Source organism: Gopherus evgoodei, chromosome 10 (assembly GCF_007399415.2).
Source record: "Gopherus evgoodei ecotype Sinaloan lineage chromosome 10, rGopEvg1_v1.p, whole genome shotgun sequence".
NCBI lineage: Eukaryota > Metazoa > Chordata > Testudines > Testudinidae > Gopherus > Gopherus evgoodei.
The window spans coordinates 77518273-77802366 of record NC_044331.1 but is presented as its reverse complement, the minus strand read 5'-3'; the positions used below and the strand labels follow the sequence as shown (position 1 = coordinate 77802366).

The 284094-nt window shown below is 47.6% G+C and overlaps 9 protein-coding genes and 1 long non-coding RNA gene across 13 annotated transcripts; 5 read left to right on the top strand and 5 right to left on the bottom strand.

Moving 5' to 3' along the window:
- Positions 1–72779: 72779 nt before the first annotated feature.
- On the top strand, positions 72780–82871 carry LOC115659020 (ATP-sensitive inward rectifier potassium channel 12). The gene has a single exon (XM_030578719.1). It carries the CDS (start codon positions 72810–72812, stop codon positions 74121–74123), a length of 1314 nt encoding a protein of 437 aa, XP_030434579.1. The 5' UTR covers positions 72780–72809; the 3' UTR covers positions 74124–82871.
- A 61763-nt stretch (positions 82872–144634) lies between these two features.
- On the top strand, positions 144635–147895 carry ATP5MF (ATP synthase membrane subunit f). The gene is made up of 4 exons (XM_030578322.1): positions 144635–144722; positions 145078–145185; positions 147080–147196; positions 147706–147895. Exons 1-4 carry the CDS (start codon positions 144707–144709, stop codon positions 147732–147734), a joined length of 270 nt encoding a protein of 89 aa, XP_030434182.1. The 5' UTR covers positions 144635–144706; the 3' UTR covers positions 147735–147895.
- Positions 147896–149595: 1700 nt separating this feature from the next.
- CPSF4 (cleavage and polyadenylation specific factor 4) lies at positions 149596–158407 on the bottom strand. Of its 3 annotated transcripts, none has more exons than XM_030578318.1 (8): positions 158216–158407; positions 156685–156735; positions 155952–156104; positions 155121–155216; positions 154894–154987; positions 153970–154042; positions 152935–153030; positions 149596–150788 (listed from the first exon to the last, which is right to left on the bottom strand). In XM_030578318.1, exons 1-8 carry the CDS (start codon positions 158316–158318, stop codon positions 150720–150722), a joined length of 735 nt encoding a protein of 244 aa, XP_030434178.1. In that variant the 5' UTR covers positions 158319–158407; the 3' UTR covers positions 149596–150719. The 3 variants fall into 3 exon arrangements, with proteins under 3 accessions (XP_030434178.1, XP_030434179.1, XP_030434177.1); XM_030578319.1 differs by having other exon boundaries at positions 152935–153027; XM_030578317.1 differs by having other exon boundaries at positions 152935–153105; positions 158216–158406.
- A 103-nt stretch (positions 158408–158510) lies between these two features.
- Positions 158511–168350, top strand: PTCD1 (pentatricopeptide repeat domain 1). Of its 2 annotated transcripts, XM_030578315.1 has the most exons (9): positions 158511–158558; positions 158838–159386; positions 162463–162603; positions 162965–163183; positions 163883–163984; positions 164416–165189; positions 165494–165610; positions 166163–166345; positions 166727–168350. In XM_030578315.1, exons 2-9 carry the CDS (start codon positions 158889–158891, stop codon positions 166904–166906), a joined length of 2214 nt encoding a protein of 737 aa, XP_030434175.1. In that variant the 5' UTR covers positions 158511–158558; positions 158838–158888; the 3' UTR covers positions 166907–168350. The 2 variants fall into 2 exon arrangements, with proteins under 2 accessions (XP_030434175.1, XP_030434174.1); XM_030578314.1 differs by lacking the exon at positions 158511–158558 and having other exon boundaries at positions 158565–159386.
- BUD31 (BUD31 homolog) lies at positions 168292–171942 on the bottom strand. The gene is made up of 5 exons (XM_030578321.1): positions 171845–171942; positions 170879–170988; positions 170062–170184; positions 169604–169770; positions 168292–168565 (listed from the first exon to the last, which is right to left on the bottom strand). The coding sequence occupies exons 2-5, from the start codon at positions 170970–170972 to the stop codon at positions 168515–168517; spliced, it is 435 nt and encodes a 144-aa protein (XP_030434181.1). The 5' UTR covers positions 170973–170988; positions 171845–171942; the 3' UTR covers positions 168292–168514.
- A 306-nt stretch (positions 171943–172248) lies between these two features.
- Positions 172249–182078, top strand: PDAP1 (PDGFA associated protein 1). Its single transcript, XM_030578320.1, has 6 exons — positions 172249–172364; positions 177269–177360; positions 178013–178120; positions 178594–178715; positions 180331–180482; positions 181296–182078. Exons 1-6 carry the CDS (start codon positions 172352–172354, stop codon positions 181352–181354), a joined length of 546 nt encoding a protein of 181 aa, XP_030434180.1. The 5' UTR covers positions 172249–172351; the 3' UTR covers positions 181355–182078.
- A 1231-nt stretch (positions 182079–183309) lies between these two features.
- Positions 183310–202773, bottom strand: ARPC1B (actin related protein 2/3 complex subunit 1B). The gene is made up of 10 exons (XM_030578316.1): positions 202644–202773; positions 193676–193749; positions 191174–191278; positions 189446–189668; positions 189231–189338; positions 188038–188244; positions 187157–187232; positions 186873–187069; positions 186251–186341; positions 183310–183616 (listed from the first exon to the last, which is right to left on the bottom strand). Exons 2-10 carry the CDS (start codon positions 193737–193739, stop codon positions 183578–183580), a joined length of 1110 nt encoding a protein of 369 aa, XP_030434176.1. The 5' UTR covers positions 193740–193749; positions 202644–202773; the 3' UTR covers positions 183310–183577.
- A 6668-nt stretch (positions 202774–209441) lies between these two features.
- On the bottom strand, positions 209442–229348 carry ARPC1A (actin related protein 2/3 complex subunit 1A). Its single transcript, XM_030577094.1, has 10 exons — positions 229184–229348; positions 225604–225709; positions 224694–224798; positions 221748–221970; positions 218966–219073; positions 215540–215752; positions 214176–214251; positions 213782–213975; positions 212630–212720; positions 209442–209816 (listed from the first exon to the last, which is right to left on the bottom strand). The coding sequence occupies exons 2-10, from the start codon at positions 225665–225667 to the stop codon at positions 209778–209780; spliced, it is 1113 nt and encodes a 370-aa protein (XP_030432954.1). The 5' UTR covers positions 225668–225709; positions 229184–229348; the 3' UTR covers positions 209442–209777.
- Positions 229349–229741: 393 nt separating this feature from the next.
- LOC115658353 lies at positions 229742–239681 on the top strand. Its single transcript, XR_004002245.1, has 3 exons — positions 229742–230513; positions 236527–236588; positions 239611–239681. It is a non-coding gene; the product is annotated as an uncharacterized LOC115658353 (long non-coding RNA).
- On the bottom strand, positions 234102–282929 carry LOC115658351 (myosin-16). The gene is made up of 44 exons (XM_030577092.1): positions 282870–282929; positions 281465–281743; positions 280388–280531; positions 279693–279849; positions 279217–279244; positions 277645–277741; positions 277359–277451; positions 276304–276367; positions 274882–274980; positions 274129–274232; positions 272548–272686; positions 271654–271922; positions 270954–271124; positions 269453–269629; positions 267879–268005; positions 266898–266956; positions 266312–266399; positions 265444–265561; positions 264151–264271; positions 262210–262346; positions 261097–261178; positions 259007–259180; positions 257899–258126; positions 256463–256567; positions 255411–255497; positions 255067–255212; positions 253537–253627; positions 251981–252037; positions 251062–251148; positions 250156–250401; positions 249775–249892; positions 249423–249550; positions 247667–247863; positions 246445–246577; positions 244056–244272; positions 242630–242766; positions 242375–242478; positions 241143–241335; positions 239708–239911; positions 237881–238006; positions 236407–236577; positions 235624–235824; positions 234918–235147; positions 234102–234427 (listed from the first exon to the last, which is right to left on the bottom strand). Exons 2-43 carry the CDS (start codon positions 281672–281674, stop codon positions 234944–234946), a joined length of 5838 nt encoding a protein of 1945 aa, XP_030432952.1. The 5' UTR covers positions 281675–281743; positions 282870–282929; the 3' UTR covers positions 234102–234427; positions 234918–234943.
- Positions 282930–284094: the final 1165 nt, after the last annotated feature.

Here is a 284094-nt window from a genome sequence, read left to right as displayed (position 1 = left end):
TCTGACCCAGTAGGGCCGTTCTTATGTTAAATTCCTCTTGACCTTTCAATGGAATTTGCTACTCTTCTTCCTGCCTCAGCTGTTTAAAGACCTGCAAGTGGCTGGCTGCATTTCAGTGGTTGGTGGTGGAAGTCCCACGAATAGTCTGAATTTGAAAAATGCTTTAGGGAGCCTCAGAGCTGAACAGTGAGGTATCTGTACAAGACCTGATCGCTAAATATTGTACCCAAAATAGCAAATTATATTGATTCTTCATCTGGGGCTGTCAAGGTTCCTCCCTCACTCTGAACTTTAGAGTACAGATGTGGGGACCTATATAAACACTTCTAAGCTTAACTACCAGCTTAGATCTGGGTTCGCTGCCACCATCCAGATTCCTCCATGTCTGGAACACCTCTTTGCTCCCAAAATCTTCCCCTCTCTGGGTAGCCTTGAAAGACTTTTTCACCAAGTTCCTGGTGAACACTGATCCAACCCCTGATCCAACACAAGGAGAATTTAACCATCCCCACTCCTTTCCCCCACCAATTCCTGATGAGTCTAGATCCAATCCCCTTGGATCTTAAAACAAGGAAATACCAATCAGGTTCTTAAAAAGAAAGCTTTTAATTAAAGAAAGAAAGGTAAAAATCATCTCTGTAAAATCAGGATGGAAAATACTTTACAGGGTACTCAGATTCATATAGCCCAGAGGAACCCACTCTAGCCTTAGGTTCAAAGTTACAGCAAACAGAGGTAAAATCCTCTCAGCAAAAAGGAACATTTACAAGTTGAGAAAACAAAAATAAGACTAATACGCCTTTCCTGGCTGTTACTTACAAGTTTGAAACATGAGAGACTGATTCAGAAAGATTTGGAGAGCATGGATTGATGTCCTGTCCCTCTTAGTCCCAAGAGCGAACAACCCCCAAAACAAAGAGCACAAACAAAGTCTTCCCCTCACCAAGATTTGAAAGTATCTTGTCCCTTTATTGGTCCTTTGGGTCAGGTGTCAGCCAGGTTTCCTGCGCTTTTTAACCCTTTACAGGTAAAAGGATTTTGGTGTCTCTGGCCATGGGGGATTTTATAGTATTGTACACAGGAGGGCTGTTCCCTTCCCTTTATAGTTATGACAGGGGCCAGCTCAGGCGCCTGTCACGAGTATTATAAAGAGAGCAGAGGAAAGGAAGTGGAGTGTTTGTGATTGTGCGTGTGTACTCCTCTAAGCCAGAGTCTCAGCTGCTGGAAACCACATAGCTCCATTAACTTCAGCGAAGCCCCATCGATTGTCACCAGCTGAGGACCTGGCCCGTTGCAGATCACATGTGGCAATGTGCAACAAACGGAGCAGTGGCTAGATGCATTCCCTCGTCCAGCAGCCACAGCTCATCTTCCTGAGCAATTGTATCCTGTGCAGGACTTTGGCAGACATACAAGCCCATCAGTTCAGGAAACTCTTTCTTTCCCCCCTAAGGTTCAGTAGGGAATAAATACTGAGTAATACAAATACTGTAATGCTGCGTATGGGGGGATTAGCCGGCTGACTATGGAACTATTTGACCTACATATAGTCTAGTTGTACCAGCAAGTTCAGAATTAGTGGCATTTCTTCCCAAACTTCTGCTAAGGGGAGGGGTTTTTTAAAATTAATGTTTATATGTTCATTATAAAGCAGATCATTAACAATACCTAGGAAGGGGAGCCAATTACCAGATCGGAGAAGCTTAGATATTCCTGGTGGTTTTATTACTAAAGGAACAGATTACTGATGATGTTTGTGTTGGGCATGTGAGCTGCGCGGACACAGTTGGTTTATGTTGGGTCACGGGCTTAAAAAGCTGTGCTGTAACACTCCGGTGTACAATGTCCTTCAGAACATGGGGAGGGTCTTTCTCAGCGCCGGGCAGGATTTCCTAATCTGGGGCTGTCAGTCAAAACGAGCTAATATATTCATCTATAAACCCCATGCTGTACGACTCCTTCTCCACCCTCCCCCATCTCCAACTAACGGTCCCCAGGCCAAAAGGGCTGGATTTAAGGATTAGGGCCCAGTAGGTGAGGAGACACTTCTCCCCAAGGTGTGTGGAGAATGAAAGTTCCACGCTGCAAAGGATTTCGAGATTTTGAAATGTGATTTATTTCTGGATCCCACTGAAAACTGGGAAATAATCCGCGAAAGAAGATTCTGAAAAAAAGAAACTGTGCTGAGCCAAGGTGAAAATTTCCGTTTCTGTTTTGTCATTTTACACTTTTTTGGAATTCTAACAGATATTATATAATGGAAATATACAACATTCAAAATGCAAAATCAAACCATTTTGTTCTGAAAATGTTGAAATGTGACATGAACAGGAGATTTTGATGTTGTTGGAATTGTTTCATCCAGTTCTCAAATGAAATCCCAGTGCGAGTGATCTGATTTTGCAGATGCGTTTCAATTTGGAGGGAACCACATATTCTAACATACAGCTCAAAGTTTTTGCAACTAGCTTGAACCCCAAAATGCCTCGCTATGACTAAGCCTCGTTTCTATGTCAAATATATTTGCTTGAGTCTAAGGGCCAGCTAGCCTCCCCTGAGCCATCTTATTAAGCACTGGGGTTTGTAGCTTTCCCTTGTTAGAGCAGAGGTGGAGGACACTCTGGGAGAGAACTACAGCTTACCACCAGGAAGCCACTTTATGTCAGGGGACATGAGCACGTGGTCCATGTTGCTGGGATGAAACCACCATGTCCATCCGCAGAGAATACTTTGCGTGTTTCTTTCTCTTTCTCAGGAGAATCACTGATGACAGGGCCAGGATGCCAGGAGCCCATTGCTGGACTGGTTTTGACCAGCCAGCATACAGAATCATAGAAATGCTGGAATTTATGAATGAGCAGCTCCCAGGGAAAATCTGTCGCATTTTGTCTGGCAGAATTCTATTTGCAGGCTAAAAACGCATCCTTACTGTACGATATGCTTTACATACTGCATTCTTTTTGTACTGTACCATACACTGTGTGTGTGTGTGTGTGTGTGTGTGTGTGTGTGTGTGTGTGTGTGTGTGCAGACTACATATGTGAGGCTACCATCTTGTCAACACATTGGGGCTTTTTTTTCAGCGAAAGCATCTACTATCCCACCGTAACCACCACGCCCACTACTGTGGCCAAGAGTGTGCTAGCACCACTTAGCACACTTAGGTATCTCACAGCACCACAATGAGGCTGAAACTTTGGAATGGGCAGTTTGTTTATTCAGCAGATTTTGCCTTTTGTTTTCTTGTCTGCGAGTTGCTCCCAGATTATTCAGAACTTCCTTAAATGTTTTCAGCATGCTGAATGTTCCCTTGGTTTCTGGGACTAATTCTTAGTCTGTACTAGAACCTGTTGTAAAAGGGTAGGGCGGGGGAGATGGCAGAAAAGTTATCACACATACCTTTTTTTTTTTTCAATTAAAAAAATTCCATCCAGTTCTATAGTTTGGTTAAAAAAACGGAGGGGGAAAATGTGTGAAAATGTTGCCAGGGAGTTCTCAGGCTTCAATTTCTGAATTTCAGAATTTGAATTTTTTTCCTACCATGACCCTTGGGTTTGTTTGCAAACACTTCATTGTGAAGGGTTTGAGATTTTAAATTCAAGCTGTACTGGGGATTTTTTTGTGGAATCACACAATCTAGTTCTAATCTCATTGGATGAATGTAACTCTTGGACCCCACGTGCTAGGGGCTGTGCAGACACAGAACGAAAAGACGGCTCCTGCCTCAAAGAGATTGCAACGATCATGTTTCTGGGGTGAATATTTAAAATATTGCTCCAAATTCACGTCCCAAAAATGTTCTCCAATGTTCACTTAGTGCCGGCATGTTGCTGACAATTCCTGCCTGGAAACTCACTCCCTTGAATATTTGCAGACAGTGAACACAACAAAACACCAGCATGGCCGCTGCAAATTCCTTTAGGAATGTGAACTGAAGGCGGTGATGGGAGGGAGGTCACTACAGCATGTACAAAGCCTGCTGAGACCGACCTGACTGTAACCGGCTGTATCAGCACAACATTAAACCACTACCGGCTCCACGTGACCTCCCTTTCCATTAGCAAAATCTTACTTGACCGCCCCCTCCCCTTTTCCCAGCCATCCCAGGGCTTGGCTGCCCTCCCATCCCTGATTCTGACCATTCCTGTCATCTGCAGTTGATGCAGGCCAGCAACTGCCCCGCTGCTCTCAACCCTGTAAGTAATATCTCCAGTCTGATCCATCTGTAGCCAGAAGTGTCATTTAAAGGGGAAAGTAACAATGTTTGTTACTTGCTCCATTACAGACAGTTTCATGGAGGAATGAACAGCACTGAAGACAGAGTGCTTTCCCCTTTAAGTGAATATCTTGCATATCGTGCCTTTCCTTCTAAAATACTCACTAATCCTTCTCTCCAGCTACCTATCTAATGTGCCCAATGCTGTATTACCTAGGAGCAAGCTGTATATCCAGCACCAGTTCTGGGGCAGAGGACAGCTGCCAACATGTGTCCAGCAAGCAGCAGGGTGAAGGAAATTCTCAGAACAGTGGCTCTGGAGCTTGTCCAGACTTGACTCACTACATCTTTTGCATGGCTGGGCTTGAGGCTCTGTGCTGCTGGAAGGACAGAGATCTAGATAACTGGAGCCAAAATATCCTGCACAAAGTAGCCTAGATCCCATGACCTGCCACCGGAAACAACAGCCTTGGCACATCTACCTACAGTATATAGATAGCATCGGAGAAGGGGGCAGAGGAGGACACGGGGCCTTTCCAATAACATGAAAGCGCAAATATTTGCTGATTCTCCTCTCAAATCCGCAGTGATTATTTGACTACAAAGACCAAAATTCTCCATCCCTGCAGGGATGGCTAACTTTATTGTGTGCCTAAGCCTGGGGCTAGGATGCAGCCTGTTCACCTAAGGCAGGGGGACAATAGCTCTGATGCAAATGCTTGCTGATGCCATTATCGCTGGGGTAGACTGGTTCTCCCTGCCAGGTTAACCTTGATCCTAGGCTCCAGGTCTGGGGCTGGCACTGACAGTCACGTGTTGCAAGTAACTCCTGTGGCTTTTTTTAGCTCAGAGCGATGGTGTGAAATGACACTTGTAAAATGCAGGGGCTGATTGCCAGCAGCTACAACTCGGGAAGGGGCCCCATGCCAGCCTGAAATGAGAGGTCGAATCTCATTTGAGCTCCTGCTTTCCAGTCAGAGGACCAGGGGGAGCAAAGCCTGCTTTTGTCTTCAGGGTCATGGCCTCTCAATGGCACTGCCATCCACTGAGTCAGCCACGCCGCCTGGCAAGTCACCAGGCAGCAGTGTCCCACATAGGGCCAGTTCTCTGCTGGCTTGGGGAGCTGAGGACCAGCCGCGCAGAAGAACTGGCAGGCTGCTGTGCTATGCAGAGAAACAGTGAAGAAGCAAACTGCTGTGGGGCAGGGAGGGGAATGCGGAGCTGAAGGGAGAGAGCCTGAAAGCTCTGCACGTATCAGCCGGGGGGCACGGAGGGCAGAGGCTCCCAGCACTGTTCTGTACGTTAGCACACTCAGCAGAGCAAAAGCAGATCCTGGAACAGACTCAGGAGGCATGTCTGGGATCTGTGCCACTGATTTCTCTATCAACGAATCGTGCATGTTGAGTGCACAGCCCATACAGGCATATCCCCCACGTGCACACAGGCCTACACACATGCTGTTGCCTTTTGTATTCAGGAGCCATTTCTGGCTTCCCTAGATTTCGCTCACCCCTCCCAGTCCCGTGACACACACAGACGGGTGGGATGAAGTTATCCAAGCTGATGCTCTGTATTTACCTTGAACTGTTTGGGAGCCTGCCAGCAATCAGAGGCTTCACCCCCAGGGCTGGTGGCAGGGCTCCTCGGTCATTACCCAGCATCCTTCCAGGGGCCACGTCTCTGCGTCTTGCCGAATATCATGGCTCAAGAACCTTCCCATAATCAATCCAAAGTCTCACAAAGACCCTTCTCTCTCCTCCTTCATGGAATAAACAGAGGCAGGACTTCCTGGGTGGTGGGGGATATGGCTTCAGCCATTCCACGATCCATCTGCTTCGTGCGGGAGTCTATTCATAGGACCTCTCCCCGTCCCCATTGTTCTTCTGCAGCAGGTACGAGCCACGGTGAGGTTCATGGTGCTTAGGGAGCCATCCTGAGAGCCAGAAGGATTCATAACAGTGCTGGAGCCAGAAATCCTGTCTCTGGAGAACAGGCTCAGCAGGGCTGGATTCCCGGGGCCCCCTTGCCAGTGTACCTCAATCCGGACATCCCTTGGTCTGAGGTATGTTCAGGCTCCGTGTGCATTCCAGAGCCCAGCTTCCCTGCTAAGGCTGCCAGCAAGGGGTGCTGATTGCAGGGGTAATTTTTGCTCTGGGATCACCTGTGTATGGGGACAGAGGGGAAGCCCAGCAAACTCATTTCACACGCAGGCAACCTGCCAGGAACTTTGAGTCTTTGGGCTGTACTTGAACTAATGACCTGGGGGTGAAAGAGCTGGCATTGCCCGGAGACCCTTGTCTGACTCTCCAGTGTTTGCCCATGTCAGGCCTTGATAAATGACCTCTCTAATCAAGCAGAGCAGAGCCATTTACCACATTGGCTTTTTTACCAGCTTTTTCCAACCCTTTCCCCTGCAAAATGAAATGAGGGTCCAAACGGAATGTATCTGAGGACAAATAAATATCTGCAAGCTCAGCGTCAGCTTCGCTTTCTGTCCCCAACCTTGGGGGAAATCTATCACTGACAATTAGATGTTACAGATATACCCAGACTACTGCAATAGGCCCGCAGCTGAGCTGAATTTGCAGCATCCAAAGGTATCTCCTCCTCTGTTGGTAAACTGGGCTGCACCTCCAAGCACCTTTTTGGGTTACTAAACCCAAATGACGAGCTGTGACTCCAGTGAGGAGTTATGGGGGCAACCCTGAAGTTAATGGGAGCTTTGCCAGAATAAGGACCCTCAGGTCTGTCCCCACTGGTGCTGTGAAGTCTGATGGATCTGTTGGTGCAGGTGGTAAAGACCTGGCATTGCACAAGTGCATTGCCAGTTTGTTGGGTGCTATGTGCGGGCAGTGACTGCCCATCCCTGTGTTACTAGAGCAACAGCTGGTGTTTTCCAGTGGAGGGGCAGCTTGCACCATGACTGTCAGGGAGTCTCGTAGCGCTCTGCTGCGAAACAAATATCAAAAGCTAAGGCAGGTTCCCCGTGACAACAAAAATGTATCCGTTTTGGACACACACCACCAACGGCTGAGAACTTGCAGCCCTCCCCAGGTGCTGTCTCACCTAAAATCTGCTTATTTCCTTTAGGAAGGAGCTGGGCCTCATTGCTGTTCTCCAAATCCAAGTTAGAACCAGTTACATACGATCTATACTGTATTGCCCAAGGCCTCCGTGACAAGGAGCTAGTGGGATGATTACGGGATGTTTGCTCGGCATGGAGTGGGTTTCAACTTCAGAGCATCTGCTGGCCAGTCTGGTGACCTTGGGATTGGCACCCCGAGGGCTTCTACATAAGACACTGGCAGGAGTTTTACGCTGCTGGAAAGGGGGGGAATACAGTCACCTGAAGCAGTCAGGTTTGTGGAGTTACTGGACAACTGGATTGCGATAGGAAGCAGTGTGTTCTCATGGGTAGGTAGTGAACTGGCACTCCAGAGACCTGTTCTATTCCTGATTCTGCCATTGTGTGACTGTGGGCAAGCCACTGCCCCTATCTGTGCCTTTGCTTCCCTTCCCACCCTTTGTCATGCAGGTCTGTTTAGAGTGTAAGCTCTTTGGAGTAGGTGCAGTCAATTGGATTGAGACTCCTATGTGCCTAAATCCCGTTTGAAAAGGAGACTCAGGCTCCTAAAGCAGGTAGGCAGAGCAGCACCTAAATGCCTTTACAAATATGGGCCAGGGGCACAGTGGCCCCAACCAGGTGGAGCCCCCCATTGTGCTGGGTCCTGTACAGACCTATAGGAGATGATGGCCATTGCTCCGAAGAGCTTATGCTCCAGAAGACAAGACCTAATGGGTGGATGAAACAAGCAAGGGAGAGAGAGGAGGGTATTCCCTGCTGTGCTCATTCTGGGCTTTACCATGTAGTCTTGACCCACAGCCCCGCCCCTCCCCCGCTAGCCCACTCCAAGCTTTCAAGTGACAAAAGGCTACCAAAGTGATTAACTTTGGCCAAATCTGGGATTGGTTGGTGCTGTGGACAAACACCTGCTCTCTGAACTAGACTGAGAACCTACCTAACCCATGGCGCTTGTGACTCCATCAGGATTTGAATGGAGGTCCTCAGAAGGGGAAAGTTCAGTATCCTACCACACAAAGCAAAGTTCCTGTAAGGTGACACGGGACGGTGAGGATGTTGTAGTGGCTGGCAGTGAGCTGCGAATCTCTCACACCAGGGATCTTTTCTACCAGAGAGGCCACTTCTGCGATGGGAAAGCCTCTCTGGGCCCAGCTGGCATGACATGAGGCTGGCATAAAGCTTGGGAAGTAGGTCCGGAAAATCTCTACTTCTGTTGCCAGCCTTTTCAGCTGAACGAAATCCGCCTCCCAACGAGGCGAGGTCACAATGGTAGCAGATAAGCTCCTTGCTTTCTGCTATTCCTACGTCCTGTCCTACATTTGCTTTGCAGTTATACTGAGGTGATATTGTTATCCAAACTATTTCACAGGTTGTGGCAGCCCAGATGGATTTACAGTGCTAGCCTTTCACCTCCCGAGACCCGGGTTACAGGTTGGGTTAGGTCATAAGTGCACATGAACTTGGTGGCTGCATCCCACTCTCTGAACATGTGCCCTAGAAGGAGACGTGGTGACTGGAATATGAGAACAGGCAGGTGGCCCAGCGAAGTGTGGCAGAGCTGTGGGTGTGGATGTCCAGGACTGGCACAGCAGGGGGAGTGGGAGGTCAAGACTGAGGTGAAATAAGCGATGATGTCGGGGGGAGGTGGGGGCTGAATGTAGCAGAGAAGGGATGCTGAGGTCTGGAATGAGGTGCAAAGGCATCTCAAGATCTCCACTTGCTAAGCTCTTTTGGACAAGGCCTGATGCTTTGTTATGTGTTTTTGTGCAGCTCCTAGCGCAACGGAGCCCTACTGCGGAACAAACAATGATTATAATAGCCCCTCCTTATTGGCATATTGGGGATGATCAACATCAATAAACCCAAGATACAACAAACACAGAATGATTTAGCTTAGGCCTAGGGTTGCCAGTTTTGGTTGGATGTGTTTCTGGAGGTTTCATCACATGACATAATCTTTAATTAAAGATGAATCTTTCATTCCTGGAGCCCCCAGGACAATCCTGGAGAGTTGGCAACCAGACTTAGGCCTCCAGTTTAAGGTTTTATTAAAACTATTTACAGGCCTGGGCCCCTCCCTCCATCCTAAAATCTCCATTCGGTTGCCTCTGAAACAAGCCACCACTCTCCCCTCCCATATTCCAGCCCCTTCCCTGCCTTTCCCCCCCACCTGCTATTGGTAAAAGGGAACTGCACAGTAACTAGGGTGACCAGACAGCAAATGTGAAAAATCGGGATGGGGGGGAGGGTAATAGGAGCCTATATAAGAAAAAGACCCAAAAATCGGGACCGTCCCCATAAAATCAGGACATCTGGTCACCCTAACAATATCCAGGAGAGAAGCTGCATACTGCTGTGACTGATCAGAGGTTTGAGAGATGAGCTCCAGACGCTCTTTACCCCTTGCTGTGGGGCTGGGGAAGGGGCAGATGACAAGGCCACAAGGTTGTTTTAAGGCATTGGGAGCAATGTGCAAATAGCCACATGGATTTGTATAAGGGGGACTCACTAGGTTTAAAACTGTATATAAATAATGATTCCTCGAGTTGATAAAGCTGCTGCTAAGGGATTCAGGGCCCAATGGAAAGATTCCCTTGAAGTCAGTAGGGTGGGACTGGACCCTTAGTCCCGCTTTGGGTCAGCGGAGAACCATTCCGAAACAGATCGTGATTTTCTGGGAATGGATTCACTCTTCATTATGCGTCTGCCAAAGAGTCTGGAGGAATGAACTTTCAGGTCCTGGGTTGTTCGCAAGCTACTTGCTTTGATTCTGCATTTTGAGGCCCCTGATCCACTCTCTGGGTCAGGGTCTCACAGAACAATATCAATGTGTTTTGACCATTCTGTTTGTAAGTGGCTCAATCAAGGGGCTCTTCACCGGCTAAATGCTGTGAAAGGCTATGTACGTTCCCAGAGACGCATGGGAAAAGCATGTTGAATAGGTCTTCTTTGTTATGGCAAATGATGTCGGGGAATGATATACCCAAGGGGATATGTTGTAATGAGACGTAATAGGTTGAAATTAAGACCAGATAAATTTAGGTTGAATATCATGGGAAATGCCCAACTGCGAGATCTGTTAGACTGTAGCACTGTTTCCCAAGAGAAATGGAAGAAGCCCTGGCACTTCAGTCATTTAAAACTGGGCTCAACAAAGCACTGATGAGATTATACCCTCGGGAGTGGAACAATCATGCCCTGACCAAAGAGACCGTTAATAGTAAGTTTTTTTCCAGCTCTCGTATAAACCAGGCAACCCCTGACTCCCACTGGAAGTCACAAGAGGCATCAGTTAGAGCTGCTCAACTGAGTAACTGCTCCCCAGGCTTGGTGGCACCAAGTTGGCAAAATGGTGCTTTCTTTTAAGGTGCCATCTTGTACTCCGGAGTCTCCGCTTTTTTTTTCTTTTTTGAAGTTAGTCTGTAGCTGTTCTGGTTGGGAAGAAAATCACAACGTGAAGCAAGTGTAAGGAGTGCAGCGATGTTTGCCTGAGTTTGCAGAAAGCCTGAAATAATAATTCTGAGTGGACTGAACTACCTCATTTATTCCAGTGGGCATTAACTTCCATGAACAGAGATGATCATTTAAATGTCATCATTGTTAACTGTTCCACTGGTGATCAAAACGGGCTAGAAGTGAGAGGCTATGAGTGACATCTCCTTTTGGTGTTTGGGAAAGTACCAGTACTTCCCCACCCCCCACCTGACCGCTGCTGCTCACTAAAAGGTTCACAATCTGCCATATGGTTCTGTGATTATCTCTAGCCTCAGGCGCAATAGGGATGACATATGTTGGGGAGGAGGGTTTAATTACCCTTTGAATAATGTGGTTTCTTGGGACCTGGCTCTGTCCATCCCCACTGAGTGCTTTGTACTTCCCACTAAAATGAGTGGTTCTCCTGGTGGCTGCAGGTACTGCGCAAGGTGAGTAAGGGTGATGGGACCTGGCCCTTAGTCTGACCACTTTAGCACAGTGCAGGTGTGTTCCCTGATCTAGTCTGGGCTCAGCTTTCCCTCACTCACTGTAAATGCAATGGGTGGTCCAGTCTTGCTGCATTCGCACTTTAATGTCCAGGGTTCCGTTTCCTTAGCATGACCAGAAAAGAACCACAAGAAATGACTCTCTCTGGCCGCTGCCTTGGAGTCCTTCACCGAGGAAGAACCTCTCCATGTCCTCCATGACAACCAAGCAGAGACAGTATCTGAAAGCTCTGTGTGATGCCAGCCCCAGTGCATGCTGGGACAGAGACCTGGGACACAAGGTGCCTTCCAGCACTTAATTTGTAAAGAAAGAGGTGCCAAGGCTCAAACAGTTTTTTTTAACTTTCATAACTGACACAGCAAGACCAGAAGTGCCGGGCTCTGAACTGCCAGGCCCAGAGGTGCCGGGACTCTGATCTGTCAGGTCCAGAGGTGCCAGGACTCTAACCTGCTGTCAGGGACTCTAACCCCGACGGCAAAGTTCGTTGTCTGACCGCAAGAGAGACAGGCAACACCAGCAAGGTCCGATCAAAAGCTCTTTATTGACAAGTGCACGCATCAATAGAGAGCAGCTCGTCTCCAGAGAGAACCAGCCCCCTCTTTACATCTTAGTATAAGCCTATATAGACAGTTTCATTGCGTCATAAATTATTCACTGGAGCAACCCACCCCCTTCTTCTAACAACTAGAAACTAGACACCTTAGTATACATGCATGCCTAAAGTTAGAAATGTAGGGGAGTTAAAAACAAACAAGAACAAACCAGGGAGTGAAAACAAGGAGGCTGGGAAACTAGGGCTCTTATCAGTTCTTCGAAGGAGCTGCCCGAACACAGCACATCTGGTACTATGCCAGGAATGCAGCTTCTCTTTTATCTCACTTTTTCCCAGCGCTTGTGAGACATGCTGCTGCTTTTCAGTGTTTTCCACTCAGGGATTACCCACAAACCTCTGTTAGCCTGATTTTGGTCAGGTTGGCATACCTGGTTTTGTCTGCTATATCTTTATTCAGGCCTAACACTGCCAAGCTCAGAGATGCTGGGGCTATGAACTGCCAAGCCTAGAGGTGCCGGGGGTCATGAACTGCCAAGCCCAGAGGTGCTGGGGCCCTGAGCTGCCAAGCCTAGAGATGCTGGGGCTATGAACTTCCAGGCCCAGAGGTGCTGGGGCTATGAACTGCCAAGCCTAGAGATGCCGAGGCTATGAACTGCCAAGCCCAGAGGTGCTGGGGCCCTGAGCTGCCAAGCCTAGAGATGCTGGGGCTATGAACTTCCAGGCCCAGAGGTGCTGGGGCTATGAACTGCCAAGCCTAGAGGTGTCCGGGCTCTGCCCTGGCACAAATGAAGCACTGATGCTCTCCCCTTACTGGGTAAAGCTGTGCAGCCCCAGCTCTCCTGGCTGCCTTCCAGAAATCCTGCAAGATCTCAGCACTCCAAAGCCGAGCGCCAACCAACATGCCAGGCCACCTTGTGGCGCACACAGCTCACTGCACTATGGCAGCATTGGGAGGAGGAGGCAGCACCAGATGGAGGGATGAGCTTTTCGATTCCACGGTGCTTGTCTTTGGATAGAGGTCAGGAGCAAAAATGAGCGTCCCAACCCCTCCACCAGTAACCGGCATCCCCTTCACCTCTGTGCATGGAACGCCTGGGTAACGGAGGCAGCTTGCTGTAGAGTCAGGGCCATGGGCATTAATAGCACAGATAGAATCTATTTTTAACTTTGATAGATGAGAGCTTATTTCCCCTCTCTTGTAATGTTCATTATTCTGATTGTGCAGCGAAGCTGTGTCAGCCCCAAGGCTCCCGCTCCCTGCACCAAAGTGAAACCTGGCCCCATCAGAGGTGACCAGCTTCAGATCCCCTGGGGTGCGGCAGAGGGGACAGAACCTGGGAGCAGGTGGAGGAATTGTCAGGCTTCTCAAGAGGGGACCGTCCTGGCTCAGGGGTGAGAAGTGGCTCCTCTAAGCCACCCATCCAAATGAGCAGGGGCTGACACTTGTTACCATCGGAGGGCTCTTTGGTGACCTACGTGCAATGAGTATGTGGGGGTCTCAGCCCAGTTCTCTGTGGACAGGTGTCTCAAGTGTCATTACCCGGCTCCACTGTTGGCCCTCTCCGCAAAGAGGCTGAGAATTGAACAGACCATGGAAACTGCATGGCACATCTAGCAGGGGTCCCTCTGGTCAGGGCTGGGCACGTAATACCAGGGATTCTGGAGGAAACTCAGTATTCAAAGGCCATGAAGCAGACCTGTGGGGTTTGGTCTGTCTTTTGATCTTCCCCACGTGTACATATGACAATCAGTGTCATCAACTCTGCCACTGCAGGAGCTCTCACCCCCACATCAGTCATGTCCCATACCCCAACAGGCCCGGGTTTCGCAGGACAGTCTCGCTTTGACTCCTTCCCCAACGCAAGTGAAGAAGCTCCTGTCTCATGGCAATGGCTGGGCTTGGCTCCCTGCTCTGGGTGTTGCACCCGAGCACCTGGAGAAGGGTGGGTCTCACTGACACTCATTCAAACTTGGCCCAGCTGCCCTGCCGTCGGGGGCGGAAGGGGGAGAGGGAACCAGGGCAAACAGGGAGGGAGCTGCAGCATGGGAGGCAGAGTGAGCTGCTGGGCTGTGAGAAAACTGCCGGCTTCAGAGGGGAGCCCTGCCTGCCTCCTGCAGGAGACCTAAATGGCTGCCCTGTCCCATGCGGCAGGCAAAGGGAAGGCAGCCAGCCAGAGGGAGTTTCTTCCCCGGCGGGGCTGGAGATTCTTGGTCATCGCCAGCCCGGCTCCCACCTGGCCTGAAATCGTTTCCCTCCCTGAGACATAGCGAGAGCTGGCAACCATGGGCTCAGCAGAGGGCCCAATCTCCAGCTCCCTCACCCTGGATGCACCTTCTAAACACGGATTTGTAGCCACCTGCTGAAAATACCAGGCCCCCCCCCCCCCCCCCCAATCCGTGTGGCTAATGCTCTGTGTCTGTGCTCCCAGGCCAGGGAAAATCCAGGCTGCCAGCCCTCTGGACTCAGCACACTCAGCCCTGGCCGGGGGGAGGGGGCAAGTGGCAAACACAGCAGCAGCTCTTCAGCCAGGGGAGGGGGAAGGAAATGACCAGCACAGCAGGGAACTCCTCAAAAGATAGTGAACCCACAGCACGTGGGTAGCCTGAGCAACTTGTCGCATTTTTCTTTCCTCTCCTCCCCCAGTCTCTGTGACACCAGTGCAATGCCAGCCCTGGGTTTATAGGCAGCAGCCATCCGTCTTTATTAAATCAGCAGGACTGGCTGCGTGCTGGCTTGCTCTGCTCCTAGCACAGACTGCCTGTGATAGTGGGGCATCGCTCACCTCTTGATGGGGCCGGATGTGGCCATCATGAGCGTCTCACGGCAGAGACCGAGCTGCTGCAAACACAGCACTGGGCAATAAGGAATGTTATGGCCTGACAAAGCCTGTAGTGCTCTTGTTCTCCCTTACCAGCTTTGATATGGGCGATTTTCCCCACTGAAGGCAAGGAGGGGTTGTCACGGAGTGTGGGGAGTCCGGCCCTGCACCCCTCTTCCTGGGACCCACAGTGACTCTCAGCCAGCCAGTAAAACAGAAGGTTTATTGGACAACAGGAACACCGGTTACAGCAGAGCTTGCAGGCACAGTCAGGACCCCTCCACCGAGTCCTTCTGGGCTTTCAGGGTGCTTGGATCCTAGCTAGGATACCCTGAATTCCGCCCACACAGCCCCAAGCCCAAACTCAAACTGCTTCCCTCCTGCCACTCCCTTCCTTTGTTCCCTTCCCGGGCAAAGGTGTTGACCTTTCCCCTCCCTTACCTAGCTCAGGTTACAGGCTCTGGCATCGTCCATCCCCTAAAGTCCTCCCCTGCTCTCCCACTCCCCACACAGACAGTCCCTACTCCATCACAGGGAGACAGCGCTGGCCAAAGCCAGCCTAGCTGCAGAAAGAGGCCTGATCCAGATCCAGGCTATGGCCAGGTTCAGGAGGCTCAGGGATTTACACTGGGCTTGTGTCCAGCAAGACAGCTGTTGCTTGCCTGGCACATGCATCAGCTCCACCTCTGCAGTGGCCTGTCCCAGACTGGGGCCCGCCCCCTCAATCCATCGGTTCTGTGCTGTCTTTTGCTGTACTGTGGCTGAGACCCACCAAACTCGTTACATGTGTGACCCACCCCTCCCTGGAACTGGATCTCAGGCCAGTGCATTAACCCGTCTGCCCCATCCCCCAGGTGTTACCTCAGAGAGAGATCCAGCCCCCTAGGCCGCATCTGAGTGCTAGTGTGAGGTTAATGGTGGAATGGGTCTGAGCATGTGGTGCGATGCCCTGGGGCTTGGTGGTGAGGAAGGGGACACAGAGCCTTGCATGGTTTCTGGGGGAAAGTGTTACCTGCTGAACCCTCCTGCACACTCATGAAGAGGGAGGGTCATGGATTAGCAGGTCATGGATTAGTTGGCTGCAGAACCATTAGGCAGTTGCCATGATCAGCCAGGGTCCCTTTAACCGGAGTCGGGCTGGCTGCTTTTACCAGCTAGGAATTGTACAGTAGATTTCTGGGGCTAAGGTGTGCTAAGGGCTGGATTCGCTCCTGGGCTGAGGGAAGGGTTCATTAGGGCTCAGGAACAGGAGCAAATCTCAGTGCGCATCCGATCAGCTGGTATTTGTGTCCATTCACAATGCTGTAGTTCTGAGTGGGAGCATCTGGGGCTAGTGGGTACTGCGGCCTGGCATAGCCCCTATGAGGAATGGGAAGACATAGGAAACTAGTCCTGGCAGGGTGCTCAGAGCAGGCGTCCCACAGCACCCATGGGGAGTGGGAACTTCTGAGACCTGCATTCCAAACCCCATACAGAGCAGGAGTTCCCAGGAGCTGCATCCCAGCACCAGTGGGAGCTGTGTCTTGGCACCCAGGGGGAGTGGGCACTTTGGGAGCCGGATCCCAGTGGGAGGGGCACCCTAGCACTGTGCACAGAGTGGGCCTGAACCAAAGCCCACTGAAGTCAATGGAAAGACTCTTGCTGGTTTCAGAAGGCTTTGGATCAGGTCCAGGAAGCTGAATCCCAGACCTTTCCTTCCATCTCCACTGCCAGAGCAGAATGCAGCCACACTCCTGTGCGGGGCTGGAGGCCTTCCCGATTTATCCTCGGGAGAGGAAGGAAGAAAGAGAGAACATCAGGCCCTCTCGGATCCCTCCTGCCAGGCTCACGCTGGCTTTGCCATGTGCCTTTAACCCTTTGTGCTGAGCCCCGTAGGGTGGGACCCTGCTGTCCCCCTCCCCCTGGAAGTTGTCTATAGCACCCCACAGACAGTGGGTGACTTGAGGCCACCGGGAGCTTTATGTGGCAGCTGAGCGCTCCTCACGCTTTCCAGAGTCCAGCTGAAAGGGCGTCTCATTACATAAGAGAAAAGTCCAAGGATTCTATTGATTGTCGCTCAGCCGGAGAAATGTCCTGTTCTAACAGCCTTAAAAGTGCTGTCAAGAGACCCAGCCGAGAGCCTGGCTGGGCTTGCTGCAGGAAGGGGGAAGAAATAATGTGATGAGAGCGGAGAAGGAAATCTAAAAAGGGTTAGGTAATACAGAGCCATGGGTTGGGTTTTGTTTTTTTTTCCCCTCTCGAGATTTCTCTCCACCAGGCTTTGGGCTGCAGCCAGCTCTCCGGCCTAATCGTTAGAGTCCTGTAGCCAATTTCCATGTTGTTCAGCCACATAATTATATTTATTGTTAAAGTGAGAGAGTGAAACAGACGGCTGGCGAATGGGGGGGACCTTTGCATTGTATCTCGGGGATGAGGGGGGAAGAGAAGGGGAGGTAGAAATAGACGTGACGAGAGAAATGAGGGAAAAGTAACTGGGCTGGGGGAGTTGGTTTATTTGATAAATGTTTTACTGTAGGGAACAGGTCCTCCTCCCCCTCCAGATTAAAGGGCCTGAACCACATTGTGCTCTTGATTCCACCCCATTGACTTCAGTGGCACTACTCTGCATTGCTGTCTGTATCACTAAGGCCTTGTCTATACACACAAGCTGTACTGCAGGATGGATAAAGCGGCCCAACCCTCCCTAGCCTGGGGGCAGTTACAGTGCTATAAAGATGCTTATAACCATATTGTTTATTCCCACAGGATAGGGGACTAAGCTGTATGGGTAGCAGGAACCTTTCCAGCAGTATAACTGCATGCACCCTTGGAACTGTATCGATTTAACTAAGTGGGTAGAAAATCATCCCCCTAAGTAGAACTAGTTTGGAAGCAGAACTTAGCACAGAGACTAGAGACATGCTCCAATCACAGCTGGATCTCAATTTTGAAAATCCTCCTAGGATTGTTTGTATCCCAGACCTATAATATTAATCATAATTAATAAATGTAAACCCTAATAAACCCCAATAATAATTCATACATTGCAATAATTAATAATCACGATCGATGCTGATATTTAGATTACTTAGCAATTTTCAGTCCTTTTAGGACTGAATTTGCACGCACACATAAAGTACATAAAATGTGCATAAGTTCATCATCTGAGGAAGAGCTGTGTGCAGCTTGACAGCTTGTCTCTCTCGCCACAGAAGCTGGTCCAATAAAAGCTATTACTAGACTCGCCTTGTCTCTCATCAGCATATAGTTCATGTCATACAGTTGTCTTATGTTATTTCAGATCTATTTCTGCAAATTATTATGCAGCAAAACCTACACCCCTCACTTAAACTAAACTCCCGTTGAATTCTATCAGTAATAATATTTAGATCTCCTGGACTGAGCCAGAGCCCATTGAAAGCAATAAAAAGATGCCCATTGACTTCAATTAACTTTGGATCAAGCTCATGCAGTGCTTTTCATCCAGAGATCTCAAAGTGCTTTACACAGGAAACACTTTGCATTATCTGACTTCAGGGTTGGTCCTTGGGAGTGTATTAGCAGAGCAAAGAGAGAGAAATAGATGCAAGCTGGGGTGGAGGGAGATCAGAGCTGAGCCAGCAATGCCAAGTTTGGTCCTGCCTCTGAACCTTTCCAGAATCTCCCAGTGTTTTGAGCTGGGGTGGGTTATAAGGCCCCACCTCTTATTAAATGGTGAAGGTCAATAAGCTGCTGTAGAGGAGTGGGAAAAGTCCACCAGAGAGAGGGGAGAAATGAAAGGGAAGAAGAGAAATAAAGAGGACACTATATGAAACCCACCACCTTCTACTCCGAGTGCTAGGCGCCTTTCTGGGACCCTGCCTTCTCTTACAGAAACTCAATATCTATATTAAAAATAAACTCCATTAAAAAACCCTACCAAAACAAGGCTCTCCAGGGCACTGGGTCCTTTCTGGGGCGAGGATGAGAGAACAAACATCTGGTGACAGATCTGTAGTCACTTTGCTTCATGCATGGCTGGGGGGCGAGCTGGTGGTGAGTGAGATAGGAGACCCCAGAATGTCATTTGTATCCTGCACACAGTGGTGTACCCTGGAAAGGGGGGGGAGTTGATGTGGGAGGGGGGCACCAAGCCAAGGAAAGTGAAATCAGAAAAAGGGTGGAAATGAGAAGAGAGGGAAGGAAAGTCACTCCCTCAGTGCAGGACTTTCTGGGTGAAATTCCATGGCCTGGCTCTCTTCCAGTTCCTAGGTGTACAACAGGTGGAGTGGGCTACATAGTGAGGTGGCTTCAAAATCCAGGAGACAGGCAAAGATGGGGGGGGGCAGGCAAGGCAAGGACATGGAAGGGGGAGGTTTCCCCATTTCACGCTGTATTTTGAGTCTAGGCAAGTCAGCGCTAAAGACAGGCCGGTGGGGGGACCGGAGCCCAAAGCAGCTCAAACAAAGCCAAACAGCCCCCTTGGCGTTTCCAGGTCCCCCGGCCCACGTGTGAAACCCCAGCCGGGGGGGGGGTGTCTTGGCCCCGCGCCTGCCTCCCCCGGGGAAAGGCTCCGTCCTGCGGAAATTTCACCTGCTGCCTGCTGCGCCTTTCGTCCAGTGACCGGCCCAACATAGCCCCTCTCTGGCTGCCCAAATCCCCACTCACCCCCCCCCCCCCCCGCTCCATAAACCCTGTCGGAAATCAACCTACCACCCCCCAGCCGGGAGAAACAAAGCAATAAAATGACCCCCCCATCCGAGCCAGAGCCTCCCGGAAAACCCACGCGGGACTTTGCTCCTGCACGGTGCCCAGCCGCCCCGCGAGCTAGCTCCCCCCGCCCCTCCCCATGGCCCGCGGCCAAGTCATGACAGGCCCGGCTGCCGCTTCCCCGGGACGGGCGCGGGAGGCGAGCGGGCGCCAGGCGGGCGCAGGGCCGGGCGCACGCTGCGGCGCGGGGCTCCGGGCAGAGTTGGAGGAGTTGCTGCTCGCGGGAGGCTCCCTCGCTGCGGGTTGGGCAGAGGCTGGGGAAGCAGCGGCAGGCAGCGGCGCTGGCTGAGGAGCCGCTAGCCAGGAACCCGCAGGAGAGCAGGGGGCACAACCCCCCCCCCCCAGCGCCTCGCCCAGCCTGCGCTCGCCAAGTGCCCAGCAAAGCGGCGGCGAAGTCCCTCGGCCCCGGGCAGGAGCGGCGTGGTGCCCGCGGGAGACGCGATGAGACTTGCCCTGTGATGGGTCCCCCCGCATCCCCCCGAGCCCCTGTGAGGGCGAAATCTCCAGGGAGCAAGGAAGAGCTGGAGACTCAGCTCACCTGAGGCTGGATCTCTTGGGGGGGAGGAGGTTGGGATTTTTTGGGGGGGGGGGAAACATTTGGAAAGAAAAAACAACAACCCTCTCTTTGATTTTTGGAGGGGAGGAAGAAGGTTTTTGTGGTTGGAATGGAGGGATTGGTCCTCTGCCTGCGCCAGTCCTGGCCCAGAACAGCGCAGAGCTGGGGTTCCTTACCAGCCAACTGGCCAGGACTTCCAGCATAAGATCTGGGATTTGGGGCTCTCCATGCACTGAGAGGTAAGCGACCGCTCTAGCAACAGACTGCCTGAAAGAGCCAGGGAGACACAGCTGCGGTGCTCCTGTAGTGCTGCCTAATCCTAAAGCAAGGGGGGGAACAGCACTCTCATGGTCACTCCAGCACCCAGTTAAAGCTGGCCTTTGCAGCCCTGAATGTGTGTGTGAAAACAGCCAGGGGAAGGGGAGATAGAAGTTTTGCAGCAGCCGCTGGAGTCCCAGCCTCTGTAGGTGTTTGGGCTCTCTCAGATTGCTGGAGATGATAGAGATTGTTGGCTGTGGGTTGCAGTACAGTGTCTGGTGCTGATTCCTGGGTCTATTTGCTCTCTGTCCCTCCCAACTCTTGTTCCTTTGCGGTTGAGTTTGTGATGCTGACCTTCGGCTTTGAAACTTTGCCCTTTGCTTCAGCTTTGAAACTTTCCCCCTCGTCTTTGCCAAATTCATTGTGCGCCCATGTGCCTCGGGCCATTGGTCTGCTGGGTCTGAACCCCCGGCATTGTCTGTCCGAGGCAGTGGCCAGCTTGTGATTAAATTGTGTCCACGCAAGTGACTTTAAAAGACAAATATTAAGCCACCGCCACGTTTTTTAAAAAAGAAAAGAAAAAGCCTTTGCACTACCCAAATAGTATCATCTCTCAGTGAGAAACAATGTAGTAAAATAATTCTGAAAATGGGATATTATGAAGTGTCTTCAATTAGCATCCTCACATCTTTCCCTCTCCGTGGATTAGAATACTTATATTTTTAGAAGACAATCTTAATTATAGACCAAACAACACTAGAAAGAAAATGGAGTGTATTTATCAGCATTAATTCCAGGACAGTTATGCAGTGTGAGTGTGATCACAAAACAGGTTTTTTCCCCCCCTCCATTCTGATTTCAAACCACCTGTTTTTTGTAGATGTATCTGCAGATTAAGTGCCTATTTTTGATGGCAGTTCTTAGAACGGGTGGTGATAGCATTGCTGTTTGCTAGTATTACTTCATTCTGGCTTTTATAAAGAGTTAGTAGCACAGGTGCCCCGAGCTGGGAAGTTTGGATCAGGATTCTTAACCGCCTTTCCCCAAAGTTTGGGGGATTGTTAGACAGTGCCCATCTCTAACAGTTTAGTGTTCAGATGGGACAGTCATACCTGGATCAAAAATCATCACATAATACACATGCCGCCCCCAAAACCCAATGTCAGATTATATCAAAATGTAAACACCACCTCCCTACTTTAGTGATGGAATAGTCCAGATGAGGTGTTAATAGTTAGATGCTACTGTAATGGGTGTTCTAGAGATACCTAAGATATGCGGCTGTAGAGATCACACCTTCAGAATGTGTAAGTACTAATTTTGTTCCTATTAAACTCCTTCCCTCCACTTTGAAAACTTTCCACTTGCGCAGTTCCTTCTAAAGTCTTCAGCACAGGTGAGACTATCCTCCTTTTGATCTCTCTCTCTCTCTCATACACACACACCCTCCCATCCCATGCTCCCCAGGCCTGGGTTAGACTGATCAACAAAATATACATTAAATATACATACGTGATTAATAAAATATTGCATCCTCTTAGGCAGGCGCATTAATGGCATGCCTTTTTTTTTTTTGCCTCCAGTGCTATGACACATTCTGAAACACAATGTGATCTCTGTTACTCTTTTTCTGAGGGAGTCGCTTACCTAAGAACTCAACAACTGTGTTTTTGGAAATAATCTGGGAGGGATATGACAAATTCCACCTGGCCCTGTGTTGTGTTTCCTTCCCCTAACAGAAGATGAGGCGCACTTTATCACTTTAGCATTTCCTGGGAACAAACGAGTCCACTTTACTGGGCGCACTGCAGCACATTCATTTCCATCGGATTTGAAATCGCTGTGCTATCAGATACCTGCAAAGGAATTAAAGATTCAACTTTGGGTTTGCTTTTGTCACTTTAGCTGGCCGGCCAATGCTTAAATATCTGGCAGCTCCTTTAGAGAGCATACGTTAAAAGGTGGCCCTCTGCAGATAAACTTGTAAGTAAATGTAAAGAAACTATATGCAGAGTTTAAGAATTATGTGTTGTCAGGCTGACTAATGTGTGGGTATAGTGTGTGTGTGTATATATATAGTTATCCACTGTAGATACCAAGCATGTGTCTATGGCATGTATCTGGAGATACTAAGGAAAAGTTTTGTCATTAGGAAAGGCAGTTTTTGCAGTGACTATTCTTCTCTCACCTCAGTGAAATCTTTACTAGTAGAATGAGTGCACAGCAGTCATTACATAATCAAGGAAGGCAGCGTAGTCCAATGGTTAGGGCTCGGCGTCTGTTCTAGAGCCCATTCTGCTAGTGATTTGCTGTGCGTGACCTTGGGAAAATCACTTTATCTCTTTATCCCTCAGTTTCCCCATCCCCAATAGCACAGGGTTGGTGATGCTGATCCAGTTTTGTGGAGCGCTTTGAGGTCTCCCATCTGGATGACAGGTGTTGCGTAAGTGCTGCGCAGAATTAGCATAATGCCAGATGCTGGAGCAAAACGAGGAGATGGAGGTGACATCTTTCTCAAAGGGAATGGATCCCAGTCTGGAATCCTTCACCTCTCCAGGCCTGGAGGCTGGCTGTGTGTGTGGATGCTCCTGGGAGTTTGTTCAGCGGGCGAGGAGAAGGAATCTCAGAAGAGAAAGGATTCTGGACAGGGCTGGGGCATTTGGACCCAGTGGGCCTGGGCTCAGCCCCATCTCTAGAGTCTCTTGCATTGGCTTTTTGGCTAAGGTCCAGGGTAGTATCAGTTTAATAGTGTATGTGATCCGCCTCGCATCCTGCCCCAGAAGGGGACAGACTTCATGAGGAAACCTGTCTTGCCCATTTCTAGTGTCCTTGCTCTCCAGCTGGGTAGGAAGGGAAGGAAGAAAACAGCTTGGTTTGTTTGTATTACTGTGCCTACAGTTCACCTGGGTCCAGTATGAGGTGGGGATATGGCCCGAGTCCCAACATGCCCTCTGTGAAGCAGGGGAACAGCAGTGAGAGCTTGGGGTGGCTGGCTGTGTTAGCTGTGTTTTGCTGTGCAGTGTCTATTGTGGCCTGCAACGCACCACCAGCCCTATAACAGGTGTAAGGGTGGCCCCATCCCAACATCCCCATCAACGAGTGGGCCCTCAGCAGGATGTCGCCGGGAATCTCCCCGGGGGGGGGGGGGCAGAGAGCTCCTATGGCTCTCAGTGACTTCAATGGCAGTTGGCTGGGACAGGGCAGGGTTTGTTTTAGCAAGAGGGGAGTCTCCTGTCTTTGCAAACGTCCCTCTCCCTAGCCTTGAGCCCTGGCTGCCTTGCTCCAACCTCTTCCCACGTGTTCTTTCTCTGACCTGTCCGGTGCTGAAAGCAGCCACACCAGTGGAGTTTCCCTGCGAAGAAGAGGAAATGGTTCACAGCCTGTTTGTGGATGCAGGGCCCAGCTGTTCTCACTGCAGAGTGAAGGAAGTGGGTCCCAGCAGAAAGACGAGGAGCGAAGAGCTGGTTGGGCTAAAGGGAACTGCCAAGCCACTAGCAAGCGAATACCGAGCCTGAGAGGCTGATGACACCATTTTCAGGCCTCAAACCCACCTGCCACTTCCCAAACTGAAATCCACTAGAAGCATGGAGCAGACAGCAAAAGCGGCAGTGTGGTGTGGTGGTTAGAGCAGGGGACAGTCAGTCAGGACACCTGCATTTTATACTCACCTCTGCCATAAACTCTCTTGATGACTATTGGCATCTCACATTGCCTCCCTGTGCCTCAGTTTCCCCACTGGTAAAAATGGGGGTGATTATATAACCCACACAGCAGGGCTGGGGTGCCCAGTGAGTTACCGTTTGTAAAGTGCTCTGAGATCCCCAGGTAGGAGTCACTATGGAAGTGCCAAGAATTAATGTTTTGGCTTTATTTTGAATTATTTATTATTACTCCTTTAATTATTGATTTATAAACGAATATCCCTGGGATTAATATTTGGATCTTCTTGAACCCCCGACCAGAAATGAGCGGATACAGACCAAAGGTGTCCAGAAAGGAAGCATGGGGGGATGGGAAGAGGAAACTTACATACCTTTTCCATTGCTTTGGAGGGATTCTTTTTGTCAAGCTTTTAGCTCTTACAATCCCAGGTGGATACGTGGAGCCCAGTTCAGGCTTGAGGCGGGCTGGCACAGCAGCACTGTGGAGTGACAGCAGGCCTGAAATGTGGCCCTTGCCTTTTCACTTTGCACTCTGTTAAGATCGGAGACTCTTATTTGCAAATGAAGACCCCCCCCTCACTGCACTTTGTGCTCCGTCTCCATCTTCCAAGTGTGGGGCTGCACCGGGAAGGAGCTTGCTGCAGAAAGCTGTCTGCAAGCTGTCCTGTCCTGCGGTGGCATTCCTCTGCCTGTGCGGCATAACCTCAGGCAGGCACGTACGCCACTGACCGATCTTCCTCTTGTCGAGAAAGGCACCCCCACCTCTCTGCAGGCTAGAAGGTGCAGAGGGATGGCAGCCCATCGTACTGCAGCACAGGGGGTGGGGGCATGTGTCCTTAGGGGAAAAGCAGCAGCAAGGCACGCTTGCTAATTCCAAACCATATCACCTACCATGCGTCCGGCTGGGCAACTGTCAAAGACAGCTTGGAAGCATCCCTCACCTTTTGGTCCATTAGCGCTGAATGTCAAACCAGCTACTTCCTCCGGCTCGGCTGCAATCCTGCTTAGCACAGACGAGTGAGGTAACGGGGCCAGTGCTGGAGCAGGCATCAGGATTAGTACTGAGCAGTTCCCGGTACCCAGTCCTGTGTTTGGGCCACTAGACCATGCTCCTCTTGCTGCCTTGCAGCATCCTGGCCGTATTCTAGCCATCTGAATGGGTAACATAGCAGGGGTGGGAGTGATGACTGTGGGAGAGGCAGTATTCTGACCCCATGGGCTGGTTGCTTCATGAGTTACCTCAAGTATTGAGTCCTGGAAACCCAGGTGGGAGAGCACTGGCTGTTTGGTTGTGTCAAGACATTGGTGTAATGGTAAAGTGAGGGTTTAGATGACTCAAATGAAGAGAAAGGACCCGGGTGAGGGGCCGGTTTGCCCACAATGTACCCCAATAAAAACCTCCTCTAAGCATTGCAAATGGCACTTGTCACCTTTAAGACTTTGCCCTCTGGGGAAAAAGCTGCTCCCTGGTGTTACAGAATTGCAACCTGGAGATCCGAATGTCTCCGGCATGCAGCATCCTGGACTCACCCGGGTATGTCTGCAGTATGACACGGAGAGGTTGCATACCCCAAATCAGTCCAGGACTCAACGGTGGCCTGCAGGCTTGGCAAGAACCGGGCTCAACCTCTGTTGAGCCCGCTAATCTGCCAGCTAATCTTACATAACGTACATGCTGCAGCGTCTGCTGCAGGCATACTGGGCATGTTAAAGGTAGAGCTGCAGCCTGGGCTGAGTTTCCCTGGATTTGGGAGTGGGTTTGGGGGAGCCCAGGATGTTTGCAGGGACTGTTGTCAAACGATTGGAGTAGCTAGCCGGGTTCTACTCCCAGCCCTGCCACTCACATGCGTTGTGACTGCAGGAGAAGAAATCACTTAAACTCCGTGAGCCCCTTTGAAGAGGGGGGTAAAGGTTCTTTGAGATCCTCCCCGACGGGTGCTAGCTAGATGCAGCATTCATTAGTACAGGGGAGAGCTTTGTACAAGGACCTTGCTCTAGTTAATAACCATGAGTTAACCCTGTGAGGCAGGTGGGACTGATCCCCATTCTACAGAGAGAGGAACAGAGGCAGAAGGTAGCTTGGGGAATGCACCCCAGCATGGGGCAGAGTTAAGACTCTCTGTCTCCCACGGGAGCACTCGTTCCCAGGTGTGTGGTGTGTGTACCTCTGGAGTAGCAGAGCCCTCCTTGGCAGCTTGGCCTGGAAGGAAATACAGGTCTTGAACTTTGCTGCATGGTTTATGAACCTGGGTTACACAGGGCCTGAAATCGCCGCAGCAGCAGCCTGCCCCAGATGCAGAGAGAAGGCAGCGACACAGCCAGCCTCTTCCACTGGTTGCTTTATGTCGTGCTTGGGCGGGAGCCAGCACGGATCAGGAAAGAGAGAACGGTGTGGTAGGGACTCCCTTGCCAGATCCAGCTGATGCCTGTGGCCTGGCCTGGTGCCAGGGGAGTAATTATGAATGATCTGAATTAAGTGGCTGGTACTCACCTGTGACCCTTCCCAGACAGCAGCCTAGCCAGGCTCTGCAGGGCTTGGAAAGGGCCATGCAGGATGGAAGGCGGGGCACAGGGGAGTGAAAAAAGGCAGCCTGGGGTGAGTGGGAGAGGAGCACGGTTCAATGCAGTGTTTCTCAATGACTGGTTTGTGGACCAGTGCCGGTCCCTGAGGTCGCCCTGACGCTGTTAAGAAGGCAGCAAGCCAGGCCCTGTTATCAAAAAGACAGAGAAACACTGGTCTAATGTGTATGCTTGGGCGAGGGGCCACAGTCCAGGCAGTGCCTCCAGCAGAGCCTGGAGCCGGGATGCAGGGACTGGTTTGATCATCAGCTTGCATCATCCTCAGAAGTCAGGGCATGTTGCTGAAATGGCCCAGCCTGGTTTATGAAACCCATCCCACAAACAGCCCCCGCTCCCCATTCCCCATTCCCCAACCCCTTTCTCTTCCTATTACCACAGATCCCCGCAGTTTGCTCTCTGCTGCCCCATTTCCTGATTTGCATGCCCTAGGGAAGCAGGTCAGGGGCAAAAGGCACCAATGCCAAGATCCTCTTGGGGTGGGGCAAGTGCCAGGATTCAGGCTCCCCGAGCTGTAGCTCCGTCTGAGAGCTGGGCTGCATCTGGAGTTCTCTGCCGCTGTGGCTCTGCGTGCGCCGTTTCTGCTCCCTCTCTGCCCGGTGCTGTGACTTAACACCCGTGACTGCCATCACACCGTGACTCTGTGCCCACTCTCTGATGGCACTGTGCCAGGACTCAGTCCTACGGAGCACCGTCCTGCTTGGCCCCTGCTTCCCAGCTCAGGAGGCTGCATGGGCAGTGGAGTGATGTCTTGCATGGAGTGTGTTGACCAGGCTTGTGGCTAGATGCACTATGCCATGTGGAGAGCCTGAAGCCAGGAACGCAGATGCAGAGGCAGGGCAGTGACAGGAAGGGACAGCCGAATTACCTCAGAACTTAGAGCTCAAATTCCACGCTGTTCCAGGAAGTGTTTGCTCCTCCAAATCCCAATGTGAACGGGGAGCTTGGGCTCCTGCCCATCTCCCAGGGAAAAATGAGGTGCCTCTTTGCAGTGCTCCTGAGAGTTGAGAGAGGCTGTGTGGGCCAGGATGCCAGGGTTCGCCTGGCGCCCAGATTGCGGAGAGGGGCCATGTTTTCTAGAGAAGAGCTCAGAGCTCTCAGAGGGGCTGCTCGGGGGTGGGTGAGCCTGTGGACCTGAAAGCAAGCGGTCTTTAATTTATGTCAGTCAAAACTTTATCAAGGCCTATCATGGAGATGCAGCAACACAGACATGAATGGACATGGCAAAATGGGACAGACCTAGGGCGTGATTCTCCCCTGCCTGGTACCTTGTTTCGTCAGTAACACTTGAGCGAAGCAGGCAGGAAAAGCTCCCAGAGCAGGAAGTTGTCATTGCAGGTGGGGCTTTGCACAAGTGGAAGTGACGACATGTTGCCAAGCGGTGAAGATTCAGGCCCAAACTATCACAGCAGCTGTGAGGAGCCAGAAGATTTTTCTTTCTAAGATTCAATGTGAGTCCCCTTTCTCGTGTGCTCAGGGGGGGAGGAGAGCCCAAAATGAACACATTAAACAGGTCTGGTTCTGCTCTCACCAACACCTGTATAAATCAGGAGTTACTCCACTAACATCAGTGGGTCTAATTCTGCATTGCTCTGCCCCTGTGTAGTCAATTACACCAGTGCACTGAGGAGAGGGAGGGAGAGATGGTACCGCATCAGACTGGTAGCACTCCACACTCACTTTGCACTGGTGTATAAGCTTACACAAGGTGCAGGGCCACAGAGGCCCAGTGTAAATGGGCTGCAAGACAGAAGAGAATCTAGCCCGTAATGTCTGGATTGCACTTCAGTCTATTTAGTGAACCCCCACTTGGTCTCTGGTACAGAGTTAGAATTAAACGATCTATTTATTTGTGGCTATGAAGTTCCAGCTTGTGCGATAGGTGTTCCAGGGAGTTGATACACTAGGCCAGAAGTCAAGGAGGGAGGAAAAAAAGACAGCTCACAAACCAAACTCCATCCTATGCCAAAATGAGATGCTAGTCACGATTGCCCTCCATTGTATACGTGCAACTCTCCTTTCTGCTACGCTTTAATCAGCAGTGAACTAGTCAATGATGTTTTTTAGCATGGGGTTTCGGAATCAACCACCCTTAAAATGGAGAGGGGCTCTCAGAGCTATCGTTTCAGGCAGGCTGCAGACTCAGGCAATGCCCACCCCGTCTATGGCACTCAGTGACCATGTTCAAAGTTTTCTTTGCCCCCATAAAGGCCAGGGCCTTAGACGTCATTTTAAATGAAAGCTGAGATGCGATAGCGCAAGATGGCGGGCTTCTAGGAGAAGGTACAGGTATGATGAGCCATCAAGAATTGGCTCATTTTGACCCCTTTCCTGTCTGCCAACCTCAGTTCCACCTGGTCTCAGATCAACAGTGAAAGCTGTTGGGTAGCCACAGGGGTATCCTTGGGGGATGTTTGTCGGGGTGCAAAACCACTATGCTGGCTCAGCTGCTCACAACGCCTTTAGTATCATGCCCATCGGGATTGAGGGGGCCCTGTGTATCAGAAGGTCACAGGAGCTCTGGATGGGCCCAAGATGGGCATAGCCCCATGTTCTCTAGGGCAGGGTGGAAGTGCATGGGTGGAGCTGAGAGTAGGAACCTTGCGTAACACTGCCTGCCCGTGCTACTCCTTGCTCTAGCCAGTCCTGTCACGTCTCGCACTCTGATATATGCTGAAATTAATTGAAATGTGAGAAGCCAAGCAGCTGATTTACCCCCTGGAGCGATGTGAGACATACACACCTAGCCTCCCATAGCTGTGTGACACGCCACCCTTCCCATTCCTCCCCATGCCATAGGTCAGGCAGTCCCTCCCCCTCTTGTCCCACCTTTCCCTTTTGTTCTGTTTCCTGCTGTGTGGATCAGGGCTGTGTCCTGCAGTGTGTTTCTCTCATTGGTGCATGGGCTGAGCTGTGTGGGACTCAGCATTATAAATCCTTGCGTTACCTACATACGTACACATTGATCACATGCATGGGACATCAGAACAGAATCCAGGCCCGCTGGCTCCAGAGACACAGGCCTCGACCCCTTGAGCTATTGGAAAGCTCCCTCAGCTGGAACTAGCAGTTGATCCCTTACTCTCTCTTTAGCGGGTCAGCCATTAGGGAGTGACATGACACAAACCCTGAGCCAGCACATTACAGCAGACCTCGAATAGCAAGGGGCCTTGCACGTCAGGATTGAGGTGAATAGGCACAGGTGTGGGAGGGGACGTAAAGGTCAGGAGTGGCATACATGGGCGTGTTGCAGGTGGTTGTTGACTCACGCTGGCAGGGCTCTGGGGGTGTTGCTGAGTAGCTCTCTCGATCCCTGCCTGCTTTATACCTCACTCAGTCTCTGCTTTCCCTGGGTAAGAAAATGCTCTGCGAATACAAAGAGGACAGCATCCCAGAGCAGGGGAAATCAATGCCTGGGAGTGAAACCCTGTTACCCACACACCTACTCTCCAAATACGAGAGTCATTTCTCCTCTGTGTCGCTGATCCTTCCCCTTGTCTTCTTCCAAGAAGCTTTACTCCTCCAGCATAATGGCTGCTCCCATCCCAGGAGCTGGCCAGCAGGAAATGCGGTCACATTAGCGTGAAGCCTCCCTGGAGAGGAACATTACCAAAGCTCCAGAGAGGAACAAGCTAGCTCCTTGTCTCGCACCTCCAGCTTCACGTGGAGTGTGCTGCTGTCTTCTTATCGAGCAAGTGTTCTCTACACTGAGCAAGCAAGGAACAAAGGCTCCCATGATCTAATAATCTCTACTCGGCTGGTGTGGGTATCATGGCATTGCCTGCTCCGTGAAAGGCTCTGGGGGACTTTGGGTTCTTTGGGACACTGCTAGAAATAAACCATCCAAACCAATGCCAGAAAAATAAGGTTTCAACAGCAATGTCCTTTTCCAGGCCAGCACAGGGCTTTGCAAGGCTTTCAGATCGTGGACCTCCCAGCCCGAAGTGGGTTCATTTCTAACAGCATCTTCTGTGCCACTATGACATTCCCTACACACCCACCGACCCAGAGCCATGGCGGCCAAGTCTGCTGGAGCAGCTGCAGTTTCTTCCTGCTAAGAACAGTCCAAAAGACATAACAGCTGTGATGAACTAGGAATGTTCTTAATGTTTTCTCTGAATACTGTGTTGGTGCCTCAGTGTCCCCATGGCAGTTCTTAAGTATCTGGCAGAGCAAAGGGCCAGTGCACCTAAATGACTGACCCTCTGTCTCCTAGCAACTGATGGCCTGGGCCCCTCCTCTGCAAAGGTGCCAGCTGAAGGTGTTGGAGACAAAGGGATCAGGTGACCTCCTGGCCCGGGAAAGGAGCTGAGCAGAGAGGAGGGGCTGGGAGGGATTGTTAGTCTGGAGCTGGCTGAGGGCAGACGTGGGAGTCTGGCTCACTGCCCCCCAGAATGGACCCGGCTGAGGGGTCCGGTTCGCTGTATCTACAAGCTCTGTTTTAGACACTGTTCCTGTCATCTAATAAACCTCTGTTTTACTGGCTGGCTGAGAGTCACGTCTGACTGCAAAGTGGGGGTGCAGGACCCTGTGGCTTCCCCAGGACCCCACCTGGTTGGGCTTGCTGTGGGAAGCGCACGGAGGGGCAGAGGATGCTGAATGCTCCAAGGAGAGACCCAGGAGGTGAAGACGTGTGAGCTTCTTGCCCTGAACAAGTCTGCTCCAAGGGAGAGGAGGCTCCCCAAAGTCCTGACTGGCTTGGTGGGGAGCAGTTCCAGAGCATCGCCTGGTGACTCCGTGACAGCAGCCCAAACCAAATCCAGCACCTCCCTCCCTAACCACCAAATCCACCCACTAAATGCTGCTCAGATTCAGAAGTGCTCATCAGATTCAAAAGTGCTGATGAAAGGGGCTGGCTCAGCTCTGGGGGATGATGTCCACAGAGCAGCAGGTACCTCCATGTTGCCCTGCAGTTAAGGTTCAGCCTATGGACCCACCTTTAAAAATGACAGTGGAGTTCAGTCTATGTGGCCCATTCAGCTGTTGGCCTTCTTCTGAGCCTGTCAGCACTGGGGCCATCAGGAATGCCAGAGGTGCTGCTGGTGGCTTTGCCAGGATGCCTGTCCACTGCTGGCCTGAGACCCCCCTGCAGCTCATCTCACACTGAGGTCATCACACATCTGTCAGACAGGAATCCATGCATTAAAAGTTACATCTGCCAATGTGTCAGAGAGTTACACTATAGTTACACTATAGTTGCACTGTGGTTAAAGTGAAAATATAGAGTGTAACCCAGGGAGTTAACCTCCCAGCTGTAGGATTCTGCAACAGGTCTGTGTATCCAAAAATAAAACCCCAGGGCAATGTATTCAATATGAAATTGAAAGAGAAATTATATGTACTAAGGGAAGTGGTGGGATTCCCTGTCTCTTGGAACCTTCTGCTCAAGACTGGATGCCTTTCTTGAAGAGATGCTTTAATCAAACACAAGTTATTGGTCTAAATACAGCGGTAATGATAAAGTTTAGTGCGGTATCCAGGAGGTCAAACTATATGATCTAATGTTCCGTGCTAGCCTTAAACTCTATGAATCTATAACCCTACCCCCTAGGAGCTTCTATAACCCAATAATGGAGAAGACCCAGAGACTCTATGAATCCCACTGGGGACTTCATCCATTGCTGATCTAGTTTATGTGGAAGGTGCCCAGGAACTACAGTAAAGGGGGGTAGGGAAAAAAAACAACCTAAGACAGAGAAAGAGAGAAAAACTGTATTGATTTTTCTGACGATGAAATGTGTTGGAGAGAGAAAATGTGAGCAAAATAAACTCTCTTTCTTTTGGAGAAACTTGTTCTATATGGTAACAATATGGGAGAAACATCCCTGTTTCTTTGGGGGCCTTTGTGTGTGTGTGGAGGGGTTGATAACCCTTAACCGAGTGACACCAACACAGATGATGCTCAGCACCTCCTCTGACTGGATCCTAAGTTGCCAAGGGAAAAGGGGGAAAATTATGACCATCGAAAGCTCTCCAGTCATGTGGATCTTATGAAAGGGGGCGAGCAGGCTCCGTCCCTCCACCCGCAGCGCCCCCGGTTATTCTGGCATGCTCGTCGCTGTGGAGAGAAGTCACAGCAAAGGCTGTTGTGTAATGAGCTGTTGCCTTTTTTGTAATTAATGATATGGATCGGTGCCATAATCAGACAAATAAGTAGTGTTGTCCCAGATGGTGGAGTCTGATAAGGGCAGGGAGAAAATTGGGGAGTTTGACTCTATGCTATCGTATACATCAGTATGAAGATATTGTAAAGAGTGTGTCTGTGAGAGAGACAGAAATGTCAATGTGCGCACAACTGAATGTACTTTGTTACCCCGTGCTCCAGAGATGACCTGGCATCATTTGCTAAAGACAGCTAGAACCTCGTGAGTGGTGCTCATCTACGCACTTTATAATTCCTACAAAAAGTTGGTGGTGTCTTCCTGCCTCTCACACAGGATTTACCAGGGCCGCCCGGGGGGAGGCAAGTGGGGCAATTTGCCCCGGACCCCACAGGGGCCTGCACGAGAGTTTTTCGGGGCCCCTGGAGTGGGGTCCTTCACTCGCTCTGGAGGCCCCAGAAAACTCTTGTGGGGCCCGGGCCCCGGAGCTTCTTCCGCTCTGGGTCGTTGTCGGCAATTCAGTGGCGGGCTGTCCTTCTGCTCGGAACTCACCGCCGAAGTGCCCTGAAGACCTGCGGCAGGGGTCCTTCTGGCACTTCAGCAGCTGGTCCTGGGGTGGGTCTTTTGCCGAAGACTCCAGGCACCCTGAATCCTCTGGACAGCCCTGGGGTTTACTAGCAGATGTGGTGGTGTGATCTCCTGGGATGAAGCTGCCCTTCTTTCAGCAAGCATACGGCAGTCCATTTACTGACACCGCACATGGAGTATTCCCATCAGTAAGTGAAGCCAAACTCCGATGGTTAAAATCCGTGGACAAAGTACGTTTTGTGATGTGTTGCTTTTGCTTTTTCAGTTGCGTTTGTTCACTAATTAGCAAAATCTGGCACTGCGCACTGTTCCCCCGCTCATTAACGATTATTAATTATTTGTGAAGCAATGTGGATGCACACTGCACTGTAGATGACACAAATGAAAACAGCCACAGATCTCAGGGAGCTTATGTAACATAGCATCCGCTTGGTCATCATGAGGGATTGAACCTGGGACCTCTAGAGCTGAGGGCTTGAACTGCTACAGCTGGAGCTGAAGGACTAATTTCCTTAGCTGAGCGCTGTAGCACACTGGTTTCTTCGGTGGATCAGGCACAGTGGGGAATGTCATACACATGGAACAGTGATTTACACTGGCAGGCACAGATAAGGTGAGATATACTAGGGGGAAAAGGTTAACTAGCAGGTAAACTAATGTTGGGGAGGAAAGGGGGTTTGATTGATTGGGGTAGGCAACCTATGGCATGTGTGCCAAAGGCTGCACACAAGCTGATTTTCAGTGGCACTCACAATACCTGGGTCCTGGCCACCGGTCTGAGGGGCTCTGCATTTATATTTAATTTTAAATGAAGCTTCTTAAACATTTAAAAAACCTTACTTCCTTTATATACAACAATAGTTTAGTTATATATTATAGACTTGTAGAAAGAGACCTTCTAAAAACTTTAATGTATTACTGGCATGCGAAACCTTAAATTAGAGTGAATAAATGAAGACTCGGCACAGCACTTCTGAAAGATTGCTGACCCCTGATTAGTGGGTGAGTGTTTGTGGAGGAATTTGAATGAAGAAGGGTGGGAGGCCCTTTTAAGGGGGTGGCATAGAAGAAGCTGGGGAGATGGGATTGAGAGAAGGAAATGACAGGGGGTATGAGGCTGGCATCACTGATGGAGCAGAGCAGGTGATAGGAAATAAAATCTGAGATGTCCTGTAGTCAGGGTGGGGGGAGTTCTCCATGCTGCCCAGGACGAGGATGAATCTGGCTATCAACTTTGTACTCCTCCTTTACTGAATGCAGCCATTCCACCATGGCCCATGATCCCGTCCTTCAGAACTCACAAGCGAAGCAGAGTGAGACTACAGCAGTGTTTGGCAGATTTTTGAGGGACCCCTAGATGCTTTAGGAAGTGGTGTTGATTGACCAGATGACACTTTCTCCTCTCCGAGTCATTACTGAGCCAATCTCCCAGCAACAAGTAGGGGGATAGTGTGGCCTAATGACTAAGGCAGCAGCTGGAGAGTCAGGAGACTTGGGTTTTATTCCCAGCTCTGACCTCCTGTATGACTTTGGGCAAGTCACTTCATCTTGCTGTGCCTCTGATCTCCATCTCGCCTTTGGTTGGCCTCGTCTCTCGCTGAGTGATGGCCATGCCTAGCACAGTGGGCCACCATTCTTAGCAGCAGTCTCTGGATGCTACTGCAGTATAGTGGACACTGTACGACTGGAAGCACCATATTTTGGGTGAAATGTACAACCAAGGCCCTGGTCGCTTGTGGCTTTTGTTATTACGAGAGTTGGGGTGGTAGGCAAACGATAAAAGGAATCAGAGAGAATCAACCATGAAAATAGGTAAATTGGAGATTAAAAAAAGCTTAAAAGGTTATCTGAATCAGCTGCAGCGGCTTTCTTCCAGGGAGAATGATACTGCACTTGCTTTAGTTTTGTTCTAGAGACAAGGCCTTTGTAAAGAGCTGGGTTTTGCACCACGCTCTGAAGCACTCCCTGCATTTTAGAGTTGCATTTGGCCAATGTCTGAAATAGATCTACACATGAAATAGATGGTGGTTTATAGCCATTGTCTACTGTGCATTCTGGTCCTAAAGCGCCATCCCTCTAAATTATCTTAGCGGACCGAAATTTGGGGTAAAAAAGTTATTTTGAGGGACAACGATGCCATCCCAACTCTAATTTGAAATAATTCCTTGCTCGGCCCTGTAGCAGTAAAATGATGGTGACATCTGTTCCTACTAAGCACAACTGGTAGGTCATGGGCAGGTAGGGAAGCATCACCATAGGATACCCACAGTGCACTACCAAAAATATGTGTGGCACTGTGAAATTCTGCACAGGAAAGCACCATTCAGATTTCTCAAATTGCCATCACTCATTCTATTCTCCCATGGATTATTTGACAAGTTACACATGGTAGGTCCAACGATAGTTCTCATGTCCACTGCACTCAGTTACTTTCAGTTTCAGGAGGCAGGAATAACCATGTTTCTTCTCCTACCACCTGACATTTTGCGGTACTTCCCATGAAACTAAATAGTGAGCTGGTCCTTGGGCAGGTTAGGAGCAAGCTGGAAGATCCACGCCTGGTTCGTGCATTGGTGGTTCCTGGTTAGCAAGAAGCGTGAGATATTCAGGGCTGTACCTGTTAGTAGGAAGCAGATGTCATGCCAAGAGGTCTCGATGGCTAGTGGGTTTAATTATTCATTGGGAACTCAGCCCTTTTGTCCATCCTTGGGCTGATCCTGCTTCCTGCAAAGGTTTCTGTTTGTCCTAAGTATTCACCACATTTTCAGCCTTGTTTGCTTCAGTTGTTCGCTATTTGTTTTTCCTGGCATGTGATTGGTGAGTTGCCCTAATTCACATGGTTTTGGGTCCGCTTCCTGATTGGATGACGGAAACGTTTAAAACCAGAGAACAAACCACTAACAAATGCTAAATAATGAAGAGCAAATAACTCATTTTCTGGGAGGCATTTCTGGTCAGTTCTCTTTTGGGGCTAAAGTTTGTGAATCTTTGGGAATTCACAAACACCTTCACGAATATGCAGGTGGCCCTCCAAATACTTGGGAACAGCGACTGTATGGCTCTGGTGTCTGGCTGTACGTGCAGCTGCAGCCTGTATCGAGTCGAGGCTGGATTTAGCAGGTAGGCAGAACCAGCTGCCTATCTCTAATAAAGTACTGAACCCTGCAGCTAACAATGTTTGCATTAGCTTACTCCAGATGATAACAGCATGGACAGATCTGCAGCATGTATCATAAAATGGACTTTATAGTCCCGCTGTGAATGCACAAAGATTCATGGAGCAGCTGTAGGGGAAAGCAACATGCTAAGGGGAGAGCAGTGACCAGTGAGCTGTATCAGACCTGACCATGCGCAGCAGAGTCAGCCCAATATTCATCTCGTGCATGGAGCTGTATTAGCAGATTAAGTGCACTGGATGTGACCGATTTGGACCACATCAGCTGGTCTCCATTTGGACCTGTGAGCAGACACAAGTGTTTTGTTTTGCTTTCCTTCCCACAGGAAAACAGCTATGTGGTAGAGATGGGCCTCATGAAGTGGAACAATCCCAAACTGTGTGTGTGGATCTATGGGCATGTAGGTGTGTGTGTGTATTGTGACAGACCCAGGCCAGTGGGGTGCAGGAGTCTGGTAGAGAGCAAATATAGTGGTCACTGGGTGAGTAGCTTTCTGTTCCCTGAGTGACCAGAGCAGGGGCTGCACTAGAGTAATCAGGAACCTGCTAGAACCAATTAAGGCAGACAGGCTGATTAGATCACCTGCAGCCAGTCAAGGCAGGCTAATCAGGGCACCTGGGTTTTAAAAGGAGCTCACTCCAGTCAGGTGAGGAGGAGCCAGAGGAGAGGAAGTGCGTGTGAGGAGCTGGGAGTAAGAGGCGCAAGGAGCTGAGAGTGAGAGGCTGTGCTGCTGGAGGACTAAGGAGTACAAGCATTATCAGACACCAGGAGGAAGGTCCTGTGGTGAGGATAAAGAAGGTGTTTGGAGGAGGCCATGGGGAAGTAGCCCAGGGAGTTGTAGCTGTCATGCAGCTGTTACAAGAGGCACTATAGACAGCTGCAATCCACAGGGCCCTGGGCTGGAAACCGGAGTAGAGGGCTGGCCCGGGTTCCCCCCAAACCTCCCAACTCCTGATCAGACACAGGAGGAGTTGATCCAGACTGTGGGGGAGATCACTGAGGTGAGCAAATCTGCCAATAAGCGCAGGACCCACCAAGGTAGAGGAGGAACTTTGTCAAGTATGTATGTGTCTGTGGGTATATCTGTGTGTGCATATACGCTTCTGTGCATTTCTCTGGAATTCAAACTCATCTCCTGATCTGAAATTCACCAGTGTCTCCCTATGTCTACAATGGTCCAACCCGGCCCCAGTGCTGTGGGGCTGTCAATCTGGATCTACATCCAAATATGTCCCTGCCCCATCGCTGCTCAGACTGAAGCTGGATGTTGCTAGCACTGTTCTGATACCTCCATGGGTCAGGCTTACAAACAAAGGCAGGGGGAAAACAACGTAACATGTAATGGAACGTGTCCCTTTCCACGCGACAGGAAGGAAGCTCTTTCCCCGAGGACACAGACGGCACTGCCCATGCTCACTCACATGGGTGCTATTTCAGCTCGCTGAGCACTGGGCCAAGTTTTCTCCAACAGATTGAGTTTGGAGTCTAAGTGATTCCCCCCCTCTCCCAGCACCCGCTGTCTGCAGGCATTTGGGAGTTCAGTGACTGCTGAGCATCTCGCTCCAAATATATGATTTGCTCTTTACATTATTTTTAAAAGGGACACACACACACACACACACACTCTCTCTCTCTCTCTCTCTCTCTCTCTCTCTGTTGCCCTCCTATAGCCCACACACTGGGTGCATTCTGACCACCCACCATAATCTCCCTTAACACTGATGCTCTCACGAACAGATCGCTACATCTCTTGTGGCCCCACACAATTTAATGCATCACCCTGCTCTTCTCTAGCCACACACATGTCAATACACTCACATGCATGTCCTCAATTGCCTACACATACACCACGGATGCACGCTCACACCCAATTCTTTTCAACCCGATAACATTACTTCTTCCTTCTTCTGCTTCCTCCTTCCATTTGCCCCCCCACCCACGCCATTGCAACCCCTGAAAGCAGCTGTTTTAGCGAGTGTATCCTTCCCCTGTTTGAAATGCAGGGAGGAATATGCATGCCGCTTATCGTCTCAAACCCCTATAATCATTTTGTCAACCAAAAGGCAGCTCTCTGTCAAACACCCACAAGCAAATTGGGAGCTTTAATGAATTTTGGAGAGGCACCTAAGATCAGGCTGTGGGTTTCTTTTGGGAGTGGGGTGAGTTCAGAGTTTGGATTTTTATTTCCCCCCTCCTCTCTCCTCTCGTGAGCGATCCAGCAACTCTCATCAGATGATTAAAAGAAAAAGGTCTTTGCTGGAGATGTATAATGCTGGAGAAAATCTGTTGCCACCGGCTCAGCTCTCTAGAGAAAGTGGAATTATGCAATGAAAAGAGAAAGCAGTTCAGCTCGAGAAGAGATGTTGGTGGGTTTCCAACAAAGACTAATGGAGCTCTGCGCTCAGTCACCTGGAACGGCTCTAAGAATGGCCCTTCCTGTCCCCTTTCTGCTTCCATAGAGCATCCAATGTTTCCTTTTGTTCTTTGTGTGCGTTTGTCTCCAGAGTCTTTGCCACACAGGGTTAACGTGACCATTTCGCTCCATTCTGAAAGCAAATAAACCAGACAAAAACCTTTCGCCCGCAAAACCAGGGACTCATTCATTTTTAATGAGTTGGCTGCAGCAGCTACAAACAGGGTGTTCTTACTGACAACACCTGCTCCGTAAGGAGGCGGGGAGTTCGGCCCTAGTGGCCCAAGGCGGTCCACGGCCCTCTCTGCTCAGTTTGCTATCAAAGGCACCAGCGGAGGATCGCCTGTGGGGATGGTGGCTTGCTTTTTGTGACATGAGCGCCTGGGCCCTTGGAAATGGATGGAGACCATGCAAGAGCAGGAGCCTAGGAAGTTCCTAGGTAGCCAGCGAGTGATTGTACGATTTGCTAATGCAAAATTCTCACTGGCCAAGCAGACTCGTAACTGACTGGAGACTGAACCTGGGGGCTGATTATCTGAGTTCTCACGGAAGTGTTCGCAGTGGCCTCGAGACGCCAGTGGCATATCACCACCATCTGCAGTGCCCCCCACCAAATCCAGGGGCTGCCCAGCTTTCCTTCCTCTCTCTGGTGCCTGTCGGGGTCTGATCAGTGGCCAGCGCCCACGTTGTTGAATTGGCCCCACGGGAAGCTGCCTTATCAGATACAGGCAATGCCCACATACATCAGAGAGCAGCAAGAAAAGGTCTCAGAGATGGCCACCCTGTTGGGGTATAGGAACTCCTGAGTCTTATTCCTAGGCACTGCCAGAGTGTTACCATGCGGCTGCAGGCATGTGCCTCAGTTTCCCTATCCGTAAATTGTAGTAAAGCCCCACCCTGTGGATGAATTAGGGTTTAAATATGGAAAGGTGTGAAGTGCTGTTTGTTAGGAGCACTGAAAGGTGAGAGAGGAAGAGCAGGAAAGGGGGAAGCCCTGTGGTTTGCTCAGTACTCTCCTAGGAACCGTACTAAATCGCAGCAGACTCCTGCTCCAGCTCTGCCCCCAAGCCTCCTGAGCTCTGCCTGCGGCCACTGTTAACTCTCATCGCTTGTCTCTTCCCTCCCCTCCACCCACCCCCATTTCTTCTCTGCCAGGCTGCACATGGAATCTCCTGTTCTCGCTCCATGTCACAATGGCATGTTCTTCTCCCCTGGAGAAAAGCAACCCAAGGGACGGGGAGAGAACTTCACCTTAGGGGTTCTCTGCCAAGGACAAATATCTCCAAGCTCACCCAAGAGCCTTCTGGTCCTCTCCCAATGGTGTGGAGGGGAAGGCTGAGCAGCTACCTGTATTTGGTGGGGTCAAGTGGACAGTGGTCTCCAAAGCACTGATGCCACCTGCTCTGCTAGAGACCTGTTCTAGGCTCTCTCACCTGAGCACTCCAAGGAACTTGCACAGAGCAGTTCCTCTCTCTTTGACCTTTCAGCTAATGCCTGGGATTTTTGTGGCAGGCCTGCAAAGCGGAGTTGAAAGGTCAAAGCAACCCCAGCAAAGGCGATATGGTGCAGATGTAGGGCCATGAATCTGTGGGGAAAATAGCCTGTAACCTGCCAGCACCAGATCCCTAGACAGATCCCTGCAAGCTGCTCTTTGTTCTCCAAAAGCCTCTCGGCCCTGAGGGGGCCAGGGAACAAGAGCAGTGAGGAGGAGCAAGGTACAAAGAGCTGGATCCTGCAGCAGCTGATGTTGCAACCTGTGTATGATGGTAAAACTGACCAAGGGCTGTCCTACACAGAGGATAAGGGCTCTATTACTGCTGCCAGCTGCGGAAGATCTCCTTTAGCTAAAGCAGCAGGCGCAGCAGCCTATATGTTTGGAGTTAATCAACACAGTCCCAAGCCCAGCTCCCCAGATTTATCTGGTCTGTTGCCTGCAGCATGTAGATTCATGATAAAATCAACAGCGGGGTGCGGGAGGAGACCCCAGAGTCCTTTCTGGTGAAATGCTCTGAATACAGCCCATGCCGCTGTTACTAACTTAACCAGCTTGTTCCTGGCACTACAGGGTCACTCAAGTTACTTATTTTCCTCCTGTACACAAGGACAATACAGCCTAGAAAGCTGAATGGAGGCGGGGGGAGGGGGGCGGAGTGGAAACTTGCATTCAAAGAAACCCAAGGGGTTTGGAGAATTCAGTAGCAGGAAGAAGATTTTTGAGTTCTTTGCCTGTGTGAAAGAGGCATAGGGCACGTGCCATAGACAGCTGGAACAAACTGATGACTATGAACCATACCCCACTTCTTCTTTGCGTATGTGCAACGTTTCTCAGATGGCAGGCGACCAGGATTCAGCACCGAATTTGGTCTGCTGGTTGGATCATTAGCTTACCTGGCTTGGGTACTGTCAGGAAATGCACCGTGAACGCTGATCCATGCCCCCCAGACCGCACTGGCAGGGGCGAGCCAAAAGTCTGACCCTAATTTCAAACCCACTTGAATGCTGCCTATTGCAAAATTTGATTTAAATCTCACTGGATTTGCCATTCCCTTCAGGTCCAGGGCTGGTTTCTCTTGTGTCCTTGGAAAAAGTGTTTCTGGGTGAAATTTACCCCGGTGTAGAGAACCAGCAGATGGTCTTCCAAAGAGAGCTTAAGTGATTCACCATTGGTGCATGGGCCTTGTTCTCTGCACAGGAGTGAATTTTGCCCTGTGTGTTGTTTTAAGTTGGGGAAAAATAAAGCTAAGGTGCCCCGTCGAGTTTCCACCCTATTCAGCACGTTAGAGCCGGGCAAATCACAAAGTACTAGCCACAAATATTGCTTTGGACTTCAAAGCCAGTTTGCTGTCACTTTGCCCGCTCCCCTTCTGTGCTTGTGCTCTATGAATATTCGACCGAGTGAGTTCCCTGGCAGGAGAGTTTAGAGGAACGATGTATGTTAAGTGACTAGTGGAGAATATTCATGCAAAGTGGAGCCTGAATTCATAAACATGGACTGCGAGCTCCTTGGGGCAGGGTGTGTCTTTTTGTTCTGTGCTTGTCAGCCCCTCACGCAGTGAGGTCCTGGTCCAGGACAGGAGCTCCGAGGCACTACCACCATACACATCATCATAATAAAACACAAATAGTCACACCAGGAACCAAATTCTAAGACTTGTGCTTATCCAGTCAGGTATCAGAAACATATGTGCTACCCTAAAATGTCCCAACCCCACTCATCCGTGCAGATCAAACACTCACCACAAACGTCTCCCCGAAGTCCAGAGATATCCAGTAAATAATTTTCAATTCAGAGAATTGTGATTAGTGATCATTGGCAATTCAAGAGCAGACAAAAAAAGGAAGAACAAATTTGTCACACGAATGATTTGTTCTACACTAGTTGCTCAACTTTAATAATAAATTCCATACAAGTAAAAAGGGAAACTGACTGATTGATTATACAAGAGAACAAGGAAACTGATTCTCCACGGAGTGATGTTAGAGATCCCATCTGAAAGAATAGAAAAAAAGCATTTTTTCACTTGAATCCCTCGCAGTTACCATTTTCTTGGATGTTACTTAGAGTAACACGAGTGAAAATGATCAGAGAAGAAGTGTGTTCGAAATTGATGGTGTCTCCTTAATTCATTAGTCTAGAGCCAGAGCTGTAAGAACTGCCTGGAAGGATGCTGCTTTCTGATCTGGGTACACTGCTGCTTTTTTTTTTGCTCACTTACTCCTTGGAATCTCTTTCCATGCGGTTAATATCTATCAGTTGATCAACGGAGAAAATTCTGGCCTGCTTGCCTTATGTTATTCTATGCTATAATAGTCTAGTTTGAATACATCTTACTTGATTAGTGAAGCACTCCAGCATTATGGGTTATGACCTGCTGGCCATTATATTTGCTAAGACTTTGCAATCTATATTTATTAGTGAAACTGGGCAAAGTCTTTTTTGTCCTCATACTGTTTCTCTGAGCGTACAGACTGTGAGTAACACTGGCTTAAATGTGTGTGGATATATAATTTTCTATTGTGTTGTGGTAGGTTTCCTGCAGGCTAGATATTGATTACGCTATAAGCCACTACAAGGCAAGCCTGCTTGTGCTGTTGGTTCTCAGTCTGGTTGCATTCGTCTCATTCTTCAACCACCCAATGTCTTGGGAAAGCAGGTCCTATTGAGGTGGGATATGTTTTGAATAGTGGAGCCTGGAACTGGGAACTCCATAGTTCCTCCCGATTGGCTTCCTATTACATCTCGGTTAGTTGTGGGGCTGCATTGTATATGGTTACCGTGCCTATGTTCCATCTAAGGGCTAGATTATTACTTGGACTATATGCGCCCATATGCCTACGCCAGCTACCCAGACTTTGGGTTCCAGCGTGTAAGAGTAGTTAGGTCTATGCCTACATTTGTGTGAGCTATGCAACGCTCTCCTAGAAGCAGATGGGCAGAGACTGGATGGAGCCCTGACTCTCCTCCCTACTCGCTGGGCAGAGAAGTTGAACTAATACAGGCCAGCAGCAAGTTACTCCCTCCCCCTGCCCACAGAGGAAGCAGGGCAGGAATTGTGCCTCAGAAGAGCATGCCTGAGTTGCCGGGCTTCCTGGGGACAGTGCATTTCATACATCACCTCTTGCTCTGCCTACACTCACAGTGAAGCTCCAAGCATGTGCATGAGCTCTGAGCATTTCTCTTGGGCATTTCTTTGCTGCAAAGTGTATTACCCTGCCCAGGACACATGCTTTTAGGGTCAAAGACTCGCTCGGAGCAGCTGATCGCTCAGACCTGGGGCTCTAGGAAGGACTATGGAATCTGGCCTCTAATCTTTGCCCGGGGCCAGATATTACCTCTCTATGCACATGCACAGTTTTCCCTGGGGCCAATGGGAGCTGTGTCCATGCATCCAAGAGCAGCATTTGGCCTTTAATTTGTTTATTTCCGCTCCAGAGGTAGATGCACACTTTGTAATTAACTCCAATTTGCATAATATGGGACCTATGAATTGACTGTGATTCTGTCTGCAACTCTCCTATTCCCTGGGAGGCGAAATGAAGGCTTTATCTGCGTTGGGAGAACAGAATGGAAATGACCTAGAATTCTCTCTACTTGGACAATAATAGCCTGTCTCTCTCCTTGAAATTTCCTGTTAATTTGACTCCCTGGGAGCTTTTTAATGACTTAGGATGGATGATACTGCTTGCACTCTTGCTGCATACACATTAGCTATTGTTAACACTGCCCGGCCTCTGCCTCTTGATCAGTTCAGCGTGCTCTTTGAAGAAATGCAATCTCTGGGCCAGATTCTGCTATGCTCAGCCCCTGCTGGGTGCCAGCCCACTCCACATGTAGCCGCTTTGAAATCAGCGGGGCTGCTCAGCCTGAGCATGGCTGGCAGAATCAGGTTTTCTGCCGCTAATGATTTTTGTTTGCTAAATATCATTTGTTTCCTTTGTATCTGGTTAGTTATATTAGGGTAAAATCCAAAGCGCCAGTTCTGATCCCCTTACTCAGGCTGAGCAGTAACGCCTTACTCCGCCCGGGCTCCCGTTTGACCTCAGTGTGGCTAGTGATGGAGTAAGGTGCTATCCACAGTAAGTGAGGCCATCAGAATCTGGCCCATGGCTATTCATGCCTTACTACAGCTGGTTAAAAAACTTTCCGAGGGAACAGTTACCATTGGAAAATGCTGATTTGGCAAAAAATGAACCGTTTCATGGGACTGTATCGATTGCATCAAAAGCTGCATGGGGAATTATCAAAACAGTTAATTTCAATGTAATCGTTTTGACATATATAATATAATTATTGATAACATCAAAACAAAATGTTTCACCCTTAGCAATATGTTCAAAACAAAATATGTTCTGAATATTTCATGTGGAACAAATTCCCACATTTTGGACTTTTCATCCGTGATTTGGGACAAGCCCAAAATTCGGAATTTCCCAAATGATGGAAACTCCATTTTGTTACCAGCTCTACTCATTTAATTAAAGTCTCATCAAAGTGCAAATTTTGAAGCACGCCTATGATGTTCCTCCCTGTCCCCTTTCATCCACCACCTGATTCTCACCATCTGGATATACTTTTCTGCTTTCGGGAGTGTTGTCTTTCAGCCTCTTCTTTGCGGTACCTGGGGTAGGGCTGGGCAAGCGGAGGAACTTGTTGCCAAGTATTTCATTTTCTGAAGATGAGGTTTTAGAAATTTTATGATTCTTCTTTCTAAGTCTCAGGGGGCCACCTTCTTTTCTGGCTTTCCTCCATAGACTTCAGAGCAGTTGTTTCAGTCACAGATCAGCTTGGCTCTAGAATGACTGTATTTATTTGTTTTGTGTCAGTCTAAAAGCTGCTTAGATTATGGTATGGAGGGATGGGGACAAAGCAGCACCCTGGACCGTCTAGTCTCTTTCGGTCACCATGTGACCTCAACTTTCAGTGTATTGGGATTTGCACCGATGGAATTGTTCGAACATTAGCTTGGCCTGTGTGCTCTATTTTGGAACTTGGAGATTGTCCTGCCAGGAATAAGTTCATTGCTAAGAATTTGTTAAGAATTTGTTACCTGCAGGGGATCGGTATAAGTATGGGCCCAATCTTGCAAGGTATTTTCTGACTTCGGTGGGTGTCACGGAGTGTGGGGGAGTCCGGTCCTGCACCCCTCTTCCTGGGACCCACAGTGACTTTTAGCCAGGCAGTAAAACAGAAGGTTTATTGGACAACAGGAACACAGGTTACAGCAGAGCTTGCAGGCACAGTCAGGACCCCTCCATTGAGTCCTTCTGGGCTTTCAGGGTGCTTGGATCCTAGCTAGGATACCCTGAATTCCGCCCACACAGCCCCAAACCCAAACTCAAAACTGCTTCCCTCCTGCCACTCCCTTCCTTTATCCTCCTCCCCAGGCAAAGGTGTTGACCTTTCCCCTCCCTTACCTAGCTCAGGTTACAGGCTCCGGGTATCGTCCATCCCCTAAAGTCCTTCCCTGCTCTCCCATTCCCCACACAGATAGCCCCTACTCCATCACAGTGGGAATTGTGGGTACTCAGCACCACAGTGCAGATCAGGCCCCATGTTTGTTAGCTGAGTAACCCTCTTCTACATTGTCCTACCATGTTTTTCATTCTTTTAGCTTTAGGCCCAGATTCTGGCCAGCCGTGCGGATGGGCACATGCGAGCTGTACTGGAACCAGCAGGAGCTGCGGGGGTGGGGAGGGGGGGCTGGCTCCTTAGGGACAACTCAGACAAGTTGGCCTATAGGCCTTCTAGAAGAGGAGCTACAGAGGGTCATGGTCAGCATGGGAATACGTTTCCTGGCCCAGGGACGGCTGCTGCACCCAGCTCCCTGAGTGCCCTGACAGGGAACAGATTGTGTATGCGGAGAGGTGTGCTGCATTGCTTAGAGGGGCTCCCCTCAAAACTGCCAATCTGGAGGTGGTGATGCCACACAGGTGCCAGGTGGGAGCTCAGTTGCTCTCTTTGGATATCAAGTATCAGAGGGGTATCCGATGAAGTGAGTATTCACCCACGAAAGCTCATGCTCCAAAATGTCTCTTAGTCTATAAGGTGCCGCAGGACTCTTTGCTGCTCTTTGGATATGTGTCTCCCCGCAGCGGGTGTTCATGGAGTCTGTTTTTCACCTCTCCCATGCACTGTAACCTGGTGTGTATGTATCACCCCTGCCCTTTGCTAGATGGAACATCAGACTTGCTCAGGTGCCTGTGCGTGTGAGATCATGTTGCCGTCCGGTTGCTACAGCCTATACAGTTACAAGCCCTAATACTAGAACTGCTACAGGAGAATCCCCTTTAGCTCAAGTAATCGCAGTTCTGAGTTCTCCCCCAGCTTGTGACCTGCGTGTACAGAATAGCTGAGGGGTATGAAGTCCCCTGTGGCCAGGAGAACATCATAGCCCCCGGGCAGTTACTTTGTTATGCGGTGCCATCTAGTGAGAGTTTTAAAGCCCGGGCAATTGCAGTTCTAATTCTGCTGGCCAGCAAGACAGGATGCAATCGCTGTTTCCATATGCGCCACACAAGCCCTTCTCTCTGGAGAGTCACGGTGTAGGCCTAGCACTGTGGTTCGTAGGCACGGGGAAATTGCACAGACTCGCACAGCTACAATTTTTATGAGTGAAGATGTTTAATTTTGACTCACGTAGATTATGAGGTGGGAAAACTGGCATTTCTTTGCTCAGCTACCTCTGAAAAGGACCCAGAGGAGCCTGATAAGCAAAGAACAGGCATTCTCCCCGAAGCTCAGGGATTGACGGTACAGAAGTGGAAGCCTGCAGCAGTCACAGCAGCCTGTGCGTATGCAGTGCATAGATTAAATACAGAGAGAGGGAAGAAACTAACCCTGCAGCCTATGGAATTGCATGGTACAGATACAATGCAAACAATAGCCAATGAATAGCACTTGCAGGCGAAAGAGGGAAAAATGCATGCAACATCTCCACTGCAGTTCAGTCACAGGGCATGAAATTGGCCCTATGTGCACACCGAGACCCACCCGTCTTTGGCTTCTGTTATGGAGTGCTGACAACTCTACTCATTCCTTCCGTTCCCTAACTGTCCCCCATCGGACTACCTCCACGCAGCCCAGGAGGAGCTGCCGAGACTAACACTGCTCTTTATTTGGCCAGAGGAGTTGCTGTTGAGAGTCCCGGCTAAGCCCTCCCTCCTTGCCTGGATTTGAAGCATACAGGCTTCCTAGCGCTCCTAGCCCATGGAGTGGGAAACTAGATTGAGACTTAAGCAGGGATCTTCCACCCGGTGGTATGCGGAACTACAGCTAGGGCGAGGGGGCCGCCTCATATGGCTCCCTCCTAGCAAACCCAACACCCAGGCGGTGGCTGGGAGAGCACCTGTGTGCTCCACACATCCCTCAGCAGAAGCCACAGCTAAAACCGACAATGCCAAACATTTTCCTGAATGTGCCAGGTACGGACAGCAGGAGCAAGCTGCCCATGTGTTGCTTAGCATGGCTGCAGCATTTGAAGGCTGTCTGGAGGAGAAATCTGTTCATCTGCATGAGCTGAGTGGATTATCCTTCCCACAGTTCCACGACCAGCCTCTGTAGTGCACGGCTGGGGGAGCAGCATCCCAGCGAGGAGAAGCAGGGAGAGCTGTAGGAGCTTGATGGCTGATGTAAACGTTTTACCTCGGCCCACAAGTGTGTGCACAAGCTCACATGGCATCAGCCGGGGCTGGGACTGGAATTCCCAGGCTGCTGCTTCTCAGGCCCCGTCATTTCTTCATGTTAAAAGTTCACATGGCGAACGCGTGGGGGCTCTTCAGAAAGAGCTGCTGTGCTAATCCCAGCTGCCTTTCCCAAGGACAGCCTGCCCTTAGTTAATGCCCTCTGCCTATAGCACTGTGCAAATGCAAGTGGGTTAACCCGCAGCACTCCATGAGGCAGGTCAGTACTTTTATTTCTGCTGGGGAAACCGAGGCACAGAGCAGGGAAGCAGCTTGCCAAAAGTCAGCAGTAGAGCCAGGTATAGAACCCAGCTGTGCACCCCCAGCAGTGCTCTAACCACTAGGTTATCCTTCTCACACGGTCCTGGGCTTTGCCCATACGCTGTGTCATAGAACAACTCTCATCCATACATCCTAAAACAGGGAAAACAGGGTAAGCAGAGGAGATTCCTGCCCCTTCTGGAACTCAGGCTGTGCCCTTACAGTATATTTCTGTAGCATAAATTGCTAGATTAGTGGAGTGGAAATCAATTTCTCTGTCGATGAATCAATATCACTCTGGGATGAGTGAAATCAGCTTCAGAGAGCCCACAGCAAGGGGAAGAGATGTTCCTTCAAATGGGCCAGAGAAGTTAGACCAGGAGAAGTTCCACCCAGGGTATATAGTCAGGGCTGTCCTTGGGAGGGTGCAGGGCCCAGGGCGGAAGTGACGAATCCGTCACTTCTGGGACCAATCCATCACTTCCGGGACTGACCATGCCAGGCCATTGCGCCAGCCCACGGGGCCCCCCAAAGCGTGGGACATAGAGCGGTAGCCCCAATTTGCTGTACCCTAGGGATGGCTCTGTATGTAGTCCATGCCCCAGCCAGTGCAGCGTCGTTCCTGTGTTTTACAGGGCCCAGTCCCCTCCCTGAACACATGTCCCTGGGCTGTGATCCGTTCAGCCCCGCAGTCCCTGTGAAATGTATCCCTCCACCTCCCCAGTGCAGCCTGCCCCCATAGTGAGGACAGCATCTCACCCACGTGCAAACTGTCTTTGTAATTGAGCAGAGGGTGTTTTAAATTGGAACTGGCAGGTCGGAGCTGCCTGCTGACAGCAGCCGTCTCACTGAAAAGCAAAGCGGTGCCAGATCCCCAGGTCTCGGTCACCCTGTTGTACTGGCTCCGCTAGCCAGGCATATGCAGGCAAGGACTAGTGAAAGTGGTGGTGGAAGAAAGGACAGCTTTGATGGTCCTGGAGACGCAGGCCTGGTCCTCTGCACAGCAGGACACTGGCCAAACAAGCTCCACCAACCCCCTCCATGGCTGCAGTGGGGTGGGAAATGGTTTTTTCATCTTGGGAAAACTTTTAATAAGAATTTCCTGTCCCGAATCAGGTCAAAGAATCAAAATCTCAAAATAAAAAAAAATCCCAAAAATTGCCAACCCGAGAATCCTAAGTAAAGAAATAAAAATTCACTTTGGATCAAATGAAATATTTTGGTTTTGAATTTTGAGATGTTTTGTTTTGATTTCAAGCTTTTTAATAAAAAATACTTAAACTATTACTGGCTTAAATTTCTAGCTGAAAAGTTGTTTCATCCGAACAAAAAGGGAATTTTTTGTTGTGAACATGTGAAAACGGGACCTGTCCACCATTTCAAAACTCCCCCCTCCAAAAAAAAACAAAAAAAACTTTTTTCAGGATGAGAAAGTCATCAGAACAGAACCTCACCCTCTGAGGCCACCAGCCCAGTTGGATCGCCTGGTTTAGTTGATGGGTGTTTACAAAGGACATTTAGCATTTGGTGACATGATTGTGTCGGGGCTCAGTTTACCATCAGTCCAAAGCCGTCCGTCCTCCCGTGGTAGTTTAGGTTCGCAGGCCTTATCCAATCACTGCTGGGAGCAAGTGACTGTGCTTAGGGGTTTCGATCTCTCTGTGTGGTTTGCTTGGCTCCCAGTTGGGTGAGACCATTGTAGGAAGAGGAGACGGTTTGACGGCAGCTTCAGAGCACGACCAGAAGTTTCTCTCTCCTTTCGTTTTTTGTTTCTCTTCTTGCGTCTTTAGAGTGCTGCGTCACCAAACGGAGTGAAAGGCAAAAAGCTGGTCTCCTAGAGACGGCTGCCTCAGGTTGCTGTGGTGATCGAACCTTCGGCCGTGCATCACTGCTACTTTGTCAATTTGGCCAAAGTTGGGGAAGTGAGTAATGCCGACTGCCCTCAGGTGAAGGGTGGGCCGGAGCTCTCCCAGGGCATTATGGGGCAGGGCAGGAGGTGTCTGGGGGGGTATGAGGGAATGGAGGCAGAAGAGGTTGTTGGAGGAGGACACCATCCCTGGCTTTATGGCTGTGGGTGGTGATGGAGGTGGACACTGGCAGCACTAGTGGAGGAAGAAGAGGCCAGTGGTAATGGTGGGGATCAGCAGTAGTGGTGGGGCAGTTGGTGGCTGGGGGAGAGGCCCTGACCAGGCTGGCAGTGGTCAGAAGGGAGGCTGGTCTTGGGTAGAAGCCAGGACATCAAGGCAAGTCTGTCCACTGTTGGGCTTCTTAAGCGTTGTCACTGTTTTGTGGAGTCAGGAGCTAAATGAAACATTTCTAGGATGAGTCCTCAGAGCATTAGTGTTTGATCATCGCTATGGCAACTTGAGTCAGCTCTCTGCATGCTGGCATATTGTACTGTAGATACAGTGTGTGTGTGTGTGTGTATATATATATATAGGGTGAGATGGGATGACTGTACAACAGCGGCAGGAATTTTCCAAACATTAGAATTGCGTGGCTTCTATAAGCACCTTGACACTCAGCCAGACCCCACTTGGGAGGTTGTCTGATGTAGTGGCCTGCACACAGGCTGGAAATCAGGGCAAAAGACCAGAAATAATCCCAACAACGGTATTGATCCATTACTAGATGGAAAAGATAATAATAATAGTGCCCAAAAAGGCAGACGTGTTCAGTAAATATTTCTGTTCTGTATTTGGGGAAAAAGCAGATGATGTAGTCATATCGCATGATAAAGCTTTTTCCATTCCACTGGCGTCTGGGAAGGATGTTAAACATTAGCTGCTAAGTTTAGACACGTTTAAATCAGCAGCTCTGGATAACTTGCATCCAAGAGTTTTAAAAGAGTTGGCTGAGGAGCTCACTGGACCACTGATGTTGGTTTTTCAGTAAGTCTTGGAACATGGGGAAAGACTTGAAGACAGCTAATGTTGTGTCAATATTTAAAAAGGGCAAACAGGATGACCTGGTTAATTATAGTCCTGTCAGTCTGACAGAGATTCTAGGCAAGATAATGGAGTGGCTGATGCACGACTCGATTAATAAAGAAATAAAAGAAGGTAAAATAATTAATGCCAATCAACATGGGTTTATAGAAAATAGATCCTGTCAAACTAACTTCATTTCTTTTCTTTTTTTTTTATGAGATTACATCTTTGGTTGATAACGGTAATAGAGTTAATGTAATACACTTAGGCTCTGTAAAATGCTCTGAAAGGTGTTTGACTTGGTACTGCATGACATTCTGATTAAAAAACTAGAACGGTATAAAATTACCATGGCACACATGAAATGAATTAAAAGCTGACTAACTGATAGGTCTCAAAATGTAATTGCAAATGGGAAATCATCATCAAGCAGGTGTTTCTAGTGGGTTTCTGCAGGGATTAATTCCTGACCCTACGCTATTTAACTTTTTTATCAGTGACCTGGAAGAAAACACAAAATCATCAGTGATATAGTTTGCACATGACATGGACATTGGGGGAGTGGTAAATAATGCAGAGGACGGGTCACTGATACAGGGTGATCTGGATCGCTTGGTAAACTGGGTGCAAGCCAACAGTACACGTTGCAATTTGGTTAACTGTAAATGTATACATCTAGGAACAAAGAATGTAGGCATACTTACAGGCTGGAGGACTCTATCCTTGGAAGCAGTGATTCTGAAAAAGATGTGTAGGGGGTGGATAATCAGCTGAACATGTCCTCCCACTGTGATGCTGTGATCAAAAGGGCTAATATAATCCTTGGATGCATAAACAGGGGAACCTAAAGCAGGAATAGAGAGTGTTTGGCACTGGGGCGACTGCTGCTGGAATACTATGTGCAGTTCTGGTGCCCACAATTCAAGAAGGATGTTGATAAAGACCAGGGCTGGCTCCAAGTTTTTTTGCCACTCCAAGCAAAAAAAATTTCCTGTGCCCCCTCTGGCTCTGCCCCAACTCCGCCCCTTCCCCGCCCCATTCCAACCCCTTCCTCAATTTCCCAGCCCCATCTCCTTCCCCGGGAGTGCCGCATTTCCCCTCCTACCCCTCCCTCCCAGGCTTGCCTGGGAGGGAAGGGGAGGGAGAAATGGAGCGGTGGCATGCTCGGGGGAGGAGGTGGAGGTGAACTGGGGAGCGTTCCTCTGCCCCCCCGGGTTACTTCCTGCAGCCCTCCTTGCGCCCCCCATCGCCACAGCTCACCTCCGCTCCACCTGCTTCCCTGAGCACACCACCGCCTCTCCGCTTCTCTCCCCTCTCTCCCAGGCTTGCCGCAAAACAGCTGATTCACGTGGCAAGCCTGGGAGGGTGAGGGGAGAAGCGGAGTGGCAGGGAGCAGGTGGCAGAGGAGTGGAGGTGAGCTGGCGGGGGATCAGTTCCTCTGCCACCCCCCCCCCCCGCAGAGTTACTTCCTGCGGCCCTCCCTTGCCGCAGCTCACCTCCGCTCAGGGCCGGCTCCCGGCTTTTTGCGCCCCAAGCCAAAAAAAAAAAAAAGGAACTGGAGTGCCGCCCCTTGGAAAGTGCCGCCCAAAGCACATGCTTGGAGCGCTGGTGCCTAGAGCCGGCCCTGACAAAGAGAAGAGCCATGAGAATGATGAATGGATTAGAAAACATGCTTTATAGTGATAGACTCAAGGAGCTCAATCTGTTTAGCTTAACAAAGAGAAGGCTAAGGGGTGGCTTGATCACAGTCTATAAGTATCTACACGGGGGACAAATATTTAATGGGCTCTTCAGTCTAGCCGGGAAAGGTATAACATGGTGCAATGGTTGGAGGTTGAAGGTAGACAAATTCAGACAGGAGGGAAGGTATAAATGTGTAACAGTGTAGGTGGTTAACCATTGGAACAATTACCAAGAGTTGTGGTGGATTCTCCCTCACTGACAAATTTTAAATCAAGGCTGGATATTTTCCTAAGAGATCTGCTCTAGGAATTTTTTTCAGGGAAATTCCATGCTCTGTGCTATGGAGGAGGTCAGACTAACTGATCACAATGGTCCATTCTGGCCTTGCCATCTATGAATGACTCTGGATTCTGTGCTTAAGTCTGGCACTGATTAGCTGTGCAACACTGAGTAGGCCCCATGCCTCAATTTCCCCCATTTATTAAGTGAGGAGAATAATGCTTACCTCCCTCCGGGGGGCTGCGAGGGTTACTTCATTGCTGTGCTATGGAGGATGACCTTGGCTAACCAGTGGTACCTCTGTGTGTGCACTGACCTGTCAGGTGATCACCATCTCTTTGGGCTCTAATGTCCTCCAGGGGGAGTGCGCTAGGAAATGATGCCTAAAGGCCTGGGGTTCACCTATGGGGTAGCATAAAGGCCCCTGAGAACGAAAGGTGGTGGTCAATGGGGAGCTGTAGCCCTATGGGGGACGCTGAGGCAGTTCTGCTTTTGTATGGCTGGAACCTGGAGCTTGTGAGAGCGAGGGTCTGGGAGCACCAGCTGCAGCCAGGCACCGGGAGCGCTCCCCATTGAAGGCTAGGGCAAAGCCTCCTTAGTACGGGCAGCTTCTAACATTTCCCAGAGAGCTCTGCTGGTGCCCCTCAAGCCCACCTGCAGCCCATGGGTGGTGCGTGATTTGTCCAGTTGGGGAGGCTGGGCGCGGCCAGACTGTGGCCCTGCCCCAAAGCCTGCCCCGCTCGGCCTCCTTCCCCTGAAGCCCCGCCCATGCTCCATGCCCACACTCCATGCCCACCACTTCCTCCAAAGCCCCCCTGCCACCTCTCGCATCTCTTCCCCTGAGGCTCCCACTGCTCACTTCTCTTTGCCCCCTCTCCCAGGGCTCCACCGCCTGCCGCTCACGCCTCTGCCCCCGCCCCTGAAGCCCCCATGCAGACAGAGTGAGGGCAGGGCCTCGGGGGGAAGAGGGTGAGTGAGAATGGGGCCTCAGGGCAGAGCACGGGTGGGGCCGTGGTCCGGGCGCTCTTTCGGCAGCAGCGCGCTTCAAAGGCGGCGGGCTGCCTGTTTCGGGAGGCTTAGCCTCCCCTGGCCTCTTATACCCACCACCCATGCTGCAGCCCCCCTGCTATTTCAGTGCTGGGCTCCGCACGCACAGGTTTGCTGATGCCCCTTGATCCCAACCCGCAGCCCCTTGCTTCTCCAGTCCTGAACCGGGATCCCTACACACAACTCTGCCGTGCACTTCACTCCAAGCCTGCAACTCCCTCTGCTCGTCCGGTCCTGAGGTCCACAGGCCCAGTGCCCCTCAGCCTGACCTGCAGCTGTGACCTCATCCCCTCAACACTTCACTAGCCAGCCAGTGTTCCTGCAACATTCCCAGAGGGTAGTAACAACTGTGATTGCACGCGCTAAGCCGGTGTGTCACTCAGGCAGCAGTCACCTAGCCCTCCGAAACATCCCGTCGTCTCCCACCACAGTTCACCTTGTGAACACAACGCGCGTCTGAGCTTCCTAGGGCTGCCCAGAGGACAGGCCGTCAGCCTCTTCCCAGATCAGTAGCCCAGCTCAGCTGACACAGTGCCTCCACTGGCGTAAATCAGCAAAGCTACTTTGAAACCAGCAAAGAGACACCGGCTGAGGATCCGGCCCATGTGATGTGTCTGCTTCCTGGGAACCCAGCTGCCTCCTGCTCTTGGCATATACGTTTGTCTTGCGAGGCGGGGAGGAATCTCCGTTCACATTGCTGGGAGCAGTTGGTTTGCATCAGAATGGAGGCAACAGTCTGTCACTAGCAGCCCAGGCTCTGCATCCACTTGTCTCCCTCGCCGTGCTGCGGGGGTCTCACTCTTCCTCACGTGGGGAGCATTGCTACAATGGCTCAGAGCAAGGGAATGTTGCTCATCTCGCAGTGTTTAAGTGTGATGGGCGCAGAGGTGGCAGCTGCTCGTCGCAGGGAGAAAGGGGGTTGATGCCCGAGCCTGTCAGCCTTAGTCCCAGTCCCAATCACGGCTTGTCTACACTTGAAACGCCGCCACTGTAGTGCCTCCATGTAGACGCTACTTAGACCACGGGCAGCATGTAATGGAGGCTGGTGGAGGCTGTGCCTCCCCAAACCTCTGCTAATGTTCCCCACCCCGGGGTTGGGCTGCGGGGGGCGGGGAGGGGGCTCAGAGCTCTTCCGGGTGGCCGGGAGTCAGGGCTCTTTCAGGCAGCCAGAACACGGGGTGGTTCAGCTGGTCTGGCCGGGGCTCCCCCGGCTGCGGTGGGGAGCTCAGGGCTCCTCTGGTCCCAGTGTGTGAGACTGGGGAGTGGTGTCTTGGGCGAAAGAGGTGGGTAGGGGTGGGGACTCAGGCAGAAGGGGCAGGGCGGGGGGTAGCCTCCCTGAACAGGGGGTTCACACGCTAGTGCTGCCCGTGACCTATGCCGACAAGAGTGCTTCTCCCATCACTGTAGGTACGGTAGGTAGGTTGAGGAAGAATTCTTCCATCCACCTAGCACTGTCTGCGCCTGGGGCTAATTACGTTGCTCAGGGGTGTGGGTCGTTCACGGCTGCAATCCCTGAGGCTGCTGAGATATAGCTTAGCACTATGGCACCTTGATGCTGCTATGAAACTGCATGAGGGTGTCTGATACTGGTTCAGACCCTGGAAGTGGGATCGCTGCTGTAACTGGCTGTTTTGGTACATTTCATGCCTAAAGCCTAGTGAAAAGCGTTCTCAAGAGCGTGCCAAGAGCAGCAGCTGTTGGCTCAGAGCTGGAGATGCTGGAATAAAAGAGCTGAAGTGCCCCGCAAAGTACTTGGTTTTCTTAGACCACTTGGGAGTCCTGTTCTACAGAATCACTGGGTGCTGGCAATTACGTTTGTTCGATAATTAATGTTTGCTCTCTCTTAATAAACTCTTGGAATGGTCTCTGCTGTCTCATGTGCACACACACAGGCTTGTTGTAGATTGGCTCATGAGTGCAGGGCTGTGCACATGTTTTGTTATTTGGTTTGTTACTGGAGGGCTGCTCTCATGGGTGGTGCAGGCAGGTTTGTTATTGTAGGGTTACATTAATGGGCAGCACACAAAGATTTGTTATTGTAGGATTGCTCTCATGGGCATTGTTATTGTAGGGTTACTACATGCTACCAGCAACACGAATCGCAGCCCTTAGCATATGTTAGAACGAACGTGGAATGAGACACCGTCTAGCTGGGCGGGCTCTGTAGGTGTGAAAAAGATCTTGCTTCTTCCTGCTGGGGGGTGATTCCAGGTCTCCATGCCAGGGCCTGGCGTAGCTGGCCGCGAGTTGCATTGCTTGGTGCTCTCCAGCTGAAGGTCCCCAAGGGCAGTGAATTAGGAAGGATTCATTGAACTGGTAGCCTGATCCCTGAGGGGGGAACGCAAACCCTGGTGTTACATAACTCCCCGTGCTAAGCAATAAAATCATCAGATAAAGCAGCTCCTCTTGGTCTGAACTCGTTAATACCCTGCCCTGCCCGCTTCTTCCGGAAATGTTCCTCTGTGTAAATAAAACAAAGCGGATAGAATCCAGTGGCAGGATGGAGACCAGAGCTCCGAGGCTCCTGCCACAAGCAAATCCTGCAAAGCTCTTTTCATATCAACAGTGGAGCAATGAAAGGGTGACTGCCTGACCCTGTTTCCTGGCGGATAGCCCCTGGGAGGGAGGATTCATCCGGTTCAAGGACAACTCAGTTTATGCTGGGGGTAAGTCAGAGGGAGGGAGCTCTGGCGAGTTACAGGTACACTTAGGTTTTCAAACCATGGCTGGCAGGTCCCCAGGGTGGGATGGGGTGGGGTCTGCCAAGTGCCTGGGCTTTCCCTGACAGCAGTTGCAGCGTCACCCAGCACTGCGACTGGCAATTTGCGGGACGGTGGGCGTTCTTTGTTTTGGCTGCCACCTTTTTAAACAGAAAAGGAGCTGATTCCCCGCCCCTCCCCAAAGGGCTGGGGAAAATTCCCGATACTTTGTCTCTGTTCACAGCCCAAATGGCCATTAAATCCCAGATTCAAAGGGTCCTATCCTCATCTAAGACCAAGGTGTGCACATCCCAGTTCTGGGCCATTGGGTGGTTAGTTCTCTTAGAGGTCACCAAATGGATGATGTTCTGTCCTGAGCCAAACCTGGCCTGTTACAGGATAGGATGCTGATGAGGGACCAATGTCTGTTGATGCCGTCCAGCTACCATGTTTTAGATCTTCTGCGGAGACTTTTCCATCCTGGTCTCTCTGGGTCAAAGTCATAGATGATTCTTGCAAAGAAGCTGCTAAGCCTGGTTGGGGTGAGGTGTAAATTTCCCCTAATCTTCAGCTTGCTGCCTGTGGGACCCATCCCTTGTGCCTGGTCGCTTTGGGCTTTAAGGTCTATGAATCGCTACATTCCCTGTACATCCTTCATCAGCCTGGGCCAGAAGTTCCAGGAGACGAGCCCCTCAGCTGGACTGGGCAATTCAGCTCTTGGTCTTGGCTGCCGAGTCTCAGATGGGGACTGGCGATCCTGGGTTGGTTCGGCCTGTGTTTGAAAGTACCGTACTCTTCCTTCAGTCTTCTAAGATGCACCTGGAGTGGCAGCATTTGCTCTCTGGCCTTTCCTCAGAAAAGCTAGAGAACAGGGGCAGGGTCAAAGGGCTTGTGTAGTCCCCTGTCCTGACAACTCAGCGATTCTGCTGCCTCCCTGACGCCTTCACATGCTGCCAATTAAAAAAAAACAACAAACCCCTCCCTCTTATTTATATTGTGGTAATGTAAGACCACCAGAGCCCGTTCAGCATCAGCTGGGCTCAAACCTGGGCTCTCTGAAATGTAATGTATGAACCGCTCCTAACAGCGTTAGAAGACACATTTCTCTTAGGTGTGGCTGACGCCGGCACATCAAGCTCTAACTGGTTTAGCCACCAATGGTGGGGGCAAAGTGCTGACCAAGCAGGCCTGGGTTACTGTAGCCGTTAGGAAACCGAGTCATGGGCCAAGCCCCCCACTGTGCCAGGTGCTGTACAGACACAGACCTAAAAGATTATCTCTACCCCTAAACAGCTTCCAACCTCAATTGGAAACAGTTTGTCAGGGCTCTTGGTGAAAGTAACGCTGAGGTCCTGATACATATGGCTGTCTGTGATCACTGGAAGTCCCTGTATGCCAGGGCCAGCTGCAGAGGGTGGGTGAAAGTTCTGCTTGAGACCTTGAGATCTGTGTTGTGAGTGTATTGTGAGTTCAAACTCTAGCATGCCAGTGGCACGTGGGGGCTAACATGGCTATTTGCCGTAAGAGCAGAGGACTGCTGGCCCACGCCAAAACAACCTCTTTCTTTTTGCACCCTTTGTACTAATGTTATAATTAGAGTCTCACAATGTCTTACAACTGTTTTACATACGCACCCTGGGAATGCAGCCACCTCAAAGATGGAGTGGTGGCAGCCAACAATGCTCCTCCGCACCAGCATCCCACACACCACTGCATGGGGGAGTGGTAATTTTGTCAAGGAAGGGGAACAGACCCCTATTCTTAAGCAAAGTGCTCAGGGGGTTTTAAAGAGCAGGCAGAGTAGATCTGGCAATGTTTTTTAAAACATCCCCCCATAGCTCCTACACGTTAAGCTGCATCTTGGGACACCAGAGAAGGCTGAAGGGGCGAGCTAACTGGGATTTGAACCTCCTTGTGGCTACAGAGGTCTAAAAGAGGGTGCAGATGCATTTGCTGCTCCTGGGCCAATAAAGGTTAACCTCAATTCAGCTTCTCCCTCCCTTGCGGAGGGAAAGGACATTTTGGCTGGAGTAGGGAGAATGCTTTTGGGAGGGTTGGGCTCCAGGAGCAGGGTCGTGGGACAGGCTTGACCCCCCTGGCCTGGGTGTATTGCTGTTACTCATCCCTGTGCTGCTAACTCACTCTGAATCCTGGGGAGAAGCATCCTCTGTCTAGGAAGGCATCTTGATGCTGAACCTGCGTATTTTGTGTCCCCAGCACGTTGCACCGTCTCCCCTGGCAATGTTCTGCTCGCCGTTCCACCTGCGACGGCTGGCAGCCACTTTCAGTTACAGATGTGCGTGTCCCCTTTACGCGCATGGTAACTCTGTGAACACTCAGCGTTCAAGAGACATTTTCCAGGCTTGGGCTCTGCCACAGGTGCATTTTTATAAAGCACAAGCCCGTTTCTTCACATGTTTTTAAATGTGGCAAGAAGGGTGTTGAAACAAACAACAATAAAATTCCCTCGCTGTCAAAACCGTGCTTTCCTCAGCAGAGCTCAAACGGCTTTTCAATCTTTACAGCCCACTACACTCCTGTAAGCCTGGGCAGGACTATTATCCCCATTGTACGGATGGGCAGACTGAGGCACAGAGAGGCAAAATGATTTACCTGAGGTAACACAGGAAGTCTGCGGCAGAGCATGGAATTGAACCCAGATCCCCTAAGTTAGTGCCCAAACCATTGGGCTGGTACAAGCCTAACCATGCTCTTTCAGACCGGGCTGCCTTACATAGCGCTTGCTGCCTTTGAAAAAGGAAAGTGGAGAACTGAAGTTCACTAGTGGCAGCAGGTCAGACTGGAATATCGGGGGGTGCTGCCATTCAGGAGTGTGATGCCTTGGCAGGACTGGAACAGCAGGGGGTGCTGCGGCTCAGGAGTGCGGTGCCCTGGCAGTATTGGAACAGCAGGGGGTGCTGTGGTTCAGGAGTGCGGTGCCTTGTCAGGACTGGAACAGCAGGGGGTGCTGTGGTTCAGGAGTGCGGTGCCTTGTCAGGACTGGAACAGCAGGGGGTGCTGCGGTTCACGAGTGTGGTGCCTTGTCAGGACTGGAACAGCGGGGGGTGCTGTGGTTCAGGAGTGCGGTGCCTTGTCAGGACTGGAACAGCAGGGGGTGCTGCGGTTCAGGAGTGCGGTGCCTTGACAGGACTGGGACAGCAGGGGGTGCTGTGGTTCAGGAGTGCGGTACCTTGTCAGGACTGGAACAGCAGGGGGTGCTGCGGTTCACGAGTGCGGTGACTTGTCAGGACTGGGACAGCAGGGGGTGCTGCCAGTCAGGAGTGTGGTGACTTGTCAGGACTGGAACAGCAGGGGGTGCTGCGGTTCAGGAGTGTTGTGCCTTGGCAGGACTGGAACAGCAGGGGGTGCTGTGGTTCAGGAGTGCGGTGCCTTGGCAGGACTGGAACAGCAGGGGGTGCTGCGGTTCAGGAGTGCGGTGCAATGGCAGGACTGGAACAGCAGAGGGTGCTGCGGTTCAGGAGTGCGGTGCCTTGGCAGGACTGGAACAGCAGGGGGTGCTGCGGTTCACGAGTGTGGTGCCTTGGCAGGACTGGAACAGCAGGGAGTGCTGCGGTTCAGGAGTGCGGTGCCTTGTCAGGACTGGAACAGCAGGGGGTGCTGCGGTTCAGGAGTGCGGTGCCTTGGCAGGACTGGAACAGCAGGGGGTGCTGCGGTCAGGAGTGCGGTGCCTTGGCAGGACTGGAACAGCAGGGGGTGCTGCGGTTCAGAAGTGCGGTGCCTTGGCAGGACCTGGAACAGCAGGGGTGCTGCGGTTCACGAGTGCGGTGCCTTGTCAGGACTGGAACAGCAGGGGGTGCTGCGGGTCAGGAATGCGGTGCCTTGGCAGGACTGGAACAGCAGGGGGTGCTGCGGTTCAGGAGTGCGGTGCCTTGGCAGGACTGGAACAGCAGGGGGTGCTGCGGCTCAGGAGTGCGGTGCATTGGCAGGACTGGAACAGCAGGGGGTGCTGCGGCTCAGGAGTGCGGTGCCTTGGCAGGACTGGAACAGCAGGGGGTGCTGCGGCTCAGGAGTGGGGTTCCTTGGAAGAGCTTTGCGAACTGAGGAATCTCTGCACTGAATAGCTGACTCCCAACTTCTGCTTAGAGCTTTTGCCTTCACCCATTGAATCCACTGGCAATATTAACGCACCGAGAGTTTAGCCCTATTGCTTTGCAGCTTTATTTGGATGCAGGGTGCAGGGTGCTGCTGCTCAGGCATTTTGTGATGTTGCATGGCTAGGTCCTCGGTCTTGCAGGACTCTGAACAGGCCTGGCTAGGGGCCGGGCCCTGCACTGGGCATCCCATTCTCTGTTGTGATAAAACTGGCATGGAGATATTGGCCTTTGCTCCTGCCTTTGCGTTGCTCCCCGGGGTGCTTTGTAGCTGCAAGCAGATCCCCAGGGGACTGAAAGGTGGAGGTGCTAAAGGGCAGGGCCATGAGTCTCTGCTGGGCTTCTGGGAAGTCCCTCCATATGCTGAATTGGAACAAACTGTCCCCTGATGAGAACCCACGTCAATTCAGGGAGTGTTTCCAAGGCCTCGGGCAATGACACAAACCAATCCAGTGACCGATGGTGGAGAGCAGAGTGGGAGCTCAGGCAGCTATTTCAGTCCCAGGGGAGGAGGAATACATGGATGAGAAGCCACCTGAGGCCAGAAAAAGGCAGGGTGTAGTGGAAATGAGCAGATGGGATGCCCCAGCATTGCAGTTGTATTAACTGTGCAGGGGCAGAAAGCAGGGGAGGCCGGATGCTGCAGCTCCTCTGTCAGTGATGCTCCAGAAGGCAGAGCCAATCCCAAACTTCCCATGAGCCCATAACTTAGCCATGCTTGGAGAGACAAGGAACTGGGATCCCGGGGTGTGGGGGGAGCTAGGAAGGGTTGGGGAGTGGACAGACCAGAGGTCACCAGGCAGAGAGAAGCCACGAGTGATAAGGCTGCTGGGTGGAATGGCCACCAGTGAGAATTGGTCCTGAATGCTGCCATAGACACAGAACAAATCCATCTATCAAGGCAGGGAAACAAAGGCATGGGGCAGAAGCCTCTGGGGGCTGTTATATGTGCACCAGGTTGAAAAGGGAAAGACGGCCCCACTTACACAGAGGGACACAAGCTCACCTGTACTCTTGGTTAGTGGGTGAGGTGGTGGGTTGCAGCGCCAGGGGGGCGGTGAATGGCAATCAGCAGGATCATATGTCATTAGAAATGTTATAATAGCAAAGAAACTCTGGCTCCTCGGGCACCCTTCCCCTGCATGGCCAAGGGTTCTCTATCCCCGAAGTGAAACACTCCCACAAACCAATTGTGCAGGCTTACCACTGGAAGCCTTGAGATACTTTTTCACTCTTATCTTGGCCTTAAGTTCTGCAGTGACAGTAAAGATTCCCCCCACCCCTCCCATTAGCCCAAGCAAAAGGGATTTGTACTTTTGGAACTAAAAGCCCTGGGTTCTCTCTCCGTCGAAGCCATGTTGATTACATAGCTGGGGTGTAACTGGGAAGGCATTGTCTGCTAAATGAGTGATTTTGCTGGCCTGTGTCAGATGAGCGCCCTAATATTGATCAACCTCACAAAGATTCTCCTTTAGCTGTAGTGGGAGGAGCTGAGCTCTAGTTGTTCTCGGAGTCAGCACAGGGACCAACGCAGATTTGGTGCTTTACTACAGTTCTGTGTATTGGGCGTTGCAGGGATTCCTGTGTGCTCAGATTTTCTTTCTCATTCACGAAAGGGGCCAATCTACCTGGAACTGGCCTCTTCAGGTCTTTTTAATCTGCTGTCACTTAGCTGTTGAACAGAACAAATGCATCCAAGTCAGGTGCTTGCACTTAGGGCAGATCCTTCTCCTTCTAGAACATCTAGCTCAACCTAGACCCCGTAGCTGTCCAGATGCCTGATGACACCCCAACAGGCTCTAGAGACAGCACAGAGCAGGTCACTGATTGCCTCCTGAAACCAGTACAACTCATCTCCCAGGGTCTGCACTTCTCCCAGGGTCTGCATTGAGCAACCTTAGTTACCAGTGAAATTAACAGGTACTGCAGGGGCTTAGCCTCCCTGAGCAATCAGCTGTTAAATCCCCTGGGGAGAGCACAGCTGCAAAGAATTAGCTCCCCACATGTTCAGATCTGGGACCTCCAGGAGCTGATCTGGTCTTCTGGGCAAAGATGCTGCATTTCCTGATCCTAGCCCAAGGCCCGAATCCCAGAGGACTGGTCACTGACGACATTGCCAGGCTGGGAAATCTCCCCTCCCCCACGCTAAATCCCTTCCCCTGCACAAGGACAGTAGGCTCAGGGAATTTACAAGAGGTTGGGTTTAAGGCGATTACTTCTCTCGGGGATAATCTAGAAATTCAATTAAAACTCCTTGCGTCTCTCCTGGTCCGCCAGCAGAGCCGAGGGGTGCCCTGGGCACGATAAGCATGACTACGCAGTGCTGAGACCTGTGGCAGAGAAGGGAGCGCCTCACTTTTAATGGGGCCGTGGGCAAAGATCTGTGATCATTAGTGGGCGTTAGCGGATCTCGTTCTGCTCTGGCCATTTGCAGACCCCTGGCCCTTCCTATAGAATCTTATTGGGCACTAGCAAGTATACTCCAGGCCTGGGCAGGTGGGAAGGGACTTCCTTGTGAGCAGGGGGTCAGCTGGGTTCAGATCATAGTGGGGATCTGGGGCGGGAGCTAGATGGGCCTTGTGGGAGACAGGCACCATTGAAAGCTCGGACACAGCGGCCTGTTTTGGGAAAACATTCCAGCGAAAGGCTAATTTAGCTATGTTTTCCCTGCGCTTTGGCGAGTCCCAGCCTTGCTAGTCCAGAGAGCACAGCTGTTCCTGCTAGCCCTGCTGACACCCCCTTACCCTGCCCCAGATGATTTCACACGTGTATTCTGCTCCCTGCCTGCTGGCCACCCTACTTCTGCATACGAATGCAGCCTCTGGACAGAGCAGTGGGGTTGTGGGCAGATTGACAGACCCTTAGGTAAAGGCTTTTCAAAGAGCCCAGCGGGGACAAAGCCAAGGCCACCCAGCCTCCGAGCCGCATCTGCAAGCCATGGAAGGAAACGCCTGGCCTTGGAAAATCAACCCCACTCCTAACCTGCCAGGCCAGGGTGCAGAATGGTTCCCTGTTTGCTCTGGGCAGCGAGGGAGCCAGTGAGGTCACTGGATGCCTGCCCGTAGGAGACTGTCTTGCCAGTTAATGGCAGAGAAGTTGTAAAGGCTGCTGCGGGCTGCCCCCCCTGCATGTGATCCAAGCTATGGATGTGGCTTCTTTAGTTCGATCCCCTGAGGGAAGCCTGTACTCTGTACACACACACGGGGGAAGTGCAGGTAGAAGACAGAGATCCAGGAGAGAAGGAAATAATGGATAATTTTAATGTAGCAGGGGTACCTCAGCTGTACCTTTCCTCCCTCCCCATCCAGGGGGAAACATATGACAGCAGGGCAGATAGCTGTGGTCTAGAAGCTTCATCACGGAGACAGGAGACCTTAGGTCTGTTCCCATTCACTGAGTTGCAGTGTGACCTTGGGCAAGTCCTTCAGTGGCCCTGCCTGTAAAATGGGGGTAGGAATGCACACCCATGTCAGAGATGGAAAGGCACTAGCTGAGTGCAAGGGAGCCGTCGTAAGGACGGACCGGAAGGAGGGGCAGCTGGCTTTGGAACAAAAACCAACCCTTTGGGGTGACTGACTTATCTGCTGAGCTCATCACTGACACACACAATTCAGGAAGAATCCAAATGTCTTCTGTCAGAGGCCACCCCCGTCTAGACCCCCAGGGGTAATTCGGTTCAGTGTATATCTGGAGGGATGTAGAGCTGATGTGAAACTCCTGGGTTTTGGAAAGGGGCTGGGGGAGCAAGAGGAAGGATGGTGCAGTGGTTAGGGTGTTAGCCTGGGATTCAGTCCAATTTCCACTTCTGTGACCTGGGCAAGCCGCTTGGGCACTGATTTTTAAAGGTGTTTATTTAGGTGCCTAAAGATACACATCGGCACCTAAATAAACGCCCTGGGAGTATAACTACCTCTAAACATCTTTAGCCTCTCTGTGCCACTGCATTTCCCTGCCACGCTGCCGTCTACTGTGGTAGAGACGGGGAGGGAAGAGTGACAAACTGCGAGAAGTTGCTCATGTTTTATCCTCGTTCTTGCTGTAATTGACCGGTTTCCTCACTATTCAGGAGATGCTCCCGCCTATCCCCTTGACCTGCTGAGGGTCGTTTATCTTCCTGAGCACAGCGGGGCCTGGCCTGCTCCCGTCTGCCATTAATTTAGTGGAAGTGTGCAAACACGGAGTGGCGGAGGGAGGGAATTAGTCAGGTGGAAGTGCTCCCACTGGCACTGGGCAGACAGCGCCCTGGCTGACTGCCGAAGGATTACATCTTAATTGCGGAAGGTTGGTCGTTGTCTCTCAGCTCCTCTGCTTTCACCCGTCCGTCAGCAAGCGGCTTGGGGGCTTCCACCCCTTCCCCTCTCCTATATTTAGTTGCTCAGGAACGCTCCACTCAGACTTCACATCTGGCTTCTTGCCAAGTCCCTGATTTGTGCCTTAGGCCGAATGGGGCACAAGGAGGTGGCGTGATTTGGATCACAGCGTGAGTGTCAAAGTTGGACTCAGCTTGGTACCAGGAGAGATCTGGGGACTGTTTGCTCTAAGTACTAGCCCATGCAGAGGCACTAAAGAGATGGGCAGGGCATGGTCATAACTGAGGTGCAAATTAATCCTCTCCAGCTCCTGCTAATCTGAAATCTGAGCATACGTTATTGTTTGCATTGCAGTTGCGTCTAGCAGCTCCAGTCCTGGACCAGAAGACCATTGTGCTAGGCCCTGTACAAACATGTAACTGCCCAGAGAGTTTGCAAGCTAAATAAATATGGGAAATGCACATGGGAAAATCTGTGCTTTGGATTAGCTCTGGGGTGGGCAAACTACGGCCCGTGGACTGGATCTGACCCCTCAGGGCTTTGGATCTGGCCCGCAGGATTGCCCCCCGTGGCGCTGCGGGCCCCGAGCTGCTCTGCAGAAGCAGCTGGCCCAACATCCCTGTGGCCCCCGGGCTGGGGGGGGCAGAGGGCTCCTTGTGTTGCCCTAGACTCCAGGCACTGCCCCCTGCAGCTCCCATTGGTTGGGAACAGGGAACCGTGGCCAATGGGAGCTTTGGGGGAGATACCCGGAGGCACAGCAAGGGCAGCGCACTCTGAGCCCTCCGCCCCCACCCTCTCCCCAGGGGCCACAGTGCTTCCTGGAGCAGCGCGGGGCCGGGGACAGGGCGGGCAGGCAGGGAGCCTGCCCTAGCCCTGGTGTGTGCCGCTGCCACCCTGGAGCCCGAACCCCTCCTGCAGCCCACCCCCAACTCCCTGCCCTAAGCCCCCTGCCTGTACCTTGCACCCCTCCTGCACCTCAACTCCCTGCCCCGAGCCCCCTGCTGCATCCTGCACCCCTGTGCACGCCAACCCCCTGCCTTGAGCCTCTTCCCGCAGTCTGCACCCTCCTGTACCCCAACCCCCTGCCCTGAGCTCCCTCCCACAGTCTTCACCTCTTCTGCACCTCAACCCCCTGCCCTGAGCCCCCTCCTGCAGTCTGCACCCCTCCTGCACCTCAACTCCCTTCCCTGAATCCCCTCATACATCCCATCCCACTCCTCTGCCCCAATCCCTTGCCCTGAGCCCCTTCTTGCACACCGCGCCTCCTCCCACACCCCGCACTCCCTCACGCACCCCAACTCCCTGCCCCAGCCCTGCATACAATTTCCCCACCCAGTTTGCCCACCCCTGGATTAGCTGCACTGGCCACTAGAGAGCGTGGTTCTACTGCTGAAAACACAGGGGCAAGAACACTTCTCTGGCTGTCCTGTGAGGGGATTTTCAGGAGGTGCTTCCGTGTGCTCAGCTGACTTTTACCTACGACTGTTATAGGGCGAGTTAGATGACAGCAGAGGATCCATCCAGTCAAAGCTCCTTTCTCATGGACATGTGAACGAGCCCCACTGACAGCACCGGTTTGACTGATACAGGCAGGGTTTGCATGGCTGGCGCAGCTGTGCTAACATCTGGTGGAGCAATCTGTTCTAAACTGACTTCTAAACTGAGGGGTATCTCCCATGTACTAGACTGTACTACAAAACTAGACCCTGAGATGTCACTCTTGTAAGCGGCAGTATTAAGGGCCATTCTGCAGGACATGCTCGTGATAATAATATTTAGTACTGGCGCTTTCCGTCTTCCACAACCTCACACACTTCAGCTCTAGATCTCAAAACTCTTTTGAAAAGTGCGTGTCATTATCCCTATTGTACAGAGGGGGAAACTGAGGCACACGAGGGATTAAGTGATGTTATCAAGATCACTCCATGGGCCTGAGTCTCACCTACGCTAGGTTTACATCACTGTGACAGGGTGTACACAACCCACACCAGGCAGGAAGGGGTTCAGACGCAGACATGGGTTCAGGGGTTCAGTCCTGCTCCGCCAGTGCTGGGTGAGATGGACTGGGAGGTGGACGTAAAAGGAAGGAGGGATCACTGGGGAGGAGAGCAGACAGGCTGTTCCTGCGTGGGGCCAGAGGTGGGCTGGGGATGGTGGCCCTTTGCTGGAGGCTGGCTGAAGCCCAGGAACCTGGAGCTGGATGTTAACACAGGCCGCTGCAGCTAGGGGCATGCTGGTAAAGAAGGGGGCTGAAAGCTGAGCCTGGCTGGCCTCATTGAAGTGTCTTGACTGAAGAACTAAGCCACATCTATGGCTCAGGTGGGCTAAAGAGAATGTGGGGAAACTGAGGCAGCGCTGCTGCATCCATGTCATTCCATGAGGGTGTGCACTGGGATGACAAGTCTGTTATACATCACTAAATGCAGCCGTGTTACCTGTGATTTACTGCTCTCCTATGTAAGCGAGAGGAGACGCACGGCTAGTGAGGCCGTGGCAAAAGCAGAATTCACCCTCGGGCTCCTAACATCCAGCTCTCTGGGATGTAGAAAGGCTCTTCTACCCCATAGATGTGGTGCAAGGTAAGACAATAAATCCTGTAGGCAGGCTCAGGCAATTATAACTAATGACCTCCTCAGCACCGAACACCTTCTCTGATAGCGCTGGGTGCCCAATATATTGTAACATTTACTCCCATTTAAAAAATATAAAATTAGCTGTTCAGTTGGCAGATTGTTTGAGACACTTGGTGGGAAACGGCTCAGCCATGGGGGAGTTGTTTGGTACAGCGTGGCAGAAATCATTAGCTTTCAGGTTGGGCTATAACTTGATTTAAACTTGTAAGCAAACATTTCTGCATTCAACATCACTAGCCCTGCGAGGGAGCTAATGTTTCTTCTCTCAGCATTAATAGTATGATTCTGTTTTATTTCCTGAGTGCGCACTGTGGGCTCGGCACTGTGCAAAAGACACTGCTTCAAGGAATTCACAATCTGAGGCCCTGATCTGACAAACACCTGCTCGTTAGCTTAACTTTACTCACCAGGAGTAAACTCATTAAAATTAAGCATGAGCGTAAGGTTTGCAGGGGGTCAGGTCCTAAATGATCACTAGTGACTAGTGGAAAGGTTGAGTTTCTTCTCAAGGAAAATTGTGGCAACCACCAGGATGAATGGACTTGGACCAAAAGAGACATGGCTAGTGTCTCCGATTGCATAGATCTTGCAAGGTACTGGGCACTTCAGTCCAATCCATGAAAGATACAAATATCATCCAGATCTGACTAACTTGTGCCTTGTCTCCACTGAACGATCTCCCCAACCAAACCAACCCCTTCTTATCTGGCATTGGTCCTGCGTACCCTTCCCACCAAGCCACGTTCTAGGACGGGGTGGCCAACCTGTTTCTCCGGAGCCACCTGCGGCTCTTTAGAAGTTAATAGATGGCTCCTTGTACAGGCACCGACACCAGGGCTGGAGCTACAGGCACCAACTTTCCAATGTGCAGGGGAGTGCTGATCGGGTAGTGCTGCTGATGTGTCACTGTGGCTCTTCGGCAATGTCCAGTGGTAAATTCTGGCTCCTTCTCACGGTCAGGTTGTTCCCCCACCCCCTCTCGTGTTCTAGGAGTTGCCAGTAACGGGGCTCTACACAGCTGACCAGTTGGTCCACTCCCCTTTTTCTATATTTGGGGGGCTGCCGGTAAGGCTCATATCCTGCTGCTCCTCTGTATCTTGACACCAGCTGGGGAGAAGGCTACTCGCCTTTTCAGGAAAGGCCCCTGTTCCTGCCATTTTCATTTCCCACTGAGCAGGCTGTGCCCTGAGGTGCCCCAGAATGCCCCCCCACAGTGGGCTAGGGTTTTATCCAGTGAGTTTGGTCAACTAGGGAATCCCGCAGTCAGCTCCCCCAAAGCATGAGATTCATGCTGCTTGGCACATGGATGACTGTGTTCACCCATCCCCACCACATCCATCCTGCATACAGGAAGTGAGTCTCCCACGCCAGCAGCGCAGGGTTCACAGGGGTGCAGATGGGCTGGACTGTTCCGAATGCTCAAAGAAAGGAGGGAGGGAGCCATATTCCATTTTGATGGCCAAGCTTTCCTTCAGTCAAAGGGACAGTCTCAAAATAATAACGCATCCTGTGCCCTTCCCTGGCCCACCTACATATGGCTGCTTCTGATTGGTACCACTGGGAGAGTTGGAGAAACCTGATTTGCTGTTCACCCATCAAGGACGTTGCTGACTGTTTTTGCACTTTGCTTAGCTTGAAGCTAGACTTGGTCAGTTTCACTTGTAGGGACAAATTTTCATATACTCATCACCCACTGTTAGGGTTGCCACCTGTCCTGGTTTTCCCAGGCTGATCCTTTTTGTGAGGTAGCGCAGGGAACCTGCGAGGGAGCTCAATATACGCTGCCAGCTCTCCAGTATTATGAGCTCAGGATCATCTCGGATGTCCTGTTTTTGGTTTTGTTTTAACACCTCAGAGATGGCAGCCCTACCCACAACTGGGGCAGGATTGACAAAAGCATTTAGCTCCCAATTAGGCACCAAAGTATGTGGCCGGATTTTCAAATGTGTTCAGTCCCCAGCAGCTCCCAGTGTCACGTTTTGTGGCCAGGTTTTCAGAAGTTCTGATGTCCCGAGCTGTTTTGAAAACCTGGCCCTGGTTGTGAGCACTGAGCTGTTCAGAAAAATGCTGGCCACAATCAGTTTCCCTGCCTGCGTCACAGGCACAAGCACAAAATGTAAAAAGCGCTCCACTTTACACTGACATTTTCTTCAATCTTCTTTATACTAAAAACCCCAAGCTAAATGAAGTACTAACCACAGATAATCAAAACTGTGGGGGCACTTTGTATGATAAATCCAGACCCATTTGACTTTCCTATATTTAGCTGTGGTTTAATTATACCACTAGATGCAACACTGAAGTCTTGGTATTGTTCAGCCTGATGTTGTTTTTTCCTCCCTTCATGAGCATCTTTGACTGATTTTTAATGGCTTGTCTGGAGGCCATTTCTCTTTCTGAGGAGAATTTGATAACAGGCGGGGGCTGGTTTTCCATTGCAGGATTTCCATGGAATTGTTCCACTGGTATAAAACCAGCAGTGGAGAACCAGGGCCCACATTCTGAAATGTTATTAGCTATTCTTTATGAGTCTTAGCATGGAGGTTTTCTATTATTTTAAACGTATAAATAATTAGTAAATAGAGCAGCAATAGCTCAGTGTAGTGGCCTAATTGACCTTCGCTTTAGGTAAAACCCTTTATTGCCTGGGATGACAAATCCCTACTTCAGCATTTCCTAAAGTGTGGGGTGCATCCCCCTGGGGGGAGACATATCGGACTAGCTGAGGGGCACAGACTAAGTCTCTCCTTTGTTTGCCAGGGTCTCAGTTTTCCTTTAGAAAAAAAAGCCTCTAGCTGTTAGGTTGAGAAAAAAAATGTTGAAAACGTGACCCAAGTGCAACTGACACGGTGATATCTGCCTGAGTCTGCAGGGAGCCTGAAACAGTAGCTCTGTGGTGTGATCTGCCATGTTCATTTCCGTGGGCACTGACTTAGATGCCACTGATGATGCTTTAAACACCAGCATTGTTAACTATCTCACTGCTCATCACAGCATGTAAGCAAGGAGGAGACAGCTTAGGAAGAGCTACCCAATCTACTCTGAGTGACCACTCCATTTTGTAGGCCTTTAACAGCACATGAGGGTGCTAAAGACGTGTGTGGGGGGGAGGGGTGATTGGTTTAATTTTCCTGGATGAGGGCTCAGCTTTCAGAAGGCTGGTGAATGCTATCTCACTCTATTTCATTTTAAGTAACAATGTCATTAAATATCTTTATCTTTCAGGAAGCAACACTCATCTCTGCATCTAATATGACCCTACATAGGGATGGTTGACTAGGCATTCCTACCCCTATAGTTTTCCATAGACCATGCCCAATGCACGGCTGAAAAGGGAGCTACTGAGTTGGATTACATGTTTCCTGTCCAATGGAGGCTGCAATGTGCCATTTTACTGAGTGAAAGAAGGAGAGGAAAATACGGGGCTAGATTCTCCACTCAGTTACATGACCACGTTGGCTCCCTGTAATTTAGTGGATGGGAGGCTAGACTGGGAATTGGAAACCTGGGTTCTAGTCCCAGTCTGTCTACTGGTTTGCTGCCTGAGTAGGTTTCTTTCCTTCTCACTTTCTCCACGTGTAAGCTGGTGATCATGATATTTGGTAAAGCGTTTTGAGACGGAAGATAAGCCCCATATCAGAATTCAGTATTTACAACCAAGTCAATGGAGTTATACTGGTATAAGTGAGAGAAGAATCAAGACTGTTGTATTGTATGGAATGATTTTAGTGGTATAGTCAGATTTCCTCTTCTTTTCAGAAGCAGTGTGTTATAAGTGCAGGACTTGAGAGGCCAGGAGCTCCTCAGTTCTAATCCCCCTCGCGCTGACGCAGACTCCCTTGGTGACGTTGGCCTGGCTGCCTCGGTTTCCACAACTGTACGATAGGTGTAATAATAGTGATGTGATAGGGCTGTTGGAAGGCTTCATTAAAGATGAAAAGTTCTAGGTGTTGTGATTTAGGCGGAGGAATTTTTTTTTAAAGCATTTTGATGACACTCCCCAGCTATCTCTGTCCGCATTGCAAGGGTTCTCACGGACTGTTCTGATTCGGACCTGTTCCCAACACCTGCAAAGCCCAAGTGTTTCTTTGGCAAAGCTGGGATCCAAAACTGGACACTGCAAAATGCATTTCAGAGGAAATCATTGGATCCTTGCAAGATGGGTTGATTTAGCCACAGGCAGCATGTGTCTGGCACTGCTCCTCTAGCTGCGATGCCGGGCCAGCCAACCAATCCGCAGCCTACAATGTGATGGAAAAGGGTGTACTTGTTACATCGTATCCCCGGGCAGCAGTACCGATTGCAGGAATTGATTGGATTGATTGGTCTAGCTGGCCCTGTGAGATAAACACTAACACGTACAGCTTAGCCAGCTGAGCTCCATGACATTGCTCCCGTCTCAAGGCATCAGCAGAGCACTAGGGTGTCTGGAAGGAATAGGGGTGTCAGGAAGGATCCCCCACTCCTCCTCTCTCTGTGTACAGTATTGCACAATTGGCTAGTGCCCAGCCAGGATCCTCTGTACTGGTCTCTGGCCAGGGCAGGGTGCTGGGCTTGATGATCTGACCCAGCATGGCAAATCCATGTTGTTGATTAGCAGGAGAGCAAATGGCACCCAGGGATTTTGTGAATGGTGCTGCCTCTAAGAGGTAGAGTAAGTCACTTCACCCACCACCGAAATGCAGCCGCCTCTGGGGAGGAGCACACAGCTGTTTGATACAGCGACCCTGCAGAACACATATTTGCTTCCATTTTGCCCTGCTCAGGTTCTGTGTCTGAATGGTAACGTGTGTCTTTGTTTTCTCATTGCAGAGTCTCTCACTGGATCTGTTTGGTGAAGTAGCAGCAAAGACTTAGCAGCCTTGGACTTCTCTTCCACAACAGCAGTATTTGGGGGGGAGGGAGGGGCAGGGAACGGGGGAGGGGAACATCAGAAGGAGTCAGGAGACATTACACGTTCTCTACATGCTTGACTCAGGGATGAGCACCAGCAGAGTCAACGCATACAGCATAGTATCCTCTGAGGAAGACGGGCTGAGGTTGACCACCATGCCAGGAGTCAACGGCTTTGGGAACGGTAAGATCCACACTAGAAGGAAATGCCGAAACAGGTTCGTGAAGAAGAATGGCCAGTGCAATGTCGAGTTCACCAACATGGATGACAAGCCTCAAAGATACATTGCTGACATGTTCACGACATGTGTCGACGTCCGCTGGAGGTACATGTTGTTGCTCTTCTCCCTTGCCTTTCTGGTGTCCTGGTTATTATTTGGGCTGATTTTCTGGCTCATTGCACTTGTCCATGGAGACCTAGAAAACCCAGCCGGGGATGACAACTTCAAGCCTTGCGTTCTTCATGTGAACGGCTTTGTGGCTGCTTTTCTGTTCTCCATTGAAACCCAAACGACGATCGGCTATGGATTCCGCTGCGTGACAGAGGAGTGCCCGCTAGCCGTCTTCATGGTGGTGGTGCAATCCATTGTGGGGTGTATAATCGACTCCTTCATGATTGGGGCAATCATGGCAAAGATGGCCAGGCCCAAGAAAAGGGCCCAAACGTTACTTTTCAGCCATAACGCTGTCGTGGCCATGAGAGATGGGAAGCTCTGCCTAATGTGGAGAGTTGGGAACCTTCGAAAAAGTCACATTGTGGAAGCCCACGTGAGAGCTCAGTTAATTAAGCCTCGAATCACCGAGGAGGGGGAGTATATCCCCCTCGATCAAATAGACATTGATGTTGGGTTTGACAAAGGCTTGGACCGTATTTTCTTGGTGTCACCAATCACTATTCTTCATGAGATCAATGAGGAAAGCCCACTGTTTGGAATTAGCCACCAGGACCTGGAAACAGATGACTTTGAAATTGTGGTGATCCTTGAAGGGATGGTAGAAGCCACAGCCATGACGACACAAGCTCGGAGCTCCTACCTGGCCAGCGAGATCCTGTGGGGCCACCGCTTTGAGCCCGTCCTGTTTGAAGAGAAAAACCAGTACAAAGTAGACTACTCGCACTTCCACAAAACCTACGAGGTGCCGTCAACTCCACGATGCAGTGCTAAGGACTTAGTGGAGAACAAATTCCTGCTCCCTAGCACCAACTCCTTCTGCTACGAGAATGAACTTGCCTTCATGAGCCGTGATGAGGAGGAGGAGGAGGAAGAGGACGATGACAGCAGGGGTCTGGATGACCTGAACCCGGACAACAGGCATGAATTTGACAGGCTTCAGGCCACAATAGCACTGGATCAGAGGTCATATAGAAGGGAGTCCGAAATATGACCCAGGGCCCCTTTGCTAACTGTTCTGAGGTTATTTTTCCTCTCATCTCTTCCCCTGCCACCTGCTCAAATTATGCAGAACAATGCAAGTGCCATAGGAATGCTTGAGAAATTAGTATCGTTTGTAGTTTTAAGTTTCATTGCAATAACCACTGAGCGGTCTGTGATAGGAAACCATAGCAGGCCACAGAGTGTTTTGAACTTCCAGTGTTGATAAAGCTATTAGAAAATGTACTGGAAGCAGATTCAATATGGCGGCACAGCTAAGGGAGAACACCGGGGGTGGGCCATGCAGGAATATCGTCTTTGCACGCAGAGAGCTGGTGATTTTGTTGTCTTTCACTCCATTTTCATGGAGCTGAGCTCTGCGAGGTTCAAAAGGAGGAAATATCAGGAAACAAATCCTTTCTTTGTTTTGTTTTTTTTAACTGAACACAAAAATTATATATATTTCTGGCAGGAGATGTGATTCGGTTGCACAAGACACGAACACTTGAAAACATGTAATGTAAAGTACTCCTTTTCTTAATTTGGGGGAAGGGAAATGAGGTTTTAATTTGTCAGCTTTGTGCTCGGGAGACTGTTTACCAATAATAATAATCAGACATTTAAAATGTGAGTCAATATATTTTTAAAACAAACAAGGGAATGAAGAAGCCGCATGAATTGTTTTAGAGCTGACTCCCAGGGTGCTCAGCAGGCTGCCTCCTGGTTATTGGCTGGCAAAGTTTGTAACCAGGTCGCAGCACTGACTGATTGAAGCCAAGCGGCAGCGAAAGCAAGGAGCACAATTACTGGCAACATAGCACAGAGAATGCTAGACTCCGGGATACACAAATAATTAATAATAATTAACACACTAATGGAAATATTTATGTTGGGGATGGGGCGGGATTGGGCATGTCCGCTGGGTTAACATTTCTGAGCACTGATTATTTTGTTTTTTGCACCTTTGGCTAAAATGAGCTGAATTCTGGGTTGGGGTAAATCAGCTTTGCTCCGTTGAGTAGCTGAGGAGCAAGATTTCTGGGCTGAGTCACGTGCAGTCAGTGGGGTTGTTACTGAGGATGACATGTGGCCTCATGGCCAGCCTTTAAATGATGTAAATGGAGCTGCCATCTACTCATTGACTTCAGATTTACACTAGCTTTGGATCTGACTCCGTCTCTCCAGTGGGACCATTCAGAATTTTGATTTTTTTAAAGAATTGAATGGAAGTTCTAGAAGTCAGGTATTGCCCATTTTTCCAGTGAACCTGATTTTTTCCCCCCTCTCTCTCAAACAATTCAGTTATTTTAAACATGAAAACCTATGTGCAATATATTTTTTTCTTTTGGTACTTTTGCACAAAGCAAAATTCATAAGGAGTTGGTTGCCCTCCCTTGTATTAGCGTCTATTCTATTCTTGAGCATGTTTGTAACTGATGAATTGCCCCATCATTGGACAGTGCTATGTGCAAAGGCTAAAAAAGAGAACCAATGATTTCTCTGATTCAAACCTCATCTATTCTCAAACCAGGGGTCCCATGCCTTAGAGATGCAAAATTGTTCAGCTGTGCACAGCTTTTCCCCAGCACCAGAATCCCTGCTTTGAAATTGTTTCCTAGTCAAGCACTCTTCCTCCAGCCTTACGGCATGTCATGTGTCACTCCATATGGGTTCAGCCATGCAGCAAGAGCACAGAACAAATCATATGCAATAAACAGGGCTCACACTGCACACATTACAGGCTATTATTGATTACCAACTGTTTGTTATTCCAAAAGGCACAAAAGATCATGCCTGTACTTGCGTGGGAGCTTTTGCTCCCCGAGGGAAAGGCCATCAGGGGCTCTCTGGCACTGCGCAGAGAAAGGATCCATCTCAAATCATTACTGGGCCTATCATTACCTGTGTCCCAGTGGCCTAAGGTTCATGTGGCCAGCTGTCACTTTCCTACCTACTGAACTTCCCAGTGACAGCTTGTGGAGAGCTCAGAAACTCCAGCTCTAAAAATCCAGGCTCCTGCTACTTCAAGTAAAAGAGAAACTCTAGTAGCTATTGGCAGCATAGCGCCTATGACACACAGTTGCGCAGCTTTTATTTTAGCCAACAGAGGGCAGTGGGGGGTGCACAGAACCACTAGCCAATTCATTTGCCGTAGTATCCTGATCAGCGAAAGAGGGAATGAAAGGGAGGTGAAGGAGCTGAGATACGGTCATCAGCCAAATCATTTATGACCCACACTCAGCTCTCGTTATCTTTCCAGGGCATTGCAAATAGTAATGAACGTAGCCTCCTCCAGTGCATGCAAGGAGTTAAGTATTGTCATCCCCCGTGGCACAGAGAGGTTAAAGGACTTGCTCAAGGCCATCGAGGGAGTTGGTGTCAGAGACAGGATTAGTCCTGTGCTCAGACCACCTGTGTCTCTTGAGAGAGTGCCCACCTTTTCCTCAGCAGACCTGCTTCTCCTGTACGCTGCGTTCTAAGCACTGGCTGGAACATGCAGCTTGGATGGTAACAATTATCTCTAAAGAACGGGAGGGGTCACCAAAATAGAGGTTACCTCTCCGGGGGATTTTCCTCCAAGTACCATTTCCTGGTACCATTTTCAGCATCCGTTAGCCTTTCCAGCAGTGATTGAACGCTCCATGCTGCTCACTCAAGGGGCTGCTTTATTTTTGGCTTCCTCTAAATGATGTGCAGTCCTGCTCTGTGGGGAAAGGGGGGAGAAAGCATCTGCTTCTCCTTGACAAATGTCAGCACTGCTGTGACTATTTTCGGCTGGCCTAGCGCATGGGCCTCCTGAATTCTAATCCCAGCTCTGCAAAGGACTTGATCTATGGCCTTGGGAAAGTTTCTTAATATGTCTCCCTCATTCCATCTGTAAAATCAGGGCGCTGCAGAGGGGTGCTTGGAAAGATTAGCTGTTTCATGTGACTGTCTCCCATGCTGCAGTGATAGGGTTGCCAATTTTGGTTGCATGTATGCCTGGAGGTTTCATCACATGACACAGTCTTTAATTAAAGATGAGTCTTTAATTCCTGGAGACACCAGGGCAGGAATGGAGGGTTGGCAACTGTTGTAATGTCACTGATGTCATGGGAACTCTGCATTAGTGTATGCCAGTGAGGATGAGCAATGTTTATCCAGTGCCCTGAAAACGTTTCAGAGCTGAGAATTTGTCCCCTGCGTAACTGGAGCATATGGTCACACCATCAGCAATGGGCCTGGCTGCATAGAGATATAGTCACACCTGCCCTGCGAAGCCCCAGGCCAGAGGCAGAACTTTTTTGTGTTTCTAAGGCAGAAAAATGTAGATGTGATCCCAACCCCTTCCCTACCTGGTTCCAGCTGAACCACACAACTTCCCTGTTTTGATCCGAGGGACAGTTTTGGTGCCTGCTTCTTGAGCAACGGTGGGGACGGGGGAGGGAGGGCAAGGATCTTTCTTGCGGGCATTATTAATTTATTTTTATGTTTTCTAAAATGCTTTTTGGGGATGGCTTTAGGTTCTTTTGAGAAAGATGCACAACTTTGCTGCTGTGGGGTTCCTTTCATAATATATATCACGGTAAATATTTGTATATAAAACTGAAAAGAGAGAAAAAATAGAGATGTCTTTAAGTAAATTATTGCTTTTAAAAAAATATTATATAATTGTACAGTCCCACCTGGGAGAATAGAATAATATATACATATGTATTTTTAAACTATTGCATAGGAAGATGTGAACTAGCTTGTGGAAAACCCATGCAGCCCTAGTGAATTGAATTTCAAAGACTTTTCCTCAGTCTTGTTCACACGCCCTCTACCCCGAACATCTTGCTAGTGAAGCGCTAGCTCTGGAGAGTAATGTTATATATAATGTATAGTTCTAGAGAAGGAACGTGCTGTTACATAATGTATAGATATTTTTTTTTGCCTAACTGTGAGTGCTATAGCTGATCAGTCTTTTTACAACTATCAGGGAACAATATAAGGATGTCCCTACAGTTTCCTCTAGGCTAACAAATAGTATTATTGCAGCAGAACGCAAACATTCAAAAAGAAAAGAAGCCAAACAAAGTCTGGGTATTTGACATTTGTAAAGAGGACCATCTCCCCCCCCACGAGAAGCCTGCAATGCAATGAGCTGGCTACACGCTAAGAGCACTCTCCATGTGCATTGTACGTGTCGACAAGCCAGTCACGCAAAAGTGGTTTGCTCTTAAAAGGGGAGGGTCCTGGGTACGGTGGTGGATGTGGCCAACCCATTAATGAACCGGGGGTTGCCTTTAAAAGGCGTGGCCTTCTGAAAGGGATGTGACACCACACCAAAGGGCTGAAGTGGAATAGGTCAGGAGCCACTGGATGGAGTTACTCTGGTACGGGTACATTTAAAGCATGTGAAGAGATACTCTATCCACTTCAGTCCTGGTGTCTTCAGCCTGGATTCCACACAAATATCAGCCCGACTCAGGAATTTCCTGACAGGCCAAGCAAGACAGGATTCTCCATGTGATTGGACAATGTTTGAGCCAATCTGTGCCAAGCTCTTTGTGTTTCTTTGGTTGGTGTGTGGGATTGTTTTGTTTGTTTGTGTTTAATTTCCTGAGTTCAGGGACAAGTAGGAGACCTTCATAGCCAACCAGAGACCAACACCTTTCTGGAAAGGGCTTTTTGAGCAGAGCAGGTGAAGTGGGTGGCTAGGCAGAACACCTGCCAGCCATTTCCTTGAAGCTTAAAACCCTGGTTATGTCTAGTTAACTCCCTGGTGTGACTCTTGGTCCTCAAGAGAATCTTTGACGTCAGAGATGGAAAAGACCCACCAAGTCCTCTCTGCAATCCCCTCTGTATATAATGAACGCTCCCTTAGTCAGGGCTCGAGCTTTGGAAAAGAATCATTTTGATTGGCTGGCTGGGACCCTGGGCCAGATCCTGCTCTCATTTCCGCTGGTGCAGCTCCAGTGAGGTCAATCCAGTTGCACTAGTGAAAGCAGAAACTGGTCTCTATCCTAAGATCCCTGGTTCAAGAGCACATTCCCTGCTTCCTCAAATACAGCTACACCCTGAGGCTTTGCAGAAGAACAGCTGCTCAGCCTGCACTGGGGAAATCAAATCCCCATCCCTCCCGCCCACGGGTTGGCAGAAGGTCTCCCGTCCCTCCTTAGCTAGTTTCTGGGTGACTCTTAGCCCAGCTTTCTCCAAATGATAAATAATTCAGCTGTTGCTTGCATACTGGGAATGGAAACTGTCGTGATAAGCCTTAGCTGCTTCTTATTTAATCTAGTGCACTTAGTCTTTAGGGCTGGGACAATCACTTACCTGTAACCTTTTGAGATTCGGTGCCTGCTTGACCTTCAAACCTTTTGTAGGAGATGAATTCAAAGCCACCTTTTCTATCTTTAATAAGGCAGAACAAATGTGTTTATTTTTAAACTTTCCTGCTCTTTTCTTTTCACTTGTGCTGAAGACCAAAAGAGTCACTCCTCTTTTCCTTGCACTTCAAAAGGGAGCGCTGACTGGAGGAGTGAGTTTATAGAGCATGTGTAACAGAGGTAGGCCTAAAGCTCCACATATCTGATCTGGAGCTGCCTCTCAAACCCCTCGCAATTCAGGGATGCTGGGATCTGGGGTGTGGCTTGTCCGGTTGTAGAATTAAAGCTCAGCTGTGATCTAGAGAACCTCAAACTCTCCAAAATGTCAGGTGTATTTAGATCTGGATATTCGTTTTAGGCCCATCTTCTAATAACTACCAGTGCAGAATCCTCTTTGAGTCTCCTGTTCGGCAAAGTGCTTGAGCATGTCCGTAAAGTTAGGTGCGTGCTGAAGTGCATTGCTTAATCCTGTGGATATGCCATGGGTGAATCAGAGCCATAGGGCCAACTCCTGAAGCCCTTACTCATGCCTTCTCAAGCTGATGTCAATGGGAGTGTTGCCTGAGCAAGGAACAAGTAAGGAAAATCCTGATTTGGTCCATCGTGAACCATTTTCCTCCAAAGAGCGCAACCGGCCGATGGTGATGCACATAGAGAATTCGTTGAATTTCATGTTCTTCTGTTCTGAAAAGAGCTTCATTATCTGTCACTTAGCTGTTTCTCTGCTCCACTGTCTGTGTGCCTGCGTGGGTGTACCCTGAAAAGCCAAGTGGAACTTTTCTCCAGACCTCACTGCCTTTGGCTGGTGCTTTAATGGTCCCCTGCTGACAATGGAATCTGGAACTGATTCTCCAGTGCTCTGATTCACAACTGAGCCTTGTGGAGTCCCTCTCACTAGTGCAAAGTGAGTGAACGATCCCACCATTCGGACCTGGATGCACTTGATGCTCACCTTGCACTGGGGTAGGGATTTGTCTAGACAGTGTGGCAATGTGCACTTCGAGGGATCTGAATTGTAAATTGCACCAATGTGTGATGCACTAACTGGCCTGTATGGACCCTGCTGGCATGCAGGAAATGTTCCCAAAGGCATGTTAACATAATACAGTTTCAACAGTACTACGTCAATGCGAACTTTCAGTGCATACCAACAGAGTCAGCATTGGCCAGTTACTGTGCAATACGTTGCTCTTTAGAATTCACACCTCTCCAGTGAGCATTGCTGTGCCGTGTAGACAAGGTGCCAGACACTGGAGAATCAGATACTGTATGCTCAGGCAGGTCAGTTGCCAGAGAGCATTTGCTTCCTGGAAAATAAAAATTAAGTGGTGATAGAGTCCATTCTTGGAGGATTGTTTGTATATATAGTGGTTAGAGACATTGCTGGGCCTTCTGGGCATATCTGTATCGTTTCCATCAGCACTGTTTGTTATGTGTTTCAGATATATGTGACAGTATACATATAGAAGTAAAATGTATTTCATGTGACAAAACTGGCCAATTTTCATGTTCTTTTAAATATATATAGATATAAAAGTATCCAAAAGATATAAATAGCATAGAGAAAATAATCTAAATATGTAACAAATGTATTTTGATTTATTTAAAATATGCTGTATATTTTAAAGATCATAAAAAAATTGTCTGGTTGTATCGTATTTTAAATATATTTTATTACCTTGTAACTTGTCACATATATAATTTAAATGCGCAGCAAACATGGTCAGACATTGAGCAAAGATCTGGGCAAGCTATGCTGATCAGTAGGACGTTACAATGAAGAGCATCAAGCCAGTAAGAGCAAAGAAGGAAGAAAAGATCTTAATCCCTTCATGGTTCGGTTTCCCTGCATCCTCTCTGTAGTAGTAGAAAGCCCAATGATTGTTTGAAGCACTGATCTCTCAGTGCAAAGTTGGCATTCAGAGGTGATGGATACGGTTCGTGGGGGAGCAGCTAAGGGATTACAAGGGAATTGCTTGTGCTAACAAAACAAAAATTCCCCATGAGCTGAACAGATCAATCCACTTGCTGGTTTGACTGAGATAGCAAAGTTTCAAGGGCTGGGTTTGGGGTGGGGAGAAGCATTGTCATGCTTCGATGACAGGAAGCTGATGAAATATTTTTTGGGATGTGACGTTCTAAGTATTTTAAGCTTTTTAGGAGACTGTAAAAATGCGACATTGCTTAAGAGATCTTTAGAGCCACAGGGCCCAATGATGATCTCATTTACACTGGTGTAAATCAGGAGCAATTCCATTGACGTCAATGAGGTTACGCCATTGTAGAAGTGAGATCAGCATGGGGCCCTTCAAAACAATAGGGAAAGGAGTTTCAGCCAACTCTTCTTTCCATCATGCTGGGAGGTTAAAAATCTCCCTCGCTTTCAGCAGACACGGGGAAGGTGTCACAGGAAGAATCAGTAGGGCGGAGAAGGGCAGCACAATGCCAACAAAGAAATGCTACTGAAACACAGAAGAGAACCTACAATAGACGGTATCGGTATCGTACTCAGAGGAAAAGGTGTGGAAGCAGAGAGGAGACTGGGAAATGTGTTTTGAGCCAGGACAAAAATAGCCCAGCCATGAAGAAGGCTGAGTCCAGATCACTATCCAAAAGTTTCTCCAGAGCAACAATATTCATTGTCGCACATGGCAGCATCAAGGGACCATTTGTCTGAAGTGTCCTTGAATTCCAGTGGCTGCCGTTTTCAGAGTGCACTGCTTCCATGAAAGGATGTTACATGACACTGTGTATAGACTTGAGCTCTCATGACAGCTCTCAAGATCTTTTAGCAACAGACGGGAAATATGCTAGGAAGTAAATAATACATAGAGATTTATTACATGGTGGACACGACACTGGGTCAGCCATTCTGGGTTTTCCTCCTAATTCTTGTATGTGAGTGTTTTGGGGCCGGAGGGCACAGGGGTTGCTGATCTGATCTGGAGCCTTTGCCAAATAGGTCAGAGATCTGAATCCAGGCCAGGTTAGTAGTGTCCACAAGTCAACATGCTTAGATGGATGCTTGTTTGGTAGCCTAGTGATTTCAGTCCAGTTCCTTAGTAGAGAGCTCTCAGCATCACAAAAACCATGGTCAACAGCTGGCTCTAATCAGCAACCTTTTGATCACCTCAACAGAAAGACCAAGAACACAAACAGTTCAAGGGGTGGAGAAAATGGCTTGCAGTGAGAGATGTAAAGCACTCAGACTCTTTGGCTTATTAAAAAGAAAATTGAGAGGTGACTTGATTACAGTCTTCAATGAACTTCCTAGGGAGCAAATACTGGGTTCTAAAAGGTTCTTTAATTTGGCGGCAAAAAGCACTGTGAGACCCAAGGCTGGAAGCTGAAGCCAGACACATTCTGATTAGAAATTAGGCACAAATTTTTAACAGTGAGGCTGATTAACCACTGGAACAAACTGCCAAGGGAAGTGGTAGATTCCCCATCTCTTGACGTCTTCAGATCAAGACTGGATGCCTTTCTGAAAGAGACGCTTTAGCCAAAGACAAGCTCGGTACATGGGTATCTGGGTGAAATGTAGTGATAGCCAGGAGGTCAGACTAGATGATCTAATGGTCGCTTCGGGCTTTAAACTCTGTGACTGAATCTATGTAAACGAAACAGCAGCAGCCCCAGAAGGGAGAAGGGTGCAGAACAGCCAGTGCTGTACCTCTGTTGTGGATAAACTAGAACTTCGGCCTCGGATCTGGCACCCTTCAACAAAGCAAACATCCACTCCAAAGAGCTCTGGGGCCGGCGCTCTGACTGTTTGCTTTTCTGTTTCATCATAATGAATAATGAAGTTGCTTGCACTATAAAAAACATAATTCCAAATAAATAGGCATCTGTCTTAATAGCACAAAAGCCAGGAAAGCCCCAGAGAAAGCTCACACTTTGGACCCAACTCGTCCCCTTGCATCTGGTTGGAGCAGGGTTCTCTGCGGCATGGGGGCGACTTACCCATTGAAGCAAATGTGCTGCAAACACACACTCTGCATTTCACTTTAGCGCTACATTTCTGGGTCCTGGTGGGTTAAACCTGTACCCCGTTTCCCAAAGCGGATGCACCAGTCAAAAGATGAATATGCCTATAGCAGCTGCAAAAGCTGGGTAGCTGCACCTCTAGTCACTGGTTTGGACTCCTAGCAGGCAGGGAAGTTAATTTAACTGGAGAGGCACCTGATTTGCATGTTCAATTGCAAGTTTCCACAGCAAATGGGTGTGTGTGTGTGCATGTAGCACATGGGTTGTTGTGGGAGTGGCAGGTTCATGCACATCTTTTGCAGCCACATCCACTGAGTCCTTGTTTGGTTCTTTTTTGTTTTCTCAAGACAGATGTTAGTGGATATTAGGGTGACCAGATGTCCCGATTTTATAGGGACAGTCCTGATATTTGGGGATTTTTTTTATATGGACTCCTATTACCCCCCACCCTCTGTCCCGATTTTTCACACTCGCTATCTGGCCACCATAGTGGATTTGCCTGGGAGGCTAGATGGCTTATATCAGAGAACATGGGTGAAAGGAAGAGATTGAGTCTTTGAAGAAGGATGAGGTCCTTGTTCTGTAGGAGACAAGCTGTACCCCCTATTGTCACTCACGAGTGAGAAGACAAAAAGAATTTCTATCACCACATCCAACTTGCCAAGCACCATGGCCCCAGCAAATAAATTAAATGCCTATTAGCTGTTATAAATGTTGTGGTTTCTTAAATATGCTAATAGGAAGCATCTGTGTTCAATCCAGTGAACCCTCAACAAGTTTTGAAGGTTAAGAATCTAATTACATTGCTGATCAAATGAATGTTACATGGCAGGCAGAGGCATTTGGGGCTATTTATTACGCCACCGGAAAACCTTTTTAACAATCAAGGCTTGTTTGGCTGCTTAAACACTGACTAGGCGGAGAAGTTTTATCTATTTTCTATTAATCACCACCCTGCCCAAGTACCTTCCTACCTAGATCACAGCCCGGCTTCAAGTAAGTCTCTAGTGCTATTTATTCATGCACCACTATTGGGTACACATAGAACAAAGGACCAGGGCCTGATCCAGAGACAGGAGTCTTTCCATTGTCTTCTATCGATTTTGGCTCCCATCCGCAGTAGTTTCAGACAGGCTGGAGTTCGGATCAGTATTGTTGTTGATAGCAGGGATGACAGGCAGGCAGCCATTACTCGCTAATATATTGTAACATCAATTTATATTTTTTCAAGCCTGTCAGTTCCTGGAGGTTCTGTTACTCTCAGGACAGAAGGGTTATGCCCAGTGAAAGATACTCATGTGATGCCAGGAACACACCTTAGCATCAGTCCTGACATCCAAGGGTATAGCATGGGAAGGGTTAAACTGCAGCTTATCTTGGCATGCTCTATCTCATGGCCGGTTCACTGAAAGAGTGAGAAGGCAGAAGTGGCTGTGTTAAAGTGAACAGGCTGACCAAAAAAGCTCTGTCCTACAGCTAACTGCAGGGCAGGATGGTAGAGTCCAGCAACAAGGGGAGAAGATCTTTTGCTTTAATCTGTGTTTAACTGTGTTGTCTTCCTGTGGGAATTATCATTAGAGCCAATTCTGGGGCTCTTGGACTTCGTGCACCAGACAAAGTCATCCAGGAAATGCCCCCTACTAGACCAAGGTCACCGATGGAGTGCGGGGAATCTTTGTGGAAGGAACCTCACCAGGGAAATCCACAACTGAATTCCCGCCACCAGGCCTCACAGAAGGGAAGCTGGGGTTGCAGCTGATGCAAAAGTCGGATGCTTCTCTCAGTCACTCCAGTGTAAATCTGGAGTGACTTCATAGACATGCACAGGAATTCTTCTGGATGCACCAGTGTGTGGCTGAGACAAGAATCTGGCCTAACCAGCAGGCACGTATGCTCAACAGCATTTCTCTGACCAAAGCGTCCTGAGCTAAATAATAATGAGATAATTAGTAACGTTGCACTTGGGGGTAGGGGGTTCAGGAGGGCAGGGAATGAGGTTTATTAAATTTCTCCCTGTCTCGAGATTGGCTCCCTCTGTCCAGCCTGGAGATGGGTTGACGGTTGCTTGTTTACTGGGCACAGCTGTTTCAAAGAGAACACAAACCTTTTTTCCCCAGCCCTGTTTATGTCTTTGCAATGCCTTCTGGGAAGGCCCGAACAACCTGTTGTGTGAGGATCTTTGTATCTACCCTAGGGTCTGATACCTCTGGGATGTTGAAGGCATGTCTCACATGAGGTAACCATAGTAACACGTCATCAGCTTCTCTCTGCTTCTACTGTCAATTTTGTTTTTCCTCTTGAATTAAGGTGGAACCTCCCTGGCTTTCTTTTTCTCTCTCGCTCTCCTCCTCTTCTACCTGCACTACCAAAGGCAAGAAAAACAGCCGGGGCTCGAATCTCCATTTCCTTACACTAGTTTTACCCTTGCATAACTCTGCTCCTACTCCAGATTTGCCCTGGTGTATTTAAGAGGCAAATCAGGCAATTAGAGTCCTTTATCATGATGATAAAAACCTGGCAGCTTTAATTTCTCCATCCAACCTTAAGAAGCACTTAAGTATGACTGGGACATAATTAAGGGTTTCCCTTACATTTGTTGCTAACAGGTCACTGTCAAAGTAAAAATCTTCAGTAAGCTTTTTCCTTGAAAAATTCCCATATTAGTAATACCCCTGTGCATTATTCAAATGGAAAGAGTTTTAAACATCTAATTTAATTCCCACCCTTTAAGTTCTTTGTTCAATGCTCACATTTAATTTAGCTTAGATAGAGAAAACAGATGAGTCAGTTTCACTTTGTTTCTTGTCAGTTTTTAGTCAGTTTTGCTGCCAGGTCTCCAGGAATCAGCAAAAGGCTTCAAGGTTTGGGTCTGGTGAAGTGAAGGGGGAGTGTTTCCTTGTTTAAGAAAATCTGTCTCCATTCCAGTAACTTTAAAAAAAATGCAATGGAAATATTTCTACTGGTCTTTAAGTAAAAATTAAATTTGGGCCAAATTTGCCCTGCCAGTACCCCTTTCAAGAGATCAGTGAAACAGTAGCCAATCAGTTATCATGGAGGATAATTCCTGTGTCACTTACAAGTTGCCATCCACTACTCCACAAAGTAGATTCGATGCCCTTTAGGGTTTTTAGTTTTTCCTTTTAGAAAGGGAAGATTATAAACAGCCAAGTTAGTTATGTTGGTAAATGAATGTTTGTGCACAGACAGCTGTTTTCTCCTCATCTTTTTTTTAAGGGGCATACCTGCATTTGCAATGCCTGTTTAGCACTTTCAGAGCAACTTTCATCTTCAAAGCACTTTACAAACAGCAACTAATAACTCCTCACAACATGCCTGTGGGGTAGACAAGTAGCCTTCATTTTACAGAGGAGGGAAACTAAGGTAGGGGGAAATAATTTGCACAAGGGGGCAAGAGTGTCAGAGCTGGGACTTGAACTCAGGGGTTCCTGGCTCCCTTGTGTGTTAACCACTAGATCTTGTTGCGGAGTAATGAGAGAAATACAACACCAAAGATGGGGTTCCAGGATAAGGCCATAAGAGCAGAACTCAAAGGCTGTTGTTGTTTTCTTAAACAAACTTTATAAAGAGAAAAGCATTTCTGCTTTGTAACTGACCTGTGCATTGGGGTCCTTGGTGGCTCAGTTCTTGCAGACTGCTCGATAGCACTATTTGGGTAATACAATTTTTAAGGGGCGGGTGGGAGGTTGGTATGGAGGTCCTGAAGATTAGAAAAGTGGAAATCTTTTCAGTGTTTGACTTCAGTTGCCTTGTGGCCGAGGTTGCTCTGAGGCACCTTTTGCAACCGGTTGTATTAGAGGAAGCAAGACATTAAAACTTGCTGTGTATTGGATTCTGAGCCACTCCTTTACCCAGGTGACAGGGCATGGGAATGGCATCTCTTGCACACTTCTCAAGTCTCAGTAGCTCCTAAAGCCATATGCTTCCAGATTGTCCAGCAGTCCATACACAGCAACATGTGGCTTTTCATTTCATTTCTCCCTCCTTACACTTGTCCTTTAAAACATCTCTTCACTGCCCAGATTCCACACTTAGCTCCAACTCGCTATCCTGTTCCACCTGCTGGCCCTGGGCCCAGGGCAGGGCAAATGGAGTGATGAGTGTCCAAGTGTTGTGGTGGGGGGAGCCTCTGGGAAAGTGCTGTTGGTGTGTGTCTTTGGCGCTAAGTGTGTTTTGTGCACCTCAAACCCTGCTCCGACACTTTTCCACTTCCATGGGTCACTGACAGCTAAGATCTGCCAGTAACTCTTGCAGTTGAGTTTTCCCGTGTCCTTAGAGCCATCCAGGTAGGCGGTAGCCTTCTGTTTATAGAGACACTGTCTTGATACATGGGCCCTGAAAGGTCAGTTATTCAGCTGTAATGTGGGTCACATAATATCATAAAATTACCCCTTCAGTTGTTATTCTTTGTTTTAGTGTTTCATTGTTTTAGGGAGGAAGGGGGGTCTCTTCACATCTGCAGGCTGATGGTGGGGCCGTCCTCCAGGTATGCCCCCTCCCCCTGAGATTGTGTCACTCAGACCTTAGTTGCATTCACACACAATCCCCCTTAGCCCTCACCCACCAGAGCCTTCCTCCCTTTGGGCGCTGTCTCATTAACCCCCTCCTGCTTCGTTGGTTCACAGTGTCCACCAGCACAGAAGTTTGTGATTGTACCAGAGAAACGGATGTTTATTTCTCTTAAAGGGATGATTGGTTGACCTTTGACCTCTGTAGAAGTCTTCCTCTTTTGCCCAGTTTACGACTTACATGTAAACACAAAGATGATCCTTGTTTTTTGGGAAGTTTTATTCTAATGCTATGGAGATTTAATAAATAAAAACAAATCTAATATGAATAAAGTGGCTGGTGCTGTGCCCTTTGTTTGAAGGTCAGATCCTAGGGTGCTGAGCTGATTTTAGTGTTAACTAATACAAAAATATTGATTTCACTGGGTGAAATCCTACAAAAACTACCTGCAAAAGCCACTTTCAGATTCCATCACATTCGCCCCAAGAGAGTCAAAATCCAGCTCACCATACAGTCAAAATGCAGCAGTAGCATTGCACGTTTCTCTAGGACATTTTAGCCAACGATCTCAAAACTCTTTTCGAAAGGTCTCATTATCCCCATTTTACAGATGGGGAAACTAAAATGCAGCAAAGGGGAGTGGTCACAATAGCAGCCAGGAACAGAATTCAGATCACTTGATTCCCACTCCGGTGCTTGACATCCAGCAGGCCATGCTACTTCCCTTTTTGTTAAAACCTTCCGAAGCGTCATCCAGATCCCTGAACCATTCAGACTCCTGCCCAGTCACCTGCAAGGGCATCTGTGCAAACGACACGTCCGAGAGCTCGTTGTGCGAAAAGGAAATCTCCCCACGCTCTGTCTAGACAGCTTCCCAAATCCCCATAACATCTTGTGAGCAGGGGGTCCCAACTGACTCTAAAATAAGGTCCAGACGCTGTGTAGAGTCAAAACTCACCCCTTTCTGCTGGGCAGTTTTATTAACAAAAAACTAACAATATTTGCAATGAACAATAAGATAACATCAAGTTCCGCACAATCCTGCCTGCACCTGACTGCTCCTTGCTCAGCCTACACCCTAGGATTTGGGTCTCTAGGCCGGGGTGGCCAATCTGAGCCTGAGAAGGAGCCAGGATTTACCAACGTTCATTGCCAAAGAGCCATAGTAATACATCAGCAGTGTCCCATCAGCTTCCCCCCTCCAACTTCCGGCACCTCCCAGCCCCCAGCAGCTCCATCAATCAATGCCTCTCCCGCCTCCCCACACCTCCTGATCAGCTGTTTAGTGATGTGCAGGAGGCTCTGGGGCAGGGGAGTGAGGGCATGGAAGGCTCAGGGGAGGGGGTGGGAAGGGGTGGAGTGGGGGCAGGGCCTGTGGCAGAGCCAGGGATTGAGCAGTGAGCACAACCCCCTCGCCCCCCAGCGCATTGGAAAGTTGGCGCCTGTAGCTCCAGCCCTGGAGTCAGTGCCTATACAAGGAGCCGCATGTTAACTTCTGAACAGCCGCAGGTGGCTCAGAGCCACAGGTTGGGCACTCCTGCTCTAGACAGCCACTCCCTGGCTTCATTATTTCCAGGTGGGGTAATGAGCCACCTGCTTCAGTGATTCAGCAGAAGCCAATTACCATTCCCCAGCACGCTCACCACCTGCTACCAGGGTTGTGGGGTGTTTGAGGCAAACATATCCATTCCCCTTGACTACATAGACACCTGCGTGCGCGCGCGCACATACACACACACAAGCTCAACCTCTCCGCCAGGGGCTCCTGAGCTAGTTCAAGAGTTATCTGTTTTGTAAACAGGTGACTCCCAGACTCTTGTGCATGTCCAGGGGACTCTGAGTTTAATACTAATCCCAAGAGCCCAGTGGCAGGTTGGATGAGCTTCTTCTCATCCAACGGAGGATGAATGGTGGCTTTATTGACTGTTGTTGTTATTTATTATTACTACCGTAGTGCCGGGGATCAGGACTTCCTTGTGCTAAGCACTGTACAGACATGGAACAAAAGGATGGTCTTTGCCCCAGGGCTTCTCCTCCTTTTTTCCAACATATGGGCTCCACCAGCCTGAGTCTCCTTCCACTTGTAAGTCCCAAGAGGAACTCCAGTAAAGCAAAACCCGTGTGAGAGGAGAATCAGGCCTTCAAGACTCATGACTCTGAACTTATATGCATCCTGGAGACTAGGGGAGCTCAGATACGAATTGAGCGTAGTTCTGAAGAAAAAGCCCCAGCCACGATGTCCAAATTTATCCAAAGACCAGGAGAGTTGGGACCTAGGGTTTCAGTCCATGTTGGGACCCAGGGTTTCAGTCCCAGCCCTTCTCTGGACAGGAATGAAGATGACTAATACAATTTCAGCAGCTGGGGAGCAGCTCCCATTGAGCTCTTGTTCTCACCAGCAACCACTTTCCCTCTCCATGGTCCTGGTCTTGGAGGTGTTTGATGTCACAGATATTACTGGGGCAAGTTGAGAGCTGCAATGAACTGAGGCAGGTTTGACTGACAGGCTGGGACATGTCTGGGTTTGTGTCACTATGGGAGATGCACGACACTGGATAAACAATACACAGTAACAGCGCCAATGGTAGCAGTGAAGGGCTAGGTCCCACAGCCCCATCGTCCTGTCTGAGAAACTGCACCGAGTGACATCCAGTCCTGAGTGGAGGCCCATGCGCCAGGACCCTCACTGAGTGGGAAGGTGATATTAATGGGCAGCTGAAGGCTGAACCGGATATTCGTGCCAGACTGTGAGAGGACTGGGATGTCTGCCTGGAAGACCATAAGGTGCTGTGTCATTACAGAGTTGGAATGAACCTACTCCACTGGAGTGCAGCAACTGGCACTGGGCCAAGAGATACTGACCCAAAGATCCTGTGCGATGTGGGGGTTAAGGGCTGGATAAAGGGGCAGGGAATGTAACCTTGCTTTGGTTGGATGGTCCATTGGAGGCTGTGGCTGGCTTACCTTAGACTTCCAAAGGTGGCAGATGTTGGAGCACCACAGGCCTAACAGGCTCAGCTCTCAGATAGCTGGGGTGCTGAGGCAGGGAGTTTTGTGTTGCTCTCCAGCCATGCCTGCCGGCTGATCAGGAGAGATTCAGCCAGTGTCTGAGGCAAGCTCTGTTTGCCTCTCCCAGCTGGTGGGTAGTGGCAGTCCCATGCTGGCAATTTGCAGGGAGCTGGGCTGTACGTGGAGGGAGAGGACTACATGGAGACTCTTCCCCAGCCCATGCAGTGCAGAATTTTATACCCAAACAGGTTCTCTTCTTGGAGTCCTCCACTGTTTGGCTGGGCTGTGCCCAAAGTGTGGGGAGACACTAACTACAAAAACATACATCTATAACATCTTCTCTCCAAGGATCTCAAAACAATTTACAAACATTAATGGTCTGAGCCTCTCAACAGGTAGGGAAACTGAGGTATGAAGACGCTAAGTGATTTGCCCCTGGTCATGCAATACATCAGTGTCACAGCTGGGAGTAGAACCTAGAATGCCTTAAAGCTAGTCCAGGGTGCTAATCACTAGGCAACACGCCTGCCACCAAACACATGGGACGCAGAGGAAGAATAGAAAAAAACAAGCAGAAAAAGTGTGCTGGCACCTGACCCGAGCAGCTGCAGCAAATGCCGCATCTGCTGGTGCCCCAGGCAAATATGGAGCTGGTAATTAAGGGAGTACCAAGGTTAAAGACAATGCCCTGCGTGAGGCTGGCATTTTAATGAACTTTGCTAGATTACTGAGACATCTGTAAACACTAAAATGATTCAATAATCGTTTTCTTGTCCCGGGCAACTGGAAGGCCAAGACCCTCTGCCTGGCCAGGTTCGGATGATTTCCCTCTCTGGAGAGAAATTAGCAGTACCCTGCGACTCAGCAGAAGTCTAGCCTCAGGGATGCTTGGGATTCAGACCTGCCTCCAGCCCTTACCTGGACTGCTGTGGGTTGGGAGAGGCTCTTTATTCAATGTGACATTGCTGGTAATTAACCATATGCTGCAATTCACAGGGGTGGCTTATATATCACCATATTGTGTATGTGCTTCTCTCTCAAGTGACTTTCACAAAGTGCTCGTCCCCTCAGGCCTGGTCCCAAAACATGGAATCTGGCTCAGTATTATGGCACCTGTCTGCTCCTCATGTGTTCCCTGGGGCACAGCCGCATAGCTTACCCACAAAAGTACACTCTCACCCGCGTCGGCGCTACAGACCCACCCGAACTCCCAAGCAATGAGCTGGGCTCTCCTCAGCTTTACGCACCTTCTGCAAACTGTCCCCAGTTTTTCACTGACGGCTGCGTCTCCCCTCCTCAGGAGCGCAATGAATACAGCTCAGTTTCCCAGCCTGGAAGCTGGGCCAGCAATGCTGGCAGTGGACAAAGGCCAGGGTTCACTTGCAAAAGTGAAGGAAAATCACCCCTGAAGCACCGCAGGGAGAATAGGAGAGTTGGGCCCTGCTCTAACAAAGTCACTTTCCTGCCGACCACCAGGCTTTGGAGACTAGAGATGGGCTCAGACTACAGATTTTTTTCTGGATTTTGGGAAAGGAGGGGTTAATCTAGGGGGTGGAGGTTCAGCCCATTGTAGAGGTGGGGGCCACTTGCAATAGTCAAATTCTGAAAGATCCCCATTCACACTTTCCCCACCCTACCCTACCCTCCTTCAAAGGTTGGGGTGTTCAGAGCAGCTGCTTTTAAGGATCTCTCAAAGGCAATGGAAACTCTCCAGTTTTTCGCTATACGCACAGATGTGCCGGGCCAACCTGAACAACAGAGCCGCAGGACTGCACCAGACAAACGCTTTGGCACCTGCCATCATTTGCTGCTATTCAGGAGCAGTTAATAACTCACTACCCATGGTGAACTGTGGCAAAGAGAGCCTATAGCTGGGCAATCAAGGTTAAACGCATCAGGGTGTTCACCTTGTGGCAGCCTGTAGGTTGAAATGAATGTGAAACTTTCCGAGCAACCAGTGCTGTGTGTGAGGAGCTGGGCTGGTGGGAACCTGTCCCACTGCCATGTTCTGAACGAGCAAGACTTCCTCTGGAAAATCGCTCCATAAGGCATTGCCAGAATGAAGCAATGAGGGGGCGAAGGCGAGAACAAGCTAAATGGTATCAGCAGGAGACAGTAGGAGCATTTCAAGCTGAGAACACCACTCATATGGCAGGGGAAAGTCCAGGCCTCCTGAGGCATGGGACAAAAGACTAAAAGAAGCACCTTTAAAGCCAATGGAGGAATCTGTTCATGCCTTAATTAATGCCATTGATGCATTTATGCAGCACCTTCGATCCCAAAGCACTCCTGCAAATTGTCTCTCCTAGGAATTCCCTCGGCCAGCACAAAAAATTCCAGCCAGAGCTCTTTGACAGTACCACCATGCACCGGTTTAGGATAGGAAGTGAAGACACATACTTTATGCCAATAGAAGTCCAGGTGGAATTCTAGGAAGGTAAGAATGTCACGAATACAAAATATCCAGGTGTGAATTAAGGGCCAACCTTGAGCATCAGGGCTAAATGTGGGAATGCTTGGCTATCAGCTTGGTGGGAGGATGGTAGGGCATAGCATACAGCCCTGCCAGTGGGCTAATGGGCTCACCCATCCTCAGGGCCACACAGATCTTTGTGTCATGCCCAGGAGAGCATCATACGGAGAGTCTCCAAGTCAAAGAGAACTAGATTTATAGGGAACTTGAACCTGGGGATTATGGTGCCACAGCCTGACCAGCCAAAAAATGTTAAAAATCAGAATGTCTGTAGCTCAAATCCAGCTTAAGAATCAAACCAATCATCCAAACCATCTGCCTCGCCTCTGAAGATAATGCTACCTTTATTGTTTCCATAAGCTTCTAAGCAGCTTTTCAGCAAGAAGAAATCCTTCTGCTGGGGCGTTTGTTGCTGCATCCTCCCAGGCTGGCTGAGCCAGCTGAGACCCTGTACATCTTGGGACTTCCTAGGGGCAGGGAACAGCCCAGTGAGATAAATGAACTGACTGACGCCATAGGCTACGTCATGGTGGATGAGACAGCATTGGAGTGGAGGATTCCAAGACAAAACTCACCTGCTGCACCGATGAATTTACCAGGTCGGTCCAGAGTATGTCCATGGAGAATCTGAGACACTCTGCCTGGAAAGGAAGTGAGTGCTCACTGTGCCAGCCTGGGATAGCATTCCAGAGTCATCTCTGTCTCCGTAACCTCCCCAGTGTCATTCTCTGCCCACCTCCACCAAACCCCTGCTTTGTAGGGACTGTGATGGCCAGACCTCCTTGTAAACAAGGCGGGGCCAGATCTTCAGCTAGGGTAGATCAGCAGAGCTCCACTGAATGTCAAGGGAACTTCACCAGTTTACACCAGCAGTGGCTCTTGCATGCTAGTGACTCTGGAATGGCATGAACTTTGTCATGCTGTGTTTCAGTAAGTGGTGGGCAGCCTGGGTGTGTGAGCTCAGAGCTGGCCGACATTTTTCAACTGAGAAATTTTCCCAATGGAAAAATGTGGCTTCGTCAAAATTGACAGGTCACACTGGAAATTGTCGGTTCTGACGGAATTTTTATTTTCCATAGAGATTTCTTTTGGTTTGAATCGACATTTCAAAATGCAATCACGTTTTGCATTTCCAAGTGGCGATATGAATTGGCGTTTCAACTGACAATGCCACTTCAGTGTCATTTTTTTAAGTTGTAGCGTCAGTTCGAGATGAACTGTTTTGGATTGAATCACTATTTTGGAAAGAAAAATGTGTGTTTCAAAATTCTCGGGATGTTTTGTTTCAATCAAAAATGCCAAAAAATGTTTGTTTCCAAATAAAGAAATTTCAAAACGTTTCATTCTGCAGGAAGTTTTGATATTTCAATTCCTCATCCTGATTTGGAAGGAAAATGTCAGAATTTCCGATGGGAGGGAAATCCCATTTTCTGACCAGCTCTAAGGCAATCTCCAGCTGACTGTCCTGTGACTTATCCCTCCCTTCCTCAGTGGGAACTATCCCTGGCATGGACAGTGGTGTAAAATAGGCCGGGGAGGCTAAGTCTCCTGAAATAGGAGGTGGCGCATGTCCCTTTGGAGGTGTGCTGCTGACCCACTGCCTTTGAGAGCACAGACCCCCGGCCCATGGTCCCACCTGCACTCTGCCTTGAGGCCCTGCTTCCGCTCTTCTCTCATGGCCCTGTCTGCGCTGCTCTTTTTCCTGCTCTCACTCTGCCCCTTCCCCCCAAGGCCCCCACCACCTGCTGCTCATTGAGTCGCTCCTCCAGGGGGGCTGGAACAATCTGTATGGTGGGGGTGCTGCGAGCCATTAAACCAAACTGTAAACCCTGCCTGTGATGGAAACCACTTCAAGCCAGAGGGTGTGGCAGCCTGCCCCCAAACCCTTAGTTTCAGCACCTATGCGCGCCTCTCCTTAATCCCCTCTCCCCCAAGACCCCCTGCCTGCCGCCCACTCCTCTCCTCTGCAATGGATTGCCAGGCTCCGTGGAGGGTAGCCACTCTGAGTTCAAATGGTTCAGTCCACCACTAAACATTTGCAGCTTTGCAGTGTCAAAGCCAGGTCTGCAGCATCCATTTGGACTGCCCCAGTCCAGTGTCAAAGTAAACCCCAAAGCTGGGAATCAGCAGCTGGGCCTTGGTGCCATCGGCAAGTTACTGGGTCATGTGCTCTTGAGCAATGCTAGATGCTGACCTAGGTATGTCAAGCAGGAAACCCTGCTCCTGACAGCACAAGACTGGGCAGGTCCTGCCAAAAAAAGAAAAGGACTTGATGGGCTAGAGTTTGTGTCCATCCCAATTTCCTATGTTCCTGTGGACACCTGAAAAATCAGTAACACAAAACCAAGCCTGCCCTGCTGCTAATTCTGTCTTTGGCGTCAGCGCTTTGCAGCAGGAAGAGCACAGCCAATGATACATTGGGCATGATCGCTCGTGGACACCCCGCCATTCTCCATTGCCACTGACCAAACAATCTGGAACTGCTACAGCAGAGCCATTCTGGCAGCAAAGGGCTGTGCTGGGCCCATTGTTCCAGTGAGAATAATGTTAGTTCCAAATGACTGATGGGTGAGAAAGCATACGTAACCCTCTTGCTGTGCCTCTCAGGCCTTCTACGAAGCCCTAGCTCACCCTGCAAAGGTACTGAAAGCACATGCTGATTAGGGTAGTCAAACATTTTTTCCCGCTTCACTTTTTTTCGAGAGAAAACTGGGTTTTGGATGAAATGAACTTTTCACAGATGGTGCCAGCTCGCCTTGAAAATGTTCAATTTTTCTTCAGAAAAGGGGGAAAAAAACCTTAAAAAAACCCCACGTCCAGTCAAAAACTGGGGGGTGGGGTAGGGGGAGGTTTTTTTGCAGTTTTGGTCCTAACACTTTTGGGTTTTAGCTACAAATATTTGCTAAAAACCCAAACATTTAAGGTTTTCAGGTTTTTCCAAGAGAAGTAGACATTTTCTGCTGAAAATGAATTTTTTGTTTTTGTCGAAATTTCCTGTGGAAAAAAGCCCATTTTCCCACTAGCTCTAATGCTGATTCTATGAGCACAGAGACCAAGCACCAGGTTTCTACATGGGTTGTCTTACTGTAATACTCAGATCCTGGATCCTACACTGATGGATGCATTAGAAATACCTAAGATGGACGTTGGGATGGGGAGTTAAGTGTATTGTGGTAGCATAGGTGATGTCATGTCCACAGGGAAAAAGGCACAACAGAAGGGGACAGATTTTCTATCTTCAGTGGAACTACTGATGGGTCTTGTGGGGCTCACCCTCTTGAGCAATGGCAGGCGTGGACATAGGTGTACTTGATGTTTCTGTCCATCCCAATTTCCCTGTTGCTCATTCAAGAACTGGTCTAAAAAAACAAACTGGCCAAATCCTCCACCTTCAATGGAGCTCTGCCCACTTACATCAGCAAGACATGAGAAGCAATTCTTCTGCTCTACTCCATGCTGATTAGGCCTCAACTGGAGAATTGTGTCCAGTTCTGGGTGCCACGTTTCAGGAAAGAGGGAGACAAATTGGAGAAAGTCAAGAGAAGAGCAACACATATGATTAAAGGTCTAGAAAACATGAGCTAAGAGGGCAGATTGAAAAAACTGGATTTGTTTAGTCTGGAGAAGAGAAGACTGAGAGGGGACATGATAACAGTTTTCAAATACATAAAAGATTGAGCATGACAGCTGGCTGGGGGTGGAGTGGATTCCAAAGGCCTTAGCCAGGGAAAGCGAAGTGTCTCACACCAGCTGATGTGCACACACACACAAACTGACACAGGGCCTCAGTCTGACTCCAGAGGAGTCACCTGGGAGAGTGGAACTTGGTCCACAGCCTCTGAGGGAACCCTACACAAGTCGCCTACACTGATGGCCACCTACCGGCTGAATGCTCCTCTAGGGAAATAACAAAAGAGGAGGCTAAGCGGAACCTGGCCTCTCCCTCCTGGCTTGGGTATTGTGGAGCAAAGTCTCAGCTGCCCGATCCCAACTAACCTCCCTAGAACCCTGGCTCTGGCTCTGTCATTTGAAGCCAGTGCAATCCCATTTGCTATTTTTATCCAGCCTGCTGCCTAAGTAAAAGCAGAACTGACACTAGCTTTTGTCAAAAAAATGCATTTTTATTATCGTGTGGGAAAAGATGCCTGGGTGGTTTTTTTTTCCCCTCTAACTTGGAGATCTACCAAAGCAAACACTGTGGGTAACTGGAAACTGGGATGATTCACCAGTCCCATGGGCAGATGGTACCAAGGGCTTCCGTTCTCCAGCTCTTGACAGATGGCAAATGCCCCTTTTAGGGCTTAAAATAAAGAGCCCATCCTAAATTCACTGAGGGCTTCATTTCCCAAAGAAAGTGTCTCTCGTGAGTGCCTGTTCAATTTGAACGAACACTGCTTTCACCTGCAAACTTTGCAGCTGCACATGCAGATTGAGTACCTGAGCATTGAAGCATCTGTTTGGAATCTGTAGCAATAGGTTGGTTTATGGTCCCCACTAGAAGAGGCTGAAGATAGTTGAGGTCCGTGCCTTGAACCCCAGAATTCGATCACCAACATTCTGTGTTTGCTCCATTCCCTTCCTGTTCGGTCACTCATCCACATGGATCTGAGGCTGTGTGCAGGAGGCGCCTCCTCCTTACAACATCTGTCATGCTATGCTCTTGCTTCAGGGACTGTCAGAAGCTGCTGACGTTGGAAAAGACAGGCCAGGAGGTCTCCTACAGGGTCCCTCTGTGGTGCTGGAGCACGAGTGCACTGCTTGTATTTTCACATCTGCCCGAGGGCTGATCCCACCTAGGGTCATGGGGAGGGTGTTTACACCACATGGCTAACAGCATGACTCTCAATCCCCATATAGAGAACCCAGGAGTCAGCAGTCTTTCCTGAGCAGGGGCAGACCCTATTTTTAACTATTTTCCCAGCCTCTTCCCCCAAACAGCTCATCCAATCCCGTAAAGGGTCATGCCAGGAGAAGCCCTTATTTTCTTATCACGAGGTTCCCATGAATAGCTTTCAAATATTGAGCTCTATGGCACGAGTCCTAATGGGTACGTCTGCACTGCGATTAAAAACCCACGGCGGGCCCAAGCCAGCTGACTTGGGCTCGGGTGAAGGAGTTGTTTAATTGTGGGGCGGGAAACACTGTCATCTCCATCCCGCACTAAAGGCCTCACGCCTAGACCTCATGCCAGAGTAAATCCGGAGTCACGCCACTGCTGTCAGTGGCACAACACTGGCGTGAGTGGGAGAGGAATCGAGCTCTGTGTCTCTTAGTGTTAAGAATGCTAGCGGCTGCTCTTTCAGGGCCAGGGCCAGAGATGCCAGGAACACAGAGTAAGAGAGCGGGAGAGAGAGCACGAAGAGCTGCAGCCAGGCTTCACTGGCCAATTCCCCATCCCCACCAGGGCGGAGGAGTTGGAGCTGCCTGGCCTCACTGTGCCCGGCTATCGCTCAGGGCTGGGGAGGCATAAGGAACTACATTGCTCTCCTTGTGGCATGCACTCCCAGCCATTTGGCCCAAGCTGCAGTGCTGCGTCACAGTGCAGGGAAGGGCTTTCCCACAAGTGCGCTGCAAAAATACACGCGAGAGAAAAGCCGAATGAAAAGATCAACTCCTAGGGCTGAAAAAAAAACCCAAGCTCTGAAGCAGTTCAGCTGTCTGGGGCCTTGGTTATTTCTGGCCTGATGGCAGCACTCACTGTGTCTATTTTTCACTTGCTTAGGACGAGATCCCGGAAGGTCAAAGGTAAGAGCTTTACGCCCCCATCCCTAGACACCTAACTCAGGGAGGGCTTCGTCATACTCCCTGACATCGGCAAACAGCAGACTGGCCGATCCACCTATCCTCAGGGCCAAAGAAAACCCCACCCCAGTGCTTTCGACCGCATGAGCCCCAAACTACTAAAGTGTGGGTGGCTTGGATGAAGGGGAAATCAGTCTGTGAATGGCTTACCCCGCTTGCTTCCCTTATCCAAGGGGAGACTGGTCTGTGACATGGGAACAGAGCTCATGGCCTCTGGTGCCGTAAATTCCAGTTGGTGATACTAAATAAGGCCTCCTGTTTGAATCCGCACTATGTGGCAGTCATCAGGTGGCATCTCCTCCCACAGAGGAAGGATTCAGGGTTTGCTAGTGGTTTCTTTCTTCTTTCATCAGCCATTTTCAGGCCACTGCTGGTGAAGACTTCCATTACTACGCTGCCTGCCCCACCACACCTTCTGGGGCCTCCATTGAGTCGCTGCTGCAGCCAGAATTCTGGGTACAGCAGGGAGCACTCAGAGAGGATGCCAAATATCACCTGTGTCTAGGGTGACCAGATGTCCCAATTTTATAGGGCCAGTCCCGATTTTTGGGTCTTTTTCTTATATAGGCTCCTATTACCCCTCACCCCCTGTCCTGACTTTTCACACTTGCTGTCTGGTCACCCTACCTGTGTCTAGCTTGCCGCTGCCAATGCACTGAGCCATCTCAGGACAGACGAGGATTCTTGGGCCTCCATCAGAAAGAGGATTCCCAAGCCGGGCTGCAGCCAGAATTGACTGGGCCCAAATCAGGATCCTCCAATGTCTCCTGCAATGGCCCCATACTGTATCAGCTGCCCCATCATCTCCTGCCAGGAGAGGAGGCTTCCCCAGAACTGGTGATTTCATTTTCCCCTTTCACTCAGCCAGACACCTACACCATCTTAGTCAAGCACCCCTGTTCATCCACACTTGTCCCCTCTCACCCAACCACCCCTAGCTGGCCACATCCAAACACAGCCAGCCAGATCCCCACACCCACCCCTCTGATCTGCCTGAGGATGAGCCTGTTGGATCTTTGGGGTTTCACTGGGGGTGCAGGGAAGGGGAAAGCCACTTTGTTACACCAAATCTTTAGAAGATTGTACTGTTGCAGGGCAGCAATCTATAAACCAGGAGATATTAACACACAGACTCCGCATCAATCAGGTTGCTCTGGGTTCAGAAAGCATTTAATTTTGAGGGTGGAAGAGGTCTGGGGCAGCTGAGGTCATTCCTTCCACTTCCCCCTCTGGGGTTAGGGGATCTATCTCTTGGCTCAGCTAAGTCCCGGCCCCAGAGATCTCTCTGATCCCACAGAAGATTTCAGAAGTGTGGGCAGATGGGTGAGGCTTGGCACTGTAGAGTTCACCCTTTAAACATCCCCCAACCCACCCACCCACCAATCAGCCCCCCCACAAATATTGTTCAGCACATTTTTGCTGAGAAGCTGTAACTGCAGTTAATGGGCTGCAACCCATGCTTCTCCAGTAGCCTCCCACATGCTCTCCCTGAATCTCCAAGCCAGCTGAATAAGCACCCGAGATCCTGCTATTCATGCCTTAGGAGGTGTCGGGGGGCAAGGAGCTGGAGAAGAGGTTGGGGGCGAGTGACATAATGTTGACCTTTTGCCTGCAGCACTGGACTCCAGCTCAGGGTCACTGGGGCAAACGAGGTTGGTGGTCTCAGCCGATGTGACCCCGAGAAAGGCAGGAGGAGATCACTCAGGACCTCACAGCACCAGTGTGCAGGGATCAGCCAGAAGCGGTGGGACCAAAGAGCTGGAATTCAGGCCAAGCTTGGAGTCAAAAATAAAAGGCAGAACCCGCCCCCGTGAGTCGCTAAACCAGCCAGGGCTGCAGCTGAGAAAGCAGAGCTCTGGAAGCAGAAACCTGGGAGCTGAAACAACCTTGCAGCCTCAAAACTCAAGCCATGTTGCAACGGTTCCAGGGTCACAAGACCTGGCCTGAACTGACAGGCAGCTCCACGATTAACCACAGGTACCTCACCAGCCACAGCACGGCATCTGTGCAGACAGGGGGTCTCCATGGGCTGATGGATTAGGAGCTTCCCTGCAGTCAGATCACAGCCCAGACAGTCCAAGGCAATTCCTGGGGAACAGGGGTGATAAAATTCACTCAAAGCACAGCTTCCCCGGCTTTAGAACCTTTATTTGTGACCTCTGAGGCTGCACATCTGGAGAACAGCAGGCTGGATCTCTGGAGCCTGCCACTCCCACTCAGCATTCCAAGGATTTGCCATGTTGTTGTAGCCAGGTTGGTCCCGGGATATTAGAGAGATAAGGTGGGTGAGGCAACATCTTTTATTGGCCCGACTTCTGCTAGTGAGCGAGGCAAGTATCGAGCTTACCCAGAGCTCCTCGTCTGGTCTGGAGCTAAAGAAGCACTCTGTGGAGTGCGACGGCTTGTCTCTTTCACCCCGATAAAAGATACGACCTCGCCCACCTTGTGTCTGTAAGAACTCCCATTGGCTGCCAGCGTTACGACACGATCAGTCAGCGCTCGCTGTCCTGAGGATGGTCGGTGTGGGCGGCAGTGGTGGTGCTTGAGGGTCCTGAAGAAGCACTTGCGGTGTGACCATGATACCAATAAGGGGTCTCAGCCCAGCTCCCAGGGTAGCAATGTCTATGCCCAAAACCACCGCTACATTTGGAACATCTTGTTGGCAGTTTCACTGAAGAGGCCAGGACTGAATGGGACTGGGATGAGGTTTACAAACCTCACGCCAAGGCCAAGGCAGGGGAAAGGCTGAAGCAGTCCTGGCCTGGGCCAGGCAAGCTCCGTTCCTCAGGCACTGCTAAGGAGAGCTCCAGCATCCCAGGCAAGGGGGAGGAGAGAAGTTGTTTCTAGAAGGAGCACTAAGGGGTTACTGACATGGAAGCTGACCCAGCTAATCCCCATAGAGGGGGCTCTGGACTCACGGTACTAAAAGAGAGATTGGAGCAGCAGGCCTTCACCACTGAGCCTGCTGACCGAACAGATAACCCCACTACAGGGACGCAGAGACTGACCTACTCTCTCACCCCTAGGCATGGTTCCTACGAGTCAAGGCTGGGGCACAATGATGTTCTGCCCATATGTCTGTGGGGCCCACAGTTAATTAGCCTCGTCATGTGCTGAGAAGTGATGGCCCTGTGATTTTTCCTTTCAAAACATACTTTCTACCAGGGAGAGGAGTCTTTCACCTCCAGGTCAGATCCAACCCTTATTGACAAGTATCAGAGGGGTAGCCATGTTAGTCTGGATCTTTAAACGCAGCAAAGAATCCTGTGGCACCTTATAGACTAACAGACGTTTTGGAGCATGAGCTTTCGTGGGTGAATACCCACTTCCTCAGATGCATGTAGTGGAAATTTCCAGGGGCAGGTATATATATGCTAGCTTGCTTGATAACGAGGTCAGTTCAATCAGGGAGGATGAGGCCCTGTTCTAGCAGTTGAGGTGTGAAAACCAAGAGAGGAGAAACTGGTTCTGTAGTTGACAAGCCATTCACAGTCTTTGTTCATTGACAATCTCCATCGGATGGCTATTTGGGGGATGGACCTATGCTTGTGTGTCATACCATTGTTCCAATGGTGTGCATGAAATAGAAAAGGAGTGGGGGGACACAGTCCCCTCCAAACCATGGCAACAGGCCCCCCACAAAGCTCACCCACAAATGGGCATCAATTGTCCAGCCCTCTAGCACCCCTCACTGTCACATTTGTTGCTTCCATCTGCCGCAGCTACTCCATTTGCAGCTATTGTTGTTCCTCTGACAACAGATCAAAAACTCAGGAAGCCCAGGGCTGGCTCTAATTGGATCAAGACGGAAGCTCTTCTCCATGGATCCAGAACCCCAGAATCAACTGTCTCCTGGATTTAGTGTCAAAACGGCATTATGGGAAATAGTATTGATCTGGCAAGGGGAAGATTTAATTGGAGGGCTCCCTAATGAGCCAAGGGCCTGATTTAACATTATTACCTAAAGGTAAATAGAGCCACTGGGAACCAGTTCCTGGAGGCAGGAACTTTGCCCTGGGTGTTACAGAGAGCTGAGAGCTCGGTTGCAAAGGCTGAGAGGGGGTGCAGGGCATGTGTTATCATCTGAGATGAGCACCCAGGCTGCAGATTCTGGAGCTGTATTTGCACCTGCACTCTTCCCACGTTCAGAAGCAGAGTTTTCCTTTGGGCCCTATCCCAGGGTGAATGGCCCCTTTAAGGGGGCTATAGCGGCCTCTCAGCCTGAGCTGTAAGTAACTGGCTCTCAGCCAGAAGGGGTGGGACTATTGGGGTCAGGTGTTAGCCGGAGGAACACCTGGGCTTCATAAAAAGGGCTGTGAGAAGTCAGATTGAGAGAGGAATGGTAGGAGGCAGGCTAAGCTTTGGTGGGAGGCCTTGATGGTGGGTCTGAAGCAAGGTCCTGGGGAGAAGTTACCAGAGTCCCCTGGGAGCAGAGCCTGCTAGGAAAAAGGGCCTCCAGGGAGAAAGCCCTGGGGGTCAGTGCTCCAGCTAAAGGGGCAAGGAGGAACTTTGCAGGGCTGAGGAATGAGGCAAAGAACAGGGAACTGGGGGGAATGAGAGGCTGCCAGAGGGGCTCCAGGAGCAGCCTGAAAGTCAGTGCTCTATAATGGAGCAGCACAGGCTTTAACTGTAGTCTAGAAGGGGCTGAGAACTGAGCCTAGAAGGCTGGCTGGAGAGTAGGGGCAGAGGGAAGTTTGGACTCTTTGTTGGAAGGGTTAAATTTGTTTAATAACTTGGCCAGCAGCCACGTCACATCACCAAAACCAACCTATGTGAAGAAAGCCAAGGGGACCCACCATGGAGGGGAAACTGAGGCAAGGATGCTGCTCTAACCCCTGAGCTATGGGATATTCTGACAGGGGCCTCCCCTCAGTCTCTTGTGGTGAAGCTTTTCCATTGTAGATAAATAATCAAAAAATGATTGGAGCCAAGGGACTGGGTCTTTCTCTTGCTCAATGACTGTGCCACTTTGGATAAATACCTAAATAGCCCTGCTCCTAATCTACGGCTAATGAGAGTAATTCAGATTCCAGAGCCATTCATTCAGCACCTTTCACCAGACTTCAAGAAGGGCCTATTGCTCCAAACTCTTCTCCAAGCAAGTGTCCTATAACATAACAGTTATACTCTCACTCGGAGGAAGCAGCCACATGCACATGCTGGTATGATTGGCCCATGCCCTCCGCATGTGTTTCTCCCACTGCTGGCTATAAGTGTGCATCAGCACACATGGCATCTGCATCATTTCTCCTCATCAGCTAAGCTGCTGATGGTATAACTGGAATTCACTCAGGGATGTGTGTTATTGCCAGTCATTCACTGTAGCTGGGATGAGTGGCACGTGCCCGTAGGGATGTGTCTATCCCCAGCCATAAATAGATATTGTCATGATTGGCATAAGCATTGGCAGAGCATTCAGATACCACGGTGATGGGCACAGGCCAGACAAGACCCCTCCAAGAGTGGGGCTATACCTAGGTCTGAACAGGCATTATGTATGCTGGTATGTGTCAGCCCAGCAGGCTGTGTGCAGGGACTGGTGGGGAATGTTAATTGTCCGAGTAATTCAGGTTCCCTTTGCCTATGGCCATATGTGATATTTCTGCTCTTACCTACTGTGGGAGTCCTGGGAAGTGATGACAGGGCCCACCAGAGCCGGAGCTAGTGTTGTCTTTTGTTTCCACACCCTTCTCATAATACTGATTGCTCCTTCAGGAGCTGTTTTCTCCGAGGGGCCCAATTTACCCCTCCCACTCCCCTCCATACGCACACACTGCTGCCTGGACATCATCAGCTGGAGCTCAGAAAGCGCTGCAGCACAGACCCCATGTGCATACACGCTGCATGCAGTGCATGCACACGCGGAGGCCAAGCAAGAGTCAAAGTGTGTGTGGGGGGGACATATTAAGCTCTCTCATCCCTCTCCCTTCTATACTCTTCTGCCTTCCTGACATCTTTCAGCTGCATATGCAGCCTGAAGCAGACCCCAAACTGGCCTGTATCCTACCGAATCTGGAGTAACTACAGCACTGCTTGCTCACATGCAGAGGAAAAATGGATCACCAAGTACAGGGGCTGGAAGGAGTTTTCCTCCTCCCCAGCACCATGCCAACAGTCGCATTTAGTCAGGACATTGCCAGGTTAATGACCTTTCTCTGGGAGCACATACACCCCCACACAAACATGGGACCCCCGACACACCCACATATACACACTCATCCAAACCCGCTCCTTGCTCCTGCCTGACACGCATAGCATGCATGTACCCTGCCCCCAGGTGCAGAGACTCAACCATCACCTGGAAATGACCAAGGAGAAGAGCTGGTGTGATGGGGGCAGCCCTCTGCCCTCTTTAGCTCACCACATGCAGCAGGAGAGGTGCAAGGAGATGCCCTAAACTCAATCATCCCTCCTATTGTGAATGCACTCAGTGTAGTAACAACTCATGAACGGAGCAGCAGTGCCAGAAGGAAAGCCTTGAAGAAGGGAAGAGCAGGGAAAGAGAGGGAGAGAGAGATTGGAGAGCTGCTGGCCTCTCAGATTCTCTGACAGGTAAATTTCATTTGCTTTTAAAGGCACAACTAGGAATCTTTACCATGCCTATATGGATTCTGGGATAATAGGCCAAGGTCAGGGAGCATCTGCCCCCTGCAGGCAGCTTGGCTTCTTATACCTAAGTGGATCACACACCTAGACTATTAGCAATCCTCATAATGAAATAAATCGGTACTGGAATTCCCTTGCAGCCTTCAGAGCTGGAATGAAGCGGTGGGGCTTGAACGTTGCTCTTTAAGGGCAAATGAAAAATCCAAGGGGGCTTCAATTTTGCAGTTCATAGAACAATCTGCCAGTGAGAGGAGTATTTAAGAAGTACTGGTGGGGGAAACAAGAAGAGCCGAAAAGGACTGTGAGGACTGGAAAAGGACTGAATGAACAACTGGAAGGGTGCCTGGGTTTTCCAGCCCCTAAGCTCACACTTTTTATTTTTGCCCAAGCACGTTTTGCATGAGGGACCCGTTTGATCATTAGAGGTTGCTCAGTAAATGATCCTATTAAAAAAATAACGGGATCAAATGGAAATTCCAAAGGCTGGGGCGGAAATGTCCCTCTGCAGTTGGCAATGGGGAGGAGAGGGATGCTGTGCTGAATTCAGTCAGAGCTCCTTGGAATCAGGAAGAAAGACTTCACTTCTTGTGCAGTGTCAATAAAAGAAGTGCCTGGGAGGGACAGATTCCTCCCCTTTGCCTTGAGGCTTGATTTGTTTTGATCCTAACCTGTCTGTGGAGTCTCTGAATCCTGCTGGGGATCGGTGGAAGCATGATTCTGGCACTGGATGCCAGAGGGTGTCCTGTCAGGGTAATTACGGGGTGGGTAACAGGCAAGACCAAGGCTTCCCCCCTCATAGCATTTGGCAGTGCTGCTTTATGTAGAATCATAAAAACATCAGGCTGGAAGGGATCTTTAGAGATCATCCCAGTCCAGCCCTCTGCACTAAGGCAGGACCAAGGAAACCTAGACTATCCTTCATGGGTATTTACCCAACCTGTTTGCACAACCTCCCCTGGAAGCCTAGTCCAGGGTTTAATTACCCTTATAGTTACACGAGCCTGGCTCCTCCAGCCATGCTGTACTCCCAGTGCATCAGCACTGGTTATGAGGTCAGATCCTAGGGCTTCGTTCTGATCTCACACCAGCGTCAAGCAGGAGTAATTCCATTCCAGTTCCCCATTAAACCTGGTGTGAGTGAGATCAGAGCTGAGCTCCAAGGCGTGTGACTTGACTCCAAGGCTTTCTGGTCCAGAAGCGAGAGTGCCACTGGCTGAGCTATCCTGACACTGATGTAGTTACGCCACCTTTGGAAGTAGTTAGTCAGTTTGTAGCTACTGATCTGGCTTTGTTATTCATGCTACCAGAGCACAGCCAAGTGGGCTGCCTGGCTCTGCTGAATACAGTTCAGCAGGGTGCCCATACATAGATTTTTGCCCACAGGAATCTAGAAATAGTTTGCTATTTTCCTGCTATGCTCTGTGGAAAAATAAAGTTGATTATCAGTTCTCATGTGATAACAAGAGGAGAGAGAGCTGAGAATGTAGATAGAATTATGCGTCCAAATTCATGGCTCACCTAAGCAGGCAGCATGCCAGTGGCTTCAGCTGAATGGCCCCCTCTTACACCAGGGTGGAGTTTAACCCAGAAGATCTAGAGATGGAAAGGAGCTGATACAGACATCAGCTCCATCTCTCTCCCAATGTAGCACTGTCCCCTATTCTTCATTTTCCAAGATATTGTCCAGGCTAGGTTCAAGTGTCCCAAATTATGGGACTTCTACCATTTCCCTTGGGAGATTGTTCCACTCCCTATGAGAGCTCATGTTCAGAAAGTTTTCCAAAATATTCCCCCTATATTTTCTCTTCATTAAGCTGGTCATTCACCCTAGGTTTTAGGAAGCAGGAGCAAGGCAACCCAGCAGTCTTTCCAATGGCTTCAGCTGATACAGAGCTTTTTGACTTTGCTGACCTGGCTCTGCCCCTCTGTCTGGACAAGTGAAATGAGTTTGCTTACTCTGTTTTGTGCCTCAAAAGCTGTGTAGAGCCACATTTTCAAAGCAGTGCCAACCTAGCCTCTAAATTTGCTAGCCCAGCATTGCGGATGCTCAGAGAACTGGGTTCTGTGCCCTCAAACTACATTTGGGTGCCCAAGTTGGACAGTCAGATACTGAGCTCCCCAAACGGCACTTTTCAGTGCACAAGCAGAGTTTTGGGGGTACCCACAGTTGTCTGTCCATCCAAATTTAGGGTAGTGTCGTTTTGGGGTGAATGAGTTGGAGGCTGCTTTTGAAAAATTGGTCCCATTATTTGCTTTTCAGAGCCACCCACAAACTGGTGGGCTGTGTCCAGCAAGGCCAGTCTCAGGCCGGGGGAGCTGAAGGTCTGGTCTGAAGTGTTTTGGCCAAGCTGTGCTGGTGGGAGCTAGCGTGACAGCTGGCTGCACAAGGATGACTTCTAAGCTACTAGCCAACACTATTAGTCCCATTTCACAAGCACCCCAAAAACTAGCACAACCTTCCCATTGGCTTATGTATGAACACAATCTGCTACTCTGGCCCCCTGAAAGCCCTGTTATTTTCAAGAAACCACTATCACCCCAAAGATAGCTTTAAAGACTGTCACAGAGCATGTGTCCTTGTTCTGTAACAGATTCCAAAAAAGAGTTTTGTAAAGTAGTGCTAAAATTGAGCAAGTTACTGTTGTTAACGAAGATTGTGAAACATGGCACATGTGTCTAGCTAGCATAGTTAATGGTTTCATCCTGTTTTCAAATTCATGGAAACAGCAGGACGGAAGAAGAGCTCAGTGGTTTGAGCATTGGCTTGCTAAACCCCCAGTTGGGAGTTCAATCCTTGAGAAGGCCATTTGAGGATTTAGTTGAAGATTGGTCCTGCTTTGAGCAGGTGGTTGGACTAGATGACCTCCTGAGATCCCTTCCAACCCTGATATTCTACAAGACCAGTGGTGCAAGCTTCTTGAAGTACACTCTGTTTATACAGTTTGTCATAAATGTAGGCATTTATCTTAGGTAGTTAGAAGTATTAATCAAATCCTGGGGTTAATATAACTCACTGGGAAGTAGGTTAAAAGGGTTGACTAGTATAGAGCCATGGGGAAGGAGACCTTGGTGAACTGGCATGTAGGTAATTGACCCATTTGTCTTGTGAGCTAACTTTGGACTGTTTTTCCTCTGTTGTGTTAGCAACACCAGAGTTAATAACCAACTGGCACCAGTGACGCCCTATTCTGAGGGGCTCTTAGTCAGAAATCTAAATAGTCAGCTTCCCAAGATAGTGATTATGTCTAAGTGTTATTTTCAATTGTGGTTGTGTAATTTGATTCTAAAAACCTAAATAGTTATATCGACCAATTTTCTAGTTTGTCAGCCAAATCATAGTCCACTGCTATTTTTTATCTTTTTATATCCTATACTATTAGTTTCTGTTAAAGATATTTAATCAAACTCTATAAAATTAGAAGTCCTTTTCTTTAGTTAAGCAACTGAAATTAAATGAACACTTAGAAGGGTAATCCAAACAATCATTTAAGCAGGTGCTTAACTAAGGTTTGTGTAAGAAAGAGAGGGCATTAAACCTCACTTAAATTAGTATAATTCCACTGACTCATGCACATGACAGATACTAGCCGTGGCAATTCATAGCCTCTTGGAGGGCACTCGTGTCACAGTGAGGGGCATGGTACAGCAAAGAAAAGCTTGGCATTGGTGTGAGATCAGAATCAGGCCCCTGTCTTTTGGCTCAGGGCCATTTCTAATAAAAATATTTCTATTCCGGCAAATGCAGGATAAATGGATTTTCTCCCCTGGCGTCCCACTTCAAGGACACTGAACAGCCTTTCTTCCACTAGCTAAGACTTTGCTTCCACCATCCTTTGAACATGTTCCTTTGATTAAATAACTTCCACCCGCAACCCACAGAGCTCGTTATTCACACTCCAGATCAATCCCATCACAGCGGACTGGCTGCAGGACACCGTTGGTTGTTGCAGAGATTTCCAGCCACCCTCACAAGCTTCCTTCAAAAAAAGAAAAGAGAAACTAGAGTCTGCACCAATCCCCTCTGCAAGCAGAGTTTTGACTTCTGTGTGCAGAGCAAGGAATACAAAGCCGTGCACTAGTCTGCCAGCCCCTTCATCTAGTGACCATGCAGGGGATATGGACTCATCTGGAGTGCTCTAGGCTGGCTGAAGCTGGGGGCACCACAATGACAATCAACTGCTGATGGCAGAAGAGGCCTTTCATAATACCCTTAAGCAATCCCTTCTGTTTGGTGCATGGGGTGACATTGCTGGGTTCTCCAGCTCCCGTTGATGGGAAAAGAGGGCCACTGCAATACAGCAGATGGGATAATTGATTGGAAACGAGCCTGGAGGTGCATGCAGGAGCAAGAGCTAACGCTGGTGGAAGGAGAAGGGCTTCAATCATTTGTCCAAAGCTTCCAAGCAGGAGAGACTGTGATGCCTCCCTCTCACCTCCTCCTGAGAGCTCTGTGCTGCACCCACAGGCTGCTGCTAGAACTGGAAATGGGCTGAAATCACAAAGTTCAGATCTTGATCCAGGCAGCCCCCAAGTTCTCCAGTCTGGTATTTTGGTTCAGCCTGTTGGGTAGAGATGAGGGCAGTTGTTCAGAGCCTTTCACAATGTCACAGGCATGGAAATGCCCTTTTGGTAATAGAATCTCACTCTCATTTCCACCCCAATTCACTTGTCAGTAACAAGTCATTCCTGTGGTCGTTGGGCCACGTGCTCTGGGGTTGGTCCCAGAATGTTGGATCGCTGGCCCAGCCTGTCCATGGATTAGGTGAGCTTTGGGAGTCACTGTCAACCTATCCCTTTCCTGTCCATTCCCAATACTGTGCAGACTCTTTGCTGTTGGCCTATTTTTTCCCCAAAGCCTTGGGGTGGATCTCTCATTTCCAATGGGAGCTAACTTCCTATTCTCCCGCCAACCGCAAGAATGGGTGAGCGTCTCATGGCTGTGGCAATTTTGACGTTGCCCAGAGGAAAAAGAAGAGTTCCTTTTGCTGAGACAAGAGCGCCTCCATTTCTGGAGGCACGTCACATCCCTCGGAGCTTTCATCCTGTCACAGTCAAGAGGTTCACTGCCGAAGAGCATCTCCGGGGGCAAGCACATGCCATAGTGCTGCTGCTCCATTTTGGGAGGCCTTCCACGAGGGTAAAAGAAGGTGAGGGATAAATGACTCTTACTGCTCAGTTCACCTGATGTCATGGTTGTGAGTTACTTATAAGCCTGAGGATTTTGTTTCTCTGGCATCTTTGGCCATCACTAAAATGAAAAGAGCTTTCTAGTCAATTGAACAGCTTAGCAAGAGTCCCAGGAGACCCACAGGAAGTGGGGTTACCCTACGTGACTGCAGGGTCATGGGTGTTAAATATCTGTCTTTCAGGGCCCAAAGGGCTAACAGGGTCATTTCTGACTCTTTGACCATGGAGGAAAACTTCATTCTGGGAGAAGATTTGCTATGCCTCACGCACCCCAGGAGCTTCCCACTCCAGGAGGAGGTTAGTCGTTATCTCATGCCATAAACGAGGCGGCCAAGAGCCTGGCATCTCTAAGGCCCAGATCCTCAAAGGGATTTGGCACCTAACGCCCACTGATTTAAATGGGAGTTAGGTGCTTAAATACCTTTTTTCAGGATCTGGCCCCAAGAGCTCAGAGAGGCCAGCAGTTTACTAAGGGCCCATAGTGAAGCCTCCACTGGCCATAGGACGCCTGGGGACCCCTGGAGAAGCTGCAAAGTGCCACATTCTGTCCTTCTGCCCCTTCCATCTGCAGCCCCGGGAGCGTGAAGGGCCAGTTCCCACGGCAATTGCATTGCAGAGCAAAGAACCTGACTCGGCTGGGCTGACAGCTGGTAACCGGCACAAACCGTTTCCGTTCCCTCAGCACGATAGCTACAGTGACGGCAGCAGGGGAGAGGGTGCAAAATGCAATTTTCCATGACAAGGGCCAGGCCTGCTCCGAGCAACTGGCAAAGCAGCCTGGGCCATTTAATGAAAAAACATAAACAAAACAACTGCAGCAGCTCAGCAATTCCCCCGTTTCTCGCAGCAGCGGACCAGCTGCTATGTGGATGCTGGGGGGAGCTCCAAGGCAATACTTTGGGCTTTTTTAAACACGACTCATTTTTCCCCTCTCATGATTATCTTTCCCCCGAATGCACCAGAGAGAGAGAGAAAATGATCTGACAGGTTGAAAAACTTTTGGGAGGAGGGAGAGGAATGAATCAGTGGAAATATGGATTAAATGCTGGCCTCACTTTGTGTATAGAAAAAAACCAACAACCCAAAGGCTCAGTTGGTTTGGTTGACTCAGGCATGGTGGGAGTGCACTGTGGAGCTTGTGTCTGAGTCCTGGCCTCTCGGAGAACGGCACTTGCAAGGGCCCAGGGCAGATGTAGAAAGTTGTTGACTGACTGCTGACTAATGCCACTTAGCCCCCATTATGCAGCTGGCGTCAGTCTGATCCCAAAAAGTGACGGTATCTTGCAGCTATAGAATGTCTTTCATCTCAGAGGAGCCCAAAGTGCTTCAGAAACTAGTAACACAATGCAGCCCCCTCTGGGGTGGAGGGTGGCAGCCAGGCAAACTCTATGCTATATGGCAAAGGGGGAAAGTCGGGACAAGGACTCTAGGGCAAATCCTTCTATTTATGGACAGTGCTCCAGGATCTCTAATGTCCTGGCTGAGTAGACTTTGGGCTTCCAAGGGTTTGCAGCAGGCACAGAACTCAGGTTATCTACCTCAGAATGAACAGCAAAACCCACCCCACCTGCTGCAGCAGCTCTGGGCTTATGCTCTGCTTCCCCTGGCTCGGCTTCAAATAAAACGCCTTCAAATCATCTCTCCTCCTTCCTCTGCCTTTTGTCTACTTGTTGCTGAGGCTGCCTGTGAGCACGAGCCCTGCCTCCACGGAACCAGAGTGTGGATGACACTTACAGGCCGCCAGGGACAAGGGGGTGGTGGCATGTGCTCTCCCTGCTGCAGCCTACATCACACGCTGCCTTAAAGGTCCTGAAATCTCTGTTGGGCACCTCACAAAGCCAAGCCCAACCAAATTCCCACAGGAGGGGAGAGATGTGCCTCGATTGTTTCATGTCACCAACATTATTTTAAAGGGCCACTGTCACACTCGAGCAAGCTGACCATACGGCCAAGCCTGTGAATAGCAGGCACCACTGAAATGGCTGTTTCTTACGGCAATCCATAATAATAACAATGATAATAATCACTAATAATATAGGGGCTTTCACCTGAAGAGTCAAAGCACTGTCGTAAGATAGGTGAACATAGCTGTCCCCATGAGGAAACCGAGTAACAGAGAGATTGTGTGCTGCCCAAAGTCACATGGTGAGTCAGTGGCAGAGCTTGGAATAGAACTCGTGGCAATAGGGGCATTTAACTATTACAGTGATGGGCACCCTAAGAGTCCATAGATAGACAGAAAGGGGACGCAGTGTGCACTACATCCCATGCACATCCCAAAGCGCACTGCAGGCACTGCATCCAGCTGCACAGAGCGCCCCCTGCGCTGCATCTTCCTGGCACCATGCCCAAATGTCACTACCTAGGAGCTGTGGAAGAGTATGGAAGTTCACGGTTCTAATTCTCCATTATCCCAAGATCACAAGGTCAAATAGGAAGCAAGTAAACTTTCCCCATGCGTCCTTTCCCACTCGACGCACAGCGGATCCTTAACACCCAGAGACATCTTGTTTATATTTTTGAAACCGGGTTTGAATTAACTGGCTGTGACAGGAGAGTGCCTATTTATAGTGAGGAACTCCTAATGCCTCTCATTCAATGTCGCGTTGGCGGAAAAAGTCAAGAAGGAAGCAAACATAAGCCCTGAATTCCGACCTTAAGTAATGGGCATTTCTGCCAACTCCCTAGACAGAAGAAGCACGGTGATTAATCTCATGTTTCACAGCCCAATTCCAGATGGTCACGCAAAAGTTCACGTTATAGTCCAATGCTCCTCCCTCAAGTCCCTTCCTTTAACCCTCTGGCATGGAACTGAGAGTACTACTGATGCATTTCAAGTATGGAACGTATGTCACCAGACTGGAGATGCAAGAGAGTCCTTCACCTCCAAGGCAGGGATTCTAGGGCCAAGTCTACATTCAAAACTCTTGCCGGTACAGTAATGTGGTTAGGGGTATGATTCTTCACCACGTCTTTATACCCTTTGCTGGTACAGCTAAGTTCATTCAGGGAATTGGTATAAACTATAGAGGCAAAAGAGCTCTATTGCCAGTATAAGCAGCATCTCCATGGCGGTGTCGCTGGTGTAGCTACACTGACGTAGCGATACCAGCAAACCTTTTCTAGGATAGACTTGGCCTAACACAGCCTCAGCCCAGTTCTCGCTGGGCAGTTGTGGGCACAATAATGAACACTGGGGTCTCATTTAGCACCCTCATCAGAAAAGCTAAGACCAGCCCTTGGAGAGTGGGTAATTAGGAGCAAAAGACTCAGAGAAGTCATCTGTGATAGTCATCATCAGCCAGGTATCCAACTAAGGGGTCACGCAACCCCCAGCCATGCCATTGGTTGGGCTGCACAGTTGTCCAAAAGAGCAGAGATGCTCAGCTAAAGATCCTTGAAGGTAGCGCCAGTGGGAGTGTGGCCTACCAGCTGCTCTCTCAAATCTCTTTGCTGATAGCTGTCGTTGGGGACAGTCCCCTGGAGAGCTTCTCAGGTGGCTGTGTTGATGATTTTTTCTTCCATGGCTGGTGACCCCTGCTAAGCTGAGATTCATTCAAATGCTAAGGAATGCTGGATGGGATTCCTGGAAGCTGTCACAACATCTCCAGTTATACGCAGTCCTTCCAAAACCCGCTGCACATCGGCAGCAACTAGAGGAGCTCTAACATGTGTCTTTATGGGCTGAACTCTTCCAGGAGACAGACCGCATGCAAGACAAGAAGGCAAGGATGAGTCAGAGCCAGTTGCCTTTTTCCCAGTGGTGCAATTGTACCAGGCCCTGACAGCGTCAGCTGGCTTTTATCGACACACCACATCGGAGCTGTCAGTTACGAAGACAATGGAAGGTGTGTGTAGGGAGAGGAATTGAGAATCTCTGTGCTCCACAGGCTTCCCAAAGTGATGCCGAAGCGGCAAGCAGAGCAGTTTTGATTAGCAGCCTGTTGTCATGAGAGGATTAACAGGGACGTCACTGCCTGTGGCATGGACTCCAGCTTTCTCTGCCTCTGCTCCATGGGGAGACATGGCTGATGGAGGTGAGAGCCCAGGAACCCATGTGATCAATGGATTCCTCACCCATGCAAACATGCACCCACACATTGACCCACTGGGTCACTTCTGGACAGGAGCTCAGCCCTGCAACTCCTGCTGCCTCCAGTGGGATTTGCAGGTGGCCAGTACCTCCCAGGATGTGGTTCACTGCATAGGCTAGGGCTGGGCACCCTGATCTTTCCCAGTTTGTAACCCAGTGGAAGGCTGCGGCTTACATCACAGAGTGCTGAAAGCCACAGAGAGAGAGAGGGAAAAATTCAGCTCACATTCAGATGTTATTTGTGTCCCACTCAGCCTTGACTGTGAAAAAGAGAAAGGGGGGAAAAAAACAGTAGAAACAATAACATGAAAGATAAAATGGAAAGACATTTTACCGTGCCGGTGATAACCATATCTTGTAAATGGCCTTGTCGTGCCAGCTAAGCTTTTCTTTGATGGGACGGGAAGTGTTCTTTTATCTGTAATGCATATCACAGGGTCCCCTGTCCTATAAGCATGCTGATAACCATACTCCATTGCTGTAGTATCTGAGCACTTGACAAGCATTTATCCTCGTAACGGGCCTGTGAGGTAGGGAAGTATTTTTATTAGCCCCATTTTACAGATAGGGAACAAGGCAGAGTAAGTGATTTGCCCAAGGTCACATGGAATCTGTGGCTGAGGCACAAATAGACTCCAGATCCCCTGAGTCGCAAGCCAGTGCTTTAACCACAAGTCAATCCTTCTCCCTAACTACTGGTGATTCAGCCAAGGGGTATGTGGCTAACTGAGCCGTTAGGTGAAATAAATTGGTTTGGTCTCAGCTAGACCAGGCCAATGGGGTTTCTAAATTAAACCATTCTCAATGGAAATGATGTGACAGTAGATCTCTATAGGATCAAAAGCATAACTGAAAAACAAAGTAGCTGAACAGATCCGGCAGCCTGAGTGGTTAATGAAATTCCAGGTATTGCTGAGGCTGGATCCTCACAGAGGGAAGTGGTCATGTGCTTTGGTATCCCACCCATGCCATGTTTCGGAAGCATCAAACACTCGACAGATAAAGGTTAAGAGGCTCCTGGGTGACGGTGGGCAGAGGAAACCAGCCAGATGTCCTAACAGCCCCACAGCTCAGCATGATCTTCACCTGTGAGTGTCCCTCCAGCGCCTCAGGCAAACGCCTTGTGAGAGCTGTGTGGCATTTCAGCCTCTGGAGCTGACACCTGGCGGAAGTCCGATGTTCCGTGTCAGGACAAACTCTGCAATGTAAGCAAAAAGAGAGGAAGTTTAAAATGTAATCAGAACAGAAGCAGAAAGTGCTGTCAAGATTCCCCCCATCCGTCAACCCTGGCCATCACTCAGAATTAAAATGCACAGGCTTACTGGGGCAGAGCAGGGTGAAGCAAGGAGAAGGCTTTTTTCCAGGATCCAGCACAAGCAAAGAAAAATCCTACTGCCCCGTAGCTGCCATTGAACAAGTATAGGATGATCAGACAGCAAGTGTGAAAGGTCGGGACAGGGAGTGGGGAGGTAATAGGAGCCTATATAAGAAAAAGACCCCAAAATTGTGACTGTCCCTATAAAATCAGGATATCTGGTCATCCTAGACAAGTATAATATAGCATCCACTGAGGTGTGCGCCTGGAGAATAGAAGGTAAATCCTCAGGGCCGGCGCGTCAGAATTTGTCTCTCTTGGATATGGTCATTAAAGGCCAAGTCCAAGCAACCTTCAGGGCATGATGCAAGACCGAGGGCATGATCTAAAGCTATAGAGTGTCTTTCCATTGACTTAAATGGTCTTTGGGTCAGACCCCCCGATTCCATTGTAACGAAGAATTTGGTTGTGCTCTTCTTTTTAGGGCTGACTCTCTCTCTTCCCTGTGCCCGGCTGCCATGGTGATAGGAGTTACAGAAGTTAGTCATAGAATAATGCTGAATTGATTGACAGCCCCGTCTGATCTGAGGTGGTGAAAGGAAAGTTGCCTCCCACTTCCCTTTGCTCGCCACCACAGATCGGGTGAAATGATGGTTTGCTAGCCTGGCCAGCTCTTTAATTAAATCCCCCTTTCTGGCTGCCCTCAGCTGGCTGTGCTTCATCACACAGCAATAATGTGTATGTGTAACCAGCCCTGGATAGAATGTCGTGCCTGGGCAAAAGCATGCGATCAAGTCACCCTCTAGTGATGGTACCCTACCGAGGATACAAAGAGGAATGTTTCATGGATCACCATTAGCATTTGGTATTAATACTTTGCAATTGGATAATGTTTTTTATCCAAGGAGCTCAAGGGACCATCATTCAGCCAGGCAGGTATGCTGCAGTGCAAAATGGATGGGCGGAGCACGGAAATGTTGCTATTGTTTCTGCAGCTGACACACAGAATGATCCCAGACAGAAACAAACAAAATAAGTACGATGGGGTTGAAGGGGTGAGAGCCCTTGGCATGGGGAGAGAATGGTGAACCCTGATCTGGGGGGGGAAGGATGGAATGGGGAGCACATAGAACCCTTGGCAGGTAGAGGAAGGGAGGATGTGGGGACCCCCTGGCATGGGGGAAGGAGGGAATGAGGAGGCACACAGAGTCCCTCTCATGAGGGAAGGGGTGGGGGTTGCAGGAAGTCCCTGAAATAGAGTGAGCTTCGGGGAGGGGGGGCATCCAGGGAGCTCATGGGAGAGGATGAGGAATGAAAGGATGCTGTGGGTTAATGCAGTGTACTTGGCCATCAGGAGTGACTAAGTGTGCCAGCCCCTAGTCATTATTCCATTAAATGTGCTCTGAGCCTATGACAACAGGAAAAACATGGCAGGAGACCCAAAAGGCCAGATCCACAGCTGCCGGCCACAGGTGTCACTCCACTGATTGCAACGGAGCAACGCTGATTCCCACCAGACCGAGACCTGGCCCTAATACTGCAGCATTTGACATGGGACCCTGCAGGGCTGAGCCAGCTGGGCCATTTTTTGCAGCTTTGTTTTGAGTGAGGAATTGTGTAAAATACAAGCAGAGTGCCAAGCCAGCAAAAAGTCTCTGGAGTTTGGAAGCTGGAGTGTCTAGGAGCTGGCTCAGGGGACAAGGTATCAGGACTCCTATTTTAGGCTCTGGTGTGTGCTGTCACCTTTGGTACATCACATACACTGCCTCACTTTACCCCTCTAAAACAGGTATTCTCGCCTACTCAGGGGTGTTGTGAGGTTCAATTAATATTTGTGAAGCTCTTGATGATCCTTGGATGGAAGGAATTATACAAGTGCCGAGTATTATTATTATCTCTTCCAATTCCAGGGAGAACATCCCAGCAGCACTCGGCCTCCTCTCAAATCTGGCGGTAGGTCACAGCGATTGGTGGGTCTCATGTGCGTGTGACTGTGAGTCACCAGGTATTACTGCTCTTCATATTAATCTATTGTTACAAATGACTTGGAGCTGCCTACAGATAATCCTTCAGAATACTGAACAATGCACAGCCTGCATATCTGAAGACAGCCTCCTCTGCATGGCAGATTCATTGCCATCGTAACTAGCATAAACAAGAGCAATTAAGTCAATTTCAAAGCTTCATCTCCTCCCTCTGGGGTCTTAATGAGAGCACTTTCAATATGGGGGGGAGAGCAGAAGCATGCGAGGGATGAGAGTTAAAGTGCGTGGGCATGGAGGGCTGAGAGAGTTTTAGACTTAGATGATATCTTCCCTGACATCACTGAACTATAATGTTATGGTCAGGTTAGAAAACAGGGGGAGCAAACCACACTGACATTTATAAATCTCTCTGTAACCGGATATCAGATTCTAGGAATGGCACAGAGATGTAGAGTTTTTCTGCTGACTCACACTGGTAGCTAGACCAAGTGGGTCCTATTAGCTCCATTCCAGGTATATAAAATGGTTCTCATGCCTCTCTGAGGCAGAAGGATGCAAGAGTGAGGTTTGGGCTATGAAGGGGAGGAAGATCTCTAGAAACAGGTAGTTCAGAAAGAAGCTCAGGCTAGAGTTTACATTTAGGAATAAGATAAGAAAAAAAGAAACCCCAGGAATGTGATATGAATTTGGACACTGACCCTGTGTCTGTTCTGTATCACAGTAGGACAGGAACTCTGCCACTTTTATCTAACCCCCTCTGTAGATTAACACCTCAGCTTGCCGGGCACTAACTTCTCATTTAGACAGGCCCTAACATTAGAAGCCCTGCAGAAACTTAATTGCAGTCCTGAGGATTTTAGTTGCATTGCAGGACTGGAGTTCCTCTCCTGCAGAGAACAGGAGCTCTGTAGAAGCAAAACTTCAGTCAGCTAACTTCTGAGGATCAAACCAACTTTTAACTAACCAGGAATTTCAGTTAACCATGCTTCAGAAATATCCAGGAGGCACTGTAGCTGTGTTGTTCTTTGACTGGGATGGGTCAAGACTGAAACCTTTTATCTAACCACTTTCACCTCCCATCCAATTAAACTTCTACCATGAAGGGGCACCCAGAACCAAGCTGCATATGAGGTTTCAGTTGTGCAAAACCTAACTGACATTTTGTGGGCCTCTCCCCACCAATCCAAACCCATCCTCGGTTTGACTCCTTGCCCTCTACAATTGCTGAATCTAACCACAGTAAAAGGGACTGAGATGAAGACCCCCAAACACTCTGAGAAAACAGGAACTATAGTGAACAGCACTGACAGTAGTAAAGGAGCTGCTCAATAGCATGGAAATTAGTTAGTGTGGCGAGAAATTCCCCTTGCAACAGACAGGCCTTTCTCTAGACTTTTCCCATATTCCATTGAGAACAAGTTACAGCCAAGCGCACATGTGTTAAGATGACTTTGATTTTGCAGAAACAGAATTCCAATCAAACATCCGAGACATAATATTTGGACATCTTTGAAGCTTGCTGGTCATTTTTCAGTGACTATTCACGCCATTGTTAATGATAGCAAGTCAGAAGAAATTCACGTTGCTCATAAAAAGAAAAACTCAACAACAATGGTGCTTTCAGTTAAGCTATGTGTGCTGGACATAAGGGCCAAATGTTTAAGTCCTAGCCTCCAGCTAGATTTGCATGCATGCACAAAGCTGCATTGTGTAGAGGGACAATGTGTTGCTGGGTGAAGAAACAAGGGATCTATGTAAGGGCTGAGATGTGAAAATAAGCTGGAGTAAACATTGGAGGGAGGTGAGACTGGTTGCAAACTCACCCCATTTTATTTTATTTTTTTCATGCAGTGCCTTCAGTGGGAACTGTTGAGTGCTCAGCACTTTTGAAAAATCAGGTTCCTCGTTTAGGCACCTCATGGTAGATTCTGTGTTTTACTCTGTTGGCCTTTGAGTGAGGGACAAAGGGATCAGAACTCCTGGGTCTGTTTTCTGCTACTGTGTGAGATCAGGCAAGTGGCTTGGGACTAGACTCACAAAGGAATGTAGGCGTTACGATGCTCATTGGAGCAGGGAGACTCGATCCTGCATCTCCCACATTGAAGCACCAGGCTGTAGTGTGGTCACTGTGCATGTTCTCTCTTCCGCTCTTGCTCTCTGGCCCAATGACTCTTTAACTATTTCATCCAAAGTGAAACAGCTACAACAGGAGAGACGCATCGGAATATCCCAGAGCCCAGTGGTTAAGCACTCAAATCCCTTCTCCCACTCTGGCAGAAGCAGGAGCTGAACCAGACATCTCCCACATCCCAGGTGAGTACCCTGAGCCTGCCTAATGGACTGGCCCTGCAGGTGAGTTGGGCAGAGGCGAACACTTCACTTCCCCCGGTCCATGCATTGCACTGAGGCTTAGGAGTGCAGCAGCTGAGTGTTTGCCCAGATGCAGAACACAGATAACTAGGGAAATTTTACTGCTAAAACATAATGCCAAGTGAGTTTAGGCACCTACAGGATTTGGCAGCAGCTGAGCGAGGAGTGGGAGTTATGAATACCAGTGGTGTCTGGTCCTGGGATTAAGGCACCTAAAGTGGCAGTTAGCCACCTAAGTCCCCTAACCACTCTGTGTCTCAGCTACCCTTTCTGTAATAGGAAGACAATAGTGACCTCCCTCTCAGGGAGGGAGAGTTAATGAACAAATGCTTGTCTGACACTCTGCTATCCAGAGGGGTGAAATATTATTATCCCTCCCTAGCTACAGGATAAAAAATAGGAAGCTGTTATAACTACCAGTGGGGATGCCATTCTGATGGCCTCAATGTCACAAATTAACACCATGTGTCAGAATTCTAATGCCACATCCCAGTTAATGCCATCCCAAGCGTTATCCATTCGGTGCGGCATTGTGAGATCCCTGCTGTCTCCTTCCCTGACATATAATTGTGGATTTCCCAATACAGCATGCTCTCTATTCCTGAGATTCTTTGTGACTCTAACAACAATATCAGTGGTGTTTTGCTAACATCCAAATGATGGAAGGGGATGTGGAAAAACTGATGATATCTCTAGAAATTTAAAGCGTCAGCTCACACCATTCCAGACGGGAAGAATTTCCTAGCCAAAAGAAAACCTATCAAAGTCTCTGAATATCACTATGAATTGAAGCGCTACTGGCCGTTCCAAGTGCACTGTTTATGATCAACACTCAACCCAGGCATGAAAGAACTTTCCTTTGGAAGAAGATACTTGGAATTCTCTAATCCTTTCCTGTGTTGGAAGGTGAATGAAAGCACTTGGCTCTCCTAAGGCTATACAGGGTTTCATTCAATGCAGTTGTTGAACTGGTGGTTCATGTGGTAACAGACAATGTCCTTGACATGTGGCCAATTGCCAGATTCCTTATCTCAGTCGGAGTTTTCCCTGAAGAAGGACTGAATTAGGACTCCGGGGGTTGGCCTGTGGCTGTTAGACCTGTCAGCATCAGTTATATTTTCCCACCCAACTTGCTTGAGAATGTTTAGAAATGTCAAGTGTAAAATTGTCCCCAGGATGCAAACATGAAAGGGTGTCCTATTTGGCCAATCAGATGAGAGGATTTCAGTCCTCCTCTTTGCTTTGATTGGCTGTCCTTGATTAACTGGAAACAGCCTCGCAAATGGGGTGTCATGTGACCCTTTTGCTTAGCAATGTGGAAAAGAAAGGCCCACCGGCAAGAATGGGTTGAGTGCATATTTGGCACTTGTATGAAACAGACCACAATGGAGTGGATGAGGTCTGTCCCATGCCTATTGAGCCAGGGTAATTTTCTTTCCCACCCAGTGCACAAGGCTACCACCTCTCCATTCAAATCCGTTTTCAAAACTCACCACAAAACCAACTTCAAGCCTTCTAAGAAATCAACTGATGCCAATCTATGAGAGTACAAATGCTGTCACCCACCAACTGACATAAGAAACCCACTGTTCTGTAAAACACAGCTGGTCAGGTATTTTTAGATGAAATATTTTTCATCAGAAAATGCAGATTCATTGACACTGAAACAGTTTGGAGAAACTGGTTGTTTTCAACAAATTTCCTGTTTAGAAAAGTTTTGAAAAAAAACTTTTTTAAATTGTCAAGATGCCCTGTTCTGACATTTTTAGAGGGGAAAAAGCTCCATTTTGGGGGTACAAAATGACTTTTAGGTTTGAAATTTGTTAATTTACAGGAGAAAAATGTTTAAAAAATCTACATTTAAACCAAACATTTCCAAATTCTTAAAGTGAAACGTTTTGATTGACTGGATCTGATTTTATTTTTTAATTTTCATTTTGTGAAAATTTTCCAGATTTTGACTTTTCATCCTGATTGACAATGGAATTATTTTTTTAAAAAATCTTGAAAATCCCCATGCGATGGGAAAACTGTCCTCCCCAGTTCTCCTCTAAAACAGAATCATCCTCTGGGTCACCCAGGATATTTGGTGTCTGATAAATGCTGTTTTTTGTTTAGAAAAGGGCAGGGACCGTTGAACTTCAGGGTCAGAGCCACTCTTGGTATTAAGTAACACCACTGTGCTTGAGTCATTTCTCTTCTACTTCTACCGCTTTCAAGGTCTAACATTCACACACCAAAGCAATAAATCATGAAGGTGCCAGACTCCAAGAACCTGGTGATATTCACATTGCTTCTGTCCATCCATTTATGTTGAAACATTAAGAAAAAGACTGGGCTTGAGCTAAACAAAATTACTATTTTTAAGGGACAAGGGATAGTCTAGCTAATCTAATCTATCCATCCCTAATCACTGTAGTATCTGAGTGCAGAGCTTTATATACTGTAGCAGCAGCTCATTCTAAATGCTTTAAGATCTTCAGATTCATCCAGGAAAATTCATCTTCCAGTTCATCAGGGAAAACAAAAGGACCAAAGCAAGGGGGAGGGATGAAATCTGATCACCTGACTGGCTGGACGCCTTCTTGTACACGTGACCAAGTGGGTTTTACCTTTAACGTTTCTAAATATTATCAAACAAGCTGAAAACAAGTGGGAGGGACTATAGCACAGTAAGACCCCTATCAGTGTCAGACTTTCAGAGTCGTTCCCATCCCATCACCCTGCCATCCTAAATCAGGCAATGGGTCTTCAGCTGGAAACTGTACCCTATCCCCCATCTCCTGTCCAATTGCTTCCTTCCTGCCCGATGACTGGAATCACACCAGTGTTGACTTCACACCTGCTGGTAGTGAATACCCTTGGGTAACCTTTCCAACGACAGCTAAAACAGGGAATTTCTTGGTGGCTATATACGCATACATGCATGCAGGGGGAGAGAGAATGGGAAGGGGCCTCGCAATGCTGAAAAGAGATTAAAATAGCTCTTGCCCTGGCTGTTGTGGAATATTAGACTCCAGCAGTGAGGCAGTGGATGTTTAAAACAGATTGAAATGTCTCAGTAACAGGGGAGGGTGGAACACAATGTTATCAAATCCCTTCCTCCTTCCTAATCAGCTTGCTCTCTTTGCCCAATTCACTGAGTGATGTCAGTGATTAAAATAACAGGACCAAAAGCAGAGGCCAATAAGCGAAAGGAGAACATTTCAGTGAGAAAATAGCTCCTTGAGAGGCAGATACTGGGATAAGAAATACTGTACAGAAAAAGTATGACAGTTGAAATGGGTAGGGTTTTGGTAAAATATTGTATCTTCTTGCCTAATTATTCTCTCCCTTACACAGTGTGACTCATCCTAATGCACCTCGGAGAGGTGCTCAGAGACCACGGTGATGGACGCACTCTAAGAACCAGAATAGAATAGAACCTGATTGACTTCAGGGATGTTACTCCTGATTTACAAGTGAAGGACAAGCACAGGTACTCAGCTACCATGGTGGTGAGACTGGCATGAAACACATGATTAACTAGACCTAGTCCACATTAGAACCGCAGCCTTACATGCATACTGATTATTAAAGTAGATTTATGGGGCTTGATTCTCTGCTGGCATAACAACGCTGAGGTCAATACAGTCCACAGTCAGCAGTGTGTGACTATGTGTGTGTGACTTTTCCCAGTGGACTGTAGCCAAACCACTCCAGTCTATGATTTTGGCAGAACAGTCTTAGGTTTAGCCAGCAAGTGGATGGGGAAATCTAAGTGCTGTAGGAAGTTATGATGGTAGTTCAGTCAATGGCACTCTTCCTTTGGAGCCGCTAATGGATCAATGCCTCAGCATCGTGCTGCCCCTCTGCTGAGATGCCCCAGTACAGCAGATATCCAGGCCTTGCAGATTGGCTTCCCACTGGAGGAGAAATCAGTGATGTGGCATATGGGCCTATTCTATGTAACTTGTTTATTTGCACATATATACACCAGATCCGGAGCAGCACTGGTTAAACAGCATGCAGGGAAATCTCTTCTTTCAGGGATCTCAGCCCGCCACCAGGAAAGAAGTCTGCCTCAAGAATTGACTCCAATCAGAGACCAGGGCAGAAAGCAAACTCTCCAGCTTCTCACGCAGCTCCCCACGCCCTCTAACTTGGCACACATACTAACAACTACAAGGCACATCTTCCCAAGACTGAACATTTGCTCACCCAGCACGTAAAAGAACCCAGAGGCCTCTGTGTAGCAATGCCAACCAGTGATACTGGCCATAACAAGAGTGTTAGGGGGGCATTGGGCTGCTGTAGGAACCACCTTTCAAGTGAAACATTAAACTGGGTCTTTGCCTGATCCTACTGACCTTTGGGCAAGAATAAATCTCCAGAGGCCTGACCAAATTCCAGCCTGGGTAATTACATTTCTGCCAGTCTAAATTCCCCCTACGGTTTCAACGGCTGACATTACTCTTCACTTCCTCTGCTAAACAAACTATGTAGGATAGTGTTGCTTGTGCAGAATGAGGCTATTTCAACGGGAGGGGAGAGATCCTGACATATGGATAGTACGTGCTGTACAGCCCCTTCAGATCCGTCGGGATGGAAGATACTATGTCAAATGTCAAACTATTTGTAACCATTATGCCACTGGCTTGGTGACCCTCCCGTGTGAGTTTCAAGGGATATGTATCTCAGTATTATGTGGCCTCTATCACCCTAGTATTTGCAGGTCTCACCGTCATCAAAGACTAGCCCCATTTTACAGATGGAGAGCTCAGAGGCAGAGAAAGAGGAGAAGGAATCTTCCCCAATGTCATGCAAGTCTGCAGCTGACCCAGGAACTGAAACTGGGTTTTCTGAGTCCTGGTCCAGGGACCTGACTCACAGGACCCTCCTCCCTCCCTGGCCCCGTGAGGAGTCCTCAGCCCCTTTTTATCTGATCTTCGCATCTGCAGAGCCCAAAGATTTCAAACCAAATTCTGCCCCGACTTCCAGTGTGTGCAGCCCCTTCCACCGGCGTCTGCTGGTTTGCACAAGTGGGAAGTCAGGCAGAACTTGAGGCTGGGGGGTAAATGAGGTGGCAGCAGTTCATACATTAGACTGAGGCCCTGCCGAGCAAGCTTCATGCTTGGAGAAAAAAGTCCAGTGCCACACCGGAGCCCACAGGGAATGACCAAAATGGTCCTTTCCTGCCTCACTGCCTAGGAACTGCTACCCGATGGGAGCCCAGCAGGGCAGCACTTGCTGCAAGGATTTCAGATTTCCACCCCTAGAAACCTGCTCAAGTACAGCAGCGTGGCTGGGCCATGTAAATGGTTAGTTCTCTGCTCCAGCCTGGTCATGAGCCACAATTGGATTAGGATTGGGGAGCTGAGATGTGGGGTGGGGGGACAGAAAGAGCAGGGGCTGCTGTGATGGGCTTAGCCAAAACCTGCTGTTCAAACAAGTGGGGACAATACTTGGTATCTGCAAAACACAGTGACTCAGCTATGTGTGGTTCCAGGATTTAAGATGACCTTTGAAGTCGAAGCTGAGCCAGCGTCTTGCTCCAACGGGTGTGAGCCCAGCTCACGTGATATACAAACAGCTGTGCACGTGTTTGGATTTAGCTCTGCCTTCAACTGACTCCACTTAGAAAAGGGTTGTTTGTCTTGTTCTCTTTGTGTTTACAGCTGCTTGACCAAGCCAGAGAGTTCACTGGCAGCTATGTGCAGCTTGGCCTTTCCTTAGTGTCGCTCTCCAGTGAAACATCTGGTTGCAACGCAAGGTCAGATGGGCCTGAAATGGACGAGGGTTTCAGATTCTCTCTGCAGAGATGCAGCCTGATGGGAAAAGAGCCTTTTCTGGGCATGTTTAAGACATTAGGCTGGGAAACAGAAACACAAAAAGAAACAGACATTGCAAAAAGCATAGAATCAGGGGGTTGGGTCTCTAGCTGGTTTAAAACCAAGACCACCCTCGTTGCCACACAAACTGCCAGACTTTGTTAACAATAATTCTTGTTGTTCCTGTGTGTACAGGAGATCTGACAGATGCTCTCGATATGCACACTTACCAAGGTGCTATGTAAAAACATCATAAGAGAGGCTCAGAAAAAATATATCCCCCAAATCAGAAAAGACAATCAGAGGACTGAAAGAATGCCACTGTGGCAAGACAGCTGAGTAATAGAGGCGAAAGGCACCTTAAAATTTGGAGGTTAAAACCTAGCGAGGATAATAGGAAGGAGCACAAATGCTGGCAGGTCAAGTGTAAAAGTATCATACAATAGGCCAAGGAAGGATCTGAGAAGCAACTTGCTAATGGCACAAAAAACTAACAGTAAGAATTTTTGTAAGTACATCAGAAGCAGGAAGATGGCCAAAGAGGCAGTGGGGCGGCTAGACGACAAAGGTGCTAAAGGAGCGCTCAAGGAAGACAAGGTCATTGTAGAGAAGTTAAATGAATTCCTTGCATCCGTCTTCACTTCGGAGGAGGTGGGGGAGATCCCCACAGCAGAGCTATTCCTTTGAGATGATAAATCTAAAGTACTGTCCCATGCTGATGTGCCCACAGAAGTTTTAGAACAAATTGATAAATTAAATTCTAGTAAATCACCAAATGGTTTTCACCCAAGAGTTTGGAAGGAATTTAAATATGCAATTGCAGAAATATAAACTCTGGTATGTAACCTAGTACTGAAAAAAGCTTCTGTACTGGAGGACTGGAAGTTAGTTCATGTAACGCTGATTTTTAAAAAGGATTCCAGAGGCTATCCTGGCAATTACAGGCTGGTGAGCCTAAGTTCAGTACCATTAAAACTGGTAGAAACTAGCGTAAAGAACAGAATTATCAGTCTCATAGATGAACAAGATTTGTTGGGGAAGAATCAACATGGCTTTTCTTAAGGGAAGTCATGCCTCACCAATCTCTTAGAATTCTTTGAGAATGTCAACAAGTATGTGAACCAATGGATATTGTGTACTTGGATTTTCAAAAAGCCTTTGACAAGATCCCTTACCAATGGCTTTTAAGAAAACTAAGTAGCCATGGGATAGGAGGGAAGGTCCTCTCATAGATTGGCTAAAAGGCAGGAAGCAAAGGATAGGAATAAATGGTCAGTTTTCGTCATGGAGAGAGGTAAACAGCAGGGTTCCCCAAGGCTCTGTACTGAGACCTGTCCTGTTCAACATATTCATTAATGATCTGGAAAAGGGAGAGAACAGTGAAATGGCAAAGTTTGCAGATGATATAAAATTATTCACAGTAGCTAAGTCCAAAGCTGACTGCAAAAGTTACAGGAGGATCTCACAAAACTGGGCAACTGGACAACAAAATGACAGATGAAATTCTACATTGATAAATCCAAAGTAATACACATTAGAAGAAATAATCTCATCTATACATATTTAACGATAGGTTCTAAATTAGCTGTCACCACTCAAGAAAGAGCTGTTGAAATCATTGTAGATAGTTCTCTCAAAACTTCAGCTCAATATGCAGCAGCGGTCAAAAAGTCTAACAGAATGTTAGGAACTATTAGAAAAGGGATAGAAAATACGACAGAAAGTGTCATAAAGCCACTATATAAATCCCTGGGTCACCCGATGAAATTAACAGGCAGCAGGTTTAATACAAACAAGAGGAGGAAATACTTTTTCACACAATGCACAATTAACTTGTGGAACTCATTGCCATGGGACATTGTGAAGGCCAAAAGTATAACTGGGTTCAAAAAAATAACTAGATAAGATCATGGAGGACAGGTCCATCAATGGGTATTAGCCAGGATGGTCATAGTTGTAGCCCAATGCTCAGGACAATCCTAAACCACTGACTGCCACGAGGGGATGACAGGGGTGGATCTCTCCAAAATTGCCCTGTTCTGTACACTTCCCCGGAAGCTCTGGTACTGGCTGCAGTCAAAGACAGGTTCTTGGGCTAGATGGACCATTGGTCTGACAGCTGGCAGTTTTTATGTTCTTGGTGTAGGAAGGAATTTCTCTTTCCTGCTGTCCAGATATCACCTCAAATATTTATCTCAAGCAGCTATCTCTTCCTGTTCAGCCTCTTTCTATTATTTTCTTCTTATGTCTGCTTTAGAGCTGCATGAATCAGGCAAAAATAAATAACAGTACTGTGTTCAGATCACTGATACCCTTGCACTCATATTAGGACTGTGAGCTCCTTGGGGCAGGAACTGTCTTTCTGTTCCGTGTTTGTACAACACCTAGCGTAATGGGACTCTGGTCCATAACTGGGGCTCCTTGGTGCAATGATATGCAAATAATAACAATAACAAGGAATACATATTTTTTATGAGTATTCAGATGGCTGCCAAGATTTCATTAAAAGACTCACAAGTCCCAAGAGTTAAATGCATTTTAGTGGGAAATGATTCTTGGACTGCAAATTCATACTGGCAATATGACACTGGTTATTATCCTATTTAAAAAAGTTGCATTCATCCCTCCCAGCAGCGGAAGCAACATCATGTGACCAAGATGACCAGGTTACATGCCACATATAGCAAATAGTCAACAAGAACAGTTCATGAACAGACACTCGAATAACTGTTCGTCCAAGGTATCAGAGTCATGAACCATCCACAAACAGAGGAAAGGGCCAAATTCACATCTAAGCTATGCATAATGAATAATGTGACCGGCTCTAATAATGATCCCTGATATAGATCATGGTTCTCAAGGAGAGAGGCTGATGTGATCGAGTTGTCTGAGCACAGGACCGAGAAACCAGAATCTCCTGGGTTTGAATCCTAGCTCTGACACTGATTCTCTCTGTGGCCTTGGACCAGTCTCTCAACCTCTTTGTGCTCCAGTTAGAGAATGAGGATAACACCACATACTCCCTAACTCACAGGGGTAATGAATTATTCAGCTAGCTCTCGTTTACCCCCTCTAGCATTATAACCAGTCTCTGCTGTCTCGTGCAGCAGCTGCCATCAGCCAGAAAGCCATTGTCTCTTGATGGCACTGAACTTCATGGGCTGGGTAGCTGGGCGTAGAGAGGCCAGGGTTCTGGAACTTGCTCCTTCTAGCAGGTCAGTCAAAGCGGGAGCTGGTTTATGGCAGAATCAGCTTACCTACCGGATATGATAAGTGACTGAAATTGGTTTATGTTGCGATGGGGTCCAGATACTATGGCAATAAGCATCTTTTGTGATAAATAATATCAGCTGCTGTCCTCATGCCATAGAAATAAAGGACTGAAATTTGAATTTGGAAGCTGATCAAAATACAGAAAGATCATTGTTTTCCAATTTGCACAATCAAATATCTAATTGGCATATGCAGTTCAGGTATCCCCGCTTTCCAGGGGACGCCGCCATGCGAAAAAAATGCATTCACTTTCAAGCCCTTCACTGCATTAAAAGACAACCACATACACTCATAACTTTCTACAGAACCAAACAGCTCCACTGAAAGTAACACAAGACATCCATAAGAGACTCCAGCTCTGGTCTGCTGGTATCCTCATATAACATTGTAGGGGGAAGGCTTGAGCCCCTCAATGTATCATCCTCCCCAGAAAGTGGGGTTCTTGGGGAGGCTCCAGGGATGTATTCTCTTCCCTGCAATAACAAGAAGTTGCGAGAACTGGCTCACGTCTCAAAAGGGGATTTAACCTGGCCTCTGTATTGGTTTCCCCATATTTTGGAGCCTGCTGCATTAGGAGATGGTGTGTTTGCATGCCCATATGCTTAGATTTGCTCAGGAAAAATTAGATCGCTTGAGGGCACAAAGCCAGGTTTAGGTCACTGGTGTGCAAATGTAGCTACTGCTTACGAAAATGTGGCTTTAAATCTGTTAAAGACAAGGATGGAGAGTTTCAAGTCATTGTACATGTCTGTCTTTCTCTCTCTTCCTTTCCCTTCCCTCCTCTCCCTTCCCCCCACAAATCTCAGCCTGGCTCTAACAGCTGTGATAAGACCTTGCTGCTTCCAGCCTCAAACCCTGCTAGCTGACAGGTTTCTAAAAGTGGGAACCCAGTCATGATATAAAGGGATCCGATCAGTAGGGGATCCAGATGCACCTGGTCTAAAAGGCTACTATAAACGTTTAATGCACTTCCTTGTCTAAGGACTCATGTCATCCTGACTGTCCTCCAGGATGGAGTACTTGCTTTGGAATTCAGTTAATGTTGTACCTCACTAGCCGGCTAGAGGGTGACTCAGGGTATATGCTCCCCTTCTCTCTCCTGCCAGCGGGATGTGAACTCCAAAGGTTGCGAGACTGGAGTCTGGGACCTGGGCATCCCCCCGCACCCCTGTCTTTGCAAATAACGTGACTGTGTTCATGAAACTGGCCATTTTCTCCTTCATTCTCTAACTTGGTGTTGCTTTTGGCCCTGAATGAAGCCTCCTTTCGTACATAACATTCCCGATACGGGTCTCCAAGGGCACGTTATCGGGCCTACAATCAAAACAAAAGCGCATACCAACTGCAGTTCCCAGCCAAAAACAGGAGTCAGCAATTTATTGTGTCATCATTCCTGGTTCTTTTGGCCATGACACGCCCAAAGAGACTCCCTTTGTTTTACACAACTGCATGACAAGATACATGCGAAACATCTATGACAAAAGTGCCATATTACAAATACCCTAGAAACTTCTAATCTGGTTACCTTGGGCTCTGCTGGTGACCCGTCACACAAGAGAGGCAGGGCTCAGTTTGCACATGGATGGTAGACCTCCGAAGAAAACTCTGGGGGCTTCAGAAAGTGATGATGATTCAATAGGTGGCACTCTTCTCTCAGTCTGTATCAAATGCCCCAACTGAATACTAGTTTTATATCTCATCCAAAGAATGACATGTGCCTACAAAAATCCTGAGCACTGGGGGTCATTAAAGAGTCCATTGCTTTTGCCAGAACAGTGTAGTCTCTGTCCTGGCCTAATTCCAGAACAAGAAATGATTAGATTCTGCCTGCCTAAAATTCCTCTAATGGTTTGATATGAAGGAAATATTATTCACAGGGTTGCTGTGCACTGTTGAATAGCCCCACCTCAGAGGTGGCTGCATTACTGCATTATTTCAGTGGAGGATGAAGCTGTGTATCTCCCTATCTCTATCTGTGAAGGTCAGTCACTCCCTGCCTATTTTCAAGTCCCTGCTCCAAAGCCGGGGGTTGCTAGAGTTTTTCAAAGAAAAGGCCACCAGGATTTTTTAATATGGGCAAAACAAAATATCTTTTCCTAGCCTCATCCTTGGAAATATCTGAGTGACTTTGGCTGAACTGTTGCACAAACATTCAGGTTGAGACAGACACCCACCATCGCTATAGAGAACAAATGGCTATAAACTGGCCAGCAACAAGTTGAGGCTCGAAATTAGGTGGAGGTTTCTAACCATCAGAGGAGTGAAGTTCTGGAACAGTCTCCCCAGGGGAGCAGTGGGGGCAAAAAACCTAACCGGCTTCAAGACTGGGCTTGATAAGTTTATGGAGGGGAGGGGATGATGGGACTGCCAGTGATGGCATGTGGCCCATCAGCGACTGCCAGTAGCAAAAATCCCCAATTATTGGAGACAGGACACTAAATAGGGAGGGCTCCGAGTTACTATTGGGAATTCTTTCCCAGGTATCTGCCTGGCGGGTCTTGCCCACATGCTCAGGGTCTAACTGATCTTCATATTTGGGGTTGGGAAGTAATTTTCTCCTGGGTCAGATTGGCAGAAACACTGGGGGGGGGGGTTCACCTGCCTCTGAAGCATAGGGCCTGGGTCACTTGCAGGTTTAAACTAGTGTAAATGGTGAATTCTTTGTAACTTAAAGTCTTTAAACCGTGATTTGAGGACTTCAGTCACACAGCCAGAGGTTAAGGGTCTATTACAGGAGTGGGTGGGTGAGTATCTGTGGCCTGCAAAGTGCAGGAGGTCAGGTTAGATGATCACGATGGTCGCTTCCGGCCTTAAGGTCTATGAGTCTATTTCGCTCCAAATGGTTAACGTTTGTCAAAGTTATAAACTACTTTAAAAAGATCAGGTAACAGGAAGTGTCAGACAATCATAATAATAGGTGGTGCTACCGACCCCACCTATAATACAACAGATATATGGTCACTTTGGGTTGCTTCAGGAGGAAAGGTAATATATATTATTACTACAGATCTGACACACGCAGCATGTGACACGTTACTTACTAACAGATGCCACAGTACCTATGCCTGCAGTCTACATACCACTACAATATCACTCTGCTCTCTTGGCTTTCCAGTTTACCAGGAAACCTCAGTGAAGGGATCTGGCATCAGAATGATGGGGGTGGGGGGTGGGAGATGGGGGAAGGCAAATGATCTTCAGACCTCTCTTCCCTCTTTGGTTATTCCCATCAGGGATCAGTAAACCTTCACTTCAAATCACCTAGCACATCACATCATTCATGTTCACACACAGTACAATGGACAAGCAAGATACGATGCATACATATTGCTGCTATTATACATTACACTGTGCAACCGCTACAGAAATACTGCCATCAAATGATTTCAACTGATCAGAATAGGGGAAAAAAGGAATATTAAAGCCCCAGATACCAAATTAATAAGAATAAAAGCATGTAGGTGAGAATTAAGAAGGCATTAACATTCAGATGGCATCTGCTGACTAAATTAAACCGCAGAAGCTCGGGATCAGGACAAATAGTTCTCAGATGGAAATCAGTTTTTTTTAAATATGCACACAAAAAAGAACACATTTGAGGACATTTCTGACTGCAAAGTTCTTTCTCCAGGTAGGGTTCTTAGGCTAGCTGGAACAGGCTGAAACATGATAAAAACACTGTTTGTTCCCATCTCCACCAGAAGGACCAAGGTGGCTAATAACAGGACCCAGAAGTGCTACTAGGCTATGCAATTCCACAACAGGCTTGATTTGCTATTGTAGATGGACCTTTATGATGTCATGTTTGAAAACCATTTCATTCATGGTGATGACAAGTATTAATGTGGGCTGAGCCAGAGAAAAAAGGACAAGTATTAGGAATTGAATTAGGCCCAGATATTCAAAGACGTTAGATGTGCAATTATATGGGTAATTGCACACATAATTTACATGCAGTTACTGTGACTAGTAACAGGTAGCGCCATAAGTAGCCTTCTAAGCATGTGATTACCTGATCTGAACAGCCAGTCATGTTGATTTTGCACACAAATTAGGCATTCAATTGCATACACATTTTGCATCCCTCACTGGGCACTTAATTTCTTTAAAAATTATGGCTTTAATCTCCCAGCACATCTAATCTCAGAAGCAGAGCACAGACAGACCATGTGATACAGAAAAGCCAGTGTGAGCACTGTAGCACAGTTCAGAGTGGACCCTCAGACAGTTAATTAATTTGAGCTGCTCTTTCCTGAGCTGTAAATTACCCTTCAGTTCCCAGATTTCTGTCCCATTTCTTTCCTCCTTTCAGTAGCAAAGCAGTAAAAGGAGAAAGTGCCAAATAATGAGCTCCCATTCTGATAGAAGCAGCCGAGACTCACTCATGCTTCATATGCTGTCCTTTGCCTGCGTCCAGAATACAAAGGCAGTCAGCGCTTAGAAAGGCTGCCAATGAGTCCTGGCTTCTCCGGGAGTTAGGGAATTCTTACTCTGTAAAAAAACAACATTGCTCTACTCACAGTTGAGAACCTCTTTAGACAGGCTTAATAATGTGACAAAGTTTTATTTAAAACCATTCAGGTCTATCAATGCTGTAGGCATAGCACAAGGCCCAGGACTGATGCAAGCCCCAGTTTGCAGTGGTTGGGAAGATAGGTCTACCCGCACTTCATAAATTCATGGATTCCAGAATGGACCACTGTGGTCATCTAGTCTGACCTCCTGCACAACACAGGCCAGAGAACTTCCTTATGCTTCAGCTGAGCTGTTGCAACCTGCCATGCCTCGTCCCCACTATGGCCAGGAAGCAACCTTTCCTATTCAGGGAAACTCTTCTGTCCACACTTTCCCGGGGTCAGTAGAGAGACTGCTCTGAACAAATGGTGCCTTCAGCCATCTGGCACGGGGGGATGGCATCTTTGCATCCACTACGGCCCAGACCAGAGGCAAAAGCTGCCCACTTCTCTTGCTGCATTTAGATTGTAAAATCCTGCTGAGAGAAATCTAGTGATGTCTGTGTCTTTATTTAGAAGGCTCCTCTGGAGGGGTTTCAAGGATCAAAGTTAAGAGATAAATGTATTCTCCCTTTCATTGGCTTACAAGCCCATTGAGATCCAGGAAATTTCCATTCGTTTGTTACACATCTCCCTAACCCTAACCCTAACCCTAAGCTATAAAACTAGCTACTTCCAGCTGAGACAAGCTTAGCACTTCTTCCCTCTGACAAGAGTTGCTTCACTCTCATATCTGGCCGCCAGTTTAGAGCTAGTTCTGCTAATAAGAAAGATGTATTCCTGGTATATTACTATAAACTCATCCCTCATATAGCACTTTGAGAGTGGTGGCACAAGACAATACTGCATTGTGCTGGACCAGTCCACCCATTTAAGTCAATGACAAACTTCCATTAACTTCAATAAGATCAGGATCATATTAGTGAGATCCAGCTTCTTCTGCACTCATGGAGCCTTTTTTATCTACCATAGAGAGGAAACTACCTTAGAGCAGCAGATTCTGAGTTCCAATCTCAGCCAGATGTCTATGTGCAATAGGTTAATAACCATAAAGCTGGGACATTTGTTGAGAAAGTCAGGGCCTGATAAAGCCTAATTAAAGGTGAAGCCCTGCTGGGCAGAGGCACATGGGCTTGTACAAAATAAGGAAGTTGAGCACAAGAGGGGCTAGCAGGGGGGAGCTCTGCAGTCCTTGCTGAGGGAAAAAGGGAGCCGGCTAGGGATAAGGAGGAGTTTTATGGGGGCTGTAAGCCCTGGGATCCTGCCCTGGATTACAGTATTTGGAAAGAAGCTGAGGGGGTGAAGAAACCACTGGGAGTGGAGAAAGCTTGGGCTGGCAAACCCACAGTGGGGCAGGAAATAGAGAAATGAGGTAGAAAGGAGCCCAAGGAAACAGCAACAAGGCTGGAGATTGAGTAGACTGTTGCTAAGCATAGGATTCCTGGGCTGGAAGTCAGAGTAGTGGGTGGATCTGGGTTCCTGTACCAGCCACTCGGAAAGAGGTACTGGACCTGCACTTTGATTGGAAGACTGCCTGACACAGCATGCAGACAGTTTGTCTCTGGGGACTCTGATACTCTAGAAAGAGAGGATTAAATAGTGACTAGCCTAGAGGGACAACTCACAAAGAGGGAGCAGCCTGAGTCACACAGAGAGATGGGGGAACAGGGCAAGCAATTGATGAGAAGGGATTCCAGAGGGGCAAGAACTAATTCCCAGACCCGGCCGCAGGGCAGTGCCCCCACTGTGAATGAGACCCGTCATACATGCGCAACACATTTTACCACACCTACAGACTGACTGATTCCCAAAAACCTGAAGCACAGGATTAATCATTACTCTTGGGATGTTGAAACCAGATAGCAGATTGGACTTCCAAATGAGGCATCCAAAAGTCCTGCATTTTCCAGGAGGGAACTGTTACATTTCCCTGTTAATAGAAAAGGAATCAAAGGTACATGTGCACAGACCAGCTCCCGCAAGTCCTTTGTCTGCCTAGTTAGACCTTGCTTGGATCGTTGCTTTGTGTAATGGCTAGAGAGCCACTTTCCCTAGGCTACTGAGATGTAAAGAGGAAACGTTTATTGAAAATGTGAGACAGCCAATGGGTCTGGGCCATGGTTTAGAGATAAAGACATCGCTTTCTTCCCCTCAGAAATAGAAGTCACTAAAAATAGCAGCTCCGCAGAAACAGGGCTGCATGAAAATAGCCATTTCTCAAGAGCAGGGCTGGCTGCTTCTGAAAGAAGTAGCTATTAATGTATAATTGTCCCTTAGGCTGGCATCCGAGAAAATGTTATATATACAGAAATCTGAAATGAGATATATTCACAAGCAAGGAACAAGGGCACCTCTTAGTTGTCAACTGTCCTGTGAACTACTGTTCAATCAGTTCATAGGGGATTGATCCACTGTCATGCATATCTAGGTCCATCACAGGAGTCAATTTACCACACCTTAGTTAAAACAGGGCCATAAGAATGGCCATACTGAGTCAGAAACAATGGTCCATCTAGCCCAGTATCCTGTCTTCCAACAGCGTCCAATGCCAGATACTTCAAAGGGAATGAACAGAATAAAGTATTATCAAGTGATGCATCCCCAGTTGTCCAATCCAAGCATCTGGCAGTACGAGGCTTAGGGACACCCAGAGAATAGGGTTTGCATCCCTGACCATCCCTAGGTCCATGGATGGACCTATCCTCCATTAACTTATCTAATTTTTTAACCCAGTTTTGGCCTTTACCACATCCCCTGGCAATGAGTACCACAGGTTGACTATATGTTGTATGAAGAAGTACTTCCTTTTATTTGTTTTTAAACTTGCTGCCTATTAATTTCATTGGGTGAACCCTGGTTCTTGTGTTATGTGAAGGAATAAATAACACTTCCTTATTCAATTTCTCCACACTGTTCATGATTTTATAGACCTCTATCATATCCCCTTTTAGTCATCTCTTTTCCCAGATGAATAGTCCCAGTCTTTTCAATCTCTCCTCACATGGAAGCTCTTCCATACCCTTAAGCATTTCTGTTGTCCTGCTCTGTACTTCTACCATTTCTAATATATCTTTGGTGAGATGAGGCAACCAGAACTGCATGCAGTATTCACGGTGTAAGCATACCATGGCTTTATATAGTGGCATTATGATATTTATTGTCTTTTTATCAATCTCTTTCCTTATAGCCCGTGACATTGTTAGCTTTTTTGATGGCTGCTGTACGTTGAGTGGATGTTTTCAGAGAACTATCCACAATGACTCTACGATCTCTTTCTTGAGTGGTAACAGCTAATTTAGATCCCACCATTGTATACGTATAGTTGGGATTGTGTTTTCCAATATGCATTATTTTGCATTTAGCAACACTGAATTTCATCTACCATTTGTTGCGTGGTCACCAGGGCCAGATAATTTAATGGTCAAGATTGGTAAATAACCAAGCTAGGATAATGATATTGCAATCCACTCTCAGATAACCTAGCTAGGTTCTTATACCATGCCCAACACTGTGATATCTGAGCACCTTACAAATCTAAAGCCAACTTGGAAAAATCAGAAAGTCTATCTGCATCAGGTTCAGGTTCTGCAGCTGCATGCCCACTTGTGGAACCTAGCCCCAGTTTTCAGCTCTGCTCAGCCTTCTCATAACCCGAAAACATCACCCACCAGCTCCAGGTCTTCAGAAGAAAAGCCTTGTGCTACTCTAGCCACTGTACTTCATAACAAATATGGAGAAGCAGCAAGTGCTTATGAGATAGGAGACTGCTTGGCCAGTCTTTTTCTAAAATGTCTCAACCTCCCCTCTTGCTTCATCTCTGTCTTAACAGATCATGTCTCAGGCCTCCTCTTTCCCTTCCCAACCCAGACAGCCAATGTCTCTGCAGCTGTCAGTTTCCTCTTCCTCCTTTTTATCTTGGGGAAAACTACAACTGGCAAAGAGCCTCAGACCAAAAGAGAGAAGAGGAAGAGGCCTCAGGATATGAGGGCTTGCCAGGGCAGTAACTCTAATGAAACATTAATGATAGCGAAGTGCAGATTGCGCTGGCTGCTGCTGTTTTGCATGCCCTGTGTGCACCAAACTTAACACCATGCCTGCAGCCAAGCTATCATCTGCTGTGGTTGCCACAAGATCTCAAAAGATAAGTAGGATTGGGTTGCAACACTACTTGGCTAGGAGACCTGCAAGTAACATCTTCCTGTTCTAGGGAGTTGTGCTAGCAATTCGTTAAGTGGTACTCTCCCCTCTAGTCATTGGTAAACCAATACTACATTAAGGTGTTAGGTGGGGGGGGACAGTCTTCTGGATGTGATGTAAAACTGAGGGTCTGATCACCATGGCCATTGAAGATCCCATAGTACTTTTTATTAGCATAGGAAATTAATCCTTGTGTTCTGACCAAATTCCAATATAGATAATTGCAATCTGCCTGCTTGAATTCTCTCTGCAGTTTCAATTAGCTGTGGTAGCCTTCTTTACTTCCTGTCCTTATTGCTAAGCAGTGCTGCTATGTGTTGCTAAACTGCTGTATTATAGCAATGGATAGAAGGGTCCTGATATATCCCTTACCTACCTTAATTAATTAATGTTTGTGAAGTGCTTTGAGGACCTCAGAGGGAAGGAGCTAGAGTAATGCAAAGTATCATTACTGTATGATAAAAGCTAAGTGTGTAGACCCTTTGCAGTTTGGATTGGTTTGATTTATGCAAACATTCTGCTACATCAGTAATACAATAATAATATTAAATAATAATATTCTGTAGCTCTCATCATCCAAGAATCTCAAAATATTTTACAAGGCATAAAGGAAGTTATTATTATTTGTTTTACCATAGCACATAGGACCAGGACTCCTTTGTGCTAGGCACTGCACACACATTATTTTTAAGCTACTTCTCATTCATCTGGCTATAAAACCTCTCTTTACTCAGTGGCAGATTAGCCACTGGGCCAATGAGGCCCATGCCCAGGGGCTCCAGACAATTCCGGGGCCCTGGAAAAATGGGTGCTGCCATGCCCTGATCTTCTCTGCCCACCCAGTACTCCTGTGGCACTTCTCCCACTCCCTGGTAGGAGCACCGGGCAGGGGAAGCCCCCGCGCCTCGACCTCATTTCCCCAGCAGGAGCGGACTGCAGGCAGAAGGAGTCAGGAGGGGCCCCCACTTGCCCTGGCCCAGGGCCCTACAAAACCATAATCTGCCTCTGTCATTACTCTTTAGCTTACAATTGGCTTCCCCAATGAAGCACACTGTAATAATGTGAATCAAAGATGCTATATAAAAAGAAAGATGTCCATAGCATTCACTGAATTCTTTTACAAAACGCTCTGTTTATTTGAAAGATGAAATCCCTAGTGTTTCCATGTGATTACTTGTGAAATAACTTCCCACCATTTAGGAGGCCCTGGAGAAATGAGTGAAAGCCTCAGGGCAGCACTTCAGTGAGCTATTACATGTCACAGAACCACTGCACATATTTACATCAGTTAAATACTGTGCTCCGCTCAGGGCTGAGGTTGTATAAAAACTAAAAAACTCAGCTCCTCAAAACCTATTTAAGCACCTAACTCTGACTGATTTCCATGGAAGTTAGGAACCTAAACACCTTTGAGGTTCTAGGCCTAAACAGCTTCTATCTCTACTCTTACTTTTAAAGAAGGTGGACAGTTCTTGTCAGGGGTTAGATCACTGCTGTCTAAGTGAACCTGTACTGGAGATTTAAAAAAAGAAAAGCTGATTTCAATTCCACCCCTAACTTCCACCAGCCTGACATTATCTTCTTTGCACAGTGCCACGCACTCTTCCACAGGAAAGGAACTGCCTGAGAACAGGAATCTGACCCTACAGATTTTCCCCCTGCACATTATCCTTGCTCACATGCATAGTCCCATTTCAGACAACAGGACTACATACTCAGGAAAGGAAGCAGGACTGAGCCTATAGACTCTAGCAATACAAGAAAAAGGCCATATGAGAGTTCGCCAGGGGCCAGTTTTGCAATTAAAAAAACATTTCCAGTAAGTGCAATAATAAAATGAAACTAGAAGGATTTTTAACTCATTTAACAGAGAATTGAGGAGGAATAATTCCTTTAACTGACTGAGCACATTACATTTTCCTAATACTGGTTCCTACTAATAAGTAAAAGAAAATAACTGGCATTAATTTATTCCATCCTTTTTCTTATTTAAGGGAGAGAGCATCCTTCTAAGTTAAGAAACTGATTATGGCAAAATATGAGCCGAACATGTAGAACACCTGAGGATAAAGTCTATTAAACTGTAGAATAGTATTACCAGAATAAGGGGTAGCAAAGGTTGGGCCTTCCCTGGCACTCCAAAGGCACTGGTGGACGGCTAGTCTCTGTTTCCTACCGTATCATTTTGCTTTCATGCTTATTTCAAGAGTTTGAATTATGTTGTTTTAAAACCTCTAGAGGTCCGGCTAATGTAGAGATTATTTCTAAATGAACAGTTCTGCTAAGCAAGGCTGACACCTGCTGGGGTTTTCTACTTGTTAAAATGATCATTCATTTAATCCTATCTAGTTTTTTCAGAATCTCTCCCTCCCCTCTGCATAAAGTGATCTCCTTGCTGTCCAGCCCACACATGCTCAGGGACCCCAATAGTGACTCATGGGCAAAGAAAATTAAACATGAAACAAATCTGGATGTTCTGTTAATAGTTATGGAAATGAGGAAATAGCACTCATCACAGCAAGGCACAGCTCCTGCAGGTAATATGCCAACTATCCTTACACGCTTCTGCCTATGCAACAGCACATCAATTCTTAGTTACAGCTACTGCTGTACTAACTAGTTCATGGCCACTTTCGCTGTGGTGCTGAAGGGCAGGATGGTTCTGACATGTAAAAAAAAGCCCCAAAGGGACTAAGATGGGACCACGTGATTCATTTTTTCATTTGACACATAATCACTAGTATAGGGAAAGCTAGTGGCCTAACTCACCCCCTTCATCCTATAAGTAATTTCACAGCAGAGCGTACACTGCATTGGAGACCACACTGTAAGATACAGTCCTGAGACAGAAGGGGGATGTGGCAAGAGGACAGATGTGTGGGGAACAGAAAGAACAGGAGTAGGAGGATAGAGGCAGATGCTAATTACAAACCAAAATCCATGACCCCAGAAAGGGCCCAGAAATAGTTTGGGGGTTCTGCAGTGATGGGCTCGTTCCAGCAATAAAATTAACATATTTTAGATTCACACTGTTTTGGGTGAGGAAGGAAGTAGTGGGTCCTCAGCTTCAGAAACATTAAGAAACACTGGAGGAACATAGCTAGAGAAAAAGATCAACCCTTCCAACTCTCTAGTATCTTTGAAATAGTAAAAGGGAAAGAGCTCTACGGGTGTTTCACTCTCCAGCCCTTAGACTCCTGATATCATCTGAGCTGACAGTGCGAGGACCATCCTCTTTTTGTTGCACTGATCCCACATCCTGGAAATGTTACTTGCAGGACCTTAGCAAACCCCAAATAACTTTTTGGAAGGTTGTGAAACATTATTACACTGCAAAGTTCTGATGTGATGTGACAACAATATCATGTAACTTCATCATGTGGCGCTGCTATTTGGACATGGCATAACATTCTCCCATGACAGGACAATGGTCTAACCCAGTGGTTCTCAACCCGTGGGCCACTTGCAGCCCAATCAACACACAGCTCTGGGCCACACAGGTAGTATATATATTGTGTGGATGCAGCCCACATAACACATATGCGGCCCACGATGGTAAATAGGTTGAGAACCACTGGTCTAACCAATGTGATGTTTTCATGATGTCATTCGGATTCAGTGTCCTCACACTGCATTGTTCCTTGGGAACACTCACGTGACTTGATGATGGCCAGACATTAAGTGATGATGATGCATTGCTATGTGATGTTTTCATGAACAAAGATGTTCTGACATGATACAGAATTCATTGCCACAGGAAGTAACTGAAGCCAAAAACTTAACAAGATTCTAAAAGGGTCTGGACCTTTACATGGTTAACAAGAATATCCAGAGTTATAGCAGACCCCTTATTTTACAAACTAAGGGAGGATCAAAACATTAATAAAATAGAACATCTCAAAATTACAGAAGATACGGTACATAAGTTGCAGTACAGTGCACTGCATTGTTTTCTTTTTGTCTTTCAAAAGACTGCAAAGTGATTTCCAATGCACTGAAGGCATTGGAATGTTAAGGGACGTTGACTTGGTCTTCATCAGCATCTCTTTCATTATGTGATTACTGTTTTTTTCCCACGAGAAAAAAATTTCATATAACCAGTTATTCATAAAATTGGCATTCATAAAATTGAGGTTTTGTTATCATATTTGATAACAAATTTTGGAAGGGATATTAAATCTCATGTATTAAGCTATTCTCTGTTAGGTTCCATGATGATGAGACTTAGGCCTTGTCTACACCACAGAGGAAATTCGATCTAAGCTATGCAATTTGAGTTACGTGAATAGCATAACTCAAATTGATGTAGCTTTCATCTACTGACCACGGAGTCCACACTACGCGATGTCGATGGGAGATGCTCTCCCATCGACTCCCCCTACTCTTCTCGATCCGGTGGAGAACAGGGGTCGACAGGTGAGCAATCTGCAGTTGATTTAGTGAGTCTTCACTAGACTCACTAAATCAACCGCTGATGCATCACTCATTGATCCCCTGGTAAGTGTAGACAAGCCCTTAACGTGGGGGATAGTTTCCCACATCTGCCTAGTGCAGGTTTCTTACATCTTCCACTGAAGCATCTGGTATTGGCTGCTATCAGCAGCAAGGCATTGGACTAGAATGGACCTTGGGTCTGATCCAGCCTGGCAATTCCTATGTTTCTATGTCTTTACCTTGAGATGCTAGGCGATATTGCATCTGATTTGATCTTATTTGCATACAAAAATCATTGCATTGCATCAGTTCCGCACTGAAGTCCTCATGCTGTAGTTGCTGCCAGGGCCAGCTTTAGGCCTATTCCACAAATTCCCCCAAATCGGGCCTCATGCCTAAGAGGGCCCTGCACCTAGTGAGAATCCCTTCCCTGGCTAGAGGAGCCTTTTTAATTTTTACTCACCTGGCGGCGCTCCGAGTCTTCAGCAGCACTTCGGCAGCAGGTCCTTCACTCACTCTGGGTCTTCAGCGGCACTTCAGTGGTGGGTCCTTCAGTGCCGCTAAAGACCTGGAGTGAGTGAAGGACCCGCCGCCAACGTGCCGCCAAAGACTTGGAGCACCGTCCCGTGAGTACAAGCCCCACACTTTTTTTACGTGTTTTTCTGTGTTTTTTTTTAGTCATCCCTGCTGGGGCCCCATCGAAACTGTTCACATTGAGCCCCGCACCTCCTAAAGCCGGCCCTGGTTGCTGCCTCTCTGCAAGATGATGTACAGATGCACAGTGAAGACATTCTGATGCAGCGTGATACTGCTTGGTCACAGGTCAAAGATGTTATATGTCACCACAAGTCACTATGTTTTCACATGATTTCCTCATCTTGCATCCCTAGGTCATGATATTTTCATGAAAAGTGTTGTCAGTTCAATACAAGGCATTGAGTCCTGGGATGGGGATGACAACCCTGAATGCAAAATGGAGCCATTCCCACACAGACTCAACCCCGGGCGGGGAAAAGGGAAAAGTCCAAACGGTGCCTGTGCACAACTGCTGAATGTCAGGCATCAAATAAAGATCACCCTTGAGAGCACAGGGTGGCCCCGTGTGTGGGGTGCAGGGCCCTGAGAGGGGAGGTGACACACCAGATTCTGTTCACATGAGGGGGTGTCTCCTTGCACGTGACATGCGGGTGGTCTGTTCACACAAGGGAGTGTCTCCTTGCACGTGACATGTGGGTGGTCTGTTCACACGAGGGTGTATCTCCTTTCACGTGACACGCGGGTGGTCTGTTCACACAAGGGGGTGTCTCCTTGCACGGGACACGTTAGTGGTCTGTTCACACGAGGGAGTGTCTCCTTGCACGGGACATGTGGGTGGTCTGTTCACACGAGGGTGTATCTCCTTGCACGGGACACGTTAGTGGTCTGTTCACACGAGGGAGTGTCTCCTTGCACGGGACATGTGGGTAGTCTGTTCACACGAGGGGGTGGGCCTGCTCGCACGTGGCTCGGAGCCAGCCAACCCCGCCCTCCCTATCATGGCGCCCCGCCCACGCCGGCAATGGCTGCCTCACTTCCGGCTTAGGACCCCTTCCTCCCGTGAGTCTCAGCGCTACGCTCAGCTCGTCTTCCTGCCTTGCGCACCGACACCCCGCGCAGCTGCAAGATGGCGGACCGGCCCGGTGAGTGCGGCCCCGGGGGCTCCAAGGTGACCGGAGACTGCGGCGCCTGGTTTCCGCCCAGCCCACGGTCCAGGTCCTGCGGGGTGTGGGGCACCTCTGGCCCTAGCCCGGCCTCCGCAGCGTGCCCCGTCCTGCCCACCCCGTACCCCCGGGATCCCCTCCGTGCCCACCCCGTACCCCCGGGATCCCCTCCGTGCCCATCCCCCCCGGAGGGCCTTGCTCACTTCTCGGATCCCCTCCTGTCCCATGTGATTCTCTCCGTGCTTGTCCCCGGGCAGGGGGGGGCTGTCCGGGTCCCTGTGCTGCAGCTCCTCCCAGACAGACGGGCAGTGACCGGGCTTTCTCTGTGTCTCAGTTCCCCTCAAAGACACCAGGCTCCTGGACGTGAAGCTGGGCCAGGTGCCCAGCTGGATCGCAATGCGGGATTTCACCCCCTCCGGGCTGATTGGGGCTGTGCGAAGAGGTGAGTCTCTCCCATGAGCTGGCAGGGGTAAAGCAGGTAGCCTTGGTAAAGGGTAATGCCACGTACTACTGATGGCAAGGACACATGTGGAGCTGCCCTGCCCTGCCCTCTAGATCCCTTCCACATATCCTAACCTTGCACACGTTTTCAGATCCTGCTTAGAGCCAACTGCAGGATCTGGGCCTATCTGGCTTTGCTGGAGGACTAGGTCATATTTGCCCCACCTATGCTCTCAGACTTAGACCTTGTCTACCCATCACAATGAAAAACAGCCTGCATCCACACTCGCTGCAGTGTGTAGATACACATGGCAATGAAAAGTTCCTGCAATGGGGACGCAGTGAGGAAAGGCTCCGTCCGGCAGCTCCTGCCTTTCCCTGCTGCTGGAGTTTCACTATGGCAGCGGCGTGCTAAACTGGTAAAAATAACTGTAGCCATGGGAGGCACTGCTTGGACTTGTAGAGAGCCACATAGGGCATATACCCTAGCGTTGAGGCACGTAGGGTACTTGACCCTACTTGCCAAAGCTGTGCCTCATTGTCTATGTTGTTTTTTTTATACTTGTGCTAGCTGGGTATGCAGCTTCTGTACCCTGCACGCCACCGCAAGTGTAGACCTATCCTCGGTGAGGAATGCTGCCCCTCATTAAGGAGGTGGAAGTATCTCCTCTACTGACACTGACCAGCACCATGCACATATTTAAATATACTGTCACCATCCTTCCTGTGAGGAAGAAACTTTAGAGCATAAGCCAACCTCTAACTATTGCAGGGGCTAGGCAGAAAGTTTTCCTTGAGGATAGGTTATCCCATAATTGCCTGGTGCTGCTTCTGAAGCAACTGGTACTGGCCATTGATGCAGACAGAATACCAGACTAGATGGCCCACTGATGTGATTCAATATGGCAGTTCTTATGTTCCTAAAGCAGGCACAGAAATGTTGCCTTCTATAGTATATTGTTCTGTTCTTATGAATATGTGTGAATTCATTAAGATTGCTTTGTCAGCCTGTTCAGAGGTTTAATATGCTTTAGGTTTACATATAGATAAACAGATCTTTTAAAAGTTTTAAATCAGTAAAATGGCCTGCTTATTCCTTAAAATTAGTGTGTGGGACCTGAATTTATTTGCTTAAAATAAATAATCAGTACTTTTTTCATATCACAAGCAGCAAATAAAATGTGTAATTTTAGTTGATGGTGGTTTGGAAAGAAAAAAGCTTTTGGTAGAGATTAACATAATACAGAGACTAATAAAATTCAGTAACAATTTTGCAAAAACCCTAAAGACTAAGCAATTTTTAAATACCGTACTTCTGTTGTAACTTCAATTTATGTAGGTGCCATATACATCTTCAGATATCTTTAAACACAAGTATTCTTGACTAGTAGTAGTTGGGTAGACAGAATATAGTTCTTTTAAAAAATTGGATAACTGGAGAAACAACTTTGATCTCATAGAAGTCACAGTAGTGTCTGGCTTGAAACAAGATACTGGAACAGTCTTATTCCTTTCCATACACGAGTCTAATGCTAATACTAATCCTATTTTTCTTAACATGAGAGTTGTCTTCTGGTAGACTTGTTTCATTAGTACAGTGGTTCTCAACTGTGGCCCAGTCAGCAAACAGATATGGCCCATGTGACATCCCTAGGACCATACAGGTAGTATTGAATGCAGCCCACAATGATAAATAGGTTGAAAACCACTGCATTAGTATGTTTAGAAAATAGCATCTATGATCTCCAGAGATTTTCTTGTTTTTTCTCATCTGAATTGCTGTTGAAAGGGGTGCAATAAGAAACTGTACAAAATGACTTCTGAGTTATAGGTATAACTGTGTACAGGGTATAATTGCCACTGAACCTAAGAAAATAACTCTCTCCCCTATTTAGGTTATGACAGATACTTAAATAAGTACATCAATGTGAAGAAAGGGGGCATCGGTGGTATCGCTATGGTGCTTTTTGGTTATGTTGTTGTCAGCTACGTTTGGAACTATGAGCACTTGAGTAAGTAAAACCATGTTTCGTATGGTTGAGCACACTAGTGTAGTCTGTAAGACTATTGGGCAGGGGGATTATTTCAAAAACTGTTCCTGGAAGAGGAAGCAAAGTGAGAGAGAGTGCTTAACTTTGTTATTTATATAGCCGAGAAAACTGATGAGACCCATACTAACAGATTGAGCATGGGACTAGGAATAAGGAGCTAAAGTCTACCCCTGCCTCTGCTGTTATGTGACCTTCACTCAATAATTTTAACGTATGTGGAAAATGGGTATAATACTTGCCTGTCAGAAGTTGTGAAGATGAATTAGCTGTTTGGTAATATTTAGGAATTAAATAATTTACAAAATAGTACTTGTGGTGAACAAAGATTATCTTGCTACTTTTATTGTCCAACAGTAGTCAAGAACTGCCTACTGTGTAGTGCAATCTTAGACTGTACTTTAAATACCTAAGTACTAAAAATGGTCTCTATGACTTCAGCATACTGACTTGTTTTAATTTAAATGATGCAGAGCATGATCGTTGGAGGAAGTATCATTGAAACATTAACTTACTGCAGCAATGCAAGTTGCAGCCCTGGACCTGGATGCAGCTTCTGGAACAACTTTCCCTGATGAAGGCATATAAGCCAGTCACACTGAATTCTGTACTGTTATAATTCCAGGCAGATTCTATGACCAATAAAATATGTACTTTAAGGTTGGTTGGTTTATGTAGCTAATATTCTTGTGAGACTTTCACTTGCTGGTGCTGAAAAGCGTTTGTGTGTCTCTTCTCACTTTTCCCCCTGTATGGTAGGTACAATGAAGATGGTTAGAAAGCCTTTTGCCATTTTAATAATACATTGATCTAATGTGCAGTGCAAATGACTAAGGATAAGACTGATTAATCTTTAACTATTTTACTGAGAAGTGTTACTGCTATATAGGATACCTCTACTATAATGATCCCTTCACTTCAACCAAATGGGTGCAAATATTAGTGGTCAGAACTTGTTTTAACAGGAGTCTTACTGGAGCAAAGGAAAAATCAATTGTTTAAGATGCCAACAGACACTTTATTGTAGCCACAGACAGGGCTGGCTCCAGGAGTTTTGCTGCCCCAAGGAATCCTCCCCCCCCCCCCCCCCCCCAAAAAAAAAAAAAAAAAGCCATGATCGCAATCTGCGGCACTTCAGCGGGAGGTCCTTTGCTCCGAACGGGAGTGAGGGACCCTCTGCCAAATTGTCACTGAATACCTGAAAGGGCTGCCCCAAGCACCTGCTTGATAAGCTGGTGCCTGGAGCCAGCCCTGGCTACAGATGCCTAAAACTCATAATCATAGTTGCCTCATATACACACAAAGTTTCTCTGCTAGAGGACCACTTCCACCGCTTTTATTCTGTACTTTTTTACTAAGTAAGATCTCCAGTAATGATTGTCTTCAATAGTATGTTGCTAAGCAGCTCCTACCACTGGTCCTAAAAGGCTTCCATATAAGTTGTGTGTAGAACTACCCTTGCCCAAGTGATGGTAAAGGCCGAATGAAAGCAATTGCGCAGCCTGTATTTGAAATGGAATGTGACCGATTATTCTAAATGCCAGGGACAAGCAGCTATGTTGACGCAATTGGGTTTTTTTTTTAAATAAAGTGGGGAGGGATGAAATGAAACTTCTACAGCAGCAAATGTTTGCCAGCTAACACTTCCAGCCATGATGGTGAAAGTCTAAATAAGCAATGGAGTACATGGTTGTCACTTAAAGAAGCACAGCTTCGATGTGCTTGGGACCACCTACATTAACAAAACACATCAGTAAGTAATGCCACTGTTCAGAAGGATGCAAGGGCAAGTGCTATATGGATAAATTACAAGAAGTTGTTTTGTCTAAAGCTAAGCTGTTAAGGGGGTACAGAGGCCCCTGCCTATTAAGAACATGGTTAGAATAAAGGTCTTGCTGGAGGATGGCAGGGGGCACTTCTGTGTTCAGCAGTATTATAAAGATAAAATTACTGTCTGGCTTGAAAAAAGTTACTTACACAAGCTGACCATACTCTCAAGCAAATATGCTTTGGTTTACAAAGTGTAGACTGGGTACTTGCTTAGAGATGCACAGTTTCTAACAGCCCTGTGCTGGAAGTACAAACACAAATTTAGCACCTGTTTATAGACTTCAGGGACAGAAGTCTTGATGTGTGTATTCTGAAAAATGCAGAATGTGCAGTGCTACAGTCAGCCAACTTACACCTGTGGATTTAATTTTAACTTTTAAGCCTGAATATCCCACTCTGTACTAGAAGGCATATCAGTAAGTACAGCTTCTACAATTTTTTTTAAATCAACAGTCCTGTGTAATCATTTAAACCAACAGAGGGTCTTATCACTTCCCAGGCATACACTACCCTTTTCCTGAAAAAATCACAACTTAAGTTTCACAGTTAACTTTAAAACAGGAAGGAAAAAACACAAAGGCAGATAAGCAAATGTAGACAGATGTTTGAGACTAGAAAAGGCTCACATATTCCAGATACAAGAGCTGGGCTTCTCTTTTCTTTTTTAATTCTCTGTCATTATTTCAAAGGGCCAAAGTCTTACAAAATTAAGGTGTTTTGGCTTGGAAAAACATGCTCTAAGAGGATACTCTTAACACTCAAGAGTCCAATCCAAAAGCAATCTCAAGAAAACATAGTTCCACTTATTTGTTTTGAGAGCCTGTGAAGATACTTGTGCAACTGATTGCTTGTGGGAATGCCAGCTAACTTCATCTGTTAGTATCCATACACTGTTACACCTTCAAAGCTACTTCAGGTCTGAGTTCAGGGTTGCCATGGTGAGAACAGACCTGTGCCTCTTCTACAGCCAATGCTTTTGTGATTTCAGTTAAAACCATAAATGTATATTCATTCCCCTAGAAGTGGTTTTCACTATGAGGACCAACTTCTCACCCTGCACAATAGCGAGGTGGAAATGCTTCTGGCCAAAGCATACAAACTTTTATTTCAGTCAGACAGATACTTTACATCTTGGTACACAACATGTTATGTAAGCCATCAGAGGAGGTTAAGAAACCTCAGATTGAATAAGGGAACATAAGGCCTCCTTTCAAGAACTCCATGACAAGTTCCTTCACTGAAGTTGGAGGCATTTCAAGTACTAGTTCTTCCAGTCTGTCTTCCTCCTTGAAGAAGCATTGCTGAAAGGTTGGAGGTTCCCAAAGGCTATCCTTTACAGAAACACACTGGAGCAAGATGTGTATTACGCTGAATGCTACGTTGGTGAGGGTTTGCACATCTATTTGCCGTGATATCTGCCTCCCAACTAGGCTCAGTGAAAGAAGGCAGAGGCCAAGATCTATTTTAAAAGGTTAAAACATAAAAAAATTGGACAGTTACAAAAATGTTTATCAGCAGCCAGCCCCTGGCCACAGTTCTTTCACTAATGGCATTAAAAAACAAAACAAAACTGATCGATAGTTCAAGAAATAGTGCTAGGTGGAAACCTTTCCCCAATGTAAAGAACCTCCGTGCACTCTCCTCCCTCTATGCTGTCTCACTGTCCGCTTAGAAAGGCCAGGTGTCCTTTGGTGCATCTGTTGGCATAGTGTCCTTTTTCACCACACTAGGAAGGAAAAAAGAAGTTATTGTGGCTTTTCCCAAAACGGCCTTTAACAAATCAACTGGCAAGTAGTTCTAGTTTGGAAGCGATGCCATTTGTACACAAGAGACAATATTCAGCAAGTTAATGCATTCTGTACTATACCATAAATGAGATTCTTGCCACAGACCCTTTTGAGGCCTCTTGACTGTTAGGACCAGAACTTGCCTGCCACTATAACCTGAAGACCCAGGTTTCATCTGATCGTTGGTGTTCTTGGCACTACCAGTGGGAAAGGGCTGCAAAAGAGACATTCAAAGCCCTGAGGAGATTTAACTGCATTACTCTGCTGTAGAGACGGGGGCTTTTTACCTGCTATATTTCAGCACCTGAAGTCTCAAGCACACTGCTCTGACCAGTATGTATGATGAACATAGAAGTTCAGATGAGAATCTCCTTGTCAGCCACCCTGGACTACAAGGGTAAAACACAATCTGAACAAAAGATGCTTTCTATGCTCTGAAACAAACAGCCTTCTAAGCCGTGAAGCCATGACATATTGTAGTCTGACTCTCCTACTTTCTCCAGATGTGCAATTTATTTGAATTACTTTCTTAAATCCCAGCCTGATAGCACTCTTTTACTGATGACTATGTGGAGGAACTGCTTAGCCTTGGGTAGGGTAATGACTTTTCAGTGCTCCAGCTGCAGAAAAATGGAAAGTCGTGCATTGATGATAAAACCAAGCAAATGCACGACACGAGTCATGGGGTAACTAACTGAAATCAAAATATCCTTTATTTTCCAATAAAAATCTGACTGAAATGTTAGAACCCGTTAAACATACAATCTCTGTGCCTGGTGGGGAAGCCCTGTGTGAAAGAAAGAACGGGGAGGGAGGGAGAAGAGAAGAGAACTGCTGCTGCCCCCATATCCTCTTTTGTGCTGCTTTCCTGCTTTACCTTTGACGAAGGCAACAGCGCTGCACAGATTAGTCGTAAAAGAGCTTTGGAAGCCTATGACTTCTCCCCTGCTCCGCCCCCCCCCCCCCCACGATGACATACAACTAGCCCCAATTAGAGTTTCTGCTACAAAGGAAGTTAATGGCAAGACTCACAAGGATAACTTTAGTGGGTAGCTTTAAGCCCTTTGCCTTCACTGAAACCCAAGTCTTGTATTAAATTGGAGCCTTAGAGGTTCTCAGTGAAACTGATTCAGATGTTTGCTGTTATGTAGCCAGAATAAATGTCAAAGTTATAGAAGATGACGACGGAATGAGTCCAAAAAATAGTTTTAGTTGTATGGCTGGATTATTAAGAGACTTAGTTTGGAATAAAGAAATGTTTAGGTTCATTATTAATGCTAGTGCTCATCTTGGTCAGACTCACTGAAAAGAGTGGCTAAGAAGATCCTTTGCTACCTACAGTAGCATTTGGGGATGTTTCTGCAAAATGTTCATTGAAATTGAGGTTTCAGTTTCATTGAGGAGCTGCCTGTACCGCTAACAGGAATTTGGGTTTGACGTCTTGTTTCTCGGTTTGGCAGGAGCTACGTGTGCTGTGGCAGAACCATCTTCAGCCTTTCCGGATTTGACTGTGTATAGTCACTTCCCCCTGTTGTTTGGGTGAGTTTTTCACACAGCAACAGAGGAGAAGCCTTTTTAAACATAGCAAAATGCAAGGAGGAATACTCAGGCAGGGGTAGCATCTGAAACTACTTTTAAGACAGTTTTTGAAACTGGCTCAATTTCGGGTTGACAATATCCTTTTAACTGGCACCAGTGGGGTTTTCTGTGATTAGCAAGTGGATCGAATCATTTCATACAGGCCACCGAGGGGCCATCTAACAGTCATTACCAACCCACAGACTAGGTAACTGGTAACCCACAGGCTCCATAGCTCAATACTAACTCCCTGATCCCAAGCTGCACCCACTATCCAAAATACATGTCTAATAACCAGTGCATACATTTCAATACTTTTCTTTACCATGTCAATGCTGCTTCACAGGCCCTGCTGCCCCAGCAACTCAGCCACCTGTTCCCTTTACTGCAATCTGCACCAAGTTGAAAAGTGATGTGACAGGTGGCTAGCAGCACAAAGGATGCACTAGTCAGTTTAGGTGACTTTTATTTTGCATTTTTCAAATACAAACACCCTCTGAGAGTTACCTTGTAACAGGTGACCTGCTCCAGCGGCCGGGGACCTCTGTTCCCCACGTTGTTGCTTTGAGACTGCATAACACCGATGACTTGTGGGGTCCTCTGCTGGTTGGGAGAAGAGTTCTGACTCGTTAACTGGATCAAGGATGATGACCTTTGTAATGGCGGATTGTTATTTTGCTGGGAGGGAAGAGAACATCCCACACATTGAATGATAACCTTCTAAATAAATTCAGAGGAAAATTTATCTGCCAGCCCAAGCACCAGAGATGAAAGTTCAGAAACGATAGGACATACAGGGCTTGACCTAGCAACCAAGACTTCCCTTACAAAACAGATCTACAGAGCTGGGCGAGGCTGCCAGATATGTCCATTAGAGCTCCGTGACAGGTGTCAAGCAGATTTATTATTTTAATTTGGCAAATGGTTGCTTGGAATAAAGAAAACACAGATGTATATGATATACTATGTAACATGGTAGTGCTCTGTGACCGAGGGCTTACACTGCAATATACGAGTGATCTTAGGACTTGTGCTTGTCAGCGTAGCAGAGCTCAGGTGCACTGCTTAATGCTTACACAGTGCCCACCTTCCAGACAGTCCATGGAACAGAACTGTCACTACTGGCCATGCATTTGCCCTCTCAGCTGAAGGAAGGTGGCAGCAGCAGAATAAGGAAATCAGGGGTTCAGCTAGAAGAAAAAAAAAACAACCCCAGAATGAAGAAAGCAGCAATTGTGATCAATGCCAAAAGTAAGAGGAGAGAGGAAAAGGATAAAACTTTGCATTTTTATGGTGGATTTCCTCCAATGATCACAAAGTTCTTTAAAAACTTTTGGTCAAGTTTCAATATGTCTGTGAAATAGGAAAGGATTACCCCATTTTACAGATGTTTGCCCTATGAGTAGGATAAGAGTCCTGATGGCTTGTTCCTGTTCTAACCACTACACCACATGCCCTCTTTAAAAAGAGTGTCAAATTTGTTATCTAAATGAGTTGTGCTTTGACTGTGTTGTCTCTGGGAGAGGCAGGGAAGTCGTGTACCTTTTGCTGTGGTTGTGTTGGCTGAGGCAGTGGTGGTTGCTCTGTGGTTCCCATAGGCAGTTCAAATCGAGGACTGGTTTATAAACACACAAAGAGAAAAGACACAGAGAATTGATACTCAAACTAGAAATTGGCATATACCACCAGCACAGCACTAAACTAGTTCCTTAAAAGACAACTGTCCAGAGAGCAAAGCAAACCTTTAGTTATCTAAACTGTGCTTCACAACAAGTGGACCTTCTCTCCTACGTTCTGCTGCTTAGCCTTCATAAACTAAAGTGGTAGGGGAGGTACTAAGACAGTAAAGAGTATTTCTGTATGCAACTGTGAAGCATTCTGGGATATATACTCATCGAATCTGCAGTTGTCCTCACAACCTTTGTTTGATGTCCCAGAGTTGTGTGTGTAAATATCTAAACAGCCACTTGCCTCCTTAGTCTGATATTTGGAAAATGCAATGCAATATAGTAAATGTCCATACCAATTTTGACCTCTGAATGAACTGACTCATATGCAAGGATTAAAAAAAATATACTATGAAATAAAACAGTTGTGTAGCTGAAAGTGTGACTGTTCGAATAACGTGTCTAGAGTTAAGAGGACCAGATCAACTGTAATTAATTAAATTGCTTTGTACAAGTTGTATTGACCATGCAAGCACTGACTGACATTTTCATAGTCTTCTTGGGGAACACTGGTGTGATTTGCCCAATCTCTTTTGATCATCCTGACTACAAATTCTTTTCACTTTTAAGAGGTAAACTCAAATATGAACAAAACTTAAGCTGTGTGGTACAGTACAGTTATTGCATCAGTGCTGCACGTGTTCTACACTGATGGGTGCAATATAGTAAGATAGACCTGATGCTTAACTGATCAGAGAGGAAACTACAGATGACAGAAAAGACCCTAGAACATACTCACTGCATGAATTTACAAGCGGGCCCCTCCGGACAGAATCCCACCAGGTAATTCACACAAATGACTCTTCGAGTGTGTCTGTGTCTGCAGAGGGGACCTACAACATAAAACTTTGTGGATCACATATATTATACACATACCCCAGCCCCTACTAGTGGCACATATGGGAGGTGGATTACATTAGCCTCATTTTTATAGCCACAAAAGCAGCACTTATGCACCATACATACCGTGTTTACAGAAGCCTCTGTCATACCAGGGGCAGTCTTTGATCTTAGACTCTGGATCAATGTGCAAGAACGGACATTCTTTGTTACTGCACTCTCCTGTACCAAAGCCAAACACACACTTTAGGAAACAGAGCATGCGTGAGGTAGAATCCCCTCCCAAAACAATACCTCGGTCATCTAGTCCCAGCAAAATTGTCATGAATATTTCTAAATCCAGGCACAAAATCTGTTTGCCTGCCCTTTACCAACAACAACAAATACTCACTGCAGGCGAGTAAGATTTTGCTAGACTGGGTTATTTAGATGCTCATTTAAAAATAAAGTACACTGGAAAGGGAAGCAATTACAGCAAAACTAAACATGTAATGCAGCAAAAGTGTGGCAAAACTACAAATTACATGCTAACCTTGATCCAAGGAAACCTAGAGGAGTATAATTTTCTAACAAGTTGCCTCAATATGTTAATTTAATTTAGCCCAGGTCTCCAGAGCTGAAAGTTGAGGCATTCAATTTTTGGACCCTTGAGCCTCCTGTCACTCATCATCTGCTGAAAAATCAATTCATGTAGAGACCACCTATTCAAGTTAGGGACAAGCTATGAAGGACAAAACGTTTTAAATGTGTGAAGAGTTAAGGGGGTAAAATACAATGTGGAACTAAACAGATCTGATCAGAGTGTATAAATTACAATCTAACAAGCATCAGAGGCAGACAGAGAAGGGTAGAGAGGGCAGATGAAGCAGAGATGACAGGTATATACCAGGGTCCTCTTTACCAGTCATATTCCCACACTAGCAAGTGAACTCAATGAGAAGCCACAACACCCCTTACCAAATTTGGAGTAGAAATAACACTCAGGCATCTTGGTCATGTCATACTCATGAAGGAACTCACACTGGTCTCCCTTCTTGCACAGCCCTCGGAGCCAGTGTTTGCAAACAACTGTCTTTTCTCCACTGATGTGTCGGAAAGGACACATTCCTCCTACAGGTGGAGAGGGGAGAAGAAAGAATGAACAGTTGGAACTTCTAGTGCAAGAAGCTTCGTGCAGGCCTACAGGGCAAAGGGGGTCTTTGTTTGAATCCTAGAAGAGGAGGAGTTTCAGAAGTCTTTACATTTGCATATGAATTTACCATTTAGTGCTGGTGAAAGGTCCTGAACTGACAGCCTTAGAAAAGCGAGGTCTTTTGTTTATCCACGTAGATGGCTGGGAGTTCAACTGCCAGGTCCTCTGCATGGCAGTCTAGTACCCAGTGCTTACCACTACCATTGCCCAAACCCCTCAAAAGGGTTTGTATGTAATCAATTCAAGCCTCACCCTCCTGAATTTCTTAGTTCACGCATCATCCACCTTATAGTGATCCCACCATTGCATCTTCGCTTTGGAGAGCTCTACTGTGTGAAACATAGTCCCTCTTGATCTCCATTTCACTGTCTCTCTCCCCAACCCCTGCAATATAACTAGGGTATTATAAATTAAGATAATATAATTAATGAACTGCCAACACTCCTATTTCTCCTATTTTTGTTTCTGTCAGAATATAGTATTAGGAATGTCACTTGCCTTTTCCACAGGCAGCTCTTAAAAAAAATTCACAGACAGCAGCACCCGATTCTGTGGAGAAAAAATATTCACAGTGAAGGTTTCTGAAACTCTGCAGCCATGTTAAAAGTGTTTCCTTCCATCTGGAGATGAGCTAGTTCTGGACATCAAAAGCAGTCGAGCAGTATTAAAAATCCCCCTGGCAAACTGCAAGTTAATGGAATATATGAACTTTCTTGTGCTGGTCTCAGCCATTTGGCTCTTCAGAGTATTTTTTGTTACTTTTAATTCAGTTTCACATTTGTGAAAGAACCTGTCCAGTCCTGGAGACTGAAATCTCATACAGTATTTATCCACCAAACAAGTACAACGTGGTCAGCAGCACACTGCCCCTTGTTATGCACGACGACCCTGACTTAGAGCATCTGCAGTGTGCAAACAGAGTCAAACACAGGGACACTGAGGCTAGCCAGCACATATTGTTAAAGGGTGCCTCTCCTCCCACTACTAGTGTCAATTATCAGAACACAAGGTTTTGAGGCTCAGCCACAGACCTGGTGTGACCAGAAACAAGTCACTTCACCTCTCTGTCCAATCGTTTTCCCCATCAATAAGGTGAGGATACTAATGCTGACCTACCTCACAGTAATCTGGTCCCTAGTGTCCCTTAATTAATGAGATAAAGTCTGTTTTCAAGCAATAATCATGCAGATCAGACACCAAAATACAAAACACATTCCATTAGGCCATGAATGAGAACCTGTGGGGCCATCTGCCCAATACTGGGGTGGGGGGGGGGAAGACATTAAAGGGATAATGGAATTGTCTCCTCATGGCCTTGAGGGGAGCTTTCCTCTAGGAAGAAAGATATGGAGAAGCCTCTCACACAAGGGTGAGGTGAGGAAAGGAAGGAGGGAGTTTTCCCCAGGAGAGGGATGCAGTCTCCAAAGGAGAGGGGGGTGTTCCCCCCCGGGACCATGGAGCGGGGGCTCCCCAGGAGAGGGGAGTGTTCCCCGCCCCTGGGACCACGGAGTGGGGGCTCCCCAGGAGAGGCGGTCCCCCCCGAACCATGGAGTGGGGTCTTCCCAGGAGAGAGGGGTTCCCCCCCGGGACCATGGAGTGGGGGCTCCCCAGGAGAGGGGAGTGTTCCCCGCCCCCAGGACCATGGAGTGGGGGCTCCCCAGGAGAGGGGAGTGTTCCACGCCCCCAGGAGCACGGAGTGGGATCTTCCCAGGAGAGGGGGGTGTTCCTCCCCAGGACCATGGAGTGGGGTCTCCGCAGGAGAGGGGGGTCCCCCCAGGACCATGGAGTGGGGTCTCCGCAGGAGAGGGGTCCCCCCCCGGACCATGGAGTGGGGTCTCCGCAGGAGAGTGGGGTCCCCCCCGGACAATGGAGTGGGGTCTCCGCAGGAGAGGGGGGTCCCCCCCCGGACCACGGAGTGGGGTCTCCGCAGGAGAGCGGGGTCCCCCCCGGACCACGGAGTGGGGGCTCCGCAGGAGGGGGTCCCCCCCGGGGTGGCGACGGGGAGCGGACTTCCCGGCCCCTCACGCACTGTCCATGCCGGGGAAGGGCAGGGGCTGCGCCCCCAGCTGCTGCTCCACCGCGATCTCCAGGTCGAACTTGATGTGGTCCACGCTGGCGATCAGCTCCTGCATGGTGGCGGCGGGGAGGGGGCCTGGGCCGGGGACTCGCGGAGTTGGGGGCCGGCGGGGCCACCGGCTCAGCCGCTCCGGACCGCCCGCCCGCCCGCGAGATGCTGGGATCTCACCCCTCCCCCCGCCGCCACCTCTGACCCCCCAGCTCCCAGCATGCACCGCGTGGCGCCGCCTCCGCCAATGGGAAGGGGCGCCTGCCATGACCCCGCCCCTTCGCGCGAGCTGAGGCGAGGCCTGCGGGTGAGTTGGAGGAGCCCGTGCCGCGCGCTCCGGGGCTGAGGGGCGGGAAGGGCCGTGCCCCCCTCCCTCCCCGGGGGTCTGGTCCCAGTAGGCCAGGGCGGGAGAGAGCAGCTCGTAAGGTGCATGGACACCCCGCTCCCCTCCGTCTCTGCGCTCAGGGAGGAGCCCTGGCAGCATGTGCGGGCTCCTGGGCTTTCTCCGCCCTTCAGCCCTGGCCTGGTGTGTCTCCCGCCCGCTCTGAGGCGCCTCTCATCGGATCGCGTTTCTTGCTGACTTTAGGAGATGGACGCTTCAGCTCGTAGCGAAGGGGAGTGACACAGGAGGCGCATCATGGGGTTGGCGCGGTTGGTGGCCCGCCAGCTCCCTGGAGGACTGTTCTCCCTGAAATGCCCCTCTCCCTCGGTGTGTCCCGCTCGAATGTTGTGGGCAACTCCAAAGAGCTTTTCCGGGTGTCCCAAAAATACATGGAGCCTGCTCAGATTCCTGGGCCGGAGACTGCAGTGCGTGAGGCTGAGGCCTTTCAGCTCATCACAGGCTCTCTGTAAGTTACGCAACCGAGACTTGAAACAGATTGACCCTGCCAGCCCTCCTGAAGCGATCAGGAAACATGAAGAAGAATCGGAAGAGGGTGATGGAGATGTAGGCTTCGGAACACTATCTAATACATTTTCTTCTAGAAAATATTTTAACAAAACAACATCAGAGTTGCAGAATTTAAGATTTCAAGCAGAGGAGGAAGAAGAGCCAGAATGGAAACCTAGACGTGGTCCTAAGAACACACCATACTGGTACTTTCTGCAATGCAAGGCACTGATAAAGGAAGACAAGGTTGGTTTCTCAGGTTTTGTAATCACTAGAGTAGTTAACAGCATTTGATAATTGAGGGGTGGCAGTATGATCTGTTAGATTGTTTGTGGGACTGCGAGACAAAAATTCAGAAGTGGAGTTAAAGCCCAGTTTGGCTACCTCCTTATATGCCTCAGTTTCCCCAGGAATAGTATCTATCTACCCAATTCACAGGAGTATTGGAGAGGATTAATTCTTTAAAGAGTGCAATGTGCTATATGAATGCTAAATGGTTGATAGTGGGTTTATGCTCCAAGCTCAGATGATACCAAGAAAGAGAGGCTATACAATGGTATTGCACAACTGCAGAAAGAAGGATAATAATTCCCCTTATATGTGGTGTTGCTTTAGGAGGGTACTGATTCACTTAACAGTGTTGCTGGGAAAAAAAATCATAAAACTAGATTTCAGCAGAGGATGCAGAAATACTTACAATAACACTAGACCACTTTTCAATCCATTTATTAGAGCGTGATTCCCATTTCATGGCTGGTGAAACCCTAATAAAAGTATTGAGCAATGAATACTAGTCTGTATTAGCAGCAAAGAATCCTGTGGCACCTTATAGACTAACAGACGTTTTGGAGCATGAGCTTTCGTGGGTGAATACCCACTTCTTCAGATGCATGTGGTGGAAATTTCCAGGGGCAGGTATATATATGCTAGCAAGCAAGCTAGAGATAACGAGGTCAGTTCCATCAGGGAGGATGAGGCCCTGTTCTAGCAGTTGAGGTGTGAAAACCAAGAGAGGAGAAACTGGTTCTGTAGTTGGCAAGCCATTCACAGTCTTTGTTCAATCCTGAGCTGATGGTGTCAAATTTGCAGATGAACTGAAGCTCAGCAGTTTCTCTTTGAAGTCTGGTCCTGAAGTTTTTTTGCTGCAGGATGGCCACCTCAAGGTCTGCAATAGTGTGGCCAGGGAGATTGAAGTGCTCTCCTACAGGTTTTTGTATATTGCCATTCCTAATGTCTGATTTGTGTCCATTTATCCTTTTCCGTAGAGACTGTCCAGTTTGGCCGATGTACATAGCAGAGGGGCATTGCTGGCATATGATGGCGTATATTACATTGGTGGATGTGCAGGTGAATGAACCAGTGATGGTGTGGCTGAACTGGTTAGGTCCTGTGATGGTGTCGCTGGTGTAGATATGTGGGCAGAGTTGGCATCGAGATTTGTTGCATGGATTGGTTCCTGAGCTAGAATTATTAGGGTGCGGTGTGCAGTTACTGGTGAGAATATGTTTCAGGTTGGCAGGTTGTCTGTGGGCAAGGACTGGCCTGCCACCCAAGGCCTGTGAAAGTGTGGGATCATTGTCCAGGATGGGTTGTAGATCCTTGATGATGCGTTGGAGGGGTTTTAGCTGGGGGCTGTATGTGATGGCCAGTGGAATCCTGTTGGTTTCTTTCTTGGGTTTGTCTTGCAGTAGGAGGCTTCTGGGTACACACCTCAACTGCTAGAACAGGGCCTTATCCTCCCTGATGGAACTGACCTCATTATCTCTAGCTTGCTTGCTAGCATATATATACCTGCCCCTGGAAATTTCCACCACATGCATCTGAAGAAGTGGGTATTCACCCACGAAAGCTCATGCTCCAAAACGTCTGTTAGTCTATAAGGTGCCACAGGATTCTTTGCTGCTTTTACAGATCCAGACTAACACGGCTACCCCTCTGATACTAGTCTGTATTAGAGTATCTTAATAAACAGCACAAAAATGACTACTAGTGTCTTATCAGGTCTTGTGGCCTCTGAAGAGCACAGGAAAATAGCATTTTCATACTTCTTGAACCAAGTCTCCAGTAAAGATCAAAAGCACAGTCCAGCTATATTCCTTTTTGTCCAGATGCCATGTTTAGAAGTTCTTCTTTTGTTGGACTTGTTGCCCCTGATCTGAAGCAGTGACTTTGACATCTGGGTCAAGGAAACATGGTAGTTGTTCCTGGACAGTGAGTAGGGAGAGGAAGAAGTTCATCCAGGGACCACCACAAACATACATAGATGCTGTAATAATGACATTAAAAGACCTGAAGAAGAGCTCTGTATAAGCATGAAAGCCTTGTCTCTTTCACCAGCATAAGTTGGTCCAATGAAAGATATTACCTCACCTACCTTGTCTCTAGACTGACCTGACAGCTAAATCGGGATGGGGGTGGGGGGTAATAGGAGCCTATATAAGAAAAAGCCCCAAATATCGGGATTGTCCCTATAAAATCGGGACATCTGGTCACCCTTCTTGTGTCTGTAAAAAGCATCAGTCCATCGTGATAACATCTGGAAAAATACACTACTACTTAAAATACAGAATATGCTAATAACAAAAAGTGCAACAGCAGAGTTTTGGTGCATGCCCTTTCTGTGTTCTTGTTGCTTCCATCAACTCTGGTGCAGCATAAATCTACCTTTGGTAAGGAAAACACCCTGAGCTCAGGTGCTACTTCTCTGTTCAGTGACTCTCTATGTCACCTTTTGCAGTTCTTCATGCCAAGCCCTGCAGCTCTCTGTCCCATCTCCACTGGGCAAAAAAAGTCAATTTGCTAACCTGGCATCAAGTCCTTTCCTGCAGGTGAGAAGTGAAGCAAACAGATTCCAATCCATGTCATGGGGTGAATGTTCATTCACTTCCTGGTCTTTCTCCAGGCTAGCATGGACTGCGAGTATTGCAAAGCCATACTTGGATTGTATGCTTTTAGGGGCAGGGAACTGTCTCTTTTTTCTGTGTTTGTACAGCATCTAGCACAATGAAGTCCTGGTCTATGACTGGGGCTCCAGGGCGCTATGGTAATATGAATAATAAATAATGATAATTGCTCTTAACCTCTGAGTGGGAAGGAGAGGGCCTCTCACAAGTCACCCTTTTGGGCAGAGGAATTATGATTGCATTTCTGTGGCTTCATAAGGAATGGAGGGGTAGTGGTTTCCATCCCAAGGTGAAATATAAACATGTACCTCTTGTCTCATCACAGTGTGTCTCCATATTTGTCTATGTATCTGCTTTATTAAATGTTAGCTAAGGAACTGCTTCTCTTACCTTTTCATCTTTGTCTTTCCTGTCTGTAGCTGGCAGAGGCTCTGAAGCTGTTTGAGGTGCAGATGCTGAAGGAAGAGCGTCTGCAGCCAGAGGAAAGCAACTACACTATTCTGATTGGTGGCTGTGGCAGGGTCGGCTATGTGAAGAAGGCATTCAGACTTTACAATGATGTAAATATTATAGCTGTTTCCCTAAGAAAGGGGCCAGGTTCACTGACAGGTAGTACAATGGGGGTCTTTCATGAGTTAAAGTATAGCCATTCGCGTTCTGTCCCATAGAAAGAGCTCATTCTGGAGACACGTCCTCCAAAATGCCTTTCCATGGGTGTTTCCACTTTGCTTGGGGACTCAGAAGACTGGAGCTCAAGAATTTACTGTAGCCTTGAATCTTACATGTTGTATCTAATCTATTTTAGGTTTTCCTAATGTGCCCATCGCCAGGGTATCTGTACAAGGTGGAACTATTGTTTTTAATCTTAATTCTGGACTCTTTATTTAATATAATTTCCTTAAATTTTTCCCCTGAGAGTAGATGAAAAAGCGGGGTTTAATCCCCACGGACGCTACATACACAGCCCTCTTCAATGCCTGTGCTGAGTCACCATGGAAAGATTCGGGCCTGGAGAGTGCGCTCAAACTACGGCAAGAACTAAAGAGCAAAAATCTGGAGCTGAATCTGATAACGTATCACGCTCTGCTGAAAGTATGTGCCATCTGCTCAGATCTCAGGACATGCTTTGACGTACTGAAGGTAAAGAGTATTTTCTTGTACTATACATATCTCCATCTCTAATAAAAGCACTTTAGGGAAGCATGTGGCTTTCCTTGCAGACAGGTTGTAATTATGCGATGTTATATTAGCCTTTAAGCTTGGGGGAATAGATTTAAAAAAAAAAAAAATTCAAAGGATCACTCTTTTGTGCTAGCATTGAGTTGTGCAATCATACTGGGTAGTTCGATATCTTAAGTATTCAGTTTAAACAGACAAAAACGGAATTTTGCAGATTCAGACTTAGAGGTTTTGAAATTCTGCTCTCGAGTATTAACTATTGTGTAAAGGTCAGGTTTACGGTCCCTTTTTCACAAATACGTATTCATCTAAAGTGATTGCTTTTGCCCCAAATGCAGCTCCTCCTTGAAAGGCTGACAGCGGAGCAGCTAAGCAGTTCCTTCCCATATCCCACCCAGATTTCCTACACTATTCCCTATAGTATCTTCAGCTGGGACAGGCTGAGATTGGAGTAGCTGTCAGATGTTGTTTTTCTCTTTTCTGCAGCCATCATTCTGCTTAAAATACTTGGAGTCCTTAGACCTCCTATGCAGGTTGCTGCAGATGTGTCTCCAAAAAGTGATTCCATTGAGCAGCAAGAGAGGCAGTACTTTCAATTAAGCAATCGGCTGCAGAATAAACTCCCTTGGTGTAACTGTAAGCTTCCTTTTCCTTCTCTAGGAAATTGTGCATAAAGGCCATGCTGTCACCACAGAGACCTTCAGCTTCCTTCTCATGGGCTGCATAAAGGACAAGGAGAGTGGCCTCAGATATGCCTTGCAGGTCTAACTCTATCCTGTGTTTTGCCATTGAAGCGTTGCTTCATTTAACTGTTGTATCTCTAATTTGGGATTGGAACCTGTGGGAGGGGCCTTTGGAGCTGATGGAAGTGGAAGGTGCTTAAACTGTAAGCTCCTCAGTCAGGCTTCTTATCTGATGCCCATAAAGTGCCATGTGCACTACGGGATTGTACTAATAATAGTTTGGATGGGTGTCCGGTCTGTGGGTGGAGGTCTTTTCTGTTGAAGAAGTGTATTCATTCCAGTTTGTGCAGCTAGAAACCCTGATGGTGGGTACCTAAAATGTTACAATAATTGGGTCTAAATATGACAGATTACTTCTAACTAAAAATACCCCACTTCTTTAATGCTGTACACAGTTCACATACATTAACTCTGTCTAAGCTTCTCTCCTTTTTTTCCCTTTCAAAACAGGTTTGGCGACAAATGACTAAATTGGGAATTAAACCTGATGGTTACATTTACAATTTGATGCTCCATGCTGCAAGGGATTGTGGAATAGGTGACCCAGTTGTGGCTTCTGACATGTTGCTAAGAAGCACAGATGAAAACCCTACTCAAGTAAAGCTCCTATCAGGTAGGCGGGGTCAAAAGGTGAAAGGTCAGAAAAGGAAGGGAGCAGACAGTGGAATTTCTACTCAGTTGGATGTGGAAACCATGGAAAAACAAATATTTCAAGAAAATTCCAGAAAAGCTGAGGAACACTTAATCAACCATGAAGACAAAGATGTGAGTGAGGTTCAGGCTGAGCCAGGAACTGGATTAGCTGGTCTCGCTAATAAGACAGTAGAATGCAGTAGGATTGGAGACTTCAGAAGAAACCAGGCTATTTCAGATCCACCTCAGACAAACCGAGGTCAGTTTTTTGAGCCTGCTTGTAACCTGCCCAATTTGTTGGACTTGAAAATCTCCAATAAGAACTTGGTTTCCTTAGGGACCGTAGCAACGGCCTCCGATAGACTGGCTTTGATGGGGAACATGGAGGGGTTTTTGAATAAAATGAAAGAGGACAATGTGGCACCCAATATTAAGACTTTCACACTGTTGGCTGAGCTGATTGAACCTCTGAGCCAGTCAGAATCCTCTTTATTGACAGTCTTGGATGAACATAAAGTGAAAGTAGATGTGACCTTTTTTAATACTTTGTTGAGAAAGAAGAGTAAACTGGGAGACCTAGAAGGTGCAAAGGTAAGAATAAGAGCCCCTAAATGATGACTATACTGCAAACTTATCTTCATACTGGTGTCATGCTAGCTGCCTTTTAACCTCTGAGATAACTCTCCACACACAGCAGAAGGCACAGAATCCTGTATTCTCTCCTGCTCCCATAAGAGACCTTTAAAGTACTTATTGGAGCCTTAAGGATTCTGTTGCATTCTCAGATAGCAGCCTTCTGTCTAAAGAGAACTAGATGGAACTTCTTTTGGAAACAGTCAGTGCTGCACCTTAAATCATCTAGAATGGTCTGATACAAAAGTATTGTGTTTTGCAGGGCATGCTGACAGCTTTAGTGCAGAGGGGAATATTACCCAACATGCAGACGTTTTGTAACCTGGCAATAGCCTGCCACAGAGAGAAAGATGGACTGCAGTTACTTTTGGACATGAAGGTACAAAACTACATCTCTGGCTACTGGAAAGTATTACTACTTTGTTATTGGGATAGGAGTAACTGTGGGATTCCTGCAGTCAGTGATCCTATACCTTTCTCTACATGAGCTTTCATGGAGGCTAAAGTAACAGAACTCCCTCTAGTGAGATCTTCTGTAACTCCTCCTTTGTGGTACAGTAGCCTAGCTTAATGCATGGGTCATGGGAAGGAGGATTGGATTGTAAACTTCACTAGTACTGTGCAGATAACCAAAACCATAACAGGAAAGGCAGCTGCACTCCCTAGGCAATGGGCCCTCCCCCTTTATGTGCAGTGGAGTTGTGACACACGTCTCCCAAAGTGCATGTTAGCAGGCAAAAGTATTTATGCTTCAGCTCGTGCACTCTTAGCCTAAGTGCAATGTGACTTGTCAGCACTGAGGTCAAACAACAACATTGGTCACAGATCCTCAGTTAGAATGTGCTCACCTCTCTCTCAGGCAGAAAGGACTGCAGAGATCAGCTGTATAGTAAATAGCAGGCACTAAATTCTGACACTGATGTGTTTTCAGAAGTCTGGGATTACTCCCAACACCCACATCTACAGCACCCTTATCAATGCAGCTGTGAAGCAGTTGGACTATACTTACCTCACAGAAATCCTACGAGACATGAGAAAGAACCAGGTCCCCCCAAACGAAGTTGTCATACGCCAGCTGGAGTTTGCAGCTCAGTATCCCCCTCAGTTTGACAGGGTAAGTACCACAGTCATTTATTAGGACCAGGACCAATGTAACTGATGAAGGCTGAAGTGAACGTTGTAATGTGGAAGAGCACAGATGAGACTAAACTGTTTTGGATAAGGACTGTCTATTTATATATTGCCTAGCAGGAGAGTGAAGTAATTTTTAAGTTCTCTGCCTTTCCTCCCTGCCCCAATAAAACTATATCTTCCTCATCTACCATGTGTTTTAACATTAACTGAAATGCTGACAGAGAAGAGTACAGTGCAGCTGCCAAATATTTTCTATATTGGCTTAGTAGTGGAGTATTCTGTCTTCTTCCTATTTGCAGAATCAGAGCAGCCTAGTTACTCTTCCATAGTATAACACGTACTATTGGGTTTTCACTTGCAGTATAAGTCAAAGAACACATACCTGGAGAAGATTGATGGGTTCCGAGGCTACTATTTCCGCTGGCTAAAAGCAATGGTAGCAGAGGAGACTCCACACCCATGGGCAAAATACAGAACTAAGGATTCAGCTGCCAAGGGCAGTACAGAGGACACGCAGCCCCAGGGCACCAGAGAACAGTAACTATTGAGAGCAAGTCTGTATTCTCCCTGTGTGGAATGTGCATTACATCAGATGCTGGAACTACCTAGACAGGAATTTGGAGGGTTATTTCCTTCAGGTGTGTTATAGCTGGCAGCACTGTACTTGTATGTTCTGACTGTTTAATAAAGTACCATCTCACCAGAAAGGAGAAATGAGAACCAAAAAGGACTGGGTGGTCATCAGCACTGCATAGCTTCCCACTACTGTTAACAGATGCTTAGTTACTAAGTGGCAAGCTTGTGTTAAATTCTGTAAGAGGTTTTAACTGTCAGAGTTGTTAGAAACAACTACTCAGTGGTGGTCTAATTCATCTGCAGAGGTAGATCATAAGGCAGTTTTTGATTCCATCCATCTGTGTCCAGGCATCACTGAAGACAAGATCTTTAGACCTGAACAGCAGCTGATGTCTGCTGCTCCCTATAAAAGGAAACTAGCATCATCTTAGGGAACTATCACCCCTAAAACTTCAGTAACAAAGGAAATGTAAAAAGTAAGATTTTTTTTTTTCAAAGGTCAAAACACTTATTAGATGCAAATGTTTTGCTATTAATTTTCCACAGAAGCACTTCCTGCTGTTTTTAGTAAGGATACAATGTGATTACATGTGGCAGAGGAGATGAAGTATATGATAGATAGAGAACTTAAAATGCTTAACACTAACAGTTGCTTGTGAAATACAGCTGCTAAGCATTTGTAACATTGACAACCTGAGGCCAGTTTTTGGCTTAAATAGGAGACGATACACATTTGACCCTAGGTTACTTTCCTTACTGTTTGCCAAAGGGCATGATAATTTCATGAAATTAAATACTCAGTTTGTAGGTCCATGCTGTCCCACTAGACTTATGCCATTCCTGTTAAGCAATTTATTGAAAGCTGCCTTCCCCTCCACCTAGAGAAGTGTTCAGGGCTTGAAAGTTGGCAGTCTGGGACTTGCTAGATTTAGTAACAGACAAGAATTCCAAACCCCAGAAACTTACTCCTAACAGAAAGCTGTAACCCAGGGAGAATGAGGAAACTTGATTTTCCAATGGTACAACACACAAGCAAGCCAGCTAGCCTCTCCAGTACTGAAATTTGAAGTAATAGAAAACCTGTACAGTAGTTTCTGTATACCTGCCTCACTATCTTGCTTTAGGGAGACACTTTGTAATTAGGACACTATTAAAGATAGAGATAGTTGTACAAACTCAGCTTCCTGGATATGGCATAGAGTTGTCATTTGTTAAGGATTACACCCCATTCACAGGTGCCTCTACTACTGACAATACAGCTCTGCTGCCAAGAGCCACATGCCATTGTGTGTGTGAATGTGTAATCAGTCTTCGAACTGCCTTATCACAAAAGATTATGCCACTCCACTGTGAGGGGAGGTAAGATTTTATTTTAAAATAAAATGGTTATACAAGACTAGTCAAAATCATTCACTACTCCATTTTATGATCCAAGTGGGCATATTGCTGTTCAGACTGTTAAAGGAAGCTTCACTCACTGCAGGGTTTATACAAGACAATTATAGCAGGAATAGTCCATGATGTGGAATATGCACTTTTTCCAAACCCCAAAAGTGTCCAGTTTTTAAAGATTTCACCCAGAGCAGCCTCTGCATCCACAGTGAGTGCACTCAATGATTCTCCCCTATAAAGCAATAACAAGCATTAGTAACATTCCAGATAAGTTACTTTATATCGAGAACAAGTGTTCTTAATAAAAAACTAGTGCAGTATGCTACATCTCAAATGGGAAGCCCTCTGAAGCTTCCATAACTGAGTTTCCTGCTACTCTACATACAGTCTTCCACCACCACTTTATGCAACATTATGCAGAGGCTATGCAAGCCCTACCTTCCCTCAGGGGATGAAGCAAGAATCAGGCATTACTATAAAAACAAATGGAAGTGAATATTCTACCAGGAAAGATTATAGAATCCTACAGAACTAGATTTGGCCAAGAAGTGCATCATTGGGACTCTGCTGTCTGGAACAGTGAGTATCCCCTGAATGTTAATTGGTCCCTTGACTAGAACATCTAAGACTATCAGTTTTCCTTCCTACGATTACAAATTTTCATCTAAAGCAGTGGGAACTTCTGCACTACAGCTATGTTACAAGCTCGAGTTACCAAGAAGAAAGGGAACACATCAGAAAGTAGACAGCTGTATTTCCTTTTGGGTATTTAAGATTCCTTTCACTGTCCTTTGCCACAGTCAAATCCCTCTCAAAAATAGCTCAGTCTGACTTGCAGGAGACAAGAACCGTTCTTTGTTCTGTGTTTGTGCAGTGCCTAGCCCAATTTGCTCCTGGTCTATGACTAGGGCTCTTAGATGCCACAGTAATATATGTAATTAGGCTCAAGACACTATGTATAGGAAGTCAGTGCTCTGGTCTCAAGTGCTGTTCTCGCACCCTAAGCACAGCACCAGAATTTTAGTTGGTTACATGTGGAGGTAACTGGGGCAAGCCTATATTAGCCCCTTAATGTCATTTTCATGGGCAAATGCTTCAGGAAACAGGAAAAACAGAGGATAGCCACTTAACAGCAGAATCCAGTGGTAAGAAACTAGAAATTGATACTATTGTCAAAAGTAGTAGAGGAAATATAATTACGGTAAGTCTTAACTGCTGGCTCAAAATCCAAGCAAGGAAAATAGCATCAGAGCAAACAAAAAATTCATACCACTTCCAGCTTGCTTTTTGGGACCCTGCAAATGCAGTTAGTTCCAAAGTTGGTATCCCGAGTCTGGATACAGCGCAGGCAGCAGAGGTTCTCATAACCCTGTTTCTTCCACTTTGCAATCAGGTTTTTGTCAGCGTATCCTTCTCTGATACAGTACTCATATAGTTCTGCACGAGAGAGGTGACTGGTGAGCACCACAGAATTCTTATTGGGGGCAGATAAATGAACAGTTTATTTAAAAAGTTTTAGTCTTTACACTGAATCTAGTTCTCATTGCTAGTTCCACTTGCTAGCAAATACAGACAGGGAAAGTCACTTTTTTTTTTTTTAAGAACAATTATTTAACCCTTTCCCATCAATAAACTAATTCTGGTTTACAATCACTGGCTAATGATTCAGACGCTCCATATGGAAGCTGTGATCTCTTCACCACAAGAGCAAATATTTAAGCTTTTTACCTCTGCTAATAGCTTTTCTCTTATAGAAGAGATCAAAGATGTAGCGCGTTTTCTGGTGATGAATTCTGAAGATGGGCCAGAGGGATTCCACCTTCCTCTTCCCTTCATGAGGCTCAGTCTCCGCTGAGGAAAGAGGGCACAGAAATCAGATTTCACTGTCAGTGGCCTACAAGTTATACAGCACTATATAGCCTAAAAAAGCACAACTGTTCTGAGAAAAAATGTGTAGTTTTAAAGGAGTGTGGGGAGATAGTCAAAAACAAAATTCACTGGAGTAAAAATACACACAGGAGGTATTTAACTCATTCACTCCCTTTGGAAAGGAAGTCAGAGCACTAAAGGGATGATGGTAAGGAAAGTATAATGATTGGAAAGGACAAGCACATCTGAGTACCCATGAACCCAAGAGTGACAGCACAGACTAGAACCAAACACTGCCGGCCTTTGCAATGCAAGCTTCCCCCTGTAGATAGTTATATCAGTGTGCTTCAATCCTGGCCTACAGTAATCCTTAGAGCTTGGGTGGTGTACTATAGACTCAGAACAATATTCATTTCAATTTATTCTGCCATGTCCCAACCCCATGTGCCTTAAATTAGAATTAGGAATTTGTCTTCTAGGGGGTAACTTTCAATGCAGGAAATTAACACACTAAGTTATCACCATCAAAATATTTCATCTTCATTATTAGCCCCTAATGAAAAGAGATTTAAAAAACCACACTTGCTGTCCTTTTATAAAATGTGTATCCTGAAGCTCTTAAGGATTGTACAATCACAGGGTCACATGCTAACCAGCACCTGGCTTCATGACTTACCCTCTCTCATTTTCTGGTCCAGCTCATCCAATGTTGGTTCGATCAGTTCCCAGCCATCCGGAGGAGCTTTCCTGCTTCTCTTTACTTTGGGCATATTCTCAAAAAAAAGGCTGTTGTAGGGATAAATGCAGGTCAAGTTTCAATAGTACTTATGTTTCCAGATATCATAAGGTCATCATGCACCCCCATGCCAAAAAAGCAGAAGGAAGCCCTTAAGACTTTTCAGCATTATTTTGACTCCCTTGCAGTCATCACCCCTTTTTCAATGATAAAGATAGAGGTGGGTTTTTTTTTATTTAGAGGTAAATGAAACTAAGGAACAAACAAATGACATGGTCTTACGCTTTTTAAAAAAAAAACTGTTTAATGTGTTTCCAGTGTATAGGAGGAAGGGAACCTTTCCTAATTCCCCTTTTAATTCATATTCCTTCACTTCTGAGGGCCAGCCAGAGCAGGTTTCCCAGTTAATAGTACTTTACCCTTCTCTAATGCCTTCAATCCAAAGACCTATCTATTATGCTTCACAAATTTCTGAGATATACATTGGCATCATAACTGCCATTGTAAAGACGGGGAAGCCAAACATCTGGCAAGTCAGTGACAAAGCTGGGAATCCCAGAGTCTTAGCTCCCCTCACATTTGCTTTTAACCATAGACTGGCCCTGCCAAGTCAAGGAAAACCGGAGTTTAAACATGCTGGGCTGAAATCGGGAATATTGATCCGTAGTTGCTGCGTGTAGTTAGGGGACTATCTCTGTATGAGCCCCAGCCCAGACGCCCCAAGGGATGGTCGGAGCAGGCGCAGGTCTCTCGTTGCCAGGCTCTCAGGCAGAACACGCCACCTCTCAGGATAAGGCCTAGTACCTCCTGCCCTACTCTCACCCCGCCCAGCGGCGTATCGGGCAGTGCAATGCGACCCACAGCCGCCCCGAGGGCCAGCGCCCTCCCTGAAAGAAGGGAGCTCACCTGCCCAGCCGGGGATGAAAACAGACGATCGCTAGTTACAGCTTCCGCCTTTTCAAATCCGTCGCTCCCCTATGGCGTCACAAGAAGGTGGGGGCCTTCCTCTGCCTAGTCGCTTCAATGACTCTAAACTCACTCGCCGTTTACTGGGTGGGGAGCGCAAGTTTACCTCGTCACAGCAATCCTCGCGTGCATTTGGTGTCCGCTGTAATGCCTGTAAGGAATTTCCCTCTCACCCCCTCGCCCCGGGTGGTGGGTGCGGAAGGAAGGAGCATGGACGGACCTCCCCACTGGTGTCGTGGGTGAGGTGCAATGGGAAAGTAGCAGCTCGGTTTGTACTCAGGCAGTGCTGTTGTTAGCCCTTGTGCTGGGGGCCTCGTGCTCCGGGGCCAGGCTTGGTGACTGGGCTGAGGAGGGAGCCGCGCGCTGGGGCTGCGGTTTGCGGCTTCCGCTTCCGGGTCGAGGGCCGGGGGACTCGCTGCAGCTGCTGCCGGAGCCGCCATCGCTGCTATGCCTAAAGGAGGTGAGAGAGGGGCGGCTGAGAGGAAACAGGCCCCAGGAACGGTGGGGCGGCCCAAGCCCTAAATCCCCGGGGGAGGGGTATAAGCCCCCCCGGAGCGGTGGGGTTGGGGGGGCAAGCCCAAGGTTCCTGGGGGAGGGGTAGGGTTGGGGGGGCCAGCCCTAGGTTCCTGGGGGAGGGATATAAGCCTCCCCGGAGCGGTGGGGTTGGGGGGGGCAAGCCCTAGGTTCCTGGGGTAGGGATATAAGCCCCCGCACGAGTGGTGGGTTAAGGGTGGGCCCAAGCTCTAGATCCCGGGGGGGGAGGGGTATAAATCCCCCAGGAGCAGTGGGATTTGTGGAGCCAAGCCCTAGGTTCCTGAGGAAGGGGTAGGGTTGGGGGGGCAAGCCCTCGGTTCCTGGGGGAGGGATATAAGCCCCCCCACGAGTGGTGGGTTACGGGTGGTGTGGGTTAAGGGTGGGGTGGGCCCAAGCCCTAGATTCCTGGGGAGGGGTATAAACCCCCCCCCCGGAGCTGTGGGGTTAGGGGGGCAAGTCCAAGGTTCCTAGGGGAGGGGTATAAGCCTCCCCCCCGGAGCAGTGGAGTTGAGGGGGGCAAGCCCTAGGTTCCTGGGGGAGGGATATAAGCCACCCCATGAATGGTGGGTAAAGAGTGGGCCCAACCTCTAGGTCCCTGGGGGGAGGAGTATAAACGCCCCAGGAGCAGTGGGATTTGTGGAGGCAAGCCCTAGGTTTCTAGGGGAGGGATATAAGCCCCCCCCAACGAGTGGTGGGTTAAGGGCGGGCCCAAGCTCTAGGTCCTGAGGGGCGGGGTATAAGCCCCTGAGGAGCAGTGGGGTTTTTGCAGGCAAGCCTTAGGGCTCTGGGGAAGGGGTTTAAGCCCCACAGCAGGGATAGGATCAAGGAGGGGGCAAGTCCTAAGTCCCTGGGGAAGGGGTATAAGCTCCCAGGAGCGATGGAGTTGAGAGGAAGATGCAGGCCCCCGGGGAATGGAGTGATGGGTTATGGAGAGATGCAAGCCCCAATGGACTGATGGAAGGTTATGGGGAGTACAAGCTTGAAGCCCCTGTGGGTGATGAGAGAAGCATGAGGAGTCATAAGCCCCTGGGAACTAAGGGGTGTGTGCAAGTTGTAGGGGTACTGTGTGCACCTTAGCAGATCTAGTACAGGGTGATGGGTTTTGTTCTGCACTGGGGAGTAGACTGGCATCTGTTGAGCATGAAGTGTATGATTAGTGCTGTAAGAATACATGAGGCTCTGAGCTCACAAGCTAAATAAGGCACAGAATGCAGTTCATATGCACCCAATGTACTGGCTGCTGGGGCCTGACTGACCGTTGTCAGACTGTTAGAGAATTCTTTAGGCATCAAATACATTACCCCCCTCCACCTAGTCTTTAATATCATAAGATTTGTTTGCCAGTTTTTTTATACAGGTTCTTTGATATCTTGATCTAGGCCAGACATCCTTCATACCAGTTTGTACTATATAAAACTATTGCTAGATAAGGAGAAGGCTCCAGACTTATTTGTGTGGATGCTCATAATTATTTTTGTAATGAAGGCTCAATAAAATCAGTTTTTTCTGTTCCAAGTTCATCACACAATTCTAAACATACCCCTCTCAAGTTTGTCTGGGCTTTGCAGGGTGAAATCCTGACCCCAATGAAATCAATGGGTGTTTTGCCATTGACTTCAGGGGGAGCCAGGGTTTTGCCTGCAGTGTTTGGTAGCAGATGTAAATTTAATCCTGTCAATAATTTAAAAAAAGAAAAACCCCAGCTGTGTATGTTACAAATACATCTTGCTCCAAAAGGATCCACTCAGTGAATGCTCTTCTCTTTTCTGTAGTGTGTGTGTGTAATTTTTTATAATCTATGTTCTGTAAAGAAATAGCGCTATTGAAGAAGTAGCTCATAATGTGTTGGGGGAGAAACCCTTTCTGCTGCACTAATATGAGCTTGTCTGCTAATACAGAACAAGTAGTTTCTGAAGTACTTCTTGGTCTCTGTTTAGAGGCTGTCAAAACCCGTTTTTTTTAAACTCATAGCTCCATAAAATTCTTCTAAGCTTAAATTCACATTCATAGTAATACTCTTATAAACTGAAATAAATATGTATTTAAAAACATGCCTATCTTAGGCTCTGTATGCCTTTACCATAATTTAAAAATATAATCATCTGTGGGTTTCAGAGTGCTTTGCAAAGGAGGATAAGACTCATTATCCCTATTTTACAGATGGGGAAACTGAGGCACAGAGGTGAAGTGACTTGCCCAACGTAATGCAGCAGGTCAGTGGCAGAGCTAGGAATAGAACTCAGGTTGCATGACTCACAGTCCAAAGCCCCTTACAGTCCTACCTCCTTACCATGAGCAAAGGCCTTCCCTATGCCTTCCTTGATTAAATATCTGCATACTGATGTGACTCAAGTCTCATCTCATTCTAGCCGATGAGATGATAGTAAAAGTATTGAGCGGTACAGTACCTAATTCTTTGGTACAGGCTTGAATGTAGAATGGGTAAAGCTTAGAACCAATGAGCTTTGCTCTTCATATCTATTGCTTTTCACAACACCTAACGTGAAGACCAAAGGGTTACAGGCTAGTTTTATTTTTTTTAAAAATACATTGAAATCTGCTGTTATAAGCTGACCTTACACATAAAACAAATGCCTGAAAATGCGTCTGCCAGACAAAGAGCCTAGTTACCCTGGTAGTATTATAGCAGATCATTGTTTTAGATCATGTAGCCCTTCATGGTGTAGAATAATGGATAAAGTTTACATCATAGTAGTTACTTTGTACGTGTATCAGTTACTCCACACTTCTTTTTTAAATAAGTAACCAATTTTGAATTGTAATTCTACTCTGGCATCCCTATAAGCTGTGAGGAAGAAAAAGGTGGTTTAAATGGGTAGATAAGTCCTTTAATGTACAGCGCCATCTATCAATGGCCGCGGATACTGTAGTTGAAATCACAACTGAAAATCCATCACGTGCTTTTTTAAGGTGAAGTGAAGGCAGCAGGCACATGTAAGTTCTTTGAGTGAATATCACCTTTCAAGGCCACTAGTGTACAGAACCTCACCTCTCATGTGAGAAAACATAGAAATACAGAGGTGAAGGGGCCATGAGGCTTCCTAAGATTTGTGGGGAGGTGGCTCATTGAGCTCCCTAAGATTGGCTGGGAATTCTTTCTGCAAGCCTCTTGCTTTTTTCATTTCCCCCCTTCAGATCTTCTAAGAGCTGCATGTTCAAAGCTCCCTTCCTAGAGACATTAGAAAATCTGCAGTGATAAACAGTGTGAGGAAAGGGGGCGAGGGGGCAGGTATGTTGGAGCTACTGAGCTATTGAGAGCCCTCCTCATGAACAGTTGTGCCTCCTGGCCTTGGTAGGTTCCTCAAGACGACTCCACCCACACTCGCAGTAGGTGGCTCAGCTCTGATCAAGAAAACGGGGGTTGCCTGCCTCTGCTGGACTAACATACTAATGCTGGTTGACAAACTAACTGCCCAAAAAGGGATTATTTTTTCATGAACATTTTCCAATTATTCAACCAGCTCAACAAATTAGGTTAGTTGGGCGCTACTGAACCTATGCAGGGGAGCTGACTGCTCTCCCCTCATACAGATCTCAGGAAGAGTGTGCCCTTGATCTCTCGCCCCTGACCCCTTCCCCCCAAGAGTACCTACTGACCTCAGGGAATAAAGTTGGGGGGGAGAGGTCAGAGAGATGTCCCATGGCTCCTGCCAATGGCCCTCCTGAGATCTGCAGGAGGAGAGAACCCCCTTGTGAACTGTTTGGCAAAAAAAAATTGCGAAGTACTTTTAGGGGTCAGATTGTACTTCGAGTTCTGTGTCTGCAGGGAAAAGGGTAGAGACTATTTAAAAACGAAAGCTCAGGTCTCCAGCAGTCCTTGGATGTCTTGTGCCAAGACCACTGGAGCTGCCATTCTTCAGGAAACATTAATAGTTTCCGTGATTTCACATCAATCAATTAAAGTTTGGCAATAGGTATTAAAGTTTGGCGGTAGGTACCGAATCTCAGCAAGGGCAGTTCATCCAGGGAAACTGATTTCATCTCTCATTTTTCTGGGGGTGTGTGTAGGGGCGGTGGGCAGTCAGGAAAAAATCAGGGTTATAGTAGAAACTCACTTACAATTGCTGTCACTCCCTAGTGTTTCTGTGGCAGCATAGCTAGAGCGCAGCTCCCTGCTGTATAGTAAATGCAGAGTAAGGAGCGGTTGTGGGATTTATATTTGGTTGCCAACTCAGGAAATGAATCAGAGGCAACTGTGGATGTGGATGGAAGGGGAAGGATGGTGTCATTCCACTATCTGAGCCCTTGGAAGCGTAATTCTCCTCATCCTTCTATAGCCTGACAGAACCGTGCTGCAATGCCTGAAGTCTAGAATAGCTGAGATGAGAACCCACCTTGAGGAGTGGTGAGAACGTCCCTAGTGAACTACAGGAAAAATTGAAATTGATCAGAGCTTATATTTGCTAACATGATGTAGAGACTGTTATGGAGATGATGGGCTATGTTCTTTTCTGGTGATGCCAGGTATAAACTGGGCCCTCTCAAATACAGACCATTGGATTAGGTGGTCCAACTGGCGCAGGTTTCCCTAAGATCTGGAGGGATTAAGCTAAGTGCTGGGTGGTCTGAAAGTTTTTCTCTGAACCCGTTTGTCGTTCAATAACAGTTCTCTGTGTATTTATCTAAGGGCTCAAAATGCTTGACTAAGGTCGGTGAATTATTGGGCTCCTTCTGTGTTCTTTTAGCTTTTACTGGGAGAAGAACTGGTCTGTACTATGCACTACCACAGCCAGGAGAGAATGGGGGACAGGCTTCTGAGTGTGTGGAAACATCTCACTAAATCAGCTACTGACTTAATTTCTCATGCAGGTAGAAAAGGAGGCCACAAAGGCCGAGCAAGACAGTACACAAGCCCTGAAGAGATTGATGCACAGCTCCAAGCAGAAAAACAAAAGGCCAGGGTATGTGTTCTGTCTGGTCACGTGCTTAGCGAGATAAACTGCTGCTCTTATACTCAATTATTTTGTAGTTCATGAGCAAAGGCAGCTTAGAGTCAAGTGTTGTAAATCATTCTGTCACCTGAATTACAATATGTGGAAAAGCTTCTGTGTTGGGTTTGACAATCTGCTATTCTCCAGATTTTCTGTTGGTGACCTATAGTTTTAGAGCTGGATCTAATTCATAGTAATGTTTGGGCAGTTTCTATCAAAATCAGAGGGACATCAAGCACTTGAGACCAAAGTCAGAATGTGTCCCTTATTCTCTTCCTCTGTGGGAAGTAAAATGTGAAACATAGAATGCGGTGATCAAGTTACCTAGCAATGGATATCATATTGTATATAGAAAGCAGTGGAGTCTCTTATTGAGGACCCTGTTAATGCAGGTGATGTGACTAATGGGACACATTTAGGGGACAAAATGTATCTTGCTCTTGAATGCAATAAAAATAAAATCAATTATAGGAGACATGCCGATAATACTGACATTCTCGGCCATGCAGTTGTATCCCTTGCCTATTAATGTTTTCACTGTGCCTGCTTCTTTTGAAGAGTCATTGCTAGAGGTTGCAATTTCATCAATTTACATTTTTTCTTAATTCCTGTAAACTCATAGGAAGAGGAGGAGCAAGAAGAAGGGGGAGAAGGGGCAATAGGAGACCCCAGAAAAGAGAAGAAATCCTTAGATTCAGACGAGAGTGATGAAGATGACGAGGACTATCAGGTACCGTAATTCCCAATGCATTTAACGTAGATGAACACCCCACATTCTCAAGGCACAACCAACCTGCTAATCCTTGGGTTTTATTTTCCCCATGTATTTGTGGGCTCCTGAGCCCAGATTTATAAGGATGGTGGGATTTTTTAAAGTTAAACTTAGTGTGTGTCTCCTCCCAGTTAATCTTCACTCCATTACTAACCTGTTCATTGCTGTGCACTGAAGTGGAAGAAACTGAGGTGATAACTTTCACTATTAACAGTGGGGTTGAAAACACATGGTAAAGTAAAATATGATGTGGCAGCAGGTATATTCCCTGGTAATAAGAATTTGTTTAGTATCTGTCTAGGTTTGGTTTCAGAGGTAATGACCACAAGAGTGAACTTTCTCCACCAGGACACATGTGAAGAAGACTCATTGAGCATTGACAGTTACAGAACTCTTTGATAACATGCATGTCCTTTGTTTCTAAACTCCAGCAAAAGCGCAAAGGCGTGGAAGGGTTGATAGACATAGAGAATCCCAATCGAGTTGTTCAGACAGCCAAAAAAGTAACTCAGCTGGATCTGGATGGACCCAAGGAGCTGTCGCGGAGAGAGCGGTAACAATCCTCCTTCTCTCTTATAGCTTGGAGAGATGTGTGTGCTGTGTTTGTTCCTAGAATAACGTTCTGTCCTCTGCAATAGCCAAGCCATGTAGTGCCAGTAAATCTGACATGCTGGGAGGGGAGCTGATGTTTCAGTGAGGTCCTTTATTTATTTGAGCCCATTGTCACAATAGGTGTGAAGATAATTATTAGGATTCACTTTGGATCCCAATTTCATTGGATAGGAATTTACATGGTTAAGTAGAGCGAGCCTATGTTGGTGGCTGCCATCCTTCATGTGTTAACTACTTATACTAAACAATCTGTCGTTAGCTGTGACACACTGAGCACCTTTCCCAGACCTGAAGAAGAGCTCTGTGTAAGCTTAGAAGCTTGTCTCTTTCACTAGCAGAAGTTGGTCCAATAAAAGATATTGCCTCACCCACCTTGTCATCCTAAAGTCAGGCAGCTTTGTGAAACGCATTGAGATGGGCATAAATGTTTGTTCCTCTGATGATTATTATAATGATTATTAATTATTTGTTGTTAAGCACCTAGGAGCCATAGTCATGGACCCTGGCTATCTAGTTTTCCTTTCTAAAAGCCTGATGTCAATAATCAGAAATAACTGCCCCTGTGCATTAGCACGTAGTGGCAGAAAAATACCATACCAAGGGTCACCGTGTTAATTCCTGGTGTGGCAGGAGCCCTGGTATTGATGGGAGTGCGTTTTCCAGAGTCCTGGGGTCAGAATGAAGTTACTTGCCCCAGTGGACACTTAGATTTTGTTTTCAATCTTGAATTCAGTTGCCTTTTCACATGTGGGTTTTTAGAGAGAAAAGTGCGAGTTTGATTCAATACTGATTCCTAGAGCTGAAGGGCGGCTTGTGGGTAGGGCACTAGATGGGAAGCAGGAGGACTGTGTTCTGGTTTGACGCTGTCCTGCTGTGGGATATTAGGCTAAGGCCTGGGCTACACCAGCGGGGGGGTTCAAACTAAGATATGCAACTTCAGCTACATCGAAGTGTCTTAGTTTGACTTACCTGGCTGTCCTCACGGTGGTGAGTTGACTGCCGCAGCTCCCCCGTCGACTCTGCTTACTCCTCCTGCTGAGGTGGGGTACGGGCATCGATTCGCGGATTGATTTATCTTGTCCCAACGAGACGTGATAAATCGATCCCCGATACATCGAACACTACACAGCGGGTAGTATAGACGTACCCTAAGTCTCTTAACTCTTTGTGCCAGTTTCCCCTGGCACAGTGGGAACAGAAACAATCCCTAATTCACCGGGCTACTGTGAGGCACTTGGATGTGAGGATAATGCATGTTAGAAAGAAGCCTTTATTTAGGTGGCTTTTCAAGCCAGACACCATCTTCAGCATGGCTTTTCCCAAGCCCCATGACTGCTCTGAAAAGGATTTAAACTTTATTTTGATCTTCAGCCTCCTTGGATTGCTCGATCACTAACATGCTAATTAGAGATTGAAATGACTTTGCGCATTTGTGCTCCAAGATCAGAGATCGATGCTGCTTGAGATCATGTCTTCTCTTAATCCCCTTTCTAATGCTAATGATACCTGTGTGTTAATTTGGCTACCATGATGACTAGTGTATTTCACTCAAACAGAGAAGAAATAGAGAAGCAGAAAGCAAAAGAAAGATACATGAAAATGCACCTAGCTGGTAAAACAGAACAGGCAAAGGCAGATCTCGCTCGACTAGCCATCATCCGGAAACAGAGGGAAGAAGCTGCCAAAAAGAAAGAGGAGGAAAGAAAAGGTACGACTATTACAATTATAGTAATGGTTCCTCATTCCATCCACCCCAACTGTCCTCACCGGCAGACGGACCTCCAGTAACTGTATCACAAGCGAAGTAGGCGTAGTTTTCCCTTTCTACCAGTGCTGTTACCGTGTGCTGTTAAACAGCTGTTCTGTTCAACACTAGAGTCAGCTATATTTCATCCTCTGCTTTATGCTGCATCATAAAGTGGTAGATTAGTTAGGCAGTGAGAAGGCAAAGTAAGGAGGGAATTGCTCTCTACACCTACAACACTTCAGATGAACAGGCAAAGGAAGTGGATTTTTGTACATGTTCACACCAGCAGTTAAGTGAATTCCCTGCAAAAAGCTTGGATATTGTTCATCAGAATTACATATGGGGTGGGGCCTAAACGTCTCAGGGAATTGGTAATGGGATATAGAGCTTTGCACCTCTAGGTCACAGGCTGACCCTTAATTCAGCTGAAGTATCTTGTGAACCAAAGTGGGGATGGGGGTTTGGTCTCAGTCCGTTTCGCACTGCACAGATAGATCTCTTCACAGCTGGCACCAATGATTGAGGCCAGGGTCAGAATGGACTGTAGAGATGGCATTCTCCTTTCACTCTGGATGTGGGCCCACCAGGACTTTTAGCATCTAAGCAGGGGGGTGGCAGAGGGACACTTGCTAAGCTGTTGTCCGTGCTATGCATGTGGTGTGGCTAAATGGAGCTCTGTCTCTAGGGCCACCGAGACAGCACCAATTCCCCATGGGCATCTGGAAACATTGACAAGTCTCTCTCTTTTCTTTCTCCCCGCCCTGACTCCAACAGCAAAAGATGACGCGTCTGTGGCAGGCAAAAGACTGCAATCACTATCCCTTAACAAATAAGCACAGGACATGCAGGAGGAAGAATTCCAGGGAACTCTGCCTGGTGCCTGCCAGGAACTCTGCCATGTTGCATACCACATGGGGTGTACTGCAACATCGAAGTCAAATTCACCTCCAAGAGACACTGACAGTGTGTTCGTCTTCATCTTGGCACAGAATTCCATTTTGGGTTGGGGGGGCAGCTGCTACCTTCGGGGCAGAACTGTGCCGAACAACACTTCTCTGTGTAACAGTTTGGAAACCTGAATGTTTTTGCTGTTTTTAGGACTAAGAACACATTAGCGGCAGGGTGGGGGAGCAAGATGGGAGGGCAAATGCTTCATATATTAGATTGCAAAACCTAGATTTTCTGTCAGCTTGGGGGTGGGGCATGGGGTCGGTAATCTTGATGAAAACCCAAAGGTCGGGGGGGGGGGTGTATCGTAAGACCCACTTCTGCAAACAGTCTGTGAAACTGAGCTGCAGAGTGTTGTAAGAATAGTCTGGAAGCCTAACTTCATGGCTGTTTTTCTGGAGTGCTGTTCATTCCCATTTCACCCTTTTCCCTCCTTTTTTCTCTCCTCTGATTAGGGATAGTGTCAGTTTTTAACCACATCATCCTTTGTTTAAAGCAAAGCCTTCATTGATTGTACCAACACCCAGGTAAAAAGGAAAATTCAATAAATTAAAAACAAACCAACCCAAACTTGTATATTTGGCTGATTAAAATTTAAATTATCGTAAATGCTTTGCCTTTGTCTTTTGTGCATGTCAGCATGAAATCTCTTGGGCACCGGGTGTGCCTCTGCGGGGTTTCCAGTTACAACAACTTGTGGGAGAGGCCTCGTACCTGTGAGCTGTGATGGTGGCTTGCTATTTCATGTCTGTTTTGCTCTGCTTTCTTGGCACTTTCTGCCGTTTGCACTGTCAAAATGGAGCCCATAGGACAAGTCTGACTGGAGCATCTGGACTGTACTGACAGCTACAGCCTGAAGGTAATGTTGCTTTCCCTGCTTGGACCTGCTGGACATCTCAATCTGCTCTACACACACAATTGGCTAGTGGCAGGGGATAATTGTCCTTTAACTTCTTCCAATCCATGTCCTCTTCAGTGTGGATAGAGCTAACCCTGGACTGTTACACCTTGCAGAGGTGGGGGGGTTAGTGTGAGGTTTCTGGGAAGAGGGAAAAGGGGGCGTATTTATCATGAAAAGCTCTGATTTGAATGTTTATAGAGGGAGTCAATGTATCTGTAAAGGTTTGATCAGTGTCTGATAATCTAATCTACACCGAGTCTCCCATGTTAAACACCTGTCTCATAAGTGTGTCTCAGAACTGCCTATGATCACACACACACTGGGGATATAAACTCCCAACAATCAAAAATGCCACTGTGCTACTAGGAGAGAGTTGTCCCCTAGTTGGGTGCCAGAATGTGGTCCTTGGAACTCTGGATACATGAGAAGGAGACATTTAGAAGTGGACACAACTGGTTAAAATCCAATGGGAAGATAGTGTGCCCACACCATGGCTTACTGCATCTTTGAAAAGCCCCCACCTGTCTGGAAGCTGTGCTGAACTCAACCACGAGGATGGCACGCTGGAGGCGCAAGCTTTGGGTCCCATGTTTGCAGGTTGAGTTACGAAACCAGGGCAGCAACATCGCAGGCTGGGAAACCTGCTTCTCTTCAAGCAGACTGGGTGGGGCTGTACATGGCTGAGACAGGCATGGGCAGAACCCCTCCCAGCCTTTCCCAGGCACAAGCTGTTTCTGTTCTGGCAATAAAGGGTGCTAGGTGTCAGTGCAGCGATTGTTTGAAACAGGAAGTGGTTATGAGGTGTGACACAGACAGGGAGACAGCCCTAGGAGACTCCCCCATGATATCTGCTACCCCGGGGAGAACTTAACAGTGACACTGACATCGATATATATTAGAAAGCAGTCGCTTGATTTACATGAAAAAGACACTTATTTTCTGTTTCTTCGAGCAATTTATGACCAGCATAGGTGCATTGTTTAAAAATTTTAAAAAATCTTTTTAAAAAACTACTTAATTTACTTCAGCTGACAAGTCTCCCAAGTGCCTTTGAGCCCAGGCAGCTGTACCGCTGCCAGGGGAGATGTGTATCTACAAATATCAGTCGTCTTGATCTAAACTCAACATCTTATAGAAAAAGCAAGCAGAATTGGAATAAGAGAGTGAGGCTGGCGGTGCTGCAAACGGCCTTTCATTACAGGCTCCATCACTTGATCTTGAGATCCTTCAGTGCGGACTCCAGGCTCTACAAGGAAAACAGCAAAGATTTCTAACAAGCACTTTTCTCCGGGCGCGTGAGAGCACAGTGACTGAATAAACCGTATGTGCAGCCTGGCCGTTGCAAATTAGGGGGCTTGCCTGCTCGGCCAGAGTGCAAGCACAAGCCATGGAAATATGCCTGCTTCCTGCAGCAGACTCCTTGCCTCTCAACCAGTCACCTCTCTAATGCAGGCCCCTCTGTGACCTCATCTCGTAAGCCTTGTCTATACACATGAGATGAACTGCTGTAATGGTATTGCTAGAGCTAGTGTTGCCACCCGCTAATGTAGACACAGTCATCCCCGTGTAACTGATTCCATATGGGAAGGGGACTAAGCCACATTTCCATAGAACGTCTTTCTACCACTAAGGGTGTGATTTGGTGTGGACATGTCGAAACTGCAAAAACTGGATGTAGACCACAGCTGGTATTTGTTTTATGCTGGGGGGCAGGGGGAATAGATAGACATTGTGTCCAACCGTGTAAAAATACAAGCTAGTATGCGCTTAGTATTCCCTGAACACCCCGTTCTCTTCCCCTCTCTTCTTCCCACCCCCCAGCAAGAGGATAAATCATGACATGCTCTTCTGTGGTGCTTAGCATTTGCAGCTCTCCATTGCTCCAAAGGGCTGTTCAAATCGACTGTCTGATAGAGCCAGTTGGGTGTGTCCGTTTCTTTTGCAGGCCCCTCTAATCAGAGGGGCTAGGGGTCATGTTCCAAATTTCCCTTTGGTCAGGCTGAATTTTAAAAATACCATCCCAGGAATATTTCCCCCCCGCCCCGGCCTGGTAGACTATCTGGGTAGGTCAAATCATGGACAGAACGTCTCTGCTGAATGTTACTAGCTGTGATGGAATGGTGGAGTCGCACACACAAGGTGAGAGCCATAGGCTAGGCTGCATTCGTTCTGATGCATGTCTGATCCCATTCCAAGCAGAGTTTATTACACAAGGACTCAATCATTTGTGCTATGTGAGAGTGGCTGTGATGGGCGCAGCACTGGCGTGGAACGCTCCCTGGGGCATGCTGACGAGCTTTCAACAGAAGCAAAGGTTGAAAAGCTGCTCCAGGTTCTGGGGTATGAAGGTGAGGAAATAGCTTCCTGTGGACATATATCCCCCTGGAGCTAGCAAATGGCAGTACCAAGTAGTAGTGATATGTCTGCACCAGCAAACAGACAGCGTTCAGTGCCATCAGCTCCCAGCACGGCCTTGGGGAACCACGCGGTGGCTTTGTGAGGCTGGATAGTGTAGTGTTAGGGAAAGGTATGTGCTCTGTATCAGGACTGGCCTGCGAGCAGTGCCTGGTGCTGAGCGGTAGCTCCCAGGCGTTTGGGTGCCAGAACTGCAAATCAGTGGGATGTTGGGGACGTGAGCTTGACGTGAAATGGAAGCTTTTGTTACAATACAGGTCTATCTCATCTTACGCGGGGGCTCCGTTCTGCGGTTAGCGCGTAAAGCAAAAACCGGGTACAGTCAAAATTACATTGAGTTGAATGGCGGGTGGAATCACCTGCACTACAGAAACAGTATTTAAATTATTTTTCTTTTTCTTTTGTTTTTGCCAACCGCGAAAAGCTGAAATTGCACATGCTAAATGTGTGTAAGATGCGACAGACCTGTATAACGTTTCCCAAGCACCTTCCAATGGCGAGAACCCAGCTTCCTTCTTGCTGTCTAGCCCTGTAAACAGCCACAAGGCTTCTGAGCTGCTGCATCCTTCCCAGCAGTGTGAATTTTGTTACCCGCTGCTAAGCAGCGGCCGAATGCTGCCACCAGGTGTAATAAAAGCAACTAGAAAGCACAATCGGGGCAGAGATTAGCTTGCTAAGCAGCCTAATAATGGTCGTGGGGGCGGCTCCCAAAGAAGTCATTTGAAATGTCTGGGAAGGCTTCCCCTGCTGTTTGGGGCTTGCATGCTGACAGTTTGAAAACAACCCCGGTAAATAAAAACCCAGCTTGGTTAAGGGCTCAGAGTTGGCCTGGGAGAACCCTCCCACGGGGACTGCAGAAGCACCACTACCCAGAGCCAGCAATACACTCGTGTAGAAGGGCTGCAGGGCCCAGGGCAGCAACCACGGCGGCCGGATCTTTGGTCGTCTCGCTCGCTGCTGGCATTTAGGCAGAGGGAGCTGGGCAGGGGAGCGTGGGGAGGGCCGCCTGCAGCAAGTAGAGGGGGGAGGGAACGGCACGCAGGGGAACTCCCCACCCCAGCTCACCCCGGCCCTGCCTTCTCCCCGAGCACACCGTGGCTGCTTCACTTCTCCCGCCTCCCAGGCTTGCGGTGCCAATCAGCTTAGGGGGCGGGAGAAGTGAAGCAGCCAAGGTGTGCTTGGGGTGGAGGTGGAGCGGGGTGGGAGGGGTGCCTCAGGGCAGAGGGTGGGGAGCTGCTGCGGGGGAGGAGGGGAGGGCGCAAGGTGGAAGTTTTGCCTAGGGCATGAAACATCCTTGCACCGGCCCTGGCGGGGCCAGGTTTTATTTTCCTTTACAGGTAGCCACAATGACACTGACACTAGCGGAACTGCGAGCAGGGCCTGGCCCTCAAGCTGTGATCTGAGGTGACCCAAGGAAGCCCCAAACCTTGCAAACACCTCTCCGGTCACGGTTCGGGTTGTTTACCTTGATATCCCAGATGCTCAGCCCCCCGTCCATTCCTGTGGTGCAGAACTGAGTACACTTGGCTTTGCCACCGGCAATCACAGAAATCTGGCTGGAGAGCACAGATGGACACCGGAAAGTCAGCTGCCATTTGGCCTCCCTGGCCTCAGCCTTTGACAGAGTCTTTCTAAGCTGACGTGTTTGACTCAGAGTTTATTAAGCACGGGGGTTATTTTACCACCTGCCACCTTTCCATGCCTGCCACACGGGAATGCTGACTCCAGCAGGAGAGCTTTGCCCAAGTTTCTGTCTCATGCAACCCAACTCACCACCTTCAGTTGTGAAGGCCACCAGCCAGGGCTCTCCCAGCTACCAAGGCTGCATGGAGCAAGTGAGCTCCAGCAAGAGGGGGCAGGTTGTCCCTGCAGACTGGCCAGGGAGATGCTCCTGGCCTTTTGGGCTACTGCACTGCAAGCCTCCGGCTCAGCCAGTCCCACACTAACATCAGACTGGAAGCTGAACCTCCTTGAAGTGAGGAGGCAGCTGTGGGGTTTGGGTTTGGTTGGACATAGCCCCATCCCCCACCCTGTCTCCGGGACTAACGTGCAGTGGGGTCCCTCCCAGTGCCCCACCTGGCCCTTGCCTGATGCTGTTCTTGTGCAGCGTTTCCAGCGTGACGTTGTTGGTCTCGGTGCTGGCTTTCTTATCCAGGTTCTGGAAGCGTTCGCGAGCGGTCAGGCCCCGCTGGGAGCTCTGCTTGGGGACGTCCAGCTTCCCACCAAAGGTCAGCGAACCCTGGCTCTCGTCGTAGGTGAAGAGCATCGGGTAGCAGTCGTGGCCCTGGGGAAACATCAACAGTGTGTCCTGCTCAAAGCTGCCAGGCACCAGAGCGGCCACTCAGCTTCCCGGCACGAGCCGCAGACTTACCGCTGCCACCAGGCTGTTCTCGGTAATGAAGGTGACAGCTAGGAGCGGCAGAGTCTCCACAGACAACGAGGCGACACTAGACGGGGAGAAGAAGCCAAGAGCAATTAGCACCTCTGAGCAGCTTTCTGGCTTCACATCACATACATCCTCCTTGGAACCACCAGGGAACGCAACCAGCGCCCCAGATTTCCAGAGCGCGAGCAATGAGCCAGACTGCAGCCAGGGTTAGCCGGCTCTTCCTAGGGCTGAGCCCATCCTGGTCTCCAGCACCGTGGGGTGAGCAAGTGAACGGGGCCCATTTAGCAGGGAGATTGTGACGCGTGGCCCTTTCCTCGCCCAGGCAGCCCGGCACGGCAGGATCGGGCTGGGTCGGTAGGCGGCTGGGAGAGCGGCAGGAGATGGCGTTGGATCCAGTGTGTTGGATTCAGTCTTCGCATGCTGCCCTAGGCTATTTTCGAGTGTCGCTGGGCGCTGGCCAGCTGCTGTCACTTTTTACCCCCCGAGGTGGCTGCAGCACCAGCAGAGAAGCAACAGAGGCTAGAAATGTGGACGGCTCAGCAGTCAGCCCCGGTGCTCTCAGCCCTTCCCAGACCTCTGACTGCAGAGCCCCTGTACCCCTGGGGGGCTGATCAGCGCATGGCGCTGAGCAAGGCGCTCAGCCTCGGGTCTGAAATACCCAACCCCCAGCCGCTCCAGCAGCCCGGCTACCTGCAGCCAGCCCAGCCCTTCACAGCGAGGTTCTCCGTGCTCTGTGCTGCCCAGGGCTTCTCCCATGGGCTGGGGTTCGCTCCACTGTGCGTCCAGCCAGCCCCACTGGAGAGGCAGGTGTCCTGGCTGCAGCTGGCATGTCCTGCTCAGTTAAAGAAAACAGTCCCACTTACGCCATTTTCTTGTTGGCATCCCAGAGGCAGACGGTGCTGTCGTGGCCGACCCACGCCACGCGGTTGCCGCTTTCAGAGAAGCAGATGCTGTGGACCCAGCCGCAGCTGCTGCTCGACTCGAACATCAGCTCCCCAAAGGGCATCTTGGAGCCCCACGGCGTGGGGGACGGCCTCTCCTCCACTTCCTTAATGTAGGCCGAGAAAATCCTATGGGGAACGGAAGCACAGATCTGGGCTGCTGCATGCGCTGGCTGAACGGTGGCTATGGCACTGGTTGCCCGAGAAGCAGCTGAAACTCCTCAGTCAGGGCCCAGGCTGCTGGACAGGCGACCAGGTTTGTAATCCTGGCTGGTGTGACCTCCAGCGAGTCCCTTGTCCCTCTCCAGAGAGGGGCTGAGTGTTGTTAGAACCCAGACGAGGGAGTTACTCTTCTCACCCCCTCTCGCCCCGACAGGCCTCACTCATTCCTGATCAAGGCCCAGCTGTGTTATGAAGGGCCACAGATGATGGAGCTTTTGCCAGGGAGCTGGGTGGGGCCACATCACTAATGAGACACCCCCCAGGGTGGGGAACAACAGATCGGAAGCTCCCTGCTGGATGCTTAAGGCAGGCAGCCACTCCACGATATCAGCCAGAGAGGCAGTGCTGCCACCTGGAGACTCCCCTCATGCCCCCGGGTCCCGAACAACACTCCAAACCCTGGACGGCCCAGTCCTGCCTAGATCTGGCAAACCCGACCTCTCGGCAGTTGCCTGGATCTTTATTTTAGTCCCAGGATCGTCCCTGGTGACTCTCACACGAGAGGCTTTGGCTTTGCCCAGTGGACGTTTCTGGTTCTGAAGAGCCAGTGATGGGCCTGAGCTGCACAGCTGGGATCCAGTCGAGGGTCAGGGCTTCCCCAAAGCTTGGGGTGCTCTGATCTAGGGCCCACTTCTAGTCAGAAACAAACAGGGGCAGAGGGTGACCTCAGCTTTCCCTGAGGACAGTGATGGGGCACGGCAAAGGGAGAGGCAGTTCTGTGCAAGCCCAAGCCCCAACAGGGCCCCATTTCTAACCCTGGCGCGCCAAAGAGCATGTCCGTCCAGACAGGGCGAGGGCTCCCCACTAGAGAGCAGCCTTCTTGCTCCTTTCCAGAACCCCCTGTTCCTTGCCATCCCCGGGAGTCAGTGTTGTCTCAAGGACTCTTAATTCACCTGCATTTGAAGTCACAGGCGCCGGCAGCCAGCAGGACATTATTGGGATGCCAGTCCAGGCTGAGGACAGTCGAGCGAATGGGCTTCTTGATGTGCTTGCAAACCCACCTAGGGCACAAGACAAGCAGGTAGCACAGTGCCTGAGAGCAGCAGGGCCAAGGCGCCCCACCCCTTGGGTGCATGTTCCCTTGCAGCGCCAAAGGGCCAGGACTCACCAGTCGTTCTCCTGCTCGAAATAGCAGATGGAGATGACCCTGGAGCCGCTGCCCACAGCAAACTTGTTCTCCTTGGGAGACCACTTCACGCAGCGGGCGGCGCGGTTGATCCTCAGGATAACCAGGGTGGGTTTCCAGACATTGCCCTTTAAGGTCCACACGTAGGCGTTCCGGTCGGTCCCGCAGGTCACAATGCGGTTGCTCTCGGGGGCCCAGTCAATGCCTGAAACACAGAGAGCCATGGGCTTAGGGCATGGGCTGGGGCGGGGAATCCTGGGGGAGGGTCCCTGCCTGTGCTTTGCTGGAGGGCAGCCTAGATGACATAATGGTTCCTTCTGGCCTGAAGATCTATGAGTCTATGCTCCCAAACTCCTTTTTCCCCAGCTCTTCAAGCCCCTGCCCAGTCCCCACATTCACAGCTGGGCTTAAGGAGCCGCAGCGGTCGGGTGTTTGGTGCCAAGGCTTTGGGTCAGGCCCATCAACTGGCATCAGTTTACTGCCCCCTGGAAAGCTGGTGAGAAGAAACCAACCAAATTGCCAGCAGGGGGCACCCCTGCCCTTTCCTCCCCCTCTGCTGGCAGCCTCCACTTCCAAAACTCTCCCCTCCCCGCCCACCTTTCACTAGTGCCATTTCACGTTCAGTGCCCCACGCTGATCTGAGCTTCCTGCTACAGAGCCACAACCTCCTAGAATGAGCCAGCCAGGCACAGGCAGCCTTTCCAAGCACAGATCATTGGGGGCGGGAAGCTGCAAGCCTATTGATTTTGAGGAAGGAGGATCAATCCCCCCCCCACACGCCCCCTCCTACCAGGGGCGAGACAAGGCTGGACACTGTTCCAGTTGGAGACTGTTGATGCCACTCCAAGCCTCTGTCTCTCCCAGTCCTTGCAGTGACAGGGTGGTGAGGCCCTGAACACCAATGTGCTGCCACTAGACAGTCCCTGCCCCAGATCAGCTTTAATGATGGCTTAAAGCCATCTCTCCTGTTAGCTGCAACTCTCATCTCAATTTATACCTTGGGGAGGCCCTTTCAGCGGCTTCTTCCCTCAGCTGGCTAACAGCAAAAGCTTCGATTTCCACTCTTCCTTTCACGAAATCCCTCACTGCTTAACAATTTACATAAATTCCTTCATTCACCCCTGAAATGCAGCCAGGTCTGGGTGGAACATGGCAGTGGTTTGACAGCATACAGCAACACAACAGTTTAGTACAGGGAGTGACAAATGAGACCAATGGGGAATTCAGTCAGTACAAGACCTGTTATGGAAAGTGCCCTGGGATTTTGATGCCTCTGGGTCAGGATCTCCTTTGCACATCTCCTCTGAAAGACAGCACAGTTCCCCCTACCACCACGCTAGGACTCTGGGCTCAGTACTGACAAGGGGAAAAGCACCACCTACTGACATACACCACCACCATCTCCTGCAGCAATATTGTGGTCCGTGGATGGCTCCCATCTAAGGGCTGATCCAGCCCAACCCTGCTTAGTTAGCAAGATGACCAAGTGCAGCCTGAAGGGTTCTGGCTGCAGCTGAGACAAGATCTCAAGGGCACCCGTCCCCTCACTGCAGACACACGCACAACCTTCTGAGTGCGTTACCAAGCAGGGAGCCCTCCCATTAGCCCGGGATCTGTCTCCTCCAGCCCTGTCTCTCGCATATGGCTGTGTTTCCTGGCTGCTCTCAGAGAAGAGAGAGGGACCCTTGGCCCAGTGACACATTGGCTCACCTGTCACCTGCCCGTTGTGCTCCTTCAGCTCATGGACCTTGTTCCACTTTTCCACAGCTTTCTTGTAGATGTGGACCTCGTGGTTGTTGGGGCAGATGGCAAGCTCTGGGGAACAATAACAGCTGTTACGTGATCCGCCATTGCGGGCGGGGTTAAGTGCCACAGCTAAGTTCCAGTGAAGAGCAGGATCAGCTGATGCTCATGAATACAATATGTGGCTAGTCAGGCTAAGCTCATGGTGAGACAAGCCAGTCTCAAGCTTCAGGGTGTTCACTTATGGCCCACAAGGGTCAGGCAGGAAAGCCTCTACCCTGACTAGTGCTGGGGGCGAGGGGGGGGGTTGTCTAAGGCAGCAAGAACTGCCAGCTGCAGCCAGCGGCCGAATACCAGAGCCAATGGAGCAGTTGTACACTTCAAAGGGGCTCACTCTGAGCGACCCCCAGCTCTTCCTCTTTCAACCTTTCCCTGCTGGTACCTGCTCCGGTGCTGCCTGCTCTGTGGCCCTGAGTCTGGAGCCAGAGCCCAGCTTGTAGCGCACAGGCAGCGGACACGTAGTTCGCTGTTGTGGGAAAGCTACTAAAAGCAACATCCCTCTTGCCTTGTGGTGAGGGGATAGAGGGATGGGTGGTCCCTGTGCACAGAGACAAAGAGAGTTGCTAGGAGAGAAACTTCACATGTGCTGGTATGCTGATGCCGACTCCATGAGTTCTCCAGACCTGGCACAGCCATGAGAAAAAAATGGTGGGTGCTCAGCACCCATTGGCAGCCCCTCTATCAGCTCCTCCACTGCCCCTCAGTGCCTCCCACCCTCTGGAAGTCCCCGCCCATCAGGGCCTCCTCCTTCCTCCCAGCTCCTCCTGCTCGCTGTGGATCAGCTGTTTTACGCGTGCAGGAGGGGAGGGGGAGGAACGAGGGCAGGGTGCGCTTGGGTTTGGGGGGAGAGGGACAGGAAGACGCGAGGTGGGGGCGGAGCGGGAAAGTCAGTGCCTGTGTGCTGGTGAACCTGGCACTAGCATGTGGCGGGCAAGGGCCTCTACGCAGGAAGGTGGAGGTTATAAAAGGGACACGAAGGGAAGCCTGAGGTCTTGATTCAAGCATAGCTTAGATCTTGTGCCTTCCGTTGCTCAGGCCTCAACTATGTGAGGGCAGTAGCACAAGGGGAAGAGGCAGCTGGGTGAAGCTAGGTAAGACAGTGCTGGAGGGGAGCAGCTGAATGTGACTTGTCCCAGCCGAGCTCCCCTGACCCAGCCCATCCATGCCACACTCCGCCACCGCTGTGCTGCCCCCAGCGTTGATCTTCAGCTCCGAGTTAAACTGGCAAGTGGGAGGAAGGCCCCGCCCACCACCAGAAGAGGCCCCACCCACCACCAGAGGAGGCTCCGCCCACCTCAGGTGAGCCATTCTGCTTGGAGGTTCCCTATGGAATGCCAGCTGTCAAGGGGTGGCCCCCTGGCAGGCACTCTGCCTGTGCCTGCCCCATCCTGCCTACAGCCAGCCACTTGGCCCATTTCCCCCCTGCCCCTGAAAGAAAGTGCTTTTTGTTCTGGTGAGCTACTCCATGCTCATTGCAGCCCTTTTATACCCTCCACCCCAGGGCACCACGGCGGCATGACTTGGGAGGAGACAGCGTCAACTCACCATGAATCGCCCAGGGGCTCTGCCGGCAGGCCACAAAGGCAGCTCAGATTGTCTTGAAATGTATTTATCTGTGTTGCTAACAGTAACAGGCTGTTCCCTTCAGCCTCAATTCTGCCCACTGCTGCACCGTGGGGGCTGGACCTCCCAGAACACGGCACATATGGTACGCCTGGCTCCTAGTAAACGGGGCTGCAGGATTGTCTCGCTGAGCCTGCTGCGTTGGGCTGAGCCTCCTCCTACACAACCCCAATCTCCTGGTAGGAAGACATGAGGAAGGCGAGGCCTTGGGAGCCCGCTGGAACGTCTCCCCAGATGTGTTACCCACTTGCTCCTGGGCGTTATCCCTCTGTACGAACTCCAAGATCTGTCCCATTCCCCCCTCGAGCCCCAGCCTTGCTGGGGTTTCGGAACTGGGACCTGGACCTTGCAAATGGCCTCCTCTCTCTGTTAGGGTCTCGGATTTGAAAACACCTCTGCCGAGTTTGAGGCACTCAGAATCTGGACGAACATTGTTTCTCTTCTTTCTGACGAATAGCATGACTAGGTCATAGGCCCAGCCCAGTAAGTCATTGCACTTGGCAAAGCCAGATGTGAGGGGTCTCTACAGCCTGAACATCTGGGGAGAGCTGGCAGCTGGGGAGAACATAGGAAGCAGTCTTGTGAGGCAGCCCTGAAGGGAAGCCGATGCGACCAGCTCGGCACTCTCTGTGCTCTGAGGCTGGGTCCTGGGAAATGGGACCTTTACCAGTGCAGTGTGTTCCATGCATACCATGAGCCAGTTCTGCTAACTCAGTTATGTCAGCATAACCTGTTTTCACTCCATGGTGCTGGTGTGCATGGAAGAGAAGGGATCTGTATACTTACGGGTTCTGTCCTTATTCCAGGCGTGGCAGCTGATGGGTTCAAGCAGGAAGCTGTGGTAGGCCATGGCTTTTCAGCTGGAATGGAAGTGAAAAAGCAGAGATGTAATAGCCAGGTTAAAAGATGGCCCTCGTCAGCCACATCTAAAGAAAATAGCCACCAAAGGGCGGTAAACTGGAATCTGTTCATTGGTCACCCAATCGTTGCCTGACTCGGCAGATTCATGGTGATTCTCACATTGGTGTTCAATGACAACTGAAACTGAAGGCCAGCTCCTCAGCTGGTGTAAATCTGCATAGCTCCATTGACTTTGATTGGCTTTCATAGAATCATAGAAATGTAGGGCTGGAAGGGACCCTGCGAGGTCATCCAGTTCATCCCACTCTACTGAGGTAGGCCAAGTCCACCTAGACCAGTGTTAGACCAACCTGTTCTTAAAAACCTCCAATGATAGAGATCCCACAACCTACCTTGGAACTCTATTCCAGAGCGTAATTATCCAACAGACACGTTTCCCCAATATCTCAGCTCAATCTCTCTTGCTGAAGATTAAACTGATTACTTCTTGCCCTACCTTCAGTGGACATGAAGAACAATCAATGACAGTTGTCTTTATAACAGGCCTGAACATATTTGAAGCCTATTACTAGGTTGCCCGTTAGTCTTCTTTTCTCAAGACTAAACATATCATTTTAAAGATTTCTTCATAAGGCAGGTTCCCTAAACCTTTTATCATTTGTGTTGCTCTCCTCTTGACTCACTCCAGTTTGTTCACATCTTTCCGAAAGCATGGTGCCCACAATTGGACACAGTGCTCCAGCTGAGGCCTCACCAGTGCTGAGTAGACAATTAACTCCTGTGTCTTACCTACAACCCTCCTGTTACGACACCCCAGAATAATATTAGCCTTTTTTGCCACTGTATGTTCATATTCAACTTGTGATCCACATCACTCCCAGCTCCTTTTTGGTAATACTCCTACCTAGCCAGTTATTCCCCACTTTATATTTGTGCATTTTATTTTTCCTTCCTAACTGTAGTACTTTGCACTTATCGTTGTTGAATTTCAGATTTGATTTCAGCCCAGTTCAACTAATCATGACCTGTGTAGCTGTATGGGGCACGAGGAACTAGGATGAGGACCCATCAATTCATTGTTAACCTAAGGCTGGATTTGAAGCCAGATCTCCAGCTGATGAAAAGCCAGTGAGTCACACACTCCTATCTCTGTGGCCAGGCCTGTCCGGTCAGTAGCCCCAAGCATTTCTTAAGGCTGTCTGATTCTCACAAGTCAGCACTGGAATGCGTTACTAATTTAGTCTGGTAAATTATTCCCCTTATGCCTTTGATGGAGGGAGATTTGTGGTGCAAAATGAGAAGAGAGTAGGCTAGGGCCTCATGGTCCATCCCACAGGATGGACCCGGCCCTCTGGGAATGATATTACCATCCAGTCGAGCCTTATTTCTGGAAGGACACAGCAAGGCCTCCCCTCAGTTCAAGTCTCCCTGGAATGGCCCCTTGGCAGCAACCTGTCACAGTCAGGGCATTGAAAGGAAACAAGAAGGTCCCGATAACTTTAAAAAACAGGAAGCTGGCTCAGAACGTTAAGGGACTTTCTAATCACTCATGAACCTTCTTGGCGCTGGTTCCTGCTCCTGAAGCGAACAGACTCAGCACACAGCACGTGCCGGAGTTTTACAGGAGGGGATTGGCGCAGGCTAAACACAAAGTCACTTGTGATCTCAATCCGTTCTTGTGGCTAGTCTGATGCTCTCATCGAAATCAGCTGTATTGTTATTACTTCTTTGCACTGCAGCAGCCCCTAGGGACCTCAGTCAGGGCAGTCCATTCATTGCTCATTGCTGTGTAGACACGTACCTAGGACAGACCCTGCCCCAAAGCTCACGGTGTAGGGTGGATAAAGTCAAGTTGCAACAAGTGGAAGGAGATAGAAAGGGGGGGAGGATGCGGTGACAGACAAATGGACGCATTAGGCAGGATTTCGGGTTTCTGCAATGTTTATACACATCAGGGAAGCTCTCGGCATTTGGGGCAGAGGAGATAAGAATGCTGCAGAAAGGCCAGGACCAAAACCATTTGGAACTGCTCCATCCCAATGGGCACATATGTTCTTGGCTTATTGCTACACATGGTTTATGGGAAAGTCTGCTGTACTGGTGCGGGGGTGCAGGAAATCATTCTGTTCCATGGCCTCTTATCCCAGGTGACTGGCACATAACTATCCATCAGCAGATCATTTCAGCAGGGCCATTCAGTCCACTTCACATGGGCGGTCCTGACTGGCCCCTTAATGAAGGGGAGGGAGGAGAGGTGACCTATCTGGTGAACCAAGCCCAGAACTGGGGTTCCTTGCGGATAAATGAAGTGCAAAATTCTTCAAGTTCGTAGGGTCAGAGAGGAACTGCTGCCTGCCTTGCCAGCCTCCCTTCTTCCTGGCCAGGACCTTTGGTGTGATTCCAGAGAGCCACTAACCTCCATCAGCTGGAGCACAGAGCAGCTGCTGTGCTAACCCCTCCCCTATCCTCTTGCCAGACCCCTCCTTCACATGCCTGTCACATTCCTCAGATGCCCCTGCTGCGTGCAGCAGAACATAGCAGAGCCTGAAGGAACAGCAGCGGGCCTGGAAATTAAGTGCACTGGGAAAGCCCGCTCCATCTGGAAGTCCTCAGTGTCTCCACACACTTAGTCACCTGCTTGATGAGGAAACTGCCTGTGGCTGGGAATCTTCTCTTTTCCATGGCTCAGGTTCCTTCCTGACTTTCCCCCTCAAAGACACAGGCAGTTGGACACAGCCACCTATTGAGTGCCGTGTCCCCACTAAGCCTCCATGGAGGGGGTGAATTCAGTATTGGGTTGACTGCCCTACAGAGGCTAGTCCTCCCTTTATTTATAGAAGGAGGATGGGGGGGAAACTTCAGACTCAGTACAAACCTCCCCTGGCTTCCTGCCTCCAGCTGGGGTCACTGCAGGATGTTGCAAAAGAAGGAACCATTGTCTGGCTGCTGGGAGGTGCCTCTCTGAGATGCAGTCAGCTGAGTCAGAGCTGGTAGCTCTTGTAGATGTGCCTGCTCGAGCTCTGGCTAATGGTTGGCGTTGCCCACTTTAAGCATCCATCCAATCCCCAGTAACACACTGCCTCGTTCCGTCTGCATTCACTACGCTGCATGTTTTAGTCCAGCTTCCAATTTAATCAATACTGACAACACGTTTTTAATCTGGCTAATGCTCAGCTGTTCCATTGAACATCCCAAACAAAGCAGAGGCTGTGGCAAAGGTTATGGGGCCAGGCACACTTGTGCCTCAAGATGCTTCCGTACCAAAATTAACCAAGATCAAAATTCTCTTAGCAACATCAGCCATGATTGTCTTACCAAGTTGCTCCCAAGTCAGAGACTCTTTTAAACGAGAAGTCGTCCCCTTCATCTGGAAACTGTCTTGCTGACAGTGTGTAACAGCGAGCAATCTCTCAGCCTGCTTGGTTGCTTCATCTTAGTTTCCTCACTTTGGTTCCTCTGTGAGTTCCTTCCTCTTTAGAAACGTCTCAACTCTTATGGTTAAAACGTTCCTTTCTCTTCACCTCCCCACAGCAATCAATCTACATTTCTATTAAGCACAAGCTGCCTGGCTGTTCAACCCCAGTGTAGATCATGACTAATATCTTCCACTAGCTTAGCTCATCGCTGGTTTTTGCCAGGGTACAGAATTCATCATGAAAGAACCATTGTGGTGCTGCTTGAAATACTCAGCGTTGGAGTGGGAGGGGTTATTTTTACAGTTGTTTAATCAGGGCTGCCCGGGGGGGCAGAGGGGGAGCAAGTGGGGCAATTTGCCCCAGGCCCCACAGGGGCCCCCATGAGAATATAATATTCTATAATATTGCAACTTTTTTTTTGGAAAGGGCCTCCGAAATTGCTTTGCCTCGGGCCCCCTGAATCCTCTGGGCGGCCCTGTGTTTAATCAACCCACCCTTGACTTTTAAACAGGCCTTGGCCAACTCTATGGAAGATACTGGAACCATCAGACAAGAAACAGACCCCGGTTTGCTAAGCTGGGCTGCACGGAACCTAGAAGTCAATTTCATGAGGCGCACTCAGAAATTGCCACAGTTCTCTGCAGCGCCCTTGGGCGGGACAGCCAGGATGTTAATTGCAGTGTTTGCCGCTTGTTATTATTGGAGGCAAAAAAGCAAAGTCTCTAATAACAGATTCCAGCCTCCTAGGCCTGTGAAGAGCAAGAGAAACAGGGCCCCACACTCAGGAATTACCAAAACCAATGCCTAATTGTTTGAGTCCCAGCAAAGCTCAGATCCACAACACATAACATGCCAACTCCCCATGCCTCAAACAGCTGTAACATCCAGCCCCACCCTCCAAGGATTGCTCATGAGAATGGTGATGGTGGAGAACGTAGGACTTAGCCCAGCAGATCAAACCAAGGAGCCTACTAACCCCGTTGCAAGCAGTGCTGCAGGCTGGATGATGCGCACACAGCTGTAAAACCCGTAATAAAATCTAAGTGCACAATGCTGTCTGTGACAGATCTGACAATTTCCCGCACACTCCTTCACAAACCTTATCAAATTAAGCGTAAGTAGCTTTGGAGGCCATTGTATTAAAAATGCAAAGGTTCTGTATTATTTGCGGGATTGTACGCATCATCTGCAAGGGAGAAATGTGACCAGTGGCAACCCTGGGAAGTGTTATGAGCATCAAAGGACTATGCTATAATCACATCAAAGTGTCAATGAGGTTACACTGGGGATTCGTTTGCCCCAATGAACCAGACCGTATATTTCAGTGATCACTGCGCAGTGCTGCCGCTGTCCTGAAACCTGCTACAGCATATCCCATTTACACTGCTGGCGTGAGATGCACAGGAAGCAAGCAGGCTGCTGCATTGGGTGTCCCAGGAGGCCTGTCTGAATAAAACTGGCTGTACATAGTAGTCTGGGCCCAGCTCCTCAAAGCTATTTAGGTGCCTAACCCTCATTGAAAGCAGGGCCTTTTGGAGGAGCTGGTCCTGGCTATTAATGTGAGGGAAAGCCTGGAGCAGAAACCATGTGAAGTCGCTAACCAGAACTGAGCAGCGGATGTTGCTTTAGGAGAGCAATGAGTCTGGGGGAAGGGTGCATTTACTGCGTCTCTGTCCTTTTCAACAGCGACCTGCAAAGGAGAAAAGGGGACTTGTGTCGCCATTGCCTTCTTTTTGATGCATCAAGACAGCCTGAAAGGTTTAAAATAATATCAGGAGGGGGGGAAGTTTTGCTTAATTTTGCCTTGGGAATATCAAGTTCTGCCTTCCCTCTTTTGCAGGGGGAGTCGTTGGCTGCTTTCCTCACCCTCCATCGAAGGCGCTGGGTGCTGAATGGTTAAAAATGGAGATGCTTTGCTGTCAGCTGCCTGCACCCAAGTGTTTTAAACCATCTGAGCAACAATCACTTCCCCTCCTAGGTTAGGTTTCACTTGCTGGCATCTGATTTCACAGATCCACTATTCCTTTTCCGGGTTGTCATAAACAGATAAGTAAGAGTTAATAGAATAGAAGTACTTCATATCTCTTTTGCCTGAAAAGCGTTAACAAGATCGGTGAGCCTGGCTGTCACCTGACCAGAGGACCAATCAGGGGATAGGATACTTTCAAATCTTGAGGGAGGGGAGTTTGTGTGTGTGCTGTTAGATTTTGGTTGTTGTTCACTCTGGGGGCTCAGAGGGACCAGATGTGCAACCAGGTTTCTCTCCAATCTCTCCGATACAGGCTCTTATAAGTTCAGAATAGTGAGTACTAGGTAGATAAAGCGAGTTAGGCTTATGAGTGTTTTCTTTATTTGCAAATGTGTATTTGGCTGGGAGGAGTTCAAATGTGTATTTGGCTGGAAGGATTTTAATTTGTACTTGTATACTTAGGCTGGGAGGGTATTCCCAGTGTCTATAGCTGAAATACCCTGTAACATATTCCATCTTAAATTTACAAAGATAATTTTTACTGTTTTTCTCTCTTTAATTAAAAGCTTTTCTTGTTTAAGAACCTGATTGTTTTTTTTTATTCTGGTGAGACCCCAGGAGACGGGGTCTGGATTCACCAGGGACTTGGTGGGGAGAAAGGAAGGAAGGGGGAGAGAAAGGTTAATTTTCTCCCTGTGTTAGGATTACTTTCTCTCTCAGGGAGAGTCTGGGAGGGAGAAAGAGAAGGAGGGGGGAAGGTGAATTTTCCTCTCTGTTTAAAGATTCAAGGAGTTTGAATCACAGTGATCTTCCAGGGTAACCCAGGGAGGGGAAGTCTGGGAGAGGCAATGGTGAGGGAAAGGGTTTACTTTCCCTGTGTTAAGATCCAGAGGGACTGGGTCTTGGGGGTCCCCAGGCAAGGTTTTTTGGGGGACCAGAGTGTACCAGGCACTGGAATTCCTGGTTGGTGGCAGCGCTACAAATGCTAAGCTGGTAACTGAGCTTAGAGGAATTCATGCTGGTACCCCATCTTTTGAACGCTAAGGTTCAGAGTGGGGAATTATACCATGACACGGGCAGACTAGACAAGAGCTGAAGTTGTAATGCAAGGACAAAGCAGGACATAGGTTAATAAAACAAACTTTCTGGTCACCTTTATGCACAATATAGAACCAAAAAAGGGTCCAGAATAATTCCCCCCTTTGCTCGTCACCTTTCATTCTATGCTAACATCCACTCCAACAGCCGGGCCCATTCACCTGCTGAATCTGCTGGCTCCACAGCCCCTCCTGCCTCGAAACAATCAGATACCTGCTCTCTCAAGTAAAACAAAGGTAAGTTTCAGAGGGTAGCTGTGTTTGTAGCCACAAAAACAATGAGGAGTCTGGTGGCACCTTAAAGACTCATAGATTTATTTGGGCATAAGCTTTCGTGGGTAAAAAGTTCAGTTTGAGGATTGTTGCCTGCCTGAGACAGATGAGTTGATCCCTAGCACTGAGATGGCTTAGAATTAGATAACTTCCTCAGGTTTCACTTCTTTTCTGCCCAGGCTCAAGGCCTCACCAATGAAGGGACAGGCTGGGGGAAGTAACTGAATATTGGATCCTGAGCTGGGCAATTTCTCTCCTCCCCCTCCCACCCCAGGTAAGGAAGTTGCTCAGTAGGAAGGGCTTTGATTGCAAATTTTGTGGGGAGCATTGAATTAGGTCAGAAACAGGCAAAATGCTGGATCAGCTTCTCTGCTGTCACTGCCTCCCCTAGTGAAAAGGCTCAGCAGGAAATCGAATTTAGCACATGCAGCTTTGCTTAATATAATCCTCCTCCCCGCCCATGCCCTGAGCCAGGCGGGTTGTCCGTGTTAACCTCTGCCCCGCTGGATGGTCAAGCAGTTAATATGGGGAGGGGACACAGAATCAATGTTCCCTTGGGAGTCCAGCCAGGCTCCTCCGGCCCTTTTCAGGAGGTGGTGGTGCTAGGGCAGCTGAGATGCTCTACACTAAGGTGACCAGACAGCAAGTGTGAAAAATCAGGACAGGAGGTGGGGGTAATGTGCATCAGACAAAGCCCCAAATATCAGGACTGTCCCTATGCAATCGGGACATCGGGCACCCTGCTCTGCAGAGCGATTAAATTTGCATCTCCACTGCCCTGCTTCAGCCTGGGGGGAGGGAGAGCCAGGCCAGGGATGGGACTGAGTCTGTCCCAAAGCTTTTTACAGTCAGGCCACCGTCCCAGCCCCATATTACTGATAGTGCCCACGGGCCTCAATGGTCAATCTCCAGGAACAGCTGCAGGGAGGGGGAGGCAGAGTTGTGCACCCCGCCCCCTGGCCCAGGCCCTGCTTTCTACCCATCCACTCCATCCACCTGCTTTCCTTTCCTTTTCTCCCCTCCTCTCCAGCCAACTCAGTGGGGTGACATGATCCGAAGCAGCTCTGTGACTCAGGAGCCTGTGACCCACTGATTTCCCCTGGGAGTCAGGCAAGGCGCTTTCGCTGCGACAGAGTGCCCGGAACCCCACCTCGGGAGAGGGAGCCAGCAGGAGCCCACTGCTGAGGGTGACAATGGCTCTGCCCGCCAGGGTTCTCTCTTCCGTCTTCCAAATGAATTGATTTAACTGAAGGCCCCCTTCCCCCACCCCAGGCTATCAGACACCACCACAGTCAAGGCAGTTCCTCTATGACAGACACAGCAGATTATAGACTGGGAGAAGCTCTCTGCCTGCCTGCTGCTGCTAGGTCTCTGCTCCGAGAGCAAAGCCTGATGTTTTTAATCAATCAAAGAGCAGAGCATCCAGCAGATCAGCACCCAGTGCTGCAATCCTACGACCCTTCCATCTTCTCTTGCCCACTCTGTTAGGCAGAAATCCGCGCAGGCTCTCTCCCGTTGGCTGGAAAGAGAGCACCCCTAGCCGGTTCCAGCAGATGTGCCAAGAGACACCTTTGCATCGAGTATCCGTGTCAGGATTAGAGGGGAACGCGCAAACGTGGAGCCCAAGGCCCTGATTCTCCTCTCACTCCCACTGGTGTAACTCAGAAGTAACTCTGCCAAATGGAGCAGTGTAAGCAAGGGGAGAGTTACACCCAGCGTGCACACGGAGGGGATCCCTGGGGAGGGATCTGGGGAACAGCAGCAGGGCTAACGGGTCTGTGGTCCAGCACACCGTTTTCATTAATTTCTGTGGTATCCCTGCTCAGGGATCTGTTCCAAATCAGTGGCGCTTTCAGGCCTCCTAGGGGGAAAAAATGCTACAATGGAAAAGAAACATTTAAAAAGTGTGTTTGAGGGGGGGAAAAACCAACAGTTCTGAGGACCTATTGATTCAAAGGGGAAGTTCATTCCAATCTCAGCGCCGTTCTTGTAGCTCCAGAGCTGTTCTGCTCAAGCAAAAGGAACAAAGATTTTTCTTTTGGTGGCGCGCTCCAGGGTTAAACAGCAACTCCGCTAGGAGACAAGGACGAGCCTCTCATTCCCCTGTGGTAAAAGAGAAGAAACTCCTGACAACTTACCTTCAAAGAGAAGATGAGGAAAGCAGGGTGAAAATCTCTCTCTCCAAAGTGGGTTCGCTAGTTCATGGACTCTGGGCAGTCGACACGAACTGCAGCTGAACCAGCCCCGAATGAAAGGCAGAAGTTGAGTTCTCGCTCTGAAGTAGCCTGACTTCCCTTTTCCTCTCTGAGAAATGTAACCACTTCCTTGCGTGGGCGTGTGGGGACTGCAGAAAGCTGCACAGGCTGCCTCCAGCTGAAGCAGCAGCCACAGCAGGCTTGGGTTGTCTGCACGAGCTCTGGCTCAGTTCTCCAGGCCTGTGTGCAAGGCTCTGGGGCCGACACGTGGAAGTGCAGGAGCCTGGAAAGAGCTTCCCTCGCTACAACTTGGCAGATGCCTTTGAAGCTCAGGGGATCGCTGCTGTGCGTTCGCATCTGGCCCAGAAACCTGGCAGATTCGAGGTGCCTGGGCTCAAGAGGAGACTGGGCTGTGAAAGACCAAAGGGAAGGGGCAGAAACAGGTGGATGCAACAGGAAAAGTTCCTGCTCTGCTCCCGTTTGACAGTTTCATAGCTGGAAGGGACAAACTGGTGGCCCTGGAGGCCCAATCCTGGACTCCTTGATGCCCGGGAGTAACAGCATTTACACCTGAGATCAGCAGGGCTGCTCACGAGGGCAGTTACTCGCAGAAGCGTGTGCAGGGTCAGACCCAAAGCATCCTCATTTACAACAGAGAATAGCCACCCTCTGTTTCTTCCGAGCAAAATAGTTACTGCTCTCCCTGTTGTGGCGCGCCAGCCCAGGGTATCCCAGGGGAGTTTGATGCTATAGCTTTCCATTGCTGGCAGGTTGGAGAGAGGAAGGATCAGAATGTCCCTAACAGCTTCCCAGCATGGCAGGGTGATGCTGGTTTCATGGTGGGCCCAGTTGTGCTAGTGAAGCTTCTTAAACATTTAAAAAACTTTATTTACTTTGCAGACAACAATAGTGTAGTTATATATTATAGACTTCTAGAAGGAGACCTTCTAAAAACGTTAACATGTATGACTGGCCTGTGAAACCTTAAATTAGAGTGACTAAATGAAGACTTGGCACAGCACTTCTGAAAGGTTGCTGACCCCTGTGCTAAGTATTAATATGCATGGACATTGCTGGGGGGAAGGAGAAGTAGCTGAAATGGCTGCACAAATGCCAGATCCAAAAAGGCTTTGACAGCCTTACCTTTCACATATTCCTGGCCCACTCTGCAGATTTCCTGCTTAACTGGATAGTCCGGATCTCTGCAGCATGCAAGGAGGGTTGTTCTCAGAGCGTCCCTACAAGCCTGCAGGAGTCTTTAGGTCAGGGGTGGCCAACCTGAGCCTCAGAAGGAGCCAGAATTTACCAATGGACATTGCCAAAGAGCCACAGTAATACATCAGCAGCCCCGCATCAACTCCTCTGGCTCCCACCCACTGGCAGCCCCGCTGATCAGCGCCTCCTACTCCCTCACATGCAGGAGGCTCGGGAGGAGGGGGAGGAGCGAAGGCACGGCAGGGGAAGGGGTGGGAAGGGGTGGAGTGGGGGCAGGGCCTGTGGCAGAGCCAGGGGTTGAGCAGTGAGCACCCCCCGGCAGATTGGAAAGTTGGCGCCTATAGTTCCAGTCCTGGAGTCGGTGCCTGTACAAGGAGCCGCATATTAACTTCTGAAGAGCCGCAGGTAGCTCCGGAGCCACAGGCTGGCCACCCCTGCGGCTCTGGAGCCACAGGCTGGCCACCCCTGCTTTAAGTGCTGGGAGGGCTAGAGTAAGGGGACCAGATGAGAGGAAGAAAATATTGGAACACATGGCGGGGGGGAGGGGAGTGAGTGCTGGTCACCTAGGGAGGGCTAGAAGTAACAGAGGATGATCTGAGAGGAAAATACGGCTCTTAAAAATCAGGCAAGAGACCTACTCTAAGCTTTGAGAGGGGAGATGCAAAGCCCACCAAGGCATCTTGGCAGGTGTAATCACTCCTTGTCCCTCATTGGGTGACTTGTCTAACAATGCACCTGCTACAGGCTTCTTGGAGCTGAAAGCTGTAGCTCAGCAGAGGTTTGATTTCCTACCCTGCGCATCTCATGTCCTCGGACCAAGCAAACCCGTTCTCCCTTCAGGCTGCTGGTGGCTAGAAGCTGCTGTGATCTCAGCAACGCCTATCTAAGCTGCTCTGCCAGGGATCTTTTCCTGAATACATCAGAATACTGACTCTTTCGTTGCAAGCATACTGCCACTGATCACTGGCCACGGAGAGACCTGACTGAATGAACATAGGTTTACTTCACTGCAGAACAAAAGATTCACCCCTTCAGGCTACCTTAACACATTCAGCTGCCTGGAGCACTCTATCCCACTCACTGCTACTACATGTTAAGACTGTGGGAAGGAACCCTTACCTCACTAAACAGAGAGCTTGGAATGAAAACCCAGCAGCATTCCCTGCAAAGCAGTTCCCTACCAGCTACTGCACTTCCTCTTTGCTTCAGGCTGAGGTGTGGCTGCTGCTACACATTCTCCTGTTCAGTTGTGTTGTAATTAACAAGGACAGAAAGAAGTTGCTACTGAATATGTGCAGTTCTTGCAGAGATCTGGCTTGTGTGTCTCTCTAGTCTAGAGTATGATGCCAATGTATCCCCTGCAAGAGAGTAATCGGACGCTGCTGCCTAGGACTTGTCTCAGGGACTCCTGGGTTCTATTCCCAGCTCTGCCACAGTGGTGGCTACCTGTTCACTTCCACAGGCAGGTAAAGCATTGGTTACACTCCAGCATCATCCTGAAACCTTTAGGGGCTGGGTTCTTCTCTTAGCCAGGTCCCACCTGCTGGTGCTGGGGTCAAACTCTCTCGGGGTTTCCACACAGTGCTTCTCACAAGTGTACCGAAGGGCCTAAGACCCCATGTGCTAGGCCCCGTACAAACACAGACCAAAGCTAATCCCTGCCCAAAGAGCTTACAATCTAAGGTACCTAGACAATGGGCACTATTGTAGATCTTTCAAAATTAGGGTTCTAAGTCGGCCTGCTCCAAAAAAATATACATATTTTAAAATGTTTCTACTCAAACCACATCATCTGATACATTGAATGCAGCTGGCCTGGGCAACACTACAGCTCCTTCAGAGCCCATGAGCTTCCTGCCATAGTTATTTCTGCTAGCAAAAATTAAAATGAAGCCACAACAAAAGGTTCCTTGCTTCAAACAAATGAGTTCCCTGGGGGAAAAAAAGGGCATTTGTTAAAAGCAACTCTCCACTTTTGTTTCCCTCACTTCAGCCTCTCCATATAAAGCAGGCAGCAGGAGAGAATCAGCTTACAAGAGGGAGAATCATTGAGCACAGGAAGAGAGCCAGATTTTAAAATGAATTAGGACCATAAGGACAGGCTGCCCATCTTGCTGTTCTTGGTCCTTGCAAGCTTGACGATGTGACAGAGAACGCAAGCTGCTCCTAATACTCTAGCTAGTGTAGAACATACTCTCTTGTGGAATTGAAAGAGAATTGAATTGAAAACAGAATTCTTTGACAATGGTGCTAATTCTTCACTGTAAGGAACCTCTTGACCAGCTGTAAAGAGGACAAGACCACAGTCTTCTGCATCGCTTGACTTACGATTTACCTGACATTCAAATGACAGCTTGCACAGATTTCCATTGCCAAGTTTCAGGAAGGCATATGCACAGTAATGACGTGAAATGCTACACAGATAATTTGTATGTGCATGACACCCAAAAAACTCCTTGATGACCTAAACCCAGCTCAGCATAACTGCAGACAACTAAGCAGGATGTAGACCTGACCAGCTGACTGTGCTGCTATTGTCCAATTGCCTTAAAGCAGGACTGGAGTGAAGACTGCTAGAAAAACCAGTAAGATTGCTTGTTCCCATAGAATTAAGATGGCAGCTATGAGTTGTATTTGTTAGGAATAGAGCTCTCTACACCCTTGTCTACACGACAAACTTATGTTGGTGTAACTACATCACTTCATCACTGACCGAACCCCCAGTGCAGACAGTGCAATGTCTCCCATCGACATAGCTACCGCCTCTCAGGGAGAAGCTTTCCTGTCGGCTGTCACTAAGCACGACAGCTGCTCCATAAGTGAGACAAGACACCACTGACCAAACTGGGTGCGTAGTTTGGTGCTGCAGCTGGCTAACACGTACTAGCTGATTCTTACCAAAGCAAGATACAAAGAAAGCCCCTTGGCCTCCTTAAAAGGTGGGAAATCAGGGCAAGGAGACTCAGCCAGGCACTGTACGGATCTTCAGTTTGGTTTAAGGGAGAGGAAAGATGGTCATGTGATAAATGCAAAGGGTACAGGAAAAGCTATTCCAGATGAGACCAGTTTGAGAGTTGCCTCAACCGGATGCTGCAGAGCAAGGAGCAAGAAATCCTGCATGCCTTAAAGGATGTTGTTTTATATCCCTTAACTTCATAATTTTATCCTTTCTTAATTTAACGGTGAATGTGTTCATTGTCCATATGTGTTTAATCCATTCTGAGTCCCACTAAGCTTCTGGCATACACATTTTTGTGGCGATAAGTCACACAGCTTGTGTTACGTCAAGGAGTTTGGAAGTTGCTGATTTTTGCAGTTTTGTGACGCCTTCTCAGTTTGGAATTTGCTGGTTTTTGCCTTTTTTGTACTAAAGACAACAGAGTTCAGTTTAACTCCTGTAGACCTTCCATTCTACCCTCTTCTCTGCATTAAACATGCCCACTTCTCACTCTTCCAGCAGATGTCTCTCTCTTTCTGCCTCTACTCATTCTTGCTACCACCTATTTCTGAACTCCTGTTTCTGCTACTGTCTTTCTGAGGTGGGAATAAAAATTTCAAAAACATCCACACAACTTGGGGGACTAACTACCATTGACTTCAAACGAAACAGATACTTCTGAAAAATTTTATCCCGGGTGACCAGAAATTAGCAGTATTTGAGACATTCCAATATGATGTGTAATAGCTCTAAAATTTTCTATCCTATTCCTACCAGATTATTATTTTTGGCTGGCACTAGTCTACCCCTGAACAGGGCTCTCCTTACAGTGATACTTAATTCTTTTTTCTGAGTTGTTTCAGTTAACTTAGGTCTCAGCAATATGTAGTAGTTCAAATATTTCTCTACAGGGTATATAGCAATAATGAATTTAGAGATAGTGCTGCCTCCATGCACCAGGCTGAAAAAGGTTCCTCCGGAGTTTCTCAGTCTTCTCAAGCTTTGAGAAGCCAAAATAACTCATCTGACTGGCTCCCCCCTTTTCCAGATGATTAATATATGTAACACTGGTCCAAATATAGAACCTTGGGACATTCCATTGTTACATTTTTGCCGTGTTTGGAATGGACCATTTATTATCCTAAGCTGTTTCAAAAACAGTTTCTTATTCATGACATTCCCTGACTCCATCACTATCTTAATGTCTCTAATAGCTTCTTGTGACAGGTTTTCGCCAGGGGGATATTTTCCTAGCTCTGAAACAGACTTGTCTACAAGAGGGAGGTGATATCTATGCAATAGCAGCATAAGAGGTTTATTTCACTACTGTTTCAAGCACACACAGCCTCACATGGAACATACAAGGAAATGCCCTGTATTATTACAGATGAAAACAGACATGGTACTTTGCAGATCAGTGCACTAGATGGTGAATAAGAGGTTCATTTCAGTCCCACCGATTTTATGCTCTTGAGATGAAGGAAAAATTGCAAAATGTTGACTTCCCTCTGCACACTCCTGGAAACCAGAAACAAGAGGAACTGGAAAATAATCATTTTTCTGTTTCACAGACACCTTACCTGAAGAAAGATGCGTCTTGAAGTTGCGGGTAGCTTGTTTTTTAGACATGCAAGAGAGACCCAATGCCTTGTGGGTTCCCTCTCACCCCTCTTTTCAAACCATTCAAAGGGGAGCAATAAGTAGTGTATCAAGTTGCATGCTGGTTTCAGAGGAAGGGGTAAATATAGCCAGTGCTTTCCACCCCCCGCCCTTCATTTCTTGTGTCTAAAATGCAACACTCAAACATGAGAGACAATGCAAACTACCCATAGCCAGATAATCCCCTCTAATGCACTGCCAACCTCAAGGCATGCAGTAAGATTCAACAGTCACCTTACATGGCCATATGGACAAAGTTACTCATAACTGCTTCTGAGAGTTATCAAGAGGTCAGAAATGAACTCCGGCAAGTATGACTGGTCCAACATTACTTTTTATGTCTTTGGAGAAGCTGCTCCGTGCTCTCTGTGCTGCTAAACAAGCTGCACTCCTCCAGCAGTCATAATAAAGTAGAATTTTATACACCATGCCTAGAAGGTCATTGTCTCACTGGTCCTACTAGACTCTAGCTCAGTATTAATTATGCTTTAATTCCAGTATGTAGCGTCCATCCCATATCATAGATACTTTGAGCTAATGCTATTTGAGGAGGTGCTTCGTGCAAGCCTCAAAGCATTACAGATAATCCTGGTCATTTAATTTGCCTTTAGCGAACCATGTATGAGCTGATAATGAGACCACTTTCAGTTTTAATTTGCTACTATTAGTCTGTTAGCTGCTAAAGCAGACAGGACTAATCACTCTGGAAATAATCATTGAGACAAGTCTCCCTCAGCATTACAGCTTTCCATGACCAGGCTCTTCCTTCAGAAGAAGCCTGGTTGGATTTACCCTCACTCTTGAGATTGTAAAGAGCTTTTAGCTGAGAAGATGAACTTCCTCCTCTTGATATAGAAGGACACACTAAAGGTTTTTTCCTTTCCCACGCATTCACTATTGATTAGATCATCATTAACAAGGAATCAAACTACAAACACATTCTGTATCTTTTATTTCTAGCAGACAATTTACATAAAATTCCCCTTTTAAGTTAGTGATCCATAACTTCCTGCAATATACTACTAACGGAGCAGCTTTGGTAAAGAATGGAATGAAACAACCAATCAAAACGAAAGAGAGACAATCACAACTGATTTTGAAACCAACACATTTCACCAAGTATGTATTTAAAAGAAAATCTGCCAAGCCATATCTTCTCAGTGCTTCCAAATGATCCAGCTTACTCGTCCCTTTTCAGGTCTGTGTGGATGCTGGAGCTGCATGCTGTCAAGCAGTCTGTCATGCTAGATAATGGAGATCCATCTTTACATGATTCGTAGACCTTGGATAGAAGACTCTAAGGTCTTGAGAGAGAAAACATTTATCAGTAACTACTACAGTATCTTGTATTGAACATAGTGAACCCCTACAGCAAAACTAAGTGATAGAACAAAACAGATGAAACATGAGACAGGTCCAGCCCTCTAACTTGGCCTCAACACTGGTTGGGGCTAGTACATGCTACCAGATTATAAAGCAACCAACAGTTCTCTTGCAAAAATTGTGTACAGTAGAACCTCAGAGTTACAAACTGACTGGTCAACCACACACCTCATTCGGAACCAGAAGTACACAATCAGGCAGCAGCAGAGATGAAAAAAATAAAATAAAGAAGCAACTACAGTGCAGCACTGTGTTAAACAAGCTACTAAAAAAATAAAGGGAACACTTCTGCATCGTAAAGTTTAAAGCCGTATTGAGTTCATGTTCAGTTGTAAATGTTTGAAAGAACAGCTAACGTTTTGTTCAGAATTACAAACAACCTGCATTCCTGAGGTGTTCGAGCTCTGAGGTTCTACAGTATTCCAGAGCACAACAGAAGAGTCGGAGATCTACAGAGACACCTGCTGGCCAATGTGCAGCAACACATGCAATCTGGTCTGGAGGAAATTCTGAGAGACTTTGCGTACAGAATAGGGCATACTTACGCTTTCATAAAGATGGATCCTTAGATCCTAGATATATCCCAATTATGGTTGGGTTTTTTTAAAGCACCAAGTAGGGCACCCTGCCATAGGAGTGTCAAGCAGTAGTCTGTGAGGTCTTTTGTTGGAATTTTAAACTATGAATCCTAGTTTGCAGGGTGAATGACCTAGTCTGTTTTGATATCAAGATGAATCTAGTAAAAAGACAGCCTAGAATCATTTAAACATTTAAATCCATTTAGGCTTTTTGTTTGAGCTTCCATGCATTTTGGACCTCACTTTAGACACGTTTTTGCTACTTTAAAAAAAAAAAAAGTCAAGAAAGTCTCTGAAGAGCCTGGGTTCTGCCAAGACAGTAAGTTCAGTCCCTAGCGGATGGAGAAAGATAACAATGGCCCAGATGCACAAAGGTATTCAGGCTCCTAACTTCCACTGATTTCAATGGAAGTTATAAGCCTAAATACCTTTGTAGACCTCATTGCTCCAGTAATTATTCTGGTCTCCTGAGCCAGCATGGTTGTGGCTAAAAAAAAAAAAAAAAAGAAGGGGATTGGAGAAGGAAGAAGAGGATTAACAAGATTCCTACAGGGCCCTGAGTGATCCCATAAAAAAATTAGTCTGGATTAGTACCATCTGCTAAGCAAATACATCTGTGATTATGTTGAGTCTTGGATCTGTCCTCTCTAAAGAGTTCACTAAGAGTCCTAACTATTCAGAGTCTAGATTCCCTAATGCTAATACAATTTACATTAGGGCTGAATCCCAGGTTCTGATGCCCAGAGATTAACAAATCAGATAGTTCACAAGTCAGGCTAAGATCCTGTCACGGTTATTCTTAGTAAAAATCAGGGACAGGTGATGGGCAATAAACAAAAATTCACAGAAGTCCGTGACCTGTCCCTGACTTTTACTAAAAAGAGCTGTGACAAAATGGGGAATGGGGGAGCCAGCACCCACTGCTGCTCCTCAGAGCAGCTGGGAGCTGCAGTGTCTCTGCTGCCTGCGGAGGCTGGAGCTCGAGGACTGGCGGCTGGGAGCTGTGGGGCCCCCAGCTGCTGCTCAGAACTCCAGGTCCCCTGCCACCTGCAGTGGCTGGGAGCACCAGGGGCTGCCCTTCACAGATGGGATCTCCCATTGGCAGCTGAGGAGGCCCTCGCCGCAGCTCGGAACTCCAGGGCCTGCAGCGGCTACAAACTCCGGGGCCCCCCACAGTGGCTTGGAGCTCCAGCCCAGCAGCTGGGAGCTGCAGGGGCCTAAGTTGCCTGTAAGTTGTGCGGCTGTGCAACAGACTACTTAGCGCCGCGCAGGTGCTCAGGGAACCTGCCCTGGGACCTGCTGGGGCACCCCTCCCTGGCCCCAACTCAACCTGTGGTCCGGACCTGCCAGGGCTGGGGTGCCTGGTCCTACCAGGGTACGCAGCTGGAGCGGCCCAGATTGGCCCCCGGGGCGTGGCCCAGGCCCAGCTACAGTCAGAGCTGCCCAGATGCAGGCATGGCTGGGGTGGTCCTCCCCACAGGGGCTGGGGCGCCTATCCTGCAGCCCCAGAGCTCCCGTGGTGGGGAGAGGTGCCTCTTCTCCCTCCCCCCGAGCAGCACCTGGGCTGGGTGGGGGATGGAGTCCTCTCTCCCTGCCACAGCTCCAGAGCACCCTCCTGCACCCCAAACCCATAATCCCCAGCCCCATCCCAGAGCCCTCACTCCCTGCACCCAACCTTCTGCCTCATCCCAGAGCCCACATCCCCAGAGCACACACCCCCTGCACCAGCCCTGAGCCCCTTCTCCCTGGCCTCACCCCAGAGCCCACACCCCCAGCTGGAGCCCTCACACCCCTGCACCCCAACCCTCTACCCTAGCCCTGAGCCTCCTCCCACACTCCAAACCTCTTGGCCCCACCCCACCACATGAATTTTGTTATGTGACACGACAAAATTCTCCACACATGGGTGGGAAAAATTAGAGGGAACACTGGCGGCGGCGGCGGGGGGGGGGGGGGGAGTGTCTGCACCTGCGCGATGGTTGCTAGCTGCGGTGGCCCCACAACTGAGATCTCTAGGGCCCTCTGGCTGACAGCTCCAGCCTTGCAGCCCAGGGGCTGAAGCAGAAAATGTCACGGATGTCTCTGGAAGTCACAGATTCTGTGACTTCTATGACACTATCATAGCCTTACTCATAAGCAAAGCAGTAAATGCATACCTTGAAATCCCAGATGGTCATTGCTCCATCAATGCCAGTGGTGCAGAACTTGCCACAATCTCGCTTGTCTACCTCATAAATAGACACTTGGCTGAAAACAGAGAGTGACAGCTGTAAGAGAGCTAAGAATACCAGAGAGCCACAAGTAGTGGAGACATGGTTGAGTAGACTTTAAAGCACTGGATATTACTGGCTTTGTAAGAACTCCGGAAGGTTCAATCCCTATTCTCCCAAAGGAAGACAGAATGATATGCTTGTAATTTGTATCTTCTACCTGATTTTCATCATGCCACTTGACAAAGGGGGGTCTGCTTGAAACCCTTCCATCTTTCATTAGCTGTGCTATGGAGTAAAGATTTCAAAACAACCCCACCTCATGCATCTTCAAGGAGTAAGAATGGTGAAGTGGTTCTGTCAATGTAAGAACTTGGGAGGCAGCCTCCAAGGCAGGTAAGGAAGGTCATCCAGCACTATTATAAAAAGCTTCTAATTTAAAGAGGCACCAACTTTACTTTAGAAGTGTTAGTGTATCTTGTGCACATGGAGTACTGGGGCAAAGAGAGGAACATCTCACATGATTAACTTGTATTCACTCATTCCAGAACAGTAATAAATACTGAAAGAAGTTTTTAAATGTGAGGGTGAAAGGAGAATTAGTTTTTCAGGTGAATTCGGCTCACTGGATGTAGTGGCTTTGGTAAGTGTCCCTGGTCCCACTTACAGCATCAAGTCCTAGTTACACAGTGTCTGTTCAGGTCTGAATTATGGAACACATTAAATACGACTTTACCCAGAAGCAAAGGGAGTTACACATCTGTAACTATCAATGTTAATGATTATCTTTTATGAAGTTCCAAACAAAATTGGAGCAATTAAATCTCTTTATTCAGGGTCTCAGACAAGGGGTCAGGAAGGAATTCCATGTCTCCCTTTCCAATAGCTAACATCTATGCACAAAATTGCAACATTGGCTAGGTCCCTGGGGCCAGGCATTCTTGCCTTTCTATGAAACACCATGAATAAGCAACTATCAGTGAAAGGGTAAGTTTTCTGATATTGCAAATCCAAGGTTGAAGTCTCCGATATGTCCTGCAATATGTAAGGTGCAAGGGAGCTCTCCTTGTCACATGTCCTGAGCATGGTGGCACTCACGTGATGCTGTTCTGATGTAGTGTCTCCAAAGCAGTGTTACGATCCTCTGTAGTGGCTCTCTTGTCCATGTTGCGGAATCGTTCCATGGCGGAAATATTGCGCTGGATGCTCTGCTTTGGAATGTCTAGTTTGGAAATGAAGGTCAGCGAGCCACGGTCATCACAGTTAAAGAGCATTGGGCAGCAATCATGGCCCTGCAACAAGACATCATTAAGGCAAAAAAATTAGCTAATTAGGAGCAGCACCTTTGCTTTTTATACCTCACTTGGCTGCAGAACAGCGCCTGCTGGTGCTTCTGAAGAGATATTCTATTACTGACTAACTTCACAGTGTGTGCGTTATCCTCTCACTGAAGAACTACAACATTCTACATGGGGAAAGAAGGGACACTTACAGCTGCCACAACGCTGTTCTCAGAGACAAATGACACACTCAGGAATGGGAGGTACTCTGTTTTCAGTTGTGAAACCCTAAACACAAGAACAATTGTTAAAGAAAGGCCTCACTGAAACCTCTTATCTTTTGTTTCAACAGAATATGACAAAAGAGCCCATTCTCAGACAGCGCTACTAGTACAAAAGCTAGTATAGCCCAATTACTATAATATGGTGCCTTCAAGTGACCCAAGTAGATTGTGACTTACATGAAAGTAATTATAGCTTAGTGCAAATGCCCTGTGAAATCTATTTTTCTTTTAAATCCTGTGCCATGTCCCCAAGAAATTAAGGAAGAGACAGTAGTCAATGTTTATAAAAATCCTACAATATCTTATACTGGGCTGCTGAGCAGGCAGTAGAGGGAGACACTAACCAGAAAAGTATTCCTGGCAATATGCTGATCTTATACAGCATTCTGTACACAAGTGGTGACACACATTTAAAAAGATTACACATTCCAGCAATACTGATATTTACCAATTTGGGCCTTTTCTGCTTGGTAAGACAAAAAGATAGGTCTCTATAAGGTTACAAAAATAATGTAAAACACTCCAGTACTTAAAGTACTTGGCTGCATCCTTTTAAGACACAATAGCTGGGCATTTATATCAATATTAAATGATCTTATCATTCAAGTTATTACAACAATATCAAGGAAATTAATGAACAGAACAGGATTTCAAAGATGGCCCTAGATCATCTGTATTATTTAATGATCTCTCTAGTTAAGTATACATTCTGCATTTCTCCCCAGATCTGTGTGTGTCACAATTAAACACAGCTGTGCTCAGAGGGCCCTCTCCTCTCCCCACATCCCTGGAACAACATCACCTCTCTCCATTCCCAAGAAAAGAGAGGTAGGGGGACTATAGGAGAGTAGTGAAATATTTCTACCATGGTTGAAGGATATAATTTAAAACATTGCAACAGGTAAGATAGTGAAGAGGACAGGTGTGGAATTGAGATTTCATGAAATAAACAGTTTATTCTCCAGTCCCTAGTTAACATTATCAAATTGGGGACTAGATGTAAAAGAACTGGACATGCTCTCACAAAAGTCTCCTATAGCTATTTCACAGGAGAATGTAGTTTCCTAATAGCAGAACAAAACACACTGTTAGTTTAAAAAACAAAATGGTTCTGTCAAAAACCATTCATTTACTCCAGACTGATTTTATTTATCCAAAATTCCCAAGAGCCAACCTGAACAGACGTCAGAGACACAAGTCTTCTAAACTTTAAATGGATTGCTTGTACCCCAAGGCATAACTGACAGAGCTGGACACAACACTTCTGGAAATACCAAAAAGAAAATACTTACATCATATTTTTTGAGGCATCAGCAACTGACACAGTACTATCATGGCTGACCCAGGCTAGACGGTTACCACTGGCAGAAAAACTGACGCTGTGCACCCATCCGCCACTTCCAGGACCACCAAACTCTGACATCAGCTGCCCAAAGGGCATTTTTGAGCCCCATGGAGTGCTGGCTGGCTTTTCATCCACTTCCTTAATGTAAGCAGAAAACACTCTGCAAATAAAAAAACACCAAAATGATAATGGAAAGAAAACCAGACATTGTAACTGTATAAAAATCTCATGTTAGAGTCACCAGGACAGACGCTACATTAATTGTGTCATGCTAAGGTGCCATTTTTTGAGCCTCCTTTGACAGCAGACTTCTGTGTGCTGTGGGAAAACATCAGCACTCAGCAGTATTATGCATAAAATGTACACAGCCGCCTTCTTGCAAATGCAACCTTCTGTCTCTTTCCTTTTTGCCAGAGGCTGGCTATGGAAATGTTTAAATTCTCTCTTGCATTAAGATTTTTGTTTCTTCCTTTCACAGCACTAACAACCCTGACAATCAAAGTTCGGAGAGAATCTGAGAAGTGCAATATGTAACAGCTAGCTAACACACATACTTATAAAGATTCCAAATCTCAATCTAGAGAATGGGTAAGAGAGACTGTCACATTTGGACTAACTGCTGGAAGAGTGCATCAAAACATATTAAACGGTCACTATTTTTCTGCATCTCTTTTCCCAGCACTGCTATTTATCAAAATGTGTTAAATAAAAAGTCTCCCCCTATAATCATAGGTTCCTTTTGTGAGATTCAAGGGTGGCACAATGGCACAATATGGCATCCATAACTGCTACCATGGAAGTTATTATGATGTCACAGGCATAGGATTAACAGTAGCAGAGTTCTTCTATTTGAACCACACCATAGCACAAATAATGAAACATTTCAGTATAACAATAGCCGTGATCAAACAATCATGCTCAAGGTCAAAAATGAAGAGGAATTTTTTTTTTTTTTTTAAAAGTGAGGTTGTGGTAATATTTTTTCACCTCTGCATGTGTGTGCCATATTGTTCAACATATGCTTTGAAGAACACACACGTCTTCAGTAAAGCCAACAAATATAGAACAGAAAAGAGGCCTTAAGTGCAGCTATGTTAATATGGCTACCAGAGAATTCTAAATTGTAAACATGAGTTCAATCAGCCTTGTCAGTTTAAAACAGAAGTTGGCGAAAGGACTGTGTGTTGTTGGCAGGTTTAAATTTAAGAGCCCTTTACAAGAATCTAGAAGGACAGCTCACTTAATATACGGAAATAGGACATCATATGTTAAAAGCAGCAGAGTTTTTGATACAAGGCAAGAATAAAGCAGTCCCAAGTAGCAAGAAGACTCGGAGGTGACTGACGATTGAAGAAAGCCTTTCATTTGCTGAGATTTCTTTCTGAACCATTCAGTTTTAGAACTAAAGCCATCTCTACGCTTGAAAGCCTCCACGTTCAAAGAGCACTAGAATATGGCCTTTATTTCCAGTGACACTGCTCCAGCTACAGTATAAAAAACGCCCCTACATAGTGCTCATAGCTATACTCTAAGAGAGAGATAAAGTGAAAGGAAGAGGCCCTATGGATTATCAAGGCCAGCCATCTTAAATCCTATTAAATAACTATCAATCAGCAGCACCTTTTGCCCTGGATTTTTATCAGCATGTCTCCTGCTTGCTGAAGTGATGTACTGCTAGCTACTACTAATTTTGGCCATTTAATAACTTTTCAGAACCAGTTCTCAGTGCAGACGTGATAAAAGCCCAGTCGTCTTTATAACTCTAGTATATAACTGAACATTCGCCTGGAAACAGAATCCCAGAGATCTGTATTCACCTTCAGCAGAGCAAGACAGTTCTCCTAACATTCAGAAATAGGTTATTCGCAGGCAATAAAAGTCTGAGACCTGGAAATGTGAATTGAGATGGACACTTCTTCCTCTGATGCACCAACATAAAGACCTGTTCCTCTCTCTGATCAGAACTGTAACTGGTATTAAATGGCCCATCCTGCAATGCAAACTTTAAATAATAAATGCCTCCTAATTATTTTAATAGAAAGATACACATTTCAGAATGGACCATTTCCAGAGGAACAAAATGCAAGGCAGAACAAGTTTTCCAGCAGGAAGTACATGAAACAATAATATTAATCTTCCATGAATCATTGTTCTGTTCTAAGGAAATCCTGGGAAGTTGATTCAACCTATGTTTGGTAATTTCTTGCCTACTCATATCTTCAATAAGATTTTTCAATAAGGGATGTTTAGACACAAGAAGGCATTACAAGGTAATCAGTTACAGCTTCTCAGGAGAAGTCGAAAGAAAAACCTTGCATGAGATCCTCTCCACTTAAGAGGTGTTAGAAAAAAAATACCAGGACAAAAAAGTTACAAATCCAAGGAAACTGACATTAATATAAAAAAACAATTCACATTTAAATAGCACCTTTCATCTCATAGGGTCGCAAAGTGCTTTAATTACATATACGGAAGGAACCTTTCACACACAACTCACATGCAGTCTCTTCTGGAGGGGTGAAAACACTTTACAAAAGTCAACTGTTTAGGGCAGGAAGTGAAGAGGTATACCATATCCAATTTAAACGAACTGGGATTTGGTCAGAACACCCCTCCTCATGTGAAAAGTGCCATGAGATATCAAATGACCAAAGGCTCTAAACTTCAGATTTACACTTCATTTTAGACTAGGGAATGTAATGTTTGGGCCTAGCATTTATTCTAGTAGTCATTTTGAATACACAGACTTTATTTTTAAGCCTGAATATTTCCCCTGTAGCAGAAGGAAGGGAAATTCTCACTATTGTGCAAAGTAAAAGTGTTTAAAATAATAATAAAAAAGAATATGGTGAAATCACCATGTAGAAAATTACCTATCAGGGCCCAGATCCTGCAAGCTGAGACACACGGATGGACCTGTGCACTGCATCCCATGACTTTAATGGGATGCTGTGCAGGTGGCAGGGATCTATCTGCACTAAGCGGCTGCCAAGTCTTCCAACCTCATGCTAACAATGGCCAAAGGTCTGTTTCAGATAAAAGATGGTGCTTGACAGGCTTTGATTTCATATTAGGAGCAGCATGGAGCTGACCATCAGGTACCTGCACAGCTGATGCAGTATAAGTAAGCAAACACTGATTTATGAAAGTAACACTGACTTTTTAGGGGACACATATTAAAAATCTAAAGCCCTGTGTACATGTGTAGTGGCACAGATTCAATGGTCTTTCAAGGCTATATATTTTATTTTTCTAAATAAATACACTAGTACGTGACAGGTTGCTATTTTGACAGTGTACGCAGGATTAGCACATACTTACTGATTTAAATCAGTAACTCAAATCAACTTGCAAATGCTTTATTTACTCTCACCTGCATTTGAAGTCACAGGATCCTGCAGCCAGCAAGACATTATTGGGATGCCAGTCCAGACTTAAGACAGTGGAGCGAATGGGCTTTTTAATGTGTTTGCTCACCCACCTAAAACAACAGAAAATAAAACTTATTTATTGGGAACCATTTGCTTACCAGTAAAGCACCAAATATCCTGCAGTATGTGACTCCAGTGCATCAAATCTCAGTGCAAGTGACTGGAAACATTCCAACTTTGCAACAGAACTGATGTGTACAAGGAAGAGGAGACTGAAATACACATGGCCCATTTGATCATCATTACTGTTAAATCAGCCCCTAAATTCTCACCAGCCAAGAAATGGTTCTAGACAACATGGAACTCCAGCCCTCTATTACTCCACAGTGAGTACATTAAAATGCAACACTTGTAATATATACCTGAATTCTATCAGATATGTGTATTCTCTTTACTTTTCAGATAGCACTATGTAGGTTTTTGAGACAGACCAGCTGAACTTTTTAGAGAAGAGTTCAACTAATTATTCTCTTTTTGCTCCTTTCTTCTACCTTACTCCATCTAGTCGAGATTTTGTAAATTCATTTAAGAAAATACTGATGACTGCAAAACCTCCAATATAATTCATGAATTTCAAGTGGCTGTGAGCTCTGTCAGCCAGGCATCAACAATTAAAATAAAAAAGCTACTATTCTGAGCAGATACACATTTGGGTCCTATGCCCTTTTGAAATCAATTTTTGGAAACACTTTAATATACCAAATTGACCACTACTCTGACCTTGAGCTCATTAACTTGATTTTGATGTAGTAAATTTCCCCTTTTATATGCTCAAGAACAAGAGAACATTGTTGAATCATAACAGAGTTGAGCAGTATTTTCTTAGTACAACATTCTGAGTGCATTTTTTTTTTTTGCAGGTTTAAAGTGTTTTCTGCATCTTATAACTTTTCTGTTCTTTATATTTTATGGTTAAAATTTATGAAAGCTATATAAACTCATATTGCATGGAAATTTTCACAGGTTAGTCAGAAGGTTACAATATGCAGATCAATTAAATGCCGCATTTAAGTCACGGATAACGGCAATAGCAAAACAAAGTTTTTTCCATCTAAATATTGTGACTTGGGTGCAAGTTCTTAGCTTGTAACTGAGGAAAAAAACCTCTCTAAACATGGAGGATTATGCAAATAAGGACAAGGTACCATTCAGTCCATGTTTGTAAATCTATCTTAAAATGCAACATCTTCCGGCCTGCCCAAATGCTGTGGCTTTGGCATAGTATATAAATGAAAATGAAAAGTAGCATGTGTCTCACAGATCTTGTAAGAGACACAGAAATGCTAATGGTTATACATTGCTTAATGCTGTCACATTCAAGTATGGTCACCCACTCCAATTCTGAGTGTCAGGTAGACCACTTGTTTCTTTACACACCAAACAGAAGAGATTTATTAAAGTAAGTTCTTTGCTTATGCAATATATTTCTTTTGAATGGTTGTTTCAGATAGTATATGACTAGAAACCTGTGAAATTCTTTTTATTTTTTACAGTTTCTTTTTTGGGGATTTTCAGGTTATTTTGTTTTACCCATACTAGGGGTTGGACCTGGCGGTGGGTGTGCGTTTGCATAGAGAGCCTCCCCCACAATCACCCTGCAGTGGTAGCTCAACACATGGGTTCAGTTCCCCTTTCTGCGCCAGGCCACAGTGCCATTCACTCAAAATCTAGCCGACACCTTTCCTACACCCCATGATGACGACGGGTAACTGGGCCAACCCTGAGCAGCACCATGACCATTTTATTTCATGTTATTTCATATTTGTGAGTTATGGGGCTCGATTTCTGAAGCTCTATACAATATTTATGCAAACAACTTCAGAATCTTGGTGAATTAATACAGAGATGGTTTGTGTGTCAACAACAAGTAAACTATTACACCAAAAAACCTATTTGGTAAATGAGCAAAGTCCCAGGCAATGGTTAGTTATAAAAGAAATTCAGGCACTTTCGAAAGAGGTAGAAGAAGTAAAAACACCAAATATTTGAGAAAATCAATTAAACTTGCCAGAAATCAGGTAGTGGAGTATGAAAATAAAGGTCTAAATAGACATACAGTAAAACCTCAGAATTACGAACACCAGAATTGCAAACTGACCAGTCAAACACGCACCTCATTTGGAACTTGAAGTATGCAGTCAGCAGCAAAAACAAATTAAAAAAAGCAAATACAGTACAATACTGTGTTAAATGTAAACTACTTAAAAAAAAGGGAAGTTTAAAAAAAGATTTGACAAGGTAAGGAAACTGTTTTTGTGCTTGTTTAATTTAAATTAAGATGGTTAAAAGCAGCATTTTTCTTCTACATAATAAAGTTTCAAAGACGTATTAAACCAATGTTCTGTTGTAAGCTTTAAAAAGAACAACCATAATGTTTTGTTCAGAGTTACAAATATTTTGGAGTTACGAACAACTCCATTCGCGAGGTGTTCGTAGCTCTGAGGTTCTACTGTGTTAGAAATACATTTTCATGGCACTGTCCGAGGATTTAGCTACCTATTAATATTAATGAGAACTGCATGATTAAATCACATGCATAACATGTACCCTTTACAGCTTTGCAACTCTAAGAAAACCTCAATAAAAAAGATAAAAACTCAGCAATTAAAGCACATTTATGGTCCATTAACTGCATTTTAAAATACACTATGGAATACAGAAACAAGACAAAGTACTGCCTCATGGATTTGCCTTAATGGAATTCATCAAGTTTAAACTGCTCACCAGTCATTTTCAGACTCAAAGTAGCACACAGATATGAGTCGAGCTCCACTTCCTACGGCAAATTTATTCTCCAAAGGAGACCACTTCACAAAGGTGGCTGCGCGATTAATTCTCAGAATCACTAGAGTTGGCTTCCACACGCCGTCTTTCTGACTCCAGACGTAGGCATTACGGTCTGCACCGCAAGTTACAATGCGGTCACTCTTGGGAGCCCAATCAATACCTGCAATTAGACCTTCTATTAATATCACATTTTCTTTCTTGTGAATCCCTGTTTACTGTACAGCAACCCAGAACGGAGACATCAGCTATTGCCCTTTGCCATGAAGACAGATACCAATGATGTCTTCACCACCATTCAATCAATCACCATTGCAAACCTTTACTACTCCTGACTTCCCTCGCCAAATCCCTCTTACCGATAGATTTTACTGGAACATAGACTGTGTGATAAGGAAGACTGCTTTGAAAGCTCGCCCCCTTTTAGGAGAATGGCTACCGCCCTCTTCCTCCACCCCCTTTTCTGGATCCCAACTCTGATTTCTGCAAGAGGCTTATTACTTAATAGCTAAACAAGCAGTACTTCCAAAACTTCGCCCAAACCTCAAGCAAACTTGTTTACTTTGCTGCTGCCAAGCTACACGGTCATGGTCTAAAACTTCAGACAGTAGTAGTTTTTAGAAATGTTAGAAAGAACAAAGCTATCAGTTTTTAATGTAGGAATACAATATTTGTATCTGTGTCATGCCTACTTAAGCTGTGCCATCAGCCAAAAATAAATCAGGATCAATTCAAAGAAGCGATGTCAGAAAAAAATAGTCTAAGAAATCCCTTTGACAAGCTTGCCACAGCTTTCCATCCTTCCTATGCAATGATGGATGTTTACAACTGGAAATATTCAGAGCAGAGTTTTCCTATCTTTTTACTCAGCATCTTTCTTTTTGAGTCAGTCTGCTATCATTAGTCTCCCCCGCCCCAAAAATATATTTAGACCTTCCTTACCAGCACTGCTTGTACTAAAAAAAATTCCTCCAGCATGCTGATTAAAAAAAACCAGCATGAAAGATACAAAAATAGAATTAAAATAGAAAAATATGGCAGAATCTGATGCCTAATATTTTTAGATGCAATGTTTATTCTACAATTCATTTCTGGCCTACTATAAAACCAGGTTTCTTAATGTTAAAATACTGCAAGTGTCAAGACTTTGGTAAGCTTTAAAAGCTGCAAAGCACCCAGCATTCTCAAGTGGCAGTGGTACGCAACACTGACTTCTGTAATGAACACCTAAATGTTGCTAGTGGCAACAGGTGCAACTAAAATGCTGAGCAACACCTTTGGGAATGACAAGTCTTTTGTTCATTCAACAGTTAGGTCAGCATGAAAGAGTGCAAACTGCTGTGTGCTTGCCAATGAGGCGCAGGAAAGTTTGGTGAAGTTCCCATAAAACCCTGCAGTACAAGGGTGGACTGACATCAGCACACAATACTGGTGGACAGGGCAAATGCTAATTTTAACTAGTTTCCCAAGTAACTTTGTTTAAAAGGCTAATGCAGGACAATCCCATTTTCTAGACAATACCTGGGTGACCCATGTTTTGGCAATCTTACCATTTCTATATTTTAATTTTGGATCCTGCACATTATGTTAACTAAGCTTCTGTATTAAAGCCAGAGACCCATGAATTCCAAGAATTCACACAAGTGGAATTTACCCCAGAATTGTGCATCAGTATCTAAGCTTTAGTTAGCAAAGGTTTCTAGCCATTATGGTTGCAAAGAAGGTGTTAAAATATAAAATGAGTAAAACCAATGCAGTGGTATGTCTTCCTGAATCTGCAGACAGCCTGAAACAATAACTCTCAGATGTGAACAGTACCATTTATCTCCAATGAGTGTTAACTGTGAAACCAAAACACGGTAACCTAAAAGTGAGCACTGTAAACCTCTACCACATCTCCCTGGATGCCAAAATTCTTAACTTCCTGCTATCCAGCCACCAAAACCCACAACGTCTAGTTTTCCCTCACTGAAAACTTTAATATAAAACTGAATTGTCAACACAGAAGTATGAGACAGTACAAACTGTAAATGCAAACAAAAATTAAAATAAACTGGATTTAATATTTAAATAATACTGTATTGTTATATTAATTTTATAATTAAAACCCTAACTTTTAAAATTAAACTCAGCTGCTGCAGAATTTCTATTCTGGCACAAAAACCAAGACTTTGCTGTAGAAATGAGCTCTAACTTTCCCCAGAATACAAAGGACCTTTGGTAAAACTGTTTTGCATTATCTTCCTTGGCATGTTTTACCTTGTAAAACAAACGTCTGAAGACCCTGTTCCATCACCAGGGTTTATAACGGCAACCCACTGCTCTTTACACAAAGACACACTGTATTACAAGCATATCAAAGAGAAAGGAAGAGATTAACTAATGCCAGTCTGCTTAAACATAAAGTGCTTGTTTAATCCCAAGAAAATATCTCTATAGATATCAAAAGCCACATAGCAGTATAGCAGAGTCAGACATACTTGCTGAAGTTTGCTTACTAAAACTAGCAAAGGAATGCAAAGTACGACCAGAGAAAAATCACGACAAATTTGACTTATTTGAAAAGTTGAAAAAAAATATTCTTGCTATCTCATTAAAGATTTTTTTTAAAAAGTCACAGGAACAGGATACTACTACTTTTTACAGCCTTGAACTTTAGTATGGTAGCTACTCAATGAAAGTGTTTGGAAATCAATGCTTTGCTTCTCCACATTTGCTTTATGTGGTCCAGAAAAATGCTGCAAAGCTCTCCATGAAGTGAGAGTGCCAACCTATAAAAAGACTGGATCATCTATTCATCACTTCCAGATTTCTCACTGTTTGTCAGACTACTTCTTAAAAGCAGGTTGAATCACTTTCTATAACTATGTTATCAGATTCACTTACCTGTAATGTGTCCATTGTGTTCCTTCAGCTCATGAGCTTTTACCCACTGGTTCCCACTCTTCTTATAGATGTGAACTTCATGGTTATTGGGGCTAATGGCAATCTCTGGCAAAGGGAATTAATCCATTAGTATGTGAGATTATTTTTTACAGGGCTTTGGAGCGGAGCGCAGAGCAGCTCCAGGGCAATGGAGCTGCAGATTTTTGCCTGGAGCTGAAGCGGAGCCGGAGCACAGCTCCAAAGCCCTGATTTCTTATGACAAAAGCTTTAGAACAGAATCTCTGTCCAAATCAAGTCTGCATTTTTCAATTTCAAAATGTGTACACAGGTGGATACAATCTCATTGAGAATGCAAAGTCTGGACTAAAAAGATTTATTCCCAAAGTCCAGAATGCATTGTAGTGCGTTTCTTATCTGGAGAAGCTGTGAAGAACTTTAGAACTGTATGATGTTTAGTATTCAACATTCTCCAAAGAAGAAAATAGATTCTGAAGGTTATAATCCAAAATGGGTGGAGAGAAACTAGGGTACAAAAAAAGGCTGGATTTGGGGCCTGGAAAAGAGGCTTAAGAGTGAAGGTAACAGGAAGTCGTGGAAGTGATGCCGCCCACTTAAATCTCTAGTTTTTGCTTTTGGGCACCACAGATAAACACTTCTAAGACTCTAGTTTCCCATATAGCCAATGTCCTAGTATGGAATTTTGAAGACTATCACTATTGCAGCACGTTTTGTAGTTTTTAGGGGAGCGCTCTGTGAGGCACACTAGATGTCTGATATTGTCTGTAATGGTTGCTGGACTGGATTGTTTTCTCCTTTTCAAAGTTCTGGGTCATCTTTCTACAAGTATATGGTTCTGCAGCATGTACAAAATACCAATCGAAGGGGAAAAGATAGTTAATATGGTACTTACGAGTACGATCTCTGTTCCAGGCATGGCAGGTGATTGGTTCTAATAAAAACTGATGTAGAGACATTCTGAATAAAGGATATTTTTAGTGTTTTAAACAGTGAAAAAGCTGAAAGGAATAAGAGTTGAAAATCAACATTTTAAATTAGATAATTACAGAAAGCTACAGTCTTAGACGTTACTTACTAGGGCTGCTTGAGCCAAATACTATAGCTTATTTACACATCATCATAACTAGTTCAACAAGAGTATAGATGCCTATAAAGGTTAGCTTTGCTATCTCAGGAATTTACAAAGCACCCATTCATCATGGTATGCAGACTTATTTTGACTTCTCATTCTTAATACAGCTAATAGCAAATTATCACTTCTTAGCGTTTCTTCACAAGTGAAAGCGAGACAGGCTTTCCCTGACTTATGAAAAGTCTTCTAACAAACCTAAATAATTCTACAGTGTTATAGAATGGTGTTTTTTTTTAAAAAAAGCTCTCGCTATTTAGATAGATATTTCAATAAACGGATCAAAGTCCAATGCAATATCAAGGCTCAATGGCAGCATTAAGACGATTCCAGGAATATTTTTTTTTAAAAGTTGAATGCGTCATTTTAATATTAACACACACATTCCACTGAAACTTACAGTGTACTGACACATTTGTTATGTGATAAAATTATTCACTTCATTAATCCCAAAAAGAAATTAGTTCTAATTAGCTATAAATTTTTAGATTACAGATTTTTTTCATGAAAACTGAACACTAAAATGACAGCATAAAATATTCTAATCTGTAAATACACAATTTATTTTAAAAAAGCTTGTATTCCATAATTTGTAACTGCATTAAAACTAAATAATTGGATTCTGCAACTGAAGTTGTATTAGTGATTAACCACACAACTGTATAATACAGGACAATCTGAGACTTTATACACTCCACATGCACAGCTGTCAAAAGTATAAAGACGCTGCAGCATAAATGGGTGGAAGATAACACTGCAGCAGTTTAAAAGCACCTGTAGTCATCAAACTACATACAGCTCAGTACATATAATTTGTATGCCAATTCCCACACATATTCCTACTAAATTTCATATCCAAGGATCAATTTATAATAGTCCAGGAGAAAGCTTTTTTCCTACATGCATGTAAAAGGGAAAAAAAAAAACCAACCCACAGTGATGTCATTCTAAAACACTCACACCCATTATAATCTGAAATTACAACATACCCAAGTATGGCCATGTTAGCAGAGGGTGGAGATTGCAAGGCAAGGTAGGAATTCAGATGCAAACAGGAAATGAACAGAACCCAACAGAAACTCAGGAGTGAATGGAAGATGAGCAACTCCTTACTGAATTTAGCATATGGAGTCACAGTAGTTTAACAAATGATACAGCATTCCAACACCACAAATAAGTTTTTAAAAAAGTCTCCAAAAATAAGTACTGCCTCCATGTTGTTACCTTACACTTAGGGAAACAAATACAATTATATATCAGTGTACTTCTTCTGAAAGTGCATTTTGAGAAAAACAGTATTTAAACTTTTAACTAAGGTCAAGGTGATATAATTTTCAACTGACACCTCATTGCTTGTTCTTCTAACACCCATATTTTGGTAAATCAAAGGAAACTATTATTGGAGAGGTTTTATCCAGTCCTACCAAAGTGTTATGTCAACATCGTTTCCTTCATTAAAAGGGATTTGAATTATCTCTGACCTGGGACAGCCATGATCTGAGATTCCATTTGTTAATCTAAGCAAAATATCTGCAACTTCTTTTTATCATCTTCTTGTTTTAGTGCACGCCAACAGTCAGTGGCAGTAAATTTCCATATACAGGAAAAATTGAAGAGCTGGTTCACCAACAAGGATGGCTCAGCCCTCTCTACTCTCTTTCAGAAATAAAATGTAGAAAATTTTCTAAAACCAAAGAGTATAGTTATTTCAAAACACGATTTCTAACACAATCCTGCTACTTTCCCACGCATGCGCTACATGTTGGGGACATATTCCTGTCTTTATAACATCTAGTCCACAGATTTTATTCCTAAGCTTCAGATTAAACAGCAAGCTCGTATCAAAAATAGATGCTCGTACATGAAAACAGCTCTAGTTCACCTTAGAAAGATTCCCCCATATCCAGTATTAATCTAAAATGCCCATTCAGAGAATCTAGATAGAAGGTATCATCCATTCTTTCCAAATGACTGGGTTTCTCTAGTGCAAGAATCGTATTCATAAGACGGACATTAGATCTCCCTTCACCTGTATAAAGTGATGGTATTGTGTTTTGGAGGACCAGTTAAGCACTATAGAGCAATGCTGCAGACAGACATTCTCAAAAATGAATCTCTCTCACCCACACATTTGATAACTACACTATCCTTTTCCTAACATTCCTTTCTAAGAGAGTCAAAAAAAAACTCTTCCTAATCACCAAACAGCTCATTGCAGGACAAAGACACTAATCCATACTTTAGTGAAGTCAGCCCTTTGATGTTACTGATAGGTATTTAGTGCAGTTTTCAACCACCAATATCTTCAACCCTCCCTGTCAGCCCAATCTGAGAATCCCTCACAGTAAATATATTACCCTAGTTAACCTTTTAATCTAGGTACTTGGCCTAATGTATCTAATTAATTTACAACTGCAGAGTAATAATCCTTGCTTTCCGGAACCAAGATGGGAATTTTATCTTTTTGTACAGTATCAGCTTCCTTTTTCAGGGGTGGTGGGGAGGGGAGTGAGATAATGGAGTGAGGAAAGGTCATTCCCTAACCAAGACAGGTTAAATATGTTACAAGGCTATCCCCAACACACACATTGCAGGAATACTGCCTACAAATCCAGATATAGTGCTAAAAAGAGAGGGATTTTTTTTGCACCCATCGATCTCCTTTCAGATCATATAAATCATCTGCAACATCTGCAAGGGAAGTGTCTGCAGTTCGCTGCCTCCTGGGACAGCCACCCCCTCCAAATGGGTCAGGACTGCTCTCTCAGGGCCAGGGCTGCTGGCCCAGGATGCAGGAGGCATTATAAACAGACGCTGTTTCCGAGGGTCGTGCCCCTGACCCAGGCTGTCACTACCAGGGCACGGGGTTCGCCCTAGACACTGGGGGGGGGGCTCTGAGCAAGCTGGGCTCTGGCGGGCCGCCGCCGCCTCCCGCTGCTCTCGGCACAGGTGCCCGGAGCTCTGGAACCCCTGGCCCCAGATGTGTGGGGAGGGGGCGGCAGGGCTAGCCCCGCACGCCACGGGGAAGGCGGGACCAGCCCCAGATGTGCGGGGATGGCGCGGGAACAGGTCCGTGCCCTGCCCCACCCAGCGGCGGTGAGGGGCTGCTCTCACCCCCCCCCCCCAGGTTTGAGGAACAGCCGGACACCCCCCTCCGCAGCACGGAGAATGGGGGAGGGGTTCCCGCCCCCCCCCGGCGTGAGGGAAGGGGGCGGGGCCCAGGTACCCCCCACCCGCTGAGGGGAGGGGGCCAGGAAGGGCCGAGCCCCCCTGAGGGGGGGGCGAAGCGCCCGGGGTCCCCAGGCGGACGCGGGACTCGCCTGGCCGCAGACCCGCCACTTACCTGGGGGGGAGGGGAGGAGGCAGCGGAGCGGGACTCGCGGACTCTGGTCAGTCAACGCGACTCCGCTCCGGGCGGCGGGAGAGGGAGCGGCCGGTGGGGCCCGGCACTGACAAGCGATCCAGGAAACAGCTTCGGAGTCTGCGCATGGGCCGGGAGCCGCTCCTCTCACTGCGCCTGCGCACAGAATCGGGGCGGGGTGAGGTTCCTGCCCCTCCGCCTGCGCATGGGCCGGGAGCCGCTCCTCTCACTGCGCCTGCGCACAGAATCGGGGCGGGGTGAGGTTCCTGCCCCTCCGCCTGTGCACGGGTCCTGGAGCCGCTCGTCTCACTACGCCTGCGCATAGATCTGAAGCGTGGTGAGGCGAGAGCTCTTACACAATGGCGGGGGTGGGGAGAGGAGGCGAGAGGATGGAGCATGCGCACTGTCGCTAGCCTGAAGGAGAGCTGTACATGCGCAGTGATCGCCTGGAGGGGAAAGTTACACATGCGTACTGTGGTTGGTTAGTGGTTGTGTGCAGAGCTAGTCACTGAAGTGCTGGGAGCTGTGGTTTGTGGTGGTGCCTGTCAGTGAAGCAGGATCTGCGTGCTCTAGCAGTTGGCTGGGAATTCTGATCTCCTTTGTCAAATGCTTTGAGCTCTACTGATGAAAAAAGCTAGGGAGTAATGTTATAAATCAACCTGGAATGTCATAGTTACCCCCATTGCACAGGTGGGGAAACTGGGGCACAAAGAGGTGAAGGGGCTTGCCCAAGTTCATCTAGCAGGCCAGTGGCAGAGTAAGAGTAGAACTCAGCTCTCCAGAGTTCCCGTCTAGTACTCTGTTCTCTAGGTAACAGCACCATAATTATAAAAGGCAGCACTTGTAAAGCTGGCAATTTATAGTACAGAAAAGACAAATCTGAGTGGAGTGATGGGAGGATTAGAGTGACTTTGCAACATGCAGTCACTGTAGTTCTTACTGGTCTGCTTCTAAAACAAGTTGTGCAGATTAAAGATATATAACTAGGTCAACTAAATATTACATAACAGGATTGAAATTGTATTTAAATACAGTATTACATTTACAAAATGATTTTCACTGGCAGATGGGTGAAAGCAGCTGAGCCAGATATGTTACAGAGCATCTGACTTCTGCAGGAGCTTGGAGATTTTAAATGCAAAAATACTAAGGCCTTGTCTACAATAAAGGTTTTCAGGAATCTCCCACTTTGGCTCCAGCAGTATTACTGGTATAGCTATGCCAGTTCCAAGGCAAACAAGCTGTCAGCAGTTTCACCATCACATCCTCCAAAGCAGCAGTGAGCTGGAGTAGAAGATTTAGTACTGAAAAGGTCAGTGACCAATCTACACTAACACTCCTGTAACAGTGGTGGAACTGCTCTAATGTGAGAGCAAGAGTGGGAGATTTAACTATAGATGACGTTTGCCTTAAGGTCTAAAGAAAAAAACAACGGGACATAGTTTCAAAATGCAGACAACTGCAAAATATGTGTAGACGTGCAAACAGGTAACTGCAAGTGCACAACATGCATTTTGGATTCAAAATGGGTAACTAAACACAAATGCATTTGTTGGCAAAAGTATCTATTTTAGAAGTGTAAGGTAGGCTCTGACATCTGAAAATGTGTCACTTTCAGGCAGAGGGAAGGAAACACAGCATGTTTGGGGAGGAAAAAAAAGAGAAAAACAAGTACTGGATTTTTTTCCAAGATGCACTTGCTTAAGACTTCAGTACAGCATCCACCTAGGGTTATAATAATTTTTCAAAATCAGTTTTCATAACCAATACTAGAGCTATCTGACTTAGCAAAGGCATTATATTGATCTCAAATAGCCACTCTAGATGTATTGAAGTTGCAAAATTTGTGATTCTTAACAAATGAAGGTCAGTTTATGCCATCATCTTGGACAGCTTCCATAGCTGGTTAAGACAGGCCAGTTTAACAGCTGCTGTGCTGTGTTTTAATCTTCTGTGTTTAAGTGGACTGTTTGTGAAATGGTTGTGACATACAGTGGGGAATGAGGGGGCATGATTCAGTTGTTTTTTAACCTGATCAAAACCTTAAGTAAATGCTATCTTTCAGCTGTGGTCTTTGGGTCACATTTTTCCTTAGTAGTTAGTCGCAGGTAGCTCCTGCAAGATGAGGTCTTCCCTGAAATCAATGGGAGTTGGGAAGCTCAGGTCTAAGGGTCAGGCCTGAAATGAGCACTTTTGGAAACAGATTTAGGGTCTCAGCCATTTGGTAAAGTGCCAGATATCTGCCATGACAGCACCGCTGCTTCCTATGGTTGCCAATTTTGGTTGGATATATTCCTGGAGATTTCATCACATGATATACTCTTTAATTAAGGATTAATCCTTAATTCCTGGAGACTCCAGGCTAATCCCGGAGGGTTGGCAACTCTCCTGCTACCTCCTGCATTTAGCACAGCTGTAGGCATAGCTACATTTGCTTCTCCCAGCCACAAAGCGACAGCTACAGGCAGCTGGGTGGACTGTTTTCCCTCTTGGCTCCTGCCTGTGCCTGCTGACACCTGGCCATTGTGGAGCTCCTGGGTAAAGATGGATGTGGCTGGTAGGAAGGTGGAGGGAGCAGGTGATCACTGCAGAAGGGAGGGGAGAAGAATTGGGAAGGATAATGCAGAGAGGGGGCAGAATGAGGGTGAGAGCTCAAGGTTCCCCTCCCGACCACCTCACGTACCTCAGGGCTCCCACTGCCCCCTCCTCCCACCTTGGAGGGGCTTGACTGGTTTGATTTTTGAAGGAGGAGGGAGGGAGGCAGATTGGTGGGGCGAGGATGGGGAATGAAGCCAGTGGGAGCTGTGATTGGCCGACCCTGCGGACACGACAGGTAAGCAAACCGGCCCGGCCCACCAGGGGTTTTCCCTGAACAAGCGGCAGACTGGCTTTGCGAGCCACTGATCTAGTCCATCCCCTCTACCTGAGACAGGATTAAGAATACCTAGACCATCCCTGACAGGTGTTTGTCTAACCTGGTCTTAAAAAGCTCCAATGACTGGGATTCCAAGGGAATCTCCCTTGGAAGCCTGTTCCTGTGCTTAACTACCCTTATAGATAGGAGGTTTTCCTCCTACCTAACTTAAATCTCCCTTGCTGCAGATTAAGCCAATTACTTCTTGTCCTACCATCATCAGTGGACACAGAGAACAATCAATCGCTGTCCTCTTTACAACAAGCCTTAGCATATTTGAAAACTGCTATGAGGCCCCCCTGCAGATTAATATGCTCACTTTTTTAACATTTCCTCATAGGTCAGATTTTCTAAACCTTCTATCAGTTTTTGTTGCTCTCCTCTGGGCTCTCTCCAATTTGTTCACAGCTTTCTTGAAATGTGGTGCCCAGAACCAGACACTATACTCCAGATAAGGCCATATAATACTCCAGTGCGAAGTAGAGCAGAGCTATTACTTCCCATGTCTTACATACAATGCTCCTATTACGATACCCAATAATATTATTTTCCCTTTTTGCAAGAGCATCACACTGATGTCTCAAACTCAATTTGTGATCCCCTATAACTCCCAGATCCTTTTCAGCAGGACTACCGCCAAGTCAGTAATTCCTCATTTTGTAGTTGTGCATTTGATTTTTCCTTCCTAAGCGAAGGACTGTGCACTTACCTTTAGTGAATTTGATCTTGTTGATTTCAGACCAATTATCCATTTTGTCAAGCTTGTTTTGAATTGTAATCTTGTCCTCCAAAGTGTTTGCAACCCCTCTCAGCTTGACGTCATCTCCAAATTTTAAAAACGTATTTCCCAGTCCATTATCCAAGTCATTAATGAAAATATTGACTTGTACCACACCCAGGACAGACCCCTGTGGGACCCCACTAAATACACCCTCCTTGTTAAACAGCAACATGTTGATAACTGCTCTTTGAATAGGGTTTTTTAAATCAGTTGTGTACCTACTTTACAGTAATTTAATCTAGACCAGAGTTTCTTAGTTTGCTTATGACAGTGTCATATGAGATTGTGTCAAAAGCCCTACTAAAGTCTAGATATATCATGTCTACAGCTTCCCCCTGGTGCACTAGGCCAGTAACCCTGTCAAAGCAGCAAATCAGGTTGTTTTGGCATTGATTTGTTCTTGACAAATCCTCGAGCTGTTTCTTGGAACGACCACTGTCCCCCACCATGCTGCTACTGGAGCTAGGTAAGCATGTGTTTGGCCACCTTTGCTTCCGCCTCCCTTAGCTGCACAAATCTCTGTTCCCAAGCATCACATATTTGAACCCATGGTCACAAGGGCCTGTATCATACAGACACACAATGCTGTATTTTTTCACCCCAGGAGAGTGTGTGCTAGTACATAGTAGTGTCTGGGTTGGAGACACTGATTGTCCAAAGCCACGTTCTGATTGGCTGGACCCTTTTGTTGATGTCACAAAACTGCTCCCAACAGTGCATGGCTGGGACCTCATCACCAAAAGGATCTGGAAAACCTCTACAGCCCTTGTGTTAAATGAGCAAAGGAAATGCTGTGCGAGTCCTCGTACATTGGGATTTCAAAGAATCCATGGCCTAGGACTTCATAAGTGTCACTGTGATGTGTACCACAGCAACTTGGAGCAATATCAGGGATAGAACTTAGATGCTTCCTCTCCAAAACCCCAGGTGAAAGAGGAACCTGCTTTTAACTGCTGGCATTAGAGGACCCGTGACACACAGCTGAGAAATTCTGATCCAGTAAAGGTAACTGGTACACATGCACAACAGCCAACGTGGTTCAGTGCTGCTGAATTTCTTTTAAAAATGCTTTTTTGGACAGGAGGTCTCAGTGAATCAAATTGTCATCCTACAAACATAGACAATCCAGCAACGTCTCCAAGTTTCTTTCCCATACAGTAAGCTTTATTAAGACTATGCATTAAGACTATTAGTGTGAGGAATTATTTACAAGAGACAGCCCACATCACACAGATGCTTTACACCTTCCGTCCTTGACATGAAAGTGTAAAATCCACATGAAAACAGACTCATCTCAACTGATAACAGCCAGACCTATATGATTTTGTGGTTTAATCCAGTCGGGGAAAGTCCTGGTTTCAAGCTCTCCAGTGCAATCATTCTTTTCTCCCCAGAGATACATGTACATTCTTTGTTTCCATCTCTCTCTCCCTATGTAGGCGTCTTCTTGATGGCTCTAGACTGCTGTTTTCAATTCATCACTAGGGTAGCAATCTTGCAATGGGCAGCTGTTGGGAAGATGTGTGTCACCCTGGAAGGAAAGAGACATTGAAATTGGATTACAATAGCAACTTCTTTATCCTTTAAAGCCTCCCTAGGGAGGAGGGGAAGAGGTGAGAAATGCTACAATATCCATGTAAACACCCACTGGAACCTACTGATGTTCAGACCGGGCCAATGATTTCCTTTAATAGGGCCAAATCCTGACCTCTCCAGGCCAAGTATATCGGTTTTGAGCATAGGTTCTACTTGAGGGATGTGGAGAGGACAGAAACCCCACTGCCTCTGAGCTAAAGAGCTACAATGGAGCCTCTGCATGATTCTAAGGCTGTAACAGCATCTATAATCATCACAGTCCTCTTCAGTTTCAAAATTCCTCTTCCCACATCAGCAGAGCCATGCAGAATGGCCCCGTCACCATTCATAGTGAATTCAGTGAGTCACCCAGGGTCTCTACTGAACCTATGTTTCCAAATCCACCCCAGTACCCTGTCTGAAAAAGGCCAGGCATGCAGCCCTACCAGCTGCAGGTTCAGAGCATAGGTGTCTATTCCCCAGAAGCGGACTTGGAAGCAGAAGACTTCGACACTTGGATGATCTCCACAGAGGTGAATCCCTTGGTCGCCGAGACACGGTGCCTGGTGCGCAATTTGTTTAGAGCCGATTCAGCCATTCCAGCCCTTTCCTCTGCATCATCCAGCTCGTGCACCGTCTTTCTGTACTTTGCGATGCTCTGGTTAGCCTGCTCCTCCTGGGGATGGGAGAAGATTGGGCTTATTTTTTTTTAAGTCTTTATATTAGACAATGCCAGCACAAAATGGCTCTGACCTGTATTCCTTCAATACAACCAATCAGGCAAAGTGTATAGTAAACTGTTGGACCAGGAATAAATACATTTTACATGCACATCCCCTCAGATATTGGAGGTAACTTGTGAGGGCAGCCAAAGGACTGCAAGAGGGTGAGATGACAACATGTATTAATCTGATTTTTTGCAGAGGATAAGGCAGGTGGGTTTTTAGGTGGCTTTTTTATAGGTATGTTGGGGCCCGTATTATCAAAGATGGCAGGAAAAGGGAGCATCAAACAGGAGCCTGATGACTGGAGGTGCTAATGCTACTGATGAACACATATTTCAGATTATGTTTCTTTTGAAGACACAATGTATGTGGTAGATATTATTGTGTGTGTGCACAAGAGGGGAGAGTAACTGTCTGGGGTACATACGGCCTCTTCAATTTGTCTCTTGTAAGTCTTCAGCTTGTTCTGCAGCTTCTCCACAAGCTCCTGCATGCGCTGGTTGGTTTTGTGGTCCTCATCTGTTTGGAAGATCAGCTCTTTCAGGCGACGTTCATTCTTGTGCAGCGTTTTCACCGTCTCCACGTGACGCTTCTGTTCAGAATCTAACTCTGTTTCCAGTTCCTTAATCTGAAAAGGAGGAAAAAACCCAGCAGGATACATTAGTACTGATTGTGTTTAGCATGATGGACATGGAGATCTGGAGTCATACTAAAAATCTGGAAAGTGGTCTTGTGTTTTTTATTTACTGATGCAGGGGTATTTCAGTTGCAACAAATATGAAAAGAATCCCAATGAGCTCTATCACTGGATCCAGTAGGAACTTGTGTGAACTGGGGGCAGGAGGACCCATCGGTGGGATGCTCGACAGAGATATGGTATGGTTAATGATAATATGCCCTAGAGTTATAGCCAAGGACATTTAGGATCCAACCAGACATTGCATATGACACAGAGGAGCAGCACTGACCTTTCTTTGCATTGCAGTGGGTTGAGTATGGCCAGGGTGGATTTTAATTTCTCTAGAATATATTTTGCTATTATTCTCTCTCTTTAATTTAGTTTAATTTATCTGGGATATACTGGCCCTTTAATAAAAACATTCCTTTTCTTTTCAAATATTTCTCCTGAGTACTAAAGCTCAGGTCAGGGAAGGGTTGGATGGCAGTGTTGGAAGAATTTTTTGGAGTAGATCTATCCAGTTTTTCTTACCCGGGTCTCAAGTTTCATGATAGTACGTTTTCCTCCTTTCAGGGCCAACTGCTCAGCCTCTTCCATCTTGACTTGCAGGTCTTTTATTGTGATTTCATAGTTCTTTTTTATCTTTTCCAGGTGCATGCTGTGATCCTGCTCCTGACGCAGCTCTTCTGCCATGCGGGAAGCCTAAGAGGAGGGTAAGAAACAGCTTGTCAGCACAGACTATTTATACTGAGCATTGGAAGCTAGGCTATTTAGACCTGATGTCCATATGCTGCCATATGGGGAATTTTTGCAGGAGCTGGAAGTCTGTTCTATGTATCACAGTTTGCCTCTCTAAGGGAAAGGCTCCCATTGATTTCAGTGAGCTTTGGATCAGTCCTCAAGCCAGGAGATTTGCGCTTGCTTACTATCACAGGGGTACAGTGTAAGATATTACTCATCCTTCTTATTAAGACAGTCATTTCTGCCTACAGAGTACAATCCAGTGCTTATGCTTTCCATCCTCCCCTGGGAAGAAGAGAGATTAGAACCTACCATAGGGTATGTCTACACTAGAAACATAAGTCAACCTATATTAGGTCAACTTACAGGCCCCGCAATAAATTACTGCAGTGGTGCATATCCAGACTATCCTCCTTGGACTGGTGGTGCATGTCCTCACCAGGAGCGTTTCCACCAACCTAAGAGGGGCAGTGTGGAAGCTGAGAGCTGCGAGCCTGGCTGCCCCCCACCACTCCATGTTCTATGCTGAGAAGGGGAGGAAGCTACCCATGACTTCTCCCCCTAATGTCCACTCCCCTCCAGAAGTCAGACAGTCTTGTCAGTTTCACAGCTCCCAGCCATGAAATTGACAAGCCAGCTGAGGTTAAAGAGGGAGCCTCTGAGGGCAGGGTCCAGCCTGGGCTTCTTGCCCTGGGGTCTAGGTAAGGTGCTGTATGAACACGCAATAGCTGAGAGCATTAAGAAGGCAGAATGTTCAGCCTTCTTTCAGGAGGAAATACTGAGCATTAACTCTACAGCTGTCTGTGGAATTTCTAAGGTGTCAATTGTTAAGTGCCAACTGAGAAATTTACTCAACAGTGGCCACTTCTGCTCTCCCTGCCAATTATAAATGGCATTGACTGGCTACGGGGGAGGGCGTCCAGTCTTTGGTTAGAAGCATGATCGTTTCAATGTTAAGCCTTGAGGAAAGTGGGGACAAAACAGAAGGGGAAATGGAGGAACTCCCCAGGACGCCATCAGTAATACAGAAGATTCCTTCCTTAGCAGGGGGACAGAAGAGAAGTGGATTTCTCCAAGTCTTCTTTTGCCATATTGGTGGACAGATGAGCTGATGTGTGCGCAGCCCTCTAGGAATGGGAAATGCTACGTAAGTGCTAAGATTAATCAGTAACAACGCACTTCAAAATTGAGCAGTGTAGGAAAGAGCAGAATATACAACCCCCAGGCTTCTAGGGACCATCACTGAGGGCCGGGTGCAACTTACATCAGCCATGGCTTTCTTGGCTCGCTCATCGGCTGCTCGGAACTCGCTGATCATCTCCTCGTGTTCGCTTGTAATGCGCATAAGGTCAGACTCCAGTTTGCGCTTTATCACCAGCAGGCTTTGGTTCTGGAGGGAGGAGGGAAGACTCGGTGACCCAGCCTAGCTTTGTGGGCTCTAACTTGATCTTTGAGCAGACGACTTGGCACTTCACAGGCTTGAAACTAGGGATGCAGTTGGCCCTGTATGTTTATTTTACTTTTATATCAGAAAGATTTTCCTTGGTAACCAATCTTGTATCATGCGTTGTAGCCCTTTGTCCACGAAAGGGTTTGATTTTAATTCTGCTTCATTGTATTTGTGTGCATGTGTGTGTATTATTATTTCAAAGTTACATTGCAGTAGCATCCAGACGTTTTTGTCTATAGGCGCTCCACACACACACACACGCGCGCGATTGCTGTGCAAAGAACTTATAGCCTATATGTATCTTCTGCCTCATGGGAAATCTGAAAATCCTCTTCTAATCACAATGTTTGCCAATGTGTATAGTTTTGGATTTTTTTTGTAAGGAGCCCAAATGCTAAAACAATTATACCTAGAAACATTACTAAATAACCAAGCAATGCATTGCATAGACTTTCAAGATCTCCAGTACTACAGCATCAAGTCTACGTACCACAATACTGTGGAGCATGGGTAGTCAATAGGCAGACCACGGGCCAAATCCGGACTACCAGACACTTTTGAATGGTCCCTGAAATCTTTGTATTTATTTGTTATTATTGTTATTATGTATTATTTTCTCTGAAGTCTAAGCCTTGATTATACCTTGAACAAAAAATTTGGACCTTGACAAAAAATAATTGACTACCCCTGCTGTAGAGTACAATGCAAGCACTGTACAATATTAGTTCTGTATAACAAGCAAGCATCAGGAAGACTATGAGACATAAATGCAGCAGTTTAGCTGCCGAAAATTTAGCCTTTGAGCATCAGTTACAAGTAAATGTATTTGTTATATTTTTTCCAACTCTTTAGATAGACAAAGTCCCATCATCATCTCAGGATGCAAATGCTTCTCTCTATTATTAGTCCTTTCCAGCAGTTTATCTTGTAGACCTTCCTTCCCCTTCTTTGGAAATCCTTAGCACATTTGGTCCATCCTTTATGGAAAAAGACCTAGAGAATGTAATAAATAATGATAAACCATCTCTAGAATTTTGAAACCAGCGCACAGAATCCTATAGGATGCCATTTCCTTTGCATTCTGTCGGATGGTTTAAAATGTCAATCAAATGGATCTCACTCTTCATTAAATTCTAGGGGGAAAATCCTGGCACCAGTGAAGCCGATGGCAAAATTCACATTGACTTCAGTGGAGCCAGTATTTCACCCTGTAGATTTTTAGAGTGGCATTTTCAAAAGTACTCAGCATTGTCCTAACTCTGCCCCCGCTGGCATCAATGGATCATAGACTTGGGCCAACGCTCAGCATTTTTGAATATCCCATTCTTAGTATAATATCCATAGAACCCTCTTGGTAGAGTTCATCATAAATTCTATAGGACTTTCCCCAGAAGGAATAATATCACATTTAATCCTTTATGGGTCGAATCCTGCAATTCCTTACTCAGGCTGTCACTGAAGTCACTGGAAGTTTTGCTGCTAGATTTGGCTCTAATAAAATCAATCTGATTTTTATTTATTCTTTCATAACATTTTCTTTACAGCACAGTACATTCTCATCAAGCACAACAGACTTTTAATGCCAGCAGCGGAGCAAACAGTACAACAACCCTGTATCAACAGCATGGTATTTGTTTTCACCTGGACATTGATTTCGTTGTGCCTCTCAGTGATCTCTAACAGCTCCTGCTCCAGGAGTTTGCGAGAGCGCTCGCTGCCTTCCAGCCCAGTGCGCATTTCTTCCAGCTCCGTCTGTGTCAGGCTGAGGCGGCGTTCCTGGAGGTTGTACTGTTCCCGGAGTTCCTCATGCTGGCGAGCATCTTCATCCATCTGAATCTGAAGATCCTGAAGGCAAAAGAGGGATAAGTATGATTAAGAAGCACACAGAGGAAGCTGTAAAGTACAGGATGGCCCACTCATGTCCTTTTCTTTTCTCCTTTTTTTTTTTAAAGGGACATTGTCCAATTAAAAATCATGATGTTTGATTCTGATGTCAATAATGTCTGCTTTACACCAGTGCAACTTTTGACTTCAGTGGAGTTACTCCTGCTTTACACCAGTGTCAAAGAGCAAAATAAGGTCCACATATTTAAAAAACGAAAACAAATGTACTTTTCAATGCTGTTACAACACCTTAGGTCAGTGGTTCTCAAACTGTGGGTCGGGACCCCAAAGTAGGTCACACCCCCATTTTAATGGGGTCTCCAGGGCTGGCTTAGACTTGCTGGGGCCTGGGGCCAAAGCCCAAGCCAAGCCCCACTACCCAGGGCCAAAGCTGAAGCCCAAGGGCACTGGTACACAGATTACAGGCCCCTTGCCTGGGACTGAAGCCCCTGGGCTTCAACCTTGGTCCCCCACCCAGAGGTTGGGGCTTGGATGGGCTCAGGCTTCAGGCCCCCCTCCTGGGGTCATGTAGTAATTTTTGTTGTCAGAAGGGGGTCCCCGTGCAATGAAGTTTGAGAACCCCTGCCTTAGGTTATTAGAGTCACATCCTCAGCTGCAGTGACACCCATTTACAGCAGCTGAGGATCTGGCCTTTAAAGTTTTTTTATTATTATTGTTATTAAATCTAAATTTGGTTTGCCCTTTTTATGCTATTTGTATCCTTTTTGCAGTTCTCTGAGCTTGGAGAAAGAAAACAGACTGGTAAGTTTCACTTTTCACTTCAGTTGATTTCTAGTCAATTTCACTTTCAGGTTCACCTGCACTGGAGTGAAGCAGCACTGTTTGATTTGCAAACACTGCAGGGCACTGTCTATTAAAAACAAAACCATTTTCATTGCAATTTTTTTTATTTGCATGGAAATATTTCTGCTGGTCTGAGGTTTTGTAGAAGCCTGTGCGCCTGGTTCTTCTCTCACAGCAGTTGTACCCCATTGATTTGGATGAAGTTACTCCTCATTTACATCTGATTTAGATCCTTTGCTTACAAAACCTGAATTTGGGGGCAAATGTGACCTAACAGAGTCACTCTAAACAAGGCTGTATATTCCACTTCCTAGAGTTATTATATGTAAAAAGATGTAACTGGATAGAGTTTTCCCTTCAGGGTCCTACTTCCTTCTCTCCAGTTTACCTTGATCTGCTGCTGCAGTTTTTTCAGTGTCTTGACAAGCTCACTGTTGTTCCTGTTGGCGTGATCCAGCTGGATTTCCATTTCATTCAGATCTGTCTCCATCTTCTTCTTGAGCCTGAGCGCTTCAGCTCGCCCCTTAGCCTCCATCTCCAGACTTGACTGCAGAGACTCAATTGCACGCTGATGATTTTTCCTGCGGATTCCAATGAAGCACAAGTTGCATCATTCTGTTACACTTGAGTCCAGTCCAGCCTTTGGCTTTAGGTGGGTAAAACCAAGGGACTGTTCATGAAATAATAAAAAGAGATCATTTCAGAAACACTCTGAAAATGGGATTCTTGATCCCAGCAGCCACACTGATCCCAAAGACTTTCCGTCTTAGAGTACGTCATACTAATAAGTATAGATTTGAAGTGGACCAAAACTTCTCCAATGAGGTACCTAAGCACTATAAATAATCCTGAGAGTTTAACGTGATAATTGTGGTTTATCACATTTCCCTGAGATACAATTTTTTTTTTAATCTTTTGTGAACATTAGAAGTCTAAGGATTACTAGGCTGGCTCACAGCCAAGGTCCATCTAGTCCAATATTCTGTCTCTAGCCAGCAGCATAAGCCTCAGAGGAAGGTGTAAGAACCCTGGTTGTGGGATAATCTGCCTCCCATATTAGGTCTCATCCTACTCTCTAACAGAGACTGGCATAAGTTCTGAAGCAGAACTATGTTCTGATAGTAACTAAGAAATGTATTATGAGCCACATTTTGTACTTAGTTATGCAACGCAACACCTTGGACTTCAATGACACCACGCGGCTGTAACAGAGAGCTGGATTCGACCCAGAATCTTCTACAATCACCTGCTTCTTAATGTTAACACAAGATCCCTTGGTAATACAGCCACTAGATCAGGTCAAATCCAGCAGATCACCCAAGCAAATGTGGGCTTCTTTCATCGAATGAACGAATATTCATATTGGGACTTTACACCTCCTTGCTGCATATTGAGTCAAAAAACTCTGAGTGTGTATCTTTGAGCACTTAAAGGGATAGGGAGGGATAGCTCAGTGGTTTGAGCATTGGCCTGCTAAACCCAGGGTTCAATCCTTGAGGGGGCCATTTGGGGAACTGGGGCAAAAAAATCTGAGCATTGGTCCTGCTTTGAGTAGAGGGTTGGACTAGATGACCTCCTGAGGTCCCTTCCAACCCTGATATTCTATGAAATATTCCATACCTTGTAGCTTCAAATTCCTCTTCCTTCTCGTGGATTCTTCTGTCAATGTCGGCTTTCACCTGAGCTAGTTCAAGCTGAATACGGATCAGTTTGCTTTCTTCAACCTGCCAGCAAACATACAATAGAAGTGTGACTGAATGGCTTTTAAGAGGTAAAATCTATATCATTTATCTGCTGGAATATGGCCAGCAGGTTATGTACTAGTCTGATGTGTTCCCCTCATGTGTAGTTGTCAGAATTGGATACAATTATTACCTCCAGGGAAGACTCTGCTTCCTCTAGTGCCATCTGCAGTTCATCCTTCTCAACCTCCAGCTTCTTCTTTATCTTCTGTAGCTCATGTACACTTCTCCCTCCCTCACCCAACTGGTCAATCAGATCCTTAATCTCCTCTGAGGAAGAAAAATGGAGATTGTGTGATGGGTGTACCCCAGGACTGGGAACTTTTAACAAGTGCCACCTGTACTGATCCTTTGAGAGAAAATGGCTTGAGATAGTTCCAGTCAAGCGATCAACAATCTGCAGCAAGGGAGATTTCAGTTAGATAGTAGGAAAAACTCTCTCACTATAAGGATAATTAAGTACTGGAATCTGTTACCCAAGGAGGTTGTGGAATCTCCATTATTGGAGGTCTTTATGAACAGGCTAGACAAATAGCTGTCAGGGAGGGTCTAGGTGTACTTTGTCCTGTCTCAGCACCTGGGACTGGACTAGATGACCTCTCAAGGTCCCTTCCAGCCCTACATTTCTAGGACTCTACTTCCAATCAGTCGGCCCTTGCTTTCATTTTTAAATGTTACTCTGGATTTCTGAATGAGCCTGTTAGCAGCCTGCGTTCAGCGAGATGGAAAAGAGAAACCCGTTACGCCATCAGAAATTCTCCACAATCTTTCTCCGCCTCTTCCTCCCTCCTCTCAAATGGTTGCTCTTCCTAAGTGAAAACAAGACCACGCTGTTTGGGCTCTGTGCCAGCCGTTGTAGGCTGGAGCAAAGGATGGAGGGGGCAGGGAGTATCAGGGCTGTGCCACTGAGTCCATCATTCTTTATTTTCTGTGGGCCACACTGCCAGAGGGTCATAGCTCCTCCCGAATATTCATGGAGTTATCCTCACAATACCCCTGTCAGGAAGGTCAGTGTCATTTGCCCCATTTTACAGATGGGTGAACTATAGCAAAGAGAGATTAAATGACTGGCTCATGATCACAGAAAACTCCGAGGCAGAGCTGGGAATGGAATCCAAGTCTCATGTATCCTAGTTGATTGCTTTAACCACTAGTCCATCATTCCCCCTATTATCTGGTTCTCGTGATGATAAGCCCCCTTTCCCCCAAGGGATGCACAGGGGTCATGGCCTCTACTTTAGACCAGTGGCCACCAAGAGGGAACTGACCTGCAGCACAATCTTCCTGTCTCCTGAGCCCTTCTTGTTCCCTCGCAGCACTATACATTTACCTATGTTACTTTCGCAATTTACTTTGTGTTTGTGCATGGGGAGGTGTCAGTGAGTCGGTGAATTTCACCACAAGAGCAGAATTTGGCCCATCATTTGGAATGTCATCAGACATACATTCACAAAGAGAACGTGAGTATCAGCTGGAAGAAGCTACAGCCCATCATTCTATGTAAATCGGGGGCTTGGGCGGATGTGTGGAGGTTGTTTTTACATGGAATCAGTGCTTACCCTGGAGGGTCTTGTTTTCCTTCTTAACAGATTCCAGATGCTCTAGGGATTCCTCATAGGCAGTTTTGAGCTTGAAGTTTTCCGTCATGTAGATGCGGCAATCCTTCTGGGAATTGTCCAGCTCCACCTGCAGCTCTTCGCATTTCTGCTGCCACTCCGCCAGCATCTTATCAAAGGCCCTTTGCTTCTTGTCCAGGGCAGCACAAGCAGCATTGGCCTGGAAGCAGAAAGCCAAGCATTCACGGCAGACAAGTTTTTCTTTACACATCACTTCTGTGCATGTCCTGCCTGCTAGTCATGGTTAAATTGGCAGCAGCTCTCGTGACTGGCGGAGTTCCTCTTAGTCATTCTGAATGGATGATTCAAATATTTGCTTGGCTTTCTTTCCCCACTGCTAGGAATTTTGCAAGACCACCAAGTTGCTTTCAGTGTGATGGCCTTCCTCAACTCTGTTGTTACAGGGGAGCAAATGTTTCCCATTTCAGACATATCGCATACAGATGCACTGGTAGGAATTCTTGTGGTCGACTACTGTGGCTCTTTCGAAAGCATTTTGGCTTCAGTTGCAAACAAGATGCTATCCAAGCCAATTTTAGATTGTGTTAAACTGAATCACCATAAAAGGGAAAGGATAACAGGGTGTTTTTCTTTCCTGGAGCTTTGTGGCTTTTAATCATGAATACGCCTTGCATTCTTACTATCCAAAGATGAGCTTCATTAGAGGGAAATGATAGCAAAGCGCCCCTTTGCCCCAGGGATGCAACCGTTGGCAGCACGTAAATAGGCTTAGGGAGGCTGTGCCTCCCCGAACAGCCCAACGTGGCCCCACCCATGCTCCGCCTGGAAAGCCCCCTCCTGCTTGCCCTTCCCTCTTGGCCCCAGCCCAGGCAGGCTGGCTGCTCCTCTCCAGGAAATAAGGTTGCCAATTTTGGTTGGACGTATTCGTGGAGATTTAATGACATGACATAATTTTAATTAAAGATGAGTCTTTAATTCCTGGAGTCTCCAGGCCAATCCTGAAGGGTTGGCAACTCTATGGGAAGCAGGCTGGGACTTGGAGTGGCTGGGGTCACCCAGTGTTAGGGGGCCCCGCAAGTGCTGGGCCTGCACTAGCCCGTGCTTGGGTGGGGGGCTGCTGGCGCTGGGGCTGCCTGCTCTGTGCTGGGGACGATGGAGTTGAGGGAGCCACACGCTGCCTACTTAGAGTGCTGGGGGGGAGAAGGGGGTTGGTGGCCACGGAAGGGGGGCAGGGAGGAAGGCTCTGGGCTCCATCAGGGGAAGGACGGCGGGAGGGGCTAACCCTCCCGAGCTGGCGAGTCACCCACCGTCCATGGATGTAATACAGTGAGGTAGGGTTGTGTTCTCCTACGGCCTGATCCAAAGCCCACTGCAGTCATTGGAAAAACTCCCATTTAGTCCGTAGTCCTGACTTAACTAGCATTTTTATTCCCATTTCCCACCATTGCACTGTCATTGGTGCATCTAGACTAGTGGTAGCAAAGGTGGAAACACTAGTGTAGACCCGCAGCACCAATCACTAGTGTTTTCACTGCTAGGTTGTCTAGACTGCAGGGCTAGATGACATGATGATTAAAACACTAGTGGCCAGTCCACACTAGCATTCCCACCATTGCTGCAAACAGTGGCGGTCCAACACTGGCAAATATGAAGGTAGACACAGGCTTCGGAGAGGGTTACCTGGTGCTGCAGCTAGGACGGGCTGTCTGGCCAGATGGACTTGCTTTTGCTGCTACTGGAAGCTGGTTAATTAGCCTGACTAAAAGGAACATGCTGTATGTCCATATGGAATGTCTGTGACTATCCTCTGGGCCAGGAGTAGGCAACCTATGGCACGCGTGCCGAAGGCAGCACGCAAGCTGATTTTCAGTGGCACTCACACTGTCTGGGTCCTGGCCACCGGCCCGGGGGGCTCTGCATTTTAATTTAATTTTAAATGAAGCTTCTTAAACATTTTAAAAACCTTATTTACTTTACATACAAAAATAGTTTAGTTATATATTATAGACTTCTAGAAAGAGACCTTCTAAAAGCGTTAAAATGTATTACTGGGCTGCAAAACCTTAAATTAGAGTGACTAAATGAAGACTTGGCATACCACTTCTGAAAGGTTGAAGACCCATGCTCTGGACTTTCACACAGTGGGATACATCTAGTGCCTTGCTACTGCTGGTAATGCAAGATTTTGTCTTGTCTTTAATAAACTTAGTAGAGACGATAAAAATCATGTGAATGAGGGGCCTGGCCAAAAGTCCATGGAAATTGACAGAGGAACTTCAGTGGACTTTAAATCAGGCCCTAGGGCTTCCTGGGATGTTCTGTTCAGGCATATGTTGGCAGGAATCCATCTTTGCATCATCAGGTCTCTTACCTTTTCCAGGTCAAGTGTGAGGTCTTCCACTTCTATCTGAAGCCTCTGCTTGGTTTTCTCCATGCTGGCGGCCCGGGCTTGGGCAGCTTCCGCTGTCTCCTCTGCCACCTGGAGCCTAGCAGCCAGCTTTCTCCTGAGGGTGGAAGGTTTTAAAGCGTAAGCTGGAGAAAGAGGAGGGAGAGAGGCTTGCCCATCTGTTTCGCCTCAGACACGTTCACTGTTTTCACCTTCAGAGGGACCTACCAAGGTCAGGAGGCCTGCAGAAGCCTGACTGAGAACGGTACTGTCCTATCTCATGAATGGCGCGTGCACCGCTTAGTTTATTGGTTTTGCAGCATTAAATTTCAATCTGGCGCATTTCAAGGTGCCTGCCATTCAGCTTTGCAACTAAACGCTGGGCTCAGTCTGCGCGGAAGGGCTCCGCACCAGCAGGACTCTTCCGAGGTGTTGCTGCTGATGCGGCGAGAACACATCCAATGTTGCTGGGGGGTATATGCCAGAGAAGGAACCCAGCAGCACCCCTAACAACATGCTTATCTCTTCTACTGGAAAGAGTGGTCGGGGCCACAGTTCAGCCCTCTGCTCTTGGGTGGTTTGCTGGCACTGAGCTCTCCTTGGCCTGACACTTAGGGGGTCTCAAGGAGTAGGACTGCAAAGAGGAGAAGGGTAAATTGCTCCCTGGCCCCCCTCAGCCAATGCCTGATCCATCAAATCTAAAGTAAACCTGACCTATTTGATCTGAGTCAAGAGATGTAAACTGGGGCTTTTGGGCTAAGAGCTCTCCTCACGGTGCTCTTTTCAGACGGATCACGGCCAAGAGGGCTCCGCTTTCAGCCTGTGCAGCTTCCCTGGGGTGGAGTGCCTTACTCTGGTTTGGTAGCCCTTTTCCCCATGAGTAGTGCTATTGACTCCACAAGGACTGACTGAGGAGTAAAGTACCGCTTAGGTGCGAGTAGGGATATCTGAACCTGGCCCTTTATTAGGAATGTGTCTGCTGTGTTTGATACCAGGCAGCAATGGGGATTTAGCTCTCAACATCCTTTATTTACTATTATAGGCAACATTCTCTCTTTCTCCTGACCGGGACGCTCTTGCTTTCTCTTTAGCTTTTTCAAGTTATGCTCCAAAAACTCACTGCCATTATCTCTGACTCGCTCCACAGCCAACCTGAATACTGGCTACCCCCATCCCCTCTCTGGCGCCTTGAAAGTCAAATGCTCACTTGGTCTCTTCCAGCTCTTCAGTTCTTTGAATGGCATCCGTCTCGTATTTGGTCCTCCATGTCGTGACTTCAGTGTTGAGTTTGGAGACCAGGCGTTGCAGCTCGGCTTTGCCCTCTTGCTCTTCCTCCAGCTGCTCTTTCATCAGGTCCAGATCATGTTTTGTGTTGGCCAGGCTCACGACAGCGGTGCTACGGGACTGGAGATACCAAAACCACCATGAGTTACTTCTCCGTTGGGAGCTTAAAGTAAGGCCAAAACTGTAACAGGCTTTAAAAAATAACTAGATAAATTCCTGGAGGATAAGTCCATCAATGGCTATTAGCCAGGATGGACAGGGAGGCAACCCCATGCTCTGAGTGTCCCTAGCCTCTGTTTGCCTGAAGCTGGCAGTGGACGACAGGGGATGGATCACTTGATGATTGCCTCTGTTCATTCCCTCTGGGGCACCTGGCATTGGCTACTGTCGGCAGACAGGATACTGGGCTAGATGGACCCTTGGTCTGACGCACGATGATTGTTCTTATGTTAATAAAGGCACTGGAGTAACTTCCTGGCCTTTCGGTGCTCAGATGGAACAACTCAGTTCTGAGCCTGTTAGAAACATTTCAGGCCAGCAATACAAATACATTCACGGTCACTGGGCAGTTTCCACTCTCTGTGCATAGGTGTTACTTCTTTGCTGTGAATGAGTTGCACATGCACTCATATAACTGAGAGCAGAATTTGGCCTTGCACCGTTCTCAACGCTTTGGCTTGGTGTTTCACTTGATTTACCATGGAAAGCCCATTCTGTGCTCATTCTAAGCCGAGAAACAGTGTCTGCCATGATTGAGATGTACTGATACACCAGTGGAGCGATGCACCAAGTAAACGGAGCCTGCCTGCAGAATATGCTGCGTGCTTCCAGGGCAGAGGAGGTACTTGAAATATTGCCATAGTTGTCAGTCTAATTTGTTCCAACTGTAACTCAGCTGGAGTCATCTGCAGTGAGATCCAGTAGTTAGGGCATACGAGCGGGAGTCAGGAGAACCGTGTTCTATTCTCAGTTCTTCCACTGACTCAGGTAAGACCTCTGAGGGTTTGTCTACACTGTGATAAAAACACCCGTAGGACAACTGGCCCAGATCACCTGGCTCAAGCTGACGGGGCTTGGGCTGTGGGGCTATGAAAAAGGTCAGTGGTTCTCAAACTAGGGCCGCCGCTTGTTCAGGGAAAGCCCCTGTGGGCCGGGCTGGTTTGTTCACCTGCTGCGTCTGCAAGTTCAGCCAATCATGGCTCCCACTGGCCACGGTTTGCCACTCCAGGCCAATGGGGGTTGGGGGAAGGACGGCCAGCATATCCCTCGGCCCGCGCCGCTTCCTGCAGTCCCCATTAGCCTGGAGCAGTGAACCGCGGCCAGTGGGAGCCGCGATCAGCCAAACCTGCAGACGCGGCAGGTAAACAAACTGGCCCGGCCCACCAGGGGCTTTCCCTGAACAAGCGACAGCCCTAGTTTGAGAATCACTGCCCTAGGTCTCATTTCCTTATCTGTAAAATGGGACTAATGGTACCTACAACCAAGATCCATGGATAACAAGTGCTGTTAATTGGTATTATTTGTTACCCCAGGGATGAATTGGACCAGGCTGATTTTCCATGGCTAGAGGTGGGTCATTAACACAATAAAAGGTTTGTTTCTCTGAAGAGAGCAGTGTATGGGATGGCAATTAGTGCAGCTATCCAGCCAGCAGCCCCCTCTTGGGCTATCATCCACACCTTCGATTCTTCATCCAGTTGCCTCTTCAAGTCATCCACCTGAGAGGTGAGGGTAGTCTTCATGCGGGCAATCTGGGTAAGCCTGCTCTGAGATTCCTCATGCTCCCGGCTCAGCTCACTGTTTTCAGCTACAAATAAAGCGCAGAACAAGTGCGAGATGAAATAATTCTGCACTGATGAATTGAAAGAGTTGACAAAGCTGGACTGTCACGGCCTTGCCAGAAAGACTTTGCAGCGCAAGAGATGGCTAGAGGGGACAGGACTGCCAGAGCTAGATGGGAGGAAGGGGAAAGAGGAGGCCCAGTGGGGCACAGTATGGGGCAGACATGTCAGAGGAGAGCAGGGAGTTTACCTTGGAGTCTTGTCCTGATGGCGTTAATTTCAGCCTGGTTCTTCTCCATCTCAGCCAGCCTGGAATTAGCCTCAGCCAAGTTGTCTTCCAGCTTGCGGACATGGGCGTCAGCATTCAGCTGTAAATGAACAGTGAGGTCAGTCATACAAAAGCAAAGTCTGACTTGAAGGGCCAAGTTCTGCTCCCGGGCACACCCAGTTTGTCCTGCTAGCTGTCATTCTAATGGAACGACTAGCATGGACCAGGTGAGTGGGATGTGGGCCTGGCACTCCAAGCTGCTGAATGGCCTCTGCTTCAGCTGACATTGAAGGGGTTCAACACATATGCAGCCCCCCTGGCTCTCCTGCTGGGTTTCAGAGACACTGGCTGTTTGTGCCTTACCTTGGATTTCTGGATGGTCTCTATGGTGGCGCTGAGGTCCTCGATCTCAGCCTTCATGACCTGCTTGTCTTTCTCCAGCTTAGACTTGACCCTCTGGAGGTTCTCCGCATGCTCCGCCATCTCCGCCATGGAGTCTGCATGCTTCTTGCGCAGAGTCGAGGCTGTGGCTTCGCTTTGCAAGGCTGCCTCCTCCAGCTCACGCCGCAGCTTCAGCAGCTCGGCCTCACGCTTGCGATTCTGATCAATCTGCAGAGGGAGAGAGCACAAACCATCCACCAGGATGAGGAGAGCCGCCAATTCGCAGCATGTGCCTCAAGGGGCTGTCTTGTTTGAAAGGCTTTTTGATGCCTTTTCTCTTGCTTTGTTTCACCAGCTCCATCCTGGTGTAATTTCATTAATGAGTTTATCGCTGGCTACCAGGAGGAGATCCCCCGGAAGGCAAAGCATCGGGCTGGAGTTCAAACAGAAACGTTCTTTGGACTTCAGTCCAAATGTTTTCATTGTGGAATTAATGGAAACGCTACCCAAGTCATCTGCCACCCCCCCTTCTCCATGCTAGTAAATGAATTCCTCAGGAGAATCTAAGGGCTTTATACTGCTACGTGTCACCATAGTTTCTGAGTGCTGTCCATGTAAAGTCAATAGCAAAAGTGAAGTTCATGGCAGACTTCCTGGAGTTTCTGACGTGTGTCCCTGTTGGGGGTCAAACTCTGCTTGGGGAAGGTTTTGGGGGAGTTGGGGGTTAGTAAAGGTTTGGTGATACAAGGGGGTGTAAAATCTTGCCTTCTCACTAGCTCAGTGCAGATTCTGAAAATGCTCTGGAGATATTCCTAACTCACTAATGTTTTGCTTTCTTCAAGGAGGGGGACCAAAGGGTCAGATGCCCTTCTCGGGTCAGTTCCTAACCTGGGCAGTAGTGGCACCTCCGGCCTCTTCCAGTCTGTCGCTGAGATCCTCAAGGTCACGGGAGAGGTCGCTGCGCTGTTTCTCCACCTGGTGGGAGGGAAGGCAAGAAATTCTTACTCGCTGACAAAGCTAAATTCTCCTGTGGCCTTTTTTAAAAAGCATGACTATGTCAGAAACCACGGTGAGAGTCAGGCACGGTTTGAGCTCAGGAGTGGGACCCAGGAATTCCTGAACTCTAATCATTGGTGCCTGCTGTGTCTATAGGCAAGTCCCTCCATGCCTCAGTTTCCCCATCTGTGCAATGGGACTCGTAATACTTATCTGCCTTGTAGCTTGTTGGAGAATTCAGAAGTTATCATTTGTACAGCACACTGAAATGGAAAAGTTATGTGTTCATGCTGTCCATTCATAGCCACAGTTTGTGTGTAGGGCATGCTTTACAGTATATCTTTTTGGAGTGTGAATTATCTACAGCTTTTCTGCTATCACTAGATCTGATAATATAGTTATGAGTCAGATCTCTACAATTGGCTTAGGGAATAGCATATATAAGGATTGTTATACGAGATACATACATAGTTACATATCTGTAAAGAGCAAAAGGAAAGATTTTTTTTATTAAAGCCAGGATGGGATCCACCCTGTTCTACCACAGATTTCCCCTCAAACTGGTCAGCCCCTGAACTGCAAAGCTCCTGTTTGCAGTGGGCAGATAGTTCACTCTTCATGGCCCATTCAGTCTACACAGATTTCAAACCAGAGGGCTGCTGCATACTAGGAGGTCCTTGTGGTGTGAGTACCTGCCCACTGATAGCTGGATAGAAAGCAAAGTAGAGTTTAAGACTGGTCTTGACACCACTGCTGATTTTATCAGGGACTGGCACCATACAGTCTTCTTTCTTTGGAAGGATATTTTTACCTTAGCTCGCATAGCCCGTTCAGCTTCCAGTTCCTCCTCCAGCTCCTCAATACGGGCCTGTAAGACACACACAAGCATATCAAGCGATCAGACAAGCAACAGTAAACTGTCCAGTGTTTATATCTGGGTAGCTGAGGGAATAAGAAAGAACCTGCATGAACACATCTGTACATTCTAACCTCTGTACTCCGTGCTCAGTCAGAACACCTGTCAACCTCTGAGGGAGTTTTTCCTGGGAAGGGCCTGTGGAATTTGGCTAAACTGTAAAAGACCAACATGCAAGACCTGTTGTCACCAGGCATTTCTTCTTGTTCCTGAGGAGTGTCACATCTCGTGTGGGTGGTGGGTCCTTGGAAAGATGACCAATTTACATGGGGAAACTTGTTAGTAGATTTGGGCAGAAAATAGGCATTTTTTTCCATGATGAATTTTGACTTTTCAGTGAAATATTGAAAACTGAACTATTCCAGCCGAAACCAGAAATATTGCAAGGCCTTGTGGGAATTGTAGTTTGGGGCCTTATGGGCTGGGGTCTCTGGCTGAGCTTCATCTTCCATTCTTCGCAGCTTTATCCCCTCTTGGTCAGGAGAAAGGAAACTTCAGAGAAGTCCCTGTGCTTAGTTTCAATGCCATGTTTTTGACCAGCCATACTTTTACAGTAGATATAAATAGACCAAGAGGTGCCTGCACTTAGATCATCTTCCTTCTTGCCGCATCATTGTGACAGGACACCTGTGATGAGTTTTAAGTTGAAAGCGGAGGCTGCAGTTTTCCAGCCATAAAAAGAAACAGGGTCTAGTGCAAGTAGCCGGAACAAAAGACGGGGCGGAGCTCAGAGCTGACTGAGCCACTGACTCATTGTGAGTTGAAGGGCAGGGGACTACACATCCTGGGGCTTCAGACAGAGCAGCTGGGGGGGAAAAAAAAATCAACATTTCCCTGAAAAAAAAAACCACGCAGGTGCTGCCTCTGAACTGAGCTTTGTATTTGCCTGGAAAATGAAGAGGCTACCTGACTATTGTGTGACTTACTGGAAGAGAAGAATATTGAGGTCCTAAAAAACAATGGGGCCTTGTCTCCATTTTGACAGGATAGTTTAAAAGACCTGGATTGCTGTGTTGCACTGGATTTCTTAGAACAGTTTCCGTAGAAGAAAAGGAAGTTGACATTTCTACCTGTCATGTAGAGAATGGGTAATAGATCCCACCCCACCAGAGGATAGATGGTGATGGCCTTTAGACTAGTTTGAACCCGGAGTAGCTTCATTGACTTCAGCAGAGTTACACCAGTTTACACTGACAGGCCAGAGCGGCGAATCTGGCCCTAGCCACAAAGGTTTGGTGTTATTGGAGCTTTGGCTTGAGGAGTTTTTCAGTGGCGTCCATGTCCTTTGTCACGAATGACATGGGTCCCTAACGGCCAATCCAGCTCCCTAGCACGCCAGTGGATTGACTTCTCATGTGAGTTTGGACAGTCCCTTTGATACTAGCAAAGGAAAACCAGAGAGTCTTGAAATAGGACGTAAAGGGCAAGAGAATAGCCGGAGCATTCCTCACCTGGTGTTCTTTCAGTTTCCTCTGCAGCGTGAAATTCAGAGACTGTTCATCTTCCACCTTAGAATTGATTGAATTGATTTCCATGTCTCGCCTGCAAGAAAAGGCACAAGAGACCCCTTCAAGTGGGAGGGGATGTCACATGGGTAAGAACTCCACCAGGAACCCTTGACTCTAGGCCGGGGTGGCCAACCTGAGGCTGAGAAGGAGCCAGAATTTACCAATGTACATTGCCAAAGAGCCGCAGTAATACATAAGCAGACCCCCACATCAGCTCCCCCCACCCACCGCTCCTAGTGTCTCCCACCCGCCGGCAGCCCTGCCGATCAGCGCCTCCCCAACCCTTCCCGCACCTCCCGATCAGCTGTTTCCTGGCATGCAGGAGGCTCTGGCAGGGGGGGGGGGAGGAGTGAGGGCATGGCAGGCTCGGGAGGGGGCGGGAAGGGGTGGAGTGGGGGCAGGGCCTGTGGCAGAGCCAGGGGTTGAGCAGTGAGCACCCCTCCTCCCCCCAGCACATTGGAAAGTTGGCGCCTGTAGCTCCAGCCCCTGAGTCGGTGCCTGTACAAGGAGCCGCATATTAACTTCTGAACAGTTGCAGGTGGCTCCGGAGCCACAGTTGGCCAGCCCTGAGCTAGGCTATACAGGAGAGAGGGCTAAGTAGGCAATTCATAGCTAATTGCCTCTTTAGCATGATGAGCTTTAGTACTTGAGCTAATTTCTCCTCAGTCATGTCCATTCCCTGCCCCCTTTTTACTCTGTACCCTTGATGGGAAAGGCATGACCACCCAGGGGAGCTGATACATTCGCTCAGTGTGGAGGAGCGATATTAGTGCTTAACCTTACTTGTGTCTGCACGTAGCTTCCCTTGCACGGGAGCACAAGGGTCTTGCACTTCCTGCTGAGCTCCCTGCTAGGACTGGCATTATCACGCTTTGCACCTACTAATTAATAGCTGTATTCATTTGCTTAGCTACTTAGCTATTTAACTAACAATAGCAGTGGTTTTGATAATATGTAATTGAGAATTTACATCCTTAAAGTTAATTTTGAAGGGGAGAAATGCTGTCAGACCTATCACTAGAGTAGTCAGTGGTGACACTATAATAATGATCTAATTAGCGATAATACTTTGCATTTCTAGAACAGCTTTTATCTAAGGATCACAGAGCCTTGTAGAAATAAGGATCAGTTAACACTCACAACACCCATTGAGGTAGGTATGATTATACTCATTTTATAAGAGGGAAAATGGAGAGGCTGACTTACCAAAGATCACACAGTGAGTTGGAGAAAGATTCAAGAATAAGATCCAGGAGTCCTGACTCCTAGTCTTCTGCTCTAACCATTAGACAGCACTTCCTCTTGGCCTTAGGTTAGTAATGGATTTCTAGGATCCCAAGATGAACTCTTACTAGTGATTTTCTAATGAAGTGGCCTTCCAGTATAATTAACACCATCAGATCCCTGGTGCTGCCCTGTTTCGACTGCGGAGTATCCGCCACACAATGAGATTCCATATGGACTGACACCTACTTCTTAACAACCTCCTCCAAGTCCAGTTTGGCGCGCTCCATCTCATTGAGGTTTTCAATGGTCATTTTCAGGTCACCCTCAGCCTTCCGTCGGGCCTTCTCCACCTCGGCACGGATCTTCTTTTCCTGTTCCCAGTTGTCCTCCAGCTAATCAGAGATAAAAAGAGAGAGGAGAATCAGTGGTTACAAGAATTTGACAAAGCTGGCTGGGTAGAGACAAGCATTCTGTAATGATAACACCCGGGCAGTAGATGTTCATCAGAGGCACCCAATGTAACGATCTTTAAAAACAAGCCCTCACACAGTGATGAATGAAATTACAATCTCGGACCAACCAGTCCTCACCTCATGTAACTGAGTGGTAAGTTTGCTGTTGTTCTTGGTCAGATGGTTCACTTTGTCTTCCTCAGCTTGCAGGTCATCTAGAGTTTTCTAGAAAGAGAGACAGAGAAAAGGGCCACCATCGGTGCACTGTGTTGGCTGGAAGACTAGTACCCCTGTCCTGACAATAAGAAAAACACCATCCAAAATCCCAGTTACTCTCAGTGACGGCTCCTTAGGTTAACAGGTTTATTAATGATTTATTTAATTTCCTGGTGTCTTATTAAAGGTTGACGATGATACTAATAATCCTGGGATACAGCTGCAGTCCTTATTCAGGCCCAACACCCACTAACATTGATGGGAGCTGTGTGTAAATTGTCAGCAAGCCCTGCAGGATCTGGCCCAATGATAACATGTATTATTGCAAAAGAACCGCCCTCATTTGCTCTTGGCTAATCCACACACCATCTTTTGCACCCAGGAAAAGCCAGTCTTTTCCTAGCTCAGCAGAGATGTGAGAATAGACAACGGCAGTGACCTCACATGTCACAAAGATGTCGTTACGTGTGGAAAAGAGCCTGCTGAACGTTTACTAATTCAGTAATATTAGTAGCACTGTAGTTAATTATCATGACGTTTTTGTATGCTACGCTGTGGAAACGGATGTGCCTTAACTAGGTCAGCCCGCTGAACCGAATGTGACTGGGGGGTAGGTTTTGACTGACTGTGGGCTCGGCATTGTATGTAAGAAAAATATGGTCCTTGGCCAGAGGAGCTAGCAAACGACATGTACAAACATTAGGAGGTGTGTTTTGCATTTATTCACACAAAATTCAGCAGTTGACGATAGACCTTAGCCATTAGTGCAAAGGAGCAAGATTTTTCTCTTCTGCAATGTGTAATTCATAGGAGACACAAATCCCCAGCATGACTGAGACCTGGGATCCTTTCCCATTTGTGCAGCAATTTAATCTCTCGATAGCCTGAGTAGGACACCATTTCTCCTTTACCAGAGTGCAGCCCTAAGGACGCTATTAGGGTGCAATAAAGAAAATGGAGCAGATTTTTTCTACCTGGTGCAGCTCCTCCAACGCCCTCTTCTCCTTCTGGAGTTTAGCAATTGTGTCGTCCCGGACGGAGAGATCTGAAGTCAGGGTTCGCACTCGGTGGTCTAGTGCCTGGAGACAGGGAAGATAACATAGTCAAGATCACGACCAGCCATGTCAACTTTTAGCACCCCTCAAATCAACTAACTTGTAGTTCTTCAGCTCTGGGAAGGCCAAAACCTGGACATCTGCTACTGAATTCTCGTACACACTCAGTGTCTGGGAGTTGAAGATTAAGGACCCTGTCCTGCTTTCTGTGTAACTAACACTGATTTCAGGGGAAGCAGCAGGGTGCCACAAGCATCTGCTGATCGTGACCCAGGGACTGTATCACACTGACACAAAAAGGCTATAACATCATGGATTTAAACCTTCGGTGACTGTTCCAAAAAGTAATGGTTGATGGGGAACAGAGGGAGTATCCCCCAAACTTAGACAAAAGGCAACTGGGAGGGATTCACGGGGGCACATTTTATAAGAAAGACTTTGCAGTGCAAGGAAGGTGGTAATTAACACAGGATGTGGAAGGGCTCTGAAGGTCTCTGTAGAGAGAAGGACAGGAGGACTTGTGGCACCTCAGAGACTAACAAATTTATTTGAGCATAAGCTTTTGTGGGCTACTTCATCGGATGCACAGAATGGAACATAATATGTGTATATATATCTCCTTACTATATGTTCCATTCTATGCATCCGATGAAGTGGGCTGTAGCCCACAAAAGCTTATGCTCAAATAAATTTGTTAGTCTCTTAAGGTGCCACAAGTACTCCTGTTCTTTTTGTGGATACAGACTAACACGGCTGCTACTCTGAAATCTGTAGAGAGAGAGATTCATGGAAGTTACAGGGAAATTATCCTTCCTAATAAAGGACAATAAGAAAAGTTTTAGATTCAGATTCATCCCAGCTCAAGATGGAACGAATAACAGATTTTTAGAGACTATGGAATATTGAATACTGGAGAGGGAACAGCTGACAGCTTCCGAGCTAGCTTCTCAAAGGGCATTCAGACTGAGTGAGCTTTGCTGGTTGGTTCCCTGCTCTTGGCAGTGGTTATTTCCCTAAAGGGCAAGGAAGAGAGAGTTAGGGTATGTCTACATTACCCGCTGGATCGACGGGTAGCGATCGATTTATCAAGAATCAATATATCATGTCTCGTCTAGACACAATATATTGATCCCCATACATGCTCCCCAAACAGAACTCCACCAGGGTTAGCGGCGGTAGCGGAGTGGACGGGGGGAGCCGTGGCCATCGATCCCAGTGCCGTGAGGATGGGAGGTAAGTCAAAATAAGATACGTCAACTTCAGCTACACTATTCCCGTAGCTGAAGTTGCATATCTTACATCGACCCCCACCCCCAGTGTAGACCAGGCCTTAGAACACCAACGATGCTTCGTACCTGCTTCTCTTTCTCGGTCTTGGCCAACGTGGTTTCCAACCCCTCTAGGTCGCGCTTCAGGTCATTGAGCTCCCCTTCTAGCTTGCGCTTGTGGGCACTCAGGGAAGCGGCTGTGCCCTCTTCTTCTTCCAGGCGCTCCTTCATCTCTGAGATCTGGCTCTCCATGTCAATTTTAGATTTCATCAGCTGGGTAAGCCGCTCTTCAGCATCTGTCAAGTTCTCTTGTTCCTAATGGCGGGAGGGAAACACAACCTTTATCATTTTAGATGCTACTGTATCTCTGGTCTCTTGTGGCACCAAACATCCATTACAGTGGGTCAGAGCCACTCCACTGAAGCACCGGCGGCTATGCTAGAATGTTAAAGGTGCATTGACTCCAGCTGGAGTTATGGTTGCACAGCATCTCTGAAAATCAGGCCTTCGGTGTTTCAAGTTACATAAGAACAGCCGTACTGGGTCAAACCAAAAGTCCATCTAGCCCAGTATCCTGTCTTCCAACAGTGACCAATGCCAGGTGCTTCAGAGGGAATGAACAGAACAAGTAATCATCAAGTGATCAATCCCGTGTCGCCCATTTCCAGCTTCTGGCAAATAGAGGCTAGGGACACCATCCCTGCCCATCCTGGCTAATAGCTATTGATGGACCTATCCTCCATGAATTCATCTAGTTCTTTTTTTAACTCTGTTATAGTCTTGGCCTTCACAACATCCTCTGGCAAAGAGTTCCATAGGTTGACTGTGCAACAACCAGAAATGGAAGAACCCAAATTAGAGGGCGGTTTTGAAAATTTTTCCCCCAAGTAATTTGCTTAAGGCCACACAGAATCAGTGGCTGAGGCAGGAAGAGAATCCAGGATTCCTGACTCCCATTGCCTTGCTCTAACCACTAGCCCATTCTGCCTCCTGCTGTTTTTAGAAGAGTTGGGTTTTTCTTTGACCTGCTGTGGTTCTCTGGGACTCTCACTTTCCATCTACCACTAGTCTCTACTTGTTCCACATTCTTAAAACAAGCCCTTTTATGAATCATTTGGAAAAGCTATAGCCAGTGCCCTGTTACAGGCCCAAGGAGGAGACATAACCGGTAACCATCCTTTTTTTAATAACTCACAGCCTGCAGCTGGATGGTAAGATCATTCTTCTCTTGGCTGAGGGTGGCCATATTTTCCTCTAGCTGTTTGACACGATCAAGTAGGTCCTGAGTCTTCGACAAAGCATTCCTCAGCTCCTCTTCCTTCGCCTTTATCTCATCCTCCTGTCGGGCCACATGCAGCAGAGGCTTCACCTGTAAGAAGCAGTTCAGCCAGTGAGATTCACAAATGGATCTTCTCTGTAGCAATTTCCCCCCAGAATGCACCCGAGCTGATCTCTTTATTGCCATATTGAAGTATTGCCTGGGCCTGGTGTCTTCTGAAATGACTGAGTCGGTGCGGAGTGCTTCATCACTACACTGTGAGTTAACTTCCAGGAAAGACATCATAATAAACTACTTACCCTAACAATTCTGGGCCCCAGCAGAGAAATCAGGATAGTTTGTCAGATTCTGAATGCCATTTACATCATCAGAGCTACTGCAGGTTCACACCAGTGTAACTGAGATCAAAATCTGATGTAATGTCTTTTGGAGGCTCTTTGGCCCAGATCCTCAAAAATATTTATTTCAATGGGAGAGTAAGATGCCTAAGTACCTTTGAGGCTCTGTGTCTTTGCTCCTGAGGTGCTGAACTTCTGGTAAATTGAAGACATTGAACCCACATTTTTAACGTTTTGGCCTCTACACACATGCAAAAGGCCGATATTTACATTTGCGCACACACAAAATGGTGGTGGAATAATGAATATTTAAGGTTTGCAACTTCAATTTTGCATGTGCAGGTAGGGTGACCAGACATCAAATGTAAAAAATCAGGACAGGGTGGGGGGTAATAAGAGCCTATATAAGAAAAAGACCCCAAAATCGGGACTGTCCCTATAAAATCGGGACATCTGGTCACCCTATGTGCATATGTGGGAGACTGTGCTCCCAATGGGCACTCAGGGACATTTATCAGATGCTGTTTAGGTTCCTGTTAAATTTGGCCTTAAATTGGTGTATGGGTCCATTAGCATTTATTATGCAAGAATATCTTGGCCAATGCTCCTTTCCATCCCCTGCCACCAAAAAAAAAATCTTAATCTTAATGGGCCTAGGAGATGAGAGAAGAAGCCACTGCTGTGGAATGGGGCTCATCTGTCCTATTTAGGCCACGTCTTTCTGAGCTGGTGGGGAAATGGACCAAGAAACTTTGTTCTAGGTTAGGGGTCGGCAACTTTTCAGAAGTGCTGTGCCGAGTCTTCATTTAGTCACTCTAATTTAAGGTTTCACGTGCCAGTAATACATTTTAACGTTTTTAGAAGGTCTCTTTCTAGAAGTCTATAATATATAACTAAACTATAGTTGTACGTAAAGTAAATAAGGTTTTTAAAATGTTCAAAAAGCTTCATTTAAAATTAAATTAAAATGCAGAGCCCCCTGGACCGGTGGCCAGAACCCAGGCAGTGTGAGTGAGTGCCACTGAAAATCAGCTTGTGTGCCACCTTCAGCACACGTGCCATAGGTTGTCTACCCCTGTTCTAGGTTTTAATTAATAGCCTGAGTCCATCCCCAGTGTTCAGGACTACAACACCTAGCTGCTTAAGGCAGAGTTGAACTTTATTTTTTTGGAGGAGGGTGATCCAGGGCTTGAATTTCCTGAAGAATCTAATTACCATTTCATGGAGGTGGCAGATTCAGATTTCAAAGTGTCATAGAATATCAGGGTTGGAAGGGACCTCAGGAGGTCATCTAGTCCAACCCCCTGCTCAAAGCAAGACCAATCCCAAGACAGGTTTTTGCCCCAGATTCCTAAGTGGATTTAGTAGGCCAATGCTCAGACCACTGAGCTATCCCTCCACCATTTCCAGACTGCACTGGCATCACCTTGAACGAAATAATTTGTGCCGCTTGCCCTGTTAATAATTAGCAAGAAAGTCATTGGCACCCGGAGTGTATTTACTTGTCGCTGAATAACTGGGCAAGGCAATTCTTTTTTTCTACCCTTTATCTTCAAAATCCAAGCACCCCACCCACTGCCAGCGCTTGCAGCTGCTTTTATTTCAGTCTGTGTATGATGGGCACAGTGGTGTGTGCGGGGGGTTGTTTGTGGGGAGCATGGTTCTCACCTTGTTATACAATTTCCACCAGCCCCAGAAGCGCAGCTGCAGGAATTTGCGAACATTCCTCTGAATCGCCATCAGGCCTAGCCTGTAATGAAACAGAACAGGTTGTGTGGTTTAGAAACAGTCCCCAGTTTCCTGGCAATGTGGACTGGGTAGTTGAGACATCAAGACATTGTCCTGGTATGCAGCAAGTTTCTTTATCAGCTCATTTGAGAGAAGTAGTTTTCAGTTCATTCTTAAATGCTGACCTCACATTTCTCCATTGGCTAGAGGAGTTTTTTTCTCTTCACTGAATATGATTGTTTCCTAAAGCAGATATTATTTTCAAAGGTTCGTTGTGCAGTGTGTGTATTGTACTGGGTGGGTATCACTGTGGCAGTGTGATAGAATCCCACCAGGAAACTGGAGCCAGTAACAGAGGCTGTGTAATGCTGGTTCATTGGCTGAGTGGGGTAGGAATGGATGGAGCAGTATTCTCCCAGTCCCAGGTGCAAGAAAGGTCAGCGGCAGTGTGCTGAGGTAGGAAAAGGGTGGCAGGGTTGTACTGGAATAGAAGGAATGCTGCCACTGAAGTAGAACATGGGTGTTTCATGCATGGGAGGAAACAAATATGGTGCATCAACTGGAAAAGATTCTAACTGGCAGTATCTGCCTCCCTCCCCCACACGCCTCCACCTTGCAGCCATCAATGTCTCCTAGTGGCAGCAGAAACAATACAGTTCTACTGCATGGGTTGGGACCATGATGTTAAGGGCCCACTCTGATCTACACCAACTGTGCACCATGAAGCTGTGTTCCAAAGGGTTCACTGCACCACAATGCACAATCAGGTTCCTGAACAGAGGCAGGGCTTGTGAATCCATCAACAAGTAGATTAGATGTATGGGAGGTAGTGGAGCTATTGTAGCTGTGGCCTGAAGGGGAGGATTCTTTATCCCCGTGATTCCCATGTAGATCCACAGTGCATAACCCCGTGACTTTGGTTGCATGCCAGGACCAAGGGTTGACTTCCAAGATTCATTTCATGGTGCCTAGTAGAGAATGAAGTATGTTAGCAATTGGTTTCTAGCGTTCTCTCAGATGCATGAAGTGGTGTCTCATATTTCAAAGGGATACCTTCTTTCCAGCATCTTTTTGAACTCAATCCTCATCAGGAAGCCACGAGCACGGCACTGCAACATGGTCATGATCTTTGCCAGACGCTCATCGCGCATGTCTTCCAGTTTGGCCAGGACTCCGGCACGGAAGAACACCTTGAAGAGCAAGAGGAGACTCTTAGAACTTGGCTTCCAGGTCGTGCACCAGAACTTCTGCCCCCGTCTCTAGGCTTATTCATGTATCTGGGCTTATTCAGGGCTGTTAGTCCCCTTTTAGTTTCCTTCTGTGGGTTTCTGCCTTTGTTGCCCTGTCTGACTTTCCACCTATATTTACTATCACTGTAGGCCACTGGTCCCCAAACTGGGGCACACGCCCCCAAGGGGGCATGGAGGAACATTTGGGGGGGCTGCGGCTGGGCTCAGGCCAGCCCCCACGGGGCAGGGTGGGAGCACCACCCAGCCCTGCCCCCAGCTCCACAGCAGCCCTGCACCTATCCTCAGCCACTGGCTCCTGGCCCCACAACCAGCCATGCCTCCACTCCTGGATGTAGCCCCAACTGCAGTTCTAGCCCCAATCGCGGCCCCACTCTGAGCCACAGCTCTGTTCCTGGCTGCAGCCCCCGGCTCTGACCATGGACCCCGGCTGACCAGCTGCAGCACTGGTCCCATTCCTGACCGTGGCCCATGACTGCGGCCCCCACTCCCAGCCCAGGCTCCCACCCATGGCTCCCGGGGGCATGGATGAGCTGAGGGGGGGTGTGGGCAATAAAGTTAGGGGGCCACTGCTGTAAGTACACAGAATTATATATTAATAAAATATTGAAGCTGGGCTTTTTATAAGCAAGGACCTGAGAGTCAAGACTCCTGGGTTCTATTTCCGGCTCTAGCACTGACTTGCTGTGTGGCCTAGGTGAGGTCACTTACCCTCTCTCTGCCTGTGTTCTTTTAGCAGTAAAACGGGGATAACAACGACACTGGAAGATTTAATTAACTGACTTGGAAATCGAAGGATGAAATGTGCTAGAGAAGCAGTAAGTGGAGTGGGAGTATTATACAAGTTAGAAAATTCCATTGTAAGTTCCTGGAAAAAGCTGAACTTTTTCCGCCTCTGCATATATATCACAATTGTCTATTTCATTATATGATCACACAAAATATACATGCAGAGATATTCATTTCTGACATGCTCCACTAAGATTATAGGGGCAAAAAACAAGGTCGACTCATTTTTTTTTACTGAAGACTGAAGTTGGGCAAAATTTTTAGTGGAATTTTTACTTGACTAAGGCCTGGTCTACATTACAACGTTAGGTCACGTTCTGCATGATGTAATTAAGACAACAGAAACCCAGGTGTAGACACTTCTAGGTCAGCAAAAGAATTCTAGCTACTGCCTCTCGGGGAAGTGGATTTACTACAGCGATGGAAGAACCCCTTCTGGCACTGTAGTGTCTATAGGATGATGAGATAGCAAATGTGAAAAATCAGGATGAGGGGGAGGGGTAATAGGAGCCTACATAAGAAAAAGACTGAAAAATCGGGACTGTCCCTATAAAATTGGGACATCTGGTCACCCTAGGTCTCTGTAGCTGTGCCTCTGTAGTGTTTCTAGTGTAGACATACACTAAGGAGCGAGTGAAAAGCAAAAAGATCTGAAAATTTAGCCCATCTTTAAAACTGTGCCTCCTTCACATTGTATTGCTCTGTATTTGAGAAGGAACATGTCCCATTGCTCTGGGCCATGAGTTCACGTAATGGAAGGCAATGAAGGGCAGAGCCTAAGGTTGCTGTAGGAACTTTTAACTCCGAGGCCTGGTTGACACACAGAAGTCCCAGTGCGTGAATTAAAATCAGTTTTGACATCAACATAAACTGGTGCCATTCCCTGTGTGGATACACTTAAATTGAATGACAGTGGTCTGGGATTCATTTAGCTCAATCTGACAGGAAAAACCAGTACCTTGGTGTGCCCAATTTTGTAATCATTTTCCCCCAACTCAAGAGAGCCAAGCAGCAATTCTGATGCTTTCTTATTGTCCACAAATCCCTGAGGGATTACAGTGGGGTTCAAGACTTGATATCTGGAATGAGAAAGAAGTGTAGTGATGTAAGAGTCACTGTTAGAACCAGTGTAGAAGACCTAGGCAGGGCTGCCCTTAGGATTTATGGGGCCCTACGCAGTAGCGTATTATTGAACTGGTGCCTCTATGCCCGACTTGCTCTTAGTAACACAAACGTAAGCTGACCGGATTGGAAAACTTGCCACGTGCACATTATTAAAAACAGTTTAAACAAATTAAACACCCTATAATGCTGCGGGACTATACTTGCGCTAAAGTAGTAATGCCATAGAAAAAATTCTGATTTATTGACAGGATGATGTGGAGAGTCACAGTTCCCCACAGAGACCAGACCCTCGTACCCTCTCCCTCATGCAGAATGCGCCGCCCCAGCGTGTTTGGCTCTGTGAATACGGCCCCTGCCTTCTGCCTACCAAGGTGACTGCAGTGCGTGCTGGAGCTGACCCGCTCTTGCCTGCTGTCCCAGTCACAGGTGTGGACTCTGTGGGTGTGTCCTCCAGGGCTGGAGCACCCATGCGGAAAATTTAGGGGGTGCAAAGCACCCACCAGCACCAAGCTCCTCCCCTTTGCCCCCCCTTCCTCCATGCCTCTTGCGTGCTGGCGGCCCTGCACTTACCAACTCCTCCCCCTCCCTCCCAGTGCTTCCAGAGCACCGCGAACAGCTGATTTGCAGTGCTCAAGCTCTGAGAGGAGGAGGACGAGCAGGGACGGGGTGTGCTTTGAGGAGGAGGTGGGGAAGGGGCGGGGGTGGAGCAGTGGTGGGAAGAGACCGGGCGGGAGTTTGGGGGCAGGGCCTGGAGCGGGGGCAGGAGGGTCAAGCACCTCCCGACAAGATGAGTAGTCAGCACCTATGGTCCCAGTGGTGCCCCAAATTTTCGGGTGCCCTACACAGCTGCATATGCCTAAGGATGGCCCTGGAGCTAGGCAAGGGTTAATGTCTACTTCCATCGCAGGCTCTTCTAGCAAAGGTCTCAAGAGGGCAGGGGTGCCAGCTGTGAGGTGTTTATAACCATCCCTGGTTCTCGTCTTTGCTTAATAAGAGTTCCTGGAGGAGTGGACATAGGAGGGTTAGCAGTGGCGCTACTCCACCTCCCAATTGTCCAAGGAGGTTACCATATAGGATGTTGTATGTGTCCATCCTCCTAAACGGGCTGAAAAATATAAACATTCACCTCTGCTTGAACTCGGGGTACTGCAGTCTGTTAGGAAAGCCCTTCCTGCAAATACGGATGCCTTCCAGTACTCCATTACAGGCCAACTGGTGCAAGATCAAGTGGGCATCAGCCACCCCTACGAAAACCAGAGAACAGGTCAGCACTTCACTTTACTGAGCCAGAGCCAAGGGAACAAAACAATTGGAGCTTCTGGTGCAGTTTGCCCTCCGTGACACAAAGATGTAAAGGGAGAGGTTCGCAGTCAACACTGGGGGTAGAACTGAAATGGAGGAGAATGGACTGTATTAAGGGCGCCCTTCACTTTGCTGTGTTGGGTACAAGAAAAACGGAAATGTTCTACACCAGAAGGCTTATTCGTGGACATTTTCACTTCAACCCTGCCCAATCAGTCTTCTTGCAATTACTGTGCAGCTGAGATTCCACCAACCCCTATGGAAATCCAGGAGGTGAAGTATCTGGCACATTTATCAGCCCAACAGCATATTCATGGGTAGACAAGGAACTAGAGGGAGATATCAGGAGTAACCACCCTTTACCAGAATTCCATGTGCTACCTTGTGCTTTCTATTCCTGTCCTTGCTAGTTTACTGCACGTCAAAGCAGTTTGGTGATCCTGTATTTCCCTGTTCAGTGGACATCCACAGAGGAATGAACTGCTCATTAGCCATCCTGTCTTCAAACCTCTCTACTGGAGTCTTGTCCCACACTAATATTACCTTTAAGTGATATGGAGGTCTTCTATGAAGTGATATCCCATGTTCTTCCGGGACTGGATAAAGATCTGCTGTTCAGCCAGCCAAAGCTAGGGCTGAAGGCATTGTGTTTCTTTGCCCGAGTGTGGTTCAGAGGCGCTGCAGACACTTACCAGACTGCTTGAACTCATTTGGAATGATGCAGCGTACAAAATGGGGTGATGTGCTATGCAAAGTGGTCATCAGCTTATTCAGCTGCTCCTGAAGCCAGAGGAAGAGAAACAAAGTGAGCGAGCCAAGCAGAAGAGAGAGAACCTCATGCTCAATACATACATACGTACTGGCCGCTGCTTCCAGCAACTCCCATTGGCCCGGAGCAGTGATCTGCAGCCAGTGGGAGCCGTGATTGGCCGGACCTGCGGACGGGGCCGAGGGACATACTGGCTGCTGCTTCCAGCAACTCCCATTGCCCGGAGCAGTGATCCGCAGCCAGTGGGAGCCGCGATTGGCCAGACCTGTGGACGGGGCAGGTAAACACACCGGCCTGGCCTGCCACGGGCTTTCCCTACAGAAGCGGTAACCCCTGTTTGAGAAACCCTATCCTAGATCATATCCTAGATTGTATGTTCCTTTGGGCAGAGCTGCTCTGTTATATGTGTGTATAGGGTCTGGCCCTATAGCAGCCTGGGTCACTACCAAAATTCAAATAATAAAGAACCCTATATTGCGATTGATGGGTGGTGGTGAATGCCCACTTACCCTATAGAAGTTGGAAACAGTCATGAAAGAAGACCCTCTCTTCTGTTTCTTGGTACCAGCTGAATAATATTAAAATGCATAACATATAAGTGAGAGACTCAAGTATACATTAGATGAAAGTGCTATACTATAGCACACAAAATAAATACATCTTCTCAGGAGCCTGTAGTTGACAGTACTGGTCTCGCTGGAGACTACAGCCCCTTAAATAAAAAACAAGCATCCATAAAACCTGCATGCTATCCTGGTTTAGGGATTTTGTATCATTTACTACTGTAAGGGAGTCCTGGAATCTGAAGCGAGCTGAGTGCATGGAAAAATAAAACTGAGTTTACAATATTTTGTTTGAAAGTACATGTATTGGTACATCCATTGGGCCAAATTCTCCTTTCGATTACAGTGGTGCATATGCCTTGCTTTGCACTGTAACTGGATGGAGTGGGACCAGTGTAACTCAGAGGAGAATTTGACCCAATCTGTTAATAATTTCAGATCTTAAAAGCCTTTTCATAAACAGTTTTCCCATTTATCTTTTGAACTGCGGAGCCCCAGGCTGGGCTGGCAACAATCCGATGAGGCAGCAAGTTTTCTGGTTGATAGAAACCTGACATTTGTCTGGTCAACAGAAGGCCATTTACTGCCGGGAGGGAATTCCATAGCTTGTCATTAACTCCGTATTGCATCCTCCCTTCATTCAGACACAAGTGTGTGCCGGCAGCAGTATTCTAGAAAGGCTTCATTCCAACAAGGGGAGCTACCTCGGCTAACACTAAGGGGGCGTCATTTTCAAGGACAGAGCTAGCCCATCTTTCAGCGTGGAAGAAGAGGTATTGCAGAGCAAAGTCTGTTACCTGGCTGCAGAGGGTGCTACAACCAGTGGCCTAATCCTTGCCCCAGAGAATCATGGGGAAACACTAAAGGGCTAGACACGATCACATTTGCGCCCAACCACATTGCTGTACTGCGTCATGTTTACCATACCTGCAGCTTCCTCTTCTTTGAAGAGATTACAGAGCAGTACCAGGCTGGATTTCTGGAACAAGCCCACCACTGTTTCATTCAGGGGGTCCTTGTTTTTCTCCAGCCACCCAGTAATATTGTACCCCACCTGGAGACGGGGAAGAAAAGTGAACACTCCAGATTCTGAAAAAGACTGTTGCTGCAACACAGTATAAATAAGAAGACGCTTCTTCTCCATTGCCCCAAAGACCCCTGAAGAGAAATCCACTGCATGAAGAGGGAAGTGACTGAGTTACTGCTGACTCACAGTCAGAATTAACTTAGTCACTGATGTCTTGTGGGTTTAGGGATTCTTGCCATGGAAAGCAGATGTTCCCCTGATGGAGGAGCTTTGGCAGGCTTCAAGGATGGAGGCCTGTTGCAGGCAGAGGTCAGACACTTCCCTAATACGCATTCACCCGGAGCCACTGCCAGAGGGGACAACATGACCCATCCGTTGGTGTTATCTGAATTTAGCATGGCGTAGTCTAACACAAATGCCAATGTTAAATGCCCATGTGTGATCCCGGAATGGCAATAGCTCGTGAATGTGACTAAGACACAGAAAGCTCTTATGATTCATGCTGTGATCATGTTTTGTCAGAATGTCTGTGCGGTCGCGTGCGTGAATAACCGGCAGAGTTTGGTTAAATGCATAAAGACTGTTCCTGTGGCTAAGCGCTGGCACGGCTGCTCGACACAGTCTCCATGAAAGACTAGACAAGCGGCAGCGAACCCCAGGACTCAGGATCTTCTGGCAACATTTGAGAAACAAACAAAAATTCATTTAATCCCTTGGCTGATTTGCTCGCCTAGTAACTGTCCTGTGAGCCTTTGTGCTCCCAGAAACAAAGTCCTGGTACTGGAAGGGAGAGAGGGAGGGGATGGCTTGCAGAATTTTAATAAGGAGTTAATTTTTTATCAGACCTGAGTCCTGTGTGTTGAAGTGTCATAGAAATCATAGAAATTCAGGGCTGGAAGGGATGGAGGGGTCACCTACTCCATCCCACCCATGCTGAGGTAGGGCCAAGTATAGGTAGACCATCCCTGACCGGCGCAATTGACTTGCTACTCATAACCCACTAAAGTGCGCTACTATTGAGTCATTGATGGTCCATTTGCCCAGCTGAAGTTTTAGATTGTGATTTATCTCTGTTGTTGTTGTTATAAAGCATTTTGAGATGTGTTTCAATTAGACCCTGCAGGACTAAATTCCCTGCTGGGGTAAGTTGGTGCTGCTCTGTTGAAGGCAGCAGAGCTCCACCAGGTTACCCCAGCAGGGAATTTGGCCCATAAAAGGCACATTGTGCTGGGATATGTCAAATGCCTGGAAAGCATGACATGATTGGTGCATGACCCAGTGCCATGTGGATGCTGAAACACCGAGCACCCAGGCATGGGTCTAACAGGCCTGAGTTTGCAGTGCAGTCCTGGTTTCGTTTCCACTGAAGTCAGTGGGAGTTTCATCGTTAACTTCAGTGCAGGGTCAGGCCCATGCAGATAGCCGGATCTTCATGGATGATATGCCAACAAAAATAACATTGTTCCGGACGTACCGTGCCAGCGTAATGCACCAGCTCAAAGTGGGCTTCAGGCCCTTTCTTGCCTCCCTTGGGTTTCAGGAAGTTGGATGATTTGCCTAGGTGGTTGTCATAGAGGGCAGCCTTGAAAGTAGCATCTGTGGCCTTCGGGAACACACACTGCTCTTCCAGGATAGAGAAGATGCCCATGGGCTGGGGGAAGAAAGAGGATCACAAGGTAGAAGCAAATGAGAGAAGCCCATTCTACCTTCTCAGTGGTGAGTGTGGACAACTTCACCTCTGATTTGAGTTTGCCACTTATGGCAAGATTATTGACCAGTAATTTAATTATGTCCAGCTGAGCAGACTCGTGATCACCTAGTCTGACCTCCTGCACATTGCAGGCCACAGAACCTCACCCACCCACTCCCATAATAGACCCCTTAACTTCGTGCTGAGTTACTGAATCATAGACTATCAGGGTAGGAAGGGACCTCAGGAGGTCATCTAGTCCAACCCCCTGCTCAAAGCAGGACCAATTCCCAATTAAATCATCCCAGCCAGGGCTTTGTCAAGCCTGACCTTAAAAACCTCTGTCCTCAAATCATGAAGGGCTAGTCAGGAGGTGGACCGCAGGCCAAATCCAGACCGCCAGATGCTTTTGAATGGACCCCAAAGTCTTTTTATGTACTTATTATTCTCATGATTGTTATTTTATTTATTACTATAAATTATTATTTTCTCCAGTGTCTGGATCTTGACTATACCTTGATCAAGAAATTTGGAACTTGACAAAAAGCAATTGACTACTCCTGATTTAAAGACTTCAAGTTACCGAGAATCCACCATTTACTCTAGTTCAAACCACCAAGTGACCTGTGTCCCATGTTGCAGAGGAAGGTGAAAAAAGCCCAGGGTCTCTGCCAATTTGACCATGGGGAAAATTCCTTCCTTACCCCAAATAGGGTGATCAGTTAAACCCTGAGCATGTTGGTGAAAGCCACCAGCTAGACCCCTGGAAAGAATTCACTGAAGTAGCTCAGATCCCTCCGCACCTAGTGTCCCATCTTTGGGCCATTGGAGATATTTGCTGCTAGCCATCATGGATAGGCCACATGCCATTGTAGGCAGTCTCATCATACCGTCCCCTGCATAAACTTATCAAGCTCAGTCTTGGAAGGCAGCTCCCCCGGGGAGGCTGTTCCAGAACGTCACTCTTCTGATGGTTAGAACCCTTCATTTAATTTCAAGTCTAAACTTGTTGATGGCCAGTTAATAGCCATTTGTTCTTTTGCCAATATTGGCCCTTAACTGAAATAACTCTTCTCCCTCCCTGGTGCTTATCCCTCTGGTGTATTTATACAGACCAGTCATAGCATCCCTCAGCCTTTGTTTGGTTAGACTAAACAAACCGAGCTCTCTGTGTCTGCTCTCAGAGCTAAGTTCTCCATTCCTCTAACCATCCTAGTAGCTCTTCTCTGCATCTGTTCTAGATCATGCTTTCCCCGCTCCTCTCCTTCGGGTCAGGGAAAGTTACCTTTTCCAGGAGATCAATGCAAGCCTGCAGATCCATGCCAAAGTCAATGAACTCCCACACAATGCCCTCTCTCTTGTACTCCTCCTGCTCCAGCACAAACATGTGGTGGTTGAAGAACTGCTGCAGTTTCTCGTTGGTGAAGTTGATGCACAGCTGCTCAAAACTGTTGAACTGCAGAGAGTAGGGAGGAAGCAATGCATTGAAATGTCACCCCCGAGGCTGCAAATACAACACAGCTGCTGGCAAGAAGCAAATTATCCACTCTCGGGGATACGTTCTGATCTCTGTTTTTCCAGAGCCAGTATAGAGCAACCCTACTGACTTCAGAGTTATTTCAGATTCCCTCTGCGGTGTAAATGAGATCAAAATTTGGCCTTAGGTAAGTGAATGTCTGAACAACATGCACCTTTTTTTCCCCTAAGACAAAGTGGCCTGATTGCTGGGTTCCTGCAGCTGAGAGATCCAATGTGGTCATTTGCTCATGGTTAACCCCCACATGCTCTATGGTTGTTTTCTGCCAGGGTATCGACCTCTGTTTGGTGCCCATGATTTAGTGACCTATCCCAATAGACGATGACTGACTATGCTGGCATGTTCACGGATACTGAAGGTAACGTTTTGGAGGAGGGCAGGATGATAAGGAAATATTTTCACAAACAGAGGGTCCCACTGCAGAGAGAAGGGCTCTTGCTTTGTGTACCTCAAAGATCTCAAAGCCAGCGATGTCCAGCACCCCAATGAAGAATTGTCTCTGCATCTTAGTGTCTAAGGTCTTGTTGATTCTGACCACCATCCACTTGAACATCTTGTCATAGACCGCCTTGCCCAGGGCGCCGATGGAGTTCTGGCACTGTTCCATGTTCTGCCCTTTCTGCACAAACTCATTGCCCACTTTCACCCGGGGCCGGGTGATGCCCTTCTGGAGCTCTCCAGAGTTGAGACCCATGAGGTGAGCAACTTTGTCAGCCACTGTTGAAGGAGAAGAGGAACCTAGTTAATCTTCAAGGGAGGAAGAATGGTGCTTGGTCTCCGGTTTGTGTTGTTTAGCAAGGGGTTATGGGTTCTGCGCTCTGGGGAGTGCAGAGTCTGTTTCACCACTACAGCACAGCATTCCACAAGGGGTGGGGAGGGGCCATCGTTTTGTCCCCACACACACACTGGCTAGCAGAGCTAACCAGCCATATTGGAGTTGAGGGAGTAGAGCCCAGTCAAGAAAGATACGCAGCAGGGGGTGCTCTGCCTTTGTGCTCCAGGAGACATTCTGTCTGCCCACTCCCCCAGGACTCCATACTAGCCACAATGCAGGGTGATGTCTATGAGGAACAATCAAGCCTTTTTGCTGAATGCTCAGTCACTTGTCTAGGCCTGACTCCCCTTTGGAGTGGTGAATGGCAGTCTCGGTAGCACATCTGCTCACTTTAAAGATTCAGATGCAGTTGGTTGTTTAAGGTCATTTTTATCCTTTGGAAACATGCTCGGGTTTGGGCAGCTTTTCTGGGACATCAGTGAACTGGCTGAGTAAAACAATCTATTCCTGTGTCGGCTGTAGATTCCCTTGGCATACTTTGACTTAAAGCAGTGACCTCCAACCTACCCTCGGTGGTGTCTACGTCCGCCTGCTCCTCTCTTGCCTTCTGCCTGAACTTCATGTTGCCAAAGTGCATGATGCCTCCCGTCAGCTTGTAAACTCCAAGCTTCTCTTCTGGAAAGAAGCCTAGAACATCAAAGGCCACCTGGACGCAGGGAAAGAGACCCACAGAAGGGAAATATAAACCTGCACCTTAAGCAGGAGGACTTCTCCTTCCTATAAACACCTACAGTCATTTCACAGCCCATCAAGATCAGCCCAGTGAAGTCCTTTCAAACTAGCTCTAGATAGCATGTTGGGGAAGCCATTTGGGACGGATCCTCAGTTGATGGACATCAGTGTAGCCTGATTGTCTTTAATCCACCACTTAATGCCAGCTGAGGATCTGCCCCCTCGGCAACAGTCATTTGAACAATCTCATGACAGAAGGAGTTAAATCCAACGCCTTCGCTGAGATTTTCTAAGCCCCCTTTTTAAAATTCAGGGGAGTGGGACATCAAGAGCCCCTCGGAGGACTCTGAGAACCTCAGCTGTTTCATTTAAAGGAGTGAAGCCTGTAAAACACCAACCACCACTAAAACAAAAAAAGATCATTTTCAAATTCAGACCTATTTCATCATTCTGTACCAAATAAACAAAGGGCTGGTTGAAATCCTCACACTGGGCAGAAACCTGAATCTCGTGCAAACAAAGAGCCTGATGGAAGACAGAAGGAGCTGCTTCCATCTCTCATGTAACTCCACTGGCTCTGGTAGAGTCACACCAGAGAGGAATAACACCTGACCTTTGGGAACCCTTTTCAACATTTCCTGAAATGCAGGTCACCAACCACAGTCTTCCAAGGGTAGTGACGGCATCCTATCACCTGAAACTAGTCTGGCCAAAACACTGGTGAATTAATTGTAGGGAACAGCCCTACAGCAACAGCAAGGCAAGGGACTAGATGACCGACCTGGCCTTTTCCTGTCTCTGTCTTGTGAATCTATCACAGAACTGAACTGAAAACGGACTGTACAAAGATGTGAATCTGATGGGAAAATTCAATGTTTCTGAGGACTATTCTATGCCTAAAGCTATTGCTCTAGCTGGCATCTCGTTTACAGTGAGGGAAGCTCTTCTAAAGGGTCGTGTGGCACTATAACATTCGCAGCTGGAGACAGTTTGAACTCTGTGTAGCTGAAACAGTGCTTGTAATCCCACCGTCAGGAGCAAGGATTCCTAATAAGCCCTTTCCAAAGCCAGATTGCCCTTCAAGAAAACTGTATGAAAACAGTCAGAGAACGTACATAGGTGTTATGGCTAGAAAAGACCATTATAATTAATCTAGTTTGATGTCTGTAATAATGCAGCTCATAGAATTTCACCCAGGACCTCCTGCATCAAACCCAGAATTTCTGGTTGCTAGAGGATATCCTGCAGATAAACCCAATCTCTGAGTGATGAAGAATCTATTAGTTCCCTAGGTAAGTTGCTGCAATAGTTAAGTACTCTCACTATTAAGAAGTTACCCCCTTATTTCTAGAGAGAACTGAGATCATGGAGGAGGATCATGTTTAGCCCCCCTGCACTTCATTTTTCCAGACTTACGTCAGTGACAAGCAACTCTTCCCCATCATCCATGTTGTCTACTGTAGTTACACCCTGACTTATCCAGTGGTAATGCTTGGGATCAGGCACCAGAAGCAAAGTTTCTGCAGAAGGAGGCAAACCAAGAGGTGATTACATGGTCTGATAGCAATGCCCTTACAAAGCAGTGCCTGCACTGGACCTATGGGTGGAGAAGGAAAACGCTTCACTTGGGGAGGGGAAGAAGGAGTTTCATTTCCCAGGGATCCACTTCTAATGGAGCACTTTTTGAGAGACTTCCTTTAGAGCGGAGATTTTCAGACCAACTATGGGATGTGGACACCCCATTCCATTAAAATTAATGAGAACTGGACACCCAAATCTCTTACGCAACATTGAAAACCTCAGCCTCAGTGTTTTTCCCATGTCTAGGGAAATAAGCAGTCTCTATGCTCTAGCAATCCATTGCTTCAGATTGCACCTGATGTTCATTACCTTAGCACCAAACCTGAGCAGATCAGCTGAGACCTTACATGGCACACCTTAGACCAGTCAGTTACAGAGTTTAAAGAAAGGGAAATACAACTTCGCCTTCATTCATTGGTCTGGTCTTCTTCCTCCTTAGCTGCTTCAGTAAGAGGTCGCCTTCTTGAGTCGACCTACTTTAACCACTGATAAACAAAGCTTTGGCAAATCAATTTCTCATCCTGGAAATAGAGGACATATCAGGGAAGCCTGAGTCAAGAAGAGTGAATATACACAGAAGTGCCATACCAATCAGGTCAGGCTTCTTCTTAGAGAGGATCTGGTAGAAGATGTGATAGCTTCTCTCAGCTGCCTGCTGGGAAATGACACGAGACTTCTCTAGGAGATCTGAAATATAAAGGGGATCATTGGTAAAACCAGGCCTGTGTTAAGATTGCAGACATAGATAAAAGATATAGGGTGAAATCCTGGCTCTGTTGATGTCAATGGAGCCAGAATTTCATGTATAGTAAGTATCCTTTGGAAGCAAATTCCTTCTCCATTCACTCTATCCAGCATTACTGTAACAATAAGTATAATACTTTGCACTCCTAGAGCATCCTTCAGCTGAGGATCTCAAAGAACTTTATAAGCTTCACAACATTCCCAGTTAGATCAGTTTTATTATAATTATTTTCCAAATGGGTGAATCAGAGGCAAGAGATGAAGTCACTTATCCAGGGTCAGAAGTCAATGGTGGGTCCAAGCAAGCTAGGATTTCTGATTCTCAGAGCCCCGCTCTAATCTCCAGATACGCGACTGCCATCAAAGGATGTTATGAAAAGTCGATTTATTGCATATATGATTAAACTACTAATCATCTCTGAGATGCTCTTCCTTTCTAAAAAGACTCCCTGTGCCCTGTCATCATGTCCTATGCCCATGTGCATTGGTCCAACAGTAATGTTTCTCACTGACATGAAGGAGACTTACGTTTGATTCTGGTCTCTTATTCCCTTGGTCACACCAGCTGAGGCTGCAACTTGCAAATGATGCCAAGGCAGGAAATTCAGCCATTTCCAAAGAAGTTGAGGGAAGGAGCTCCTTTCATTGCTCAACAGCCAGTTAGGCTGCAGTTCTGATTGAATCGGAGGAAATCTACACCTCCTTGTCCAAAAAAAGAAGTGAATGCCACCTATGACCTCCAGAGAGGACTGCAAACCAGGGACCAGTTGAAAGTGGCAGATATAAAGAATCTCCCAGGAAAAAAAACCCAACAGTCCATATGTTTCCTCTCTCTCTTTCTTCTGCCCTCTCAAAGTCCCTAGCCAGGAAACACACCGGGGTCTCTATGCATTGAGAGCTGGGATATGTGGTTCTAAGTTTAGTTTTAAATGCATGTGTGCAAACAAAGAACAATGCAGATTCCTAGAAAGCTATTTTTAGAATCCTAAGTATACCACAGTCATGCCATTGTCCTGATGATGATGAATACAAGTAACTGTAGCAGGTCTTTTCACCAGAGACCAGATTCTGGTTTTGTTTTCACCACAGCAAATCAATCAAGTTCATGTAATTAACTCCAGCTTTGCCCTAGTGCAGAAGATGGCCATACAATATAGACCCTGGTCCATAGGCCACTGATGTCAATGGGAGTTTTCCCACTCATTCCCAGGGCCTTTGGATGAGACCCAGGGGGCAGTAAATGACAACATTCATGTGGCTACTTACAACTCTCAATGTCAGCCCCAGCCAGCTTGCCTGTGGTACCGAAGTGAATTCGGATAAATTTGCCCTGGATAAGAAAATGAAAGAGGAGGCCATTTGTTGCTATATCTGTCTAAAACCAGGGAATAGCTGAGAGATTCTGAGAGCTCATAGGGGCCATGCAGCAGGGGCAAATGTGCAAGTCAGCGAGAAGTGATTAGTCTTTTCACAGCTCAAATCTATAAAAATCCCTTTGTTCTTGGATATTTTAGTATAGCTTAAAGAAACTATCTTATTGTTACAGCATGAGGCAAGGCTGTATAGTGCAAACGACAGAAGAATGGGAGCCAAGAACACTCTCACGCACCTGCTATGAGACTTTGACAAAGCTCTTTGGTCCTGATTCAGGAAAGTATTTTAGCATATACCCCACTGACTTCCAGGGGGACGTAAGTACGTGCTTCAGGGATTTCCTGAATCAAAAAATCTTCATGCCTTGATTTCCCAACCAGTTCGAAGGGATGAATGATACTCACTTATTTCATTGAGATGTTCTGTGGGTTCATTTGCTAACATTTGCAAAGCATTTTGAATGCGATCTGTAAGCACTAAGGGTCACTAATACAGTGGATCATTAATATGAATGTGTATTTCTTACTGTACATAAGAACAGAAGAACACCCAGACTGGGTCAGACTAAAGGTCCATCTAGTCCAGTATCCTGTTTTCCGACAGTGCCAATGCCAGGTGCCCCAGAGGGAATGAACAGAACAGGTAATCATCCAGTGATCCATCCCCTGTCGCCCATTCCCAGCTTCTGGCAATGTTTGATTTTCTATTTTTGTGTCTGTTTTAGTGAACCTGGATGCAATGAAGCTTGATTTGGAAAGTTAGCAAATGCAGGGTAATTAATGCTTGCATGGTCTTTTGGAAATGCAAAGTGCTAAATACATCCTTCTTATCATCATTACTCCTACAGAGGCTTCTTCCTCTGTGAATGCTTTCGAGCTGCATCATTGACATAGCCCTCCCATCCCCTACCCAACGAAACTGAAGTCAGGAGAGAGGCTAGTACTTACAAAACGTGAGGAATTGTTGTTCCTGGTAGTTTTGGCATTTCCAAAAGCCTCCAGGACAGGATTAGCCTGGATGATTTGATCTTCCAGGGATCCCTGCACAAGAAAAAGCAGTTCTGTGGCCTGTGTTATACAGGAGGTCACACTAGATGGTCACAGTGGTCCCTTCTGGCCTCGGAATCTAAACACAAAAGACTTTGGGGTTTGGCTGCAGCTCTTTAAAGAATAGTTTCTCCCAAGGGAAGCTGAATGACTGTTGTGACAGTACACCTACATTCCTGCGTCTTACCTTCCCATCAGGAGCCTGCTTGCCCGTGCTGCCAATGTTGGCAAAGTACTGAATGACCTTTTTTGTGTTCTCAGTCTTGCCGGCACCGGATTCTCCGCTAAGTAAAACAAACGAGAGAAACAAGGTGTCGGTAAAAAGAAACAAGCAAAAGGTAAGACATGATCTGTCTGTGTCAGGAGAGAAATAACATTGCTTCTACTGTGTGTGTTTGCAGGCACAAGTCCTTTCTGGGGCGGACTGGCCTTCCCAAGAACAAGCGGGGAAAGACTGAAGGTAGTTGCCCTGGGGAAAGACATCTGTGATGTGAACGGTCACTTACAAAGCTCACCGGGGCTGATTCTGCTTTCCCTCGCACCAGGGCAAAATTGGAGTAACTTCATTAAAGTCAAGAATAGGGGAGGGGTGTAAGGCCAATGTAAGCAAGAGGAGAATCAGGCACAGTTGATACTTCCAGAAGAGTCATCAGGAAGAGTTTTACATTTATGCAGAAATCGGCATCATTGCCCTACAGTTTTACAACACATGGCCCATACTGTGTGCTGGCAGCAGCCTGTGTCTGTAACAGGGTTCCGGCCTTTACAGACCAGGGAAGTAGCTTGAGGAGGCAGAGGAAAGATCTAGGGCCATCCAAGAGCACTGTTCCTTTAAGGTCTGAGACCTGGAGCCTTGTAGAGTGGGAGGGTGGGAGGGAGCAAAGCTCCCCTCTCTGGCAGACAGGGGCTTGGAGTTATTAGACCCACCTGGGAAGGATCAAGAGACTGATTATTTGACTGGGTGGGTGACTCAAAAAAAGGCTGCAAGCCCAGTCAAGGAGGAACTGCTGAGCTTGAAAGGAAGAACTCAGAAGCATAGAGCCCCAAGAAGGAGGGCTGTGAAACCCTGCATCTAAAAGGGAATCTGGTTAATCTGATAAATTAGCTCAAGGTTTTGTGTGTGTGTGTAATATTGTTCTTGAAGACACTGGGTAGAAGTGTATTCTTCTCAGAACTCAGAGGGAAACTGAGGCAGGGTTCCTGCAGGACCATTCCAGGCCATGAGAGGGCAATCTGGGGTGTCACTTATCTACAGTGTCCATGCTGGGAAGGCAGGGATCATCCCAGTTTGCTGCATTATATCCTGGACACCGCAGAGAGACTCTGAGCTCACCGATCTGTGCATGGGAAGGAGGCAGACTGTGGAGGAGTGGGGGAATGTGCATTTTGCCTCCACTAAACCTGCAGAGGATCAGCAGAAAAATGAACAGGGCCCGCAGGGATGCATCAAGGGAACAGACCCTATATTCCACACACACACCCCTTCCAAGCCCAGGGATGGCATTTGCAGCTGGTCCTCGCACAGGGCACGTAAGTGTGGGGAAGGCTTTTGTCCCCCTTGCTCCCCACATACCCAAAGACAATCGAGGCTTTAGTCTGTGACAGTCAAGAACACAACCGGGGCATCCTGACTGCCAGCCCTTGCTCTAACTACCGGACAGCATTCCCTCCCAGGCCTAATTCCACCTCTTCTCCCTGCGCCCTGTTCCCCTCTGGCTCAGCGGAGATGACCAGCTGAAGACTCCCAAGGAATACTTACGTAATCAGCATAGACTGGTTTTCACGGTCTGTGGGGGAACAACAAACAGGACAAGACCAGAGTTAACAAGGGTCTCCAGAATCCCCTAGGAACAAAGCACCAGCCCTGCAGGGCATGCACTGTCTGGGCTTGGGGATACCGCCCTTGGTCCCTGCCCCTCTGCCTTCAGACACGCCGGGAAGCCTAACCCATGGTGTTGTCAAGGAAGGGGCAAGTGCCATCTTCAGAACATGCTCTGCAGGAGCCCTTCCATGGGAGGGTTCTGTGGCATCAGAGCCCTGGATTCGGGGGGAGGGAGGGATCTAGTTAGTCTTTCCCCTCCCAAAACTTCATGTGAAGCCCAACTTTGCAGCAACTTTCACTGCTGGGGGAAGCTCACCCCGCCCCAGAGGGATCTCCGGGGGCAGCCGTGGTTGGGATGAACAAGGAGAGAGGCTCCGGGGGAGTAGGGAAGCCAGTTTGCCGTTCGCACTCACCCTGGAGCATGTCGTGGTAGGCATTGTCAGAGATGGAGAAGAGATGAGGGGGCATCTCAGTACGCTTCTTGCCCTTGTACATCTGGGCCACCCGGGCTCCGTAGATTGGCAGCCACTTGTAGGGGTTGATGGTCACGCAGAACAAACCAGAGTACGTCTGGAAGGTGAGAGAGAAGAGAAACCAGCCAGCATGAGGAAAACCAGTTTGCTCTGGGCACAATGGGAGGCACAGAGCTAGTTTCTCAGCCTCAGGTGATACTTCAGGTCTTTCTAACTGCTGACACTCACCTAGCACCCTGCACTCAGGGATTTCCAAGGGCTTTACAAGCATGAATTAGTGGTACCAACACCCGTAGGGCAGCGTCATTCATTGTCCCTGTTTTACAGATGGGGAAACTGAGTAGTGAATTAGCTTGGCTGATTTCATGCAGAGGCAGAGCGAGGGTGAGAATCCAGGCTGCCTGACATGCCACATCTGCTTTAAGCAGGTGAGAGCTAAGCAGGCCTGGAGGAGGGTTTGAATGGGGTGAAATTCAGAAAGAAGAAAGTGCCTCCAGATTTACACTGATGTAACTCAGGTCTGGATCTGGGCCTCTGTACTGGCATCAGCGACTATTTCTGACCCACTAGTGCCTGGCACTGACATGGTCATCGCCACACGCTACTCGGCTGTCCGCTGCGAGCCTTCCACTTACATAGATCCTCATGTGGCTGTAACGCTGCCGCAGGTTGTCCAGGACGCTGGCCTCGTTCAGGAAGGTCATGTCGGCCATGTCACTGACCTGGTAGAACTTCGGTGGGTTCATCTGCTGGATATCATCCTTCTTCACGGTGAGGGTCTGGCGGTGGAGAGCAGGGGAGTGTTAGGGAAGCAATATGTAAGTGGGGTTGGTCTGCATCAGAATATTTGAACCAGAGTTCGAGGCAACTGGTAAATGGGAAGTAGAGCCTTATGCCCTATGGCCTCTGGGTTCAATTCTGCCTCTTTCAATTGCTAAGGAAAGGTGTTAGGTCAGTGAGCACCCCTCAGACGCTATGTGAGATGGGTTTGATGGTCTCCATGGATGCCTAGCCATATCTCAACCCCTCCTGCACTTATTGTCAACAGCACCTTGTTGGCAGGCTCTGCAGAGAGGGCCCAGGCCTGAATGGCCCATGGACACTGAATTTCCAGCCCTAGCACGGCTCAGGCCAGGTCATGCTGACGGCACGTCAGCAGGGCAGGGAGGCAGGCACATGGATGACTGCTCGCCATGCCATGCCCGCTCTGGGGATAGCAGACTTCCCTCGCCCGGAACATTCTAATCAGACCAAACCCCGGAGGCTTTGTGTGGAAGATGCTCGGACTGTTAACGAGCATCCTTCCCATGGAACTATGAGCATAAAGAGCTGCAAAGCAAACAGCAAAGCTCTCCTTCAAGCCCGGACAGGCAGCCAGTGCCACTTTCAGCATGCCGGAGGCTAGAGGCTTCAGACAAACAATGTTTTGGTCCTGCAAAGCTTTACTCATGGGAGTAATCCTGACTAGCACCACTTGGCTTCAGGGCTAATCCTATGTGGTCAGTTAACTCCTGGGCCTGATTCCTTCCCCCTCTCGCCAGAGAATACAATGGATTTCCATTGATTTTAAGCCTCTGCCCCATAGAGGGAGGAGGGAGAAACCAGGCCCTGAAATCTAGAGGCTTACGCTGGGGATGCAACTGCAGTGATAGGACAGTGACCCAGTGGGAGCTGCTGTCATTCTCACATCCAACTCACAGAGCCGACCGTACCTGGTTGGTCACCGTCTTCACAACGAGTTGGTCACCCTTGTCAGACTGGATCTCCCCGGCAACGAAACCCTCCTTCTCATCCTTGACCCAGCACGACTTCTTGATGTCATAGGGCTTGTTCATGGCCTCCAGTTTCTCCTTTTCAGTAGGGTTCAGGAACGGCATGGGGTCAATGTCATCCCCGCACTCGCCTTTGTAGCCACCAGGCATCTTGGCTTCGAGTCAGGCAGAGGGTGAAACCGGAAGGAAAAGAGATGGGGAGCAGTGCTTCCTGCAAGGCTGTGAAAAGGGGGAGAACAGAGAATCTGGCAAGGAGCACCGTGGGGAATCCTGGGGCCCTGTTCTGTCCCCCACAGGCTACAGTAACCCCCCGTGAATTCAATAGGGCCCCATCACAGCACATAGTGAGAGAGTGGGATGCCCCAAATGGGAGGATTGTTACCAAGAGGGAGGCTAGAAAGTGAGAGGTGATTTCTCCCACACCCCCTAAACCCTTTAAGCCCCAATAGTGTCTACACGGCAATGAAAAACCTGCAGCTAGCCTGTGCCAGCTGACTCGGGCTTGTGGGGCCTGGGGGCTAAGCAAGGGATTGTTTAATTGTGGTGTAGACGTTCCGGCTTGGGTTGGAGCCCAGACTCTAGGACCATGTGAGGTGGGAGGGTCCCAGAGCTCGAGTTGTAGCCCGAGCCCAAACATGTGCACTGCAATTAAACAGGCTCTTAGCCCGAGCCACACGAGCCAGAGTCAGCTGGCATGGGCCAGCCGTGGGTGCACAGGCGCCAACTTTTTTCTGCACCTGTGGGAGCCCGTGCCCCCTCCAACTCCACCCCTGCCCCAAAGTTCCCACCCTAACTCTGCCCCATTGGACCCCTCCCCAAATCCCCACGCTGGCCCCACCTCCTCCCCCAAGCGCACCGCATTCCCCCTCCTGTCCCCTCCCTCCCAGGCTTGTCCCGCGAAACCGCTGTTTTGCAGCGCAAGTGCTGGGAGGGAGGGGGGAGAAGCAGGACGTGGTGGTGCACTTAGGGGAGCAGCCGGAGTAAAGGGGGCGGTGAGCTGGGGCAGGGCGGGGAGCTGCCGGTGGGTGCAGAGCATCCACAAATTTTTCCCCTTGGGTGTTCATGGAGTTGGCACCTATGCGTGGGTGTCTAACTGCAGTGTAGACGTTCCCCAAGAGCCCCTGGCCTGTGGCAAGGGGAGAATTCCCTGGTGCAGGCCATGCATAGGGCCACCAAGAAAGCTTGCAAGCCCCAAATCTGGAGGCATGTTGGGGCAGATCTGGGGGCAGGCAGTGTCAGTGGCATCTCCATAATGCTGAGCACTACAGAGACTCTGTGTGGGCTCTGGGCTGTGGAACGGCCCATCGGCAGTCAGAAATCAGACCCCAAAGCTTCCCTCCCTTACCGCAGGGAACCCACTAGCCCTAGCAGCTCAGTCCAGGATGCAAGCTGCGGAAAGGCTGATCTGTGCCTTCCGGGTTGTTCCTCCAGGAGACATCACAGACCTGACCCCTGATGCTCTTGTCATTAAAGACTGAGCCACCACTGCAGCTCCCTTGACTCCCTGCGGCAGAGGGTGCATAACCCAGAACAGTGTTTCACTGCCATATTGAGCTGTGGTGTCGCAGCAGAAGTAGCTGCCTGGTTACACAAGCGAGTCTTGGCTGACGGAGGAATCCCAAGGGGAAGGGCAGCTGACTGTTTGCCAGCTGTTGCTCCATTGGGCCGCAGCCTGTTGCTCTCTCAGAATAGATTGGCACTAGGCGGAGAGAGATCTTGGTCGGGGTCCCTCTGGGGATCTCAATTTCCCCGATGCCCACTCAAGATCTTGAGGGTCTAAAAAAACCCAAGATGCAGTACTGCTCCTCCAGGCACTGGAAGCAATAAGGGAAGCTATGGGGACCAAATGAATTCCTGGTGTAACCCACTGATTTCAGTGGATGAATTTCACCCACAGAGCATGAAGGAAGAATTTTTCTCTCTGTACCTCATCTGCTGGTCAAGCAGGCAGAGATAAAAGAGGTTCAGCGAGGGAGGATCAGCAAACATTTTCCTTTGCGCTCTGTGTAGCTCAATCCATGGACCCTGCTGTGTTTTGACTATTCTTATTCCCAGGTTTGCAAGAGTTATTTAGAGCCGGATTCTGCTCTCCCTTGTTCACAAAGAGCCGCACCCTACTCCATCAGCAATCCCACTAAAATTAACAGACTCACTAGCGAACTAAGGTAACATTATACATGAATAAGCAGGGGAGCAGAACTTGGACCCTGGATCTTTAAAGCATATTAGTGACCGAGTAGATTGAAAGGTACATTACACTAGACCCCCACTAAACATACTCACATGTAAATACAAATAGCATAACCTTCGGTCATACAGTGCCCTTAGCTGAGGCTCTCAAAGCCCTTTACAGAATTCAATTCAGTAAGCTTCACTATCCCTGGGAGATAGTATTTTATAGATGGGGAAACTGAGGAATGGCCGAAATCTTCAAAAGTGTCCATCAATTTGGGGTTGCCTTGGTTTCTGAGAGGCCAACATGAGGCATCTAAAATCTGATATTTCTGGCCGCCTGCCTTTCTACCTGAAGCTCTTCTGAAATCAGCCCCATGGGTGTCTTATTTTGGGAC

Bases quoted from the DNA above. Each gene is read 5' to 3' on its own strand.
- LOC115659020 (XM_030578719.1), top strand. From the start codon at position 72,810: ATGCTTGACTCAGGGATGAGCACCAGCAGAGTCAACGCATACAGCATA.
- ATP5MF (XM_030578322.1), top strand. The intron at 145,186-147,079 runs GTGAGTCTCTCC...TCCCCTATTTAG, and splicing joins GATTGGGGCTGTGCGAAGAG to GTTATGACAGATACTTAAAT. The intron at 147,197-147,705 runs GTAAGTAAAACC...TAAATGATGCAG, and splicing joins TTGGAACTATGAGCACTTGA to AGCATGATCGTTGGAGGAAG.
- CPSF4 (XM_030578317.1), bottom strand. From the start codon at position 158,318: ATGCAGGAGCTGATCGCCAGCGTGGACCACATCAAGTTCGACCTGGAG. The intron at 156,736-158,215 runs GTGCGTGAGGGG...TTTTCTCCACAG, and splicing joins GCCCTTCCCCGGCATGGACA to AATCGGGTGCTGCTGTCTGT. The intron at 150,789-152,934 runs GTAACTCTCAGA...TTTCCTTCCTAG, and splicing joins AGCAGGTCACCTGTTACAAG to TGTGGTGAAAAAGGACACTA.
- PTCD1 (XM_030578315.1), top strand. From the start codon at position 158,889: ATGGGGTTGGCGCGGTTGGTGGCCCGCCAGCTCCCTGGAGGACTGTTC. The intron at 159,387-162,462 runs GTTGGTTTCTCA...TCCTGTCTGTAG, and splicing joins CACTGATAAAGGAAGACAAG to CTGGCAGAGGCTCTGAAGCT. The intron at 163,184-163,882 runs GTAAAGAGTATT...TTCCTTCTCTAG, and splicing joins CATGCTTTGACGTACTGAAG to GAAATTGTGCATAAAGGCCA.
- BUD31 (XM_030578321.1), bottom strand. From the start codon at position 170,972: ATGCCCAAAGTAAAGAGAAGCAGGAAAGCTCCTCCGGATGGCTGGGAA. The intron at 170,185-170,878 runs GTAAGTCATGAA...CTCTTTCCTCAG, and splicing joins GGACCAGAAAATGAGAGAGG to CGGAGACTGAGCCTCATGAA. The intron at 168,566-169,603 runs GTATGAATTTTT...ATTGCTTTATAG, and splicing joins CAAAAAGCAAGCTGGAAGTG to GGGAGAATCATTGAGTGCAC.
- PDAP1 (XM_030578320.1), top strand. The intron at 178,121-178,593 runs GTACCGTAATTC...TCTAAACTCCAG, and splicing joins AAGATGACGAGGACTATCAG to CAAAAGCGCAAAGGCGTGGA. The intron at 178,716-180,330 runs GTAACAATCCTC...TCACTCAAACAG, and splicing joins GAGCTGTCGCGGAGAGAGCG to AGAAGAAATAGAGAAGCAGA.
- ARPC1B (XM_030578316.1), bottom strand. From the start codon at position 193,739: ATGGCCTACCACAGCTTCCTGCTTGAACCCATCAGCTGCCACGCCTGG. The intron at 191,279-193,675 runs GTAAGTATACAG...ATTGTTCCCCAG, and splicing joins CTGGAATAAGGACAGAACCC to AGCTTGCCATCTGCCCCAAC. The intron at 187,070-187,156 runs GTAAGTCTGCGG...ATGTTTCCCCAG, and splicing joins AGAACAGCCTGGTGGCAGCG to GGCCACGACTGCTACCCGAT.
- ARPC1A (XM_030577094.1), bottom strand. From the start codon at position 225,667: ATGTCTCTACATCAGTTTTTATTAGAACCAATCACCTGCCATGCCTGG. The intron at 219,074-221,747 runs GTGAGCAGTTTA...CTGTTGTTTTAG, and splicing joins TTTGAGTCTGAAAATGACTG to GTGGGTGAGCAAACACATTA. The intron at 214,252-215,539 runs GTAAGTATTTTC...TCTTGTGTTTAG, and splicing joins GATGCCTCAAAAAATATGAT to GGTTTCACAACTGAAAACAG.
- LOC115658351 (XM_030577092.1), bottom strand. From the start codon at position 281,674: ATGCCTGGTGGCTACAAAGGCGAGTGCGGGGATGACATTGACCCCATG. The intron at 242,767-244,055 runs GTAAGCACTGAT...TTTCTTCCTCAG, and splicing joins GGAAAACAAGACCCTCCAGG to AGGAGATTAAGGATCTGATT. The intron at 241,336-242,374 runs GTATGGAATATT...TGGAATCCGCAG, and splicing joins GAGGAATTTGAAGCTACAAG to GAAAAATCATCAGCGTGCAA.